The 288358-nt window shown below is 38.6% G+C and overlaps 4 protein-coding genes across 7 annotated transcripts; 2 read left to right on the plus strand and 2 right to left on the minus strand.

Moving 5' to 3' along the window:
* Positions 1-8532: 8532 nt before the first annotated feature.
* AOPEP (aminopeptidase O (putative)) lies at positions 8533-194690 on the minus strand. Of its 4 annotated transcripts, none has more exons than XM_030968819.1 (17): positions 194174-194312; positions 185664-186617; positions 178369-178535; positions 171823-171985; positions 167139-167387; positions 125641-125830; positions 123778-123884; positions 118519-118621; positions 118304-118411; positions 112189-112232; positions 106402-106462; positions 85588-85650; positions 84885-84968; positions 32344-32460; positions 15080-15166; positions 12303-12447; positions 8533-9275 (listed from the first exon to the last, which is right to left on the minus strand). In XM_030968819.1, the coding sequence occupies exons 2-16, from the start codon at positions 186467-186469 to the stop codon at positions 12307-12309; spliced, it is 2490 nt and encodes an 829-aa protein (XP_030824679.1). In that variant the 5' UTR covers positions 186470-186617; positions 194174-194312; the 3' UTR covers positions 8533-9275; positions 12303-12306. The 4 variants fall into 4 exon arrangements, 3 of the variants coding, with proteins under 3 accessions (XP_030824679.1, XP_030824678.1, XP_030824677.1); XM_030968818.1 differs by lacking the exon at positions 194174-194312 and adding an exon at positions 194569-194690 and having other exon boundaries at positions 8613-9421; XM_030968817.1 differs by having other exon boundaries at positions 8613-9421.
* Positions 194691-217820: 23130 nt separating this feature from the next.
* LOC115915229 (fructose-1,6-bisphosphatase 1-like) lies at positions 217821-227625 on the plus strand. The gene is made up of 7 exons (XM_030968470.1): positions 217821-218033; positions 220480-220642; positions 222282-222374; positions 223378-223521; positions 224736-224873; positions 226115-226234; positions 227220-227625. Exons 1-7 carry the CDS (start codon positions 217864-217866, stop codon positions 227409-227411), a joined length of 1020 nt encoding a protein of 339 aa, XP_030824330.1. The 5' UTR covers positions 217821-217863; the 3' UTR covers positions 227412-227625.
* Positions 227626-232181: 4556 nt separating this feature from the next.
* On the plus strand, positions 232182-252000 carry LOC115915378 (fructose-1,6-bisphosphatase isozyme 2). Its single transcript, XM_030968754.1, has 7 exons — positions 232182-232354; positions 235095-235257; positions 236182-236274; positions 241090-241230; positions 242394-242531; positions 248546-248665; positions 251806-252000. Exons 1-7 carry the CDS (start codon positions 232182-232184, stop codon positions 251998-252000), a joined length of 1023 nt encoding a protein of 340 aa, XP_030824614.1.
* Positions 252001-266517: 14517 nt separating this feature from the next.
* Positions 266518-271509, minus strand: CTSL (cathepsin L). Its single transcript, XM_030969053.1, has 8 exons — positions 271384-271509; positions 270958-271093; positions 270516-270638; positions 270264-270419; positions 269861-270085; positions 268114-268282; positions 267719-267836; positions 266518-266918 (listed from the first exon to the last, which is right to left on the minus strand). Exons 2-8 carry the CDS (start codon positions 271081-271083, stop codon positions 266819-266821), a joined length of 1017 nt encoding a protein of 338 aa, XP_030824913.1. The 5' UTR covers positions 271084-271093; positions 271384-271509; the 3' UTR covers positions 266518-266818.
* Positions 271510-288358: the final 16849 nt, after the last annotated feature.

Raw genomic sequence — 288358 nt, forward strand, 5'->3', positions numbered from 1 at the left:
GAGAAAAGCCAGTATCAGATTCCATGAAAGAGGAGAGAAGTATTGAAATATGACACAGGATTAATTTAGAAGGTGGAAATCAGTGATACATTTTTGTGAACTCTGGCACTTTTTGAGTTTCTAGTAGGGAGGACCAATAGCAGCATCTTTTCTGGAAACATAAGAAAAGTACCAGTGTTTTTTCCACAGACCTGTAAACTTCTCCAAGTTCATTGCAAACCCCACTATTATGTTTCAGCTTTCTTTTCTTGTGTGTTTGCTTCTTTGCTGAGGTACCGATGGCCAGTGCTGAGCAGTTTGCTGCACAGCACGCTTTTCAGGCCAGACCCAGTTGCTGTAGCTGCTTTCTCTGACTGGCTTGTCCTAGGCCAGTGGATACTGAGCAAATGTCAAGCCCAAACCTTGGAATTAAGCAATAACATCTGTTTAGGAAAGATAATTTCATTGGGATTTAAAGTCTTCAGATGACAGCTATTGACTGTTTTTCGTTGTGGCTCTTCTGATCTTGATTTCACGAGTTCTCCTTCTGCTCGTTGTATTGGCAGAGCAAGCTCCCACATGCACCTACTCTTTAGGCAGAAGCATTGCCTTTTTTTTTCTTCTCTTTCTTCCTGGCTGAGATCCAAGATGAATATACAAATGGTAGATCCAGTCTCTTTATTTTTCTTTTGTTATTTAATATTCTTAAAATGTAATACCCTAAACCTAAGTAAACATCACAGAACAAAGTTTAAGAACCTGCATATAAAATCAAGTATGGGCTGAATATCTGTTTTTCTGCTGAGATCCTTCACTCACAGACTTGTGTCTAACCAGCAGCAATCTGTAGTTGTTCCCTGCCCTGATTTCTTCAGATTTGGCAAACTTGTTGTAGAAGAATAAAAGAACAGAATTTGGTATCCGTGCTGTCCCCCCTCTGTTTCAGAAATGATGCATTTGAACAGCGCAGTTGGTGCACCACTTAATCGGTTAACAGGGCCTTGGGACAGTTCCTCAAAATGCATTGTAGAATCTGGCAGTCCACATGCATTTAAAGAAAATATAAGAAGAACTGCTGAGGCATAGCAAAAATCCCCAGAGTAGAAGCCCATTTTGATTTAGGTGAAATGTACATTTTCTGTGTAGCCTGCCTGCAAAGCCTAGGCCAAAGGGAAAGCTGCTTCAGTGAAGGACAGAGATAAGGAGGAGACAGTGGGAGACAGATAAAGAAGAGACAGAAACGGCTGCGGGAGCAGGGCAGCTCGACACAGAAATTCTGTCTGATAAAGAAGAACTAGCGGCAAATGTCACTGTGAAATTCATAAACATGGATATGTATGAACCTATTGTGAAATTGTATGCAAATGCATTTGAAAGGGGGATAAAAGGAGGACTGGAGTTCACAGAGGTGCACATGCCCATTTAAGGAGAGCAATCTCCACATGCATCCAGGGCTGTAATAAACATAGCGGGCTTTACAACTATTGTAAAGTTGTGGAGGTTTCCTATTTCTCCGCGAAACACTGCCTTGTGTCATCCTGCTGTGGTGCCATTTTAATAGTTTTCCTGTCAATTCAGTTTTCTTTTGTGAATCTGAAAGATGGTTTAGCTCATGATTTTTCAGACATTCGGGGAGTAAGCAGGAGGAAGAACCATTCAGAAGGTTCTTCCTGACTGCATTGGGTCCTTATGACCTCTAAAACTTAAACAAAAAGCACAGTCTTTAATAGCTGTATTTCAAAACAAAGTGGGGAATAATTTTTGGGTTTTGCATGTTATAAACCTGTGGTTTTGATGCTGAATGCCCTTGGTGCAAAAAAAAAAACAACAGTGCCACACCAGCTTTTAGCATTAATCTTCATTCTGTGATTTAGAAGTTTTCTCAGCATCACATCTGCCCTTCAGCTGATGCTGGCATTACTTCATACTGGTAACAGTGAATCAACTAGCTTAAGAAATAAATGACTGGTCTTTCTGTTTACTTAGTCTGGATGCTTTCTAGTTTCCATTCCTTCCTTACAGCTATCAAGTAAGAAATTTACATCCCTGTGGTTTAATTGAAGAAAGGTGAGGCGAGTGCTGCTGGGGAGAAGGTGGGTGCAGAAACTGTAAAATGTCAAGAGGTGGGCTTACCTCTTCTTGTATAAAACTGACAGTCTTTTTATTTATCTGACTCTTCATCTGTGTAAAGAAGTGTGCTGATTTAGGCTTAGGTAGAGTTAATTTCCTTTTCAAAGGCAGATGTGGGGCTGAGTTTTAGATTTTTGTTAAACACAGAATTGGTAATAAAAGAGCTGGTTTTGCTGTTGCTGAGCAGGGCTTTCATAAACCAAGGCCTTTTCTGATTTTCACAGAGCCATGCAGGGGAGGAAGTTGGGGGTGCGTGGGAGGCTGGGACAGAACATAGCCAGGACAGGTGACCTGAACTGACGAAAGGGATATTCCAGACCTTATGGCATCATGCTGAGGATATAAACTGGGGGAAGACGGAGGAATGGAGAACATTTGAAGTGGCAGTGTTTGTCTTCCCAAGTCACTGTTATGTGTGATGGGCCTCTGCTCTCCTGGAGGTGTCTGGACATCTGCCTGTCCATGGGAAGCAGTGAAATAATTCCTTGTTTTGCTTTGCTTGTCTCTGTGGTTTTTGCTTTCCCTATTAAACTGTCTTTATCTCAAACCTGTGAGTTTTCTCAAACCTTCCAGTTCTCTCCCTGATCCTGCTGGTGAGGGGGCAAGCAAACATCTTCATGGGGGTTAAACCATGACAAGAAAAAAAGCGTTCTGCGTTTATGTCATATAATTGCTTTTTTTTTAATACTCAAGCAAATAGGAACAATGTTTTCCCTCAGCTAAAACTGGGAGCTTATTAAAAAGACTTCATAAATAGACAAAAGCAACAAGAGATTATAATGCAAACAGGGCATGATGGGCAGTTCCAGCACAAGCGGTGGCAATTACAAAATCTTGGCGTTGGTTTTGCAGGGTGATATTGCCACGTTACTGATGAGAACAAAGATGGCTGTAGGGACAGGTAGCCTGTGTGTAGGGAAAGGGTGGCTGGAGAGGCAAGTGAAAGGTGGAATGAGGAAGAAGGGGTAGTGTGGTTCCCTATGTTAGGGAGCAAAATAAAAGTTAAGTACTTTTCAGGTGTAAAACTGAATAAATCAGAATGAAACTTTAATTGGCAATTAAAATAGGTGAGTTTCAGGCACACCAAGGAACAGATGCAAACTGGAATAAGATGGTTGCTGAGATAATGTAATTTTTAGTTCTATTGTACTTGCAAGAGTTGACTGTAAGGAGGTACAGCTGTAGAGCAAATAACTTTTACTACCAAATATAAAAATAAGTGTGGGACAAAGTTACTGTGAAGAAACAACTTGAGGTTAAAAGGTTTTTTTAAAAAATATGTTTTTTCTGTGTGGTAGATGATGAGCACTGTCATCCTTTCAGGGTTAGAGATGAAGTGACTCACATTATGGTGCCAAGCACCAGCTTCTCAAACTAGCCTGTTTAGATCCAGTCATGGTGACTGGGGATGATGCCAGTGGCAAAGCAGCCAACACTGGCCCATGAATAAAATGTCTCAGATGAGCTTCAGCAGAGAGCTCCAGTGCTGAGACAGCTATCCCAACATGCCCAGAGCAAAAGCTGGGATGTGGTCAGAAATAGGCAGTTTTCAGAGATGACTGAAGTGAGCTACATTAACTAAAGGGTACAGCAACGTCCAGCTACTGCCCAGGGGCATGGGAGAAGACAGCAGAGCTGTCATCTCTTCAGTGGGGCAAAATGAGCAAAACCAGGGTTTCACAGGTTGTACTGTGGGCACTACCACTGTGCTAATAATTTCTGATGTGTAAATGATCATGTAAAAGCAAATTTTTACAGAGCTGCAATTTCTGCATGCTTTCAGGTAACAGAGCAAATGCCTGTTGTTCTTCTGGAAAACAGGTATGTTTTAGTATTATAAAATATTAATTTTGTGCAGAGAATATGCACTTAGTTTAAATCACAGCAAACGGACAAATGCAGTTAGTCTCCCAAGGACTGTTCAAATGTCTCAATTTCTTTAAGCACTGCCACATTTCAGTGACCTAAAATGTCAGCTTGGCAGCAGGTAAGATTTTAAAATAAATTTTCCAGTATACTGTGTCCACAGAAACAAAGGAACATAGCCATCAGTGTATATGTTCACTTCATATTTTGTTTGTGTGCCTAAACTCAGTATACTTGTGAAATTCTAGGTGAGTCAGCTCCTCTGTTTGGTTGCTTCCTTGTCCTTTCTTGCAATTTTTTTCTTCTGACTAGTCTGGGCATCAGCAATTGAGGTCGGAAAAAGAAATGCACTTAGGTGTCTGTTGAAATCTTTGACTGTTATAGAAGACATCAGACATGACTCATGAATACTGGGAACTGTAGCACAAAGGTAGACATTTTGTAGCTTAAAAAAACCACAAGATACATTATTAAAACAACTACAAGATGTATTTTTTTTTTTTTTTAGATATTAAGAATTAGTGTTGTGGAATAGGGTTTTCAGTGAATTAGAGGATGGTTTTGTGCTCAGTATGTGGGTGTATTTCAAATGTTGCTCTTATCTGAGTACATTATTATGTGAATGTTTTTTTCAAAGTAAAATACCATTAAGTTACTGGTAAAAATTTGAATGGCCTTAGATATTTCATGTACTGCTAGTCACTCTTAAGTCACATGTAGTGAAAGTGAGACCTGCTGCAGCACTCATGTGTCTGAGCTGGCACTTGCCTGCAGTACAGGAGCCTGGAAGGTGTGGATTTTCCAGACATTTACAGTCCAGTTTCTGCATGGAAAGAATCAACCCCAAACTAATAGATCCTTTGGAACATAATGGCTCATGGTAACTCAGCTGCTTGTTGATTCTTACAAAAGCACCATGGTTTCCTCCCATGCACCTCTGTATGCAAAGGAGCCTACAAACACCTGAAATTTTCTGTAGTACAAATACCAATTCTCAAGACTTTCATCAGCTGTGGAGATGAACTGACTGGCTGCAGTGCTCTGCATGATACATTTTAATGCTCCATATAACTTTTTTTGTTTTGGTAGTATCCTTTTTCATAGTGCTTTTTATATGTCAGAAATCCTTAGGCTCTTTATGCCAGCTTGTTTCCTCAAGCTCCCCACTTGCTGCATTTCCAGTCAGACCTTTGTTTCCAGACCATTTTCCTTCACTATTTTGTGTGAGGCATGGGCAATAGGGTACAGCTAATTCCCTTCTAAAGGAGAAGTCACAGAGACAGCAGCAGCAGCTGCAAACACTCCCAGCAAAGCTGCAGACAGAAAACAGCTGTCAGCAAAATGGTGTGTTTTGCTCTGTACTTGCAACAGAAGGTGTATGGCAAGGAATGAATGCATTCCCACTGAGGGGCTCAGGGACTCGCAGGGCCACCCCCTTGTTATGTCTGCCTTTACTCTGAAAAAGCAACCCAGTAAGCAGCTTGATGTGATCCTTGCCTAACTATATGGATACAGTTTTAATTTTTCATTTGAGATTCGTTTTCAGAGCTGAAAGGTACATCCAGAAAAGAATCACTGGGATCCTAACTAGATGCTGGACTGATGAAGTAAGTGGGAGATAGTCCAGCACTGGGCTTTCAATGCTCTTCAGAATAACATTACCACTGTGTTTGGAAAGGACTGAATTAGGGATGGGAGGGGGAAAAAACTCCTACAAAGCGCTGTATTTTATACAGAGTGGGCAGCCTATGAAACAAGTAAATGAAACCTAAGGGCAAAGGCATACCTATACAGATGCCTGTGTTGCCATAGCCACTTACAATCACAGAATACACTGAAATGGAAGTGACCCACAAGGACCACTGAGTCCAGCTCCTAGATTAAAGTATTGTTTGAAAAGACATTACTTCCTGTAATGATTTAGTTAGAGGAAGTTTGGAAATAGATTTCTTTGTTGCTTACTTCTATTTGCTACAATTAGATTCTGCAACTTCCTTCTGTTGGGAACTCAATATAAGAACACCCACCTGAAAGAAAACCGTAACGTTGGTGGTTTGCTGGGCTTTTTTTTCCTGTTAGGCTTTTGATAGTAGGGTCTGTTAAAAAATTATATGTGCCGGACCTACTGCTCCAGCTGGATCCCTACAAACCTATGGGGCCTGATAGGATTAATCCAAGTATCCTTCCTGAGCTGGCTGAGGTAGTCATATGTCTCTTTTGAGTGGTCTTAGGAATCCAGAAGTCCCAGATGACTATAAGCTGGCAAATTGTTGTCCCAATTTTCAGGAAGGGCAAGGAGGACCCAGGAAACTACAGGCCTGTCAGTCTCACTCCAGGGCCTGGTAAAGTTATGGAGAAGTTTATTCCGGGGGTACTGAAAAACACCTGAAAGACAACACAGTCATTGGTCACAGCCAGCACAGCACATGAGAGGGAAGTCCTGCTTATCAACGTGGTTTCCTTTCATGACTAGGTAACCCACCCAGCTGACCAAGGGAGGCCAGTAAAGTTTTTGATACTGTCTCTCTCAGGACCCTTCTGGACCTAATGTGCAGCCCACAGCTGGATAAACACATCATGGGCTGGGTGAGCAGCTGGGTCACGGGTCAGGCACAATGGGTTACAGTGAATGGCGTGACATCAGACTGGGGACCTGTCACTACTGGGGCTCCACAGGGCCCCATCCTCAGCCCTCTGCTCTTCAACTTCTTCATAAATGACCTGGACACGGAACTGGAAGGGATACTGAGCAAGTTTGCAGATGATACAAAACTGGGAGGAGCTGTTGACTCCAACCAGGGCAGGGAGAGACCTCCACAAATTGGGGGTCTGGGCAATCACCAACCATATGAAGTTCAACAGGGGAAAGTGCTGGATTCTGCATCTGGGATGGGGCAACCCGGGATGTATGGACACGCTGGGAATGAGGTGCTGTAAGCAGTGCCATGGAAAGGGACCTGGGGGTCCTGGCAAGTTGAACATGGATCAGCAGTGCCCTGGCAGCCAGGAGGGCCAGCCCTGGCCTGGGGGGTGTAAGGCACAGCATCTCCATCTGGGCAAGGGAGGGGATTGTCCTGCTCTGCTCTGAGCTGGGGCAGCCTCACCTCGAGTGCTGGGGGCTGGTTTGCTGTACAAGGAGCAGCTGAGGGCACTTGGTATGTTCAGCCCAGAGGAGACTGAGGACAGACCTCACTGCAGGTACAACTTCCTCATGAGGGGAACGGGAGGGGCAGGCACTGATCTGTCCTCCGTGATGCCCAGTGACAGCACCTGAGGGAATGGCCTGAAGTTGTTTCAGGGGAGGTTTAGGTTGGATATTAGAAAAAGGTTCTTTCCCCAGAGGGTGTTTGGGCACTGGAACAGGATCCTCAGGGAGGTGGTCACCGCCTGACAGAGTTCAAGAAGCATTTGGACAATGCTCTCAGGCACACGGTGTGACTCGGGGCTGGTGCTGTGCAGGGCCAGGAGTTGAATTCAATAATTTTTGTGTGTCTCTTCCAACTCATCTCATTCTGTGATTCTGTAAATAATTATATGGTTCCCTTCTAATGTTTTTTGCATGATTCAGAAGGATTTTAAATTAAGGGTAATGTTTATATCATGTTAGTCACCCTACTGCTACTAAACAATACATACGGGATTCTCCTATGCTCTCTGATGAGTTATGGTGACCATAACTGTTCAATGCCACCTTCAGCTTTCTTCTTAATCTGGAGCCTCACTCTATATCACAATGCTTGGATTAGCAACAAAAGGCCTCATAAGCACTGATGAAAGGCCAGGACTGCCACCTCTTTGTCATCTTTTAGGTTTTTTGGTGTTTGCATTTTATCTTCTGTTGCTTTTCTCAGTTTCTACCATGCATGATGGGCCAATGACGTTGTAGTGCGGGGAAATGTTCAAGTTAATGCAGCTGAAGCCAACTGTAAGAGCTGTAGTAAACAAAACTACTGCTGTGCTCAATATTAAAAAAAAAAAGGCAAGTAGATTATTTGGAAAGAAGAAATTTTTTGTGCTATTTTAAAAATGTGTAGTATCTTATTTGCCCTGTAGCTTTAACAGTACTGGCTATGAAGAGGCCTACAATGTACTTAATTTCTGCATATTTTGTGCAAGAGTCTTATCCAGCTCTGCATTTTTTCCTTACACAATGAAAAAGGCAAAAAGCAAGCTGGTTTCTTTTGCTGGCCTTCACAGAAAAACCTGTGACATGAAGTGTAACTCTGTTATGAATGGGATCCTGTAATAACTACGTCTGTGAGACTTACTACATTTAGAAGTCATTGTGGTGTCTCAGTGCCTTCTTGGACAATTTCCTAACTCTCGCTGCATTTGAAAGAACTTGCTGAATGTCCCTTAATTCAGGTTTTGACACTATATCTGCAAAGAGGGAGGTTAGAAAATGTGGTGACGTGAAAAGGAACTGTACTCTTTGTACTGAAGACAATGTTGAGGCAGACCTTTACTTTAGATTCTAAGAACTTTTTAAAAGTACCTCATTTATTTTTTCTCATTAACATCTCTTAAGTAATGAGTTCCAGATTCTTTTCTCCTGCTGCAAAAGAAGGAATGAAATCATTCTTCTTCCCATGTTTTTAAATTAATGTTGAACCACAGTGGAATGGAAAGACTGTATATACTTGGAAAAAAAATTTATTTTGATAATTTTATTATTATCAAAGAGGATTTGATACAAAACAATAGAGTACAAGGGAAATAAGTTCACAGATTTTTGTGGTTTAAATGCTTACCCTCTGAAAGGAAAAATTAAGATGTCTTCTAAAAATATAGAGATTCATTGATCAGGAAAGGATACACTTGAGATATCATTGCAAAATAAGTATCACAAGGGTATGAAAGACACTTTCAGAAAATGGGAGGTCTGACGCTTCTAGTAAAATTTAACCTAAACATGACAGAGAGTGCATGATGATCTTTGTTTTTTCTTCAGTCCCATCCCATCACCAGGATGATGGCAAGTAACTTTCCACAGTTTATTTCTGCTTCTGTCAAATCTTACGAGCCGCACCCCAGCCCCTGCTGATTTCACACTGAGGTTTTATAAATATGACATAGAAGTTACAAACAAAATTTTAAGTACACAATACAGTTCCATCCATTTTCAGAATGCCCAAATTAATAAAGTTGTTCAAATCAAGAATCTTTGGCATCTGCAAACCAGAATGATTGTATTACCAAAGCACAAGGATAAATCCCAAAATTCTTGTATCAAAGAATTACCTAGAGCCAGAGTAAAACGTGTGTGTGTAGTTTGTCTTGTGTTCTCAGTTACAGTGGACCTGTAGAAATACAGAAAGGTAAATATTTCTGTCAGCTGATTGTTTTAGCAGTCACATAATCCTTCCTTTGATGTCCTGGGTCAATGAAATCCTAGAACCATCGGGGTTAGCAGAAGATCTATTAAAAGAGTTGTCTGTGATCTTTCCTGCACAGAAACAGCATTTAAAGTTATTACTCTGTCACAATGAAGGAGTATCTCTGCATTCTTGATTGCCCCAGCTTTCCAAATTGAGTTATATTTTAGGTTACCAATAGAGTGCAACTGTACCTACAGAGTTAACAATGATCTCATTAGCTTCCTAAAGCTACCATAACAAGGTCTGGAGAAGACAGGGAGGGATCCATGGTGGAAGCACTAACTATCTTGGTAATTACCAGGTTTCTCTGAAAATAATGTTGGAGGCAAGTTACCAGAGCAATACTGTGTGGTGTGCTACATATCCACATACCTTCTCATCTTTAGCCAACAGTCCTCTTAAACAGTACTGAGGTAGCTTTTCCACCTTAGGCCATTTTGTGTCTAACATCAGGACATAAGGTGTACTGATTCATTTTTGAGAGAAAACAGCAACAACATTTCTCAAAGGCTCTTAGGAAAGGTACATCTTGTTTTTTGCTCTAGGGCTCGACTCCTGTTCCTGCTGAACTGAGCCAGTGTGTAAAATCAGAACTGATATCAGCTCAGTAGGCACCGGAGGACGGGTCCATCAACAGCCTGGAACAACAGCAGCAGCTGTAAGTTGTTTCCGACTGGAGCTGCCACCATTTCCTGCAAACGACACACAGTGCTAAGCTACAACTGCAGAGAGGATCATGACAGTATCCATTAAAGAGAAAACAAAATCTTTATTGACAATTTCAGGTTAAAAGTCACAAACATTATTTCCTCTGACCTTTAGGAAAGCATGGTAACCAAATTACTGTAGGCAATGCCTTACATTTGCAATCAGACTTAAAACTTAAGGAGCACTTTTTATTCTCAACTAAAACTAAAAGTCTTTGGTCTTTCCCAGGTTGCCTCTGCCTCTTATTCTCCATACACTGAGCCTCGGACACATGCATTCATCACAAATCTGCCCGTTCAGCAGCAAGGGATCTCAGCCAGCAAACGCCCTCTGCCCTGCAGAGAGTCTCCTCTCCCTTCTCTTCAGGTGCAGAACTTAGCCACTGTGAACAAAGAGGAAAACAATCACTGTTCACCAATCAGCTAAGCTCTGCACCTCACCAGAGAGATCTCAGTCTCAGCAGAGATAGTTTTCGGAGAAGGTTCTTCCATGATGCTCTGCTGCTTTCCTCTGTTTTTGGTGGGTTTGGGGGTTTGTTTCTCTCTCCCTCTCTCTATTTTTTTTTTTTTTTGTGTGTATGTGTGTTTTTTGTTTGTTTTTTTTGATAGATGGAGAGGATTCCACGCTGTGCACCCATCAGACTGTTAATGGTGAGTTTCATGCTAGCAGCTGTGGTCATGGCTGCGTGGTAATCCCTGGCAATGTGATTTTAATCTTAAGTCACAAATCATCATGCCAGGAACCCAAACAGCCATAACATTAAAAGAAAGCTGTGCAGTCACACAGAATATTGTACTCAGTATCTTCAGGTTTTATGTTATAGCTAACCATGCACTTCCACTCTGTCTGTAAAGTCAAAGGGGTAATTCTAGACTATTGCTAACACCTGCATACCATGTAATTTTCCTCTGCTAGATACTTACCATCAGAAACTTGTAGAAATTTTGATTTTATTGTTTCTGGCCTTCAGACACTTGAAGACACCTACCAGATTAAGAACTGTTGAACATAACTCAAATTCCTATGAGTCCCTGATAATTGGGAGTACACGAAAGAGTCTCTTTAGCTCTGTTTTAAAAGGTGTCTCTCCTAGCCCACCACTGATATCCTGCCACTCTACAGTCTGATCCACCTTTCCCAAAACATTTTCTTGGCAGGCACAGTTCTTGTCTACACAGAAGAACAACATGGCTTTTTATAATCACACTTGCTCTCATAGTATCTATCATTGGCTGTATTTCATATAAACATAGCAAAAAACAACTACAAAATCAAACGGAACTCACAGTCAAATACTGCTAGAACAGAAGAAAATTAAGATTTTTGCTTGGTATCAATTAGGTGACAATGGTTTTTTGCTACATTAGAAGCCTGAATTTTGATACCACAAGTCAGCTGTAAAGTTTGTGAACAACGACAGCAATCAGTCTGTCAGATGAGTTACACGATTAACCAAAAATGCTGTGCTCTGAGAAACTTTCATACAAATCTTAATGGGTTATATATTAAACATGCATGTGCAGACACTGTAAGGCTACCTCCAACTGCTCAGACAGAGAACTGGAAAGTATCTTTGCAAATTTATAGCCTACGGCAATCATCATCCCATAAATATTTTTGCAATTCTGCTTTTTCTGGTGATTCCTCTCATTTAATTTCATAAACAAGCTAGCTTCTTCCTGTTAAGGCTACTTTTCTTACCTCATAATCAATCTCAAAACCTCCATACCCTTAACACAAAAAAAATTGAATTATCAGCTTGTTCTCAGATGATATTTGCTTCCAAGTCCACAGTTTCATATTTCCACTGTGGGATCAGGCTTTTTTCAAAGACTATGCTGCCTGTCAAGTCAACATGCAGCTCTATAAAACAGAAATGGTCCTTGCACAATTGAAATTTTTGTAAGCAGATTTAGGAATACAGGATGGGAAACAACTGTAGGCAGAGCCTGGCATTCTTTGGCCATTTGGACTTACAGTTGCCTCTTGTACAGTCCATTACAACAAAGCCATTCTCCACGTTCTCCAGCTATGCCTACATGTATGTAACTCACTGCTCCTGCTGCTGGGCTTAAGAAAAAGAAAAAAAAACAAGCCAACAAGATATATAACAAGAGTTATTTCTCAGCCTAAGCAGCCACAAGTTGTATGGTATGCCATAGTTTACCATGTTCACTGAGCTCTGCATATTCTTTCTATATGAAGCAAAATCAGGGTGTTGGGATTAAAATTAAAAATCACCTTTTCAGAATAACATCTCTGCCACCACTTTGGCTGAGGATGCATCCATATGTTCTTGTGCTGCAGCAAAGCATTTCCGTGCAAGTTCTTGTTGTTTTGCATCTTCATTCACCATTAATTCACCATAGAGATACACACCCATAGCCTGAAAGAGGAACAAAACACACAAGCATCCTACCACCAGTAATAACTAGTTAGCTGGGTTTTTGTCACTGACCCTCTAGTATTCATTTAAACTAAAAATGAAACAAAACAGACAATCCAAAACACAGAAAATAGCATTTTAGACTCCCTAATGTCTATTCTCTCCCCCAGAACAATTAATTTTCTGTGTGTCTCTTTAACCTAATGGTGGTTGTCTATATGCTGTGTTGACTATGCAAAAACAGATTATTAATGTAAGAATTTTGTGTTATGGCATGACAAGAAAATCATTCCTCACTCCACTTTCCTTGCCACTGTTCAAGTTGAATACAGTTTCCTTTTACCAACTATCTTGATTTTTTTCCAAATGCCCCTTAAGAAAAAAGCTTCTCCTTCCTTCAACAGGATACACATTTTCTTTCCAATTGTCATGTTTACTCACACATCCATGAACAAAAACTGAAGTAATCCGCTTTAAAATTCCCATCTGGCAATTCTGTAACTGGACATCAACTGAATATGGTCACATCTATGTTTGACTCCCTTTATATCAGAGATACAGTTTAACATGCATAAATTCTGGTTGGGTATGAAGGCAGGCTTTTCCTAACCATTTATTCTGGACATAGCAGCTATAAAAAAAGGTAATGGGACTCCTGTGAGGAGATCTGGGCCCCTTTGACCACTGCCAACAAAGCTCTGGCTAACTTAACAGGAAACTTTTAGGATATTGTCTTTTTTTTTCCTGATGATACATTTTTTTCAGCTAATTACAGGAGTTCAGTAAATGTTAAACTGCACTTACCAAAACAGGTTTACATTTGTGACAAAATATTAGCAGCTTAGCATGCTGGCTTTTACAGTTATTGTTTGGACTTGCAGGAGCGGAAAAATTTGGACAGCATTGAGAAATACAATTTTTAATGCTATTCTTCGCAATTTCTAGCATTGGCTGGTAAGCCTTAAAAACCCCTTCAGCCAAAAGAGACATTTAAAATTTTAAAACGACAGAAGTAAAAGGAGGAAGTCCCAGAGTGGCAGAAACCTGCCAGACTCCTTGCCAATTCCCTAAGCATACTGTGACACCAAGAGAACCAAAACCTCAGATTTCCAAGGTTTGCAGCTGCACCAAGGTCTGGCAGCCACACAAATGGCCTTGGAGCTGGGCTCCAGTTGCTCTCATTGAGAATTTTTTAAATGGTGACCTTTTCTTACTGTAGGAAGTACCTTCTCTACCCAGCATTAATAACTCTCCCCTAGGTCTAAATATTTATATGCAGTAAACACACTAGTGTTTTGTAGAACTTCAAAGGATTTAAACAGCTCATTTGCATTTTCCCCCAGACTTTTAAAAATGCCATGTTACATGATCAGTACAGACATGCAACTGCTCTAAGTACTAATCACACCAGAAGCTTTTTGTGCCATTAACTGTATGCACTGCTGAAGTAAATGAAATGAAGATTACATTAAAAAGTTGCAAAAAATTATTTCTCTACACTGCAGAAAATGTCTTTATTTGACATAATAGCTATTCCAAATAGAATGCAATTTTGTATGGTTTTATCAACTCAAGGGTTTCCTGAACCCCAAATGCCCAGGCTCTGCTGGTGGTTATCTCCATCCTTTCATAGAATATAAATATGCACAATCCATGTAACTCCTTATGAAATAATGTTATTTTATGTCTTTTTTGTTTGTTTGTTTCAATACAGAGCTTGCCAAGAGCTCTGGGGCCTGTTCATTGGCTTAGATATAAATAGGAGGTATACTTCCGAGCTAGAAGAACACATGACAAACTGCAATAATTCAGTTGTGCTGTGTTGCCTGAAAGCAGAAAATCCTCATTGGCTGTAAATAGCTCTGTTCATTGTCAGCATAAAAGGTAAAGACATTAATATCTTGCCTCGATTTTGATGTATCGTCACCATTTTCTATTTTGTAACATATATTTAAATATTTAAAATTCATCCTAGGCAGTGAATGTCTCAATTTTATAGGGCTCATAGTGAAAAAAGATAAATAAAAGTGAAAATAGAAAAAGAACAAGACAGAGGTGCAATCAGAATTCTAAGTTCACAGTGGCCTAAATATAAGGCCATAGTAAGGGAATCATGTATGTCCAGCCTTTTAACGCCTTCACAATCCTCTCTTACCATTTTCCTACCCATGGAGGGGCTAGGATTCCCTGGATGTGCTATACTACTTCTGGCTGTCATCTTCAAAACTAAGGTTACCACAGCACTGACTGCTTTGCACCTATCCCATAATTGCATTGACATTCACAGCCACACTTACCTTCCTCATCCTGCAAAAGGAACCTGCTGAGAAGTATCTTCCTAGCATCACTCATACCTCTGGCTTGCATAAAATGCAAGGAGAGGAGAAATTCTATCCTATTTCCCCACTTGACAGAGGATAAGCAGTCTTTAGGTTTAGGCGGTGTTGAATACCCCTACCCTAAGTAGTTTCCTTAAACTAAATGTTTAGACACCCAAAGAGAAAAAAGATGAATACACAGCCAAGTTTTTGATAAACTGCAGCAAGAAAATATACTATTTTTTTTTTTTTATTTCAGCATAAGGGTGTTAAAAAGTTGATTGTTTTCAAAATGCTAGTTAAATGTAACTTACCTGATCCTCTCTAAGGAATCTCTCAATGTCTCCATACCCAGGCTCATATTTGTGTTTAATGACAAGTTCACACCACCGATGACGAACCTTTCGGAAGAAAAATAAAACTAGGTAAAAACAAAGAAACAAACAAACCCCTGTATTTTGTCAGAGTGTTGACAATATATCTGTACTAGTTTGGCTTTTTCATCTTTGTTGGGTTTGTGTCTTTTGGCAGGTTGCAGCCTGACAAGTCAGTCAGCTGGACAGAGGAGCCAGAACTCTGTGTCCCTCAGCCTGGGCTTCAAAAACCCAGGATGCTCAAAGACAAACTCCTGATTCTGTGCTAGAAACTAACCCAGATCCAGGCACACATCTGCAGCATCTTCACTGCCACTGTTTCCAGTCTTGACTTTCTTCCTTTTAAGTTAGGCTAGAGGTTATTTCTTTCATATTGTCAAAAGGGGGTCATGGGGGGTGGCAGGAAACAGATTACCACTGCAAAGGTCTGGAGAAACCACAAAATATAACTGAAAATATCCCCTATTTAAGTGCGTATTACACGTGATAAAAAGGCTTAAATGTAATTCTGTACCAATATTAAATCCATGCCAAAAGGATAAAAGTTAGATATCAACCCATGAAACAGAGAGCTTTCACTTAAATGAATCAGTTTTGCCTGCTAACAGATTTTAAGCACTTTCTTAAGCATTTAAAATTCATCTGCATTTAAAAAGCTGTCATGCTGTTCTACCAATACACATTGATAAAAACAGCTATTGACACACAGTAACAAAGTTTTCCAGCAAATTACAACTGGGAAAATGTTTTTACTTAAGTAGTATGAACATGAATTACATGTCCGTTGTCTTAACATTTTTGACTTTGTTCTTAGCCACTCTTGTGGCCTAAGTCTCATCTTACTCTCCAGTAAGGCTTTCCTGATTGCAGGCAGTGATAAGCCTAACGTTTTATAGTCCATTAGCAATTCAGCACTGATAGTAAAGAAAAACAGTTAAGTGGAATAACTCCCAATGCTTCTGTTTCAGCCTTTTCTCTTACCATCTTTTAAAAGACAGGGCAATGAAAATCACCTTTCATAGCAAGAGTGAAATGTTAGCAGTTTTAGTAGTTTTCCAAACTGAGTCTAAATTGTGCTTATATCAAGCAGCTGAATATGAACCTTTCTCGGAATGACAGATGTAGTGATGACATTGAGAACTGAAGACAGAAAAGGCAGCATGGGGAAAAAGGTACTGTTACTTTTGGAAATAAGGTTTTGAAAATAATTTCCTTTTCATCCTAGTCCCTGCCAACTTTTTAGCTCTGGAAAAAATTTCAAAGAATTACATTAGATTAGATGTCAATCCTATTAGCATAAAATACCTCTTTTCAGCTGACCCCTTATACAAAATAGTTTGAAGACACCTTAGGAAAACAAAAAACTGTGAGGTTTTGGGGCTGGGTGGAGTTTGCACTCACTGCATTTAAGATACTAAATCTACAGCTACAGTGCTGTGCATGATAGGGATTAACTGCTGTCTCTTACAGCTTTTTGCTGAATATAGAAAAAAAATAGCAGCTGCTAGGATTCCTGCTAGTGGAACCACAGCTAAATCTACAAAATAAATGGCCTTCCAAGATTCAACTCACTTTGCTGTAGATGCTTATATTCATAAGGTAGACCTTCAAAACCCTACCCAGCTGCTGCTTCTCTCAGGAGACACTAAATGTTTCTCCAGGAAATCTTTCCAGGCAATCCAGCTTTGTTACAGGGTGTTTCTCAGCACCAAGCAGCTCTTTGCCCAGATGAAACTACCCAGAATCAAAACTTAACTATACACTGCTCCTATCTGTAAGATGACTTAAGCAAACAATACAAACACATTTAAAAGACTGTAGATACACTTTACTCTGCAGATTCTTCCATATATAACAAACAATCCAAACAGAATTCCTAATGTATTCTGATAGCAACGAGGAGAAACACGAGGAGGAGAAGGGTTCTGTTGTCCCCTCCTGTGATCACTACTCTTCTACATCTCATGATCCAGCAGTTACAGCACTTACCCAGGAGGAAGGCAATCAAGTGCAGCTTCTGTGGCTGCTCATGACCTCAAACTGTGCCTTCAGTGAGAATATTTTAACAGCAGGGATGGGGCTGTCTTCATACCTCTTGGTGGAGCTGTTATTTCCCCTGCAGTTATTAAAGTATTTATTGATGTAAAGGTGGAGTCACAAGACTTAAGAGCCTACATTTCTGAGTACTCTTTATAACAAGTAGGGACCTGGCTGAAAGAGCACAGAAGCTAGTTTGTCCCCAAAACACCTTTCTTGGTGCAACCATTGTAGCTGCATCGAGATCAGAAGAGAAGTTCTCTCTGTGAAGGCATTCATGTAGTCTTACTTCCTGACATATTAACATCATGTATGACTGACACTGCATCATGGCCTGAGCATCTGAATTCCAATGGCTTTGGAAAACACAGAACTAAGCTGTGCCTATTCCCTTAACTGTTCCTTCCTCCATATGGTTTCTGTCCTTGGCAACCAACATTTATTCAAATAGTTAAAAGGAAAAATATTTATTTGTTGAGTGAGATCTGAGACAGCACACACTTTTCTTTCTCTCTTTTGCTTTTTTCCCTTTCTTTCCCAGGGTGAGTACAAATCCCAGCACATTCCCAGACCTGAAACGCTGGTACTTTGCCAGCTGGGGCAGGAACAGCATGCCTCTTATCCTCAGATTACACATTTGCCTCCTGTCTGCCCCAAATATTCCCGTGGCAGAGCAAACTGCAGGAGAGCCAATGTCTGCTGAAGGGCCTGTGAAACCACCAGCTCAGTCAGCCCTGCACTCTGCCTGGTGCAAGACCCCAGAAAGGAGAGCACAGAAACCAAGGCTGGCTCCGAGTGCAAGAGGGGCAGGGGGCCCTTGCACAATGTGGACTGAAATATTGGTTACATTCCTGCCCCCTGCGCCATATGGTGTGTAGACAGCCGTGCTGCCCAAGCTGCAGCTAGAACAGTTTCTCAGACACATGCACTATAAAGAAGGAATTTTTCTATGATACTCCATAGCCCTAAGGCTGATTCCACAAACATAAGAATTTTAGTCACATAAGAGTAGGGTGCAAAAAAAAACCCAGTTCCCAGCATCTCATCCAATGCTTAGAGTGGCAAGAGTAAAATGGGCCCCACAGCTTCACAGCCTAATGAATGAGTCATATGTGAACAGGCACTTTCAACAAAACAGTTTCAAAAGGAAATTTAGAAAACCAAGTTGCTTGTGGTCGGACTGGGCTAATCATACCACATCCTGTGCATGCTCTTCCTGGTTTTCTTTTCCTCCCAGGAGCAAATATTCAGTGGCAAAAATAAGAATTCATTAGTCCTCTCGCAGTTTTCTCTCTGCGTGTTTCCCTATGCTCTTCTACAGTTCAGAGATTCACAGCATATGTCCTTTTGGCTGGTTACACCATAAACAATATAAACTAAGCCTGAAAAGTAATTTACAGCAATCCATCCTGTTATTGCTGGCAGAAAGCACAGAGGACTTCGCTGGATATGAAGCAACACCTTTAACTGCTCACCCACCCACCCACACCCACACACTCTTACTGGTTTGGCAGCTGCAAGGACCCACATGCTGATATTGGAATTGAAATTTATTTGTGCAGCCTGCAGTATCAGGGTGAGAGCTGTCCTCCCAAGTCCAGGACTGATGGCTGGCACTCCCAAGGATGGGGAAAAGTATAACCAAGGATGGTCAGAGGAGTGATGGAGGCTGGCTGACACCTCAGGTTCCTTGTGGATGGACCCTCATTGCTTGCAAATTGTTTTGTCCTCCCACCCTGCTTTTGGAGATGGAGCCTCTCCACTGCCAGGTTTTTAAGCTAAATGAAGTTTGTAACTGTGTGTTTTGCAATGCAATACTCATATTAGTAGTGTATTTCTGAGGCACGGTCCAGTAACATGAAGACAGATACTCAATGTCTCAGGTACAATATTTAATTTTCACAAGTACCAACAACCTTGAGATTTAAGTACAGGCACGTACCTACAGGAAACATCGTGAAGGGATGCTACTGCCAGACAGCAGAGTCCCAAATATGGGAGCAGCAGCTTATACAAATAATTCTAGGAGCCTCATAATATCTTTTAATTTAATTTTAAGAAAAATACACAGTATTGCACAATGTTATTTGTAACTCAAAAATACCTGCATTTGGACAGATCAATGGAAGATATGAAGACCAAAATTTTGCTTGCTCTGTTTTCAGGCAATGCAAGCTGCTGCATGAGATTATTTGAGGGGGGAAAAATTTACATAAAATATTCTAATAATCCAGCTCTAAGGCAGTCCCTTTAACAACCTGGGCCAAGATCTTTTGGGAGACGGTGCTTGAAGCTGACAGACTAAAGCCATGTAAGGTACCAAATACATGGCTTGACTTTCAAAAGAAAAGCTCCCAGTGACATACATAACTGAGAAAAAAATATTTTAAAAGATATTTTGAACATGTCTTAAATTAGAGAGATACTTACTGTTTCTGACCCAGGTGATAAATTCTTATGCCTAATCCATGTTATTCTCCCCTGGCCCACACAATCACAGAATCATAGAATCCCAGAACGGAATGTGTTGAAAAGGACTTTAAGAATGGTGTAGTTTCAACCCTCTTGCCATGGCAGGGATACCTTTCACTAGATCAGGTAGCTCAAAGCCCCATGCAGCCTTGGTCTTGGATGGGGCAACTTCCACAGAAGGGGAAATTTCTATGTGAAACCTGTTCCAGCGTCTATCCACTTTCAGAGTAAAGAAGTTTTTAAAATACCTAATCTAGGGTTGCTCTCAGTTTAAAGCCATTCCCCCTTGTCCTGTCACTATATACTCTTGCAAATAGTCCCTCTCCATCTTTCTTACAGGCTCCCTTCAGGTACAAGATGGCTGCAATTAGGTCACTCCTCTTCACCAGGCTGAACTAACTCAATTCTTTGGCCTTTCCTCACACGAATCACAGAATCTCACAGAATCACTGCTGAGTTGGAAGGAACCCTTGAGGATAACTGAGTCCAATTCTCAGAGTTGCACACAAGCAAAAAAAAAAAAAAAAAAAAAAACTTCTAAGGTCTACCCATAAGATTTAGAAAACAAGTAATTTAAACCATGCCTTTATTAAAGGGAGAAAAAAGTTAGACTTTACTAAGCTTTTGATCTGCAGAATGGGAGTCTAGCTTCAGGGAAAATTAGTACATTTTGCTAATAGCTGGATCCAATTTAAAAGGCGCCATAAGACAACAAATCTAAATCACAAAACAAAACCAATGTACTTAAAAGATCTTAAAAAATGAGATCATTTGAAATAGAGTAAGAGCTATTGTCCAGCAAAGTGGAACCTTTTTTAAAGGTATGGGGCATCTGTGATCTTTACCAAATACAGGTTCAGACTCTATTGAAAAAATTATTTGAACAGCTTGACTCTTAACCGTGAATTAAAGAGTCTCAGAGGTCAGACTCCAGTCTAATTCACAGAGGAAAAAATAGAGAATTTTTTTCAAATAACCAAGCTATGCTACAACAGATTAATTTTAATTAACAATAAAGAAGCATTCCAGAGCACCTGAATGCTGCTCTGTTCCATCTGAAAACATTTATCACCAGTCTCTCCTATCTACAGATAAACTGGTTTCAAATATTAGATCACTTGCCTACCTAATTAAGGAACAAATGTTGCCAGAAAATATTTGAACTAAAAACCAGATTTTACAGTTGTTTAGCATGGAAGAATTGCAGCTTAAGAATTGCCAATTTTACAGGGCATTTAATGACTTTTTCCCCCTCTATCTTAGCTGAAATAGTTATTCTTTAATACACCAGTGGCTTTTCATTCTATATAGCCTGAATTTCAAGTGGGCACTCCTATCTTTTATGCCACAGTACACACAGACTTTAGAAGGTGATTTTGATTTCACTGAAACTTGTGCAAGTGAGGGATGCTGAGGCAGCTCACCAGGAGGAATGAAACAGCTTTTTGTGTTACAACTGTGTTGAGAGACAATCAGTTTGGCAATCTGAAAGAGTGTACTCAAAGAGCCAAAAGCTTACTGGATGCAAGCAGAATGGATTAATCATTTTTACAAGGATTCTGTAATTGTGATTATTGTGTTTGCCAAGGGTTTGTCAGGAGACTGAGTAAATAAGCCATTTATCAGCTTAAATTAGTTTTGTTTTAGACTAAAAACTGGACTTTTCACAGCCTAAGTTTTCTCTCAGGTCTTGTAGCACTTGCTCTGACAGTATTGCAGAGCCCAACGAATCTAAAGGTCAGATACAGCATCACAGCAGCAGGCATCTTTAAGTCAATTTTTCTCCCTGAGATCCTCATGGCATCAGGGTTCAGTTAATGCTGTTTCTCACAGTGCAATGCTCAGTTTCAGTATAAAACCCTTAATGTTCCAGAGCTATGGCCAAAATGATGATAATATTTCTAATTTTAAAAATGGCTTTTGGAAGCCTTACTCAAGCTGTATTTTATTTGAGTACTGGAATGAACCACAGTTTGTTCAGTAGCTGGACCTGAGGCAGATTGAGCTCATGGAGCTCCACCATGCTCTGCATTTGACATCACTGATTGTATAAGCAGCTTCAGGTTGTACAAGCAGATTGTACATGCCATTCCTGCCACCGTGGACAACCTCCTTTCCTGCTCTGCAGCACAGCATGAGTATCTCAGCCCACTGACACCCCAGCAAAAAAGAAAAAAAAAGCATGGTCGTTCAGGAAACCCTAAGGCAGTAATGAACTGGTAGATCAAAACTTTGGCAGGAGCTAATTGTAATTTTGAGGAGGACTATGCAGAGGTCTAAAATAATTTAAAACCTGGAGTACGAGCTGGTCACTAAAAAGTCACTTAAAAGCTAATTTTAGCAGAATATCAGACATTAGATTTTGGTAATATTGGTAGCAGTATTCTACTTTTGTAATTGATTCTTCTTCTGATTTGTATTTCTGCAGAGATCTAGCAATTGCACACTATGAAGGGTGCTGGAAACAGTGGAAAAGGACATGTAAGTCCCATCTCTCCTTCTTTAACAGCACTGATGAAGAGCTGTGGGTAGAGCTCATGCAGCAACTGCCTATATTTAGTAGCAGCAAGGAAAAGTGTGGCACAATCAAGGTCTGAAAGGCAAATTCTGTTGCTTGGTCAATGGCAGACTGTGGGGCAGCTGGCAGCATTTGAACCTGTACCTGTGTTAGTGTGCCCATGGGCCAGGCAGCATGCTTCCACCACTGTGCAAGCCTCAAGGAGCAGCAGCAGGTGCCCACTTGAGCCTTCTCACATTTATAAATGTGACTTAGGGGCATGTATTTCCTTCCTGACCCTTCTCCTCTGCTCCAACCACAAGCTCCTGTTTTAGCGGTCACATAGTTCTAGAAAACACCATGTTAAGAAGTTTATATACTACCATAGCCTTGCTCAAGAGCAACCTCATCAGCTTCCACAGGCTGTGAACATGACTCCACTTCCACCTGCAAATAAAACCTGTATCAGAGGCTCTTTTCTACATGACCAAACAGAAGCCAGAAATCACAAAACACGCTGCTTCAGAAAGCCCAGGCAGAGCAGCAGGCAACCTTGCTGTGATCAAAAAGGCACAGCAACCAAAGGACTGCACTTCAGGACAGGATTCACTCTTGGCAATACAGCAAATGCTGAGGACTTTTTTGGAGAAGACAAATGCTCTTTTTTCCCCCACTTCAGGCTTACAGCAGAGAGCTCCCAATTACAAACCAGATACTCTTCTCCCTATGTGGGCCCCATCTGTGATCAAGGACAGCTGTGTTGGTAGAAAAAAAAAACTTCCAAAAGAAGTCAGAAAAGGCAAGAGACTAAGAAACCATGTCTAATCCTTTTTCAAAGGTGGCACTGGCTGTCTCTCTTTGGATGTCAAAGCTGTCACTGTGAATAAGAGGCCTGGTTGGGATGCCTAATTGTGTAATCTCAATGCTCTTCAGCCTGCTCCTCCTTACCCTGTCTAACAGGAGATGGATACAAAAGAGGATGGTCTCTAGCTTTACAGCAAACCAACAAAGTGATGATAGGAAAATGACCCAGAGAACAGTTAAATGAGGAAAAGGCCACCAGCAGCAAAGCAGTGTGACAGCTTCAACAGCACTGTCTGGGAGACCACACTGACACGGTGCCTGAAGGTTTTTCTCACAACATGCACATTTGTGCTGCCACTGTCCCCATGCTGGGGAAAGCAGCTCCTATATCATAGTGCATGTAAGGTAAGGAAATGTTTAAAACAGCATGTTAACTCACTTAATTTCAAAAACAAAGGTTTTAAAAAATAAGACAATTTAAAACATAGATACACTATTTATACTGGAACCAAAGGCCTCCCCTTTGCCTGTATTTTCACTATTGCCTGCTCAGCATGCTGGAGCACTAGTGCCATTCACAGCTCGCAGCATGATGAAGATGGCAGAAAAGATGTCACCATGTGCCTTTCCAACAATTTCACTGGAGATGCGTGCTGAGCTTCGCTTTGCTGTGGTGCTGCCAGCTCTCAGGAGCAAGGCTGCCTTCTGGCTGGTGACAGAAACAATGCTTGTGCCACCTTGCCTGCTCTCAATTCTTGCTCCTTCCTTCCCCAGCAGCGTGGTCTGGTGAGGATGGCTGCACTTGTGAAGACACAGTCTGAGGGTGAGTATGGAGAGGGTGCTGGAGGGCCAGGAGAACCTGCACCTCAGAGGGAGGGGAAGGAAAACCAGGTCCCAGCCTAAGGTACAGCCAACATCAGAGGGGTACTGCAGGGACAAGTCTCATGCCTTCAGGAAGGTAAGGTTGGCTTTGGCACATGTTCACATCCAAATGGACACTTTTTTTTTGGCCAAAATGCAGCAACACAACTGTCTGCCATCTCATAGCCCCATCCATATTCCCTCTGACAGCCTACTGAAACACCTATCTAAAATAATGGCTAGGTTATGACAGAACAAAGAATGGGTTGGGCTGAAAGAGACCTTAAAGATCACCTCATTCCAACCCCCCCACCAGTGGCAGGGAGACCTTTCACTAAACCAGGTTGCTCAGAGCTTTATCCTACCTGACCTTGAACACAGCCAGGAACGAGGCATCCACAGCTTCTCTGGGCAACCTGTTCCAGTGCCTCATCATCCTCACAGTAAAGAATTTCTTCCTAATAGCTAATCTAAACCTACCCTCTTTCAGTCTGAAGCTGTCACTATCCCAACAGTATCTCTGGAATCATCAGAAATTTATATCACCATAGCAAGCAATTAAAACACTTCTCATTACCACTGTCTCTTCTGGCTGTCTCCAGATAGAGTCTGCTTATAATTTTTACCCATATAGTGTCTGCATATGTGTTTCAATACGGATTAGTTATATCTGCACATAAAAGCATGCTGGGCTTATAAATTCAAACTTACAGTGGGAAAAAAGCACATAAACATATACATCTGATGTAGAAATTAAACTCTGAAGAGTTTGAGATAAGCACACCAACAGTCTGTTACCAATTATTATTAAATTATATCTCCTGTTCAGCAAAAGGAAAGGCTGCTGTAAGTATCAAGGCAACAGTAAGCTATCCCCTTTGTCTATGCCCCTCTCTCCATCCCTCTGCTTTTACCTCATCTGTCTTGTAGCTAGAGGCAAAAAAACCTTTTATCTTTGGTCTCCTACAGTGACTGTGGACAAAACATTTGTTATTTCCAAGCAAGGTTACTGTCATAGGCAGAATCTGGAACTCCATATGAAAATATGCTCATTCATGCAGTGAAAACATTTAGATTTTTCCCTCTATTTGACATTTTTTAGTAATTTTCTCCACTTCCTTTATTCCTTGCTTCTGGAATACAGTGATGGTTGTTGCTTAGGACAATGCTTACACCACACAAAACACAACACAATTTCTTTCTCAGAACATCGCAACTCCAACTGGCACAAGGATTGAAAGTAGGACAGCAGACTTTACCCACATGTTATTAAGTCAGCGACTCAGTGGTAGAATCGTATCTGTGTGGTTAAGAAATTATGTCAGAACCTGCACCTTTGAATTGTCCTGCTTCTTGAAGTATTTAGACCTCACAGGGCACAGAAGATTTTTTCCAAATTGTGGTCCTATTCAGGCATACCCTGCATCTGCAGCCAGCCTTCAAACAGGAATGAGAAGTATTAGACAAGCTATTTGGATGAAGTCTCAAAATAAGTTTATTTTAAATAAAAATATTTTCACATTGTTTTTCAGAATTAAAAACCAAAACAAGCCAATCAAAAAACCTCCCAAGGAAAGCAAACCTCAGAGGAACATCCCTACCACTGACAGCTAGGCGATTTTGTTTGTTTTTTAGAAATATCCCCTCCTAGTCATGGGCACTATGCCAGTGCTATAATATATATGAAGATTAAATAACTTTTTAAATTTCATAACAAAGGCTGGTGGTTTGTATTACAGCACTGGGTTTATACCGCCCGACAAAGAAATACTGAGTAAAACATTAGGTAGAGCAATTGCATCCAATTCAGAAAACCTTTAGGACTTAGTTCAGAAGCCCAGAGGACTCCACTTCATTCTCCTTGCTGGACAATAGGACACAGAATTATCCCCAATCCCTTCCTCCACAGATTCTTTGGAAAAGCAGTAAAAAAATGCCAAATGAACCCAGTTGCATATTTGGTTCCCTCCTACCATCAGCTCCTCTGCTTTCCAAGTTGCGCTAAGTTTCTGGACTGCAACACAGAGGAAATTAAGTTCAAAACTGGTTAGAAAAATCAGGTGATAAAGTGAACAGCACCAGTAATGGCAGCAGTCAGGGCACAAAAACTCCTGCTCATGCCACCCAGCAGCCACTGAGATCACTTGGAAAGAACATGTTGCTGTTGGCTCCTGGAGGGGTGTGGGACTAGGAGTGCTGACTGGTGGAAAGCTATTTCCAGTGCTCCACAAATCTCGTGTTCTGATCATGCCCTTCAGCAAATGCTGATGGAGGGATTTTCTGTTCTCAAGTGGCTGGAAAAGCCCCCCTACTTTGCATGTGGAAACAAAACAAACCCAAATTACAGCTACTTGAGATTATCCTTCAGCCAGTCTTACAAATTCATCTCAACACATCCACTCAGTCACAATGGGCACATGAGCCAGAGTGAGTCTCATGAGAGGACTCCCATGGCTGTCACTGGAAGCGTTTTACCCTCATCTTGTTCCAATTTTCTTAGCTTTGAATTTTGGACCTCATCTTTGGGAAGCAAATGCCACCTTCCTAAAAGCTACCCTTTTCTAAGCTCCTTTCACTGGGAAAAAGATCCAACTCCTGCAAATGCACACTTTCGAAAAACTACCTTAACCAATATCAATAGCAATACTGTCTGTGCCAAAGAGCCTGCAAATTGCATTCAGATGCAACATGAACAAGAACATGAAACAGAGTGAAGACTGAAAATTTTTCAAGATCACAGAGGGCATTTTGCAAGTGGCTGTGGCTTCAGTCAACACATCTATCAGCAAAGAGGGCAGTCTACAATATACCCTGAAATTAGCTCTTTTTCTAGTGAAAATGGGAAGGGCTTTCTATGACAGACATATATTTGCAAGGACTTGCATAAGGAAGTAGGAGAAGTACAGCAGGGAAAAAATAGTATTTCTGTGAGGATGTGTGTGAAAAGCATCAGACTGATAATAGTAAAACATATATTTCTTCTTTCTTTTCCATTTAATGAAAGTACTGCCTCAGTAATGGTACAAACCTCAAATACAATTTATTCCAGAAACAAACCTACCCTGCAGGCTGACTCATCTACAGAGCCTTTTCTAGGTTCCTTATTATACTTTTCTAGATTACTTATATCAGGTTCCTCCTGATGTGCTAACTGCAATTTAATTGCAAATAAAAAATTATTCAATGTAACCATATTTATGTCTAGTGACACAATAATGCTTTAACTAAAACATTCAGAAAGGAAAAGACAGGTGAAATTTATTTTGCACTCCTGGTAAATTTTCACAGCAGATTTGTAAGTCCTGCAAAACATACTGTCTTATCCTTAAAATAAGGCATCTCCTCCTGACTTGAGCTGAAACTGAGTAATAACCTGTATATTTAAATACAAAATAAGTACAGAAACTATTTTTACTCTTGCAGAAAAAAAATCACTAGAAAGCAATGCCCTGTAATAGAGTCATCAGCTCAAGCTGTCACCTTTTGTATCTTCTGATTTGGGGCTTCATACCAACAATGACATCAGTTAAGGAAAAGAACCGTGGCTCTATCCCTGTGGTTGCAATGCCTCTATCTGAAACATGCCTACCTGCTGCTACACAGTTCAGTCAGGAAGGACTGGCAAGCCTGTGGAGGTATTTGCAATACATTACTAACTGTACTCAAAAGCTGGAGCCTGCTTCTGAGTCCCTGCCCCAAGGGAGGACTGGCCTAGTGTTTGTGCTGAAAGTAAAGCTCTCCAAGTGCCTTCTTCAAGTGTGCACTGACCGTTCCCAAGCAGTTCCCTTTTCCCACCCAGTTTTACGGTGCTGTCCACAGAGCTCTGTTCCATAAGCGTGCCTTCAAACAATGCCCATCCACAATCTGCAGGACAGCTGAATTATGCAACCTGAGAATGTGCTCAGCTCAACACAGTCACCATCAGATGGGAAATGACAAGAATTCATTTGTACTTCCACATCTGCCAGCTTTTCACGGGCTAGGAAAGATCAATGAACCAAAGTTATTTTGTTGTAACAGAATTCTCACCACTTGTAGGATACCAAGCACCTTAGATGGTTTGTGCGCATTTCTGTCAGTGAAATAAGAAGCCACCACTTTATAGCCTTGGTCACATGGGCAGACCTCATGCACAATGAAGTACTTGTGTGAGAACAGCTTTATGCCACCCACATGACTGATGATGTTATGATCTTAACTCATTTTACTCACATTTACAGCAGAAAGAGTTCTAGTTTCTCTTCTCTCCCCAAAATATATCACATTATAATCCCAAATACAGGGAAAGCATTACGTAAGTGAAGCGCATTTCAATCTGCTTGCTGAGACAAGGAAACACAACAAAGCAACTTTCCATATGCTGTGCAGGCAAGATAAAACTGGTATCTGCAGTAGGAAAAAAGGAAAGCTAACTCTACAGTGAAAAATCTGGGGAAGTACACCATAAATATTTCTGCTTCATCCACATTCTGTACTTTTTATCACCACTTCTTAGATAATTCAGCAACAAGTAAAACACACTTGCAGAAATATCATCAAGTCTTAAATAGGACTGAAAGTGTCACACCAACTGTTCTTCTCCTATGGCTGTGATCTTCTTCCTGTCACATTTTTCATTATTTTGCGGGTTACTCAGCCATTCTGTGTCCTTGTGTGCCCATAAGTTACAGGCCTTTAGCCAAATGAAGAACAGAAATAATGGGAGTAACGAGAGGGCTCATCTAGCTAAGAGATTCATTGACTGTTAACTCAGATCTCATGGTGTCGTCTTTTGTAAATGATTGACTCCACTTTATTTATATGAAAGTTCTCAGTAGCTTATTCAAATGAGATAAGATTGCGCTGTCATATCAGAAGAGATGTCATGAAGCTTAGACAGATTTTAAAAAATACTAGACACCAAAACTTTCTATGTAGACCAACTCTCCACGTTCTGCTGGATGCTAGATATTGAATGAATGAAACAGCTGTCTAGAATAGCCACTTTGGAAAGAAACAAAACAAAAACAACACCAGACCCACTTTAAATTTTATTATTCCACTGTGCTGTCTTATGGCAACTGTAGCTGCTGCTTTATAACATATCCCATTTCTCCTCGGCCAGCTGAACTTACAGCTGGACTTTGTCATGTTCAAAATGCAGCCAGCTTCTATAATGCTTCTCTTCAATGCAGGATGTGGTATGTCATGGAGATGTAGCCTGTGCATGAGTTATTTTGGTATGTAGTGGGAAGCAGCACAACAAGACAGGGGGAACAGGAAGAGAAAATTAAGGACACAATCCAATTGCTTCCCACTTGTCTGACACTACTTGGTGGAGCCACAATGGGCTGAAGGCACAGAGAGAAGAATGGAAAATGGCTTTAAACTTTGAAACCTTCATTGCTTTTAAAACAAAGATCTCTTGGATATGCTCAATTCAAACAGCTCAGATCAATGAATTTAATCTTTTGAAAACAAACTTGTATTCTTGTGTCTTCTCAGATGTTCCAAGGTTTGAGGAATAAATGGAAAATGAAAGAATTATTTGTTACAGAAGTGGACTGCAAAAAGTGGAAAGGAGTCACAAATTATGAAATGTGGCAGATGCCCTACAAGCCTCTCTTGGCATCCAAGACTAGGGGCAGACCTATCTGCAATGTGATTAAGCCATCTGCAGTTCTGGCTCTTGTGGCTCCAAAGTTATACATAATGAATCACAAATATGTTACTTAACCTGTGATTTATTTTCTGTTTGTTAAAAGAAGCATTCAAATGTCTGTTCTAGTGGGAAGACAGACACTGAGCCTATGTATCTGCATTGAAGCCTAATTTGAGAGGAGAGGAACTGCAGTGAGTAGGTGCAGAGATCTCTTCAAGAGAGATCAACCTTTACATTCCAGGCAAGGTTGACTCTGACCTCTCTCCTCTCCTGACTGACACAAAGGAATAGACACGGGGCAGGCTACCTGCTGCAAACCCTCCACCCCTTTCTGAAGCAACATGTACCCCTAGGTTGTTAAATCTGGACATGCACATGGTAACAAATGGTCAGGAGTACCAAATAGTGCTGTTGTCAGCCTCACTGGCTGGGGAGAGACCTACACCTCCTGCTGAGGGCACGAGCAGATGCCACCAGGTGTGCAATGCTTTACTACAACAAGCATGATCAATTTAAAGTCAAAATAAAGATGCTTCAGTCACACAGACAGAACAGCTTTAAGAAATATAAACAAGGACTTTCCATGCTGTACTTGTGCAGGACAGATGGACCCCCAGTAATAATCTTCAAAATTATTATGTACAAATTTTAAGACCAAAATTTGTGAAAATACATTAAAAAAACACATTCCTTTGTGTTTGTACCATCTCACACTATTGGTCATATCATTGCTTATCCCTACTCAAAGATGATTGTGAATTTAAATGCTACTTTTCAAAAATAAGAAAACAAGTTTATTTCTTAACTTTCTGCTGCTGGATGGAACACAACCTCACTTCCAAAAATCCTGGAATAAACCCTCTGACACTGAGAGTTTTCCTTTTATTGACCTGCATGCAAGTTTTTTATTTTTTTATTTTTAATAATCCATTTCTGAGTTTAGCTACTGAGAACATTTGAACTCCAGTAATACAACAGGATCACTATAAGTGATTTGTGTATCCACAAATTAAATCTAGACAAGAACAGGCTCAGACTGCAGTTCTTTGCCCCAGGGTCACAACAACAAAAATCCCCTGTGTACATACAAGAGAATGAGGCCCAAATAGTCTGTTCCTCAGGTAGATGAGGCCATGGGAGCTAGTTCCCTTTAAAGGACTGTAGGTGCCTGGGGTCTGATGACTGGAAAAATGCTAATGGTAATGTTATCTTAGTTGTACTTCTAAGTGTGTTGTCTGCTAAGCCCTGGGTTTCACCTTGTAAAATAAAACTGAGATTATGTTCATTTCATAGAGGTCCTAATTTTGATGGTTTGTGGAGGTTTTTCACAAAAACATTCTGATAGATTGTTTGTGTACTTTTACGTTAACACTGCAAGGATAAAAGAAAGCATGAAAGTAAAGAGAAAGGAAAACCCTGAAAAACTGAAGATTGTGGTCTGGTGCTTACAATTCATAGGCATGAAACAGCAACAACACAGCTATTGCTTTGATCTATGTTCCTGTTAATTCCTCTTCCCGTAATAGAACCACTGACATTTCACTGGTATTCAGATGCGATTAAAATATATTCTAATACCTATAAAAAGAAATGTTGGTTCAAGTACTAATTAAAAACAAATCTGGCATTTGGAAAACTATATCAACAAAAAGTAAAAAGTGCAGTAAACAGCAGCAATTGAAATATTGTTCTTTTTTTGTTTATTTTTTTTCTGAGAAAAAGGTAGACATCTGTTCTATCAATCTTTACATTAAGGTTTGGATTTCCGAGTCTTTCCAAGCATCCACACAGCAACTTCAGCTGTAACAAGACAGATTTTGATCTCTCCTTTAATTCTAATAATTGCCACAAAGTTCCAAGAATAAGAGGGTAAGTCAAGCACAATGGCTTTCTGCAACCTTCTGCAAGATAGTTTTTAAATAAACAGGAACCAAATGTTAAGTTTGCCATATTCCTTCATTGCACAGTAGCTTGGTCGAATGCTATGTCATAATTAACCCTTGTTTTATACACATATATATATATATACACACACACACATATATACACACACGTGTCTCTAAACTCCTTTATGCTCATCTCTGACTTTCTTACCTCCTCCTGAATACTACATGCTTGAAACAAAGGCTATTTGCAAGGGTCCTTTCAGCCACCACTTCTACATTAATTTTCAGAACTTCCCCAGATCAAGAAAACCATAGGACTTAAAAGAGTCCTCTCTGCACGTGGTAATAAAGATTTACTGGTTTGCCTCCCAAAGATATAAAGCACTTTGGAGCAGGGATGCTACCCTTTATGATATCATATAAAGCAGTGTTTTCCTTGGGAGCTATTAATGTCACCAGCACTTAGCAGAAGCAACTGCAAAAAACCTTAAATTAAGGCCCCAAACCAGAAAACACTGTAGTCTCTCTGGAAAGCTAATTTTCCTAAATCCTGAGTGAGACTTTGGAGCATGCAAAGAGGAACAATATGAGCTGACAATGGGGAAAAATAATTTTAGACTATAACAGACATGATTACATTTGGAGACAATATCACAACAAAAACAAACTGGGCTCCACTACACAGAAAAACGTAGTGAAAAATTTAACACCTGAACAAATATACTGCCTAAGGTACACGTAAAATAGTTTGGACATCTGGATTGTGCTCTACTTTACTACCACAGTATGCAAAACACACCTGAACCTACCTACACAAAACACAGAGAAACAGTGAGTCATTATGGCACATGAAGATGCAACAATACTGAAGATCATTCAATTTCAGATTCAGACATGAAAAAAAAAAACAAAAACCTGCAGTGAGCCTGGTTCCTAGTGGAACACTGTCATTCCTAGTCAACAACACAGTGGCATACATTAGAGAGATTTATTTTTACATACTTACCTCAGCATCTTGCTCCCGGAGCTGGTATGTTCTCTCTAAGCACTGCAGTATTCTAGGACACAATGTCTTCTCCTCCAACAGGAACTCCAGAAGTAAGACCAGCTGGTCAGGGAGAAGCTAAAAGAAAAATAAATGCCATGTGTGAATGAAGATCTCTACTGGCTGAGCAATGTAAATGGAAACAAACCAAAGAGGACAAAATTGTGATAACCTGTGCACTTCCAGCATGTGCTTTAAATACAGCTTGGACCTCTAGCTGGTTTCTGAAAAACCTCAGGGTTTATGTGTCTGTGTTCTGAAAGATTGTGCTGGGGCACACTTAGGACCCATTTTCCATGGTTTCCATTGCTATGGTTAGGTCAGATCTAAAACATGCTTATCTTATTGAAATAGAATCATGGCTTAATAAGTAAGATTTTTATGGAATGTATAAAATAAGTAATTCTATTTTGTTTGGGTTTGAAGAGAGAATAATTTACAGTGCATAATTTGAGGAATTAATGAGGCATATGAACATATAATTTTTAGAGTGGTGTTTTTATCTGATAAACAAGCATTTGCATGATTTGTTTACAGTGAACAAAGAAACACAACACAAATAAGTGACCCACCAAACAACTGTTGTAAAAACGCATTCTGAGGCATATTTTAGTGCAATGAGTCACAAACCATCCATCCTTTCATGGGAAATATGCATGAATGTTGTATTTGTGGCACACACGGTACAGCATCTACACACAGATATATATTCAGTAGTTTCAGTTAGTTTCTTGACTCATGAACCTATCATTTTGAACTGGAACCTAATGTAATCTAAAAAAAAAAAAGGCACAAGAATCTCTTGTAGCCAGTGCTTAAGTGCTCTGTTTAATAGGCTTATTGGATGAACAAATAAATAATTCAAACAGAGCTCAGAGAGAAATTGCACCAGCTGCCAGGAAACATCTCTTGGAAATTCAGGCTCCAAGGTGATCAGTCAGAACTTTGTTATATGCCCCAAAACTTTCCCCACTATTCATCATTGCAGGGCACCAGGGAAGGAAGGGGAAAGGCAAAAGAATGTCAGTAAAGCTTTTGCATACAAAAAGAAACCAACCCTCCCCTCTTCTAATGTTCTTGGAACAGACTAATAAAAAAAGACATCCTGCTACTTTGACAGTACTTCCAGCTTTCACCACATTTTCTCTTTGGGTGATTTTCTCTTCACACCTCACTGCCTGCCCATATCTGCTTTGCTGCGACAATGCACTAAGCAAGGATGAAAAGAAGTCAGCTATAGGAAATGCCTCTTCCAACAACACATCCCACAGCCAGGGCTGTTTATGTGGACTGAACAAGACCAGACTCCTGATCTCAGATCTCTGAGTCTATGAAGATATCCAGGATCTTCTGATAAGTCTTAATCTGTAAAATATCTACATTAATAACTAATTTAGCAACATGACATTTACTTCCCTTTTAGACTAGTATCTAAATCAGAATAAAGAGGAAAGGGTGTCTCTAGAATGGTAATGCTTTGGTTTCTTTGCATTTTGATTTCTTTCCTCCATTTTTTATTGGTAAAGTTGTATTCCTGAAGACTGAAAATACCTCACATCTTACTAGCACTTAATGAAACATCTTGTAAGTAATACCAAAGCCTGCCAATCACATGGTATTGTTAAAAATGGTCAATATTTAATATTCAATATTTTAAAATATTGAATCTTTCATTTCAGGACAACTACTAAAATGGCAGCTTAAATGCTTATTATGGAGTCCAACAGCAGCTGCCGGGGGTTGGTGAGACAAGTTAAAAAATAAAACAGGGAGAGTTTCTGGGAAGTGACTCTACTTGGAAAAGGAATTAATTCTGAACACTAAAAAAATACAAAATGTTGCAGAACACCACACAGGTGTTCTGTAGGTGTTCTGAAAGATAACTTCTGATCTAGACAGCTTTCACTGCTAACTAAACAGACAGAAGAACAATACTTAATTTGCAGAAGCAATAGAACAGTTGCTTGAATACATAGGTACGGAACAGCTGAGTATTTTATAATACATCTGCAGTATAATTGCTACACAGATTCACCCATGGAAAGCTATTGTTTAAGGCAGCATTACAGAACCCAACAAAAGAGCAACAGCAGAGCAGCAGCCATGCCCTTAATTTACGTCTGTCTAGTGCTGCATAACGCCTGAAGTTTTTTCAGAATTATCGTCTAAACTCTGAGAGTCAGTAAAACAAACAAAACCCCAATAAAACAAACAAATAAACAAAACCAAGAGTACATGAAGTGTTTGGACAATGCTGTCAGGCATATGGTGTGATTACTGAAGTGTCTTGTACAAGGCTAGGTATTGGACTTGATGATCCTTGTTGGCCCCTTCAAAATGAGCATCTGCTATGATTCTGTGAATAAGACCACGGCTTCTGCTATTTTCCCACGTTCCAGCTGCCCAAGACGGTACCTTACATAGCAGTTTCTAGCTCATGGATTAATTAGAGTCCAAGGCAGGAGTTAGTGAACACCGGCAGAGAGGGGAGCGCTGGCTGGCAGACCTCTCCCTGCAGAGGCACTACTGTGCACAGCTATTACAGTCTGTTCTCTGGCTTGATTCTAACACAAAAGGAGGAACGTTCCCATCTACACTTTTAACCTTTCCTTTCAATAAAGGATAGGTTAATAACCTTTCCTCTCAATAAAAGAGACTCTGCTTTAAAACCCTAACTTAGACCAAGAGACATAAAATTGCAACCAGAATTCCGTGACACCAGCTGCTACAAAATTCATTCAGGGGTGCAGACATTTTCTTTTTACCAAAGCAGTCTTTTAATGGTTATAAATAAGCTTCAAAAATTGCACTTGAGTTTTCTCTCAGCAACCCCCCTCTCACTGTTTTTGTTTTCCCACCACCATCCTTATTTGTCCTGCACACTTGTTACTTTCCATCTTTCATACCAGGAGAATTGTTTGGGGTCCATGTTGTCAATTTTCAATTTGTTTGCCTCATGCTGAATACAAAAAGGTCCTTGCTTTAAGTGCTATCTAAACATAAATAGTGTAGAGACCTAAATGCAAATTTCTTTTCAAGAACTGTATAGCCACTTTCCTTTACAACAACTCATATTCTGTGAATGCATATTGAATACCTAACACCCACAGAAATGTACACAACACAGATACAGCAAGTTACAGCAGGATAATCATCACACTCTCAAGTTGTGTCTTCAGGCTGAAAACATTCAGAAAACAACCATAACACCGTAAATGCAAAATTTCAGTGTTCCTCATAAAATAAAATGAACTAAAAATAAAAATAACTCACTCATACTCTGAACTAGAATAGAGAATACTCAATCAAAATGTTCAAAGCTATGCAATTATGAAAGCAGATTGTTTCAATCAGGAAATGTGGTGAGGATCAAGAAATAGTTTTCATTACATCAAGCTGCTGCAACAGCGTCTATTTATACTGTAAGGTACATAGTTCCTACCCAACCTATGCCTGCCACATGGAAACCATATTACTTTTCTCAGGGCTGGCCCACCCCCAGCTGTGACTATGGACACTACAAAGAGGATATAAATGAATATGTTGTGATCAAGCACACTACAGGTTTTCTGTCATGTCCCATGTAATTAAACATCATCCCCTCTATAAAACTGTATCCCAGCACTGTATATATTATCTTGCCCTTAAGACTGTAAGACTTCTCCTCCAACTCTTCAGCCTTCTGAAAGAGTTCACTTTGTCCTGCCACTAAACAATCATTTGTTCCCTGCTTCCCCTAAGTTACCTGATGTTGCAGCTTTAAAGTCTGAGTAAAGAGGCTATTACCCTTAAAACACATTGTAAGTGACAGGGAATATCAAAACTGGCTCTGTATTTGAAAAATGCAAGATGAAAGAAATAAAGAAAACATAAACAAATTGAAAATATAACTGCTATCCACTGTATACTAAATCTCTTGGAAGTAAGAAAAGCATACTCTGTATTTTATTTATATCAGTACGCAAAACACTTAAGCCATTATACTGTGTTACAAAAGTATCTCATTAGATTAGTAGGTTTGAAAGGTTTTCTACAAATAATCTTTGAATAAAATGATGAATTTTCAAAGTACAAGCCCTAATCTGTAAAAAGCACAAAGAAAACAAATCTTTCCCCTTCAGAGATCTGGTATAGCAGCTATAGAGGTCATCGATCTCACATCCCCGAAGACCACCCACACAAAAGAGAGTATTTATCAATTCCTACATTAACAAACACAATAAATGCCAGATTCACCCTTTATACTAGGAAAAAAATTGCCACTGAGACATTTGACTACTGACCTTTCAGCCATGAAATGTGACACAGATATATCTACTTGAGTTGATCCACAGCACCAGCACTTGCACTGCACCCCTCTGCCAGGACACTAATCACTAAAGTTGTACAGCTGGTATGTTGAATATCCCATTTGCTCCTGCCTGCACTTGAATGAAGTCATTGAAAGCCTCCTTGGAGGGAAAATCTGCCTCAGACTAATGCTGCAACCGATTGACAGTGGCGTGATTTCTATTATTACTCCATTATCACACTGGGATCTGTGCCTAAATGAGCATACTTCCTCCCTGATGCCATTTCCTTTTATCCTGGCTCTAGTCTAAAAGTGGATCAATGGGAGTAATATGTATGATGTCACTTCAATTTACAGCTACTGCCTCCCTCTCTTGCATGCACAAATAGATCAATTCTTCCCAAAAATGGTTAAAAAATGCACAGGGAGAATCTTCTCTGAGAAAAGGGTTCTCTGCTATATTTGTCTGTGTAACCACAGCAAGGAACTGTTTACACTGAGCAAAAAACAGGGGGGAAAAGGGAAAAAAAAGTCACTACTGTGCACTGGAAAATGCTGGCTGAAATACAAGAAAAACGAGGCCTTATAGAGAATTAAAGCAATTTGGCCTTTGAAAATTACATAGAAATGTTTGGAGTTTTTAAGGCACAGTATATTTCTCCTGTACTTAGTGGAAGATAATATTGTGTCCTTTCCCCAAAAACATAAAAGGTATTTTCATTAATATATTTACAAAGTTTTCCCAAGTCAAACCAAATTCCTTTCCACTCCCCTCTTAGGAAAGAAAGGGAAAACCCCCACTCCATAGTTCAGTTGTGAATGGTTCCCTTCCGAAAAAAATTGACCATTGAATCATTTAGGTTGGAAAAGCCCTCTAATATCACTGAGTACAACCACTAACCCAGCACTGCAATGTTGACCATTAAACTATCTCCCTAAGCACCAAGTCTACATGTTTTTTAAATACCTCCAGAGAGACTGACTCAACCTTGTGCAGCGTGTTCAATCTCCTCATAAATTGCAGTCAAGAAAGCAATGCTACTAGTCCAGGAGACAGGATTTATAGGTCCAGGCCATCTCTGCACTTTTACTTCACATGGTCAAACAAATCCCCAAATGAATCTCATTTTATGAACTCTCCCCCACTGCCTTGAATGCTCTTTTCTGCAGGCTGCAACTAAATAAAACTGTTGTAGAACAAATCCCCTTATTCCTCAAACTGTTAAGCAAATTGGTAGCTTGAAAACTCAAAAAAGCACTGTTTACTCAACCATGTTTTTAACCAGATGTTTTCATTGTTTACCTCAATATTCTTCAGATGCTGATCAGCACAGTAACTTCTTTTAAATGAAAACAAGGTATGTTCCCCACCCCCCTGCAAGGGCTAAAATGTATTTATATCAAGTAGCATATGAATAAATATCAATTATCAAATGTCCACACTTGCAGTTGTTAAGTGTGCAGTATACTAGTGAAAAGAGTTTAACTCTGAAAGAACTAGTCTGCTGTTTGATTAATAGGCAGGGGGGAAAAGTATTCTGCAGCTGAAATATGCTTTGAACTGGTTTGCAAAATAAAGCCCATCTTTACCACAGGCTGACAAAATTTCACAAGCATGTAGTGAAAAAGACAGCTCTGCTTAACTTCATTTAGGCCAGTTTATTTGACTTCTCCCTTGATGAAAAGTCAGCTCCCCTTTCAATGTTTACGAAAGATAACTAGTCCTCACTATATTTAAAAGCAAAATATCTCAGGCTGTAACATATTGTCATCTACTTATGAACTGCACTTATATGATAAGTGCAGTATCTGTTCAGTTGGCTCTTCCTATTCTCAGCAATTCATTTTTGAACACAACCATTTTAAAAACACAAACTAGGAAGTGTACCTGGTAATTATCATGAAAAATACATTCCTATGAACTTTGCTTCAAAAAGCCTTATTTCAAAAAGCAATAATTCCAACAAGTTAATCAACATTTCACTTGTGTTATACTTCAAAATGCTTTTTCTGGGACATTTATAGCTGGCATCACCTACTTCTTACTAGGAGAACATAAAAAGGACACATACCAATTTATTTAATAAACAATTGCACTGGCATTTTGTTCTCAGTTACTTTCCTCCTTATAATACCAAACTTCAGGCTGTTTTTTGAAAGCAGATAAGCTCTCTCAGGAATAATTTTAAGGCCGATACCTACTAAAACACAAAGGTTTGGTTTGTTCTGGCCACAGATATGAAAACACTGCTGAATGAAGGGCACAAATTACTGTTTTATGTTCTGTGTCTGATATTCTGGTTACACATTACTGATAATATTATTAAAAGGCCAGCTACTGCTACCAGTCCATGAACTGGAACTTTTTCTTAGGCTTTGGTATGAAGTATTTTCCCATAATTTACTTTATGGAGAGAAGATCCACTTACAAAGAAATTCAACATCTGCAATCTAACATAAATGCACTGAAATGTCAAAAATGATTAAACCTTCATGATCTAACATTCTGCTGAGCCAGCAAAATGAAAAACAGGTGTTTTCCACTACAGGTTCAGGCAGGTTATGCAGTGCTTTTCTCAACCTTAGCTTTCTCAAAGAAACATTTCACTGTAACTTTACCCTCAAGCATAATAATTCCCTTTCAAGCACAATAGGCTACACATTCTCTATTCTATGCAGATTACCAGCCCTGCCAGTTACTATCACGCTTCCAGGATGTGCGGCTCCTGCTTTCAGATGAAATGGCCACACCAAGAGAAAATTGTCACAGAAAGCCAAATTCCACATCTCAAGACACACTTCACAGACAGTATTACTGTGACACAAACCAAAGTTTTTGTTGTTGCTGATGCTGGCAACAGCAAGATCTTAAGTCACCACTTCACTCGATCTCAGGAGTCCTCAGCAGTGCAGAGGAATGATCAGAATATCAGCCCTGTGGTTAGTGCTCACCACCTGTGAGCAGCTGGCATTAAAACCACCTTTTCTCATCTAACAGCCCTCCCAGCAGAGGCACTGCAGGTTCAGCGAAATATTCATCTAACTGCAAAGAACAAAGTCAAGAAGACTATTTGTTTTATTTTCCAGATTCTCTGACTATTACCTAGTAGAGGATTCATAGAAAAGACCACCAAATCTTAGCAATTGGTGGAAAGATTTCATACACACATTGCAGCAGATGCTGAAGTGCAAGTATCTGCCTCCTAATTTGTCCACCCAAAACAGTGTAGGTCTCAACTGCTCCAAATCACGTGCTTAAGCTGATCAGTGGCAGTATAAACCATCTCACCTTGAATCACCAACATCTAGATCCTCTGAAACCACCTGGCTATCAAGTGGCCTCTGAGACATTAAAAGAAAGTGACAGACTACAGCAGACACTGAAAAATGAAGAGCTGAAGAAGCATAATGATGGAATATGAGCCACAACCGTCAGTGAGAACACCCTCAGCACCCAGATTTCCTTTATTCTTCTCATTCTAAGTACTAGAAAAAAGACAAAATCCAGAGAACCTAAGAGAATAAACTAATTTTTCTAGCAAATTACTGGGCAAGTAACCTCACCACCAGCATTGAAAATGAAAAATCCCATCTCTGGAAACTAATCCAGGAAGTTAAGATACCTCTTCAGAATGAAATATTCTTACAATAGAACTGAGCAAGGGCCAGCTTGAAGAAGTATAATCCTTTTCCTTTTCCTACATTTGGCCATTCCTGGCACAGAAATTTGTTCTGTCTATACCTACCAAAGCAAGACTCAGTCAATGCCCAGAGTTCAGCTAGGATTGTTATCTTCAAGGAATTCACTACAGGTTTTCCAACTCTCTTATGGTGCGGTCAGCTCTTGGGAAAATCTCAGGTTGTTCACCAGAACACATTTCTTTCAGGTAAATCAAGTACAAAGGTACCAGATCTAGTACCTACTAGATGCCCCAAACAGCTGGAATTCAGAGAAAGGACCTAAAGAAGGAGAGAGAAAATAACTTTTCTTTGTCTTCAAAGCTTTCACTATGGCTGTGCTGAAGGAAGTTTTATCAATTCCACTCAGCTCATGCTGGAACTGCAGGATACACCACCACTTCAGGGAGGGCTGTCTGAGATTCATCAAAAAGCACTAACAATATCACAAGCCTTCCTGGATGAAAGCATTAAAGCCCAGATGGGAACCTGCACTTCCATCTCTTAACCCTTTACTACTGGAATCCACAGGAATTGATTTTCTTTTCTACTCTGTCTGATTTCAGAACAACAGGTAATGAGGGCTTTCATATTTAATTGTGTCCTGTGTCTTTTAACATTTGTAGATAAACTGCATTTCCAGATCCATATTTTCTTTCTTTTCTGAAATCTGGCTCTGGTGGACTGTGTGTCCAATACAGCCTGTGCATACTCACAATTTTTCAACACACTACATACATTTGATCCCTTTTTCTTTTAGAGTCCTTTTGTTGTTTGCTGGTTGGTTGTTGTTTTGGGTGTTGGTCTTGGGGTTTTTTTCATTTGTTGAGAATGCAATTGACCAGACTGAGTGAACTCCAATTTCAGAAATACACACATACTGCCAAGAAAGTCTTAACCATGGACAACCTTAAAACACACGTACTTCTAACAGTCTAAACCTAAGAAGAGGTGCTGCTGGGAACCTAGAAAAGCAGTATATAGAATTTGCAGTCATGAAACTGTCCTCACTGATCAAAGATGCAGAGATGCCAAGCCACTACCATCAGCTTCTAGAATTCTTTTTTTAACTAAGGTCTCTCGATGGCCATGACTAAAACTATCAGTTGTCTGAAAGAACTCTTTTTGCTGCAGTGGAAAGACATCTAGTTCCACAGCTGCTGTCCCAAAGCCTTTGGCACTTTAGAAGACAACTGGCACTGAACACTGCACCATGACTAGCAACACAGATTACCATATGGTTACCTGGTTTTCAAGTTTTTTGTCTTTCCCACCACAATACCCATGAAATCAACCACTACAGACTATACTGATGACTCTGAGGCAGCTACTGCAGATTGCTGCCCAAAGATCACAGCCAGGCACTTCCTCCACTTCACAGTTCACTCAAAGCACACCAACTTCTTGAAAAGGCACCTGATCTTTTCAATGAGTTGTCCCAAAACTGGCACTGTCACCTAAGACTGGTCACAAGCATCACCACCTCTCACTCCAGATGTAGGCCAAGTTTCTCAGTTTTCCCTGCTCTACTACAAATACATAGCAAGGTGTACTTAAAGTAAAAAAAAAAAAGCTACCACTTCTACCTCCCAAAAAACCCTTTCTGAAACAAAATGCTTCACTGCATACAGCTCTTTCCAGGAGCAGAGAATAAGACAATGAAATACATGACAAAAGTTAATTGCTTAATACTTTTGTGAAGGCTACTCAAATCCTATTGTGATGAGTGTGATATGGAACAGAACAAGTGTATCCCACTACTTTTTATTCCTGATTTTAAAAATATGGATAAGGTTTTAATTTAAATTGTTGCAAAAGACAACTAACACTGGAAAAAAAACCAAAATCAAGCCCTTAAAAGATCTGAGAACAAGTGTTGCACAACATGGTTATTATGCCCAGTGCTATTTAAAAAGATATTATAATTACTAGCAAGGATGTCACTGCCAAATTTGCTCTTTTAAAATCTGTATTTCAAAATCTATATTTCTCCTATATAGGAGCATTAAAGCCAAATATAAAAATAATCCAAGCTCAAACTTGCTGGACATGAACTTTTCCAAACTGCAGTTTGACTTGTGGATTTTTTAACTTGAAGGAATGCAAGTGGCTTGAGACAGCATTTGTATACTATTAGTGCATGCAGGAACAGAACTTTTTAAAAAAAAAAAGCAAACCAAACCCAAAAAGTTAGTTGAAATACTAATGTTTTAAGAAGTAATTATGAGATAAAATTAGTTTAAAACGCGGTAAGTGCTACATTCTGCTCATGTTTTTCAGATGAGACTTTCTGTAATGTCCAGGATGATAGGTGAATCATTAAAAGCAATCAGGAGCTATTTCATCTCATGTACTAACCAGTAGTTTCCCATATCAACACAACATTAATAATGACTTTTGGATCTTTACAATGGATTTGGTTTTTGATTCATAAATATAGCTTTGTGGGGGAACTCTATTCAATTTAACAGAATTGCATCAAAACACTAGCCTCTGAACAGCTGTCTTTAAAAAAATACCCAAAATTAGTACATTTTGTGATTATAGAAATGTGTGTTGATTTTATGAAAACATGACAGGAGCAGAAAAAATATTTTAGACATACTAAGTAACTACTAAGCTGATAAAAGAGTAAGAATAAAAATATGACATTTAAGGCATAAACCCCCTTATAAATTCAGTCTCACAGAAGAGGTAAAACTAGAGGCTTTAAACATAGTAATTTCATGCAACTTTTTATGCTCATTTATAATACTGGTATATTATATAATGCATGTAAGTATATAAAGATACACTCACATAATAGTTTAACTATTTTTTTACCTGTCTCCAAACAGTGATGCTGGTGTTTTAAGTTTTTGTTTTTTCTTTGTTTGGTCGTTTGGTTGGTTTTTGTGCATCTGTAAGGAAGATTCAGTGAAGTGCTTAAAAAACTTGATTTCATGCCTTCCATCCATTAGATTTATGCATCACATTGCAGGGTACTAGGAATCATTCAGCATAAAATAGACTACTAGGAATCACTTAACATAAAAACCTGCAACTTGATTTCCAGACGCTGGGACAAAGGCAAGTTTTCATGCTGAAATCAAAGAGGGTCCTAGGTTCTGCATTTTCAAATAGAGATTTTCTACCATATTTTCCATCAATAATTTGCTACAACCTTCATTTTTAAAGATATGTGAACTTTCCAATGCTTTACAAATGACTGACAAAGCAATGGTAAAAGCAGTTGTTGCATAAAAATTAAAATAAATCCTTAAGCAAAACACCTAGACTAAAGTTGATAATTTTTATTCTGTAAATGTGCAGAGAAACTATTCCGTTTACTGTCATTACTTTCAATATTACCTTTCTCCTTAGAAAAAGGGCCTAAAACATGTTAAGCAGAGAGCACTCCATATCCTGCCCTGTGCATTTTTGGGTTCCACTCCAGATATTTTATGCCCTACTTCAGCCTTTGTATATGGACCTGGAGAAACCAGGATGGGCTACAGCAGGACTTCCTGGTAAACAGGTCTCAAAGGCAGATTCGAGACAATCACTGCTGTTGACAGCGGGGGAGCCTATCCTCCACCAAACATTCATTTACTTATTTCCAAGATTGCATGCTATTTCACTTCTACCTCTTCTACCTCAGGAAAGGAAGGGGAAGAAAGAAATTGATTGCCGAGAAGGATACCTAGAAAATTTGCTGACCTATGGGCTCATTACATACTTCTGATGGAAGGAGAGCCCCCATTAGCTTCAAGGGATTATTTTTTCAAGGAAGGAGAAAAAGATCAGCAGTTCATCACTGAATTTACATAGAAATGTGAAAATAATCAAGCAGATAATGCCAGGGAGCAGTTGGCCAACTGTACAGCAGCAGAGTATTATTTATAGTACAAATGGCTGGATAACCACTAAGTGCAGTACTTCAACAGTAATTCATAATCTTATCTACAGTTGACTGAAAGTTGGCTTTAGCAAGAACCTGCACTGCTACATACAGTGACAGCACCAAGTTATTAATATAAAGGTTTTAAACAGTGAAATCCCACTCTAATTTAAGAAATGGCTGGATAACAATCATTTAAACCTAATTTAATGTAAGTAATGAATGCTTTTGAATACTGAAAGGCAACCTATTCCACAACCTATTTGTACAAGCAAAATATCTGTTTAGTATGCGTCTTGTTCTTAAGAAGCAAAGGCAAGCAGCTACTCTATCAGCTCTTTTATTCTAACTAAGTCAGTCTCTTTCATTTTAGAAACATGTGTGCTGCTGCAGCAAAAATGGACCTTAAGTTTCCATTATAAACTGCAGTTCTCAGGTGTTTATAACTTCACTATAAAAATTTCTCTCCGGAGAGAAACTTGGCATTAAAGTTCTCAGTTTATAAAAGATTGTAAAAATACTATTTTTATTATTATTTTTCCAAATAAAATTTCCAAGATGTCTTACTGATTTAAGACAAATGTCTTATCACTGAACTCCTAAAACAGTTTCATTTTCAAAAGTTTCATTTTTTTAAAAAAAAAGTTTCATTTTTAAAAATGAAAACTTGACAGTTGATTTCTTCTACTTTGAGTCTAATGACATTTGCAAGTCTTCAAAATTAGGAAAGCTATGGTAACATAGAGCAAACAGCTATGATTAAGGAATACTTTCCACTGGCAAAATTAACCCTTCATAGTTCTGTCTTAAAAAAAAAAAACAAACCAAAAGCATTTCTCCCTTCTCTTTCAAATTAAGCAGTAGAGATTTAGGTTGTTGTGTGGTTTTTTCCCCCATGCTTTAACAGAATCCCCTGAATATGCCTCAAAATCCCAACTACATCATCACCTACACCAACAATACCCCATGACAATCACAGTTGATGTGCATAATGCTGCAAACACTCAGGTGTAATTAACTTGATGTGCATGAGTACGTCCACAGAAAGAAGCAGCCTATTCTTGTTCTCTAGTTTATGCATTTGTTCCTCTTAAATGTGCCTTTCCCAATGACATTAGAGGGCTTAATAAATGAATGGCAAAAAAAAAAGTAGAATTTTTGTTTTGTTTGAAAAGTTATTGCTTTTTCAAACTAGTTCAAAACATATTATACAGACTTTTGAGGAATTTCTGTTAAAGCAGCTTATTCTTAGCAGAATCTAAAGAAGTCATTAATTTGTATAAAACTTTAGCCAGCCCAGCCTGAAAATACACTAAAATAAACAACTTATTATTGGAAATTTAACGCTTTTTACTACCCTGGCATTTTCAAACACAGACATCTCAGCTCCAACAATATGCTGCAGTTTCTGTGCACCACTGACCCCAGCCTGGGAAGTCTCTGCAGCACCAACTTTCAGATGGATACATACCTGTAAGTCCCAGAAAGCTGGGAACCAGGCACACTCAGCACCTCTGCAAATTAAACACCTCCCAGCCAGAGTGCATACATTGTAGAGGCCTAAACAAAGCAGGCACTGTACACTGAAATATGTTTCTCTTCATAGTTATTTCACCATTGGTTGTTACAAGGGCGAACTGCTGCCCACAATCAGCTTAGCTATGAATCACTGTGTCTGTCTTCATTTTGTCAATTATCTCTGCATAAATTCCAGAAAGATCCGCTCTCAAAAACAAAAAGCATGTTAAACTGTCACAGATTTCACCATTAAAACAAAATTTGCCTTGAAAAAAATCCAAATAGGCATACCAAGCTGATCACATGAGTATTAGAAATATTTTTCCCCCTGTAAACTTTTCCTAAGTCAGTATTTCATATACCCCTAAAGTCACCGAACAGATACCAGCTGTGCTGTAAATACTCAGTGGCACTGAGAGGTAAAACACTGTCATCTGAGTTTTAATGTTACAATTGAACTCTGCAACAGACACTGACATTCTTTCATAAACACACCTGAAACAAGAGATTAATGATAAATCCAACTTCTTATCAACTTGTAATTGCACATGGGCAATAGAGGCAAGAAGGCAACATGAAAGGAATTTTTTACTGATACTCAAAATGAGCACTGTAACCCATAACAGCGGAATTACTCCATGAACTGGTAAAGCACATGACAAAAGAAATGCACTGTTACTCTAAAAAGGCCAAAAGATGAGAGCATACTTACTGCAAATGCAATTTCAGTTCTACTCTGTTAGCAAGAGCACAAAGTCCTTTAACCTGATTACAGCTGTGCTGTGGTGCCTCTAATATTTGTCTTCTCTCAGACTAAATACACAAGCTCTTCTTCTTAATCTAAATCCAATCACAAACCAGTCTTGGATATGCTCCACCCTTGCAATTACGTCTTGCTGTCCGTGATCATATTCCACTTCTTTCCTTCCCTGTTCCCTTTGCATAGTGTAGCCGTTTTTATTCAATGCTCTTCTGAGAATATTATGTCTCCTCTAATAATTACACTAATTAGAAATTTGAATTTTGGCATTAAGCAACACAAAACTAGTTTTGACAAATCTTACAGTTCCAGGGGCAATAACAATGTAAAAGTAAACCACTTTTTCGTCTGCCTCCTAATATATTTGCATTTTTTAAAGTCAAGACCAAAAGAAGACACATTACCCTCCGCTTTCTATAACAAGATGAGTGTGTCCATTTGCAGAAGGACTCTTAATTTCAGGTACTAGTGCACTGACTTCCAGAAGCATAGCCAATAAACACATCCTTTTACTTTAATAGCTGAAAAACCAAGCGCACCAAGGTTTGCCAAGGACAGCACATATTTCACAATCTTCAAAAGAACTGCATTTTGTTTTATTGTAAATAAAATTTTAATGAAAATAAAATCAATGAAAGGAATTAGCCTATTGCAACTGTAATTTCTGCTAATTATGAATATTATATAATTTGCCTCCTTACAGTAAATGACAAGTGCTGGTTTCTGATTTCACAATACCAAGCCCAGCTCATAGGCAGTCTGACTGGAAGAAACAAATGCAGCAATGGTATTTTACCAGGTCTGTATCATTAATAAAGCCAGTATAAATAAGCAGCCTTTCCAGTACATACCGCCTTTCATTATTACCCTTTGTAGTCAAAAAATATTTGCCCCAATAGAAGCACAGTGTTTACAATACTGATTAGTTTTGAATGTATCAGTATGGAGCAAAATGGGGATCTGAACCTTTCTGAGATGTGTCTCAAGGAGAAGAACAGGAAGGTGACAACAAAGACATGCTGTGATATTAACAGAAAGCAATTTTTTTCACAAAGCTGCCTAAGTTCCATACAGTGCTTAGGACTGTTTTTCTCTGGAAAACCTGTTTTCCCTTTTTTCAGTCCCCTAGGGATCTTTGACCATACAGTTTGAACTGACTTGAAAAGTAATGCAGGGGCAGAGGAGGGAGGGGCAGGGGAGAAGGGTAGCGGTGCAGCAGGAGACAGACAAAAGCCAAACTGTTGAGACTGGTGTTTTCAGCATTTACATGGCTAAACTTGTATTGCCAAGCCAAGTAGAGCTTATTGGTCTGAACACTGAAAATTACTGATTTATGCTTAGCAACCTTGCAAACGACAACCCTTGCTGCTCACAGTAAGGAAACCAATTTAAGGGCCTCTCAATGTATACAGTACTGCCATTTATATATTTATTTTTTAAGGCTCAGGTTTCCAGTTCCACCAGTAAGTGCTTGCTTTGTAGACGCATGACACTGTGGTGATACACACACACACTATATATCACAGCACAGCTCTAAATGCAGCAGTAGACAGCAAGACAGATTAGTTTAATATAGATTTTGGGTATGTAAAATTGCAAAGGATAGAATGGAAGCTGTTGAGTCAGCCTGTTGAGACCTCAAAATAATGGGAAAACATACTTTTAGGTGGCTTTTTAGTTGTTTGTTGGATGCCTCTCCCCCTTTCCTCTTACACTAACTACTGTTTAAATCAAATATTTTCTGTCTTTTAAAGAATGCATTGTAGGTTATTAATAAGAAAAAAATGTGAGTTCCATTACACTAACATACTTTCCCTTTAATTAATTTTTTTAAAGTATTTATTCATTATATAGACATTGGGTTGCTTGGTTGGGATGTTTTCCTTTGGTTTTGATGATTGGATTTTCCTCTGTTTTTGGAAAGTTTACTTAATGTTTGACATCTCACTGTTTCCTCCAGACAGTCAGTTCCTCCAGTCAGTTTTTGTTTTGTTTTGTTTCTAAATTACTCACACAGCAATGGGGAAGAGAAAAAAAAAAACCAAACCAGTAATATTTTTCTTTTAAACCCTCTCCAGGAAACTGGGTTGTAAAACCACAAAATCTGGCAGGGTGTCAAAGCAGGGGAGTATATTTATATTTTTATATAAAGCTGAGGTTTAAAAAAAAAAAAAGGAAAATGAACATACTTTGCTCAGTTGAAACCCACGATTGTAGAGGGAGTGAGTGGTAGGAACAAAGATTTGTGCTACAAAACTGAGAAAGCAAACTACAGCCGTGGAGAGGCTGTGTGGGCGCACATGAGGCCACCTGCCCCAGCAGCAGCCATGCGTGCCGGCAGCACCGCACGTGCAGAAAATAGTTCTCCTTGGCTCTCCAAAGCCAGCTCTAAACTCCTTCTGTGCCACTCTCCTGAGCTCTGCCTAAAGGCTGTCAGGGGTGTTGTTTATTTAAGAGAGACAGACAATCATACTTGGAAACTGAGAATCAGCACAATTAAATTTTTGTTGTTTGTGGTTGAAACAATTGAATTCAGTTGTGATTCAAAGCTGTAATAGAGAAAAATGCAAAATTCAAGGCAGAACATGATGCCGCCTAACACCTACAGAATGATTTTCTCAAACTATATTTTGCTGTTATTCATTTTCTACTATATTTTAATTTATAAACTTTAATAAAAAGAAAATAAAAAATAATAGGTGTCTATAAACAAAAGTAAAATGGTGGTAATTACTATGAAGCAACCCCATATTTCTATTTCTTAAACAAAAACATTCAGTAGCTCACAATCAGCTTTTATCTGAACAATGGTCAAAGGTGTGTTTACCGTATTGCAGAAGACAGAAGTACTATTCACTGAAATGCATTTACTACTCAATAAAAAGTAAGAAGAAAAACAATATTAGAAAGAAAGTCAAGCATGGAGACTACATGCTCAAATCAAATCTCTGCATTTTTCCACATTAACTCTGGTGCTAATTTTCCAGCTATATTAGCTTACCCATACAATTTCATAATTAAATTATATAATGTGACACTTCAAAAAACACATTAGGTAAACATCACAACACTTTAATTCAGCATAAGAGCTTGGCCATGTATTTAAAATTAGTTGCTATTCCTAATACACTACTACTCTGGAAAAAAATGCTACAGTGAATCTAACTATAAATCAAGTTTCCCCAATTATACAAATAAAGATATAGAAAAACTCCTATTTTTAAATACAGGTTTTATTACTCCTTGAATGGAGTAACAAGAGAAATTACTGTTTAGATGTTTAAAAAGCACTTTTCTTTTTGCACATTTGCAGCTTCATCACAACTTGCAAACAAACTATGTTTTGCAGAGCAAACTAGCAGGAACTGATGTAAAATGCTAATATAATTTTGCACTACTTTTCTGACAGGTGTGCATACAATGCTATGCTGTAACTGGGAAAATTGTAAATCCATACAAACACTTCAAGAATAAGAAATATAGGATTTTAAACAAAATATATTGACTGATACTTCCAATAGCTGATGAATTCTGACAGAACAGATCTGACTAAACTGACTTCAGGCTAAAACTTTGGAAAAGGACATCAGAGAATCATCTGGTAACAACAAAATTAAAGAAAATAAAAAGAAAATAGGTGACAAGTTATTTCTGATAATATTAACATCAGAAACGTTTTGTTACACTGTGTGGACTATCTAAAAAAGACGTGTTCACAGTTTTCAGAAACTAGGGAATCTGAGCTGCAACTCCCTTGCTTTGCACTAGATTTGTATGTTAAGCATTTCAGACGTAACCAACTTGATTTTAGCAGCAGAACTTGTTGAGACAAAATTCCCACAGATTTCAGTGCAACTCATCTGCAAGGATTGCAGGGTGGAGCACACAACACCTTCTGAGTAATCATTTTAAAATACACACTGCGATAATTTAAACTTATTTTGACATTTTATATTCTTTGGTTAACTTTTAACTTTCAGGGCAGTGCTGAAACACGAAGACATTAAAGAGCATAACATAAAGCATAGCGCTTGCAGGGAACAGACTTGCTCAAATTTGGTAGAGGTTGAAGTCAACACGTTACACACTCCCAAACACCTTGTTCACGGATTTTATTATTGATGACATCTGCTCACTGTGTCAATTCTTATTGGGCAATACCAAGTATACTGGTATGGGTCAAACTAATTTTATATATAGGAATAAAAAGGTTTCAAAATAACATATATGTGCAGAGCAGCACAAAATTATGTAACCTACATGCCAATAAAGTGATGAAATACAGTAGTTATATTTTCCAACTGCAACAAAAAAGGTTTTTAGAAATCAGCATGAAGCTGCTGTGGAATCTAAACCAAGAAAGCATGTAACCAGTGCATAAGAAGCCTGTATTATCAAGCATGTATTATTTTCTGACATATGTTTTGATCACTGGAGATGTGCCAAAAAAACTTGTTCTAGTAAATTGACTTTAGATGTCTCAAAATGCTTTAGAGAAATTATTTGTGGCCATGAAGGTAAACAGACAAATGCTAAGCCTTGACTTCAGCAACTGGAAACAGCAAGATTTGCATGAGGAAGCTGTGAAAATAGGAACATTGAAAGGCTTAAAAATTAGGTCTCAGCTCTACCCAAAATACAACATACTGTTACAATAAGTTGTCGCATGAGGAAAATTAGAGGTTTTTACTTATACACACACTTTGAGGCCAGTCCTGACACCTTTACATAGCCGTATCTCCAGTATTTTTGCTTGTACAGCTGTGGCAAAATGATATCTTCTCCACTTTTTGTAGTATTCCTTAGTGGAATTAGGAGCAAATGCAGACAGACAGACAAGCCCCCTGTAAGCCGTGTCAATATTGGCTTCTGAGTTAAAGGAAATACATTCACAGTGTCTATTCTATATACTTCCAGCTTTGGAAAAGGATACATGTACTTTTGGCATATGATCTTGTATGCAAAAAAAGATTTACCAAATGGGAGAGAGAGGCTTAACTATTTATAGCCTCTTTCTGAAGAAAGGCAACATGAAAACAAAGGCAACCAGCAAAACAATAGGTGGGTGAAATTAGCTTATTTGCCTTGGTTCAGCTCCTACTGGAAAAGGCATCCATAAGGCAAAAGCTGCACTCACAACAATCAACGTTGAAAGACAAGGGAATGAATGAGTGTGGAAATTGAATTACACCCCCCTCCCTGTAGGTGGTCCTTATGGATGAACGTACGGCACCACTCGTGTACATGGTGCATCTGTTCCCTGGACACAATCCTTCAGACTGCAGCTTTCTCAGTATGTTATTCAAGGAGATAAATACAATTAAAAAAAAAAAAATCTCTCTTTGAAGCAGCAATTTAAGATAAACATCTATTTGCAACAGACATTTGCAGTAGGAACTCTCATTGCAGGCCCTACTAATCAGATTTGTGCATGATTTTGTTTCCACTCAGGAAGTTTAAATTAATTTAGTTGTTCCTGAACAGTGTTCCTACAGAAAGATGAAGTATCCAGTAGCTCACAACCACAATTCCTAGCTCCACAGCCACATTTGCTACACAGTTAGGGTATGCTGAAAATTTGTTTGCTTTAGCTTAGGAATTACACAAGGAATTTTTACTATTACACTGTTATCCAATGACATTCAGTTTTTAGACTTGTGTAGATTGCCTAGAGACTGAAAAGTGGAAGAATTCAGATCCTCATGTGTGCCAGATTACCATCTGTGAGAAAATATCTGGTGTACTTCCCACATTGATGAGACTCTGCCATTAATGCAGCTCAAAACTGAGAAGTTTGATGTGTTTTCCCTGCTATTGTCTGCTTTCAAATTCTGCATTTAATAGCAGTGACAATAAATATACTAATAATTAATACATGATTATTGCTATTATGATTCTATGAACTTGCAGTCCAGGACTACTTCTAATTTTAAAAGTAGTAGTTGGTAATTCATTTTGTGCATAGAATTAATTTTGTAGGTAACAACAGGCAGGACAGAAACTATGATGAAAAATGTCAAAACAGGTAATCTATGAGGCACAAACTGTTGTCTCACAGTGTTTTTCAGAGGCTTTCAAAACAGTTTTTGAATAAAGGCCCTTCTTCCACTTCAGCTGTTCCATAATTACATGGAGGACTCCTTTAAGACAACTAGAAAATCGAGACACATGACTGTTAAATTTCCTAATTCTAGGAGTTCCACTATTCCTTTCAAAATGGAAAGTATATACTGACATCCAAATTTAAACGACGAATTAAGATAGTCAAAATCACTGATCGAGGCACGTCTAAATAGATTAATAACTCAGTTCAGAGGGTCAAGTCTGTTCCTTTTTGCATGCCACTTCTGCTATACACTTGAGGGCAGGTATCCTGAGATAACCCACAAACAGTCTACTAGTGGGATAGAAAGAGATGCTTTGTTCTTATGCAAAAATTCATGGCATGGCTAGTGCATTGTTAGCACTCTCTTTTCAAGCAAAAACAACTGAATGTTTCCATCACTTCCAGGAAAACAGCCATGGGGAATGCCGAAGTACTCTTACCATAATCAACATTGCGGGTTGAATTGCTCCCTGTTTCTAGACATCAAAATTCTGGCTGGTGTTTCATTTAAACTCACAAACTGCTATCTATGGATGCTAAGCAATGCGCTCGGGAAATACTGTAAGATGAAGCTGGCTGAACTCCTAGAATAAAAAAGTTTCAGTAGAAACTGGCATCTCCCTGTAAATTACAGTTTAACCCCCCAAAATAAACAGGAAAAGATACTATTACCTAATGTCTGAAAATTCAGAGAATATATTCATTCATGGAAATACTTCTTGCAAGTGGCAAGAACTAAAATTACTTCCTCTGTTTATTACACAGTAATCAAGATATCCAGGTATCTTTTTAACCTATGCCTTCCTGGAAGTAGTGCATTTTTCCTTTTAGCAAGGAAAGAGAACATTTTCTTGGCATAGGTAATATTACTAACAAAAGCATGTTCAACAAGACAGAACTGGACACTGTTTCTACAGAGGCATGCTATAGCAGTTTCCAGTGTGATCCCAAAGATTTGCTGATTTCCAATTAACACAGCTAGGCAAATTTGTGCAACTAGGTAAAAATGTATCCTATGTGCTTTTAACTGTATTTTCAGAGAAACAACTTCATTTGCAAGCAAGAGATCCAGGATTTATTCACTGCAAATCTCAGTGAGTCATTTAATCCCATGACAATCACATCATCTTTCAGATCATTCATGTGGCCATGACTGTAAATGCAGTGTTTGTGGCCAGACCAGACCATCCTAACGTTCATCCTACATTAAAGCCACAGGCACAATCAAAGGAACTAAATAAGAATGGCCCCACCAGGACAACTTTACATGCCATGCCTATAGCCTGCTGCTTCCATGCCTATGGCTTTCTCTCCATGTCAAGTTTTATCAGCCTTCATAACACCTGAAGTTAACAGAAGTTTCCTTCTCAGAAAAATAAACCACAATAATCCCAACATCTGCTCAAAGTAAATTACCGTGTTGCTTTATGTCACAGTAAAACTATTTTATTTCTAAGTCAACGAGGAGCCACAGAAACCTTCTGCGCAATGGAAACATACAGTCAGATCCTTTTTTTGCACTGCATTACTTTGATGAAGTGAAGGAAGGGCTTCTGCTCTTGGGAGCCTGTTTACAGGAGAACTGGCATAGCTACGCACAACCTGCCCCCCAAGGGATCTTCCTTCCAGAAGCATAATCTGGTGCACAGTACTGATAGTTTGGGCAAAGTCTCAGTCCTAATTTAAAGTTTAAAACTAAATCTGGACCCTACTGGAAATTAAAACCTCTCTGCTCTGGCTTGGCTTGATTTGATGTTTTTGTGGCTTAACAAATCAGTAATAAGTATTCATTAAGCCCATGAAGACACATGTTTACAGCAAATCGGTAAGTGCAAGTGTAGGAAGCACAGACACTTTTTATCTAGTTGAAGATGTCCCTTCCATGGCAGAAGGGTGTACTAGAAGACATTTAAAGGTCTCCTCCAACCCAAACCATTTGGTGATTCCGTGATTTTTCAAAGTACCGTGAATCTTAATTAGCACTGTGTTTTAACTTCAACTTTGGTACTCTAGCCCACTGACTACTGCATTGTAGCTCCCTTTTGTTGCAGCAGCACATTCACCAGAAATAGAAAGCACAATTACAGTTAGGCCACATTAACTTGCTGAAATTAGACTCAAAACCATCTCTTTTTGGATTACTTCAATTCTTGTATGAGTCAGCAGCCAGATAAGTAGGTATTAATTTAGCAACCAAATCACCCCAGAATATGTGAAACAAAGTCCCTGTTTTCTGGTAGCTCAGGCTCAACTAGCCTTCCTGTTACTTCTGAGCTGTATATGTGAGCTAGGATTGCACAGAACACAAAATCAGAGCAGGTTCCTTAGATGTGGCCATTCCTCTCTACAGTCTTTTCAAGCCACCGTTGAACATGGATATGTTGAACATGGATATGTTCACATGAACATGAATATGACTCTGTATTATCTCTGTGTAAAGATAGCCAAACAAAAGCCACATTTATAAGTTAATTCAAATAATAAATTCATATAAAGTTAAAAGATTGGAATGGACCTTAAAGAACATCTACTCCTCAATGCCTTGTGCCATGGGCAGAGACACCTCTCACTAGACCAGAGTTGCTCAAAGCTCCATCCAGCCTGGGCTTAAACACTGCCAGGGCTGGGGTACCCACATCCTTCCTGAGCAACCTGTTCCAGTGTCTCGCCCCCCTCACAGCAAACAATTTCTTCCTGCTATCTAACCTGATTTTCCCCTCTTTCAATTTGTATTCACTACTCCTTGTAATAATTTGTAATCTTATAATTTTACATCTCTCAAACATAAATCATTCATGCTACATTACACAACTATGCCCTCAGAACACCCCACATTTAGCAAACAGGATTATTTAAGGGATTGTATATTCATAGATACATCCAAGTATGATCAACAGTAGTCAAAAGCACAGAAATGTTACTTTCTACATGGGTTTTAGGCTGAGGGAAAAACCACAAACCTGAAACACCTAACAGTTTTAACCTGGAATCTGAAAAGTATAACCATAGTGTTCTCTTATTTTGCAACACAATGAGAATATTCTGTGTGGTACCACTTCTAATGAAATACATATGATATTGAAACCAGTAATACTTGTTTCTGTCTCTGAAATAGAAGTCTACTCCTCAGCTCAACAGTCTCATAATGATTGAGAAAAACTCTTTCAGGAATGCCTACACCTCAGAGCCTGAAAAGACTTCTACCTTTATATTTTATGTGTTGATAATACTGCAAGAATTTAAAAAAATAAGTTCAAAAATACAAGCAAATGAGGAGCTAAAGAAGATCTTTTTAAATATTCAGTAATGCTCTTCCATGACCTGATTTATTTCCAGATTGACTTCTGACCTTGTCATGGTGCTCAAAGACTTAGGGAGAAGCTTGAAAGAAAAGACAGAAACAAAGAGATTTCATGCAAGTCCTTTGAAGGCAAATTTGTCTCTCCTTTTCCTTAAATAAACCCTGGCTGCAAACTAGAAACATAATTTTTAATACCTTTTGAAAGTAGAAATAAATTCAGCTTCATGTTTACGTGGTGAGAAGAGAGGAAAAGAAATACTGTGAGCTACGAAGACTGCCAATAAAAATTTGAAGCTATGGAAACTTTATAATTCTGACTAAATTCAGTTCGGCCATTCAGCAGCTAATAGCAACTACTATTTCTTTGAATCAGCAGTAAAAAAGCAGGGGTCTGGCCCATTGCAACTGTCACTTCCACAAACATAATGAAGAGGTTACTTATATTTTCATACTGCTCAGTCTACAAGAACAATAACATTCACTAGATGCTGCAGATGGGGCATCTCATGATGCGGCAACATGAGGCCAACACAAATGCAGTTGCACCTCTCAGTTATGTTGCCATCTTTCAGTACCAACCACACAACCAGTGTGGATCATCAAGCTCTTGACATTCTGGGTGGGCACAAGGACCAACTCCACTACAGCATCTGCTATAAATGCTGTCTCCTTGCCTTCCTGAAATGGCCATAGGACATGGTGGAGCTTCTGCCCTCTGTAACAGCTGGGTCTATGTGAAAATGAGATTCTTCTAATGAGAGTGAAATGCAGCAGCATTTTTATGTAAAGGATTAAGAATTTAGGGAAAACACAAGTGAATTTGGAATTATTTCAAAGTATTCACATTTTCTCAAAGTAGTAAAGTAGTATTTTGAAAGTCGATAAACACAGCCCTCTCCGCTTCATTTCTAGAATAAAATGACTGTATCCAAAGTTGTCATACTCAACTATCTAGGAAAGTTGAAGGCTCCTCCTGACAACTTTACAGCAAAAGACTGTTCAGACATGATGACTTAAGTAAGACAGCACCAAAATCAGCAAGTTCTAAGTTTATACTAATTTCAGATTCTGAAAATAGAAAGAGATTCATACATAAAGCAAACCATATTCTCCTCTCCTCTCACTCCGAAGGGACACAGCAACAAAACCAACAAGAAACAAGTTTGTTGTAGTCAACTATGGTGCATAATCTGAGCACTATATTTCATTTAAAAACCATCAAGTTTTGATACATAATGCAGTCAAGTGTCCATAAAACTCATACAAAAAAGCGCATTCAAGAACACAAGCAGATGGTAATTTCTAGCATCAACCTGGAATCCAAAAACAACTGCAGATGCAAAAGGCTCAACTGTCAACTCTCTTGGGCCACCACTTTTTTCATGGGGTAAAATTTCAGGTGCAACACCCTGCGCATCATCAAAATCAAACCCCTTTGCTCAAGCAAAAAATAATTTCACAGAAGTTCTATTTATCTGCCACTACCTTACCACTGGGGTAGTCACAGTTAAATATTTCACAGCATCAACTGAAGACAGCAGAGAACAAGTTAGGCTTCTGTCCTCAGATTCTAGCATGACCATATTCAGAAGAAAAAAAACCAACAATCCCTCCATTATAAAGAAAGACTCCAAGAGACTGGGAAAACCCTGGTGCCCAAGCAACACTGAAAAAAAACCAAACCCACCTTTTTTTTTTTTTTTGTGTTGTTGTTGGTTGGAGTTTTTTGGTTTTTGACAGAGCACAAGAAGACCAAAACCCAACTGAGGGGAATCCTACATTTGTAGCAGGAAGAGCTCTAAAGTATGGAATTTCTCAAAGTCATTGCTGATATCATGGGCATAAAATTGTTTTGTGTCAGTAACTTAGAAAGAAACAAAGAAATAATTCAGTAATGGATCTTCATGCTTTGACATCAAAACAGCTGGAACTATGAAACACTGCTTAACAGTTAAGCTCTGGACAGGACCGTTTTCCAGTGCTTAAATTCAACAGATTGGCATTCAAAGGACATTTTCCACACTCTCTTTTACAGGTATTCTCTATGCAAAAACAAGTTTGAAATAATACACACTCGCCAAACCATAACAAGTTACACAAGGGGAAAGAAAAAGCCATAGAATAAGGTGGGTAATATTGTGCTGCTCAGCCTGTGGGGCAAAGAACACAAGTCATTAAAACACAGTACCTATCTAACATGAACAACTAAACAATAAAAACCTTAGGCATTTAAAAAATTCTAGGACCACACTTGTGAAGTGATCAGTAACAAAACTACAAAAATTTTTTCCTTTTACCTTCACAGAACACTATCACATGAAAAAAGATCATGGATCATTCATCTACAACTAAGATACATTTCCAGATGGCATCACTACTCACTGACTCCCTGTGTCACAGAGGATCTGTTATGTTTTGTCATGGGAGAAAGTATACACCTAAAAAGAGTAAACTAAAATACCCAGTTGAACAACCTTTGATCACACTGAACCACTGCTTCAGCACAGATCCTATGACCAATGTGCTCTGACAATAATGCAAAAAGTGCATTACTACAGCTAGTTAAACAGTTGCGTGGTTTGCAAAAAAAGAAAAAGAGATCTCAAAGCAATAAAATATTGCTGTCTTGGTTCTGTTAAGAGGACAATGTCCTTCTCCCAGAATTTAACTTAGATGTAGTGTTTCCATCTGGTTTTGCCTTAAACAAACCAGCTAAGAACACAAATAGGGACAGTGGTGATGTATACAATGCTGCTGCCATTAACCCTCACCTAAGAACAGAGGAAAGGGAGTCTACTGAATATTCTGCCTGAGAGATGCTGAGGTTGCAATGTACACCTCTCAGGAGAACATACCCCAATGGTGCAGGCAGGTGCAGACCCCTGGGCCCTGCTCCTTTGAACACCACTGCTTCATTTCAGTTGAGGCATTCACTGAGACCACAAGAAGCAGTCACCTCATCCTGTTCTAGGCCACCAGAATCGAAGTATAATTTTTTCTGAGTTTTTCCACTCATTTTAATTTCCCTACCCCCCCCCAGTAAGCTCTGATTAAAATCAAAGTCCCAAAACAAAGTATTCAGCAGAAGTTTTGACATTTTCCTCAGAGCCTTCTGCTCTGAGCCTTACTACTCAAAATATATGCTAACTATTCTTGAGCACAGTAGCACCATACTTTGAGGGGTAATCTAAATCCCTCCCACAGTACAAATTACATACAGTTTTATTTGTGTCCCAACTTGCAGGATGGACATGAGCTGACACAGATTTCACATGTGTCATAGCAATGCCATTTTGCTATGCACTGGCCAAATTTTACCATCGAGATCATTGCCTGTTGATTGTAGTTGAAGAGATTCTGAAGTCTTTTCTGCTGAAGATCAAAGTCCCTGACATCTTGCAACTAGATGATGAAGTTTTAGTGGACAACTGAAACACTGTTTCAGGGTAAAACAAAGAGTTGGTTTTGTCTAAATGCATTAGTTAATGTCCAGACCACAGCACAAACAGATTTTTTAGGCATACTCTGGATATTTATACAAAACAAATAAAGGGTTAGCTTAGATGCCAGAAAAGCTGCCAGGAAAGCCAAAGGAACTACAATTAACAATGACTGTTCTTTGCAGGAGGGATAAAGGGATAATGAAAAAGCCATGCAACTTCTAAGCAATACACTTTATTTCAAGAAAGTACATGCCTGAGCTCAAGAGATGACGTGAACATGGAGTATATTTAAATACCTACTTGTCTTATAGGAAGTATTCATGTATTAAAATACTCAGGACTGTACTTTATTTCCACCTATCCACCAAATCCTTTCCAGGGCTAAAATCAATGTTACTTGGAAAATGGATACAGCAGATACTTTTTAAAACAAGGTCTATACATAAATCAATGGCTATCTGCATTTTCTGCCTTTTTTTCTTCTTTCCTTGTTTCACAAGGAAATATTTTGTGATTGAGTACAGAGTATTGATCTACTCTATAGCCTCAGCTGGACATTGCCTTCAGCTCCCACCAACTGAATAACTAAGCACAGATTCTCAGTATGTGAAAAACTTTGGATTACCTGAACACAAAAGGAAACACAGACACCACTTCTTCTGCTGTCAGGCTAAGCAATGTTTCCCAGTGTACACTTGCAATGCTGGCTATAAATTTGGCATCAATCCAAAACCAACATGCTTAAGAGGTAGTGAAATAGGTGCAATGCACAGGTGTAAGTTGTGAAATGTCTTAATGGGAACTGTAAAATTTCTTTATTTCCGGCTGAAACTTTTCAGAAATTAAGAAAGTACTATATTAACATCTCCTATCCTAAAGCTTATATTTTGAAATAGTTTAATTGTGATATTAAAGAGCAGTTTACATGAGACAGTCTTTCATATTAGATGTGTAACTTTGAAGAAAAAAAATTCTTCACATCTGATCAATACAAATTCTAAGATGTGCATTGCAAAGCAGAGTGAGCAAAGGCATACATTTCCCAATAGCAAATACATTGGCACTGTCTCACTTCTAAAAATCACAAACTAATATCCAACCACAGTATTTTACAACATGAAATAAAACATTACTTGTTACTTTTCCCAATGGCTCTCTCCACTAGATAGTTCAGGCTTCTCTCACAGCCCCCACAAGAGATCCAACTAACCTTCAGACAATCACTTGAACAAGTTCAACAGGAATTGAGTAAATATTTTAAAATTCAGGTTCAAGATTTATTTTCTTCTATGTATTTTACTTTTAGAGGCTATTGCAGATCACTTCTTGTGAAAATACTGCCAAACTACACGGTCAAAGCCGAAAATCTTCCAGCGCAGGGCACATCACACCACCATGTACAATAGCTCTTACAAAAGATGCAGCTACTCCATAAAACAGCACCAGGCATTACCAAGATTCCTCCTGCACTCCTGCAGAAGCACTGTCTCCCCTCATTTGCAAGAAGGGAAATCATCTATGGCTTCTTTTTTTCCCCCACCAATGTTAGAAATCAGAGCCTGTTCTTTGAAAGACACACCTTCATCAGCTATGTTGTACGCACGGTGTAAAATAAAACAACAAAGCCCACCATGATTGCACAATTTCTTGGCCTGCAAAGCAATAAAGCATTCTGCACTCAGAATCTGCCAGCTGACATCGCTACAGGGTGCTTCTGTGATGAATGCAAGGATTGATTAAAAGCAGCCATTCTTCACATCCTATGTGCATATTACAAGGGGGGAAAATATTACAAGGGAGGACAGAGAGGCAAAGAGACAAAAAAAAAGTAAGAAAGAGAACAAAAGAAAAGGGCCAGCAGAAACAAATAGAGGGACAGATCATAACTGCAAATCCCAAATCTTTGTTTCCTGTGCCTATCAGATCCCCAGAGAATCTATGGAAAAGAGACATAACACCTCCTTTCTGATGCTCCTTTTTCCCATGTTCTAAAGACTTCATTGGTTCATATCATGGAAGACCACAGTGAGGCTGGGGGAGCTAATCAAACAACTTATTTCTCCAAGTTCTGTAAGGAAACTTGGAAGGGCAGTTCATACTCACGAAAGAATTGCCTGTAAGCTCTGAAAATTCTGAAAGTTTGCTAAGATGGAAAATACCATGAAAAATTATCCACAAGGCAGGTAACAAAATGAGTTCAGCTTACTTAAATGGCCACTGATCTACTTTTGCTGACAGCTACAGCATCCATGATAGCCAGAGACAGGCCTCTTGAAGGCGAAAACCTTCAAAGTTATGAACCATGCAGATACATACCATCCATACGCATATATGTACCTTGCAGCAAAATACTTAGAGAAAAACAGTGTTTTCTTCCTTATCTATAAGATGTCAGAGAAAGGTGTGACTCAGCACCAGAAAAATCTTGGAACAGAGTTAATGCAATTACCAACCATGAGAATGAAATTTTTTCTGTCCTTTAAGGCTGTGCATAATGTCAAGCAGAAGCTGCTTCACAGGCCACTGTACTTTCAGGTGGAATATGAGAGATCATCACAACTTGCTCTGCCCACATAGGCAATGCAAGACTTCTACATTGCTGCTAAAATGGGATGTCAGTTGTGTTACCCAAAGTCCCTAAGAATATTGTCTTGGCTCTGTCCCTTCTTTTCCATCATATGCTAAAGTTCATGGCAGGGAAACAGAGACTAGTAAAATGTAATATGATTAATTGACAGAAATTAATTAACAGAAACATTCCCATCTCATCAGGCTTCTCTCCCAAAGAGGAAATTAAGTAAAATACACACTTGTCAGAGTGTTTTTTAGCTATACATCAGCAAACTAGGTGAATCAAACCTAACTTGAAATTAAAATTATATCTGTTTACTTTTAGGCAACTTAAAAAAATTGGCTCTTCATTACGAAAGTATAATTAATCTTATCTAATGATGCAGACTCAGCATATTTGATTACTGCCAGCTACTAGACTAAGAGAAACAAGCTGGGATGAGTTTCCACCTATATTTTAAATTGGTCTGTAAGGCAGTTTGAAAAAAATACTTCTGTCTAGTTAAAAGTATTATGCACATGCACTCTGTGGGAGAGGCCAAGCAGCATCTTTTGAAGTTGGCTTAGTCCAGCTTTGGAAACAGCAAGCATGACTACAGCAAGCGTGACTACTAAAACAACTGGACAACCTGAGTGGAGTTCATCACTAACTTTGTCTAAATCAATATAACACAGGCAGTGTTAGTTAACTTTGAGGAAATCAAAAGATAAAACCAGTCTTTTTCAGAATGTTGAAAGAACAGCCTGCACACCTCTGATATGACTTTCCTTAAGACTTTTATTCACAAATAAAAACTAGGAAATATATACTGGCAGATTTTGTATTCTTTTCGATCCCCTCACAAGATATTTCAACAGTTAGCCCTAGAGCTTAATTCATCTAAAAACCTCATCAGAATGTATTTACTACCTTTGCATTTGTCCTATCATACACAGCTTTGCCTTATCACATTATGTTATCCTATTTGAAAGTGTGAAAAAGCAAGATACATCAGAAAGTCTTGTTCATGCCACACTGCAGTGAAACAAGAGCACCAAGTGGCTAACGCCACAACAAATACAACTTTATGCCCCCCCTTATACAGCTGGGCATGCAGTAACTGCAGTGCAATACAAACCATGGTTATCACACCAAGAATTTTGAATGATCTCCAAAACTCCTCTTTGAAACAAGTTCTGTATTTTTATGCTCATGTAAGTAATTCCTGAAAAAGTACTACAAAGTGCAGGAGAGAATGGATAGATCTTCAAGGCTGGAAGATAAAACCAGTTAATGTGTGGCCAACCAGCCCAGTCAGGGGCAGAGGTCTACAGATCATATACTGGAAATGGAGCGTGGAGCACATTGTTTATGTTGAGTCATTTGTAGGAAACCTAAGGGGAACTAGTTTGCCTAAAGGCATTCAGTTTATCGGCATCAAAAGGAGAAACTGACTTACACATCCTGTTTCCTGCTTATTAGTTGCACCCAGCATCCTACTTGTCCCTTTGACACTACTGTCTGAGGATGATACAAGGTCACACAAGCAAGAGCTTTATTCCATCACAACGAAGCATCATGCAGCCAGATTGTGTTGTTCCCAGAAGCATAAGAATCTATGAAGTCCATGTTTCCCCTCAGTGTGGTTGATTGTCAACTCTTGTTCAGAAACTTCTAGGATCTTTTTACAGAGAGAGATCCCCTGTGTCTAACAATTCACAAGCTGTATTTCAATTTCATGATTTACTGACTCTCCTTCCTCTATCTAGCTAGTGTTTACTGGTTGTCTTTGACATCTGCCTTTCTCCCACACCTGATTAAAACAAGTGAAGTTACAAGAGAAAACATATGCGGGTTAACACATATGCATTGAAATTAGATTTATGTGAGCATATGTTATAGGAAACAAGACTAAAACAATCTTGATTCTTTCAGGAGGTGAAAGACAGCATCCATAAAAATCTCTGAGGAGCAACTATTAATACCACAATATCACAAGCCCTGCCCCTGCAGTTACCAAAGGAATTTCCTGGAAGCTGATCAGCTTTCTTCCTCTTCTCTGAAATCAGATGGGAATGTCCTTGAAGCAAAAATAGCATTGTAGGAAATTATAACTAAGGAAAAGGGTAAATGGTAAAAAAAGAATGACATATAATTTAGACAAAAGCCTTAGTCTAAGTGACCCTACATTGCCATTCAAAGCAACACAGTGGTAGAAGACTCAATTTTCATATCTAACCTCTTCTCTGGTAGTTGAGCTATAGAAGTGTGATCACAGCCCAGGGCCTGGACTTTAGCAGAAAGGAGAGAAAAACCTGTGTTGCACTAGGATAACTTCTCAAGTCAACTGAAGTACAAACTACCAGCTATTAACATTTCTATGCCTTAAAGGATCTTAGCTAAAGAATTCAGACAGACAGCTACTCCAAGGGCTGTGAGATCATGCGTTGACATCCTGAATTGTGCATGCAATGCCATCCTGCCTGTAAAAGAGAAGAATACACAATGTGGAAAATTATCTGGCAGTCAGTATTTAGCAGCTCAAAAAAAAGAGAATTGTAATAAGTCACCCTGAATAACAAGATTACTACACAATGAATGCAAATCTTTCTAACAATAAGTAAAAAAAAAGACAAAAACTCCCCAAACCCCAGAAAACCCCTGAGAACAAAAACTCTAAGACCTATCCATTGGTAACATACAAATGAGATTGTACTAGGTCAAATTAAAAAAGATTAAAATATTAATATGTCAGCATGTATTAACAGTTTTAGAGGAACTAGGTCCTTTTGAGATTTCATTCTCTATAAACTGGGTAAAATATCTTGGCTAACAGTCAGTGGGGAAACATCAGTCAACAGAGATACTTGTAGTGCAGATCTATGAGGACAGTCACTCAACTCTTACATTCAGGAGTGGGAAGCCTCACAAGACTCTTACATAGAGCTGCCTACTTCACTGAGGGCCATCATTCAGTTAAGGATGCATGAACCCATAGTTTCCCCTCCCAAGCCTACACAGAGCTGCACTGTTTCATCTGGAAAAGGTGAAGTCCAGAGGAACCTCCAGAACACACAGGAATGTTCCTTCATTGTAAGGAACAACAGCCATGACAAAATAAACATGATGGCAGAAGAACTCTGAGTCATTGGCTCAACAGTCAGCAGAAGAAAACTTTAAAAATATCTTGACACCAAATTTTAATATTGTGAAAGCAAAGTACGGACCATATCTGCAAACAACTATGAAAAGTAATGCAAGTCACTAAGCATTCCTATTCCTTCAGCCATGCTATGGTAATGTGGCTGGACAAACACACCCTCTGTTATTCTTTACTAATCTCTCTAAATGGATCTTTCTGAGATCACTAAATGAAGTGGTAATCCTGCACTCTGGAAAAGACCCAGATACTGCAGGGTGCAGCATTCTGTCTATACATATTGTGCAGTGTCCCAGGACAATTTACATTCCTTACACCTAACTCACTGTAATCTGAAAGGCACAAACACTGAACCTGCAGTGAACTACTGGAGAGCTCAATGACTTTTCTATTTATGCAGCTGAATTTCTCTAAAAAGTAAAACAATAGCTAATGTATATGGACATTAAATTACTCTTTCAGTACCTTTTAAAAGAGACAATTATTTGTCCTGCCACTGTAGTATGGACATTTATGTAGGTGATCTAGAATAATTACAAAACTATTGAGCTTTTTCATAAGCTGTTGTAGAGTTCTGTATTGCTTATGCCAGTTCAGTACCATTGCATTCTTCAGGTTACCTGAAGTTTATACCAGTTCAGATTTCCATTAGAGAAAATATATGTAATGGCATTTATTTTAAACTAGCACAGATTCATTGCAAGTGTACAGTTAGCTTTTTGTTATATAGAGTATTGCATTCTAGCTTATGGAACCACTGAAGCTAAATACAGCATGGGACTAAAAAAAAAAGGGCTTCACTCAAAACACATAGTACTCCTCCATCACAGCTGACAGACGTGTTTTACTCAGTCCTCAAGTTTAAATTTCGAACTCAAAAGTAAACTTAAACAACAAAAAATAATTTAAAAGAAGAGACCTGCTAACATTAATTCAGTGGCTTCATTACCAGAACAATAATTGTGTGCATCCCACATTTGTAAAAATTTCCACTAACTTCAGCTAAGTCTGAACTCTTCAATCCTTTGGTCTTTCACCCCATCTGACCAACTGCAGACTATTGTGACATAGGCATCACATTCCTGAGATGAGCTTGCTTAAGGACTGAACTCTCTGAATAGCACATTGCTACAGAACTATGCTGCTTAGATTTGAAATTCGCCCAGTATTAAAATATCTAACTGACCAATAAAAGGCAAAATATGGTTTGGACTAGAAAAATCTGCTTTTACTTTTTTGGGAACTCCGTTTCACAGAAACATGCAGCAGTCTCTGCTTTGTGCACCTATGTGTAGAAACCTGGTATGCACAAAAATGAGATGTGAAGATAGAGCTTCTGACTCAAAATACCAGAATTTTTTAAATCTTGAATAGATTATGGTTTATGGTTTTAGTCACCCTCTTCTTCTTTTCATAAAGGTCATTATTTGGAAACAAAAAAGAAGTATCCACTAATGCTTAAGCAGAAGGAGTGATCCAAGCTGCCCATTAAAATACAGCCAAGTTACTATCAGTCCACAACAGATTAGTGCCTTCTAATTTCCTATGAAAACTTACCATCAATAATGTGTATTGATGATTGACAGCGTAGCATTTGTAGCTTTTCACTGTTCTGTAGACACATGCACAGAAGATAAGAAAACTTCAGTTCTGTGATAGTTTGTGGACAGAACATATGAAAGAGCACACTCTTCAATTTTTCTTAGAGTCTCACCCTGGAGACATGCAATTTATCAACCTGATCACTTCAGAGCACATAAATTGGTAACAGAGGGATTCAAAAACGTATTTGATGCCAATTTTACATGCCAGCTCCAGTCTTTTAGCATTAGCTGCAGTGAAGAGCTTCAACATTCTCCATGCTGGCATGATACTGGTGGAGCATTCTCTAAAGAATTACTGTGGCTTGCTCAAAGCAAAAGGGATCAGGCAAGGAGATCACGGCAGGCTGGCTCTTGCATAGCTTCAGAGTCAGCAAGGAGAAATGCAGACAATGCCCACACCCTCAACATAGCCTCATGCACCTAAGGAGCAGGCCTTCTACTCAATGATTATTGTTCAAATCATCTGAGCCATGGGATGCCTCCTCACACTCTTGAGAAAAGGCTGCTGCACCCCTAGCATACCTTTGCAGAAAAAACAAGCAGGCTGTGAAAATGAAGCTCTGGCCACACCCGGGCATGTGAACCTCAACAGGCAGAGAGTCAGGACAGCTGGTGAGGACATCAGGTGGGGAGGAAGGAAGCTTTTTGTGGGCGTCAAGTACATTTGCTGTAGACCAACCCACCTTTTCAAAATCCAATCCACATCCTCTCCTGTCACAGACCCAAACATGTTTGGTCTTCTGCAAACCTAGCTTTGCTGAGATATTGATGGCACAGAAAGATGATTCTTGAAGAGGACCAAGCAAGGACTTAACAGGAATTAATAACAACCTACCAACAAGGTCAAAAAAGCAGCACTGTCAAACTTCTTCTTAAAACCACCTCTTTCAAACTAAAAAAAGAATTGTAATGAAACCAATTAAAAGTGTAGAGTTACGTTTCTTAAAACACAGCACTTTTTGATTTTGAGAGAAGGGGAGAAAGCCAAATCATATGTACACACACACTACATCCTGTGCCTTATTCAAGAACATAATAAGATCTCAAGAGAAAGCTTCCCCCAGTCTGAGAAGCCATCAAAACTTCCTAAGAGCTTTTTGTCAATCCCACTTCATTACAATAGATACATTTCTCATATCATATGCTCTTCCAACATTTTGCATTCACATGCACATTTTATTTTCACAAATAATAGCTTCAGACTTGTATTTTTCCACTATAAACTGACACCAACCCAAAGCCTTCCCCATAACTATGCAAGGGCATGTAAGCACAAAAAAAATATTGTCCTCCTCAGCAGGCTGGGTGTGGTATTTGAGTGTTGTACATTCCTTTAGTTAATTGAACATTATATCTCTCTTTTCAAAGGTTCAGTAAACAAATGGCTTTGCAAAAAGGTATTGAGATATTTGAAATAGGTATTCCTGGCTTATAATTTTATTTCAAATATGCCATTAATACATATGCTGATACACAATAGAATTTCTGGTGCTGTAGGCAAACATTTTCCTTTAAAAGGAAGAGGAAGAAAAATCAGAAAGTAGGGTACAACCAAAAACCCAAGAACTTAGCAGTGAGCCAAAATGATAATCTGTATGTACATATTTAGTACACAAGACCAATATTCTTAGATACTTTTTACCTCTTATTTTGATACATACAGAGATTTTCTCCTCAAACTTAGGGCAGTCTGCTTTTCAGTTGAAAGAAATGCAAATTTCAAGAGCAACAGAAAAGAACACAATAGAGAAGGTTAATTTCAACTAAGTGCAGTTGGCATGGCTGACCATATTTCATAACAATATGAATGCAAATAATATATTTGCATATGGCAATAATGAGAGCCCCATGTGCTGCAGCTCTCCAAAGCTAGCTCGTTTCTCTCGTAAGCCATCACATGATAGTCAGGGATTGTGAGCACAAAATATTCTCTGTGCTGAAATGTCAGCCAGTCTGGTCCAGACTTCAAACAGCAGGAATGTTCACCTGCCTATTGTGCTGAAGAAGATGTTTCCTTAATAGTTCTACTGTAAATGGTCAACTCCATGATGCACAGAATGCTCACTGAGTCCTTTTGCCTGGGCAGCACAGCCCATCTCCCATAACGCTTGTTTTGTTAATCCATTTGGTACAAGTAGTTTAGGAACTTGGAATAAAGTCTCGATACTAATCACCTACATACCACATACCCTACTTCCAAATTTAATATCAGAGAAAAAAAATAACACTACTGTTAAAAAGAAATTGAGAAGTTCCACTGGCTACAACTGGAGGCAAAACTAAAGCTTTACAGAAGGGATGTGTCAGCTACAGAGCAGGAGTGGTGTATGTGCTGCTCCCTGGAGGTACAAATTCATTTTCTCACATTAGTCCTTAATGGCTAGCTCATTCCTTCCATGAGCTACCATGTTGGTGTGAGCACATTAAACAGGACTCTTATTCACAGTCACGAGGCTCCTCACTGCTCTCTGATGTCAGCACAGAAGGTCAGCTGCATAAATACCGGGCAGCCAAAGCTGCACTGTTATAACCAGACATCCTGTTTGCTGCGGATTCTATTTTTAATATTTTTATGATGTTAATAATGGGAACTCCCAGTTTAACCAGTTAGCTTTCTGTTATAATTTATTCTGCACTTAATCAAAACCCACTTTATCAGAGATTCAAGTATATACAGATTCCATTTTTGCTGTCAGCTTTAAGGTGTCTTTTCCCCCCACACTTCTTGTTCCTGACTTACAGGAGATTTTAAGATTTTTCAGGCGCAAAGATAGAGGTTTTTATAAAGACTTCAAAAGAAACCCTATTATCTAATCTTAAAGCAGTGTAGTCAAAGAACATTTTAATATTTTGCTTCTGCATGGCAGCCAAGACATTAGAAAAAACCACAAAACATAAACTATTTTATGTAGAAATTTTCTTGAACTAGCCAAGAAGCTGTGAAGGCTAGAAATTGCTGTGCACCTCCAACACTAGTAGAGTGTTCCATCTGTGACGAAGTGAAGATAGCTACATGAGATTTCATTCATATTTGAGCTAAAATTAAACCATCATATTCTTAATGTAATTTCAATTTTAGCATTTTCTACACATCAAAAAATGCTTCATCACATTAAAACAGGCATAGTTACAAAGAATCAGGTCTCTGCAGTTTATATTATATGACAACATTATCTTCCACAAGAACAGACACATAATGGTAAAAAAAAAAAGAAAAAAGAGCAGTGTAGTTGTAGTAGCATGGAGTTGCTCCATCAAAAAGTGTATTTGCTTCCCATTGATACAACTAAAAATTACAAAACAAGCAGAGATTACCTTTTCATCATCTCCCTTTTTTTCACAGGCAAACCAGAAACACCTGAGCGTAACAGAGGTTTATATCAGGTAAAACACAGCTGCTCATTATAGTAATACATCTCTAACCATTCCCTGGTTAGAGACGGATTTTCACTCTCATTATAGGCTTTTTTTGCAAAGCGAGGGACAATGTACGAGGTTGCTGAAACTCAAGTCTTCCCTAAAAAATAAAGAGGGAAATTATAAGGAACCAATGTGGAAATGCAGACAGACAGAATATGATGCATGACAGGAAAGGAAAGTAAAAGATTTGCTTTTAAAAGGTGGAGAGCCTGACTTCATGATTATGTCACTATCTTTCAGTTTCTTCTAAGCACCCAGTGATGCTAATCCTGCCATAAGCAAGTGATTAATCCAGCAGGAACCATGAAGAAGACTAAAGTGTAGACAGATGGTTGCCAGAATTTTTAACTGTTTTCCCTAATCACACATCAATCTAAACTTGTCAAAGACAGAGCTATTTTCAAAGCATAGCACAATTTCGTATTGGGAAAAAAATATATTTGAGGGGTCATTTCAATGTTAAATAGAGACTTCTGCCTGGAATGGCATGGGACAATCTTTATGCCATGATTCTGATTCATGATATGACTGAAAATATTAGCAAAAATATCAGCAGCAGCCTGCCACAAAGAATAACAGCAATATAAACCTAAATAAAGCCATGGAAACTAATAGCAAGTACTATTCACCGCCACACACCAGAAGATGTTTGCCAAATTATGTTAAAGTATTGCAAAAACACAACTGAACAGAAAAAAATCAAAAGCAAACCCCAAAACATTGTCTGGTTGAAATACATGGAATAGTTGCATGAAATTTCAGGTGTTTAAAAAAAAGGGAAGCCTTTTTTTGAGGTGAAATCCTCAAACAAGGATAACCTGCACAAAGAAGTTTGAGGGAGGAGTGTTCTTTTTTTTATTTTAAACATATTAAGGCTGTCTTTTTATATATGCCCCTTCAAATCATATAAGAGCTCTTTGTATCCTAGATATATTTTTTGACCAATGATTTGCATCACTGTTGCCCATTTTGCTAGTCATGTGCTTCATAAAAACTTCACAAATAATGCTTGTGTTGTAACCATTCCTAATTTAATATGAAAGTCAGAATTTCAGTTCAAACCCTCAGGGAAACTCAGCTGGATTTACTGTAAATCTTTGCCAGTGCTTTGAAAAGAGCCTGCATAGCAAAACACCCACCCAAATCCACTCTTAACTAAGCCAAGATGGCAATAAATTCAATAAACAAAAAAAAGGAAAAAGAAAAGGCACTAGCACTATAAGCTAGCTTCCAGAACAGGAAGGGCATCTTCAAATGGACATTACCTTCCTATATCTTTTAATTCTCATCCCCCAACTCCTAACATTGAAATCAAATGCAATATAAGTAGACAAATTCTCCTTACCTGTAACTTCAGACAACTTCTGTGTCCTGTTCTGAAGTGCTTTACAGGCACTAGTAGGGGTTGTTTGTAAAGCTCCCACAGAAACAGAACCCAGAAGGGGAAAACACAGGTGCCTGCTAGGGAGGTTGAACACAAACTGAAAACCTTGAGCTTCAAGTTTGCTTCTATAGTTACAGAATCACAGATTACTCTGACCTAGAAGGACCAAGTTCACAAGGTCCACAACGACCAAGTTCAGCTACTGCCCCTGCACAGCACCATCCCCAAAAGTCACACCATGTGCCTGATAACATTATCCGAAGACTTCTTCTTGAATTCAACCAGTGGTGCTGTGACCACTTCCCTGGGGATCCTGTTCCTGTGCCCAGCTACCCTCTGGGGGAAGAATCTTTATCTAATATCCAACCTAAATCTCCCATGACACAGCTTCAAGCCATTCCCTGGGGTCCCGTCACTGGTCACCACAGAGGAAAGACCAGTGCCTGCCCCTCCTCTTCCCCTCATGAGGAAGCTGTACCTGCAATGAGGTCTGTCCTCAGTCTCCTCCAGGCTGAACACACCAAGCAGCCTCAGCTGTTCCTCGTATAGCAAAACCCCCAACACTGGGGGTGAGGCCACCCCAGCTCAGAGCAGAGCAGGACAATCCCCCTTCTTGCCCAGCTGGCAGTGCTGTGCCTGATGCACCCCAGGGTAGCCTCCTGGCCAACCTATCCTTTCCCTTCTTCCTTTCCTATGCCTACCTAGATCTCTTCAGACAACATGTGAGTAGCAATGAGCATTGTGAAATCTCAAGGATATTATTTGTGTTGATAATAATGGGTCACTTCACATATTGTGACTCAGAAATTTATTAAAATTTTAAATATAATTAGAATCACAATAATGAAGGTGATGGCATATTGATTGAACTTTTCTCATTCTCCTGTTTTTCCTCTGTATAATCAGTACTCAGCTATTATGTTAGGAGGCTTATTTTCCCTCTGTAAATGAGTAATCTAGAGTTCATGTTTCAGCATCCATAATCAGATTTTTATAAATTTTAACAGATAGTCACAATGTTTCTGGCCAAGTAAAACTCACTAGTCTTCAAAAGTAACTTTTCCAATGCAGATTTTCTGAGTCACAAGGGATTTTTATTTTGTCATAAAAAGACATTTTTATAACACTTTATGCATTTGGCTTATTCTAAGTTTTGATGGTAATAGAAACATTCAGATCAAAATGACTCAAGATAAGCTGAAAAGCCCTAGCTTTTCACTGATGAAAGGAATATAGTCAAACACTGAGCACCACATGATTCAGACACCATCATATTGTATTGAACACAGATTTAGGTATGATAGTGAAAAGCTTATGCGTAGCCCAAAGAACACAATTCCCTTAGTTGAAACTATCCGTCTTGCTCTAACACCAGCAATGACAAACAATAACCCCATGAACTCTCACATTTACCGAAATCAGTATGTTTTACAAATACTATCTTACTGTCACAAGTAATAAAACACTTAGGTAAAAATATTTTTAGTTTACAAAGATGCAGAACTTGAAACTACTTACCCTTTCCACATAGCACAGCTCATTTGTGTGGTAGAAGAAAGGATAGTTATGTTCTGTAATTCAGCAGCCTATGCATGGTTAAGACAACATCTATGTACAAGTTTCACACATTTTAAGGCTGTAAATGGAATAAGAAGCAATGGTAGGTGCTAGAGAAACACACTTATGCACTCAATTTCTTTTTATTCTAGAAAAAGGGCAACATCAACTAAAACAGCAGCAGTTCCATGATGTAGGTGTACAGATGCACTGGAAGCAACAGCTCATTTCTCAGATGGATGTGCAAATAGAAAATAAGCAGGATACAAACTAAGAAGAAAACCAGAATCACCAACTCCTAACTGCTCAGCCATCTTTCTGTCACAGCAAATATGATGTCATAAAGACAACACAATTATAGAGCTAGGAAGTGATCTTTTACACACATGCAAACTAGAGAGCAATAAATCAAAACACTTTGTGATTTAGGCACACTATTAGAAGAATCATCGATACATAGGGTGGCACTTTCTACTATACCCAAACCATTAATGTATGAAAAGTACAGTATAAATTGAAGTTTCTGAGTACTTTTATTGAAAACAACAACAAAAACAAAACAAACAAAAAAACCCCCACAAAAAACCCCAACAGAGGCATCAAAATGAAACAAAAAATTTCAAACATATGGCACTATTGAAAAGCAAACAGTATTGCTTTCAGGCCTAGCCAAGGGATTACCGTTACATAGAGAAATCAAGGCTGACTTTTAAAAATCTAAAAATAATTCTAAGAATGCTTCCCATCTCTATTCTCTGGACAAGAGAAAACAAATGAAGAGACTTAGCATCTACATGCCATCTAGGCCATCGGTATTGCACAACCTTCCTTTCAAAAACACTTCAAACAAATTCCTATATGGGATATTCACAGGCTTTAACTGATTATAAACAAGTGCAAGATATGAAATATCCTCTGGAAGTACAAAACAGGTTGTCTTCAGAAAAAGGCCCTGTCTTCCTGATGAAGCAAAATAGAATCTGATAGTCTGACCAGATACTTTCTATTAAATACAACTCGTTAAATATTTACTCACATGCCACTTTATACCAGAAGGCTGGATAGCTACACAAGACATTCACACAAGACACTTAATTCTGCATTGCTGTCTCACATAAGTTGTGAAGCAACACACATCACTAGGATAAATACACCTCTGTAGCAAAGGGCCATGTATGTTATTTTCTTCATCATAGGCTCCAACTCTCTACTACCTTCAAGTTAATAAAACAGGAACAGACTTGCCATCATACCTCTTTCTATGCTGTGAAGACATAACTGCGCTGGCAGTTCATATACAGACATGAGCTTTATGGATTCCTACAACAACCACGGGAACATTTCTGACTTCCGGCTGTTATCTTGCCCTCCAACACTTTATCACACTATGCCTGAAAGTTTTACAATCAAAAATTTTTGTGCTGAAAAAGCCCACGAGTTAGCAACCTTTTATTAATTATTTTATTCTCCCTTTGCATTAAAGGCTGCACACACACATTCAAACAAAGACATAAAGGTAAACAGTTGTCCATTAAATTATTATAATTTAAAATAGACTCAAAGCAAACACCAATATTGATACTTATAATCTAAAATCACTGTAGCTGAAATTCATTACTAGAAAGTATGTTCTATTACAATATTATTATTGATAATTCTCCCATGCTCAAGATCATCTTTTCAATTGCTTTGCTGTATGCACTGGTCCTTTCATAGTACTGGATAAGTGAAGTCACAGCTCTAGCTATGACTGATCTGTTCTCATCTATGCTGCAGGTTAAAATACCACCAACCTGTATGCATTTTGGTGCAGAGAAGACTAACTGCTTCATGGAAGGATGCATGGCCCAATTCTTATCTGTAATATAGACAGCCTTCAACATAAGGTTTGTGCTGGGCCATGTATCCTTGCCATGCCCAACTTTCTTAGGTATCTGCAGACAAGCTATCTACTATCTCCATGCTTTGGATTATGATCTGTAAACTTGAGATAAACATTCTTATTTCAGTTTTGAAGGACAGAAAATTTTAAAAGATATTATGTGGTTTTGAGGTATCTCACACAATGGTAATGAGGTCCTTATACAAAAAGTACTCGCCACTTGTTTAGTTGAAGATATTTTGTAAACACTGAGTTCCACAAAAACCATCTTCACACTTCTAGGCAGTATCTTTTGAGTTATCTTTCATGTCTCAGTTTCTTTTACGCAACTCTAAGCTGCTGTAAAATTAGGAGCAATGCATGTGGTACAGACAAGCATTTTTTTGTCAGGTATATCTCATCTCCTCTACTGATAAATAAGCATAGTAGTTTTTCAAATAAGAGCAAAGTTTTAATTCCTTGGAAAATATTATGTAGGTTATAAAATAAAGGTGGGTATTAAAACAAAAGTATGGTATATTAATTATATTGACCATCAAGAGATTCAAAATGCACATTCCTTTCACATATTCCCATCTATCAAAACAGGTAATTTGAAATCACTCTCCCTGACTTCCCAAGCCCTTCAGGCAATCACTTGTCCTAAATATGAACACATGTGCTGCTTGTGTTCCACACCAGACAAAATTAACATTTTTTTACTTCCTTCTGGAAGCATTTGAAAACCTAAAAGGTTTACTCAGGGTAACATATGCTGCCAAAAAATAGGCCATATTTATCATGCAACAATGAAGGTATATTTGGGTGATAAACCAAGAATTCCATCTTGCATGAACTGGCATACACTCAGAAGGGAACTTACTTTTGCTTTAACAAGCAGTCTCTCTTTAACAAGCAAAACAGGAGGGAAGAAATTGCAGGACATAAAAGGAAACTGAGCTTTCAACTAATTGATTCTACAGTTATTGTCTCTCAAATATTATCTGCCCTCTCCCAAAGGCGTCATCTATGCTGTGAAATTTAGATACACAGATAAATAGACATATTTTAAAATATTGACAAATATCCCCCGGTTAAAAACTCTCTGGGCAATTAGGAGAAATCAAATCTCCTCTTCAATGAGGAAGTGATCACTTCAAAAGTAAATCTTGAGGATGAATGACTAAGGCCTGGTTCAGCAAAACATTTTATATATTAATAGCTTCACCATGTTTGTCAGAAGTACAGCCAAAGCACAGAGAAACCGAGTTAAACAAAAACAAGACAGCTATAGTTACTGCATAACTGGCACTACATGTCATTTTTTTCTTTGAAATAAACAGGATCCTGAGCATGGAAACATTTCATACTCTCTAGCTGTACTTAATTTTCTTTTGAAATATGGATGACAGAACATGAGACCCTCATCAGTTTTCCATGCTAAGTCCTAAGATCGTTTTTTACTCCAGTATTTATGAGTGAAGAAGAAAACCAACTGTAAGACAAATTCTTTACATGGTATCCGGCACATTCAGAGCATGCAGCCTGAAGAGTATGCAGAATATAGTTCATAAACCCAAAACACTAATTTTTTTAAGAAGCAAAAGTAATGGAATCCAAATTTCAACAAGGAACTTGTGTCTCATGACCAACCCATCTCATAGACTCAAAGTGGCAACAAAAATGGTTCCTGTGGTTGGGACAGTCATATCATCTTCCTCTTTACACATCTGTTAGGATCACCAAAAATGACGGAGCTTGCACATCTGCATTGCTTTTCTGTGGGCTTTCCCCACAACATCTCCTAAAGGAACATAGTTGATGTAGAGCTCTAACAACTTTAATTGAAAATGCCCAGTGAATGCCTATATTTAAGGCAGAAAAGGGAAAAAGATATCCAGAGCAACGTAATTGCCTAACCTTCCTTTTCAGGAAGCAATTTTTCCAGATAAAAATAAAAGCTTTTCTTGAAAAATCACTATGAGCTCTAGCACATAATGAGGACAAAAAAAAAAATCTTGTAGTTAATTAAGCAAATTGTCACTGGCAATAATTTTTTAATCAAAACTATGGAAATGTAAGTGTATATACATATATATATATATGCACACACACACATACATATATATATACACACACATATATTTCTATACAAACAAACATACGGTAATGTTAAGTAGTCTAGTTTCAAATGTTGGTACAGGCTTCACAAAACCTGCATGTGAAGCACCTGATGAGTTAGACAGTCATGATCAGTCACTTGGTTTGTGTCCACATGAAAAGTAACACAAGAAAATATATGCAGCACAGACCAAATGAGTACACAAAATTTACACACCTTTAAGAATTTAATCCTGTCCATTTAGTCAAAGCAACAAAGAATGCATTTGCTTTCAACTGCGAGCTACCTTCCTCCTCCAAAAGAGCTTCTTAGGGAACTCTAAGGGAAGGAGAGAATGACAGTATTTTAAGTTGTACCCATGACTACTTTTAGTACCATGGCCATGAAAAAACAGATTAAGAACTACCAAAACCTTTTTAACAGGTTATGCAAAAGGCCTAGCCTCTACCTTCTGTGCTTGTACATTACTTTAAAAAACAATAAAACAATGTCTGCACTTACTGACTACTACACGAGCTTTTACTATATAGCATGTGAACATAAACCAAACTGAAAATAGACATACAATGAGGACAATAGCTAAGATCAGTCATCAAAAAATAGTTAAGCCTGTTTATGACAATGTGTAATAAATATAAGACTGAAATAAAACACATGTAAAACTGAAATAAAGCACACATTTGAGCCAGCACACCAATAAGCCTCCTTAGGAGCCATTAAAGTTAATCACATCAAGAAGAACCTGGGGGCATTTAAATCAAGGAGATTATTCAGCTGGCATGCACAAGCGTATATTCTCAGCTAATAAAAAATCCATAGGAAAAATCTGTAGGAGAAAACTTATGGAGTGTTTGAATGCAGTGCACCACTTTTTTCCAAATGTGGTATGCCGCTCCAGTTGCAAATGCCCTGAAAGGACAGCCTTCTTTCTGCTCCCAGAACTCACTACATCACCACTCAGAATTCACTGTGTTATAAATAAGAAGCTTGACTAGGCCAATATTCAAGCAACAATCAATTTATTATTTAATATGGTAAAATATGAGCAATACAGCGCTGGATACAGTGGGGGAAGTTTTCCCTCCAACCGCACACCGATAATTGAGGATTACAGGTATTTATAGGGGTAGTCATCAGTTTTTTTCAGCAGTTTCTATTTCCAATTTTTTATTCATCAGCAATATTTATTCCAAATTATTACATGACAATTCTATACACTATTGTGATTTTAGTTTCTTTCAGGATGTGTTTTTAAAGGAGTATCCCCAGATGGTGGTGGAACAGTTTCCAAAAGAAGAAAGACGAATCCCATCTGGTGGAGTCTAGCTCTCCAGATGTGGGTCCACCTTTTAATTGCAGAGACTATAAATCTTGAGGCGATGTTCATCTTCCTTTCTCAAGCTGTTTTTCTCTGCTTCAATAGGGTGTGAGATAAGCATATTTCCTTTATATATATTCCAAAGCTATAGTTTCAAGGATACAACTAATATTCTAAAATTATACTTCAAAAGGTTATTATTGCAGAGCTCTTTATGGATTAACTACAAGCAAAAAAGAGTAACATCTTTAACGCTTTAATTCCAATGCTCCTAAATCAACCAGGGTTAATTGCAAACAAAAGATAGGTTCAAAGGCCTTTTTCTATGCTTTATTTTCCTCAGTTATTATTAGAATTCACAGTTCTCCCACTGTCAGTGTCCACACATTTTGCACTCACAAATACACACGTCGCCTGTTCGTACCTGACACGAAACACAGCTCTGTATTTCACAACTGTGTAAACACTGGTGGAGGCGTACACTTGCAAAATATTAAAAACTATCAAATGCTTTTTGGCTTTTTTCTATTTGGGAAAGAATAAAACTGTTCTCACATTTTCCATTTCCTGTCTTATTAAAGACAAAACTTCTTTTTATTAAGCTAAGGTATGAATGATCATGTTTCAACCACCAAAAAAATAGGGCTTTATAACGAGAAACAACAGCAGACTGAAAAAGTTAGTGGCAGCAGTCAGTCAGTCCCAGTAGTGTAGCTCTAGATAGCATAATATGGTAACAAACACAGACACAACCTTCTTAAAAGTGCTCCATCACAAATGTGTAACTAATTCTTCCTATAAATCAAAAGCAATAAACCCCTACACTGAAACTGCCTTCTTCTGCCTTTCTGGACAAACCTCATGTTTTACAACACAGTGGCCTTAATCCACCATTGCACAGGATGGTTGCTTACTTGGACAACTATAATTAACAGTGATATAAATATCTGCAAACTTTAAATTATTTCAAGACATAGCCATGCTGGCCTGAGGTCTCCTAATTTAGATATGGTCATCTCAGAGTCAGAAAGGGAGCAGAAGCATTCACATATGCATGGGGATAAGTTGCTTCATTGATCTAAAAATGTAGTCTCATGAGTACATTCACTTTTTGACATTACATATCTGGGAGGCTCCATATGAAAAGCAATTCCTTACTAAGAGTGATGGGTGCGACTGTAAAGAAAACTATGATTCTGGCATACCACTATTGGAAATAAGACACAGGTGATACTGTGGTTAGAACTGGACTATTAAAAAAAAAAAAAACTAAACCAAAAATTTCACTCTCCTTTTTTTGGTTAGTTTGTTTTTGTTTTTTTGATTTTTCTTGTTGTTGTTTTTGGGTTTTTTTTGGTTTTTTGTTGTTTTTTTTTTTTTTTTTTTTACACACAGACACAGTATTTTCTTGTTCTATTAGATGTGTCTTAGGTGAATTCTGAAGCAGCACTAGCCTAAAAAACAATAGGTCTTTAGAAAAGCGCAATTTAAAAGTTTCTAAACAATTCACAAATACAAATATTTTTTAAGGAATGGAGAACTAAATACTAAAAATGTTTAGTTCTAATGGCCTGAAATTATATTTTTATGTACTCATTAAAAAAAGCTTTTAAATGACAGTGTGTATTTCCTAGACAGCTTAACAACATTTAATGCAAATTAGATCTTGTACATGAGCTGGGAAAAATTTACCTTTCAAATTTCGGAGTGAGAAAGGAATTAAATGTTTTCTGTAATCACTGAAGGCCAGTTTACAGGGTTCCTAGAAAGTTCTGTGAAATTAACAGAATTTGGTACTGCAAATAACACCACTGAAGCATCTCTAAATAACAATTTAGGAGTTTTCACCATGTTTCTCTTAGCTGTTAAGCAGTGCACAAGATCACCAGATTATTTCAGTTTTGATCCTTGCTTTGAACCTTAGTTTGGTAGATTCAAATAAAAAGAATCATTTTGACAAACAAAAAATATATCCCAATTAAAGATTTAATGTAATTTTTATGCACTGTATGTTAATAGTGGTAACCTGAATTAGCAGAAGCACACCATCCTGAATAAATTTTCTAGTTAACTAAGAGCTCTTTTATACCACACAGTATTTTTTATCAGTATTTCTTATGACACTTCAAAATATTTTCTACTTGCAGTATAACAAGACAACTCATTTTAGAGAATTACAAGACTTGTTTCTTGTGTTTCACTTATAGTGGTAAATTCATTATTAAAGGGCAAAGATATAATTTATCATTAGTCATATATATCACAACTAGTTTGGGTTTTAATTTTTTATTAAAACTTGAAAGCAATATCAATAAAGTCATTTATGCTCAGGTTATTAAGAGAGCTTAAATATTGACAACTATAAGTCTCTGGAGTGACACAAAGGATCAATAGCAACAACCAACAGGAAAAAAAGTCAAAGTCACATAGCTAGTAAAACTAGCAGACAAACTTTAAACACAAGAAAACAGTATTTCTGAGAAAGCAGCAAAAATTATTCTAGAAAAGTTGACTCACTCCCTGAAGTTTTTGTATACAATCAAACTAAAACTGAAACAGTCAAACACAATTTTGATCACATGCAGGAAACACATTCCTTATCTAGTGTGAATATATATGCATGCTTATTTCAGTGTTTCTCCTAAATCCTGTGTATCCTTCTTATCTCATCTGATGATACTTTTTATACTACTGAAATATGATCAAATCAGCTTTTATGTTTTGACACTGACCATCATGTAAAAGTGAATTAGTCTTCTAATGAAAAGATGTTTCTCCCCAGTAGATACAGATGGCACACCACAATTCCACTAGTCTGACTAGAAGATCACTTTCTTCTGCCTAATATGGACAGGACAACGGAATCTTTTTTTCAAGCAGACACAGTCAGTTATTAAAACAAACATCATCATCATAACAACACCATTTAACAGTTCTATCATACTCTTCATTATAAAACACTGATTATTTTAACCAAGTAATTCTTATCAACTCTGTTACACCTTCTGTAAATTTCATACACAAACAGCATTCTGTATTGATTCACATACTGACTGCTAAATGTGCTGACCAGATAAATGACAACCTGAAGAGACAGCATAATATTAAATGAGGACTAAAAAATGTACAAGAATAGAAAGGAGAACAAAAGTAGAAACACAAAGGGTGAATGGGTTTAAGCTTGTGTACATGTACAGGTATTGTAAGAAGACTAGCTACAGAGAACTATGAGCAGAAAACACAGTAAAAGGTAACTTTTTTCAATTTTTCAGCTTGTTTTTCCATTTTTTTCAAACAGATAGAGAGATTAAAAGTAAATAGAAAGGGATGAACAATACCAAAGGTGACCAAATGAGTCAAAAGAAGACAGGGAAAGACATGAGGTGTGAAAAAGAAGTAGGAAAGAAAAAATTGGCATAAAAGGTGTTAAGAAAATAACACCTTTTGCCATTTCAGAAACAGAACAGCAGTTTCAGGGATAGGACAGCAAAAAGGTTAGAAATTTAAAAAAGCTTAAAAACAAACAAAAAAACTTAAATAAAGAAGAAGAGCAAAAGTATGAGAACCCTCAGCTATTCAGCTACAAGTCTTTCTCACTCATCAATTCTGTTCCACTGCCGTAACCTGCCATGTGGATCCACACTGGAGAGCAGCACCACACCTTTCTACACAAGCTTCCCCACTGGTTCCTCTTGAGCACACTTAACACTGCAGCCACATACTTTTATCTAGCACATGGTATCCTCAAATGTTTTTTAAATACATATAAACATATGTAAAGTCAACTCCTACAAACTTAACTGTTTAGAAGGCAACCTTTTTCAAGAAGCAATTCCTCAGCAGTTGTCAGCAACCTTTCCTTCAACATTCTGTTTCACTTTTTCCATATAGTGAATTCCATCCTTCTGTCCTAGATTTTGTACTTGGACACAGGTGCTTTGATTTGCTGATGACTCAGTATAGCAAAGTCATCCACCTTATATTAGAAATAGAACTTCCTATCACAAAGAAGAAAAATAGCAATGGAAAATTGGACAGCATAGGCACATGAAACCTTAGAGGAAAATCCAACAGCACAGGCAGATGGAAGTTTAGAAGCTACATATAAAACGTTAGTGCTTGTTTTGAAACTTTAGAAGCCACATTTAATAAGCTGGTGCTTGCTTTGAAAGGATAAGCAAGATCAAAGCAGAGCTCAGTTTTCAAGGTGTAGCAAAATATATCAGTATCCTTATTTTAATCACAGTTGTAATGAGCTGCTATCAGCTCTACGACTTCTCTGTTTATTATCACTTGCCTTCTCATCTCTCTCTTTCCACTCAACACCTTTATTTCTATTTCTCTGCTATCTTCAAGGTTGCCTTACTTTTCCATTTCATGCTTTTCTCTTTCTTGTTCTCTTGTTTATCTCTGAAAATACTTCTGTATAATGTCATTTCTTCTATAAGTGGGCACAACTAAAAATCAAGAATTCTCATAGAAGAGAGGTTAGTACAACCTACACTGAGTAGGAATTGCACTGGCAAGTCAGGGTTGGAAACCTAGTACAAACAATTCTGAAACCAAATAATAGAGCTCAGCTAGCACCAAGGAGGTCCCTCACTCTTTTTCTCCTTACCTGTAACTGTATTGAAAAAGTCACCATTGCAATGGCCAAACTTCTAGGCAACACAAAGAATTCTACACTCAGTGAACAGTCACTGGTTTACTATCGAATATAAGATTATTGTTATGCTTCTTCCTTCCCATGTGGTTAAGTACCTTGCAAATGCAGTATTGTCAGTCTGCATTGGATCTCCATGAATTATTGATACTTATAGATATTAGAAGACAATGGTTATGCTTGCCTTCAATTTTAATTCACATGCCTACTCACAGACCTTGTTCTAGAATTACTGTTTGGAAAAACAATGAGTGTATCTTATGTTTACACATCAGGTTTTGCATTTCTATCACTGCAAGGTATATGCTGAAGTTCTCTCTCACAAACTGTGGAAGACTTGAAGAACAACATCCTTAACAGAAAATGAGTTTTATCAGTACAAAGGGATTTTGCACTAATGAAGCTTTCTCCTATAGAAAGAGACTAGCATTGGTATAATTGGCATAAAGCACTTTTAAACCTACTGTTCAGGCATACCAGAGGATCTACCATCCTCTTTTAAATGTACCATTTAAAAACTGCTTCAAAATGTATGCAGTCTGGTTTGTACTAACGTTATTTGTACCATCAATGCATTTTGCTCACAAATTCCCAAGGCAATATAATTTTTATCTTTAAAAAATCTTCTTCATCTTAGCATAAAATGATTGTAAATAAAAATGCTACATATATACACAAACACATTGACATACAGAAATATAAACAGAAATGGAATTACCTGTTGAAACAGTTTATGCTATCTCTATCTATTTAGACGACACTATTCTAAAGCACATCATCACAGAACATCTTTCCTAAATTATGGACTCCAGTTACAAAATAAGTCGTGAATTAAAGGATGCTACTTGGCAGTTTTTAGCTAATCATGGAGCTGGTAGATCATCCACCCACAACAATACACGTTGTGGACATTTGCCATATACTTGCAATGCCCATACTAAGGCAACATATTGCAGGAGCTGGCAGTCATTCTATCAGGAAGAATTTAGCTACAGAAACAGCATTGATTCATTATGCATTTTAGAAGCATTGTCAAAACAGCAAATCAACACACTACTATTTTAATCCTTTAAAAGATACAAGAACTTTTAAATACAATCATAATTTTTTTTCCAAAATCAAAACAAGCAAAAAAAAATCACAGTTCTAATAGTACGTTTGGAAGTGCATTTTTATTCAATTTTTTTTTCCTCAAGGGACAGAAGACAGCTATTTAGTATCAGCTAACTACTTAGCTCTCTACATTGCAATTTAAATTGTCAACTCAAACTTATTGAACAGGACTTTCACAATAGATTAACTAAAATTTACTGATTTAAAACCAGTTTAAATTCTGTTATATTCAGGTTTTAAAATCCTCTGTAGTAATTTTTAAAATAATCATCACATTTTAATAAATTGAAATCTATACTACAAATGGATGATTTTCAAACTCACCCTCTGAATGAAGAGTCAACAACATAGTCCAAACACTTTGTTTCAACATGCACATCACATCCATTGTTGTCCAAAAATCTACCATGAAAACTATCTCTCACCTACATGTACCTGCAAATAGTGCTTCAGGTCCTGTCAAAAGCTCTTAAGGGCTACATTTCTCTGCACCCTTGAAAGCACCCTTCTCTTTCCTCTCTAGAATGTTCCAGTTAAATACAAATAGATGAAAATTCCGTCTCCTGAACATAGACATCTAAAAAGGCTATTAATTTATTGACATTGTATCTACATAATGACTCTGAAACTTTATCTTGTAACATCCATTTACTATCATCTTATTAAAGACACTAAGTAACATCTCTACCAAGCTTAAGAAGGCATAATCAGGAAGCTATTTGGATCTTCCGCCCTTTGCCCCATTACACAAACTGACATCATGATTGCTTACCTGCTGGAAAACAACTTCATCCTGCTTCATTTTCTTTTTGCTGCTTTTTCTGATTGTCCGGTTTGTCTGAATCCATTTTGTGACCTGGAGTTCAAAATCATGGTGCTTTTTTAGGTAGAAGAAGCAACCTGGTTGTAGTTACTCAGCATTAGATATCTATAAAGATACTCAAGACAACTTTTTTCATTGCTTCACTGGAAAGGAAAAAGCACTTTTCTCTCAAGTGATGTGGTCTGAGGTAATCTGGTTATACCTGCACATGATCAAAGTGCGAAGTGATGTTCTTCATCTTAGAGCTTTTGGTTTAAGGGGCTTTGCACAAAGAACATTTTGATGTGAGACGAGGTTGCCAAATGGGAAGTTATTATTGCAATGTGAAAAACTCCTGGGGAAAACCTCTGCACTTTATCCCTTGCACCTTCTATTTCAAGTAAGAGATTTATTTCCAGCCACCCACTCGAACATTGTTCCAGACTACCAACGCCAAATTTGAATGGCATGGTTATTATTTAATAAAGTAGTAACACTTGGTGGGGCTTTTTTCCCCATCCTAATATTTTTATTCTTAATACGAAAGCAATTATTTTTTAAAGCAAAAGCGTGGCAGCCTGAGGATGGTGCGTAAGGCAGAAAACTCCATGAGCAGATCTGCAAGGGGAAGAAGCGGGTGCAACATAACAGCTGCGAAAGGTTTCCTCCTCACCTCGCCGCTCACTTGCTGGACGAGCTGACACTCCTTCCATGTCTCTCCCTCCTCCAGCAGGGGCTACATGGGGGAGAAAGCGCACGGTAAGGCGGGATGGTCCGCAGAGGACCCGCGATGCGCTCCGCTCCCCGGGGTCCGGAGGCGGCAGGCGCGGGGGAAGCGGAGTCCGCCTGCCTCCGGTCCCCGGAGCCGCGCCCGCTCCTTTCCGCTTCGTCCCGTTCCATCCCACGCCATGCCGCCGTTCCCGGGCTCGGCAGCGGCACACCGCAGCCCTCGCTAGGAAATGAAACACCTCCGCAGGGTCCCCCGCCCCCGCGCCCCGGCCCCCGGAGCCCCGCGGAGAGGAGGAGCCTGCCTTACAGACGTCAGGGCCCGCCGGCTCCGGGGCGGCCCGGCCGGGGCACCGCGCCTCAGACAGGGCCAGCGGGGCGGCCGCGGGCCCAGCCCGGCCCGCACCACCTCGGCCCAGCTCGGCTCGGCTCGGCCCGGCCACACTCGCTCCGCCCCGCCCCGCAGGTGCGGAGCCCGGCCCGGCCAGTGGCAATGCTGCTGCCAACCCGCGCTGCCTTCGACAGCGTCGCCAACGGCACGGCCATTCATAACCTCCACATCCATGCTCATCACGGTTTGCAGCCTAATTATTAGCGATACGCTCTCTCTTCGAGACCCTCACTATAGAAGCCGCTTCCCTATGACCCCTCCTATAAACATGCTCTGTCACAGGTCTTTACGGACAGATGAATGGCCTAGTGGGGATAGTTCAAGAAAGCATCAGCACCACTAACTGCTTCAACACTGGCCTTGCTCTCGCCTCCAGAATCCAACTACTAAACTGCCTTGGAGGGTCTGAAATGCACAGTAAAAGAAAGATCCAAAGCAGCTGTGTAGGTATATTGCGCCACAGCAAGCCCTTTATCGAGGCCTTGGCTAAAGGCTTTATTTATTCAACAAGATGCCGTGAGCAGGTAGTTAAATTTAGGCATAGGACTTCAGGTATTCTTGCACCCTCAGAAAAGTATATTCAAACTCCAGCATGTTGGGAGATACTTATGTTAACCGTGCAAAATCCAAATACTATTAAATCCTAAATTAGGATTTTATCAAGTGCTTTTGTGTTTATATTTAAAAAACAAGAGGCAGTAAAGGATAGAGTGCATAATACTTGTTATAGTTAAAATGATATTACAAAAGTCAGTATTTAAAAAATTGTTGATACTCTTTTGAAAATTATTTATGCTCTTATACTACATATTGCTATAATCTCTGAAAGCTTTGAAAGGAAATCTGTGCTCTAGCAAAAATATAGGGCACATTGAAGTATGTGTGTAAGCAAACCCTCAATACGTAGAATTAGATGTACTTCGTACAGATAAGTAAATAAAGGTAGATCCAGCAAGTGTGTATTAAATCTTGAGACTATCCTTTCATCACTTGAAAAAAAATCTCTCCTAGCCTTTTTGTTTTACTGCCACAACATCCTTCTTTCAAGATCAAAAGCTTTAGATCAAAGCTGAGATCAAACTCAATGCTTTAAATAAAAGCAACTTCACTATGAAGCATTAAACAAAGAACTTTTTAACAGAGATATCACAATAGAAAATCTTACTGTAGTTTTTTATTTCACACTTACAACAGGTCTACTTGAAACAAGTATAAACAACATGTTTTTATTTTGTAAAGCCACAACAGATTTTTCTACTAAATGTAATTCTGAAAATGCCTACAAATTGACTCTTGAACCGAGTGTATTTAAATGAAGAAAGAAGAAGAGAACATAGTTCAAGGGCAGTGAACAAAAAATTATGTTAATGGCAAACACAAATTGATGGAACTGCTTAAACAATATTTCCTTGGATCAGTTAACAGATTAGACTGTGCATTCCCACAGAAGTAGTTATAGGAAACACTGGACCATAGAAACAATGAAACATATTTATACTTTAAGTGCTTTAAAGAATTGCACTTCCTTTCCTGTCAAATGCTTTGAAAAAACTAGGGGGAAAAAGGTTACAAGAGACATTGATTTTCAGACCTGCAGATTCTGAGGCTGATTTGGGATGAAAATCCACAACACACAAACATACCGTGTGTACAAACTCAGAGAGGTCTCCTGTTTTCTTGTTAGTAGTTGCATAGCAGTGAAGGAAATTCAAGAGGAGTTGTTACTGACTTTTTATGGTAATGTACTTTGTGTAGCCAACATCTGGGAATCCCTGGTGCTGATTGCTGTGCGCATCTTAACTTGAACATTCACCTACAAGACAGCACTGCAGTGTAAGGTAAGAGCCAACTTGCCCATACAGATAGCCTGCAGAAAACAAAAAGCAGTGGCAGAAATAGGGTGGGCCTAACAAGTGGTGGTCACAGCATACTGGCAGTGTCTCTTATCAGTCCACTCTTATCTCTGCTTATTGATGTGTCAATAAGATTTAGTTCATAACCAGAGCAGGAAATTTGCTGGGAGGGGGAGAGAACAGGGAAGAGGGAGAGGAGTTAGAGGAAAAGAAAAGGGGAACTGTGAAAGAAGAGGGAACAAGGCAAAGAAAAGGAGAGGAGGAAGGATGTTTTAAGAACATTTTGTCTCCTACTGTATCCCTCCATACTTGAAAAACTTACTTACACCAGATAAAAGGGTGATGTCACACCCAATTTAAAATGGGAATGACTACATTACCCTTTATCAACAGTCCTATTTGCTATCCATGACACTGGCTGTCATACTTGAATCACTTAACAATAGAAATTTAGAAATTACTCCGTCCTGCATGTCCTTCTTGGGAAGACTGTCTTTCAGAGACTGCTAATGGATCTGTCCTATACAACAGATACGATGGGGAACAACCAGTTATACATGTCAAATCATGTTAGGATCCCTCATTCTTGCAGCAGCAGGATTAAATAGAACTGAATTTTGAAAATATGGGGGAGGAGGTAGCACTTTCTACAAATTGGGTAAATACAGACCAAATATGCTGGACTTGGGCAATGATTTACACCGGCTCTTACTTAAGTCAGACCAGATCCCAAGTTTACAATGAACATGTAGAAGGATACATAGCCTAGAAAACAAGAGAATATTTTTGCAGCAAACACCTCTTGCATTTTACATTGAAACAAACTGTTTTTAAATTGTTCTGGCTGTGATGGCTACTAATGGTATTTCATAACTCAGTGAAAAACTATAATCATGAACTTTGCATAGGTTGCCTGTAACTTCAACTCCTCTGTGCTACTCTTATGCAAAAACAACCAGTACTGATAAAATAAGAAGGTAGTTTTACCTAAGGTGAACATTGAATCTATGCCATTTTGTTGGCTTTCTAACAGCCCTCAGATACTGGAAGGCAAAAAGAAAAAATGGAAAATGCGGGAATAAAAATCTTTACTGTAAATGAAAGAGCTCCTGCAAAGTAGAGAAAATTGACAACCAATGCAGTCAAGTCATTTTCCAACCTCTCATTTCTAGAATCTAAATTACTGAATTTTACATCACACATATAACCTCAACATTTGTATATTTATATCTACATAGACACCAGCAAATACAGAGAGAAATAATTTTCTCCTACAAAATATACCTAACTTCACCAGTACACAAATTGCAGTTTTGTACTTTTCTACACATTTCCATTGAACAGAAAACAAAATACAGATTCCCCCCACCAGTTTCATTCTACCACACTAGAATAGCACAGACTACTTTCTCAGACATCAGAAAAAGATAATTTAAAGGCAAATAAAGAGGATCATTTATAGGGGGGAAAAAGGACAGTAGTTTAAATTAGGAAATTAGTTTACTTGTAAACTAAGAATACATGTTCTCAGAATAATCTGTGTAACCTGAAAATTGTTTCAGCAGGAAAAATGTGGTTTCCAATCTTTTGTTAAAAAAGAAAATACAGAAAAGTATTTTATTTGGTAGCTCACTGGCTGATTAAGTATTGCTTGAAACATTTGACTGGGAAACAATTGCAAGGATTTTAAAACATTACTGCTACAAGGACTTTGCAGACAGACTAAGGAGGCAGTGGGTTACATCTGAAAATAACAAGATGGCTGGTGCATTCACATTGCAAGAGTACCACAGCACCACATAAAAATTACTGAAAAAGAAATCCAGCCCAAAATGTGCTCCTGTTAGAATGGCAGGTTCTCCAACTGATTCTGTGCAGTCTTCATGCATACAGCTTTATCCACTGAATTGAAAAATCAAGTTTTTCTGACATTATCAATTTTTTAGGAAAGATGCTAATTTATATTGGTATCATAAATCTAAACGTTGTAAATCTAAGTGTGCTGGTATAAACACAGATCAGCATGCTGTGTCTGGTATTTTTCAATGTAACATCCCTCCAGAGAAATTCCATTCAAGTCAAACTTGCTCCTCCTGAAGCTATCTCTACCTCTAAGAGACAAAAACCTGTTGAAACAATAACTTTGAGGATGTACTTTCAGTACACTGCAACGTGATTTAATATATTGTGGCGGGAATAGTTTTTTTGAGTGGTTATGCAAATATTTCCTTCATATACACCTTGGCAACTCTGCTTCGTGAAGAGAGTTCCTTGGTACAGATGAATCACTGTAACCACTTATTTAGTTGCATGATCTGATTCATAATCTGATAAAGAAAATATCTCTGACCACATGAACACGGGATCTCTAAATAATAGGCTTATTACTTGTTACTAAATAATCTTATATAACATGTAAAAGAAATAATTAATGTATCAAATTATATTATCTAGAATATGATAATATTTTCAGGGTGTGTTAAAATGCTCTTTTTTAAAAAAATCCGCTCCTGATTTCACCAGGTGCTCTCACTACTATGCAGATGTCTCAAGCAAGTTAGAGAGGCAATGTCCCATGCCTAACTAGTATGGGAACAGAGTCTCTGCTATTGGCAGCAAGCACCTCCCAGCTCAAGAGAGAATACACACCATGAGGTAACTTGTGGTTTTACCTGAATTACCTCAGAGAACACATGAGGAAGTGGGATGGAAAGCCCACCTCTGCACTAGTAGCACAGGTATGTAAGCTGAAAGGAAGAACAGGTAGCACAGGAAGTTCTTCAAGGATAAATGCCACTCCAGTTTCCAATGGCCAAATCCTTCCTCAGACAGAATAGAAAGGTTGGTGTTACTTCTGGTCCTCTTGAAGGGACCTCAGTTTATATTTACAAGAAGTGAGCAATGAGAGCCATGACCAGGACTAGAGGGGCCCTGACTCCAGCCAGGTAGTTGAAAGGGACAATCAGATCTCTTGGACTGTGAGGATCCCGTGCCCTGGCACATCAGACATGCAAGGGTATAAAGCTTTAGTTGACACCAGAGCACAGTGTACTCGCATGCCATGGAGATGTGTAGGGACAGCATCCATCTCTGTTTCTGGGGTGACAAGGGAATCCCAACAGCTGACTGCACTGGAAGCTGGAGTAAGCCTGGCTGGGAATGACTGTGACTAGCCCAGAAGCTGCATGGATCCTTGGCATAGATTACCTCAGGAGACAGTTTTTCAAGGACCCAAAAGGTCATTGTTAGGCTTTTGGAATAGCTGCTATGGAGACAGAGGAAATTAGACAGCTGAATACCTTGCCTGGTCTCTCAGAGGACCCTTCTGCTGTGGGGCTGGTGAGGGTCAAAGAACAACAGGTATGATCGCTACCACATCACTGCACTGTCAGCAAAACTGCACAGCCGGGACTCTGTGGTCCCCAGCCATGAGGTGATTTATGTGATGGAGACCCAGGGAGTGGCCAGCCAGCCTTGCTCACCCTTTAACAGCCCTATATGACCAGTGTGTAAGTCCAGTGGAGAATGGAAACTGACAGTGGACTGTCAGGGCCTGCATGAAGCCACACCACCTCTGAGTGCTGCTGTGCTGGACATGCTGGAACTTCAGTGTGGACTGGAGTCCAAGGCAGCAAAGTGGTGCCACCATTGACACCTCTAATCTGCTTTTCTCCATTCCTTTAGCAGCAGAGCTTTAGTCAGGCCACAGTTTGATTTCCGCTGGAGGGCTGTGCGCTTGGAATCAACTGCCCCAGGGGCAGAAACACAGCCCCACCATTTGCCATGGATTGATCCAGACTACACTGGAAAAGGGTGAGGCTCCAGAACACTTGCAGTACATTGATGGCATCACAGTATGGGGCAGCACAGCAGAGGAAGTTTTTGAGAAAGGGGCAAAGATTTTGCTATAAAGCAAAGTAAGGTCAAGGGATCTGCGCAGAAAATTCAGTATTTAGGAATAAAATGGCAAGATGTACATCATTAGAGTCCAACAGACATGGTTAGCAAAGTAGCAGCTATGTCTCTGTCCTGGGTAACCCAAAATGTTACTGTATTCCATACCTCTCTGTGCCAAAAAACCATTACTGTCTCTATAGGATCCTGTGGCTGGCAAACAGAATGACAGGGCAGGAGCTAGGGGCTAGGGTTGTCCCAGGACTTTTAAAAGTCACGGTACCCAGGCAGAATCTCACTCTTGCCTGTCTCTGGCCGCTTAGCTTGCCTCTTGGCTTTTTCTTGCCTCTACTTGCAACAGTAGCAACTCAAGCAGCTTCACTTCACAAACAAAACCTGTTTCCGAGGGAATTTTGCAACACCTGCCTGCAGGCCCAGAGAAGCAGAGCAGCACTGCTCCGTGCAGCCACCCCAGCCCACCAGCAGTGTCTGGCTGAGGCAAAAAGGGGGGAGTGAGAGGTGGCCCAGCCAGCTGTACTGCCGTCTGCTGCCAACAGCAAGGCCAAGGCCCCCCACGAGTTCTACCCCTCTAACCGAGTCCCAGCTGCCAGAGTTTGCCGGCTGCATTTGCCAACAGAACAGCTCCCTGCCCTCCAAGGTGGGGAGGGAAGCCACCATCTGCCCTCTGTTTCCTTACAGCAGTTGCCCACGCCTGGTGCTGTTTTGGGGAAGGGGATATGCCACCATTTTGAGATTCTCTTTGTTGCCGGGGAGTCCATGAGATTTCACCAACTTTGTAACTATCCAACTAGTGACTATTACTGTTATTTTTTACCGGTTGTTATTTCATTTTTTAGTAAACTATTATTTTTTTCACTTGTAACAACTACTCATATTTGTTTCTCCTTATTGGTGGAAAGGGGTTGATTAAAACTACCTTATTTTAGAGTGTCTCCCTTAAACTGTCTTAAACCAAGACAGTCGTCATTGACTAGCAAAAAGGAAACACCTAGGCATTCCTGGGTGCTGAGGGTTTTTGGAAGATGCATATTCCTGATTACAGACAGATTGTAAACCCTCTCTATAATGTGACATAGAAGAAAAAATAATTTTAAGTGGAATTCTGAACAACAATGAGCTTTTGAACCTGTCGCCCAAGGATCTTGGAATTAATCACTAACTGTCCTGAAGACAAACATTTCAGACCCTTATCATTGGAGGAGGAAAAGGTGAAGTGCTGAAGAACTCCCACAATATACGCAGATACCTGAAAATGAAAAGCCATACACTTTCTTCACTGACAGCTCCAGCATATTGTAGGGATACATTGAAAATGGAAAGCAGGTATGGAGCCCTGTGCAGAGTCACAGAAGCAATTGAGTGACAAAGTGGATCAAGTCATGTTGCAGAGCTGAAAACTGCCCAGCTGGCTTTAGATATTGCTGAATGAGAGAAGCACCTCTGCACTGACTTGTGGATGGTGTCAGATGCTCTGTGGAGGTGGCTGGAAGGATGGAAAAAGACCAGTTGGGAGTGCAGAGACAAACCCACCTGAGCTGATGAACTGTGGCAAGATGTCACTTAGAGAGTGACATAGAGAGGCATAGAGAGGGTGGCTGTAGAAGTTCATCATGAGATGCACATGAGATGCACAACTCAGAGTTGGGCTGCTGAAGAACGTCACAACAATGGACAGGTGGATTGAGCTGCCAAGATTAAGATGTCTCAGGAGGAGCTGGACTGGCAACATAAGGGTGAATTATTTCTGACTTGGTGGGCACATGATGCCTCATCAGGGAGGAGATGCAACACCCAGATGGGCTTGTGATCAAGGGATGGGCTCTTTATCCCAGGTTGTCCATAACTGTGAAATGTGCTGGGATCAAGCAGGCCAAGAAAAGCCTCTGTGGTATGGTAGATGATGGTCAAAGCAGAAATAAGGGGAGGCCTGGCAGATAGGTTACCTCACACTTCTGCAGACCTGCCAAGGCAAGTGCTATGTGCTCTTGGAAACAACCACTGGATGGCTGGAGAAGTATCCTGTGCCTTGCACTGCCTGGAACACCACCCTGGGCCTTGGAAAGCAAGTCCTGTGGTGACCTGGCACCCCTGAGAGAACTGAGTCAGACAAGGGGACTCATTTCCAAAACAACCTCCTGGACAACCAGGCCAAGGAACACAGTATCAAGTGGCTGTATCATATTCCCTATCACTCACCAGCCTCTGGGAAGATTGAACAGTGCAATGGACTGTGAAAAACCACATTCAAAGCAAGGGGTGGTGGGACCTTCAACCATTGGGTCTACATTTATCTAAGGCCACTTTGTTTAGTTAACACCCCAGGCTCTACCAGTGGGGCTGTTCCTGCCCAATCAAAACTTTCATGTACTGTAGAAGGGGATAAAGTCCCCATAATTCATACAAGAAAAGTGTTAGGGAATACAGTTTGGATTAGTCCTGCCTCAAGCAAAGGCAAACCCATCCTTGGGATTATTTTTGCTCAAGGACCTGAGTGCACTTGGTGAGTAAGGCAGAGGGAGCAGGAAACGTGATGTGTACCTCAAAGGGATTTGATTTTGGGTTGAGGAGAGTGTGTAATATTGAATTGTGTAATATTGGTTTCTGAATGACACTGCCAGTGTGTGCCAGAACTACCAGGAACAATGAGTGTGGACTGCTCCAGCAGCCATGAGCTCCTGATGCAGACAGCAACCTCAACAGTACACCAGGTCTCCTGCCCTGGAAGACATCCAGGATGGATAGAACCCACAATTATGGACTAAAGGAACTCAACAGACAACTTGGAGGAATGGGTCTTGACTACAGAAATTATACGTGTGCTTGTGTATATATATATATGGTTTGAAGGTGTAGGATCTGGGTGTGATATAAATGGTAAAGAATAATGGGTGGATAATGTCCTAGTTTCAGCCAAGAGTTACTTTTTGCAGTAGCTGGGAGAGTGTGTAGCTAAGGCCCAGATATTAATTCATAGAACCTCACTTGTTTGTTGAATTTCTTGTAGAAGAAATAAAATACACCTTCCAGAGGTACTGAAATTTGAGTTTTACTGATCCATTGCAGTAGTCAAAAATACTTCTGACAGCTTTACTAATGAAACATATTCAAAACAAAAGTTCTCTAGCCCTCTGGCCATGATATGCTGCTTACCCAAATGTTAAGGACAATTAACCAGAAACTGAACCATGACATATACTAGCTCTGTCAGCCAATAGACTTTTCAAACCTATCTTTCTCCAGACATTCTCATTTCAGCATTTAAATTCCTCTTTTACCTTAGAAGGGAGTAGACAGAATAGATAAAGCATTCCTTCTTTATGGAGATGGAATAAGTTTTAGAAAAATCACCTATTTTTCATGATTAAAGAGAAGGTGATCAATATCTGTCTTCAGTCTGATTCTAAAGCATGGTTCAGTCAACAGGAGATAAGGAAGGTACTATAAACTGAGAAATATCTCAGCATTGCTCCTACTGACTTTGTGGAAGACAATGAACTGATGGAGATGGAATGAAGACTGTTACACAAACTTATTTACCATCTGCTCTCAAGAAATACCTCAGAAGAACCCTCAGGATCACTTTGAGTTTCTGACTGAATCATTAGACCTGAATGCACAGGTGACAGTTTTTAGGTCAGCACACAGAGGGCTGCATGGATTTCACATACAGAATATGTGTTGCAATACAACTTCCCCACATATTCACTCCTTCCAGTCACAAACAAGATTTTTTAAAAGCCTGGAGAAAATTTCCAGGAAGTAAAATGTGTGTTCTTTTAAAAATCATAGACCACTCTGGAGGGTATATAGCAACTTGTTCCTGTCACATAAGATTTTTACCTCAATTTCAGGCCCAATTCTTTATCTTTCTGAACTAAAAAGATCTCAGATATTGTTTCCTAGAGTAGCATTCACTTCTTGTTATTTCATAGCCTGGTTCCAATTCACTAAAATTACTTATAACCAACTTGAAGCTGGAGAGGCTTCAGATATCTTGAAAGCTATTCTTTCCTAATTATACACTAATACAGAAAAATTTTCTGGCAAGGTAGCATGAAAAATATTTTAAACCTTTATGGTTTGTTTCCACTGAGTAAAAAAAACGATGAACAAGCTAAAAATTAATTGGTGCTAACTTCTGTGCTTTTCTTAAGATGTTTTTACAAGCAGTAATTAAAACCCATGTTTATTGCTATGCAGCTGTGTCCTTATTAGGCAAGTCTAAGTTCAATATTTCTGTGTAAAAGAGGGCCTGTCCTCCCTCTGTTTGCTGTTTCCACCTCCTGTGTACGTAGGTGGGAGAGTGGGACCTTGGGAATGTGAACTTGGTCCAGCATTGATCAGTCAGGCAGCAAACTGTTATTGTTCTTTAGATACCAAACATAACTCCTTTCTAGAATGCATAAGCTCAGTCATTCTGCACATAACACAGCTTTTGTGTTCAGCAGTGCAGTTAATAGGAAAAAGGAATGAAAATGACTGCTTGAGATTTATTAAACTTAAGAGAGATTCTAATGAACAAACACATGGAATCCAGTCCACTATTAATTCAGAAACTGAACATTTGTTTAAATGCACTTCAACTTCTTGAACTTGTGCAGATTTACTACCCTACTACAAGTACTTTCCCTCTGAGCTGCATGACACTGAAAGAGAGTCAAAGAAAAACGGGACACTTGTGAAAATCTGGCTTGTAAGTGGAGAGGCAAGCCAGTGTTTCAGTAGGTCATCTTTCTCATCCTTAATGTAGACTCAGGGTTCCAGCTGAAAATCTCAAAAGCATTTTTTTCTTAATTATTCAATTAATGGAGACTCCTAAAATTCTGTTTAAAGCTTCAGTTTTAGAAATTAGAACAACAGAGGCGCTAAAATTTTATGGCCAATGCTTTCAAATCTAAATTTTAAAAATTACTATCTACATTCAGCCTAGACACCAAGTTACTCAGTACTATGTGAGAATCTCACCTGAGACAGCATGTTACCCAGTTTTAGAATGTGATCACACAATACTGTGTAACAACGCTACTTGGATCTTGAATGTCTTTGGTTTTCTCTAAATCAGCAATCATATGCAATGCAGAAGAAACCTACATCAAAATTTCTAAAATTATAGCAAGACTAAACCACACCTGAACTTGAAGAGCTCTGTAATAAATTTGGGTCCTTACTGACCTTTAATGATGTGTTTTTTAATATAAGTGATTTACTTGAACTTCTTGAACTATTCTAGAAACTAAAATAAACCAGTGTTGTGTCTCATTTAGCACATCTTAGGGGCAATTTATAGGAATGGCTAAGTAAATTACAATGCCATTTTATGCTGATGACCTTCTTTAGATCAACAGGGAATCTATTTAAATAATAACTGACCTTAGAACTTTTTTGATAGCTTGTTACAAACAAAATACCAAATTCTCTGTATTCTATGATCTATCTAGAAGAACTTTCAGGTGGATAGTCTTTACCTAAAGCATTTTTCTGAGTCAAGAACATAAAGACGAAGTCTCTCTTGATTTATCTTCATATGACTTTTATGCATCCTGTAGTACCATACACATGGTTTGATTACTTTTTTCTATTTTTCTAAATCCCTTCTTCTAAGAAAATGAGATGCAATCCTGTCAGTATAATTAATAATTTCAGAAAAGCCTCAGCACTGGTGATTCATATTCAAAAACTTTCTTACTGTGCTTGTTATCATTACAGAAGACATTAAATAATTTATATTGTTGACCTATAACCAATTGCATTTTTAAGAACTGTGGAAAGATCATTTCATCTTCCAATCTGCAACCTTGCTAACATAAAGAAAAGAAAAACAAACAAACCAATTTTCTTGAGGGGAAGTGCCTATTATTCAAAGTGTGGTTTCCATGTACAAGAATAAGAACATATCTTAAGGTAGCTGCTATGCTTTCTTCAAATTATTTCTCAAGTATAATTCAACAATCAGTTGAATCACTTACATTTGCTGCACTCATACAGAATATACACAAAAATCTCTGTCTTCAGGTAAAAAACTAACTAAGGAGTAAGCCTCAAACTTCAGTATTTAAACAGCAATATTTTGTTCTTGGGACTAATATTTAACACCAGTTTTGAAACTAATCTAACAGATTCACTACTGAACTCTGTTATGTACTGAAGAAAATTATACCCCTTTCCTGTTTTTTGTCCAAATCATTTATGTTTGAATGAGATTTTTGTACTTAACAGATCATTCTCACTGCCAATGCCTACCAATTTACTGTATCTCAAAAAAAATGCGCATTTCACTTGTGTACTTGGTTCCAATGTTGCCATCTGCCAATATGTATTTATCATGTACATCAAGAAAAAAATTTGCAAGAAAAGGTATAACTAACAACAACAAGAAATAGCAAGTGTTAACAATCCATAGCTTTAACTTACATTCTGATCCAATAACAATTATTTTAATGCAATAAAAATGTTAGGGTACCCTCTGTAAAACTTGGGTGAAGATGTGGTAAAGATAATTCAAGAGTTTAGTAAGACCATTCTTTTAAGAAATATTTCAGTGTGGTTGGTTTGTTAGTTATTGACCATAACTCTTAACCTGTGAAGCATTTTCCTGTAGAGCTATCCCTTCACCTGTACTTTTGTCTTAGTAAAAGGAAACAGGAAATCTATAAAGCTTGTAACTGGGGCAAAAGCCAGGGCCCTTCTTAACAACATACTGCTTTAACACAAATCATATTAAGTACTTGAACTACTGCTGTAACATCCTCCAAAAATTTATAAAACCACAGAAGTACTCTACTTGCATTGATTTAGAACCCTTCAAAAATTACATTTCAGTTCAATTTTTTTAAACAGTTTTGCTATGAGTTTCCTTTGCAATCCATTTCTTCTTCAAATAGGACAATCACGGAATCACAGAATGGTGTGGATTGAAAGGGACCTTAAAGACTATATAGTCCTAACTCACCTGCCATGGGTAGGGGCATGTTCCACTAGACCAGGTTGCTCAAATCCAAGAGTTAACCATTTACAAACAAAACCAGAAATACTATTAATAAACTAATATTCACCACCAGAAGATTTCTTTTGACTGTGTATTTTGAGACATGTTGATGATTTACAAATAAGTCCATTAGTATATGGACATTAAACTACTGCTTTATCACAGCCACAAAAAGCAGTGCAGATAGGAGAAAAGAACTGGCAAAAAATAAGTGGCAAAATTTTTACCGCTGTAACTGCTGGAAGCTGTACTCCAGTGCTCATTAGAAAACATGGCATAGTAGTCTCGCAAGATACACTAAGAGTTGTACATACTCTGAAATACCTGTTGGCAATTCCAACCTTAATCAGGAAATACTGTTTAAGGTGGAACAGTGGATGAGAATTAAACTTTAATGGGAGGATAAAATAGAAAAAGGGACTAGGAGAAGGATACAGCATTGCTATAGCCTCTTTCAATTTTCTCTAATTGTGAGGTGATATTTGGGGTGTTTATCCTAAAACTGGAAGCTATTTGATCACATCACATAAGGAAAATCATGCCTAAACAACCTTAATGCTTTCTGTGATGGGACAGCTACCTGGATTGATGAGGGAAGATTGGTGTTGTCTACCTGGATTTCAGCAGGGCTTTAGACACCATTAGCCATAACAACCTCACCAGCAGGCTCAGGAAGTACAGACTACATCAGTGGGCAGTGAGTTGGACTGAGAACTGGCTGAATGGCAGATCCCAGAGGGTTGTGTTTGTTGTCACAGAGCCTAGTTGGGAGCCTGTCACCAGGGGTGTCCCCCAGGGGTCAACACTGGGTCCAGTGCTGTTCAACTGGTTCATCAGTGACTCAGACAAGGGACAGAGGCCTCCTCAGCAGGTCACTGAGTGCACAAAACTGGAAGCAGTGACCAGTACCCCAGAGTGCTGTGCAACCCTTCAGAAGGACCTGGACAAGGTAGAGAGATGGGAAGAGATAAACCATCAGATAGTCAGTAAAGGCAAATTCAGGGTCTGCAAATTCACCTGGGAAGAAATAACCCCAGATGATCAACCTGCTGGAAAGCAGATCTGGGGAGAAGGACCTGGGGGTCCTGGACAAGCTGTCCCTGAGCCAGCAGTGTGTCCTGCTGGCTGTGAAGACCAATCGTGTCCTGGGCTACATTAGTAAGAACAGTGTCAGAAGGTCAGGGGAGGTGATCCTGCCCCTCTACTCAGCCCTGGTTAGGCATATCTGGAGTGCTGTGTCCAGTTCTGGGCTCCTCAGGGCTAGAGAGACATGAAAGTCCTGGAGCGGGTCCAGAGAAAGATTAAGAAAGTGGGTAGGGAACTGGGACATCTCACTCATGAGGAAAGGCTGAGGGAGCCTCCAGAAAAGATGACTGAGAGAGGACCTCGTCAATGTCTGTGAGTATCTGAAGGGAGGGTGCCAGGAGGATTGATCCAGCTCTTCTTGGTGGTCCCGAGCAATAGCAGAAGAGGCAATAGGCAGAAACTGATGCACAGGAAGTTGCACCTGAACACGAGGAAGAAATTTACTGTTGGGTGACCAAACACTGGAACAGGCCACCCAGAAAGGTTGTGGAGTCTCCTTCACTGGAGATATTCAAGAACTGCCTGGATGCAATCCTGTGGAATGTGCTCTAGGTTGACCCTGCTTGAGTTTGGAGGTTGGACCAGATGACCCCCTGTGGTCCCTTTCAACCTGACTCATTATGTGATATTGAGACTTGTACATTACAGTGTAGGGTATATTAGGAAGTAAAAATCATGAAGGAGAAGACCAACCACTCTACTTTTCCCCCCTCCTTTTTTTTCTGAACTGGAGAGTGAATGTGGAGAAGATGATTTTCATTATACAAGATACCAACTGAAATACACAGGCAAGAAAGAAACAATATTGGAAATTTACCAGTAAATAATAGCGTGCCACTTCAAAAGCAAAAGTGATTTAAACTGGAATGAGTTAAATACGTTTAGAAGTTCATGCAATGCAGAGACTACCTAATGTTTATTGATCTACTTGTCAAACAGTGTACAACAGAGTTCAAAAAGAGGGAAAGACTTCAAGCTTATTTTTAAAAGGTTAATTACCTAAGGTAGAATAAAAAAAAAAACCAGGTAATAGTAACTGGGCAATATAAGACAAAGACAAGTTTGTGCAGAGCTGAGAAAATCTTCCTGAAGAGGCATATAGCCTTTTAGCCTTAAATTCTAATTAAATACTGCACATGCTGAAAGAAACAATAGAAATCTACTTAGGAAAGCAAATCATCATAAGCAGGTATGAAGTGGACTACAATGATTTCATAGGGGTTTTCCAGTTGTAAAGCTATTTGGTTCTTCTGATTCTGCTCCTTGCGAGCTTAACTCATCTTCTAAAGTTAGTGGTATTAACTCACTACTATTTGCACGGGATGAAAGGTTGCCATAATCCCCCAGTGAGTCAGTGCTGAGACAGAAGCACATACTGAAGTTTGCATAATTTGATAAAAGGTATTTTCAACCATGCAATATGCTTCACCTTATTTAACACCACCATGATGCATCCCCAGGAAAAAGCCCTCATGAAAGCTTGTATTTGAGAACTGCTTTCTTTTCATCTTTTATATTCCTTATTGTTTTGCATGTGAGAAAACCCTGCTCAGAAAGCCTGAAACCAACCATTGTGCAGTGGCACTCTTCCGTGTAAGAAAGAATTGGCCAGCTTATAACCACACTTTCTTTTTCATAACATTAATCTTTAATGCTTTAGAAAATAACAAATTGAAAATGTTAGGTGGTATGCAGAATTACTTTTTCATGGCAGCAAGCCAAATTCTGATTTTATTTATTCATATGACCCCCTTACATCAGCTTATTCTTGATTACTGCTGGTATATACCTGAGCCTGGAAACTAGCCCAGTATTTAGAAAAGACCAGATAACTTTTCCAAGAGTGAAACAGTAATAGAAACTGACAAATATTAAAGTTTCAATAGTTTTAAGCATATATGTATATCTATATAATCTATATCTATAAATTTGCAGTTCCCTGGATAGAGTTGGAGAGAGAGTTTGGAATGGCAAATGTAACAAAACACAAGTAAAGTTAGACAGATGGCATGACTTATGACCGTAAAGAATACAAAATGTAAAGAACGTAAGATTCCTGCTTACGTTCTGCTTACTGCAAGGAAGATGGTAAAATTGCTTCAACAGTCTGGGGAGTGTAAAGTATTTACCATTGTGTATACCTTTTGCATACCTTTTTGTACCCTTACAGTGTCCTTAAGCTAGACGTTGTTGTGAGGATAGTGAACTAAGGGATGGGCTAAGAACTCTGGTTTTAAGTGACACTTTGGTTACTGAATTTTAAAGAGTACCAGTTGCATACAGGGGATAGATCTGAATATAAACACAGAAGAGAATTCTTGAAATCACCTTGATAGCTACTGCTATAAATGAACCACTTGAGGTAAATTTTCTTTATACTCAGTGAATGACATGAATTTCCTGTCCAAAATCCACCAAAGCATGGAAATAAAAACACAGAAACACCACAGCGAGTATAAAATACAAAAATTCTTGTATGAGAGAAATATAAAGCAACCATGTTGGGACTTAAGTACAGCATGATGCACATTTCCCAATTTCATTACAAAGTATAGTCTCTCCAGTAATGAGGTTTCCTCTGCAAATGCAGTGAAGTCTTAGTATTTGTAATTTAAAACGTCATGTAATTTCTCATAGTAGGGGCTGCAGTATTAAGAGTGTTGTGCTATAGGACTCCAGAACCAGTATAACAAGGGTTATAAGCAGAAAGGTATTGAATTTGTGTGTAGGTGTAGGATGCTGCTTCTATGCCTTTGGGACATCTTTGAAGCAGATATCCAACAGCTGCTTTTCATTTCCTTCAGTACTGAAAGAAGGTAGTCACTACTGAAAGAAGTGTAGTGGATACCTCTGTCACATGACTGTGCCCAAAGGAGCTGACAAAAACCTTCCTGTGAACACACCCTAGTCCACTCACCTAAACCATATGAGAGAGACTAAATTCTGTGCCATTCCTGGACTGCTATTTATAATGCAGTTCATCTGTAGTTCATGTGCATGTAATGTACATTTATAATGTAATTCATCTGCATGTAAGTTGTGTTCTTATGTGCCTTCATACACATTCATCAAATTAGCCAGACTATTAGTTTGCTGAAATAATCTAAATACTTTTAAAGGTCCTGTAAACCACACAAATAGATCTACAGTATTTACAGTTCTGTAATCAGTAATTATAGTCATATTTACACTATAGCTACTGACATATTGAGAGCTACTAAGCAACCTCTACAGTCTGGATTTCAGGAATAAAGGCCCCTCTAATGACTGAATAAAGCAAAAAGGAAATAAGGTTTCCTATTCACTGAATGACAACTCCAGTTCTTCCAATAAAATGGAAATTGGTTCCCACAAGACCCTAGCAAGTGATGAAGACAACAAGTATAAATCACCTTATAAAGGGAAAAAAAGAGGATCCTGGGAACTACTGACTTGCCAGCTTCATCTCTGTGACTGGGAAGATCTTGCGGGACAGGGTGGTGATTTGAGACACCCAGCAGGACCTCACCAAGGCCAAGTCCTGCCTGACCAACTCAGTGGCCTTCTCTGGCTCCACTTGTGGACAAGGTGAAGGCTACAGATTTAATTTATCTGGACTTCTGTAAAGCCTTTGACACAACATCCTTCTGTCTAAATTGGAGAGGGAGAAAATCAATGGGTGGACTATTAGATGGATAAGGAAGTGATTGGCCAGTTGCATCCAGAGGGTAGTGGTCAATGGCTCAGACATCTCTGAATGGAGATCAGGGACAAGTGGGGTCCCACAGGGGTCAGTATTAAGGACCTGTGTTATTTAATATCTTCATTAATGACACAGACATAAGGATCAAGTGCACCTCAGCAAATTTGCAGTTGACACTAAGCTAAGTGGTGCTGATGACACACCTGAAGGATGGGATGCCATCCAGAGGGACCTGGACCTGGACAAGCTCAAGCTCACTGGGGTCGTGCGAATCTCCTGAGGTTTAGCAAGACCATGTGCAAGGTCGAGGCAACCCCTGGAACCAGCACAGGCTGGGGATGAACAGATGGAGAGCAGCCCTGCCCAGAAGGACTTGGGGGTGCTGGTGGGTGAGAGGCTGGACATGACCCAGCCATGGGCACTCCCAGCCCAGAGAGCCAAACGTGTCCTGGGCTGCATCCAAAGCAGCGTGGGCAGCAGGGCCAGGGAGGGGATTCTGCCCCTCTGCTCTGCTCTGGTGAGAGCCCACCTGGAACCCTGCATCCAGCTCTGGGGTCCCAGCACAGGGAGGACATGGACTGTAGGAGTGAGTCCAGAGGAGGATCACCAAGATTATAGGGATGGAGCACCTCTCCTGTGAAGAAAGGTACTGAGAGAGCTGGGTTTGTTCAGCCTGGAAAAGAGAAAGGGTGACCTAGTTGCAGCCTTCCAGTATGTGAAAGGAGCCTACAAGAAAAAATGGAAAAATGCATTTTACAGAGTATGTAGTGACAGGACAAGGGGAATGGATTCAAACTGAGACAGTAGCTTTAGATCAGATATGAGGAGGAAGTTTTTTACTATGAGAGTGGTGAGGCACTGGAACAGGTTTCCCAGAAAAGCTGTGGATGCCCCATCCCTGGAAGTGTTCAAGGCCAGGTTGGATGGGGCTCTGAGCAACCTGGTCTAGTGGAAGGTGGCCTTGCCCATGGCATGGGGATTGGAACTAGATGATCTTTAATGTCCCTTTCAACCCAAAACATTTACAATTTTATGATCAACAATATTATTTGCGGGGATGGGGGGTAGAGGGGCATGGTGGGAGAGAGAGAGAGAGAAGAGGTGAGCATCAGCTTGCTGCTGCTCAGAAGTAGAATACAAAATTAGCAAAATTTGTGTTTACATTTTTTATACAGAACAGCCAGATTACCAGAGATATCTCTGAAGTCATTAAAGAAAATTTAAAACAACTTACAAACCTGCTGGGTATGGAAATATTTCTGATACATGTTTTGTTTACACAAGCAATAGATAGTTGCAGGGTATAGTGAAACTACTCACTATTCATTCTGAGCAACTTGTGCTACTCAGGAAAACAGAGTTCAGTTTGCACATTAGTCAAAACCCTTTCCAATTATTTAATCTTCTCCTATCTTCCTAATTTGTGATTTTAAGTTGGCTGTCAGACATTAATAAAGCACATCCTCAGAAAGATATGTGTAGATAAAATGCAAGAAAACTCTTACATTTCAGGAGCCAGTTCAGCCTCTTACAGCTACAGCTATGCAACATCAATCTCTTCCATATACTTGAATCAGCTGCTTGACAATGTGTGCCATTTTTTTACCAAAAATAAAACCTTGGTTGAACATAGCATTAAAATCAAGGTCCTCTTCTAGGAAATGACTGAGCATCAAGATGCATTATATCCCTTCCTTTCCTCCCTTCTAATTAAAGTTAACTTTATTTTCAATAACTTTACAACAAAAAACAAACTCTGCCTTGATTTTACACCATATTCAAATAGTCTCAAAGCATGTTGAGCATGATCTGAGGGTACATCTTTCCCAAAAGCCTTCTACAGCATACAGGGATCCGTGGACACGCACATCTCTCAAGCTGTCAAGGGAAGAGCTCAACTACAGTGTCTGGGTACAGATCAGGTTCTCTGAGCACTGTCAGAGCTCTCCAGTTTTGTCCATTCTGCCTGCACGCATGCTCACTCAGTCTTGCTGCCTAAGCATCCGCACTTTTGCACATGGAAACCAGAATTTAACATTCTAAGTTTTAAAAGTTGCTGTTGTTTTTTTTTTTTTTTTAAATACTAATGCAAGTGGAAACAAATTCAAGTGCTAGGCAGGATAAATCACAAGCATCCTAGGGGATGCCTGCTTAGGGGAAATCAGTAAGAAACTGAGTCCTGAGAGTGCGCTAAAAATTACTTCATAAAAAATTGGGTTTTATGAAGATTAATGTGCAGATACCATTTTTTATCTCCTCCCAGTTTTGGTCCAAAATGAATAATCAGACACTTCACATAGCACAGACGCAACTAAGCATTTTCAGTTCACAGAATTTAAAATATTAAAAAAACTTCTAGCATTAAAAGCTGAAAACAAAGCTCAGTCTCAATGCTGGAACACCAGTAATAGATGTTATCTATGCAGCAGATTTATAAGCAAGTTAGAAAACTCACAAGTTATCAAAGTACAAATAATTCAACATTTAATTACTGTTGTCAGCAATGCTTTCAAGTAATTCATATTCCAACAACTGTGAACAATGCACCTTGCATTTAGTAGGCTCCATCATTATAATGTAAAGTATACTTTCATATGACTACAATATTAACTTACAGGATAAATTTTGTAAGATTTGCCCTTTGGCAGGTTTGTTGAGACCATTGTAGAAGAAAAAACCTGCAACTGGTAAAAGCTAAAGCCATACAAAGATGTGGAAAGCAGTCATTATCAAAACTGTTTATTTAATATCATACCTGTTATAAGATCAGGTAGTGATTTAAAAAATAAATAATGTAATGAGAAAATCAAGACTTCAGAAAGAACTATGACCTGGTATTTTATACTTACCTTTGGTATTCCAGAAGTATCCAGCCAGTTCTGGAAGATACTTTCTACAGTTAATCCAGACCTTAAAAAAAAAAAAAATAGAAGATATGCAAAAAATGGCAACTTTTTTCAAGTGAAAAATAACCCTGTAGAGGCTAGGCAAACCTTCTAAATTCATGTATTGGTTGTACTGAAGTGGTACAGCATTCTTGGGTTATTTTTTAATGAATAAAACCATCAGAGGTCCTATGAGCAAATTAAAGGTAGATCAGGTTTTGTGTACATAAAAGTCTAATCATAAATTTAGTGCTGATAAGGATTGATGGAGAAAGTGTTATGTGGTAAACTACATCTATGAAACATGTAAAATATGAAGGGGTGCTCTACTTCTTGTTACATGGATAAACTTGGGGTTTTAAAAAGCACTGATGGATATTAATGCTCAAAGTTACTAAACGTCTAATATACTTTAGTTTAGTCCTTTCTGCACTTTCTTTATATCCTGATTCACAGTGAAGTTATAGAATAGTCTGGAGCTTTATTTCCCTACAAAAGGAAATAGTTTGTCATTATGAAGCTATGTCATACTGAAATAACCACACACATAAGTATTTGTAAATTCAGAAACTATGTTTGCACGTTTACTTTTGTAGGCAGCTATTGTGGTATTTACTTCAACTCTTGTGGAAGACTTCCCAACTTGCAGTGAAGCCAAATAAAAAAAAATAAAATTAAAATAATAAAAAAATATTCACACATGCAAGTACTGAAAAAATGAAGTTGAGTAAGCCCTCAGTGAATAAAAATATGAGAATCAGAGCATATGTGTATGGTCCTGTGCGTGGTAATGCCTTTGTAAGATTGATTCTAATGTTCGCAGTTACTTTCACATATGTAATGTAGAGTCAACCAACAAAGCATTCATGAAAAGAACAGCCATTTCCGAGCTCCAAATCAGGAAGGCAAACAACCCAATAAACAGTTTTAACTGATCAGATGATTTAAATAATCGGCAGTCAAGAAGGAGCATTTCTACGTAGCCAGGATTCTGAATTTTCAGGAAACCACCATTGTGTGCATTAGATCACTTTATAAGTCAATTTTCTACAGAAAAGTGAACATATGTGATGCATGTGTAGTGTATTAAAATAAAAGACTAAACATCTAGACTTGTTCAAAATAAAATTTTTTGTTATTTGCTGTTGTATGAATTAAACCCAATACAGCTTAGTGTTCTAATACTGTACCAGAGCTAGGAGCTGGGAAAAATTCCCTTAGTTGCACATTTAATTTGTCATACCAAAGCATAAGAAACACAGCTTCACTATGTCAGCTAATCCCTTTTTCCCCCATCCCCAGAAACTAAACCTATAGTGTGAGAAAAAAATCTCCACAAAATAACATATTTGCTATGTACAGCTGTTTAATATACCCTCTATTTCATTTCAAAAACTGACTTTGAAGTGAGCTTTTGACACTCAGGGGAATCACACTGTTCTGACACCACACTAATCCAGGCATAAACTACTAGAAAGTTTCTCAGTCTCTCCTAAAACTTTGGCATTTTTCTCAAGAGCAAAACCAATAACACTGCTTTTTCTCTGCCTGCAGCACCCAAAGTTTCAGAAATACACCTGTTATATGAAAATATGCAATCTTCTTTGTTTGTACTTGCACACAAGTACTTTTTTAAATTCCAGATTAGGATATTCTTGTTGGCACCTATCAAAAAAGCAACTTGTTAAGGAGGCATTCACTTTTTAAAAAAATACAATAGTAATGAGCAGACTATTGCAAAGATCTGCTCTAAATCTCTTAATTGTCAATGCTGAAGAGCTATGAGGATGTTGGAAATGCTTCTGCTAAATTGTTTGACTTAGAAATAACCCCCCCAAAATTATCACAAACAGACTGCCATCTCAAAATAAGTGTCCTAGAGAAAGAACAGAGAGCCTGATATTTGTAGAGGCTGCAGTTCAGTAAGGGCATTTACCACCTGCTTATGTTGCAGTTAAGCATCTGTAAGGACTTAAATCTGGTGTTTGTGTGAATTCCTGAATGGCCTTCTGGATAAGGTATTGGACAGTGGGATCTGTGTTGAGTTGACTAGCACTAACTCTTACAAAACCAAGTTTCCTCAATTGCTTTGTACAAGAGCTCCTTACTGTAAAATGAGAACATGGTTACATCCATTATCTCATCCCTTGTCTTTTTGTTTAGATGATAAAGCCAAATCAGCCCAGGGATGATCTCCTAACATCACACACACAGTTCAGATTCAACATTTTAAAAGAAACTCTGTAAAATACTAACATTAATGATAATTTGAAAATTAACATTATAAAAGATGGCTATACATGAAGTTTTCACTGCACAAGGCTCTGAGGTACTCTACAAATTTTAACATAAACCCACTTAATGCCTAAATCAAGGAGAAAAAACACCAAAGTGTGCAACGTTTTTTTTAGGTAGAGGAAGATATAAAAGTCTACCATATGCAACTGAAAATATGCAAACAAGTATATTTGCTTCATCGTACATTTATACATGTCAGTAATTTTCAAAGTGAGCTATTCCAGCTAAATATGGAGGCATTATTAGAGCAAATCCAAACACAGTGATTAGGGATTCTGTCAACTAGACATACCTTCCTACAGATAACTTTTCTTTGGATTTTATCCAGCATATATATTTTGGCTTATTAAAGAAAAAAAAAAAAAAAAAGAGGAATCAAAACCACTGGGAATAATTTTTCACAATTATTTGCTTCAGTAGTTAGGTGCCTACAAGCCATTTGTCTCATTCAAAATCACCACATTCACAACAATGTGCATGTGAATTAAAGAAAGTAAATGTGAAATAAAGAGATACACCTATATAGCTGAGTAATTTAAAATTGCAGCACTATTTTAGTACTTAATTGACTATTTGTGAAGACATCCAAGCAATGTGGTTAGTAAACCTGGGTTATTAACAGTGCAAATAGCAGGGCTATAACACATGCCTTCCTTTGTCTATCATGTGTTATTAAAACCATAGCTTATTAGTACATTTGCTTGCTTTATTGAATAAAATTAAATAAAAAATACCAGTAGAAAACCCCTATGATCAGAACCGATCTGCTCAAAAATATTTTGCAGTCATAAAGTAGCTGCATAAGTAGCAACTCTGATTTATCTAAGACTGGTGAAACCCTCAGTTACAAGTGTAAACACTGATTCTTTGTACAGCTCACATGCTGGGCAGATGTGGAAAGGATCAGCTTGCAGCAAAGACTATGGGTGCAAGCCTTAGGGAGAATAGAGCCACTGGAGTTTTATCAAATCTAGTGCATTCTGATATACAGACACATAAGAGAGAGTTTCTTAGTGTTTTGTTTGGTTTGGTTTCTTTCAGTGTAGTGAAGTTTCAAATTTTATGACTAAATAAAATGCCTTGGTGGCACAAAATAAAAAGTAAATAAAACTTCTTGGTAGGAAGGACTGTAGATTTTCTACAGAAAGGCAGGGATAATGTGAGACTAGCTGGTGGATGCAGTATTTTAAAAGGCTTTGTAAATAGCTTTTAGGGAAGGATAACGATCAATATTTGTTTGTTGTTCTTTCCATTGGTCCTTCACTAAGACAAATAATCAGTCTTAAAGGCAAGTAGAGAAATTATAAACGACCAGAAGGTACTGCTCAGCTTATCTGATGTCAGTATTCAGCTGCAGTCCAGAAACAGAAGGATTCTGCCTCACAGTATGGATTCCTGTGGCAAACATGCCATTATAATTGAGCCAGAGCAGGAAGTGAAGTAGCTGTATAAAGTAGGCATAGAACTGTCCACCTCCAAGTACAGAAGGCAGCAAAAATCAATAAAAAGTTACATCTGGATCCTGGAGCTACTCATCACTGTGAATGTAGAAAAAAAATCTCCTTTGAATAAAAACTAAAGGAATTAAGTACTTGGAGGTGAGAATCTTTTAGATCGAGTCTCTGTATGCAATAGTAGAAAGCTAAAGTTATACTACTGCAGTGTAATAACTACAGAAAATTTCCACACTGTTTCATTGTAGTTTTCTGCCAATGTTCATCCTGTTCTCATTACAAAAGTCTCTCATAAACCAAGTTCTGCATAGAACTGTTGCCACAGCTGAGGGCAAGATTTGGTTTCATTACCTACTGCAAATGTCTCTTTACTTCTATTTATTTTTATGGTTAAGACCAGTCTCCATCACAAACTACAGTGTATTAGAGTGCTTAATATTTGTCAAGTTTGAAGTATGTAGTTTAAACAGTTTAAATTTTACTTGGTAGAACTGCACAAGCCTGAGAGGTTTTATGTGCTGCACAGTATTTTTGCTCTAATATTGAAATGCACTTCATTCCTAAATCAAACTTTGTGCAAAAAAGCAGTCATCAGGAGATGGTCTCTAAAAATACTTTATTTTTATCTTTCCTCCCTTTTTTTTCACCTCAGGTGAGTATTTCTATACTAGCTACAGAATGTATTCAAGAATGAAAAAAAAATCCTCCCAGCAGATAAGAAATAAAAGCCTTCTGTATATCAAGATTCTTTGCATTGCAGCTTATATCTGTCAAGTAATTTTGTCAATAAATTGTTCAGATATGCTATATATATGACTGTAAAATGAATTACCATATATCTGAAATTTCTTTCATGCATTCTGGAATGTGATGCATCACAAATGGAGCCACAGTTCTTTTGCATTAGTCTCATTGAAAGTTTAAGTATGGTTTTTAGGCAGAAAAATGGATGCTTTTGCAACAACATTTTGCACTGGGTTTAGAGTTCAGAAAAACACAAGTAAAAAATAAAAGGAAGGAAAACAGAAGTTTTTTTAACATGCCAATGTATAATCATACCATTAAAAAATCATTTTCACATCTATTCCATATAATATACCTCATTATATTTGGGCTAGAAACTATATTGAATTATATACAGAGAGTATTATCTACTACACCACTGGAGAATCTAAAAGTACCCAAACTAAACCTGAGATGCCACAAAACATATTTTCTCAATAGTAACTAGCTTCTCTGTTCCTCAACCATCAGGAAGGGAAGTATTTCACTAAAAAACTCAATACATTTGACCTCTTTGAATATCACCTTTTTTTTCACTCCAAAGCACTCACACAGAGTTATGAACACTTTTTCAATCCTGGCCTTCAACACTGTATTTTTCAAGTGAATATTTTTAAAAACTGTAGCATGTAAAACTCCTCTACAAAAGTCTCGCTATTTGTAGCACAGTCTAGAATAGCACAGAACAACCCAAAATATAACCTTCAAAGTGCTGCTAATGACTATCATCTTCAATCAGTCACAGTCACACAGAGGAGTATTTTGAAGGACATGTCAGGCAATTAATGCTCAATTTACATTCAAGTTTTCCATCTTTCCTCATGCAGCAGAATCTATGACTGAGAGGGCATGGTACCAGACCACGTGAAAAAATCCACCTTCTCTGATATCCCAGACTGTCAGCAAAGTTCTGGCATTCTTGCTCTAAGGCATCATGTGCCAAAAACAGCTGGCAGGGGAATCGCAGGTTAGTTTGAGCAGGCAGCTATGCCTGGCGCTTCAGATTGCATAGTGAACACACGACATCACTTCTGACCTGATATGCAAGTTAAAGGCATTGTCTGAGGAGAGCATGGTATAGGATAACCACAAGAAGTCTCATAATGTTTTGTGTATATATGTAATGGGAATCTTCAGGCTAGCACTATTTCTGGCTAGCACATATTAAAATCTTATTTCATATTTCCTTGGCTTTTCTAGCCCAGTTCTTACTTACTGTTTTTGTTTAGGAATGTCTTCCAACAGCATGCTAAGAAAATCCTGGAAAATGAACAGAGGAGCACAGTTAGTATGTTTATGAAGCCATAACCCTGTGTCTTCACTGCTAGTGAGAGATTAAAACTACAGATAACAGAATGATAAGAAAAAGTTTATATATCCACTATGGTGATATAATGACAATATAATGCATATTGTTATTTATACAATATATACTATATTGTCAGTTTTCCAATCCGCTCAAGCAAGGACTGTCAACTTTGAAAGAAAATGGGCTTGAAAAGCCTGCTGACTATTTTAACACAATTCCATGTTCCTACTTTTTTACACACATACAAATTATATTTAAAACTGTTAAAGGCTGCAGATTTACATAAAAAAGTTAAGAAACACCAAATTTAAGGGTGTTTACACTCTCTTCACTGCGCTTATGTTATCACGTTGTCCTTAATTACATTACTACATAAAGCTTTTTCTTCCTTAGGGCACATGCCTGACTAGACCACACCTACTCCTCATTCCATGACAAAATTTGCAATATTGCTGACAACCACATTAACTAAGGAGTAAATTCTTCAAATAAAAGGTAGCTAGAGTTTCTTTCATGGTTTTACAAAGACAATGCAATGCCAATGGAAGAACATTACTATCATCCTCACTTATACCAGTATGATAAGCTCTCTTAAGAAAGTTACACCTGACCTCATAAAAGGTTCTCTGGCACCCTATGTTCTACATAACTTGATTTTAATGACAATCACTTTGACAGAATACACTCCTTTGAATAATCACATAATAATAGGATTTATTAATATGAATTATTAATTTATATGCTCAATACATCTGCTTTATTAATAGTAATCTTTGTGGAGACAAGTTTCATGGACTAATAATGTTCCTCACTTCAGTATACAAGTACAAGCTGACTGTACTGTACAACAACTGCAAATTGTTGCTCTCTAAGGTCTTGAAGAATGTTTCCTGAAAGGCAGAAATCTTTTATTTATGGACCATGCCATAACAGTCAACAAGCAATACTGTTTCTCTGTCTGAGTATGGCATTGTTAGGGAATTAAAGACTGATTGCAAATTGAAACTACTTGTAACACAGTTAAGCCTTCCTTCTTTAGATTATAAGTGAGACTCAGGTTGCATTGCAGTGACTGCAAAAACTGGTTTATAACAAAAAGTAAACTACATAGTGCTGGGCTCAGTGCTGTTGTGGCAAGAACGCCATCATTAACTCTGACAGGAGTCATTTTGTCCCAGTCACAGTGTATGGCAGACATGATGCTGATGATGTGTGAAATCCTTTTTTTTTTGTATTTCATACAACTACTTGTAGTTTTGCTGTATGTAAACCTTACATTATTCTGTATATAAACAGAGAAAGACTGTCCCCTTCCACTTGTGGAAGTTTTGCTGGAGATACAAAGTAAGCTTACATGTAAATAAAGGATATGGTATAAGAAAGTTCATAGTTAGAGCTATTTCAAAAGTGTGTGAATAGTAAACCTGAAGTGATTATCCTTCACTTTGTTTGCACTGTGTATATATTAATGCAGCTAGATTCCCTGGTTAGATTCCATCAACTTTTCATCATCAATCACACAGTAGATAGTTTTATAATCTGCATACTATACTATGAAATTAAGCATCTCCTGTGTTTTCCAAACGTCAAGAAAAAGGCACTGGCATTCTACAGGCCTTCTTAAAATTAGGATTAACCAATCATATCTTATTTTAACTGTTCAAATTTCAATGTTCCAAAACAGAGTAGGAAAGGAAATTACCACTTACCTCATATTAGCATGGCTTTTAACATTTGCCTATTATCAAGTCTGCATGACACATCTCATTATAGGTCTGACTTTTCAGCTGTTTATAATTTTGTCATTTTAACCATCTAGAGTGAAATTTTACTCGCAGGCTACTTTTTCTTCCTCCACAGATGAAATGGTTCAGAAATGTCCAGGAGAAAAGTCAGAGGATAATGTGGGGGTTTTTAAGATTTGATGGCACTTCTTTAAGATGCTTTAGTTATTTTATATTTTGAAGGAAATACTTGTGGATGACTATGGTAATCATAACTAAATTCTGGATCAGACTATAAAGCAAATCAGAATTTGGTTTTTTTTTTTGTTTTTGTTGCAAGTAATTCGGTGAAGGTATAAAGAACATAGGAGTTATAAACTACATGCTACCACTGTGCTGCAACATTAACAAACTGATTAAATAATATCACTTTCTTATATATTCCTGTTCTTACCTGGCTAGAGACCCCAAGGCTAGAAAACAACTTTTCTGTATATAAAGAAGCTGTTATTCTGCAGTTTGCGGAATTCTATTGACATTTGGCCAAGTTGAAAAAAACATTTAAAAAATTAATTCAACACATTTACTAAGGATCTGCTAGCCCCTCAATTTAACTCTGGGCTTCTCCTGGGCAGATCAAATCTGGGTACAGACATTAATTTGACAACAAAGAGAAATTTTCTTTGCTCTGTTAATGGATGTACTGTGTCTGAGTTAGAAGAAAGAAGAGCCAGGACCCAAAAACTGAGAAGTAGGTTGAAAGAAGTAACTGGAAATGGAGACTAGTTAAAGCATTAACTAGATATATGTGGTGTTAGAAGACCTTTTGTTTCATACCAAAAGATGTTTTATTACTACTCCAACTTTTGTCCTGAGCAATGGCCTGGAAGTTTCTACTCTTGAACTGGTTTGGAGCATCAGGCAAATACCTCTTCCTGATTACACATATTGATATCAAAAAAAGAACACTCAATATTAAAAGACGAGTTATGTCTTCATATTAAAACCTCAAATCAAGACATTTCAAGTACTCTACAACCAACAGATACTTTTGTTTAAATTCTCTGACTGGAATAAAATGGGGTGGATAAAAACAGTGGAGATGTCATGACTGAAACTGATAGTCCAAATGGACATTCACTTGGCAACAAATAAACTTTGACTACACATACATCCAGTTCCTTGAAGGAATTATCCACTCAAAGTTAAACTATTCCTAAAAAATATGCAGTTTGTAAATGACATAACTAAGTGGCAAATTTTAATTTGTCCCTTCTGGGTGGGAAAAATAAACAGTGAGCACCCTTCTAGATTCCTGTTTATTTGGAATTCCTTCCCTAGACATTCTTCTGACTTTTGTTGACAATCCCAGACTGCACCTTCAAAGAGACAACTTCCTGTCTAGGGTAAGCAAGACTCCCCCCACTATATGTTTTATTATCAGGCCACAATCATCAGCCAGACAGCTTAACAGTGTAAGCCCCAGGTAATGCAACCTCTGTCTAGCTTTAGTCAAATGTCAGTTTGTTGCCCATTATAACAGACAGAACCACATGAAAACCAAACTCCACAAACAATTCCGTTTCCAAGGTGTTTTTATTTCAAGATGAAATGGAGCAACAGTTTTAACTCTGTTAGGCGTACCAGCAACTTGCACTTCTTTCTTTCTATTTATAGTCAAAACACTCCAGTCATTATTTTAAAAGTTTGCTCAAAGCAATTAGTAAGTGAATTCTCTCGTAAAAATAAAAATGGAATATTTTTTTAACCCTTCTCAAAGATTCCAGATTTGCATTACTCATCTGTTGCTAACTCAACTAAAATAAAGCTACTATTAAAAATCTACTAAGGATGCAAGCAAAATGAAGGAAAAAGGTAAACTGATTAATGTTCAACATCTGAAGTAATTTCCTTGCACCTGCAGCTCCCATCTGGGAAAATTACTACAAACACCGCTTAAAACACGACTAGTATTCATAATGTGGGGAATTTTTCACTGTTTTGCTTTCCCTCATTCCCATAATTCCTAAACCTGGGAACTTTTACAGTTATTCTGGACAAGGTGAAAGTATAGCACTATAATATTTAAACTTGCCATCTGCACCTCTATTTATTTTTAATCTTTTATTAATTTAATCACTGACAGCATGTTTGTTCAAGAAGGATCTTGAATAAGAAACTTTGTACTAACTTGACGTCATTGCTTCTGCATTTACAGATCCTGCTGTGCTTCCTTATCTACCTATATCAGACCCCAACAAAAACCACAATGCTAAAGATTTCTTACAAAGACAGAAAATGCATTTTAATTGGATATAAGCCTATCACATTTGCATTTTTCAGTGACCAAAAACCAGTATTACATTAAGGTTCTCTTCCCAATAATTTCAGTAGGAGCTGGATTTAGTCTGATAGACAAGGTAAAAGCACAAAAGTGAACAATAGAAGTTTTAATGTACCACACTCTTTCTCCACCACATTGTATTTCTAAATGAAGAAAAGTACCCTTCTTTTTCTTTACATATTAAGCACATAGTTATGGACATATTGCACGTATCCAAATAAAAAGTAGCTGAAGAAACAAAAGCTTAACTTTTGCTCCAATGATTCAATAACAAAACACTGAGCAGTTTTTTTATCCAATAACCAAAGTGGATGTTTCTGTGTGTAGTATTTAATCTTAGGAGACCAGAGTAGGTAAGCTACGAATTGACACTTCATAGCCAGACAAAGGGAGAAGTTGCTAGTGTACGTGCTAGCTAGCTACCATGGCTAGTAGTACAGTCTGCTGAATATTTTGCAGCATTCAAACAGTCTACTGACACAATTCACCCCACATCAACCAGGAGCAACAATCTAACATTTTCTTACCAAAATCTGAGTACCTTTCTTACCACCAGCTTAAAACACTGGGCTTCTTCTTGTTGTTAGCAGTCTTATGACTTCTGTAATTTTCAAAATTCTTCCAGCTGTGTAATAGTGAGGGATAATTTTTATGATTTTGGATACCGTAATATAGACAAGGCTCATATAGTCATTGGCATTTTCTGCACTATGCCAAATGCAGCTGGTTACAGTCTCAATTGGCACAGGAAACAGCTGCAGCAGTGTTAACTCCCTTAAAACCCCAAACATGCTTCCACAGGGCAGAAATGCTGAGTTAAGAGCTACTGCTCCTAACTTCTGGGTGACTTGACATACAAAAGAAATCACCAGTCCGTAAGCTATTTGTAAGATACCTGGGCATACATCTCACCCTCTAAGAGTAAAATTCAAAACAGAATGCATGCAAGCAAAAAACACTGTGGCTGGAAGAAACAGCAAGTGTTAGACTTCAGTTACACAAAATCAGAGGCCCTCACTCAGTGTTTCAAGGAAACATTTATCACTGTCCTGAATATCCTCAAAAATTTCAAGCATAAGACCTTTCAACCTTCAGCAAAGAAGGTGGTTTCAGAAGGTCACTCATAGCCCTTCTCTCTTCTCTTCCCTTGCCTCTCACTGTCATCACACTGCTCTTCTAGCAATGCTAAATATTTGTTGTGTTGTGGGTTTTCTTCCAGGCGTGTTTTTTACCACAATGAGTTCAGTGACCTGGTTCACAGACACTCCCACGAATGGTTGTTTTCACAGCATTCCTGAAGCTGCATTGCTATTTGTGTAAGCTGGATTCATCACTAGTGACAGGATTCCTAGAACTTTGGGCTCAGAGAGCTATGTAATTTTCTAAATCAAAACAAAACTAGAGCCAGTAGTTACATGACTTTTACAGAAAGATCTAGCAGGAGGTAAATTTCTACTTATAACCCTACTTGGCTTTGTCCTTATAAGAAATATGGTGAAATTAGAAGCATTGAATGAAACAGCATGCAGGGAGAAAGAAAATAAATAAAATAAAACAAATATATTCAGAAGTATAATTTCTTCTCTTTCAGAAACAGAGAGGAATCAGGGAAAAGACTTGACTGATCACAACCAAAAACCACAAGCTAAAAGATCACAGGCAATAATTCCAGTATGGTAAATGACCCTTTCTTTGAGAACATCAGTACCTATTTACATGAGCCTTTTGAAGTATAATGTTAAAAAAATATCCCTCATTGTTTATATTATTGGATACTAGCAGGGTGTGATTGAAGTGTCACTGCTAAAAATGTTCTGCCCTCTACCAGGTGGGAATTTTACCTATATTGCCAAATTACAATTGCCTCTCCCCTTACATCACCACCAGATTTAGGCAGCCAATCCAAACATTTGGGTTGTTTGTTTTTCCCAAAGGTGAGGAAGAAGCACAATACCTGAGAAAGGACGAGCTGCCCATGGAACTTAACGACAAATTTCCGTAAAGATGCAAGGTATGAGACCTCTCCTATTTTCCTTGCCAGAGATCGTAAAAGAAAATAACCCTGCAAAAAGTTAAGGCAGAAGCTATGAATTTTCTGATATCTAGAAGACTGAAGTTTTTATGATATTCATAAAGCAATCTCAGTAAAAATCAGCTGACAACACTCACCTTCAAATAATGAACTTGCATAAAGATTTTTTCTGCTTTAAGACCATATTTGACAACAGAGGCTCCAGACTCACTCACTTCTCCTGTACTCTCCTTTTTGGGCCTTAAATGGAAACACACTAATTAAGTTTTGGATAAGTAAGTAAAGAAATAAGTCATACATTACAGGTTCTGATAGTTGAAAGCATTGTGTGGCATAGTAACTTTAAAAACCTGTGACTAGTTTAGTCTTTTTCTTCAGCATAAGTATATAAGTTGACTTAGACAGTCTAACAAGTCAATTTTCTTCTAAATAAAATTCATCAGTAGGTTGGTATAGTCTTTTTACAGCCAGCATGACACCAAGTTGCATGTCATTTTCCAGTGCAGACACCTTATGAGCAAAGAGAAAAAAAAATAAACAAAACCAACATTTTAAGGGAATGGGAAGTGAAGTCACTACATTCAACTAGAGCTTTCTCTTTTTTTTACCTGAACTTTAGCTTAACAGCTTACATGACTATCCTTGCAAGAATAACCTCTTTCATTTGCATTCAATTGACTGCTGCAGAAAGTGTTCTGATTTTCATTTTTCCCTTTGGGTTGGAAGAAATGTAGTTCAAATATTAAAAGAAGAAGTATTTTGCACCCAGGTTTGAGGTTTACAGACAATAATGTCTAGGAAAAAAATACTACTCACTGCCTGATTTAAAATGCAATACAGTATCTGGTATGCCACAAATCTACAACAGTTAAGTGTGGAGGACTTTTAGGCTCTAAAGAGCACAGACTGAAACTAAAAAGAAACTGTACAAGCATTTTTTCTTCATTTGTAAGAAGTGCCTTCACAGGCATAGTACTGAAGAACATCTAGATGTTATTCGTCCATTCAGAAAGCATCCCAACTAACAGTAGTCTGAGAACAGTTGCCTGTCTTAGGAGCCTAACCCTGTGACTAGAACAACCTCTCCAATTCTAAATGTAGATTTTGAAATGGCCAGTCGTCAAAACCAAATGTCCTTCCTTTCATTTCTGCAGAATAGGGGAAATATGGGCCACAGCAAGGCAAGATCCTTCAAACCACACCACTCATGCAGGAATGATTTCAAGAGCTTTGTGATCAAATTTTTTCCATATCTGTGTCTCATTTGACGGAAGGGTTATTCCTTTTTTATATCTGTGTCAGAGTTTCTTATTAAAGTTGTGTCCAGAGTGCTAAATCAGGGTATTTTTTAGATAATATGACAGATATTTTTTCATGCCTGTGCACACAAAATCCACTATACACAAAATTTTCATAAAATGTAATTGTTTGAAATAAAATAGAGAGAAAAAGCCAGATTGAATTTTACATTGTGTTTCTGACACAGTCCTCTTCCATTCATAAATATCTTTCCAGTAAGATCTTCCCTCAACATTGAAAGAACAATACCAGTAATTGTTTTCTTATTCTATGGCAACTCCAGTTCTTTCAGGCTGTGTAAACGTTGCAGACCCACTGTAGGAAAGCAGAAATCCAGCTATTTCTCTTCTGGATCAGTCTCCTGGAAGGAAGACCTGCTGACATTCCATACATGACTTTTCATCCATACATGACTTCTCTGCATACATAAAACATAAAAACTGCTTCATTTCTCTTAATAAATAGCCCCGTCTATTGCCTTTGAAAAGTGGAGTTTGAGCACAGGCTACAGAATCCACACTAAATTGAAATCTTTCTCATAATCACAATTATTCTAAATTAGGCAACCATACTTCCTTCCTCCTCTGACTTTGTGCATGTGTAAATCCTAGGACTGACCAGAAAGAAGTATTGCATCTGGATGATGGTAGTGAAGAATTCCATACAGAAAACATATACACATTCCTCTGCAAAGGCTGTATATATATTCTTGAAAATGTCTGTAAAGGAGTGTAACTATTTAGAATGTAACCCTGTTCTCTGCTATCAGGACTTCAGAACAATATTTTAAAGCAATGCTTATTGTATTTACCAGATATTCAAAGTACAAAGATTGAAAACTTGTTACACTGACCTACAAAAGCTGCATCTAATCTGGTAGCTAAAGTCTACCATAATGCTGAAGGCAAGCTGTCTCAAAATATTCAAGATGCGATCTGGCACATTTTAGATACTGGAAAATGTCTGAAGGAGGTAGAAGATGTTGTTTTCTATTTGCTGGGCAGATGAGTACATCACCCTAGTAAAAGTACAATGCACTGTGATGTCCTTGGTAATTAAATGCTCTGATGAGCCAGGTGGTCATGAAAACTTACACAGAGACTGTGAGAGACCATCTGAAAGCACATTTCCTATCAGATAGAATAAAACTCTTTAAACACCTACAGAGCAGTCAGAGGCATTGCTTCAGGACAGAATGGACCTGACACAAGTGGAGAGAACTCAGAGACTAATTTAGAGCTAGATATCAACACTGGCTTGACTTAAGGAATAACCACAAGACACAGTTCAGCCATGAGGTCCAGGAGATGAAACAAATGTCAACACCAGCTTTATTCTGCAGAACAGAAAGCTCTTCTTTGCTTTCCTAAGAGGAGAGATTAGAGTGCTGGATGAGAGTGCTGGTGTTCATGATAACCAGCAAAATATGTGCCAAGATCTTTTTCATAGGTGCTTTTATCCCTGCAGGTTTCTTTCAAATTCTGTGAGAAAACAGGTACAGGTCTGTTGGAAGTCTCATCCTGTATGAGCATAGCTGTGCCACAAATTCCTTCTTCAATGTTAAGATTTGTTTGTGCTGCCTTTCAGAGCTGCTACCTGTTGAAAAGACACTTATCCAATTTCTTTCTTACCTGACCTCTTTTTTTACAGGTAGCTTATGACATGCTACTTACTATAACATATTACCAAGTACCCATAATAAGAAGAAACATCAGGCTGATCATCAGTTTGCTGAGTGGCTTTCATCCAGTCTAAAAAGATATTCATTTGATGGATCAAAAATTGATAGGACCAGCTGGTAAGTTTGGGGCAGATTTTTCCAGTTGTCAGGAGAAAGCACAAATGATATATGATCATCAGAGAACAAAAAAAGTAATGGAAGAATGAGCTTGTGCTTGGGAAGAGTGAGTTGGTTGATTTTTTTCCTTCCTGAAATGATTGGCAAGAAGAAACAAATAGTTATAATTTAAGTTTAAAATTCTGTATAAAAACACAAGTTAGAACCAGCCCAAGCCTCAGTACAGACTCACAACCCAGACCAAGAGCCGGGACTGAGATTTTCTCTCTTACATGCCAGTTTTGGACAGCACGAGAACATATTTTCAGAAGGATGAAGAAAAGAAAAAAACTCCCGATAAATGTGCAAAAAGAGAATTTATTCGTGTCCATGCCACAAAAATAGTAGAAAATATTTATATCTGACTGAAATAAGTAAGAAGTCATTAAATGCAATCACAAGGAACTAGAGATATCAGAGAAGAAGAAATGGCCAGAATCACAAAGTGATATGATGTGCCTAGCCTGAAGTGTTTGTTGGAGACACATTTTTCAAATGAGAAATTACCTTTTCACTCTTTTGTATTAGCATTAGGAATAATACTATCCAAAAGGTAATAAAAATGCTTATTATTATGTCAAATAAATGTGCAAGTCAATAAAAAGCGTAAGTTTCATTTTCAAAATAAGTCATTCCTTCCTGAGTTTCAAACTACAAAGGGTTAGGACCCTTAGAAAAATTATTTTGAAAGTTTACACCACATAACATTTGATTAAAAGTAACAGCTATATAAATACAAAAGACAACAAATGTGATTTTGAAAATGGAAAACACTTATCCAGATAAGCATCATATCCCAAGAACCAATATTTAATTTTTTTTTTTTTTAGTATTAAATATTTAAAGCAAACAAAAACGTCATGTAAATTGGTAGCTGTGTTGGCAGCAACTCTATAACAACTAGTGATTAAGTTTGCTTTTGCATTTTCAACTATGGTCAAATTACGCACCTGAATATTTACACGACAGTGTAACTTCATTGACTCTGCTTACACAATTCATCAGTAAACATAAAGTAAAACAGATCAGTGGAAGACTACAGTTACACAGATGGTGATATGCTTTTGGATTACATGAGGCCTTGGAGAGGAACTTCAATGTTGGTGAGCACTCTCTAGGGTGTCCAAATATAATAGAGCCTTTTAGGTTCTACTGGACAAGCACAAGAAGAAGGGAAGACCTTAAACAAATGAAATGGCAACAGTCTTCCAAAAATATTTAAAAGTTGATAATCTAGAAGATGGGTATCAATTTATTCTTCACTTCCACTTGGTGAAAGAAAGAAATGAAATCTACATTGTTTGAAATAAACAGGATTTCAGTTATGCATTAGGAAGCAATTTTTAACTCAACACTATCTGATTGAGACAGCTTGTCTCTCTTATGAAAACTTTTTTATTGGAGCCTTCTAAGAACATGTTAGTAAGAACCCACTTAGGATGGTCTGTGTATACTATCTTTATTTCAGAGCAGGAGAATAGACTACATAATTGTTTGAAATCTGTCCCTGCACTTCCATGATTTGGTCAGAAATCATGGCTAATTTGAACTAGAATTAGTAAACTCATTATTCTTGGTTGAAGATGGTGAGAAGACAAACTGTAGAAGCTCAGTGGATCTTGAATTAGACAGACACTCAAGATCAAAGACTGTTTGAAAATTCCTAACACACCAATCAGAACAGAATATTAATCACTGGCAAAGGAAGACTGTCTTTAGCTCTCTATAAAGGAGCCTTGAGTTTAGCATCTGATACCTAAAGACCAAAAATCTATTTTAAATATAACTATTAGAAATTTCTAATTAGAAAGGAGGTTTATAAAGTTTATATGTTATACTTTTTCCTTGTTTTTTAAAGCTTCATTCAGCTTGGCAGTTAAATACCATACTAATGTATGTACTTGTCTTCAGCTACAGAAAATGACTCTGTTATAACTTTCAACAGTGAACTTTTCAGGAAATGGTTTTTTCTTTTTTCCGTGAATAGAAGCTCTTGTAAACTGCTCAGAGACATTTCATATTAAGATAATCCCATGGTTTTCTAAAAGCTTTCTATAACAAAGGGAGAAGCAATTGTATTATAGTCAAGATGTATAACCCAGTCAGTTTAATTTGCATTTTCTTTTTTTATTAGAAGGAAATAAGGAAATGCAGTGGATATAATCAGATTATTTGGATGTATATCTTTTGAAGGGAGAAAATGTGGAAGAGAGGAGAGAGTGAAAATACAACAGCAGTGATGGTGTTATCATAGTGTTACCTTAAAACTTGCAGCTCTTCTTCAGAGTTTTGCACCTCATCTCTGAGTCTGCGCCAGCGAAGTAAAGCTTTCAGTTCCTGTTGCCCTTTTATTTCATCACGCGACAGCTACTTAGTAAACAAAAAATACAGATCGCTTATTGCTGTTTCCCAACAGACAATAATAATTTGCAGAACAAGAAACTTGGTTTGTTTCTCTTTAATGTGCAGAAGAGGCAGGAAAGGGTATCAACATCCATGATAAAAAAACAACAGTTGCTGCTATGAGAGATAATAGCAGCACTAAGAAAAACAAAAGCCTCAGTGTGCACATCAAATCAATAGTCAGTTAAATAGTTCTGACTGAGGAGAGAGATGGGCATGTTTTTTTCCCTTTAGTAAATGGCAAGAAACAAACTAAATTTACAGTAGAGATCCCTGGCACAGAGCTTTTGGTTGCATCCTTACCCTTCCCAAATTGAGAGCAAAGAGCTACATTGTGTCCTGGTTTCACTCCTCTTTCCTACTACTTCTGCCATATTCCTGAAAGCTCCCTGCTGTGTTTCTCTCCATTTACATAATATTAACAGAGATTCCTACTTATGAAATAAATGCCAGGTTGCCAGCTGACAAATAATTGTTTTGAACATAATTATAATTTATGTTTCTCTATTATAAGAATAGATGGGAAACTGGCAAAAGCAGCTAATACTACCCTGCACTACATTCAATCACAACTGAAATTATTCTCAGGCACTATGGAATACACTCACAATCCTTAAATTGTATGATTGCATTGCATCAAAACTACTCAATAATGTTCAAAAGGTATGCCTTACATGATAACAAGGGAACTAATCACACTGTTTTGTTTTCTCCTTTACACTCAGCTCCAAAGAAGATGTCTACTACAATCAAAATGCTTTCAAGTGACTAACAAAAGCAAAGAATTAATGTGAACAGCTCACAGCAGTGTAGTTATTCTCAATGTGAGGGCACAAATTAGTTTTAGAACCAAAAGGGAAAACTCAAGTGTTTAGACACCCTTTCTCTCTTTTTTTTTCCCCAGAAATATGGTACATAATGAGGCACTCTGTTTAATTTGGTGCTATAAATATGCCAGATACTTAATAAAATGGAGGTTCAGAGGAGTGTATTATGTCAGTTCCCAGTTCTACCATGCTTTTGCTCAGGTGGAAATCTGCAGACTAAAGGGGTGGAACCTGATGAAGATACAGGTAGAAAGGACTAACACATGAAATGCTTGAAGTAGCAGAGGTACTACAAAAGTAAGAGTTGCATCAGAAAAACACTTTACTAGCTGACATGCAACTTATGAAATTTTCACCTTAAGGGAGGCAGTGATTTCTAAGTCTCTGACAGGACAGTAACTTGTTGGGCAGTAGAAGAGTAAAAAAGGTATAAGTGCCAGTGTACCCCATTTAAAATCATCTTCTATTTTGCTTTGAGGTACATTTCTTGGTCATCTATTGGATGAAACCAAACAATTTTAATTAGGTACCTGGAATATTCCAATATGCAGTAAGACTGTTGATTCTTCCAGTTTCAGGTATACAACAGAAGTGGAAAGAATTCAGCAATTGTTTGATAATTCAATTTTAATGATTGAGTATAAAATTTTTGGGAAGGTAATCATTGACAAACAGATGTTTGTATTCCCATTTGTACTGAGCCCTACCTCCGTAAAGTTTTGTATTCATTGTGGATCACTTTTTTTTTAATCAAGTAAGCATGTGAATTCCAATACCATTTTAAAATATGTTACTCCATAGCACAGTTTGTGTTTTGTGGTTTAATTTACATCTAATTCACATATAATTTTGATTTCAACATTAATTTTGAAGCAATGTGTCATCTCCTTTACCTGTTGTGCTCTAGCCCAAAATATATCTTCTAAAAAAGTGGCAAACCCTTCACTTATCCATTCTTCTGTCCAATCACGAGCACCAATGGCCAGTCCAAACCAAGCATGAGCAATTTCGTGGCACAGACGAGTTCCACAGAGATGGCTTCCTCCTGGCAGTACACTTTGTGATAGAAAGATAATGTGTGGGCTGCCCAAGAGAAATGAGTGACAGAATCTGTTACTGACCTGTTACAACGTGTATTGCATGGACATAATAATAACAGAACTGAAGAATGGCCTGAATTGGATTGGACCTTGAAGGTCCCCTGATTTCAACTTTTCTGCTGTGGACAATGACACCTTTCATTGGTCTCAGTTCCTGAGAGACACATCCAAACTGGCCTTGAACACTTCCAGGGATGGGGCATCCATAGCTTCCCTGGGAAACCTGTGCCAGCGCCTCACCATCCTCAGAAGGAGGAACTTTCTCCTAATATCTAACCTAAACCTACTCTTTTTCAGTTTGAAGCCATTCCACCTTGTCCTGTCACTACATGCTCCATAAATAGTCTCTCTCCAACTTTCTTTCAGGTTAGCTTTGTTAGTCTTTTAGCTTTTTATTAGTGTATGCATGCTAGGTCATGACTAATAGTTTATATCTCAGGAATTTGTAGGAATTAAGTCGTACTTTATTGTTGGTTGGCAGAAAATCAAACTAAAATTCCACCATACAGCTGTAAGGTATTCGACCATCAAACAGCTATTAATTGTAAGAAGTAACTTCAACCAAAGTTTTATATTTTTCATGTTACAAGACTGATTTATTTCAGTAGAAACATTTACATATAAGCCAGGATAATAAAATATGAGCAGTGTTAGTATTGAAAACAAGTATTTATCAGTTAAATGATCAAAGATGGAAATAAATAAAGGAGAAACACCTAATAAAGAAAACAAATCACTATTCAAATGTAAAAAGTGTCAGATATGGTAAAGCACATGTGTTTGTCAAAACATCAAACAAGCTAAGAAGATACCATCTTGTGATAAGAGTTGATCATTTTGGCAAATGCAGAGATAGAAGAACATATTTTACTACAACCACAGAAGTAAGAAGCACTAGATATCTGTTTTCACAACAGCAGGGAAACAACCCAGTCTGTATCTACTCTGCTTTGTACCTAAACAAGAAGAAGAAATTGCAGGGCAAAACTGTTATGAATTGTCCCTCTGCTATTGAAAATACCCTGAACTGCAAGTTACTGCAGTTCCCAACTCATATGCTACTGTAAGGCAATTTTTGCTATGCTAACAGACTTTACAGAATTTAACATCTCAAAACTGATACAACTTCTGAAACTAAGTACATCTAGGAAATAAAAGTAGCAGAATTAAACCCTCTGACTAATATCCAAAGGGTTAACGGGGCACCATGTATCAGATGGGAGTAGCAAGGACACAAACCAAGACCACCACCCACAGAATGTTCCTGCATTAACCTATGGTAGCCATGATCTGTATTTCAACTCTTCTGTCACTTTTCTCTCAGTTACAAAGGAAATAAAACACAAGCATACCTGGTCTTTAAGTCTAGCCTTCCAAGCATGGGAGGGGAGTCTATGACCTTAAGACATTTCCAAGAGTCAGATATTATTTGTCAGCATTCCAAAAAGCTTCCCCACCCACCCTACCCTTCCGTTGGAAATGTTAAAACACCTACAGTTTTCTTGCAACCAGCTGGATGTCTAGTACTGGGACCATAAAATATGATACACATGGAAATAGAGAAACATAACAATTATCTCCTTATAAAAAAAAAAGTAGTTACCCAGCCAAGAAAGTTAATACATTTCAATCAGACAGCATTGTAAGACACAATGTAAGAAGTTAAAGTACTAAATCAAGGAATCAAGTAACACAAAAAATGCAAGTAAAAACAGCAGCTTTCCAAATCTGCCAAAAGCAATTCTGATTAAGAGAATGAAGGGAGAGAGAGATGGGGAAATGGAGAGATGTGTGAGCACAGAAGGTGCAGAACACGATAAATCTTTTATTATAAAGCCCCTGATGAAAATAATAACAGCGATTTTGAGGGTATTACTTTGGTCAGTTTTAAGGAAATGACCCCTAGTTGTGGCATGTGTACAGTGGTACAAAGAAAAACTGCAGAAATAGACCAAGTAAATAACATTCCAGACATACTGGTGGCAACATTTCAGCCACTTGGTTAAGCAAAACAAAAGTAACTTCATGACTCATAAATAGGCTCACAGAACTGTTTGCATTTTAGGTCTATTGCAGAAAGATATACAATAAAGATTGTAATTCCTGCTTTCTCCAATCACTTAAAAAACAGAAATGCCACATTTAGACAATATTCTCTGTTTCAGATGGATTACAAATCACTTCAGTAAGAAAAATATATATAAGTTAAATTTTGGCCAAAGAATATGAGCACAGCTTCCTACGAGGCTAAAATAAGATTATGTGCTGCAGCAGAATTTAATTTTAGATTCTGAGTAGAGCCAGCAACTTCCTTTCCTAAGAACAACTTACATTATTTCTTATATTTTGTTTGCCCTTAACAAGCAGTATTATCTCCAATTCAAACCACTGAAAAGTTCCAATTTTTCTTAAGAGTAATTTTATCAAAGACTGAACATGTCTCTGGAAGATGTCCAGACCTATTAGTTTGGAAGAAGTTTACCTCTATGCATTTGTTTAAAACACAGATTCTTTATTTTCAATAAATATTTGAATTCCAGAAACTCTGCTCCACTTATGCAAACCAAATCTACCTTTTTGATATCATCTAGGAGGTACAATGTTCATAGAATCATAGAATGGCTTGTGTCAGAAAGGACCTCAAAGATCATGTAGTTCCAACCCCGCTGCTGTGGGCAGGAACACTTTTCACTAGACCGGGTCACCCCATCCAGACTGGTCTTGAGCACCTCCAGGGCTGGGGAGTCCACAGCTTCTCTGGGAAACCTGTTCCAGAGCCTCACCACTCTCCCAGAAAAGATTACTTCCTAATGTCTAATCTAAACCTTCTGTCTTTGAGTTTGAAGACATTCCTTCTCATCCTGTCACTACCTGCTCTTGCAAAAAGTCTTTCTCTGTCATTCTTATAGGCTTGCTTCAAGTGCTGGAAGTTGCAGTTAAGTCACCCCAAAGCCTTCTCTTTTCCAGGTTGAACAAACCCAATTCTCTCAACCTTTCCTCACAGGAGAGGTGCTCCATCCCTCTTGGTGACCCTTCTCTGGACTTGCTCACTTGAACAGGTTGATGTCCTCTCTGTGTTGGGAAAATGTTATGAATGTTATTAATTGCACATTGTTACTTAGCAGCACTGCTCCTAAAGCACTCCATAATTTAAGAAAGTGTCTAAGTGAAAAATAAGATAATTTGATGGGTAACTAAATTGCAAGACCCAAAAGCTTTTTTTTTTACCTTTTTTTTTTAACAAAAGAGAAAAGTAGCCCTCCTACCATCTGCTTGATTTACTAGAAACAAATTATAAGGCTTGATATCCATTTCTTTGATTCTAATTGAATAGGAAAGAAATCCATCCATCCATTAGCAACGGGCAAAGATGATTCACCTTAGAAATCACATCAAGACCCGACAAGGATTGTGCAGCTTATAAATGCCTTTAGCAAGTAGGGTCCAAGTTTCTAAAGCAGGCCAGAACAGGCAAGCTGGATATGGTAAAAAAGATGGGGAACCTCTCCCTGTTAACAAAAAAACTGACAACCCTTCCAGTCGTTCCCAGGAAGCTGGAAAAGTTCCCAGTGGCTCCAAGAGAAAAAGAAGTTAATGACTTGTTTTTGACAAGTACACACTTGGTTACCCTTCTAAAGCAAAAGAGCATTATTCTGACCAGAATCCCATGCTCATAACTTAGACATTTGACTGGAAGAAGGAACAAGTTCCCCCTCCCAGTTAAATTGCAGTTAAAGGAAATCTCGACACTGTAACTATGGCATGAATGCATATAAAGGAAAAAACTGTGTCCCAGAGGGAAAGAAATTGTTGTTGTGAAAGACCAAAGAGTCCTGATGTTCCAATCATTCCAATCCACCATGTACACATCCTTAATAGATAGTCTCTTTAACAAATAAAAGGTTTCTAATTGGTTTAGGCATCCTTAAGCTCTAAACAGCAATCTGCCCATTTGAGAAGCCAAATCTGCAACATGAATTTTTCAAAACTTTCTATAGACTCATGACTTAGATGCAAGTGCTGCTTTGCATACAGTCTGCAAGAGTGTGGTATCTTTGGTTGCTCACACATAATCAGATGAGACACACAGCACAAAACCTAGCCAAATGTATGCACAAGAACCTAAATACACATTTAAGATGGGAACCTGAAATTAATTTCTAACAAACTTGTTCCATTCATTTTGAAGTAGAAATCTTTCCCTCTTAACACAGAGATCTGCATATGCATTTTCTTACATATTTGTGGAAATAACAGAGCCAAGACCATTGCCACCTGAGAAATAATGCTTCTGAAGTCAAAAGTAGCACAAAAAATCACTATTACAGATGCTACTTATATATATATATATATAAATAAAGTAATATTTTGAATTTTCTATTTAGAAAAAATGCAATCAGTGCCACCTGCACTGTCTGTGGGAAGGAGGGAGGGGTTAGGAGAAAATGGTGTTGTAAAGTCTTAATTTAATTCTCATTATCCTCCTCTGACTCTGTTAGTAATAAATTCACTTCATACCCTTAAGATGAGCCTTTTTTGCCCTTGAAGTGTTTTCTCCCAGTCCTTATCTCAACTCACAAACCCTTTATTAATTTCTTTCTCTCCTCTGCCTAGCTGTGGCAGGGGAGGGTGAGCGACCAACTTTCATGGGTGCCTGGCATTTGGCCAGTGTCAAACCATGTCAAAACTACATTCTTCCAGTGATACAAAGAACAGTATCAATATGATGTCTGCAGTATCTATATCAGACTTTGAATGTTAGCTTAATTTATCTTTGTGGGTACTTGTGCCATTGGAATACAGACACAGGACCACTCAACATCCACTTTCTTACCTCTATAATCTCCATTGGTCTAGTGTATGTTACAGTGCAGAACTGAGAGATCTACAATCTTTTTAACCTCATAGGTTTACAGTATACCAGAAACTCAAATATATATTCAGATGCAGTTGTAGAGACAAGGATCTGGTAGAATACTCTGAGCACTATTCCAGAAGTAATGGAAGCTAATTTTTAAAATTTTGCCTTCCTACCATCATAGGGAGAAACGAAAAAGTGACAGAAATTACAGCTGAAAGTCATTCTAGAGCAGATGACTAACTTTTTACTCCATAAGTCATGCAGCAACACAATAGGGTAGGCAACATGGAAAGAAAAATAACCCCCATGTTTTGGAAGGAGGATAATAACAGTCAACTCAGTTCTGCAATTCAAAATCAAAACTGTAAATTTCAATCAAGTGCCTAAATAATGATCTGAACACCCAAGCAGCAGCTGCTCTGTGAACTTGTAATCTCTTCTGTCTTGCATATTTTGCAGCCCCAAACCAGACTAGTAAGGATATGTCTTAACAAGGGTAAAACCCTCTCAGGAGAAACTCTACTACTGTTCAACAGCAAAACCAGTACTTGCCATAAATCTGAAGAATTTACAAAGTGAAAGGAAAAAGATTGCATTAGTCTAGGCTCAAAACCACCACACAAACAGCAGGGTTTGCAACAATTCTTGATCCTTCTCAATATTTTCAATCCCACATTAACACCAAATCAACAGCTTTGAAGATGACTCTGCCACTTCCCTAAGCAGCCTGTTCTATGCTTGGCAACCCTTTCTGCGAAGAAAGGGTTGCCCTTCTCTGGACACACTCCAGGCCCTCAATGTCCTACTTACAGTGGTGGGCCCAGAACTGAACATTCCAGGTGTGGCCTCACCAGTGCCCAGCACAAGGGGACAATCACTGCCCTGCTCCTGCAGGCCACACAACTGCTGGTACAGGCCAGGATGCCATTGGCCTCCTTGGCTACCTGAGCACAGCTGGCTCATGTTCAGCCACTGTTAGCCAGCAACCCCAGGCCCTTTCCCAATAAGGACTTCCCAGCCACTCTGCCCCAAGGCTATAGTGAAAGGCATGGTTGTTGTGACACAAGGGCAGGACCCAGCACTTGACGTTGTTAAATCTCATACCATTGACCTCAGCCCATCCAACCGGTCCAGGTCCCTCTGCAGAGCCTTCCTGCCTTCCAGCAGATCAATGCACCCATCCAACTTCTTATTGTTTACAAATGAACAATCTGGTAATAATACAACTAATTTCTCAAATTATGTCTAATTCTCTTTCTAACACAGAGCACACACTCATTGACAGTGCTAAGTCAAAAACCTTTAACTGTGTTTTTACAAAAAATCATAGAACAACTTACCCATGGCTGATACCCCGCTGCACTTGTATCATGGTAATATCTCGGGGTCGGCTGCTTGTTCTCTGCCCCCGAGGTGAGTTGGGTGGTCCAGGGAAGCGACCCCAGGCTCTGAAGAATGAGACTGGACTCTCTGTTGTTCGGTCTTCAGGTTGTTTATTAAGTCTTATCTACAAAATTTTCTCCCTGGCAGACAGAGGTCTGACCAGCAAGGCAGCCACGACGCTCTCCGACCGCCGCCAAGGCTGCGCAGTCTCTTATACCACAAATTACGTGTATCATATTTACCTTTACTTTCCAATACCTATCACCCATGTTAGACAGTGCACCTCTATTCTAAACCAATCCCCAAGTGCCAACATCACAGCAGAAGATGGAGGCCAAGAAGAAGAAGGAGAAAGGCTGGACACACCCAGTTCCCTCCATCTTGCCTCCTGAACCCCCATACCAAAAAACCCAAAATCTTCTTTTCCAGCCCGTGATAATTTCACTATTATTCTACCTAAACTGTTGTGGCTTGCTGATCTTCATATAAGGTTGGTAATTTGCTCCATGGGTCATAATCAAAACCACAGGTGTCTTGGGCTCTGTGACAGGGTCTCTGAGACCCCTAGCAGGGGTCCTGGTGTCCTGGACAGCCAGAGGTGTGTCCTGGGTCCCGACAGTAATATATCCTATCTCCTTAAAATATCCTGACTTGGGAAGTAAAGCAAGAAGGAAACAAAGAATGGTGTATTTTATATATGAACTTCAGTCTGACATCCGAGACTCAAGTATTGGCAGTAAGTTAACCCAATTTTGTAATAAGATCATTAGCAACTAGACAAAAACAACCAGGAGTCAAGTCAAGTAAGAACTGTAGAGCTGAAGAGTTATTCATCAGTTGACCTGTGATGTACCCAGGATTCCTAACAACACCTTTAGCTCACTTCTTTTCATCTTCCACATTCTGTATCACAATGAGGAAATCACAGAGCATGAACATATTTTTATATTCCCCATGTTTTGTTTACTAATGTCATATGTAAGCTCAACAATATCTGTTAATTTAGGAAGTTCCATAATCCCAAAATTTGTGACAGGCAGCACATTGCCTGCTATGGTAAAGAGAAGCAAACATAGAAAATTATGGGGTGGGGGGAGAGAAAGAATTACAATTTCAAAACCTCAAGTTCCCATCCAGATTTTTTTACAGATTTGTTTGAAACCTCTTGTCCAAAAAACCCATGAAATAATAAACTTTTATAAAAATTAATTACACGACACCTCCTAGAAACAAATGGCTACAACACTGTCAAAAATCTCACAGCCAGCTTTCTAAGAGAAACACCTTGAGAGACTACACCTTTTCATGTTGCATGTCACACCATGACTTTTTCATATTAAATTGATTTAGTTAAGTGATTTATGGCTAAGTATAAATTAAGTGACTTCAATAAATATATGCACCTGTTTCACTACTAAAAAAAAAAACAACAAAGCCAACTCTGTATTTTATGCAGCTCAATTTCTAACCTTCACACTTTACTTCCAATTGCTCCTCAAAAAAATATTGACACTGCTAACACTGAAAATAATTTGTAACACCATTTTCCAGATCCCTTACTAAATATTCATAGTATAAAACTACACTGCATCATGGCAGACATTTCCAAACAAATCTTAAAATCTACACAAGTGAATTTGGCTGTGTTTTTCTTAAAAACCAGATAGATTGGAAGTCAATCTAGGTAATTCAATTATAGAGCAAGAAATAAAGATGAAGAAAATAAACTTATTTCTAATTCAGATTGCTCTGGAAAGTATCTTAGGATATGGATTTTTTCATCTTATATTTTTTGTTTGATATAAGAGAGCTGATAGACCACAATGATAAAACATCTTTACTCTTGCTGATATGGGTAGCTTCACAAAAGGTCAGAGGTTGAGAAACAAATTTTGTTCATGTCTAAGGCGACTGAGGAAAATCACAGTTCCACTAAATTCAGCAAGAAATATATATACAAATAAAAATGCAATATTCAGTTTACATTATGAATTTGTTATGTTCCAGATTTTATATGAAACTTTTATCACATTTCTGAGTCCTTCCAAATATTTGAAATTGGTCAACTGAAGAAAATATTAAAAACACCTAACAGTTACACTATTAACCATGTGAAAGTACCTAATAACAAATAATAGTGTGGAAAGTCTCTATTTGAATCATGCATTTGTATTAACTTTTTTTCATTTAACAGTGATTTATATAAGGACCCCAAAATTAATCTTACATACTCGATGAAATGAAGAAAAGTGAACAGAAAATAGCAATGGATAGGCATTGATCATTGTAATGAAATATTTTAATTCATCATATTGTTTCAGCAAGAAATGAGCAATGGAAAGAAATACAGGTACAGGTACTCACACCTTTCATTTTAGAAATAAAAAATAGTTCCTTGTATTCTTTTTTGTTTTCTTGTATGCCAAAGGGAAGCCTTAAAAAAAGAAGATTCTCTTTTTTATATTAGAAATTAATATAGCATTTGTTTCATTGACTTTTCAAGCTATTTGAATTCTTGCTAAAAATGATTAATGTGATGAACAGTCACTAACATTCCTCAGCTCCAGTCTAAGTGATGACTGCTTTTGTCACTGATGGATGATATTGCTTGATCATCGATGGATTTTGTTATTTGTCATTGTTATTACTGGAAGATTTGGACTTCCTGTCACTACATAATGAAGTTTCTGGCAGATATTAACACAGCAGAGAGAGACAGTACAAATAACCAGCTATGATAAATAATTAGACAGAAAGCAATATATATATATGCTTTACCATATTCAGTGAAAATTACTCAAGGTAAGGGCCTATACATTAGTGCTCTCAAAAGGTGACATGGACAAGACAAAATAAAGTAAAGAATGAGTAATTTTTTATTCACTTAGTCTATACAAGAAAGATTTTATCCACAACAAAAAGGCCAAATCAATGAAAAAAGTAAAACAGATTGCTTGCTCTTTGAGTTTCCCAGTATTATTTTCTCAATTCAAGGCCTTGTGGTATCACTCTTTTAAAGGAAATTAAATCTGCTGGAAGGCAGAAGTGGTTCTTATTAAATCTCTATGAGCTACAGTAATGGTTGCATCACAAACAAAATCAAACCTTAGTAACACTTTTGTTTTTTAAGGATTTTTGTGACAAATACTTAATCTGCAGAATGAGAAAACTCTTGATATGTACCCAAATAATTCAGGAAACCCCAAACATTACTGGAGGAGAAAGAGCTATAAATCCTTGATGTTTCTAAGAAAAAACAAAATAAAAAGGTAAAGCTCAGATTTTTCAAAAAATATCAGAACTTCTCAGATCATACAAGAGGCACAGATACAATTCTTTTAAATTTTCGGTTAGTATCTATTACAGTCTTGAACCTTGCACCAATTATAAATATGGAACCAAACAAAAATATTAAGATAGTTATCCAAATCCCACAGTAATGGGATCCCATGTAATCTAATTTTTGCCCATATGCAGTATAACCCACAATTCCTGTTTCTAAGAATTTGTAGTTGTTAATATATTTGCTGAAGTCTTTCCTTTTACTTAAAAAATTTATGTAGAATGGTGCAAATCCAACACTATCATGTCTTTTCTGATTTTCAGCATTACTGCTAAAATGCATTACTTCTAATATGCCTTTATCATCTGTTTATACAGATATACATTCATCTTAGAAATGTTGAAATTTATCTAATCAGCTGTACTACTATCCATAACCTGTTTTTGTCGATAAACAGTATATAAACTGATAAAAATTACATAGTTTCATTTTACTGAATGAGTATCCAACGCTTTTGGCTACTTTGACTAAGGAGATTCATGCTGTGACCAAAAAAAAAAAGAGAAAAACATAGAAGAATATGTAATGGCTTCATTTTCTTAGTTTATTCTGCACAGCAGCTATACAAGCCTTCTTTTTTGTATGCGTTGGTCAATAAGATATCTGTTGTGCTTTTACACAAAGAACAAAGATGCCTTTATCAATTCTCAAAAGTCTGCAGGACAAACCATTCATGCTGTCAAACCCCCTAAAACCCTTTCACCAAATAATGAAATCCATCAGTGACAAATGTCAACATACTAATTTGTTACATACTGAACAAGAGGAACATTCAGAAGAGGTGCTTCATTTCATGTTGTATCAGCCCTTCAATTTGTAACAACTTTATGGCAGCCCACAGATCATGCAATATTAAAACAGAACAGCACTATGATATTAAAACTAGAACAATCTGCCATCCTTACAATAAATGCTAAGTTCAACAAAACTATAAACAGAATCTGTTGGGAACATGGGACTCTTTGCCATGCATTCATTTTTCTCCTTTTTGGAAGATTATTTCCAAGTAAAATCTTACAAACAAACATAGATTCTTTTTCACACACAGTCCCATTTATTGTGCTGATGGAGAAATAAGATAAAATTACATCATATCCAGTGATAGAAGAGCTTCAGTGCGCCTAAGAATTACTTTGTCCATTATACAGAACATCCAGCTATTAATGTAGAATCATATACCAAAGGGATAGTTAAACTTGAAGTAGCTAGTGTGCATGTGAATTACAACATTCATCATACAAAGACATTCAGCTATTATTATTGAAGCACACAGCAAGGGATAGTCTAATTGGAAATAGCTAGCATAACTAAGAATTGCATTAATTAATTATAATACTAACTATCACATATAAATGAACTTCTGTTGCATCTTCTATCAATTTAACTTTTTTTACATCTCCAGATTTGTTTCGGGCAATCTTAAGGACTAAATAAATATTTTTCCTGTTGCCCAGGACGCTGCCACAGGCTATATTTACGATTCTTTTCAAAGATGCTAAAAAGAAGGCAACACCTTTATATTCCAGAAACATCTATTGCATCCAACATTTCCTTGTGGCCTGATAATTTCTGAATGTACCTAGTCAACCCTGAAGATAGAATTTCTGTTTTGAAGTTGTTGATAATACCAAATTATTTGGCAAAATGCTAACACAGATTCTATTAATAAGTAAGTATTTTTCCAATTCCAAAAGACTACAATGAGGTGGTTTCCCATCTTGCAGGATCATAGTGACTACACTACTATGTGTCAAAAGATAATAATTTTGAGGTGGTTTTGTTTAGTCATTTTGGATTTTTTTTTAAATCACCATGGATTTTATATTTTAATATAAGTGGAAAAATTTTGACAGCTTCCCATGTATTCTCCTGACAGTTCTCCTAGTACACTGAAACCTCTCTTTTTATGAGATCACACATCATATTTGCATGTGGATATTGACCACTCACAGGATGTGAACACATTCCAAAATTTCTACCAAGACCAAAGGTAATTATGTTTACAGTTAAATTCAGTTAATACCAGTTGCATAACCAGTAGTTCCTGGATGTTTCCCTGAAGACATAAGCCTACATCTTGCCAAACGGTTAAAATTTGTTGCTACTTACTCTATCTTGTCAGCATTGATCAATTTTTTTAAACCTTAAATGGTATTTGGCATTCCCATCAATTTAGATTTATGAACATGAGGACGAAAAAGTTGTGTAAACGGTCTAATTTTTCAGGGAGTACCAATGTGAGCTTCCAGACAGCTAGCAATTTTACAGCCAAATCAAGTCACTCTGCTGTAAATCTAGTCAATCTCCATAGATAGTGTAATTGCTTTACATTTTTAAAGTGGAAAAACACTCCTTGAAACTGGCTTCAAGTATGAGTGTGTGGCAAACTATACACACTTGCTTGACTGAAACTTCAACCGTAATATAGCTTGTTGGTTTTGGAGTAGAAAACAACTAAAAATATAAATTCTGTACTGAGGTTATATACTGGATTCAAACCTCTAGGTCTACCGTGCTGTCCTCACCACTCCTTAGACATAGGTAGAAATAAGAACCTGTTACTCTCTCCATGGCCTGACTCTCCAAGGGACAGTATCTCTCAGTGCATTTCTCAGGGCTCAGTTCCAAGTTCTGGAGATACAAGCTTTTCAGCGACCTTGCTCCTGCTGACAGCCATCACCCTATAGCTATAACTCCAGCAGGTTTAAATTTAATTGAGAATCCACCACAAATATTAGTTATACAGACATATACAAACAGGCTGCAGCTGTTTTTCCTCACAAAGAGAAGCACCTCTGTGACTGCAGTACATTTTATTTTCTGTGAGCTTAAAGAACTTGCATGTATACATGTGCACTGTTGTATTAGCCCAGAACAACTGGCCATGGAAAAAGTTAAGCTTTAAGAGAAAAATAACCGATCTAATCTGGCACTATCGAACAAGAAAGTAACAACAGGAACTGATGAAAATCAGATATTTTCAGATATTTTAAGAAAAAAGGTAAACAGCTGTTATGCAGAGACTATTTGTATGTATATGAGCTGTACGAGGATGTGTCCACTATGGCTTTTAAGAAAAAAGAAGTCGTTTAATGCGTAAATATAATTTGCTGAATTCTACTTTCTCTGCCAATAGATCTTTTTTTCAGAAAATTATGTGAAGCTAAGAGTTCACAGAGACTGTAGATCAATAGCACAGCTTCATTTTATCATCAACTCTTTCCTTGCAACAAAGGCAAATTTTTTTTTTAAATCAGGCATCTTCATGCCACTGAATTATTACAGTATTCCAATTGTTCCAGAGTAGTGAGTGAATAAAACCAGTTTTCTTAGCACTGTTTCAGCACATATTTAGTCTATCAAATTTGTGCAAAGAAAACATGATAACTCAAACTTAATAATAGGATTCAGAAAGAGGAATTTCTTTGTTATCTGTCTGTTCCAAGACATAACTTGCACATACTGCCTTCACATACATACTATGTACTATGAATATGTAATGTTTAGCATTTAGAAATAAATCACACAAGATCAAAAAAAGCAGCACTGGCCCTGAAGATTGTTTTACCTTTTTATGCTACTGAAGCTAGTAGGAAAGAGAAAAAATTTCCCCAAACAGTTGAAAGTCATGTTCTACAGCCACTTAGGAATAATTTTGCATTCTTCCTAAACTAACAGTTTTGTTTCTGATATGCTGCATTTTCTTCCATAGCACTGTACTTTAAGTAAAATACAATGGGTGCTTCAGCTAGCCCTCAAAAGTACAAAAAATTTTATGTGCAAAGACAGAAGTCTACTAAATATTGCAAGATACCTAGGTAAGATGTAGAAGACAGTAGCAAAGCCACTTCTATCACTGACAACAAGTCTCTTTCTATATTTCAACATGATAAAGTCTAATTTAGGTTGCTAAAAAAATTGTTCAGTGACCAAATTATATGCATGTCTCTTTTGGGGGTCTATAAAGTTATTGTCAAGAAGACTATCAAGGCTATTCAGAATTATTCATTGCTTAAACTCACTATCTATCATTACCTACCTGGTGATCATACAAAAAAAACCCATATCCCTAAGAGCAAATTCCTTCATGTTTATTAGACAAAATAGCTCTGTATACCATAAATTTAATTCACTGTACTGGCTTCTTATATTTTGAAACATCACCTTAACTTTTACTTTCAAACAATTTACGCAGAGGAGAACAATTTTCCAAGTAATCTCAGAGATACTTGAAAATCTAAAATTATTCTATAATTAAAGGGAAATGAAACTTTAATAAATACCAGTGCAGCATCATGTCATAAATGTCACATTATCAAATGAATGTGACTTCACCATTCAAAATGTTTCAACATTTAAAACTAGACTTAGAAGTCAAAATTATTATAGACAAAGCACATAGTAACCTGCTTTGTTAAGCAGAGATAGAATTTGCACAATATTGTGGAATGAGCAGACTGTTATCACAAACCAGATGCCTGCCACCCAGCAAAAAGTCAGACTGGTCTTTAAATTGAAAGAAGCTAAACCACTTCTTTCCTTCATGCTACCACACACAAAGGAAATACAAAAACTATCTGAGAAAACAAAGCTGGTATTTTATTCATAAACCACAATCTCCAAGCAGATTTTTCATATACTCAAACCCATTCATCCCAACTCATTTATGCCAAATCTTCCACAGACCCAATTCCCTCACAGAAAAAGGAAACACACAGCACCCTTTTCTTGTCCTTGGCAGCACACTCAGCAGTGTACTGGTCCTTCTGATCTCCCTAAGGAGAAACTGTTCTTGCACACATTCCTCCACCTATTTTAACAGTTTAAGTCTCAATCTATGTCACAAGATTCGCATTGGTCCAAAAGTGAATCTACAACAGCCACAAACTGGTGGGAAGCATGAGTGTGTGCAGAGAAAATACACATGACAACATTCTGACTGTAATGCATCACACAGCAGCTCTTGTAAAAATGAAAAAAAAAATAAAAATTCAAATTTCCAGTCAAATATAATGATCCACAAGCAAGAGGTGCTAACTTTTACAGAACAAACTATTGTATTTTGACAACACTCTGAAAAATTCTGTACTTCCACTATTCATCCTTTCTCAAAGAAAACACCCAACAACCCAACTTTTCCTTAGTCAGCACAATCAGAAGAAATCTATATCAGAAATTCAATCACTAAAATGTAAAATAAGGCAGGCAAATCTATTTTTAACTGTATTAAATGTTGAGCATTTAATGGTAGTATAGATCCACTTCGGAAAGCATGGATGCTTGTCATTAGCATTTTTTTCTAAAAATTAAACAATGTTGCAATTATTCGGCTAGAACAGATGGAAGGAGACCTCAGATGAAATTGTTTGCCAAGTGCAACTGATGTAGTTTAGTGTATTTTAGGAGTTCTAACTAAATTGTTCCTTTACTCATATAGGTACAGGAATCTGCTTGCACCTTTCAAATAATATTCTTCCCTATATGAGGGATGCAGATTATTTGAACATCACCTATATACATCAGAGAAATCTGCTCTGCATACAATACAAAAACCTTAAAACTTTGGCAGTGGCAGAGAAAGTGCAAAAGCTAGCGATGAATTTTTCTTTTAGATGTTTAGTATAAGTAAATTATAATAACCATCTCTCATTTTATTATCTTTAGCAGTGCATTTGGTGCTACAATCTCAGTACAAGGATAAACTAAAACACTAATATCACTACAGCCCAGATTCCCCACAATGTGTCCTGTAATGTCTCCTCTCCTTTCAACACATTTTCATTGTGATTTAATCAATGTTCTTATGTATTCCATTAAACATTTTCAAAACAAGCATGTGGATATCCATGTCATGACAAAATACTGTATCAAGTCAGTCCTATTCAGTCTTCTCTTCTTGTACTTGCATGTCAAGGAAGAAATTAGAAAGGCTTCCTACATCTCAGGAAAGAGAAATAATCTACTGCCAAAGAGAGCTAACTCACACCAGTTAAGCTTAGAATAAGCAGGCTGTAATGATTAGCTGAAAGTAAAGTCTGTTGGAACACCTGTTTTGATATTTGAGCATTAGTAATAAAAACAATAGTTACCAGCCTTACATTTTTAAATCAAGCAACCTTTCCAAAAAGGAGAAAGGGAACAAAACATCAAGAAATCCATGCCATTGCTTGAGGGGTTTTGTAAAGGTTAAAATCCCCCACCTTTAAGAATTCCTTGTATTCATTGCATTCAAATGTCAGCAGTCTGAAAATTATGTGATCAAGAGGGTGGTTTCTAGGCAGATAATAAATAAAGAATAAGATTAAAATAGAAAGTTTAAAAACTCCCACAGAATTACATATAAAGCAGCAGACCATTGCTATAATTTCCTCTGTGATCACAGGTATAGGACTATGCTCAAAGCAGTCACAGTAATAGTGGAAAAACATTTTTCCTGTGGTTTACGATGAAACAGCTAAAGATAGCAAGATGAAACAAGGTCATTTGAAACCACCAAATTAACAGAAATTAACCAGCTTGCAGACATTTTGCAAGAATTTTGGTGTCAGCATGGGTGTCTTAAGTCTATCAAGTAAATACTAACAACTTCTGTGAGCCTCACAGTGAGGGGAACACTGGGGTGTTTTGACGCACTACCAACATTTCTCTGCCTTTTATTAAAGGCAGTAAAAACTGCTATATATGACAAAAACAAGGATTGCCAGTGTATAACAACTGTGGCAAAGGGCAGCACAGGACCCTCCAACCATATTTTACATTTATACTCAAACTGAATCTGTTACAAAGCTTAGCATCTGCCAACAGGGCTAAAGCCTTTATCTTTTTAAATCCCAGCTTTACAACAAAAGGGCTAAAACATCTACGTATGTGAGTTTATTAATAAATTATGTGGTCCTCTTCTGAAAAAGGACAGATCTCAAAGCATCCTTCAGATGCCCTGTATTTCCACGTTCAGCTTTGTTACAAGCGCCAGATGTAAGGCAGAAGCAACACACATGACCACAAAACAGCTCTTTTCCCTCAGTAAGATCCTCAACTACCAGCTGTTTCCTTCAAGCTCTTATTAATATTGTCTTTGCAGTTTAATTCTGCTGCATGAATAAGCAGAAACTTATCCAAGACATTGGCAAACTCTGAAGGTGTCTGTGTACACAATTGCAAGCACAAGGCTCTTAGGAGAGCTCTCCTATGCGGCAATCTTAGATTTTCTTATGAAGCCTTAACCCACACTACAGAGAGAGGACAAGGACTCCAATCAAGTCTCATTTGCCAGTTCTGTCAGGAACATGAGGGAGTATTCCAGACCAAAACGAAATATACAATTAATATATACACACAGGAGCAGACACAGAGTTGAGAAAGGACATGGCAGCTGATGGGAAAAATGCTCCCCCACATACATGCCCACATCTTAAGTCCTGCATGCATGAGAAATCTGTGTTTAGGCATAAGCCCAGTAAAGGAAATCCCTAATCTATAATGCTGATTTATTCTGAATATGCAGAGCAGACTTTTCTTCAAGGAATACTGTACTGTTTCTAAGCTGAAAGTTTGTGAAGAAATACATATTTTTTCTTAGATTAAGATGAAGCAGTGATATGCAGAAAGGTTGAGCTAAACTATCACCCAATTAATGTAGTCTTCTGCTGAATGACAAGAATCATTTGGCTTACTAACTCTCAAACTTTATCAGCTTTGTTCAGAAGGATTTTCTTTCAATTAAAATAAAATAAAACCAATAAATATGTAAATAAATAGTTATCCAGTTATTGTAGACAACTGCTGGCAACTCTTGAACACAGATATTAGCCTAAAAACTGAAAAACTGGAAGAATTTCTATCATAAACCTGTTACTGTCCACCCTCTTGTTTTCCTTGTCACTGCAGTGTTGCAGCTTTATTTGATAATTTGGATGAAATTTGAAATGGTCTTAGAATCAAAGCAGGAGCAGCAGTACAAGTATGCTGTAAACGCAGAAAGCTTAAGCAAAGCCATTAACAAACTGGTTTTCCCTAGAGGTGTAAGGCCTGGCTGCATAAGAGGTTTCATGCTTATGTTACTGTCCATGGGCAAGATTCTAATCAGACTCAAAACAGTTCATCAGCTTAGGATTTCTTGCCAGTCAAAAGCATATCCTGCATACAAATAATACAAAAAAAGGCAATAGCAAAGCTGGAAAAGAAAAAAAAGTAAAGCAAAAAATGCAATGTAGAAGGTGAACACTTGAAATAATCACAGTACTTATCTGTGAAGAAGATGTTCATGACTGTTTTGAGAGGTTTTAGGGATCCTCATACAGAGAAGTAAAAGCAAATCATGTTCATGTTTTATAACTATTTGAGAAAATGCTTTAAGCCTAGGTCAGTTCTTCACACACGTGCATATAACTCTTGCTATTTCAGTGGGAGAGAGACATCCATATATCTCAGACTACAATTTTATTATGATATTCACATCTATACAGCATTTAAACACATAAAGCTTGGACAAGTTTACAATTTAAATACTTTAAAAAATCCAACAATTGGCTTGTCATGACAGACAACAGACCTTCAATACCCATAGCCCAAACTAAAACAGAAGGCTCTAAATTGAGAAGATTGACTCATTGACCAGTAATTCTCAGACAAATTAATAAAAATGTGCCTCTTACAAAAAGCTGTCTCCAACTATGATGTCATAGCATTAGCAGAATATATTAAATCAGTAGAAGATGAGACTTCCTAAAGAAGCAAGCATTCTTTCTCACCAGTGGAATCAGATAACACATCACTAATTTTTTCATAGCTTCCTACGAGAATTACCTCTAGCTGAACCTCAGCCAACTCCTCCTTACATAAGTCTATGAATCAAACAGTGGGAAAGCAGAGCCTGTACCACTTGGGTATAACAACTGGGAGGTGGTGGTATCTGCAGCATCCTGAGGACACGGAAGCACAGACCATCTCAAACACTCCCTCACTGCACCCAAACATTACACCAAAAAAATTGGCAGTGCAAAACACATTAAAATATACACCCCACAAATAAAAAAACACCTAATTCCCTAGTATCTTGTAAATGAACATGTGATAGAAGCTACTGCAGTTTCTTCAACAGCTCCTGGAGCAGCACACCGCTCTCTGCAATTAGTAACATGCAAAAAAACCCCACACAACCCCTCCTTATATGCAAGTTCCTTGTTGGTGAATGATCCAGGTCACATTCAATTTAAACATTCTGTAGCAAGAAACCATCACGTGTTGGCCTTTGCCAGACCTTCACTGTGCTTTTCTGAGTTAATAAAAAAAATTAAGAGAGCAGATATTTTTAACAAAGTTGAGAACACTGACAATTTAACGAGAAAAACCCCAGCCTATTTGTAAAAGCCTGTATGTGGCACTCCTCAATCCACTGAAAAGTTTTAATGAGCCTGCCAGTGTCACATCCATATCTCTTAGTTAATTTCTCTCAGGTGTAAGCAGCAACAAGTTATTAATGACCTAGAAAAGTAAATTATCTTGAGATTCCTCGTCTCTCTCCAGTGGAACTACAGAACTGTAACATCAGACTATATCAGCACAATTCTTTCCATCTGAACACTATCTTTTTCTTCCTTTGAATTATGCACTTGGGAAAAGGCAGTTTGGTTTTAAAATGCTGCATATAATTCAACTTTGTCTAATTCCTGTGGAAAGAGTGAAACAGAATCATAAACAAAAGTATTGCAGGAGCACAATCACTTAGATCTAATGTAACATAAATGCATGTGTATACTATACATATTCACAAGTTTTGCAAACTCAGATTTTAAAATACCACACAAGGCCTAGATATTTGCAATTTGAGATTGTTTACAAGCTTGTTTGCTTGGGTTTTTAAAAAATTACTTTCATAAACTTAGAAGAGATAAAACTACAGACTGGAAGCCACAGGAAACTTTACTTAGCAAAAGTCAGAATTGAGAGACACTAAAGAATGGAGGATGTGCGTTGCTCTCCCTGCATTCAGTGCCAAGCACAAAAAAACCCTACATGGGTAGAAGATAGATTATTTTGCCTAGAAAATGCTGTATCAGCTCAGTTGCATAGGTGCAATTACACTCCAAAGTGGGACGTGTATATTGACAGTCACTCAGAGGAGACACCATGTAATCTATTTCAAACCTGTATGGCTTTTGACCGAAACCCAAGAAGGCAGGCATGACCATGAACAAAATCCTGGATGCTACCTCTTTCTTTCTCCTTCAGGAGTCCACAGACAGCTAACTGTTCTCCTGGCACAAGTATTGAGACCACAGTGTCTAGGAGATCCTAGGATTATTTCCAGATGACAGCACCACAGATTTTCCACACAGAGGAAATACCTTAAGTAACTCCAATATTTCCAGATTAGTCAAGTGAACTCAGTCAAGTCAGATGAAAAGCTGGGGTCTTGAGGAAGCAGTTGAAACAACAAAATTTGCTAGTTTAGTCTCATGACAAGAACTCGTACACAAGATGAAAAATCTTGGTCACTTGATACCAAATACAAAGAATACAACTAAATTCATCCACACTTTTTGCAATGCTTTTGGAAATGAGAATATTAATAGGTAAACAAATCAGATTTGAATTTAGCCATCTGATTTACTCAGGTTACCCATAATACAATACAATACCTAGGTTAACCATAATACAATCTCATACCTATTAACACAAGCAGATAATTTGGACCACACTGCCCATATGTAGAAAAATATTCTATAAAATGATATAAAAATAAGTAACATTGAAAAATGTCTTTCTTTTGGAGTCTTAATTTCAAAAAAACAACTACTAGAAGCACCCATACCTTTGGAGGAAGAAAGTGACCAAACATTTTAACTGTTTAAAACACACACTGGACACATATATTGCAATCTTTTTCACTATATATGCAATATTAGTGGTAACTATATGGATGGCACATGTAAAAGATACAGAGAAGTAGAAACACTGTATATTGCAAATCATGGATTCATTTTCAATCAACATGAAGAGACATAAAACTGATTATTCAAAAAATCACAGGGCGAAGTACCATACACATGTGGAAAACAGAATGCTAAAATGCTGTGAGAAAGTGGCTAGTTATGATTTATAATACGTCTCACACTTTCAGTCAAGTCAAGAAGAGAAAAAGAAAAGATCAGTGTGATAACAGTTTATAAAAATGAAGGATTTATTCTTGTATCAATATGAAATACTAAAAGCAAAATCTAATCAAAAGGAACAAGCTGGCAGACCAAAAAAACTTTAATTTAATAACAGCCCTTTTAAAATCTGATCTTGGATCATTAACTTCACAACAAGATTATAGCACAACAATATTACATTCAGATCTGGATGACTTGTGCTCAGCTACATCTGGGTACACAAAAAATATGAGGTAGAGGGTAAGCTTTCTAGAACATCTACCCATTGACCGATAGTTTAATTCAAGGTTTGATTTCAGGGGTTTTTTTAATCCAAAGAAAAGTTATATTTATAAACTGATTGGGAATGCTCACATTTCTCTTATTTTTCCAAATGCCAAGATCAACATCTTAAGTATGCCTTGCATTTTCAGACATATTATGTTAGATTAAGGTATCTAAATTTACGTGCATATTTATAACCATTTTGCCCATGTTTCTCTATTTAGGTGTTTCTCTGGCTCAAATAATCTTGGGTTCTGAGCACTGATCCATATGTTATGTAGTATGGATATGTAATTAAAAACAAACAATTACACTCTGCAGTTATGAAAGCTTTCCTCCTACTGACATCAATATGAACCCTGTGAAGAAAAATTTGCACCTGAATGCAAGACAGAAATCATTACAAACGACATCACAAAGATGATATAAATCTCAGACACATGGTTATTCTTCTCCCTCTTTGTAAGCATGCAATGCCCATTTACCATAAACACGATTTATGCAGGTGTTTCAAAAGAGCAGGATATATTATATAGAATCAAAGTTTTTTAGGCCAGTTACATTTATGAAATTTCTTCTGGCTAGAAAGCATGTGCAGTGACCTGAGGAGGGCTGAGCACTTTCAGAAAAGCAGAGAACATATTCAGTTCCAAGTGGCACACAGCAGAACAGTGGTCACACCTCAACCAGGCGTTTAGGTAGCAATACTTTCAGAAACTACAAAATATGTATTACTCAAAATGTGAAGACTGCAAACTCTGGAGAATGTTGACTTTTTCATGAGACTGGGAAGTTAGGGCAATTCTGAGAAAACTTGGGGGAGTAATGATGACTAAATGTGAATAGACAAGAGGCATAGAATAGAGAAGAGGCAGTATACATGTAAAGATAACAAGAGTTCTCTTAGTGGAAATATAGCTATAAAATTATGTCATCTTCAGTGTGTGCCATCCATTTAACTTAAAATTACTCTATGTTAAAATTCGTTCTAAGTAACAGTAAACCACAGAGAGAAAAAAAAAAGAGATGTGAAACCCTCCTAATCTTTTGCCTTGCGCAATTTTTAATGGTCTGCTATCACAATAATGTGATTTATGTGTGACATTATTTGTAAGTAGAGGGAAAATATAATGATGAATGTTTGATATCTTCACCAGCATCAAGTAAAAAAACTGAAAGCTGTGTTATTTTCTACTTTCAAGGTGGCTATTACTGGAAAGGTATTTTTTGTTTTGACACATTCAGCATTCCTGTTAAGCAATTTAGAATATAATTTTGTATAGGAGTTTAAATATTACAACACCCACAAATATATGCTCATAAACAAACACTGCTGGCACAAAATAATAACAAACTCCATTCCTTTCTTTCACAATAGATCATATTTAAGATAATATAAGACTAAAGATAAAGACACAAGTAAAAAACTGATTTTCTTTGAAATGGAGAAAAATATAAATAATTCCTGTTCTACACTCCTGAAATACTATATTAATAATCAATTTAGAATGCAAATGTAACAAATTTAGTACACTTTGGACTTCTTATGCAGATGTTAATTAAAAGTTCTTTTGCTGGGAAATGCCAGACATTGCTAAGGATAAAGTATTTGTCTGTTGAATTCTATTTAAAAATAGCACCCATGCTCCGCCCCTAATGTTAGGCAACTGAAAAAAACCTCAGAAAAGGGGACTCTGACTTTTGCATTAAGTGAACTGCTAACACTGCTATTAATCACCAGAAAAGTTCTTTGCACATTTCTACAAAAAGTTGCCACCTATCTTCTCAGGTTTTAATTGAAGACACAACTACTCTTCATTGAAAGAATAATTTCAGAGTGTCTAGAGTGTACTAATCTTGCACAGTACAGTTTCACACCAAATATGCAATGTATTCAATAGCTTATACCTGTTAATAATTTACTGCATACATAACACCTGGTAGCATGCGTATGCAAACAAAAGCACAATGCAGAGTTACCTTAACACACCTTTTTGATGTAGTTTTATTAACTTCTGTAGCGCAACTAAACAGTCAACCCAACCATTTACCATTAAAGTCACTTTCTAAAGGAGTTTTTGTTACACTACTGTGTTCCCTATGAAGTCTCTGGGGGCAGGTTTACACTCTCTTACACAAGGTATAAGGTTTGTATCAGTGTGTTGTCCTAATAGTTTTGGTTAGCCTTTGGACCACTTGAATATCAGTTAACTAAAACAGCAATGCTATCACAATGAAAATATGTAATTCATAAGAAAGACTGTTAAAATACACATAATTTTCAACTGACTATTGCTGCAATACCAATTGAGATAGAGTGCAAACACTTCTACTGGTAAAACATGATTTTTTCATACTTCTACAACTGAAAAATACCAGTTCTTGCCAACTGTAGAAAATAAAATCTCACTTTCATTAAGCTTTACAGCAGCGTTAATAAATTAGTATAAATCATAAAATAAAAAATGGACTGCTACAGAACTCATAATTTTAATCCTTTAACAGTCTTTATATGTTTCAAAAAATCAGTCCTGGAAATACACAGTCTATAAACAAAAGCTCATGACTGAACAGCACTGGTTTAAGTAACATTTACATGGAAAGTCATCTTCATGCCTTGCCATTCAAAATCATTTAGATGTGTGAGGAGGAGTAATTAAGTTGTCTTATACATGTGTAATTTTGGACTATTTTGACCAGATTTCAGTTGAGGTAATCTACTAACAACCATCAAATTGGAAGCAAATTTGTATTCTGCATGTATTTTGTATTCTGTATGTATTTTATACATCATACTGCATTAAGCCATGTGACTAACATCTGTTGCACTTTGTTTCTTCTTTGATCCTTCCTCCAGGGAAAAAGCAGAAGCAAAGATGTTTCCTGTTTGGTAGGGTTTGAGGGTTTTATATGTATTTATATCAATACCTATATCTCTCTTATTGTATATATATATACATACACATTTCTATTAATATATGCAGTACTAAATATTTATGATAAGCAAGCGTGGGCAACAACATTCCTTTTGCTCCTGAGAGTAAGGTGGTACAGTACATCCTGTCTCCTATATCCTAGAAGAATTCATGTGGCAAAATTGGAATAACCTCACTGACATTTAATTCCCTGGATAAATATCAGTTTTCCCCTGTGCTGCATGTCACCATGGGGTCATTCAGGATTTTGTGCCCATATGACAGAGATACTGAAAGCCTTGAAACCTAACCCAAATTCTGTGCAAAAAAACAAATCTTCCAGTTTTACACAGTGCATACTGAATACAGGTGATTTGCACTGTCCAGCCAGAAGGCCAGACTCGTGTGAGCAGCTGAAAGTCAGCCTTCACCTGTCAGGACAGGATGTTGTCTCCAGGCCAGCCAAGAAAACATTTCAGCCTTGATGGAAAATGCCTTCCAACAAACACAGCATTAACAAAAAAGCTAAAGAACTAAGTGTTGGCCAGAACATGTACAAGAAGTAATTTCTGTCTTACTTCAAACTTTCTGAAATCTTCCTCTGCCTCACATATCTTAAAGCTGCTTCCATCAGCTCTCAAAGCATCAGTCAGTCTCACCCAGAAACCACTTCATGAAGGTTTTGATATGGTACCCATGACAATTTGGTAGATTCTACTGCTCACTACGATGATACAGGAAAAGAGGGAGTTGGGAAGAGACAGAAAACTGCACATGCTGGACTTGAGCAAGGAAAGCTTATGAGGTCTGGTTTACCAGCTTTTTGGAGCTCTTTTCTCCATCAATTATACCCTCTAGCTGATACTTAAGAAAAAATCTAAATTACCAGTTTCTCAGATCAAAGCTGCTTGGTCAAACACTGGCCCAGATCTATGTGATGTGTCCTGCTAATGTCAACTCACAAAAAGTTTAATCATATCAAGCTGCTCTCAGGAAACAGACACTGCTTCAGAGTTTTACTAATCTAATTCTGCTAGGTCCTGCTCTTATGGTAAAATCCTTTGTTGGTATAGTCATTCCACACTTCTTAGATATGGGTATGATATCAGTGTGCTGGTTTTCATGAAGTTTTCAGTTCACCACCTTTTCTCTGCAGTGTTACTTCTACACACTGCCTTCTGCAGGAGTTCCAGTTAGTTGAACATAAAAATAGCTAAGTCTCAGTAGTCTCCAAGTTGATTTTATTGTTGCCAAGCAAGAGGCTTTGCAAGTATTATTGGCTCATCACAACCAGGTTGTCATGCTAGTTACAATGTAGTCACATGTTCTGTTATGGTTTCTTCTGTATTTTCTGAGTCTTCTTGGGTCACACAGGCTCCTGAGTAGGCTTGTTTAACTTAGTGGTATATATTCTTCAGAGAAAAAGTAAGTGTACTCTGTTGATCAGCATCTTTATCTTGCTGACACAAGACAAAGGATTCAGAATCGCTCTGTACCTCCTCTCTGTATCTCCACATGCCTTAAATACCTGTAGCTTATAAGGTTGATACTGGCCTACATGTCCTGCCAAAAGCTGCCCTGTGCTCTCCTAGCCCAAATTCAATACCACAGCCACAAGTTGTCACAAGATTTACTTTTTAACAAAACTTTTGGGGAAAAATGTCATAGAGATAATAAAAACTAAGTCACAGAATATAACATCTCATAAGTGCTTGATCTTTGGCAGGAGAACTGCTGAAAACTACAATGGTATGCGTGAATGGAGAACGAGTGGGAATGCCTGGGTGTGGTAGCACGAAGAGGAACACTCAGGCAGACAATGCTCTCAAAATGTCCTGTGTTAATGGCACATAATTTAGCAGGTTATCAAGCTCCAGGTCACTCAGGCTTCAAAAAGATATCCAGATCCAGAGACAAGGAGCAGTGATCAAAGCCTGACCACTCGCAAAGGGGAAAATAACGAAAACACTATTATCTCCAAAAAGGCAACCTACAAGCTAAGAACTCAGGAGATGTCAAGACTTGAAGCATGCCCTTTGAACCATGGCAACCAATTCACAGCCTAATGTCTGGACAGAAATATAATTGTGCCAGACTGTTGGACAGACTTCTTGGACATCATACCTATTCTGGTGCTCATGTGACAACAAGCAAATGAAACCTACCTTGTTTCAGGCTTTGTTTTATCTAAAATCACCTTCCCACCTATAAGATATCCCCATTGGTGTTAACTACATGGTTACTACATTTAAATAGTACAGTACAACAGTATTCCACTTAGTTTGTATGTTAACTACTTCGTTTGGTAAAAGAGTTTATTTCTGAGGATGATAATGCTTATGTCTCCATTAGTGTTTTCAGTTGGATCAACAGTGTGTTTCTAAAGCAAGTCCTTCAGTCATTCACATGTTCCAATCTGTTTCAGGTCTCAGGGAGATTTAGGTGCAGGCAAACTGGATTATTTCTTGTGGAAACTATAGTGGAATTTCTGTTCCAGTTGTGCACCATTTCAATCCAAAACTAACATAAGTGTGTGAAAAAATAAGCACTCTTATGAACAGCTTCAATGCTGAGGAAGGAATATTTAGCTCAGAGAACCAGACTAAATCAAGAAAAAAGTACATCTCTCCAACTGTACAGACTCTAGATGTAGGAGTCTCCATACTGACTACTTCAGATTATTTCTTCATCCAATGCATTGGCACTGCATTACTTGTTAACACAGTCAACTCCATTAAAAGTGTGGGATTTTTAAGACTTCTTTTTGTTCAGGCAGAAATAAAAAGACATTTAGAACAATTTGTGAAGTTACTGGCCTGGGTCTAGGCAAGCTGATCTATAAACTAGAAATTAGTTCAACACTGTCATTGTGAACATTTAGCATTTGAGACTGATTTCAATGCAAAACAGGCACATAACACAATCACTGCCTAAAAGCTGGACTGACTTAAACCGATCATGAAAAGTCACTTAGCTCAACTAAGTTTCTCAGGTTGATAGGCCTCCAGGACAAAACATCTGTGACTCAAGTCAGTATCCATGGAGTTTACTTCAAGCAAAAGGTGCAAGGCAGTACTAACTATGTCGCTTCCTGTCCTATTACAGGGAAAAAATCAAAAGAGAAGGTCAGCAAATCCTCTCAACATACACACTCCAAAAGTAACAGAGAAGGATCATAAGATCTCTCTACAGTTGCTGGACCAAGTATTTCCTAGAGTATCTACCAAAAAAAGTGTACTTTGCTAAAAATGTAACATTGCTCAAGCTATTCTTAGCAGTCCTGTCATCCATCAGGCCTTGTAAGCAAACAGAATTTCTCATCTAAAAATAAAAAGCTTTCTTGTGGAAGTGTGATAAACCACTTAAACACTCATGTCCAAATGTTCTTGCACAAACCAAATAAGCAGAAGGCTGTTTAATCTCAAAGGAAAAAAACCATACCGTACTACAGTGGTGTGTAAAGCAACTAGAAGTGACACACAGTGGAAAGAAGCCAGATCAAAACAAGAAATTATATTCCTTGGCAAAATAGGTCCAAAGCTGCCAGCATGTGATGGTGGTAGTGTTGAAAAATAAGTACTGCACTCTTAACCAAACAGGAGCAGCAGCTTATTGAATACTATAACGACAGCTAAGCCATAGATTCAGAAGCAAATTTAGGTAATCAGCATTAAAATGTCAAAAGAGTAACACTAGCCAAACACTCTGTATTAACTTTTCTAAAAGCACAGGACACATGACAGATGAAAATGATGCCTTTTGACACATGCTGGTGTCTCCTGAATATGATAGGCCAAACTTGGACCTGAAAAGGCCCCTAGAAGAGCTTGAAGCCCACTGCTGCCAAAATTAGAGGAAAACCTCAGACCTCACACGGCAAGCGAATATCAGAACTTTGCTTAGACAACTAGCAATTGATCATGAGGCACTGAAACATTTTGGCTATTACCTCTCACCAAAAGTAACTGAAATGTGACCTAGGCCCTTGAGAAGTCCCATTCTAGCAGATGTTGGTGAGCATAGCAAGAAAAGGATTAGAAAAATGTTCAAATGAAAAGGATATTATAAGTTCAAATAGCTGCTTAACATTACAAATTAAATAAAACTGTCCTTCAGGAATGAAGTCTCCCAAATGAGAGATTGATATGACAGCAAAGAAACAGGAAGAATAGCAAATACAGGAAGTATAGGATCCGAGTCATTAAGCAGAGGGAGATTTAACTGAATGGTCATGATCAAAGCTAGTACTAAATTACAATATATGAGGAAAAGAGACTTAACTGTACAATAGCATAGTGGGGGTGAATGTTATGGAACTAAGAATAAAGACTTGCAACAGCTGAAAAAAAGTGGAGAAAAATCCAAAGTGCCAGTGCTATTAAAAAGACACCTTGAGATAAGTTTTCAAAGAGCTCAAGCATAAATAAGACCTAAAACTAAACTGAGATCTAGAAGATAAAGTTACCAGTCAGAGGCAATGATTAGAGTATATCATAAAGTACTTACAGAAGGTCTCAAAAAACACCCAAATATAAATAAAACCCCAATTGTGATGAGAGAGGCATTCATATCTCCTGATTTTATAAAGTCAGAACTTTTACCACCAGATTTTGTTTGTATAAGAATTTCCTGGAGAAATGGCTTAATTTGGTGAACAGAAACTAACCTTAAACCACTGGAAAACCACAAGATCCAAACCCCCACTGCTAAGCAGTGTAGTGGTGAAGGCCTCATTTAACCCCTATCTCATCACTTAGCACTCAGAAAGGAAATATTAGTAAAATTGAAACAATAATCTTACAAACTCTTATGGTGGCCATAGAAGAGGAATTATTCTTAACAACCCATGAATGATTCAACTAACTACAGAAGACAATTGTGATAAGTTGTGGGAAACCTTGTGGAGAAATGTAGAAACACATGGTTACAAGAAAAACTATTACTTGCAGAGAAACATCTCATCTCCACCACTTTCTTTTGATGTTCTAAATGTCCTGTCTGGATTCTTTTGAGTTTATGTTATTTTTTCCCTCTAATTTGTCTTTCTTCTCAAGCTTTCTGGAAGGAAAAAAACCCAAAACCTTGAATCTCTGCCCCAAAGTAAATAGTTTAGTATTTGTGTATTTCAAAAGATCTAAAAGCCCCTATTGTGTTGCTCACTTGAAATTACCTGACAATCACACTTCTGGAAAAATACCAAAATCAGCAGGAAAAGTCTCACTCTCAGACTAGGAGAAACATAAATCTTAGACAGGTATTTCTTTCTGTTTGTAAGCATTCTGTGGTCCTTCCACTTGCTTCACAACCAATTTAGACTTGAATTTCTTCTTATCACAGATTCTATTTTGAATTTAACTTTTGAGAAGGAAAAAGAACAATATGAAAAGCAGGCTCTTCTAGCACCAGTCCATAGGAAATTCACTCAAAAAAGCCCTGCTAATAGAGGTGAAAAAACCTGCTTAAAGTCAGTCCAAAAATACATAAAGCCTTTGGTAACCTTGTTTCACAATTTTGGGCAGGATTTTGGTTTTGTTCTTAATTAAAAGAACTTTTAGGTCAATTTGCTTAAGAGCCCCACAAAACCATACACAAACTACTACTAATTACAAAATATTCCAACAAGTTGCAAAATCAACAAACAACTGCAACAGCCTCTGAACATGTTCCTCTCTTTTGTCTACCATTTACTTCTGCCACTTTAGAATGTTCCCAAGGATGCTCAGATCCCTAAAGCGCAATCTAACATGCACACATTCCCAAATAAAGGGAAAAGAATCCTTCAACAGGGCAATAATCCAAGTCTCCAGAAATTATGAATTTACACAATGAAATATATAATTTTGTAATATATAATTGTGTAATATATGAAGTTTATCAAGTTTCAGAAAAAAAGTATTGCTGTAGTATTCCCAAGACCGAACAGAAAAGCATTCCATAGGAATTGTTTCATACGGCTATGCAGTCTCTGCTCAAATTAGGCACTTTTGGAAGACTACTCCTTTACTGTGGCTTTCAGTCACTACACAAAATTAAAATAATAACAGCCAGAAATAATATTCACAAAGTGATACTGCAGCAAGTTTATTAATTCAAAAAAATTATCCTCAGAGGTGTCAAATACATCATTTGAAAGCTTAGAAAGAAATCTCCTGGTTTTCACTAAGCCATGCAAAACCACATCTACTGATATGGTGACTGGAATATGTTCACTAGCTAAATTTTCTGGCTTGTTCCCTCACAGATCCTATGTCATTACTCATTTCTATCAATCTCCTCTCCCAAGTAACACATAACAGGACAAGAAGAAATGGCCTCAAGATGTGCCAGGGGACATTTAATTTGGATATTAGGAAAAATTTCCTCACCAGAAGGGTTATTAAACAGCAGAACAGGCAGCCTAGAGAAGTGGTTGAGTGGCTATCAATGGATATTTAAAAGATATGTTTTCTATCTTAAAAAATCTATTTAAAAGATATGTTGATGTGACACTTAGGAACATGATTTAGTGGTGGACTTGGCAGTGTTAGGGTAAAGATTGGACTCAATGACCTTAAGAGTCTTTTCCAACCTAAATGATTCTATGATTCCCCTCAGCTTATCCTCTATCTGATCTTCCTCACAACACATCTATTTCAAAACCATGGCTCTGCCTTCCTCCACACTACCTCCTGGCAGTTTCTATACCCCTGCAGCTGAAAGCAAGAGAGAATTAGCAATTAGACCTCTGTCAAATTATTAAACCAAATGTACTCAGAACATAGTATAACACACACTGGAATCAAGACATGGAGATGCCGTGAAGGGGTTATGGAATGGAAATGTCTGAACACAGTCTTTCACATCCCTCTCTAAAGAGCCTGTAGCTGACACATGTAGTAGAAACTCAGGTCTCTGTTGTTTCATTTGATGGCAAAAAGGGCTAAAGATGCTTAATTGCTATGTTCACAGAAAGTGACTTTGAATACAACTGACAGTCACCCAACAAAGACAACATCTGTATAAATCACAGGTAAGAGAATGAATTCCTATTCCAATGTGCCAACAGTTTTAAATAAATAAGAGGAGGAAGCCATCACTAGAATCAGCTTTTTGTCCAACAAGCTCTAAACCATAGTGTAAATAAAGATTTGCACAAGAACTCCTATTTTCAACAATATCTCAGTATGCGTCATAAAAATTAGGAACATTAGTGTTTATTACCTCATCTCAACTAACAGCTGAAAAGCACAAATATTTATAGGGACACCCACCTCTGCATTTTTTTACAATTTAGCCATAAAATTTGAAGTTTCACAGACAAATTATGATTTCATTCATGTAGGACAGATCTACCCAGAACTTACTGGAATCACTCATTATTTACACAAGCATTAGTGTGACCATAACATTCAATGTATTATATTAAAAATAAGAAAATCCATCATCTGCATATATTATCTGGCTGCTGAAGTTGAAATTGCATGAGCAAAATTGAATTGCTTCTTTGGACACATTAGGTGGAAAACCAAACAAAAAATATAGGCACTATTTTAAAAGAGATTCAATCATAAACTGCATGTCATATGTTTGGAGAAGGAACAGATTTTGCACTTATTTAGCCATTTAAATTACTTTTACATTATTTCAAATAATTACATATTTTAAAATAGATAAGTGATTTTTGGCTCATGGATTCATATTTTTCCACAGAGCTAAGCATGAACACTTGTTGTAGAACTGAAGGATGAAGAGAGGGCAAGAGGATTTTGTTTGCTTGCTTATTGTGGGGATTTTTTTAAGGGATTGGGACATGCACAAGAAAATAATTATAGCCATTTTTCTTGTATAATACTATACTGTTGGTTCAGTCTGAGCTCTACATACATCATCAGAAAGATAAAAATACTTAGAAAAATAATCATGATAGTCACACTTAAATTTAATCACTAATGAAATGTTCCATATTGTAACTGTACATCACCTAAAACAATTTCCCAGTGGAAAACAAAACAAAAAACATTCTAAGAAATATGTCTCCTTCATTCAACTAAATCAAACAGTAAAATTGACATTGGACAAAACCTTGCACCACTAAATGAAACCACCACTAACCACATTCACAATAGCATATATACAGGTTTTCTTGAACTAATCATGCAGCAGGAGTACCTAGTGGGCATTTCCAAAGGCTTAACCACATTCTGAATCAAATTCGAAAGAATTTAATAGAATCAGTCTATTCCCAAAACATTTCATAGAAGATGACACCATATGAATAAGACTAATATTAGAACCCTCTATCAGGATATTAGATCTGCTGTGACTAAAAATCCCATTCCTTATCATCAATTTCAATAGCTGTTAATATTTTTAGTGTATTGGAACTTCTACATGTGAAACCTGCATCTTCCAGGATTAGAGGTAATAATGAAAATGCTTGTATTATTTTTTAAACAAAGAGGGAAAACCAGAATACCATACATTATTTCAATTAAAGACAGACTTTTGTTAGTTCTAGGAGCCCAGAAATTTGGAGTATACCTTTCAAACTTGGAAGATAGCTAGTACCTACTATCACAAACAAGAAAAGGTTGGAAAGGCTGGTGAAAAGTTAGAACATTGGGTTTAGGTCCAAAAGATATGGGCACAGTTCCTTACTTAACCTTTGCAAGGGAGAGGACAGGAGAAAGGAATGAGGATATATGTGTTTCTTCAAAAGGTGTCCTGTAACATCTGTACCCACCAATTACTTACCTGTAAAATAAGAATACATTCCTACTAGTTCCCCAGATTTTCTGAAAACAAAGTACTTTAATTGTTGGAAAGCTCTCAAAGTAATATGGCAGCATGAATGAGTCTTACAGGTAATATGGAGGGGGAGGTGTCATTTGTAACAGAATATAAAACCAAGGGAGTATCACAGGTAAAAGCACTGAAGGCTTGGAATCTCAGGGGAAAAAAATCAAGCTTGAACAGGCCTCTTTTCACTGCCTCCTGAGATGGAGGTTCCACAAGCTCCCTGGACCACCTGTTTCAGTGCTTATCCACAATAATTGTGGTTCCTTGTATATAGTCTGAAATCTATCACTACAGCTTGTGAATGTTGCTTCATATATTTTCCCTCTTTCTGAGAGAACCATGGCTCTGGCTTTCTTTTTCTGCAACCATGCCCTCAGGTAGCAAGCAACAGTGATTAGTCTCAGTTGGTAATATCTTTTCCCAGGCTGAACAAATCTAGCTCTATCTGCCTCTTATCATACAACATATTCTCCTACCCGCTAATAATGCTAGTAGAGCCCTGATTCACTTTGTGTCTCTGTCATAAACATGCAGCCCAAAACTGGGCACAGTGCGGTGTCATAGTTGTAGCCAAAACTATTGCTCCAGGCCAGGGGTAGGCAAGCAGAGCAGAGGCAAACCAAAACTGCCTACCCAGCTCTCTGTGACTAACCTGAAAGTTTCCCTGCCCAGAGTCAAAAGATGGAGCTCAGGAATGGATCACTCAACTGCTCATAGTCCTCACTACTACTCATAAGGGCTGGACTGCAGTTTTTGCTCAGCAACATCATGGTTTTAAGGAACACAACTTGTCACCAGCAAATACTCAAACTACTACTCATAAAAGAAAAGGGCTAGGGATCCTTAAACCATACTCCTGTTGGTAACAAAACAAACAAAACTACAAAAAAGAAAATAAAGCCACCAATTTGTTTGCATAATTTTGGTGGGGTTTTGTTTCAACTTGAAACCAAATCCACAGCAAAAATCATTAGCACTTGGCAATTGTAAAGAGGTAAAGTAATATGCATGTATTTAATGATTTCTCTGTACTTCCATTTGTTTTAAGTGTGATTGGTCTTGCAGTCTACATTTAAAATCTAAAATCTGTTACCTGGATCAGGTTCTTTCTAGGTGGGGCTGGTAAATTGCAGACTACTAGTAATTATTGTAGAGACTAAGAAAGCTTCCCATACTTGGTATAGCAAGTCAGATCAGAGATAATTGCATGACAGAAGCCTGTGGCTGCTTTGAACACTGTCTTTCTTTTGGCCCTTTAAAAATTAAGCTTACGGCTTCAAAACAATTGGTAGCATTTATTATCTTCTTTCTTACCACTCACAGCATATACCTGCAAAATCTCTGCATTTATGAGCACTCTACTATTTATATCATTCAGGAAGTTAAGTGGAATGGTCTAATGTTGCTGACTGAATATTAAACAATAGATATTGCTACTGATCTATAAGCAAAAGTAATTTTCAGTCATCATCTCTATTGGTAGGGGAAAGAGTTGAGAGAGATAAAGTAAGACACAGGGAGAAAGAATTCTGAAAATTAATTTCAAAATCACAAACTCAGTGTTCAATAATGACAATTAATTTTTCTCATTTCTCCATGTTCTAGCTCTCTAGAAACAGGTCACTTTTGAGGGAAAATTATACTTTTACTTTATAAATGCCAAGCAACTCATATAACAAAAATAAAATCATTAGTATTACCTACACACCTATATATGCACATATGTAAAGGGCAGGTATGGATATATATTAGGCATACACATATACTATATATATATACAAACACAATGTGCATAGAAACATGCTGGTCTCTCACACATGTGTGTACAATAGCCACACCCATTTTTCCTAAGCCAAACCACTAAATGTCAGCTTTAAGCTGGGAACAGGACTTTACAGCTATAAACCACTGATATACATGTTTATATTGGAAATGCTTAGGCACATTTAACTATAATGATGTTAACAGGCTCTGCCATAATTCTAATCCTAGAATTTAAAAACACACAGTTACCATTTTACAGTAGCATCAAAAAAGCCCCACTACCTCTCCAGCTTCAATGACCAAAAGCCCTTTTAAGAATTCATGTGCCACACACCAAAAGTAGCAAGTGATTTTTAAACTCCTAAAACTCTTTATTCATCTCATAAAATTACAAATAGTAACAATGTAAAGTTACATACTTGAAACATAAGTAAGTCCACATGTTTTAAAACATCCTTTTTTGTATCAATTTTGGTCAGTAAGGTCAGACTGAGATGTTATTGTCTTGTGATACTATCCCATAAGAGAAGCATCTTATGATAGGCAAATATTGTACCTTGTCTTCCAAAAGCACTGAGATACCTCTTTGGAAAACTATCAGAAATGCAAAAGAAACCCCCCTGATGCTGCAGAACACGCATCTGGTTTCTCTGTTAAAATGACAGTTTTAATGTTATGAGTTAATAGACCAACGAGGCACATTAATAAGGAAATACATTACACCTCAAGTACTCTGAATCCTGTTTTGATACCAAAATGACAGCTGGATGGAGGACCGTGATTGCAGTGGTACAAAGCCTACTTCAGACTTCAGCTAAGGGTCAGCAAATATCTTCAAGAAAGGGTTAAAGCCAGAATATTTGGCAAGAAGGAGAGAATAGTTTCTCGCTAAGTAACCTTGCAGGTGGGAATGCTACAACTGTCACTGTTGTAAAATTCCATTTATTATGCCTAGTGTTCATTCTCTACCTCTTTGGAAAAGTAGAATTCCTGCACAGAGATAACTCTGTATATGCTTGAGCCTCTTGCTGGAAGAGAGCAAGATCATAAAAATACTGCCTTGCAATGAGCGGTGTATGCATGAGATATATTGGGGTGGGCAGCAGGCGCCCCACTGTGCCCTCAGGCAAACCAAGCCTGGCAGAGGCTGTGTTGCTGTGGGTCTCTTTGCACTGGGATGAACTAAGCCTAACAGAGCCTGTGTTGCTCTGGGTCTCTGCCCAGTGTTGTTAGTGGGTCAATGAAATAAATCTACTCTTTGCATTTCAGCTGCAAAGTGGTGGTTACCCTGGTTACCTCTTTGTGTCAATTCATGCAACTTCTAAATGCCACTAGGTCCATATGTCTGTGTTGTACAGCCACATACTCTGATTTACTGCTATCACAGCTAAGACTCAATTTTTCTTCCACCATATTTTTACTTTTTGCTTGATATTTTGTACATTATTATTTCTGTGTGGATAACCAACAAGTGATATGCAAAAAATAACCTAAATATTAAAGGATTACTCTTGTGAATATTTTATCAAATTAAAACAACTGGAAATGTGCAAAAAAGTGTGTCTACATTTGTATTGACTCAGAAAAAGCTTCTACAGTAGTATCAAATAGTAAAACACAGTTCTGCAAGACTGAACAATATTTACATTTAACTTTGACATTTGAATGTTTTCTAGTAGCCCTGGCTGATTTTCTATAGGCTTGTCAGTTGTCATCGCAACACTGCAGACATCCAGAACAGACAAATGATGGCTACAGATGCACTGATCAAAAAGGTTGCTTCAGCCTTTTCTCTTTTCAGTTTAAGAAGTTTACAACCTTGGTGACATAGACTGAAAAGACTCAAGACTTCTGCTGTTACAACATTTTTTGAAGAAACAGATATTCTTTCTTCAAAGAAGAAAGCTGTATGTACCAAAGACAATTTTTTAACATGACAGGAGAAGAATGAGTAAGATCTTTATGAACAGGAGTTTAAAGCTGGGTTCCTAAATCCATATTTAGTCAGCTATACAAGCAGACCTGATTTATAAATATTCCAAGCATCCTCATCATGAAACACCATTTGGGTTTCAAGGGTGTCCAGCAGAGTTGAAAATAAGGCCACTAATTTTAGAGCCTAAATAGAATTCAAATTATCTAACACTAGGACTCTGTTTTGAAAATGTCAGAATCTTGCTCAGAAGTTCTTTGGTTCCACTAGCTTTGCTGGGCAAAATCATCTGTAAGTTCAGAAGAACTAGGTTAGACCAGATGCCCATCTATCCCACAGTCACTACAAGTACTAAGAGTTTCAGGAAAAAGTAGCAGTGTGGTATATACCAAAGGACACCTTCCTCATCATACTCTTCTAGATCCCAGCATCACTTGATGCACCTAGAAAGATTATTTATACATGGTACTAGGATAAGAACATTTCTTTGTGCTAGCACTTAGTACAAAAGTAGTACATTAATACATTAATTCAAACAGAAAAAGCAGTAATCTTACGTTATTCAAACAATGTGTGCTGGAAACAAAAGTTTAAAAACCATTGTTTCAAAAAGAGAATTTCAACTGATGCAAAGGCTTACAGTTCTCAGGAGAGTAAAATAAACATTAGCACATTTGCTCTGAAGAAGTAGAAGATTCTAAGCAGTTTCTAACACCACAGAAACACAAGGAATTGGTGTGACTATGAAAAATCTAAAGTAATTAAACACTGCAAGAAAAGTCAAAGTCTCAAGTGCAAGCTCAGGTGGCACTAAAAGTTAGAGTTTCTGTATTTGAAAGAATATTTTTCCTCAGGGAAGGAAAAAGAGCAAGGAATTCAGAGTCTCTTCAGGTTCTGAAAAAAAGAATTGTGAGAAGAGACGCCTGAACACTAGGATTTCAAATGGGATCAACAAAACTGGATTGGGAGTGAACTGATTTGAAGAGCCCAAACAACCAGTGAATACACAGAATACCCTACTTTTCATCTGAAATCTTTCATTCAGCTCTGTTTATGTGTAACTGCTGGCTCATATGAGAGCATCTGCAACTGATGCTCTGTTGTTAAATACCTCTGATATTTAAATGCCAATGGGGTCAACAACTCCTCAGGAAGTACCATATTATCAACAACATCAAAACATAGTGCTACTTTTAATCTGATTTTAACCTCTTCATTCTCTGAGTGCATAAATGATATGCATCTTTCAATGCAGTATATGGTCAAGGATCTCTTCCATGAACAACCTAATTAGAATCTCTAGGGCCTTGTAGTCTGACACACTTCCCTATTCCTTTTACTCCAATTCACTCTCTTCTGCTAGTAAAAGAACTTAAAATTAGATAACTAACTGCTGTTACATGTTCATCACATTCTCAACATTCTAGAGAAGGCGTTGAATCTCCGGCTTTTAAGCTACTTAAATTTGGCCCACAATGCTTTATGAATTTAATTTCTGTACAGTTCAACATCATATCACCAATAAAGATGTGTAGGCCACATCATTCTTTTACTAGCATGAATTTAGGAGAAACTATACAGGATCACTTAAACTAAAACAGTGTAAAATTAAAGTGTGCAAAACTAAACCCTCCGTCTTCAAAGATCTATAGGAAGCAAGAGGAAATTATTTTTATATTTCCTCCATAAATATATTTCCATACAGAAGTCCATAACAAATTTAAAAACACAGGAAAATATGAACAGAAAACACAAGTACAATGAATATGCTTTCAACTATGGTTTTGCTCATAATGCATCTGTCAGACTTCAAGAGAAATGCGGCTGACCCACAATAGCTGCCACTGAAACAGGCAATTCAAAACACCTAATTAGATAATTCTGTGCAAGAACTATCATAATTTCATACCAATCTAATGTGTTGGGGAAACATCTCTCTTAAACAAGGAGAAGCATTTTGAGATGTGAAAAACACAGTAAGTATAATTAATGGAGGAACAAAGAAAAGTACCAAATGGTGTATAACCCTAATACTTCAGATAATTACTAAAATTCATGTCTGTTTCCTACCCTGGTAGACAGGAGTCCAATTTGAGTTCTCATAACAATAGCTTCTGTGTGCTGACATGCTGTATTGTGTTTGTACTGCTTACAGATAGACTAGAAGATAAAAAAATAAACACTATAGCAACCTTTTTAACCCAAGGTAATAGCTAACTTTTTTTTCTTTGTGTGGGTTTTGACATGGATTTGCACACAGTTTAATTGTTACCTTAAGCAATTGAGGCAGTTATCATTGCATGCATAGGAATTAACTATTTAAGTAGCTTGCTATATACACAGAAGCTTCTATTGGAAAAATCACATAAAACACAGAACAAATGAGCTATTATGAGTCACTTAACAGTCTCCTGCCCAAATACAACTTGACATTTAAACACCTTTAATTAGTTCTTACATTAGTTAAATTTTTAAAAAATTGAATGTGTTTGGCTTGATGCACTGTTAAATGACAGACATCAGGAAGTATGCACACCCCTTCTTTCATCCTTATTTTCAATGATATCGATTGCTTGGAACTGACAGTGGTTAGATGAAGCATAGGGGAATAAAAGCATAGCTTTTTCTCATGTACTTCAAAAATAAAACACAATTATAGTATTCTGAACACAGAGTCTGGACTCAGATAATGACAGATGGTTTTGCAACAGAATTCCCTGCAGGTACCTTTTTCCTATAAACTCTGGGAAAGATACATGCAGAGAAGGCACTGAAAATTTCCCATAGAGCAATAGCATATCAACAACTTAATAATGAAGATTTCTCCTACTGTACTGTGCTGTAATTTTGGCCCAGACATCACTGTCTGCTTTCTCTTTCATTTTGAACTATTTGTATGCCTTGCCTTTCACAATTCCACAGATCCCTGCTCGTATCTCACAGCTAAGTCAAATGGCTGGATTCTTTCCCAGTTATAGCAAGGCCCTGTGCCAACCCTCTAGTACCATGCCTTTGAAGTCACAGAAGACTATTGAGCAGCAGCAAATTTCATATGGCTTCAAGAATATGGCATACAGTACCACACCTCACTTCAAATCAAACCACCAGGCAAAGAACTGGAGAACCTGTGGTAGGTGCACAAACCAACTTGATGCCTTCATTGAAAACTCAGTAACCAGCAAAGGGGATCTAGAAAGCAGCGAGCCTTATATGACAGAAAAGGGTGACTGAATGCTAAAATTTTACATTTTCTAGATCTAAATGAAATTTAAAAAGCAAGTCAACTTCTACTAAAACCTATACAATATTGTAAATGTGCCAACATAATTTTCGACTTTTAACTGAAAAGAGGATTGCAAGAGGAAAGATGTAGGAAAAAAAGTCTACAGCTTGAAAGGGCCAGTCCAATCAGCTAAAGGTTATAAGACTGGTTAAAGTCACCAGGAATTTGGCGACTTGGACCATGGGACCCACTTGGTGAAACCTGGCCTGCTGATGGGGTCCATCAGTCAGAGAAGGGTAAGAGCACCTTTAGTCCTAGGCTTGCCAGGTTGGAGAAGATAGCTTTAAAGTTGCTGGGGAAGGGGAACCTCAATGCACCCCACTCATAGGATGCCCAGAGCCTGGAGAGAGGTCACAGGTCAGCACAAGGGCACCTGAAGAGCACCGCAAAAGAATTTTGCGCCAGTAAGTTTCCTCAAATCAGCTTAAAAGCCTCCATGCTAATGCATGCAGCATGGGGAACAAACATGGTTTGCAAGGCCATGATCTCATTGGCATCAGTGAAGTTCCCAGGGACTGGAAAAAAGGAAACACAACCCCCATTTTTAGAAAGATAGAGAAGGATGACCTGGGGAACTACAGGCCAACCAGTCTCTACTCAAGGTCCAACAAACCATGGAGCAGATCCTTCTGGAAACTATGCTAAGGCACATCAAAGATATAGAGGTGATTGGTGACAGCCAACATGGCTGCACTACTGAAAAATCATGCCTGAGAAGTTTGGTGGCTTTCTAAGATGGGGTTATAACAGTGGAGGACAAGGGAAAAGAAACTGATGTCATCTACTTGAATGAAAAGCATTGGATACTGTGATGTACTGTATCTTTGTCTCTAAAATGGAGAGATGGATTTTATGGAAGTACCACTCAGGGGATAAGGAATTGGTTGGATGGTCACACTCAAAAGGGTTGCAGTGAATAACTCATTGTCCAAAAGGAGAACAGTGATGAGTGGTATCCTCAGGGGTCAGTAATGGGACTGGCACTGTTCGGTGTATTTTTAACAGACACAGACAGTGGGATCAAATGCACACAGCCAGTCTGCTGATGACACCAATCTGAGTGGTACAGTCAAATTGCTGGAGGGAACAGGTGCCATTCAGAGGTACCTGCACGGGCTTGAAAACCTTCACAATTCCATGAAAACTTGATAATATAGTCCTTACTATTTGCCTTCAGCTTCTGAAGATAAGTGTTTGACTAGAAACCCACACTTTGGAAATGCTTATGAAGAAACTCTAGATTTGGATTTTAACATACTACTGTTCTGTCAAAATATAAGGCTAAAATCAATGCCAAAAGAAAACAAGACAATGACATCAAGTATTTAAATCAACAAAACCAGCTAAAGAATTTCAGTTTGACAAATGTAAAAATTCACACCTGCATATAAGCTTATATTTCCCCTTCCCTATGCTCTGTAAAAACTAAAATTAAAGGTCACTAAGGAGGCAAACAAACCTACTCACATGAAGTCAGAACAAGTGTTTTAAGTTTGGTTTGAGAAAAATAGCTCAGGAACTTTATATTGACAGCAACTTGACACTGTTAACTAGCTGGTAAGAAAGAGTCTAACAAAATACTGCAGATTGGATATTATTAAGTTTCTTTACCTAGCCATTCCGAGGCTGGAAAAGTTGGAAGGAACTATCAGAACATCAAGCCTGGAAAAGGGGTGGGTACCCAGTGTGGCATAAGCAGCTGAGAGGCACTGAGGAACTAGTTGAAGCAAATATTCTTCACAGCTTTCCATAAGGCACAAGGGAGCAAAGACTCTATAAGGAATGATTGCTTGCAACCTGGCAGCAGGATTTTGGAAGCGGCAGGGATATTCCACATGACCACAGATTTCTTCATGCCACCTGGAAATACAAAACAAAACAAAACAATACTTAATTGTGGTATCAGAAATGTGCACAACTAACTATGCTAAGACATGGATATTCTCTTGATATCAGAATGACAGAATTAATTTCCATAGAACCAACAGGCTCACTTGCATTGTCACCCAGTTCACACGTGTAGCACTTTGAAACACTCATTACTACATCTGAGTAGGACTCATAACTAGAGAGTGACTAGTCACACCCTGTTTTTATAACAGATACACATCAAAAGAATAAGTGCTCAAAATATATGTAAAGAGAACTAATAAGAATACAAATATATTTACTCAGAAAATTCCTATTCAAACTTGGCTATGAAAATAAAATTCTATGCATATTAACATAACATTAATACAAGTATTTTAGGTTCAATATCAATGTAATTCCAGGAGGGATTTTTTTCTGTTGTTGTTGTTATTAAATTTCTCCAGAAGCTTTGAGTAATTTTTTTATTATTATTAAGTAAAAAAAAAAAAAACAAAACAGTTTAGGCTCATCATGCTAGACATTCAATAGTACCACATAAGGCCAACCTTACTTTATAGAACTTTTACAGGATATTTAGAGCTCTAGCTGGAAGAAAGGAGGGGTAAATCAAATCCTTCCTAAACACTGAGTCATATACCTTCACAATAAGTTATCTGCCCAAATAGATTCTTATCTAAACAGAAATCAGCTTCATGTTTTCACCTGTTAGCCTATGTTCTCTACAGTGCACAGCCTCTCCTTGGTTTGAAATTTCAGTTTAAGTAATCTGGTTCTACTGTGCCTCGACAGGCAAAGCACCTAGCATTGCCCAAAGCACTTATGCTTGGAAGATCATGCTGACAGAGAAAACAAAATGATGACATGTAGAAAAGGATGAGATTTTGCTGATGTATTAACACTCTAGTACCATACTTAAGTCTTTCTGTCAAAGAAGTGGACTCGATGTCCTTTCATTGACTACATATGTAAAGAATCCACATCTGTTACTACACAATTTTTTGGAAGGGTGGTTTAATCTAGTATATTTCTACTCTAAAACAGTGTCACTTTGCATTTTATTATAAAAATTGAGTAACTCCATTTAACATTTACTTTGATACAGCCTTCTTAGGTCAAAATCACTGGCACCTGGACACAAATTGCATTACAGGTAAAACTCACTGGCACCTGGACACAAATTGCATTACACATTTCAACAGCTTCTTTCAGAATTCCTTTCTTTTCCTGCTACCCTAGATTTTATCTCCACTATCTTATCTGAGACACATTCTTAACTTTCTATCAACACTGAGCCAGAATAATCTTTTGCACTAAAATCAATAAATAAATTAGTAATTAATAATCAATAATAAATAAATTCCTATTACCAAATGTGCTGTACTTTGGAGAGGAATACAGCTTCAGCTTATTCTTGCAGAGGCAGTCATAATATAAACATATAAGTAGCAAAGAAATTAACACAAAGCAATTTCTAGAAGCTCATCAAATCTATCAATTATTTCAAAATTAGAACAGATATTTCTTAATGATCCTATGTAAAGTATGAAAATTTCTTTTCTCAAGATTCATTAGTATTTTTTAACCAAAATTAGTCAAGCTGCAAGTCATTAGAATAATTTAATTTTAAATTCCAACAAAAACATCAATTTTATAAGTAATGTTCCAATGTCTCAGTAGTTCCACTGTCTTAATGCTAACAAAGTATTATTCGAAACAGCTGCCTAAAAGAGAAGTATTTTTCCAGGGAAGTTTCAAACTGAGTAACAGGAAAATGTTAAACACTTAAATAATAAAGTTAAATAAATTAATAAATAATAAAGTTAAATATATAAAAACTTTTAACCCAAATCACCTTCTACAATAAAATAACAATTCCTGTTGATGCGGGAAGAGTAGTGGATCTTGTTTCCCTGGACTTTTGCAAACCATTGGCCACACTTTCCCACAGCCTTCTCCTGGACAAACAGGCAACATACAAACTGGATAGGTTGTCTGCAAGATGGGTACAAAAACTGCTGCACAGGCCACACTCAGAGAGTAGAGATCAGTGGTTTTCACTAAGACTGGCAGCTTGTCACAAGTGGAGTTCCCCAAGAAATTGTGTTGGGCCCCACACTGTTCAACATCTTCACAAACATTCTGGGTGATGGATTTGAAAGCACCCTCACAGGTTAGCTGTTGAGGTGGACACATCAGAAGGGAGAGGCATCTCAGAGACCTGTACAGGCTGAAAGGGTGGGGCTGGCCAGAGCAGTGCGAGGTGCAGCAGAGACAAGGGCACAGTCCTGCACCTGGGGTGGCACCACCACAGGGCCCAGCACAGGCTGTGACCTGCATGTCTGGGGAGCAGCCTTGCTGAAAGGGACTCGGAAGTTCAGGGGACAACCTCCTGACCAGGAGTCACAGGCGTGGCACTGCAGCTATGAGCACAATCAGGCCCTGGGCTGGAGCTGCAGGGGCACTGCTGGCAGAGAGGGACAGGGGGGATCAGCACCGCTGGCAGACAGGGACAGAGCGGATCAGCACCGCTGGCAGAGAGGGACAGGCAGGATCAGCACCGCTGGCAGAGAGGGACAGGGGGGATCAGCACTGCTGGCAGAGAGGGACAGGGGGGATCAGCACTGCTGGCAGACAGGGACAGAGCGGATCAGCACCGCTGGCAGAGAGGGACAGGGGGGATCAGCACCGCTGGCAGACAGGGACAGAGGGGATCAGCACCGCTGGCAGAGAGGGACAGAGCGGATCAGCACCGCTGGCAGACAGGGACATGGGGGGATCAGCACCGCTGGCAGACAGGGACAGAGCGGATCAGCACTGCTGGCAGACAGGGACAGGGGGGATCAGCACCGCTGGCAGACAGGGACAGACAGGATCAGCACCGCTGGCAGACAGGGACAGAGCGGATCAGCACCGCTGGCAGACAGGGACAGAGAGGATCAGCACCGCTGGCAGACAGGGACAGAGCAGATCAGCACCGCTGGCAGACAGGGACAGAGCGGATCAGCACCGCTGGCAGACAGGGACAGAGCGGATCAGCACCGCTGGCAGACAGGGACAGAGCAGACCAGCACCGCTGGCAGACAGGGACAGAGCGGATCAGCACCGCTGGCAGACAGGGACATGGGGGATCAGCACCGCTGGCAGACAGGGACAGAGCGGATCAGCACCGCTGGCAGAGAGGGACAGGGGGGATCAGCACCGCTGGCAGACAGGGACAGAGCGGATCAGCACCGCTGGCAGACAGGGACAGAGCGGATCAGCACCGCTGGCAGACAGGGACAGAGCGGATCAGCACGCCCCAAGCACAGCTCGTCGATCAGTGCCCACGGGAAGCAGAGCCTCTCCTGCTGGGTCTCACAAGTCAAGGAAGACACAAAAATGAACAAAGGGGCTGCAGAACCTTCCCTGTGAGGAAAGACAGAAGGAGATAGGACTTTCCAGGAAAGAGGAAAGAGAACCTCATCACAGTTTCAGTACTTGAGGGTCATCCAGAAAGGGCACAGAGTCGCTCTCTTCACACGGAGACACATGGCCAAGACAAGGGCCAATGGGTGTTAGATATCTTTATGTAAGCCCTTTCCCATGAAAGAATGGACCAGATGAACTTTCAAGGTCCATTACAACCTGGGCTGTTCTGTGATGCTATGATATGCTGAGAGTAATATATGAGGAAATCAAGTCCCATGTCTGAGACTTCTGCTAACTAAGGTGAATACATGTGAAAGCAAATGGTATTTTTCCAGAAACTTGTTTTCTATCTTCAAATCTTATTTTCAGGGGTATGTTGTTCTGCTCATCTACCACTCTGTCATAATTCAAACTTAATGAGTTTTAACTAGCCTGGGAGGAGGAATAGATGTGTCCAAAATAGTTACATTTCTACTAGTTTGGTCAAAATCAGCTAATAATCATTGGTCCAACTCTATTTTATAGGACCACTGTACTAGATCTTTCATGTACCTGGTCATTACACATCACCCCAGGCAAACCATTGCACAGGCCAGCTCTAACTGGGCAATGAGACCGGAGCAGTACAAAAAAGTAAGTAGGAAATATTGCAGTAGGAGTCATTAGGTATCCAGAGTGGACTGAGTCAAGTATTTTAAGAAAAAAGACAGCACCCGACATTGCTGCAGCAGAGTGTTTTTTTAAGTATACAGGATACAAATCTAATGGACGGCAGAGTTTACAAATCCTGTTGCTCACTAAGTAGCTTGCTTTCACATAAAAAGAACCACTCCCATGGAATAATGCCTTTGGAATTATTTTCCTGTCAAGATTTTTCTGTTCAGATTAAACAAGTTCTATTTTGATTCCTGTGCTAATATGACTCATTTTCACATTCCACAGAGTAAATGGAAATGCTATCTATATATCTATATATCTATATATCTAATTTTTCAATAATATTATAAACACCAACCTTAAATCAGTTTGTGATGATGGCAAGGAAACCTCAGTGTTTGTTCCAATAGCAGCTTTTTGTTTGAAGGACTGCTGTTTAACTTCCTGCCAGCACCCCACAGCAATAGTGAAGGTGGATGCTGGCATTGGCATAGACACATAGTAGTACCAGCTCAAGACACCTGTAAACAAAAGAACATTTGTACAGACTCGTGAGTCTTACAGCACATGTTAGGTACTTGACATTTTCACGTACTTGAGATTTTGGGCCAAACCTCCCATGTTACATCCTGGTATTTTTGTGGAGGAAATAAAAATAATTGCATCAAGACACATAAGAACAGTTGCATGTAACCACCACAGATTCTGTGTTCTGTTTACTTACACCTGCAACTTTGTTCTTTCTGCTGATGTTTTTACCTGTAAAAAATCATCCATAAGTGGGATGTTATTAATGCAACTTAACATGATTATACTGTCACTACCCAAGAATTACATCAGACATGAAATCTAGTAACACCTTTAAATACACAATATTAAAATTTAACTCTTTCAACATTGTATCTACTGTCTTATGATTTTGTCTTGTTTGTATTATTTCACACAACCCAAAACCTTTCCTTTGTGTTCTGGGCAGTACCAAACTGATAAGCCAGTTCTAACAAATAACACTAATGTTTGTGAATTAGACCCAGCTATTTGAGGTATGTAATATATCAACCAGGCAGTAAGAAATCAAAGCTGAGACTCAGATGAGATATTACCTAAGTCAGCAACTTGGTCATGTTACCCCATGAAGGTGCTAAAACAAGACAAGAATCCATTAGAAGGAAAAAATATGCTAAGTTCTATCATTATGGGAACAGAATGTGGGGAGACAAGGAGTATGGCACAGGATTATTGTATGTACAAACACATTTTTATAAGGTGGATGTTTTAGAACAGCATACTTTTCATTAATACAAATGTTGCTTAGATTTTCTGTTTGTCCCCTTAAAAAGGATATAGCTTAAGAATTACATCCACATATTAATTTATGGCCACAATACATAAACATACTAACAGATTCATTATCTTGAAGAGAGCCTAGCATGAGTTACAATCTGATGAATCATGTGCAAATAACTGTAGCTAGGGCAACATGAAAACATACGAACTTCAGTTATTTTGAGAGAACCTTAGTACTTGTTCTTGTGCAAAAGTACTCTGTCTAGACTATGAAACACTACTAAAAGGGAAAAAAAAGAAAAAAAACCCTACAACTAAGTGGACACCACAAGGCACAGAGGAAAGGAAATAGACAACTGCTACAAAGCATCGCTTGATTTCCTACCTTAATGACCAAAGAAGGTCAGGCTGTCCAAAGGAAGGACAAAGAAAAAAATCTTTAGTTTAGCCTCAACAAGTTTTCCACCTCCTATTTAGTGTGACAAAGCAATACCATTTGTGAAGTCTTCTGGGAGGCAGACAAAGTCTTTGCCTCTTATATGCACTAGAAACCACTTATACTCCTTCACCCCATTCCACTTTAGGCAACATCCATCAAAAACCTTTTGTCAGTATTGTCAGGTGAACATATATTACTCCTGTAATTTTCCTAAGCTCCTGTCAGTATGTAAGCAGAATGGACTTATTTGCTCCAAACACATTAAGAATAAGGAGGATAACTTTGCCAAATTTCACTCCGCCTTTTGTTTTTTTATTATTATTAACTTAACAAAGCTACAAATAAGCCAAGACAAGCAAATGCCACCTTGAGAGAAAAAGGTCATCTATGGCAGCAACAATATATTATTTCAGAATACCAAATTCCTGATGTACAGAGTTTCATTGATAGACACTGTGCTAAAGGCCCAAGCCTATACACACTACAGTTTGTAACAACTTTGCCATTAACTTACATACATATAGGACAAGGTTCAGAGGTTCTGCACTTAGTGTTACATCTAAATGCTATAAAGCATTACTAAAAGCTCCATGTAGTTATGTTAATTGTAAAAACTTAAGAATTAAATAACATCAGAGAAAATTGTAATCGAAAAACTGTCGTGTGCTTCAACTATGTTCTGAAAAAGCATGGAAGTTAAAAAGCAGTTATAGAAAACTGTTCCAAATGGCATAAGGTATAAAGGAGAAGGCTCTCACAACCGTGAGACTGTCTAAAAGGAAAGGATGTTGGTCTGTGCTAGGTAGAGATCAGAGAGTGTTACAGTGAGACAAGTTCAGTAAGACAGGCTAGAGCAAGCAAGATGGTTTTTTTCCTGAAAAACACTCCACAAACAGCTTGAACAGAATGTCTAAAAGGCAAGGCAATCAGATTAGCAGTCTAGAGAGAAGAACAGCATGTACTGCATTCAGAAATCTATACAAATTGGTAAGGAACAGAATATTTAGAGCTGACCTGATGCAAAAAAGTGAAGGTACCAAGGCCCCTTTTACTTTGCAAGGATTTTAGAAATCATGTGAACTATGGATCCTCCCAGAGTAAGATCCAAGTTTTATAATGTCTCTGCATATCTACCCAGGGCTCAGTCCACTTCCTGCAGTGCTTTTTGATGTCAAGAACTATGTAGAATACCTACATGTTTATCCTACAGTTGTTGACTGAAATCACATGCATGGGCATGACAAGTGAGTTCTCCCTATAGAACCATAGAATCCTTCAGGTTGGAAAACAGTGCATTTGCTGATCAGTGACTGAAAAGGTCTTTTTGCTGGCAGAAGTTCTCTCTGGGGAGAACCATGAAGCACTGTCTCAAAGGCAGCTCAACTAACTCAGTAACCTCGTGTCTTCTCTCACTGCTGGTAAGATTCTCTCCCAGCCTGACCTCTCCCATAACTTCACTTCCTTCCTGAGACTGTTTTCATGTCAGTGGGCTTTGTTTTGTTTTTCCTTCATCTGTATCCTATGATCTATCCCAGCACATAGATTGGGATCACAAACTTCACTCAACTCCTTTTTGCTGCTCTCCCCATCCTCTGGCTGCATTGTGCTTTTCAGTGTCAGCCTTGGATAACAGCTCCATCTCTAGGATAACAGAAAACAGCGCAGCTCAGACGTGGTTTTCTCTACCAAACACAGCATTTTGTACCATAAAAACATCTTCAGACTAAGTGAGACCACATTGGGAAAAACAAGAGGTTGGGCTGGGATTAGTCAATGGGAAAAATAGAAGTAGATCATCCCAGTCCTTGTACTTGTAATGTAATTTTAAAACAACTTGATTCTTACACATAATTCTTTTAGGCAATTATAATATATTCAAAACATTTTGTTATTTTCCCTACCTGTAATTCTGAATTTTTTTTTCAGTTTTGAAGAGCAAATCTATTGTGTCATAACTGCACTAATCATGCAGCAACAATAACCTATTCTATGAGTTAAAAGTGAAAAACTTTCCATGCAAATGTTTAACAAGAGCAGGAAATTTTAATCTATGTATAATTGTGCAAAAGAACAATTTCAAGATCGTTTATTTCTCCTACTTGAAATAATAATGATGAATGATGTAATTACTTCCTACAATTTTTAATGCATTCAGCTATCTTTGAGATCACTAAAATTGTTTGAGTCTTAAAGAGTTCATTATAACTGAAAAAATGCCAAAGATATATCTTGTTAATGCCAGATGCAAGCACATTACGATTTTTACTTACCAGTATATTTTTTGTCAAATAGTTTGCACTAACACAAACACCACAAAATACAGCTGATGTTTACTATTTACTAAAACCCACAAAGTTCAACTACCTCTACAGAAAAGGAGAAATAGCCCCACAGCAACAGATATACTAATTTATATATTAGCTAGTGCTAATATATAAACATGTAGCTAAATAAGTAGTTATGTAAAAACTACTCTCTGGTTGGAGCACCAGGATTAAGAACCCTCCAGCTTTCAGAAACTCTTTGTGACTTGTAGGGATTTTTTGATCTCATCTGAAAAACAGAACTCCCCACAGAGCTCCCTCACATTCATGCCAGAGTATTAGTTCAGCACGGGGTCAGAGGGACACATGACAAGCTCTCAACTACCATGCTGCAGACCCTGATACATCCTGGAGATCAACCAACACAAGTACTGCACTCTTTTGTTTCGCCTTGTGGAAAGTGAGGAGCACAAGCAAAAGCAACAGTAGTGTAGTCAGCAGCAAAGGTTGCTGCTGCAAACTACATTGCAGGAGCAGTGGTTCTTGTAGCACTCTGTTTTTTTCTCAGTACCAGTGTACTCCTCACTCACAGCGCAGTGTCAAAACAAGATCAAGGATTACACAGTAGTAGAGTAACCACACAAAAAGCGAGCCAGTCTGTTTCACATTTATTGGCTGAATATCTACTTGAATATGAATTGAACAAACAGAAAGGTGCTTGTGACTAAAGTACTTGCAGCTTCTATGTATTACAGTAACGTGCTGAAGGAAAGTAAAACTGACAAACGTAGAAAAATAAATCTAATGTTTAAATGACTCACATTACACACACATGTAGTGCTCCCCATCAAGCTTTCTCCCAAAGGGTATTAATAATTGCATTTTTCTGATCAACTTTTCTAAGTACTCCATAAAGAATGCAAGGTATTTTAAGCACTTTTGGTCATACTCAAATAGTTACCATTTCTATTTGTGTAAGTATTCTATCACTATTTTCAAACAAACGTGGGCTCTCTCTATTTCAAATGACAGGATCAACCACAGTTTTGTAGGAGGCAGAATGCAAAAATGGCACATATGGGAGGAAAAAGACTTGCCAAAACCTGCAAATACAAGTGGTAAATGAGGAATCTGCATATAAGAGCAAACCTAGCCCAGCTATGCACTGGATCACTGGATCCGTACATGTAGAGATGTATGTCTGTGAAGCAGGATGCAGATCTCCAAAAGCTTGAAGGACTCAACTTTGATTGGTGTTCTCTTACTGTCTGCCTGTCCACTGGTTTTAAATATGACTTTCAAAGGAAAAAAAATTCAGCTAACTTGTAATTCTATTCAAAATAAATTTATTCACAACTGCTTACCAAAATGCTAACTCATTCCAATAAATTGCATTTTTTAAAAATAGATTTTATTAATCATCCAGTTATGTATGATATTATAAATATGCACCACTAGTAATAGCATACTGTATATAAACAACTTGGCAAACTTATTTAAATTGAAGCTACCCTGGAAGGCTTTCTGGCGTGTAAAGACAAAATTTTAAGATGGATACATGTAATATACCTTCAAGAATTGCCAAACAACAAGATCTATGTGGACAGGTTATTAAAAACAACAGAACATTTTTTAACTTTTTAACTCTTAGAGGTTCTATTAATTAAACTCATGTATTTGTATTCCTAAATTCATTAAGAATTTATCCAAGGCTTCAGATTAGCACTTAAATCTTGGGTTTACTTGGACTTTAAAACATTCCTCAGAATATTACTACTTTCCCTTTTTGCCTCTGTATTAGTTTTGTAAATTTTTACAATTCCAAATGTAAGCAACAAAATGAGGGTCTCTCATTAAACTAGTTAAACACTGATGGAAAAGCTGTTATCCTAGTCTGAAGTCAAGAGGGTCCTTGCTTTCTTGATGCTGAGACAGGAAAGTATTATTCTCCAAGAGAACTGAGCAGCTCATCATAGCAGTTTTCCATATTTCAGCAGCAGAGACAAACCTTGAAAGAGGCCCCATATACGGCCAAATATAACCAGACAATTCCATGAAAATGGATTAACTGATGATTCTCAAATCAAGAGACTTTCTCTTTTTTTTTCTGTTCAAGAATAAACCTGCCTATTTAAAGGGGAACAGAAGACATTTTTCCCCAGAAAAGTTTAATTCTAACCTTTTCTTACATGCTATGTCTCATCAGAACTACTCACACGAGAAAATACAGACCCAGTTTGACAGATTATATGAAAACTCACAAGACCCACTCCATTTTATGTAGAACTTACACAAGCCTTAAAAACTTCTTTCTCTGTGCAGAAAGACATTTACATAATAAAGTATAACCAACACAGAAGAAATCCTTGTTTGCTTACTGTTGAAAAAGGTATGTTTTATCAATGCAAAAAACACGCACAGAGATCAGATTTTCAGGGCACTGACCAGATATTCTTCAGATATTCCATGTATTCCAGGCAACACATATGGCACAATGGCTGCTTCTAATCACACACTGAACGACACTCAGAGTGGAGAGCTAAAACTGAAAGATAGTTATCTACCAAGGCCTGAAGTTGTTGAGAGCCTGATAAGGTTTGCATCTACAAAACTTGAGTACACTGTGATTAAAATAAAGCAAATTTATGAAAAATTAAATCTAGGTTTGGAAATACAGAGGGAGAAAAAATCAACACAGTGAAATGCAGAAATGTAGATACTTCAAATACTTATGAAGTTATCCCTAAGGCCTTGAGCAGATACCTTTTCCACAGAATGACATGGAGATTACAGAGAGACATGGAAATGTTTTTAAGGCTAGGAACTTCATTCTTTCACAAATCACTTATTTACCAATCTTGGTTTCTAATTATAAAATTATGGAAAATAATTTGCCTTGAAAAATGTATTTCACCTTCTTGAAGCTGGACTGGTTCTGCTGAGTTTTCACCACTCATTAACACAACAAAGCCTGCAGCTGTTCGAACAGAGGCTTGCCATGTTGACAAGGCAATTGGTGGTTCTTGGCATGGAAAGAGGGCTCTGTTGTTTATTGGTGATCCCATTGTGTAAACACATGGCCTAGATGGAAGCAAAAGAGATTGACATTGGAATTACAATAAGAAAGACTGAATTAAGTTCTACATAAAAAAATCAAAGGTGCTGTCGTACTGAGGTGGTTTCTTTAACTTCAGTTCTGCAGGTTCCGAACCTGTATGATGTGAACTAATGAAAATACAACCTAAGTAATTGAAGACAAGAAAAGCAAGATTACTACAATACCTTCAGATTAGAAAAGACTAACTCCAGTCTTTTCGCTCTCCTGTTTTTGCATGAGTCTTCCAGCCTCATACAATAGCTTCCAGTTGAACCCATAAGGTCAAAGAAGGCTTCTGAGTATCTTCTGACAATGCCATTGCAGGGCTTCACCAACACCTGTGACACCTCCCTGCTATCATTCCAGTAGTGCTTTCACTATCATGAATCCAGTCTCCTGGATTAGCAACCTGGAAGCTCATGAAAAATCAGCAGAAGACCTAGTTTTGAGTCTTCCTTATTCCAAGCCTCAATAAATCCTGGCATTTTTACATTTAATCTTAAAGGTAATGCATCCTAGCTCACTTGTCTTTGGGAATTTCAGCCACAGGGCATATAAAAAGAATTAATTTCTACCCTGTTAGCTTCAGCCTCCTTCTTGCTGCTTACATAGAAATCTTCCTTGTAGTACTGCTTTTTTTGTAGTTACTCTAAACCTCTCCCCAGCCAAACCTCTCAGTCTACTATCCCTGTCCAATTTCAGCTGCAATATTTCATGACAGTAAATTTCTTATTAACCATTTAGCTGCAGCTGGGAAGGTAACAAGGCCTTTCATTAGCTCCTTCTAACTTGCTATTGCTGGTGGATGGACTTAATGATTCTTTGTTTACTTATTTTGTTCTGTTTTGCAGTATTATCTAAATTTCTATTATGTGTGTAACAACACCACTTATCTTAAGAAAAAAGGCTATTTTTAAAATTATAAATTGTATAAAAAAATCCACAATCAACAGGTTTCTTCAGTAAAAGAAAGAAAGTCCTGAAATCATCACTTCACTACAATGAACTTTTTAAAACCTACGATATTTAAAGCTAAATATTATGGGAGCAAAATACATTATTTTGTGAACTCTTGAAGCTAAAAATATTCTGATCAGTATCTTTCATTACTTGAGTTGAAAAATTATCAAAACACTTCAGAAAGTAGGAGACAAATTGTTAGAGCAAAACTGATTTTTCAATGGCTAAAATCTTAAGATTTTATTTACTCCCCTCCTAACTGCTATTCCTTTGAAATTATTCCTTCTCCAAAGCCAACTTCAAACTATACAGAGAGAAAGGACATGGAAATACTGAGTCACAGATTAAATATACTCCAAAGATATTTTTGCCCTCTTGTCATTGCTATCTCTGCTATTGGATCCAGAGCTGTCTTGGCACATTAAATTACTGTGGCCTAACTAATGCAGGCCAGTTATTTTCCAGCAAATGAGAGAGGAAAGCTGCAGTTTAATTAGGCATTATTGTTAATGCACACAAGCAGGAAAAGAAAATGGTCTAACTTCCCCCATCATGTACCAGAGTGAATAGAGTAGGACCTAGACATCGAGTGAAGTTCAGGTAACTGCAGTGGAGAGAAAGCCAAATGGTTATTTTTTAATCAGCAAAACATAATGTACAGCTAAATGTAATAGACCACTAATCTGCATGGATTTTTAACTTACTTAGTTAGAATTAAACTCCTAAAACTGTATCTGTAACCTATCTGATATACATAGAATAATTGTTTTTTCTCCCATAAAAAAAAAAAGAGTGCATGCCAGTGAGTTCACAGGAAAAAAGAAGAACCTGTTTTCTCACCTTCTAGGAAGACCTGCTTCCCCCTAGTAATGTTAGTCAAGAGCTACTGCGATTATTATTTACCCTAAAACACATACGTGCTGAGAAGGTGTGGAAAGGAAAAAGGAAAGGTGGGATAAGTGACTACTGCTACACACATTTTCCTAATGATTTGCCATGCACAGTGAAGGCTGTTTTGCTTGGTGCCATTGGTACAATCCCCTCTAAAGAGCAGTATAGGGGATCTTCATATTCTGTACAGGGAAATGCCACAATGACAGAGAAAACTGGCTGGCAGAACAGTGCTAAACTAAATGTTATAATGCTGTGTCAAATACGATATAAACACTACAGATAATAGATGCTACCAAGAACATTTATGTCACCTGCTCTCAGAGAGCACCTTTACCTGCAGACCATAAGGTATTTTACAGATAATGTCAATATCATTTTGCAGATGGGGAAAATGAAACTCAGTGAACAGATATGCTTAGTGCTAGCACTCAAGCTGCTCCTGCAGGCTTAGTTCTAAGCCTCCTAGTCCAGTAGCTTTTTTTTCCCTACGACATTTCAATTCTAAAATATACACACACAGGATGGTCACAAGTGTCTACCATAAAAGCCCAAGTAGAAAGTGAGTTAGGTAAGTGGAGAAAGACTGGTCACATACATAATCTGTTCTTCAGACGTAGGACTTCTTTCCACTCCTCACCCATTTTAATACAATTTTTGACCAGATATATTTATTAACTTCATTATTTTCCTAAATATACCCAATTATGTCAGTCTGCTAAAAAATAGTAATGAAATAGACAGGTTCTAAATATTAAAGGAAACAATCAGAAAAACAATTATGTAAGCCTTTAATTAGATATTTGTTATACTCCTTTTACAGTGGTAATTTCTTTTTATAGACTTGGTAATTGTGCAATGCTACTTAAGGTATCCACTGCCGCTGACAATTGTCTTTGTTTGGGGTCAGGCAGCACAAATTCAGCACATAAGAGGACCAGAAATATAATTCTTATCCTGGTATCAATCGGTTTCTTCGTTTGATCCAGAAAAAAAAACCAGCTAACCTAAGCACATGATAGAATAGCAAATACAAATAATTAGGTTTAGACTGGTCTTGTCAATTGATGCCTGTATTTGCCCTTTTTGAATCATTTATCTCTATGCCTCCTAGCAAGAAACTTCACAGTTCCTTTCCTCTTTCTACTACCTATGCCTTTCACCCCAGTCTTTAACTTTTAATGGTCTTGTAATACTCAAATCATCTACTTATGTAATATTTATGCCAACCATAATCTTTGCCAAGATAGGTTTCAAGAGTTAAGGAAATTTCATGGAGCAAAAGACAGATAAGCAGAGTACTCAGAATATTTATCTAGTTATTTGTCACACTGGAAGAACAAACACCCACAAAAGATTCACAAAACACAGGAGTGACATCTCAAGTCACTCCTCTGGACAACTTTATGACATGTAAACAAAGCAAACAAACAAACAAAAAAAGAGGCATATCCTGAGTACAAAATAAATGGATTTGATATGCCTGGAAATGTAGGAGGTAAGAAACAAATATTTCTAAAATATTTAAATTATCTCCTCTGAATCGGAAAAATGGGTAAATTTTCCCAAGTGAACAGCCGTCCAGACTACAAACATTACCACTAGTTGTGGTAATGTTTGTGTTTGCCCCAAGAGGAGACTAGAGACTGTGTGTTGTTCAGTAATCTCCCTGATGAGAATTTGATTCATGCAATTGTAACTCATCAGTAGTCCACATATCTTTACAACTCAACAAAATCAGTTCAAACCAGCTCTTAGCAGATCTCCCTCTCCATGTAAGCCTACCCACTACACTATAATAATGAATTAACACAATCTTCAAACTAATAATAAAAGTTTAGTTGATAATCTGTTCTTTGAGCTGGAATCTGCAGACCTTGAGATGCCTGCCATCAAACATACTCTGAAGCATACTCTAAGGGTCACCCATGTCAAACTGCTTTGCCTAATGTCTGAGGCTTTATCAGGGGAAAAGCCCACCTCAGAAACTCTATCCCTTCCCTCTATTTGAAAAATTACATCCCCTATTTCTGCAAAGGCTGTCTCCGTTTAAGGATGTGAGGGGACACCCTCCAACTACAAGGCCAATCCCTGTAAAAGTACTGCTTTTTGCAGCTGTTCCTTACTCTAAATTCCATTGTCAAAGCAGCAGGACTTTCTGGCATCTAAATTGCATGAAATTTTTTACTCTGCCTTATCAATTTACATATCTGCAAGGTTCCAGTGACTGTCATCAGATTCCACCAGAGCAGGTGTTCTTGTTTACATTTTACTGTTGAAAAAAACACCAATCAATAATACTAACGTTTCCCATTGTCTTCCTTTTAGTTAAGACAAATAATTCAGAGGACAGAATTTATATTTTTTACAAATATTGGTTTGTTGCCTTCCACATTTCGGGAATATCAAGTCCATTTATTTTGTACTCAGGGTTTGCCCAGTTTTTTTTGTTTGGTTTTGATTTGGTTTTTTTGGTTTTTGTTTGCTTGTGCTTTGGGGTTTTTTTGTGGTTTATTTTTGTTTGTTTGTTTTACTTTTCCATTCTATTAATATCATTTGTCAGTCTTTAGAATTCATTGCATATCACATGAATAATCCAATGAACTTCAAAAAACTTCATTAATTTGTCAAATATTTATATTCTCATATTCCCATTACTGGGAACAAAATTAAAGTAACAGTAGAGATTCTCCACAGTTGAGGAGAGCCTCTTAGGGTTTGGTCTGCGACCTACCAGGGTTCTCAACTATCTTATTCTATCAAAACTTGCCTATGAAGAAAACCAAATTCTTTCCTTCCTGCACTTCCAGCTTCCAAGAGCACAGAACAATGCTAACTCACACCACTGAAAAACCAAACATCTATTTTCATGACAGATTTTATAATTTGTAGTAAATAACTTTACCTTCCAAATTAACCTCAGTAGTATTTTCCAAACACATCTTATTACCTTCTATTCTCTTCCCCACTGTACTTACTTTCAATTAGATTAGCTCCCTAATATGCCTTACGACCCAGCTGTACACACACCTGTGTCATCATACCAGTGATGCAAGGAACTAGCACGCAAGTTTAGAGAGGTCAGAAGTGTCCCTTTCATCAAGTGTATTTTGGTAGGTGTCCTGGTCATACATATGTCCTTTATACCTTACCTCCTTTCCTCTTTCCATTAGCACAAGTCAGCCCTGTCATTGCCTTTTTTGTTTGGTCACAAAAGCTTGGACAGGGAAATACTGAAATTCCACATATTCAGTTCCTCTACTAAAAACAGAAATGTGTCCTGCTGTGATAACATGTTTGTATACATGTATCTGACCTTGCCTAAGCTCATCTCACAAAGCTTTGTTTCAGCTGGTGTTGTTTGTGTATTACAATACATCATTCTTTAAAACAAATAAAATGGAGCTCTTGATAAAATTGTGCATAGGCTAAATTTCAAAACATTGTACAAGTATTAAATTATAGGAAACATTGGAAGCGGTTACACAATGTGTGTACTTTATTATTTATTTTTCTTCAGTGTTGGAACCATAGTATAGTCTTCTTTGGTAAAGGATTTGACATCTGAAATAAAAAAGCACCAGACACATAATTTGGAACAATCTGAAGAATCCTCATATGGCAATATGAGATTTACCACTATCTTTATGGGCTCATCACATATAGAATTTGATTTTAGAAAGATTGTAATGATTATGCTATGAGAACTTATTTTCAGACAGACATTAGTTTTTGGACTAATGTAGGCCTGATAATAAATCAGTTTGTACTACTTTATACCATCAAACTTCTGGATCAATGTCAAGCCTGCTTTTTCTGCTCCATTACTAATCCATAAAATTCTATTCATTAGTGTACAACTGCCATGAAACATCACTAAAGTTAAAATAATGCTTTGCAGTGAAAGACTTACAAAGAGTCAAAATTGTTCATGATTTAGACGCTTAAAAGAAACATTCAAATGCTCAAACCACAGAGAGGAGGAGTCCTATACCAGCTGAGTCTTGCTAACATTAGTTAGGCAGGCAGGTGGACATAGACATGTGATCTTGGTCAATTGCTCTACCTTCACATGCAGTCAAAATTCAGAATTTTCAGATATAAGGGTACTATATCAAGTTAAATTTCCTAAACTCATACCAAAAATAACTCCTCAGAGAGTGAGGAAAGGAAGGGAAAGAAATAATGAATACGACTGAGGCATTTCTGGAGTTGATGGTGCTTACAGATTAGTAGCAGAATTCCCTCATCATGACAAATACAATCAAAAGGCCTCATTATCTTCACCAACACAGATGCTAGTGAAAAGACTTAATTTATATAATTTAATATAACTGAAATAAAATATATTATTTTTATTATATAATTATATAAAAATTATAAAATTATCTAAAAAATCTATAAAATTAAGAAAATAATTTATATAATTTAATATAACTGAAATAAAAGATAACCATTTATCTTTTGACTGGGAAAGGAAAGCAAGTATTCAATTAGATCACATTTGTTCCTTATCTTCCAACTTTGTTCCTGCTTTTTAGACATCAGAAAGAAATAACAGCCATTAAAATCCACATTTCCACATTCCAATAAAACAATTACAGTTGTAAAAGTCAAGAGTGTATTGTAGTTTCTCTTCTATAAAAGGCTTATATTAAAGATTTCTGTACAATACCATGTCCTTTCCATTAACACTAGATAAAATGCCAATTTTTCTTTCAGTTTGCAGTTCATTTGCTATCATCAATGTTCTTAACATTATAGATGAAGAAGATTTTGAAAGCTGATTATGAGAGACTAAACAGGAAAAGACTGTATTTCTAAGTTTATTACAATATTGATAAAGGACTAATTGTGAAGTAATTCTATTAAATGTTAGTATATTGAATTTTATGCTGTGTAAGCCAGGAAGGAAAAAGAGCACAAAGCAACCTGTCACTCATACCTTTTCTTTCCCTAAATGATAATTCCCCATTCCCTGCACACACATTGAAATACACACAAGTTATTTACTCCCACCCAGAAAGACCAAACACAACCACTAAGATAGGCCTGTGATCTTCAATTCCCTTAGGGTTTCACGAGCAGAGAGATTGTCTGTAGTTCTACAGGACAGCAAAAGGATTCAAATCAAGGATGAAATGAAAGCTGTGGAACAGTGTACTCATCATCTTCACAGTTGCTCAGCAATTATATGATTTTCCATTCTTGCACCTATTTAAATTTATTGCATACAAAGCTTTCAGCAAACAGTTACATACCTGCCACTCTGGTCTGTAGTCCATGTAACAGATCTTCCTTCTGGCTTAGTTTTGTACCATATTCTTATTGCATGAGGAAAGTCTGCTGGAGACTGAATTCCTGATTTCCTTATCTCCAAGCTCCAGGTGCCAGTACTAAACAGAAGCTCCCCACAGCCAGGTGCCTGGCTACAGTGAGTAAAATAGTATAGCTGTTCCTTCCAGCGATCTGCAGGTAAAGTCACAAGTTCATGTACAATCTGATTCCTGAGATTTTCCAGCTCCTTTGAAACACCAGTTAGCTTGGCAGACCTTGTAAATTTTTCAATGCCTGACACAGCAGCAACATCTACCTCTTCAACCTTTAGCACAGATAAATCACAGCAGTCCAATACCAGCAGAAAATCCTTGTTTCCATGATCCTCTATGTCACAGCAGTCCTTTGAACTAGAAATCCCAGAAGCCTGTTCATTGTTGCTATGGTTACTATTTTCATCAGAAGTAGCTTCCTCTTCTTTACCACTGACAGCAAAATCATTACATTCTGTTTTAGATGAACAGGTACTAACATTTATCATAGGAATGTGGCAGGGTTCAGATGCCCTCATTTTACAGGTTTCATCAAACTGTGACTGGCAGCATTCTTTGCCAGCACTGATGGTTTTCCTATACTGGCTCCCAGTCTCAAAGAACAAAACTATGCTGCCTTCAATAACTTTACTTTTAAAATCCACATCCAAGTCCAATACATAGTGCTTTACAAGCATGTAGCTAGTGTTTGCCATTAAAGGCAAATCATCCTTCATGGGGTCTAGCTGTGTCTCCATGTTCACCTATTGGGCAACTGTTTCACAAAGCCTTGAACAATTCTGACATATGATGACTCCAGAAGGAGAATATTCAGTCTCCCAGTGCTAAAAATAATTTTGAATAAGATTACAAGATTGAAATTGTAGTTTATCCACTTCTTGCACTCTAAAAAGAAAAAAAAGAAAGAAAATCATCTCACAACCATTTCTGAAATGCACTGATTCTAAATCTATTTAAAGTCCAGCTGCCTTTATTACAATAGTACTGCAAAGGGGTGATTGTATCTCCACACAATGGCATCAGGCCAGAATGGCATCTGCTTGCTTCAGGATTTTCTGTCAAGGACCAGTGGCTGTATTTTTCAGATAAGAACTCAAATACTTTCATTTCAGTTGTCCTTTCAGAGAAGAATTCAAATGAAAGTATTTCTAGACAGCTTTTATAAACTGATAGAAAAAACCAAAAGTATCAAAAGATAGTGATATATTTCTGCTGTGATTTTAGATAACAAGAGTAAGTTTAAATCACCTCATAGGTCTTAAATGTTTAGAGTAATAAATTCCTATATACAATGCTTGTCCACAGATTAATGTACTTTCCACATTACAACCACTCTCATACCAGCTCTTACAAGAAAATCAGCCAATTTACAATTTGCATTCCAAGTATTCATTTGAGATTGCTCATGAAGATTTTTAAAATCTTAAATACCTGAGGTATATAATTACATTTTTGTAGCTGAAAACTCACAACAACAACTTAGAATAGTGCCTTACAGAAAACAAAAAGTCTTTTCACTGGAAATTAAGTACATACCTATAAAGGCACAAAAATACTAAAATGCACCAACGTTTGTTGCAACAATAGAGAGAAGTTCATCACAAAGTTGAACTGACATACATTCCTGTTCTGCTATGACCATTTGCCTCAGTCATGCACTTTTAGCCCACTTAAATCCTTTCTGTTTGCTTTCTAGATAAGGAAGAGATATCAGAGGATGAAATACAGACAGTTCTCTCCCTGGCATTTCAGTGACACTCACCATGACTTAGAAGCAGCCAGGCCTGCTTCTAAGTGCCTTAAGAGAACAGACACCCCATTGTGACATGCATAATCCATTTCACAGTTTTACACCTCATCACAGACTTCACTATCCAAAGCAAATTTTTATGTAGTTCTCCAAGTCAGCACAGAGGGGAAATCACTCCCCAGCGACTTGCTGTATCTTTTCTGTAGGAATCCAGGGCACGCTATCAAGCTACTATCATTATGTGAAAGGCTCAGGGCAAGAAACTGTCCATATAGTTCTCTAAACTAGTTTCACACAAGGCACAAAAACATACTTACCTCAGTGGCTTTCTAGCTGTCAGAAATAGCTCTTTCAGGGCTGTCTTTGACAGCAAGCTGAGATAAACCTTCCTTTGAATTTTTAACAATCTTTCAGTACTTTTACAAACATACCTGGGCAACAAGCTCACATCAGAAGGTTCTTTCACTGAAATAGCTCAGTAAATTCAGGCAACATGAGCAATGCATCTGTGATGTCTGTGTAATGCTGTGGACTGAACCTGATGTTACCTGGATTTTTTTCTGACTACCAAAACCTCATGACTGCTAGCAGGTCAAGTAATTATTGGTGATAGTAAAGAAATGAAGTGACTTGGTGGGGAAAACCCCAACATTTAACTAACACTCAAACTCTTGTTTTGCACAAACACATTTTTAATTTGTAAATATTTATAATATAATACTGACACCTTTTGTAAATGTGAGTACTATCCTATACACACAATTGTAGGGAGGAGAGGCCAGTCTTGGGAAAGGCAATTAGGGAAGATTACCTGCTATAGCCCAAGTCCTGACTGGGTGTGTACAGCAGATGCAGGCAGCCTCCCCCTAGAGGGGCATGGAGAAAAGGCAAGCAAAAACATCTAAGCTGTCTTGCAAATACAACTATCCTCCACGCATTGCAAGGCATTACACTGAGCTAATTTCTTAAAACTGCAAAAATTGATTGGTTTTTTTATTCTGTAGAGCTGCTTTTTTTTGTTACTGAAATGAAACACTAAATGAAAAGGGAATGAGAAAATAAAGAATTAGAACAGAAATATACAGTTTTAAGTCTAAGAATACCAAAATATACTCCCAGAAAACAGCATTCTCTGTCATTGTCATGAACAGCACTGCCAATTTTATGACATTCTAATACATGGATAAATGTTTGTGTCCCAGACAAGATGGGTATCTACTCCTTCAGGCTCTGGTTGGCTTATGCAGTATTGGACCTCAACCACCTAGGGAAATTACCAGTTTTATTCAAGAAGAAAACACAGAAATGAACTGTTCATTTGGACACTGAAATAGACAGTGGACACTTAAATAGAGGGCCTTTTATTACCAAGGAAAACGCAAGAGAGGAGGGCACTGAGTGACCATGCACACAACCCCTGTAGCAATGAAACAACACAGGAATCACATTAAAGCAAACCTGAAATAAAGCCAAGTGAAAAAAAAAATGCAAGCAAAAAAAAAAAAGGTAAATGAAGTATGCACTTCAGCAAAAGAGGAGGATAAAAATTACAACAGAATGTAATATCAAAGTTAAAAGGTAATGAACTTTTTCACAAAATTTTTTAAAGGACCATTCTCATCACATGTAACTGAACAGGACAAAATTATTTATATGTATATATTTTGCTACATTTGTTTAAAGTCTAGGTATCTGTACATTTGCTTTCAATCAGTAATGCTAGTTCAACCATGTTGTAAAACAACATACTGATCCTTTGTTTGAAATTTAGCATCTACACATAGACTGTCCCTCATTGGTCCAACATGACAAAACCACTGAGATGACATACAGAGAAAGTATGTGAACACTCACAGAAGAAAGAAGTTGTAATGACAGATACTAGGAACTGGTGAGGAGGAAAAAGGTAGCCGTGCAACTATCAAATATGTAAACCCCATTCTCTTCTTTGTATAGACTGTGATGTCTTTTCATAAATACATGATAATTTGGGGGGTTTAACTGAACAAGCTGTAAATAATGATTTTATTTACCATTTGATTCCAACAGCATTCGAATAAATATAACTTCATGGTGTCTTTTCTTCAATCAAGTCTTCCCAAAAATTGTAAATAAATCATAGTATTATTATCCCTCCAACATGGTTACTACTGCTGGTACTGAAATACAGCCTGTTGAAGTACTAGGCAGAATCAACAGCAGCTGCAATGCTATACAAATTTGCAACTCAAGCCCAGGTAAAAAAACAAAGGATTCTTTCTGACAAAGGAAGAATTATTTCCTACATTTTTTGTGACAAATTAAGTACAGACTGAGATGAAGTGTAAAAACCTTAACTCCCAAACTGTGTACAATCATACAACTAATTCAGTCTAGCATTTGCCATTCATTCTGTATTTCTTTTCATTTTTCCTTAATACGTTAAAAGAAATTCTAATAATGATGTTGATATAATACAGGAAACATTTTTACCTCACTTTCTGAAGCAAACCCCTTGCTGTACACCTTGAAAGTTCTCTGCATGTATTCAAGCTTTGTGTATGTAAAGAGTAAATCTTTTACTACTGCTTCAGAAATATGTTGTTCTGGGAAATATTCTTTGAATTTGGTACAATAAGTTTTTCACTATCTTACACATATATCAAGGTACTGGCATCACAGAAAAGATACATTTTTTTGACATTTTTTTAAAAATACATCTCTTATTCAACATTGTCTCATTGTCTTCTGTAACATTTTTTGCTATACTATGCCCATAATATCTGGTTTCATTTCTGTGCAATTAACGCATTTCACCTTTAGAAAAGGAGATTCTTTAGCTGAACTCCAGGCACCAAAAAAAAAAAAAGAAAAAAAAGAAATTGTAATGCTGCTACAAAGTCCTGGCGATCATTTAATAAACAGTGTTTCATGACATACTTCTTTCCCACAGAGATGTAAAAAATTACTAGTATATTTTAAAGATAGACCTTAAATTCAATGGATCTTTCTTATTAAATGTACTTTGTAAATACATTTTGTAAGTAATAAAAGTAATAAAATTACAGGGAAGGCTAATTATTTGGTTTTATGTTTTAATATTTTAGAAGACAGATGTTCACAAAAGAATAAACAATAACAGCAGATGGTGACCAACATTAATAGAGTCAATCTTGATCAGCAGCACATAATAGAATCACATAAAAGACATGAAGAATGGGAAACAGGAAAGATATGATCCTTTGGGGAATTATATTTGTATAACATTGTTTTCCATTCAATACAAAAAGTATCAGCCTGAATTTGAAACACAGGTCTCTGAAAGCAAATATGAGGAAAAAAAGTTTCCAGGCAACATAAAACACAATTGCAAAGTAGACAAGATTAAGCTTCCTAAAAATATCGGGGGGAAGTTTGTTTTTCATAGGCAATACACTGTAACTGATAGTTGCGGGTTTTAAAGTTAAAAGCAAAAAGGAAATAAAGAGATAGGGAAGAACTTCGAAATACAATGCTGTCCAGTGAAAGCTGAGGGAAAAAAAAACCCAGGGACAGCAGAACTCCACAGAATACCCATTTCAAATGGTGAACCATAAAGGGGAGGAGGAGAACTGTTATACAAAGAAGTCTAGTTAATCTTGTAAACAGCACATTAAAAACTAGAGTGATCAATTATGATAACTGATACTGATATTTCAGTGATCCAAAAAGCCGTTATTTTAAATGCTAATAGCTAACTACTCCAGTCTAACTCCACTCTAACAATAATAACCCAGATAAGAAAATTAGAAAAGCCTCTGAACTTGCTGAAATGTCCATCAGAGGCAATACTAGGTGGAAGCAAGTGAAAGGCTTACAAACTTTAAAAAACCCCAAACAAACCCACCTCGAAGAACAGAAGATGCATGGTCATTAGAGATGACTTCATAATATAGTGTCAGGAGCTAGAAATACACTATCAAGAATGTACTGAATTATCTACTCCCTTTCCAAGCACACACCTAATTTCACTGCGCTCCTGCTACACCAGCCAGCAAAGGACTCTCTCACATGTGACACTGTCATGGCTTACACAGCTGTGAAAGGCAGGCACAAAACACAGCTGCCTAAGATAGTTCTGCATCTTGTCACGAAGGCAAACACCAAACATGAAGCATACACAAAATACGTCTTGTTTCAGATCCCAACTGCAGCTGTCATTTTTCATGTATTTCCAAAATCTTAGAAAGCAAAACGGAATGAAAAGAGGGCCATACAATAGAAGATCAAGTCTCCAAGCAATCCAAGCAGTTATAGCTCTGTAGTTGATATCTAGCAAGCCCTGGAAAACTCCCAGCATGGAGTTGTTGCAAATATTTGCATACATAAACCAGTTAATGCCTTACAAACCATACCACTGTTTTTTATTGTGCAAAATCAAGGTCACAAAAAGTAACACACAAATGCTGTCACAAGTAGCAGGCATCAACCCCTAAGATGGTGCCCATTTCTATCCCAGCTTTTCTGGTTTTCACACCTCACACAAACTCATTCCCTGAAATAACAGTCCATTTAAGCAACTCCATAGAAATTTATGCAAATTTAGTTTTCTAGCAAACTAAGGATGGTCAGAAGAACCCTACCAATTTATGCTAAGCCTGCTTGAAGATCCTGCCAGAATCATCTGCTTTGATCAGCAGAGATAGCTATTTCCATGCACAGCCACTCAAGCACACAGCCTGGCAGGTGCACCTGAGCTGGTAATGTAAGCTAATATCCTGATCCACAAACAAGTATCTCTGAAGCACAGAGCACTCAATTGTGTTATGTACTCACGGTATTCTTCAAAAGGTGTAGAAGGATTTCAGTGACACAGACTTTCCCTACATGCCACTGGCCAGTATTCAGACACATTTAAACACCACCTTTTTATACAAGGAAAATAAGGCCATGTTTGGACTCTCTTCACCTTCAGCCAAGCATGATTTTCTTCATCGGTACAAAAAAGCTAATTCAACTGCTTCCAACCACCAAGTGCTAGAATTAAGGCTATAATACTCTCTACTTAACATTTGAAGAAACTTTAAAATGAAAAAAAAAGCACCTTTTGGATAAACATTCTCTTTGATAATTAGAAGATGTTTATAACTAATGCCATTTAAACTGCTTTCAAGGCAGCTCCTTCCAAATCCAGGTTTATACATTTTCCATGCAATACAAGACACTAAGATCTTACTAAGAACTCATTTTTGACCCCCAGCATCAACAATAATTTTACTCTTTAGATACGAAGGGATATGTATACATTATTTTTGGTAATTACAACTTTTTTTCCCTACACACCCATAACACAAATATCTAAGACACCTTAAGTCTTTTTAAGGCAAGAATGGGTTCTATAGATGAAAGTAAGGCTTAAACAAACTAGCAGAAACATTTGCTCATGTTAAACTACTATAAAACAATCCACAGAAGAGAGGTTACAGACCTCACTCTGCGTCACAAGAAAAACAGTGCATTTTGTAGCAAGGCTTTGATGTGAAAATTAATTCAATCACTGATATCCCTTGATAAAACAATTGGTACCATTCCAGAAGTCTCCTTTTAAGTCTGAAAACCATAGGAATAATGAGTATAACAGAAGATCTTCTTTACCAACTACAGCAGCAAGTTAGCAGAGAGGGAAATTTATTTCAATGAGCTGAAATGACAAGCCAAGAGATAATACTCCATCTTCCAGCTTAAATAATAAGAGAAATACCAAAAAAAGAAGTCCCCTTCTGCTCCCAAAATACTAATTCCCAGAGAAAAACACCCAAGACTGAAAAAGAAGCATAACTTACAACTGGTAAAGGAGCTAGAAAGAGGATCCTGATATTACTCTTAACCCATCCTTACTACATTGACAATTATTTGTATTACAGTAATGATCAAATACTTAAAGAGAGACCAAATATGTGTTTTACAATTTTCAGCCCCCAAATTTACCATTACTTTATTTATCAAAAGACCCAAAAAGAAAAGAAAAAAAAGAAAAAAAAAAAAAAAAAAGAAAAGAAAAGAAAAGAAAAGAAAAGAAAAGAAAAGAAAAGAAAAGAAAAGAAAAGAAAAGAAAAGAAAAGAACAAACCCCACCAAAATTAAAAAACAAAACAACCCCACAAAAACAAAACAAACCCCATGACCAACACTTGTGTAAGGACAGAATTTTCCAGTTTTTATTTTACAAAATTATTTCAAGGTGGACATAGGCCTGGGTAATTTGCTATACCTAACCCTGCTTGAACAGGGACTAGAAAATCTTCAGTGGTCCCTCCAAAGCCAGTGATTCTATAGACACGCTGAACAGCATTAAAGAGGAACTACCTTGGATTTTATTTCCATTCAAAATACACAAGGAAAGGTTGTGTACAACTGACTTTCAGGACATGGAGCACGCATGTCTGATGATATTCATATATAGGAATCGCCCAAATAAAATCCGTCCTGAAACAGAATGACTGCTTTCAACTTTATGCGACTGTAGTTAATGAATAATACCTACAATGTCAAAGAACTAAATCCTTAAGGCTGGAATCAGAAAAAGTCTTTTCAATGTTGACACTGGCAAACCATCTCAGCCATTTAACTAGACCTCTGAAATCTAACCATTATCCTGAGTAAAGGATACAACTAAGCTGAGATCCTCAGATTAATTACACGCCACCATCTATTAAGACAGGAGTTTCACCTACGTGTTTCCACTGTAAAGATGACAATGAGTGGAACAGATTTGAGAGGGTCGAACACATCCACGTTTAAAGTTCTTTCAGGACACCAGCAGCCCACAAGAATGCCATCGACCCAAGCTGCGTGAAAAAGGACAGCAGCGATCGCCGGCCGCAGGCTCCTTACTGCCTTGCATTCCGCCTCCTCCACTGCCCCCTAAGTTCTGGGCGCGGCCATTTAGTTTGTGAGGAAAGGCAGGGACGGAAAATGTTGTCACTTCCAGCAGCGGCTCCCTCGCACGAGGCGTGGCGGAGCGGCGGGAAGCGCTGCGGGACAGGGGCGCCGGCCCGTCCAGCCGAGCGCGGCGGGACCCGGCCGGAAGCACGGGGACGGGGGCGACGGACAGGGAAGGAACACTTACAGCGGCGGCCACTGCCCCGCCTGCGCGCCGGCTCCCGGGGCGTGTGCGGGGACACACGGGGACACGCCGTCCCCTGCCCGGCCCCGCCGGGCGCCCGAACTGCTGCTGCCGTCGCTGCCGCCACCCGCCCGCGCCCGGCGCCGCGCCGGCTTCACCTCCCCGCCCCTACGGCGCGGCCGCGGCGCCCGCTGATGAGCTCATCCGCCTGGGCCCGCCCCGCCACCGGCAGCGCCGCTGCCACCGGCACCGCCGCCGCCCGGGCCCGCCCCGCCACCGCCACCGCCACCGCCGCGGCCTTCGCCGGCCCCGGTGCGGGCAACCGAGTGTAAGGCGTCTGCTGTCAGCAGAGCTGGCCTCGCGTCCCCAGCTAGAGGCTGATTTGGTGGATGACAAGTTGCCCATCAGCGGGCAGCGCCCTTGTGGCCAGGAGGGCCCACGGTGTCTTGGGGCATCGGGAAGAACGTAGAGGGTTGAGGGAGGTGGTGCTCTCCGTCTGCTCGGCCCTCATGAGGCCGCATCTGGAGTGCTGTGTCCAGTTCTGGGCTCCTCAGTAAAAGAGAGACAAGGGGCAACAGGAAGAGGTCATAAACAGTGGCAACAGTGGCCATAAACATAAGAAATTTAACTTCCTTCACATAAGGAAGAATTTCTTTTGAATTGAAGGTTACAGAACACTGGAACAGGCTGTGCAGGACACGAAAGGTTTCCCTCTCTGGAGATACTCAAAACCCACATGGCTGTGTTCCTATGTAATCTGCTGTAAATGACCCTATCTGGGTGGGGGGCTTGGACTGGACCATTTCCAAAGATCCCTTCCAACCCTAACTATTTTGTGATTCTGTGAATTTCCCTCTCCCTCAGTGTGAGGGAAGAGGGCCAGGTAGGAATTGTACTGGTGCAGTTACTGGTGGTGATGTTCAGTGTTGGGATTGCCCAGCCATTTGCACCAGCCCTGGTGGGCACATTGAAATATCCACATGGAGACACACACTTTTTGTTTGCACACTGAGGTGGGGCCATGTGACTGATCTGCAGGCAGCCAAAATCCCAGTAGCCTCTGCTTAGAGCATAAATAAAAGCATTTCTTTTTACATCAGGTGTGTGATTAGATGCTTAATTCAGTCATTTAGATCGGCAATGAATGATTAATCTCTTGGAGCAGTTAATCACTGTTTACCTGATTCCATGTGACAGGGCTGGTTGGTGCAAGTTCCAAGGATGCACCTCAGTGGGAAGTTGTTCTGTTACTCCTGCAAGTAAAATGAAGAGACATGAAACATTTCCAGTGATTTTGAGCACTGAAACAACCCCATGAACATTTAATTATTTATGCAACATGGAAAACCACTGACAGCAAAATTTGGGAGTCTCTCCCAGAACTTCTAGTTGCATTTTCCAGAGCATTTTGAAGGCTGGTGGGAAATTTGGATTCAGATCCTTGCTAACCAGCAGAAATAGCAAACAAATTTCTTTCCCATCAAGCAATTGCTGTTATCCTTGGAATACAGGGACTTCCTGTCCCCATTGGACAAATTATGTTAGGCAGGGAATTTGTGAATGCAGTTTGAAAATCATCCTGAGGAGAAGGATTTGGCTTAGTTTGTGAATGTGTTGTCAGATGAAAACTTGTTTGCACCTGGTGGGCTAATACAGTGCTTACTCTTCAAAAACCACTGGCCTGTGGAACCACATAATGCTTATTCTGTAGGAACAACAATGGAAAGTAGCCAGCTCTGCTGTGCCAAATTTCACCAGTTCACCAGGTAGTCAGGTATGACTTTGGAGTCGCTGACCACCAGGGACCCCAAAAGAGACCCCCAGGACAGAAGGGCACATGCACAGAGGGGGAAGAACATATGTCAGTGATTTCAGGGAAATCAGTATCAATGTATGTTTATTCCAGGAAAATCAATGAATATGTATGTAAAGAATAGTATACAAACAGGAACTTTTTCTGTACTCAGCATGCACGATTTCTGCATCTGGCTAAAATCGTGCGTCTGGCTAAATAAAGAATACCTGCTTCTTAATGCTACACTGGTGTTAAGGACTTCTTTTCTTTTTCCTGATTTTTGGTATCAAATGCCTGTTAGCAGAAAATATAGGGGCACCAATACTGGACTCAGGAGCCTATATGACATTTGGATGCCTACTTGCCCTTGTGAATTGCAAACTTATTTAGAACAGGTCTGGTGAAAATGGTTTTTAAAGCATCAAAAACTGCCAGAAATCTCAATCTTTCCAAAGTAATACTAGCACTGGTAGGAACATTAAAGAAAATATCTCTGGCACAGCCAGATCCAGTAGAGGGTCTTCTGTTTGAGGATTGCATCCACACTACCCAAACTCCAGAAGGACTTTCTGACTAGGTCTATCTGCAGTAACCAAGAGAAGGCCAAGTCTAACATCAATATGCCACTTTGGTTAGGTTTAAGTATGTGTCCTGAATCCAGATAAAACCACTATTGTAGCAGTTCGTTTTGAGGAGATCTGAGATATGCAGATACATATATGTAGATATATAGATATAAACAATGAAACTACACATTACTTTGCAAATACTAGAAAATGAATATTTTTTTCTGATCAGGAAAACCACAGACTTAAGGAAATGCTGCACTGCAGCAGCCTTTGAGGGTTTTTTTGTTGTTTTCAGCGCACAATATAGTTCAAGTTTCCTACTGATATAATAGTGATGTACAGAGCTCTTTAATTTGACTGCACTTTGTTAAAGATCTGTGGATTGTCATCACTGTTGACTATTCTCACTTTTACTTGCAAACATGACAGCTTTTCCAGGGACTGAGAGAGTGCACCACTATAGCCTAAAGAAAATAAACCAGAATATCATCATGAGCATAAACCAACCTATTTCTTCCTCTATATTTACCCAAAATCTACTTATTTCTTGAAAGAAGAGCTGTTCTCTGACAAATACCATCTGTCCAAATGCATACAGCATGGCCCATTATCATCATCCTTCCTATTTACAAAAAATCACTGTCGACTGCTCTTGTCAAGTGAACAATGGATAGCCTGAGTTTTGGAGCCTTGTTTTATTTGACATCAAACATAAGCAAAGTAGTTACCTGCTTGTGAGTCACTAATGAATTTTATTTGTTACTAAAAAGAACAGCTTAGTGTAAAAATACTACTGTGACTCTCACCAAAGTAAAGATTACATAAAGGAGTATTTTTATACAGCTTATTCAGGCAATATTTCAACACTATTCATATTTAACACCTTTAGCAAGCATACTTTGTCAGTAGACAAATTCTAAAAGTAAAAAATACTGCAAGTAATTGCTGAATACTTTAAAAAATAATTCATCACTAGCATTTTGGTGCCAAACCTGACGGCAGTGGCAATTATTTGGAGCAGTTGCTATATGTAAGGAAGGTTGTGTTCTCTTCTTGAAACACTGAGAACAAAACTCAGTCTAACAAGTGGTGTCTGGACTGCTCACAATTAATAAACTCTATTTACAAACCACGTTTTAATTGATCACAATATGCCAATGACAAAGAAATAAAAGACATGAAGATTGTGTTCTGGAGTGACTAATACTGCCATTAACTAGCATAGTTGATAATACTAATTACTATGCTCGTTACCTTGTAATTAGTGTGATCTTGTAACTAGTATTTGCTCCATCCTGTGAAGTCAAAGCAGATTAGAGCTTGTTGTATAAATTCTTTTTCAACTACACTACGTGGTTGTGCTGTTCAGGAATAGTATGAGCCTATGTTAAAAATGGACTTCTTCTTCAGAGCTGCAAAAAGAAATGGTATGCGTGAGTATGGCACTTCATTGGCATAGCAAACTGCGCTGTTAAAGATCTGTTGAAGACTATATTTGACAATTGACATTGAAGATGCATTTGATGAAGAGTGTGCAAAATTTTGGTAACAGTTTGAAACTTGATGTTGGCTGCTTTCAAACTTCTTTGAACATATGACTTGCCTTGCACTGTTAATTATTTTTTGTGATAATAGGTCCTAAAACTGGTGCATTTGCCTGCACAGGTCAGAGTGGTCAGATGGCCCTGCTGCAGCTGAGCTTTATCCTCTTCCAAGGAAGCCCTTTCTACTTTAGTTGTTCCTGAAGCTGAAGTTTGGAGGCACTGTCCCACTTTGTCAGTATATAAAAGGAGACTTCTCTGCAAGTGGTTTCTGAAATATTCAAAATCAATGTGTTATGTATACCATATGTGAAAGCCTGCATAGCAATTAGCTGGAGACATCCTTGAAGCTCCAGGAGAGGCAGGGAAAAAACAAATTATACCTTGCCAGACTGCACACTTTGAAACAGCAAAAAGCAGCATTAAAAATGTATATATAAGAAGATAAAAATTAATTCAGATGCTGTGTTTTATCTTAGCTGGACATACAGCATTTGATTTCTTACATACAGATTTCTCACATACAGATTTGATATCTCTGGAAGCTTGGGCTTCCAGAGATATCTTTCACATGAAGTTACCTTTTTGGGATCAAGTATAAAGATAAAAATGGACTCCTGATCTTAGGATCAAATTTTATGTGGCTTCAGTAACAACTGCTCATCAATTTTAAGTTTTAGATAGCACTAGAGCTGCTAAATATAATATTTTCCTGTGGCTTGATTATTGAATTTAACTTGTGTTTTCCTAAAATCATTATTTCTTTTTTCTAGTCTGTTATTTCAGCTGCAGTGATTCTTACCCTGTTGTGCAGATGAATGCCCCACATAATGGTTGTCTTAATTTGGCCTCATGCTCTGGTACAAGTTTGGCCTGATCACATCTTAATATAGTTTTAAATGTGGAGGTCCAGCGGCCTGGCCTGACCAGCAAGCCAGCCATAGCCGAGATCAACCCAAGGCCACGGAAAGCAACACCCTAAGCTAGGGAACACTGTTTCAAGTTTGTGAGAGTTAAAGTTTGTTCCAACGGGCTCGTGGGAGTTACTATGTTAATATTAGTTACATCTCCGTTGTGATTGGTTAGAATGTTGCTAGAATGTTCCATGAGAGAGTGTAAAAATTGGGATTGCCCCTGCTTGGAGGTTTTAGTGTTTGGCTGTATTCGGGAGCACTCCTGTTACTGTGGCAAAATAAAGGACCCTCAGATTTTCCTTCTGAGTTGACCCTTTGCAATTGCTCCTGTCCTCACGGGCATGGATGGAGTGATGTGCCATTCAAATATCGGAGAAAGAGACTGAAAAGTCTGGCCTTCAGAAAACTGTTCTCAACAAGCACAAGAAAATTATTTGCTGCCCCTGAGACTGTGGGTTTCATTATGCTTAATGGAGAGATCAGCTCATTGTGAATCCATCCAGCTGGAACACCAAGGGGAAGCTGAATGGACTGAATCACCATTAAAAACTCCTGTTCACTCTTTGATCTCCAAATGTAATGTAAACAAAGAATTTAAGTAAACTTATGCATAATTCAGTAGTGACTTGCCATTGGCAAAAGAAAGAAAAGGGCAGGAACACAAAAAATGCTACAGGGTAGAATTAAATATAAGCAAATGAGCATCTAGAGAATATTTTATAATATGACAGTCTGTAAATCTTCTGGCACATAACTAGAGGAGAATGGCTGCAGGGAATTCAGAGAATGGCCTGTGGTGCTGCAACCCATCCATTCCCCATATGTCAGAAAGAAATATGATCGCATCCCTTAAGAATACAAGTTGCTTGGTGCCAAGATAAATTTCACTTGTTGCCTCGAGATGCCTTGTATAGTATATCCTCCCTTTTTTGAGCAAGAAGAAGTAGAAAGGTGTCAAGGTCTAGTTTCCTGAGCCAGCTGTCCACTGTCAGGGGCCCCTGAGGTGCAAAGGGTGTCCAAAGGTGCAGCTGCTGGCCCCTCAGCTCTGGGGCCATCCTCCGCCTTCCTGCCAGCTGTGCCCCTGCATATCAGCAGCTCTGTCTGTAACATCCATAAGAAGCTACAGGAATGCACTCAAATCTTTGGCTGCAGACTGTGTAGATTTTTCAGACAATACCAAAAGTAAATATTATAGAGGGCTCAGATCTGCAGCTCAGCTGCAGTTCAGATCTGCAGATTCAGCTTCCCACATCATTTGATTCAAAATCTACAAGAAAGCTTATGCAGAGATGGATGGTGAGGACTTAAGCTGGAAAGTCAGACAAAGATTTATGTAGAACTCTCCATCTCTTTCAGGCCAGTAAGCACTGTCTCAATATTTAAGTAGCATACACACCAGCCTGAGAAGGCACTGATTGAAACTGACTATAAAGTGACTTAGCATAGACGTGTGACAAAGTTGTGTCCCCATTTCTTAACTGCCCTCTGGTTACTGAATCTGGGAACCAAGATCTCAGAACTGGACTCAGAATACAACAAATTAAAGTAATTCCATTAAGAATTAATTTCTTAAAAAACAGCATAATTCTTTTTTTTCTGGTTTCTTCAGCATGTTCACCATATTTCCTACCCTAGGAACTAAGCTGTGTCTCTAGTTGAGGTTCTTACTCCATGTTACTCCAGGAAGAGAATACATGTAGTGAAGACAGAATTCCTACTTCAAAACATTTTAAAAATTTTGAGATATCAGGGTGATGGGTGACATATAAATATGCTGTGCCAGTTTTAGTGAGGGAAATACATATATGTTTTTTATCAAATAAAGCTGTTGTCATTTAGAACTCAAAGTGGCATTTTGGATTGACTGTTTGTGGAAATCCTTTTGTTAGCTCTTGTAAGTCTGTGTTTGGGGAGGCTGATGGAGTGTGCATTGAATCCTTGGCACACCTTGTACCTGTTGTGGGCAATCAGTCCATCATCTCAGCACCAGGGTGTTAAGGAAAAATCTTGGAAGTACGAAATTTAAAGAGCAAAATTCAGCATGTCTTTCACAGGACTCAAGGTTTTGTCCTAATTTGATATGTAAATTGTAGACTTGCATATGAGGAAGGTTTAACATTTTATGTGGGTATTTGGCATGACTCAGGCCAAAGACATGCAAACCAAAACATTATATTGCATGAAAGAGCATGATCTGGAAAACAATTTTTTGAAAAGGTGTTCAGATTATGTACTAATTTCAGTTTTCACAAGAGTAGTAGTATGATACTTTCTCCCAAAAGTGTACATTGCAGCTTCCAGAAGAAGACACACTGCTCAACACATCATTCTATAATATATGCATTATAGACTTAACTATAAATGACTTAACCATAAATGACTAAAAAACTGTTTCTAACTCTTACTGCTAGCAGCTACAAATTTTGAAAGGTAACTTTTCTCAAGTTAGCAATGTATTAGAGATTTTATGAGTTAGACTTGTGTGATGATGTATTCATTATCTACCAAGAAGCAATACACACAAAACATACATACTTGTTTATAATTTTATAACAGGCACATAATAACTAACTAACAAACAAGCTAACTAACTAACTAACTGAATAAATAAATATATCAACCATATATATATATATATATATATATATACACATTCATATATAGCATGTAATTTGTAAATGTTGCAAGTTTGGAAACATTTTTCTGAAGCTACTCTAAAATTATAAGAACATCAATTCGGAGGAACTGTTGAAATCCTGAACCATGATTCACCATCCGCAGTGATAATGTGAAATGTTTTAATATTTGAAAGAAAGGAAATTACAACATTCATAATACACATACTTTAGGAACAGTATTAAGGCTAATTCAAGTCACTCAGCCTTTGCTAATAAAATTAAAACAATTGTCTAGGAATGTGCTGGTTTGGGCTTGTTAAACCATGGCAGTGATTTATGAAATTCTTTATGAATTGTCATTTTATCTTTAAAAACAATAAGTGTAATTGGAATTAACACTGTCTTTCTCATGCTTTGCCTAATTTACAAGCCTTGTGCTCTTTGATACTAAACTTTTGTGGTTAAGTTTGATAAAGTGGACAAAAGATCTGAATCTGAGTCTCAAAAGTACTGTGCAAGTACAGTCTCTCTAGTGTTCCCAGCTGAGAAGAGACTGTCAATAGCAGGTAAATATAGGATAGTAATAACCTGAGAACTGAAAATTTTTGCAGGGAAAACATGACCATAATGGCCATCTCTGAAACCTGTAAGTTAACAATTAATGAATTCTGTGTGTTGTCTTGTATACTCTCTAGGCAAAGCATATGTTTGCCTCCAATACCATACACTACTGGTTGCAGAGATATCTGAAAATATCACCAAAGAAGCCTATTTAGTTTATGAAGATCAGAAATAAGAAGTTCAAGTACCGTTCTGAGACTATTTTGTTGTATGCATGGGTGAAAAGCATTACTTGGTCATCTGCATGATTATGGTGATATTGTAAGGGTTCAAGCTTTTAACAATCTTACCAAAAGGAAGGAGACTGGAAAGCAGGTGTCATTTGGTAAGTGTCCTTGAAATACAGGCTTTTTTAAGCCTGTGATATTCTTTTAACAGTATCCAACAACTTGCCTTTATGATAGAGGACCTGGCTAACTGTCTTCTCAAGGACAGTTGATATGTCCCATTGCACTTCACTGCTTTTGTAGGGTAGGGTCTGGCTTTGTAGGTGGCAGATACAATTCAGTGCACTGTTTTGAACTGGTGAGCAGTCCCAGTGATATGATTTTATCCTGGGGGAAGTTTTCTCTCAAGAAAACTTTTCTTCAATCTCCATTTTAAGGATTGGAACCACAAAGTAGGCTACCCAAGCACATTTTATGGGGAATCTGGGATTCTTCAAGAAATCTCTATTTCCTTTTCTTGCCTTAAGCAAATTGATGTAACCATGTTTTTTGCCATGAAGTAAATGCAGCTGCACATAAGGTGGCTTTTAGTTTTTTTATGATCTAAATACATGTGAAAATAACCCTTGAGAATTTTGTGTTTTCCTAGGACCTCTACTTAATAGACATATTTTTTCCTTGAGTCAGTGCTCGTTAGAGAACTTGATGGTTGTGGGAATGATGTGAGTGAGGAGGTGTTAGGAAGGCAGATTCATCTCTGAGTAGTGGTTTGTTACTGCCATTTTTGTGCTAGGAAGGGAAGAGGTGACTTCACTTGCTATGTTGATTTTAAAATCTAGCACTAGGAAATGACATCACAGGTAATAAATATTTCTAGATCATAGCAAAATATGGCATTGAATATGTTCAGGTTTGCAGTCATGATCAATAGCAACTTGTGAAAAACCTTTAGTGGGGAAGGATACTGTTTTTGCATGTACATTGTCTGTGGGGATGATAAATCTTTGATAAAATGAATCTTGATAAATCAAATAAAGCAAAATTTAATATTTAGGCAAGTCTAGGTGGATGTAAATGTAAGTACCATCATTCTGACTTAAAGTTCAGAATAATCAAATAGTTTTATTAAACTAAGTTGCCTCCAGATCTAGAAAAGAAAGATCTAATAAAGAATAAAAAGGCACATAAATTAATATTTCATTTGAGATAAATAAAACACAATGGAGCAAAGCAATGATGGTAATAATTTGATTTATTGAGGGCCATGGCATAGGTCACTCATGGTTTAATTTTCACGTACTAATCAAAAATTCACTTACATTGCCTCTGTGTCTGTCGTTATTATACCATAAGGTCTACTAAACTAATACCCTATCGTTCTCTATTTAAAATCTCATCCCCTATCAATAGAAACCACGTTTATATTATACACAATTAATGGCACTTTAAAATCTGTACATAAGTGTGTACATTTATAGTAAATATAATCAAGTACAATTTCAGACCTAGAAAATCCTAAAATAACTCAAGCAATTTTACAGCATTGTCTTAAACTATTAGAACTGTATACTTAATACTAATTATTCATGACCTAACTAATGTAGGCTAAAAGACTAATATTGAGAGAACAAATTACTTTCATCTGTCATGCTTTAGTTGAGCACTAACTTGAATAACAATCTGCATAAATATACAGGAAGTATTGTGTCCTGGGTACACAGGCTATTAATAGCTACAGGTCCCATGGTCCCTACTGGAAATAGACAATAGCTCTCATGGGAGCTCTGGAACTCCTAATATATTATTAAGTATTTATATTGCAGTGTCAGACTCAAACTATGGAAAAATGCTTCCTTTCCAGCTGTCTCTAGATGTTTCTCTTCCAGGGGAACAGAAGGCTCACAAATGCTGTGTGAATATAATGCTAGGATTAGACTGTAAGAGTGAAGATATAAACAAATACATTAAAATAAAACTTATTTTGCACTAACTTAGTGTTATTGTACTACAAGTATTGTAAGAAAATGAGAGAGCAAATCTGCAAGATATCAGGTTTAGCTGATGCAAATTCTCTATATATTTCTTCTAGGGGGAATTATAATCACTTGGATGTGTCCAAATCAAGCCTAATATAGTAAAGCACAGCTCTGGAAATCTCAGATTTATAGCTCAGAATATCTGCTTATATCTGTGGTGAATTTTTTCTGTTGAGTTTATATTAGCAAATGACAACTGTCACATACTGAGAACTTACCATTTTATCATTAGTTCATAATGGGATCACCCACATATGCTATGACAGAAATAACCATAAAATAAGTTGTTCTTATAGTAACTCAAAACCACTGTGTTTGCTCATTCTTTATTGCCATACTATATATTTGTTTTTTTCATCTGTTCTCTTTCCATAATCAAAGATACTGGTAATCTCTTCATTTCCTCCTTTCCTTTATGTTTTCTGTTCATTGGATTTTTTAATAAAATAAGCACCTCAGAGAAGTCTGTGGGACAATTCTTCCATTAATGGAGGTAAGTTGAACAAATGACTTTACAAAACAACATTGTAAAATTTTGTGTCTAAAGACAAAATTCAAAACAGAGTTTTATGAAGTCTCCCATAATGTTTAACAGATTTCCTTCTGTATTTGAGCTCATATAACTCTGGTGAACATCCCCATGTTTCTCTAGCACAAGAAAGATGTGTCTCCACTAGAACTAGGCACCACTTTGGACTTTTGGATTCCTGGTCTTTTCTGCCCTATACAAAGAAGAAAGTCCCTGGAAGAGGTATGAAGACCTTTCCCTGATGTGTTTCCTCTCATAACTTTCTGTTGGTTTTAACAGGATAGAAACTCGAACAAAGGTAAAGAATGGAGCTGGTGTTTTCCAGGCAGCATTTGAACAGTGATAAGATTCTCTTGTCCGGCAACCCACTGAGTCTACATTGTTATCAGGAGCAAATAATCGCAAACACTCTGGTTAATAGATTCATACACAACTTTGGTGCCTCATGACATTTGCCCCTCTGTTTTCCACTGCTTAGTGTACCTTATGGGATACATTCTTCAGTATATGAGGGAATTAGTGAAACTGACTTCTCTATTATATTTATGATCCTGAATTTTCCTTCAGGAAAATTCATGTGACATTATGTTGGGATTTTTTCTCTTTCTCTCATACACTCCTTTCACTGCTGTCCATGTCTCCCTGGGAATCAGATGGGCTTCCTGGCTTCCTTGTCCCTCTCCACAGTACAGGTGTGGGTCTGCATTGTGACACCAGGAGAGCTTTTTTGGCCTACCCAGACCTCTGCTGTTGCATGCAGATAGCACACCATCTGTGCCAGTTGCCAACATCATCTTTCTGCAGCAAGTTAGAAATGAGCATGTGGGTAGATTGCAGGTGTCAAAGCAGGTATCTGTAGATGGTTGTCCATTTGATAACTGTTATCTGTGGTGTGCAGCTGTGAGGAAATTGAACTTGATCACTCAGGCAGAGATCTTTCCAGTATTGAATTCTAGCTGGGGGAACTACTTTACCTTGGCTTTTCCTTTTCATTCAGTGCACACAATCTGATACACCTGACACATAATCTAATGGTTGTCTTTTTAGGTCAGTGCACAGCCATGCTGACAGAATTTGAATTACACTTCTGTATAAAAATCAGTTCCCGTGGATCTGACTGCTGGACAAGTGACACAGACTGTAAATGCTAAGAGAAAGGGAGTCACCTGTCTCAGTTCTGTCATGTACCTGTATAAGTCTGTACCGTGGATGTTGAGGAGGGAACTGAAACTCTAACTTGGAAATTCAATGGAAGTCCAAGAGGAAACCTTCTTGTTATCCATTTATATATTTTTAAAGAAAGAGTAAAGATTGACAGCAATTTTGTGCAATTTTATTCACAAACAGTTATTCTTGAAAGTTTAACCAAAATGAGTTAATGTTTAAAAGGACCCTTTTCAGTGGAAAAACATTACTCAATCCTCTGCTGTTCTTGTAAATGTAATTGTTAGTCTACATGTGACATCTCTGTTGGTTGTAATTCTGGGACAATATTACTTCTCCTAGTTTTTGTTTTCCTGTTTCATGCTGTGCATGAACTAGTACTTATTGCTTAGCACATAAGAATTAATTTTGGTCTGCTGAAGAGTAGGTTGCAGTTGAGTTTTAGCAAGAGACCTCTGAACCGGCACGATAGGCAGCTGTGTTTTCAGAGGTACGCTGGGAAGGCAAAAGGCCTTGGAAGAGAGGGATTGAAACAAAATGTACTCTTAGGGCCTAAAAGGGCTCATGACTGGAGATGAATGACATGTTTCTGTTTGACTGAACTACTCTATGGTAAAAATGTAGGCGTTATTTGCAGAGAGATTTACCTTAGCTCTTTAAAATTTTATGACTGCACATGCAGTCCTTCTTAAGCATTCCCAGGATAAACAAATCAGCCAAGGAGTGCTCTTGGCATTTTGTAGCCTGACCTTTTGACTGTTACAATTGTTTAAGATACAGAAAAATTGTAATAACATATCAGATCAGTGTGTTTCACCTAAGTGTTTTTTCAATTTTTCTTCATTTTTAATTCCACTGAAAGTTTAAATGCGACACTGATGGCTCAGGGGATATTTCTGGCAGTCCATCATAGAGAGACCTTTGGCTTTTTGGTTACTTAGGAGTATGGAGCTTTTCATTGATAATTTGCTGGTTTGACCTTTAATGAATACAGAGAAACAGACTAACATTTATGGATGCCTACCCATGAATTCATTCAAATATCCTGGTTCTTGCATAATTAAAAAGTAATGTCATACATTCCCTAAGCCATTTTAGGTAGTAATGCTTTTAAAAAAAACATTCAAACAAAAGGAGTTCAGTGGGAAGCAAGAGCTCACTTGCTAAATGTTTGTCTAATTAATGCAAAATCAGGACACACAAATTTGCTGATGAGATGAGTAGAGGATATAATCTCTACCAACAGGGTATACCTGCAGCAAAATTCATTTATATTAAGCAAAAATATCCACAACTCATGCCCATTCAGAAATGTTGTACTTATTCAGACAGGCCTTTGTGTATGGAACCTGCATTCTCTGGCACTAATGTTAAAAATATATTAAAGTATTAAAGTGAATTAAATACATGTTATTAGTTAGAAATGATGAGATTATTGATGGGGAAAAAAAGAAGAAAAATAAAGCAGAACATCACAGGCCTTTTCCTGGTCCAAAACTGCTTGGTTTAGATTGTAGATAAGAAAAGCTAATATAGTGAAAGAAAAAAATGGAGTAAATGTGAGAACAGGGTTTATTTTACTTCAAATGTATCATTAAACATTCATAGATCTGAAAGTTGCCAAAAAAACAATCAGTGAGTTTCTTCATTGCCACAGCTGCCTATGGCTCATTTGCAGCTTTTGTCTTTAAGAAGAATGCAGGAGGTCAAGAAGTCTATCTGTTGCTTAACTCTGTTTTCATTTTTAGCTCTAAGTGTGGTTCATCCAATTTATCCTCCTGTATGAAAGGATCAAATGACACTGTATAAATGTCAGAACAGGTTAAAAGCCAAACAACTATGGTTTGATGTAGGATATGCAGAGGCTATTGGCTATGATTTGTTTTAAGATTTGGTGCGCATAGCAGCCTTCAAGTTACTTGCTGAAATGTGACCCTAAAAGCTTCAGACAAATACTGATAAATTGGAGTTATTCCTCAAAAGCTTGAGTAGCCCTAGGTTTGTAGTTGAAAAGCTTTCAGACTATTAAATCTGACATGGGGGTACTGTTCTGTCTCACAGCAGTTCTAATTGTTCAGCTAGGTTTATGTGACCAGACCATGCGATGCTGTGAGAGGTGGGAGCAGGTATCTCACAGCTGTCTTAAGATGGGGGCCTCCCAGGAGTCAATGCATTAACAGATCTGCCTGAGTGGAAACAGGACTGGGAGCTCAAGGTCTTTTGCGTCGAATGCTGAAACTCCTGACTGAAACATCTTCATAAGGAGTTTGGTACATCAATTAGAATTTGATCCCAGGGATACATTTCCTATGGAAGGCCATTTCTACGTGACAAAAATGGGAGGAATGGCAGGGACTTCTTAAATTAGCATAACCAATCATTTCTGTTTGAAAAAGTCAAACAGTAAGAATGTCTCAGTGGTTTCTAAGATGTATTTTAAAATTCTAATTATGCAATAATATTGCCTTTGTAATACTTTAATATTATCCTGATATTACTTGGGCAATAATATAGCATACCTTGATAAATTATGATTAAATTTGAATGTTTTCAAGTTTTAGGAACTGAAGATTGTATTACATAAAGTTGCAACATAAAAATCAGGGGAAATGAAGTTCCTGTGTAGGATTGCAATAAAATGTTTTAAAAGACAGTCTTAGCATTCAGCTACAGCTGGGCTACTCTGCCATGACATTTTCACAGCTGTTGTTAATGTCTTTCATAAGTTGCTGTGGTTTCTGTTCTAAAGTAGTGCAATAATATTTTTCTTCTGTTTTGGTTCCCTTGTTTGCCTGTCCTCCCCTTCTCATTTTTTCCCTTCTCAATATCTGATTTTTATATGATTTAATCTCATACTAATTTTTTTAACGATTTAATTCTTTTGTTTCTGAAAGCACTTCTCCATTACATTTCAAATGGAAGTATTTCCCAAAATGCCATTAGAATACACTTGCATGAAACTGGTTTAATGCTCAAATACTTCATAAACAAGCAACCACATGCATCTTTTTATCTCTCAAAACCTGTTCTGTCTGCTCTGTGAGATCCCAAGGTCTTATTAATCTGTAGGTGTTAATCTTGACATAGCTCTTTAAGTCCTTTTCACCTATGAGCACCTTTGCTTGCAGACGTCCACATGCATAAAAGCTAAATGGATATGGAAGGACATGCCATATCCTGTGTAAGTCAGAACAGAAGTATCTTTTTGGCTGGATATGTGACAATGGATATTAGACCTCATAGATTTTGTCTGTAGAGCAGTCATCTCCCATTCCTGCACCCCACAGGGTACACAAGACAAGACGCTGTGGTGCAGGAAGAAAGCATATTTCTATCAATAAATAATTAAATAAATAAAATTAAATAAAGTAGAATTTTGAAATGTTGTTTATGTCATAATTTTTCATTTCTATTTTGTGTATATTACTGTGTCTAACATCAGTACAGTATTAGATGTATATAATTTATAAATAAGCATACATATATTGGAGTGCACTCAAGAACTTTTCACTTACATGGGTGCACAATGACAAAAATATTTAGAGACCTCTGCTCTAGGCCATCTAGTTCACCTTGACCACTGTGCAGCTATTACATCTGTAATGAATAAAATACATGTATAATGCCCTACCAAGGCCTGTATTTATGTCATGAAAGAGAAATCCTATTAGTCATGATAAAAAAAGACATCTTCTTCCCCCTATGAAAATTAACTCAATCAATTTCCAGCTGTGCCTAGAGTTTGACAGTACTTGCTCATTCTTTGCAATTAAGACATGGTAGAAGATGAGGGCAGGATGTTTTGATTCCTTCTGTCTCATAAGGATTTCATGTCACAAAACCCACATGGGGTGTCCTTAATTGGTTTTGGTATTCAGCCTGCAAATGACCAAATATACAACCTGGGTTTGCAAACAGAAGGAAGCACTGAATGTACAGGGACAGTTGTCTGGTTTCTGTTTATTTAAGCTGGAAGAATTAGGAATATGTTACTTGGCAGTCTCACACAATTTGAGCATTGAAATTTATTTTTTTGACTCAATGTATGTAATTCTGGTTGGTTATTTTTCATTTCACCCCAAAACTAGTATTTATTTTTTTTAGTTTTTTCTCTCCTTAAGGTGATATATTCAGCATATATTAGCAAAATACCATTCACAGGTCAACATTAGACTGCACCAAGCAAAGAGGAAAAAGTGAAAAACTGATAGTAATTTTTTAAATGGCAGCAGCTCATCTGTAAAACCAGGGGCATCTTTTAAATGACGTTTTTTTTTCTGTTTTCTCTTCTTCTCAGACTGTGGACTATGTAGGGAAAAGACTGGGTTTTTTTTCTCTTTCTGTACACTGCCAATAATTACTTCCATGAAATCATGCCCTCCATCCTAAACAACTACTGTACTAAAAATAAAAATCACAGCCATTACCACCAGCAGTACGTAAGGATGTAAAAGGCAGAAGGTCTAGTCATGTACTGGTGAACCACTGGAAACTGTCTGAAAGCAACCAGACTGGGACGACTGACGCAGAGATGGGTGCGTGAAGTATTCAGTGAGCACAAGCAGAGACCTCGAGATAATGAATGCACATTTCCAGTAGGATTTAAATTATGATTTTGTATTAGCAGTAGGGTTGAAATACAGCGGCAGTCTCTTGTCTTCTGGTGTAGACGGAGAGCCGACATTCCGGTTCCCCTCCGTTTACTTGGTCACTATCAGTGCTAAGAGCTTCACTTCCTCTGTCCAGGGGAGAGACACATGAAGCTGGCCACAGCTGCTCACACTCCTCTCCTGCCCCCGGAGAGCTGCCAGGCGCTGGTTCTGCAGTAGCTCGGCCTAAATAAGCATTGCCATCTGATGGCAGAGCCTTGGAACTGCACAGTCTCTTTGCCTAGGGCAAGCCGAAAATAAGCCAAGTGACTTGCTCCGAAATGAAGTGTCTATGACAGAACACCTGATTTCTTCTTTTTTTCTGAATCCATTTTATGATGAGTGCCCTGAGAGGTTGTGGAGTCTCTTTCAGTGGGGATATTCAGGACATCTCGACACAATCCTGCGCCATGTGCTCTGTGATAACCCTGCTTGAGCATCACATGTGCTTGCATCACATGACCCACTGCGGTTCCTTCCAACCCGACCTGTCCTGTGATTGTGTGATTTCCTCTGAGTCACACTAAAAAAGTCCTTATTCAGCCATATCCTTGGTATCCTTGTTGCCTTTTCTCTGTGTTCATGCTGTTTTCATCAGATTTACAGGAAGAGATACCTTTACTTAATGATGTAACAGGATCCTAGGATGGCGGAGCCATATCTTGCAATGCGCTAGTGTTTTAAGTTTTGGTTTTCTATTAAGTTCTTGATCGCAAATATAGCTGGGCTACAGCAACAGGGGTGCACCTCCTAGAAGTGCTAGTCCACGTATGTAAGGAAGCAGTAGAAAGGGAAAGTGTGCAGGCCAGGCTCATACCTTCTTCTAAGCAGCACCCCTACCTGCTGTGTGCAGGAGATGAGCCCGGGGTGCATATGCCCCTCAGCTCTCACACCTACATTCTAAAATCAAGTGGGAACTGGTATGCCTGGATGCTGGAATTTGAGCAAATGCTTTTTTTTTTTTTTGATGATCAAAAGCCTGATTCTGACATTGCCATCTATTGATTGAGTTCTTCCAGTCTTGACACATACTGTGTTTTGGGTATCAGCCTTGTGTCGTGTGATGAACTGGCACCGGGACCATGCAAGGCAAGGGCGGGAGTTTAGCCTATGCAACATTCCACATGTGTGTGAGTCATGAAATTTTATCTTGAGCGGTCTTAAAAATTATGCTTTTCATTTAAACTTGTACATGCGCTCATGAATGGGTGAATTTGATTTTACAATAGACCATTTGATGAAAATAAAAGCATATACCCAAAACCACTACAAATGTCAAGACAAAGTTGCTCAGTGTGCATCTCAAACAAGAGTGTTGACTGCCTTTTCTGTATTGCACTGTCACGTACAAGACTCAGTTGTGGACTAGATCCCTCACGTGCTAAAGGCGGTACACAGAAAGCACAAAATGGCCATGTGTATTTGATACTCTCATTGTCAAAGGAAATTATTTTGCTACTACTGCCATCAGTAAGGAAAGACTATTTGCAGCAATGATGGCAAGTTTTTAAGATAACATCTGACTTTAGAACTGGATATTATAGTATCCTAATAACTAGTTAATGTAAGAGGATTTTGAGCTACTATTTATTAATCCTATCACAATATAATGGACTCTTAGGCAACCTAAAGTATTCTTGCTACCCACCTATCACCCCTGTTTTTAAAGTCATACCAACTTGCAGTAATGTCCTAGCTGTATGTGCTCAACTTTCTTTTCAGTTCTCCAGATCTGGCCCTGTATGTGCTTGGTATGTCCCTTCTCCACTTTCTTCTATACTGTTCACAGTTGTATCACCAAAGAAATATCAAGTTCGTAGAGCAAAAGAAAATACACGCAAATACAATTCTTGTATATTTGAGTTAAATACATCACAATCCCTTTTCCCTTCATTTTTTCTCAGACAGAGTGAATTCCCAAAGTAACTAGTCAGCTTTCATGAAGTCACAATTTTTCTCTGTGGCACAGGATAAAGTTTTTCCTTTGATTTTCCTTACCAGCCTCCCTACATCACAACATGATTATAAGGATTAGCTAATTCTTATTCAGGATTCAGAAGCTGTGGCAAACTATGCAAACAATGGATAAAATGAATTTTTAAAATGTAATAGTTATCAGTAATTTTAAATAGATTTATTGACTGTACTTCAGGCATGGAACAGAATATCTATGATAGAGAAGAACAGGGAATGACCATCTAAACCATCACTCATTCCTTTTTTGCCCATGTTTTTCATTGCTTACACAAAAGGAGGTTTTTTGCAGATATTATGTTGCATTTCTGCATCATTCTTCATAGTATGTATATCACTACTAGAAGTGTTCAGATCTGATCCCTCTCACACTGTCAATAAACCTGGAAAAGCCAACCAGTCTTCTGGACCTTTATGTAGGAAAACAGTTTTAGTTATGCTGATTAACACAGATTATCTAGAAATTCTGAATTGAATCATGTACAGTTAAAATTACCATAGCTAAAAACTGATGAGTTGAACCTCTGAAGCTCTGTAACACTGTCCATGTAATGCTTCCAGAAGAACAGGATCTGAAAAGCCTAGACAGATTATACTTGGAAATACTACAATATAAATATTTACGTAATGCAGCAAATAAATGTGCAAGGACATGAATGGAAAATGTCTCCCAGTAATCTAACCTATGATTAGGGATTGATAATGGAGTTTGACCGTTTATATGAAGTGTTTTTCCTCCATCAACCTTGAATTTTGCAGGTTTACAGCTTAAATTTTAAACAAATATTTTTGTTTTTCTAGTTGATTATTACATTGACAAATTGTGTCATGTAATCATGACATGTCATTCGGTATTGACAGAAGTTATTTATTTCCACGAAGGGAACTGTTATAACTCTATAATTATAAGTCCACTTTAATTACCTTCTTAGCTTAGTTTTGAAGTCTTATCTCTCAGCACTGAAATCTCTATCTGGTTTGAACTGTGGTTTTGGGGGTTCTTTCTGTTTGGTTTTTTTTTGTTCTTGATTTGTTGTTGTTGTTGTTGTTGTTGTTGTTGTTTGTTTGTGGTTTGCTTTGGTTTTGTTGCTGTTGGTTTTTTGTGGGGGTTAAATTTATTTTTTCTTTACACAGACTTCGTGTGATTAATTAAAATACTTTTAGTTTATACATTTTACAAGATGAGAAGTCATAGCAAATGCAATAACTTATATTTAATATCTTGTTTTACTTGCCTGGTAGAATCTTGTACATGAGTAAAAAATAGAGAGATATAAAACTTATGGTTCAATATCTGTATTTCAGAGGTATATAGACTTTATTTCCAGGACCTACTGCCTGTACATTAAGTGCTTTGTTCCCCTCCAGAAAACTGCAAAGATACTCTCACATGATCTGGTCTCACACTGAAATGCTGACAGTGTTCCCACAAGAGGGCACAAGGCACGGGAAAAATCCCTTCACATTCATTAAAATCAACCTTATAGTTCATCTCTACTTCTTAATCGCTTATAGTACTATAATGCATAAAATCAAATGAAGCCCCTTTTACATTTACTACACAAAGAAATTACCTTTTAACCAATTTGTACTCATAATTACCTATGTTTAAACATCAGTTTATGACACTTGTTATATTTCACCTGTGTCCAGAGTGGTACTTTGCTATCACAGTTGTAAATCAATGTTCCAGTTTATTGACTGTGTGTGGACCCTTTTTCACACAGGAAATTCACATAGGCAAAATTAAGCACTTTCTGAAACAAACAAGGCAAAAGATTGATTGTACGTCTAGAAATCTTCATATGTGCCCTTTTCACCTTGATCCATCTCTTGCAGCAGGCAGGATCTGCCTCATTCACGCCCTTGAAGCTGCTCCAGCCCTAATCATCATGGCACCTGCACTGGTGGAATGACATTGCCTTGCAAATAATTTCCTTTTTACTTGCCTGATCTTACCTTCTGTCCACCCAACCAGCACAAAACTTCTGCAGTTGTGACACTCCTGCACAAAGAAAGTTCTTCAGCAAAGGTGGAATCTAAAGCTGGTTTTCCCACATGGATGCTCTTACTTCAGGGGAAAAAAATGTTGTTTGTGAAGGGGTTTCACTCCTATTGTCTTTTTGTCTGGCATTTGAACCTACAAGAGGCAACCTTTATAATGGAGGATTTCTCATCGGTGTTTGTCCTATTTTCACGATAATTACGCAACTGGGATTCTGTGTGCTGGGAGAAAAGTTTGTTTCAAAGTAGTTACATGGATTTGTAATCTAGAGTTCTAAAACTGCTGTGAACCATGTCTACTTGACGTCATCTGTGCGCAAACAAGTCCCTGTTTTCTTCTGTATAGAAGTGAGCTGTTTCAGCAATGTTTAATCAACCAGTACTAACTGACCTTCTCAAATCCACAGATTCATTTTCAAGAAATGTTTAACTACTGTTTTCTAAAGCCAAAGGTTCACAACATGCAAAGCCTACTTTTTAATCTTTTAATCTTAATTTTATAGTTACCAAACAGCATGATTTCCATAGGGCTACATGGCTTATCTACCCTCAACTATTTGATATTAAATAATTAATGTCATGTCAGCTTTCTATACTAAGAGTGGAATCCCAGAAATGACCAATGGATGCATACATTCTAAGGCCAGGAGTGTGGAGGAGGATTAATCTCAATCTTCTATTGAGTTGCCTCAAATACAGAAGATTAAGGACATGCTAAATACACTGAAAATAATTCTCCTTCTCCGCAATAGAAAATGCACATTTGGATGGACTTGTATGAAACCACTAACCTTTCAAATGATTGCAATTTCAGTTCACAACACTTCTTTCTACCTGTCTTCCATAGTGGGAATGGAGGAGTAAAACTCATCTCCCACTCATCTCACAAACCCCAAGAGTTCAGAGATAAAATCTCATCATCAACTCAAGGACAGTATATCTTCCCTGTAAGATAGAAGATGTTAGTTATCCTCAGGCATAGATACCAAAACCTTAGGTAAATTTTGAACTGATCTTGACTATTTTATACTGAAGTACAGCTCTTTCTGCAGATTACTGTTGTGTTTGTTAGTCTCCATATTTAAGGCAAATTGTCCCTAATCAGAGACTTGATGGTTTGTTACTGTAAGTCATATATCCCCAGGTTATTCTGTCCCCCCTGCTGCTGCCCAGCTTCAGTGCACTCATCCAAAATTTGATTTGGTCTTTGCTATTTGCTGTTCTTTACTACTGAGATTGCAATAGCTGCTCTAGATGGTTGTAAAACATTGCTTACCCTTAAAGAATGAGGTAACTTCCATGTTTAGTAAATTTTCCCAAGCCCACCTGCCTCTAAAAGAAAATTTTTATGATACTGGGCTGTTGACCACTTGCCAAAGACTAAAATATCTTGTTCAGAAGAGCACTACTACTCATATCTAACATCTTCAGGAGTGTCTGTAATACTGGGCATGGGCAAATTAGGCCAAAGTTGTTTACACTTTTAGGAGAAGACATTTATGCATGCCTTCCAAGTATTTAATGCATAGATACGCAATGTACTTTGCATGAAGATAGAATGTACAAATATGCAAAGATGTGCATCTTATAAAAGACTTTTGCCCTGTGTTTGACACCATTTGGAATTATTTCAATTTGTGGTTTCAACTTAGAATTTGAGTCTGTGCTTATTCAACTCATGAATGTATTGTATTGAAAAATATTTTTTTAACATTCATCTTCTTAGATAATATGAATATAAAACAATAGCTAGTACAAGAAAATGTGAGTAGTACACTCGTATTCTGGTTTGTGTTTTTCAAATTATTGTGTAAAAGGGTGTATCTAGGGTCAGGTGTTGGACAAACCTGGTTTCCTTTACTAGTGCTTGGATTTTTCTGATCAAATATAAGCAGCAAAACATATTGCTTGATTTTGCTGCAAAATCAGAAGGCTAGAACCAAAAGAAATGAGATTCAGGAGGATCTACATTCCCTTGCAGCAGTATTTGTGTGAGGTGCTTTAACTTCTAGCTTTTGAAGTGGGACTCAGCCTATGTCTTTCTAGTTTCTGAGTTGTTATAAAAGTCTCATTGGGTCCAGCTGCCAGGGGCTTTTTCCTTGCAGCTTTTTTATGGTGTTGGATAAGGCTGGGTCAGGTGGGGTTAACATGACCTCTCTAAACTGAGTAAGTTAATACTTGATGGAATCTGTCACTGAATATGTGGTTTTCCTGCACTGAAGAGTCAGGATGAGAGCATTCCTGCACAGCAGAAGATGCTGACATTGCTCTGTAGGTTGTGTGCAGTTCGCTATAATCTACAATCACACACACAGTGTTGCAATCAAGTGGTGAAACCAAACTGACTTATGAATTTTGGGGCACAATTTCAGGACCGTTAGCATTGAAGCGCGACCACTAGAACAGAACTACTGGCACCCGTGTCTCGATCGAGTCCGTGCCGTAACTTCACATGAGTGCCCCGAGCATCCTTCCCTCGCTTTTGCCCGCACAATGTATGAGACAAGATCTGGTTAAAAAAAAAAGTCCGGCGGGGATTCCCCGCGGCGGGTATTTCAGAACGTCGGTGGGAGGGAGGGGTGGGATCGCCTTGCTCACGGTCAGCCCCGGCGGTGGCGGGGCCGGGCGCGTCCCGCCCCTCCCGCCCCAGCCCGCCCCGCCCCGCCGAGGCAAGCGTCGGTGCTGGCGGCAGCGGCCGCACTCGCACCGCCGCCACCATGACGGAGCGCTCCACCTTCGACACCAATGTCATCACCATGACCCGCTTCGTGATGGAGGAAGGCAGGCGGGCGAAGGGCACCGGGGAGTTCACGCAGCTCCTCAACTCGCTCTGCACGGCCATCAAAGCCATCTCCACCGCTGTCCGCAAAGCGGGCATTGCCAACCTGTGAGTCCCAGGATGTGCCCCCCGCCTTTCCGCATCCCCGCGGGTCCAGGGCATCCTGCTGCCTCCGGGGTGGTGGGTATCGGCATGAGGATGGGAATGGGTATTTCTTTCACCAGAAAAGCCTGTGAGTAGGGTTGCATCAACCCATCCTCTTGCACATAGGTGGAGGTAACTCCTTTAGTATCTTGGTTTCTTGATTTTTTTCAAGTGACACAGGTCCTATGACTTTTCAACAGTGTAAGGTGCCTAGTCTTTGAGAAATGTCTGCTGATATTATAACTTAGTTAATACTTTCAGCAGGTGCAGGTGCCTGAAGCCATAAGACCAAATATACTGAAAGACAAAGCCTAGCAAAATAAGACGGAATTATTGCTCATTGAATATTGCTTAATATCAAAGCATCATTTTATCCTTTGAGGTGTCAAATCAAATTCAGAGTGTTTTTTTTTTCCATAGTGCATCATAGCAACTAGACGTTCTTTATGAAATTTTTGATATCGAACACTTTTAGAAAGTGCACTGGTTAGCAATGGTAGTGTCTGTAATCAGCCAGTCAGAAGGATGTTGTTCCGGAGATACATCAGAAGGAATTTGGAACTCTTGAAATGTGAAATACCTGAAACTACTTGTAGGTAACTAATCCTCATAAGTATTTTACTTACTAAGTAAATTACTAAGTTTCTTCATATGCCCAGTTGTGTGCTGGTCAAGGCTTTAGACGTGGACTACTTCATTACTTAATCGAAAATGCTGTAAAGAGAAAATGAACTTGCCTCTACAAGCTATGCAGAGGAAAATATATTAAGAAAAAAGGCAAAAATCCTCCTTATGTATGTTTGAGCTATTTTTCTGTTTTGACTTCAGACTGCATGTAACTGCGGTAATTTTTGATTGTGATGTGCTAGTCCTTTCATATGCCTCCTGTATCTATCAACAGAGACCAGGGTGTCCCAGCTCTAATCTGATTTGTAAGCTTAGGGCCCTATTCCTTTAGTGTTCTACATGTGTGTCTGTTGGCAGCTGCCCTCAGGTTTGGTATCTGTGCCCATAGACGTGCCTTATGATCCCCTGCACAGTGGGTTCAACTCTCCATCAGTGCTGGGGTAGCAGGGTTTGGACTCATAAGCCTCCTTGAACACTACGTCTCCTGCTGTGCCAACTGCATTTTATAAGCAGTGGTGAGATTTTTCTTTGCTGTCAGGGAATGTGAGCAAGTAGGGATGACTGCAATCCATTTCTTTGGAGCATCCTGAGACTCAACTATGTGCCTAGTGCTGCTCAGCATGTGAGGCGCAGAACAGCTGTGTAAGACATGCAGACCCTTCCCAGCTGCAGGTTCCACGCCTGATACATCTCCTCCTCCCAGGAGTCCCCAAAAGATGAGCTACAGGATCTGTTCTGATGCTGTGCCTCCACTCATAAGCACGGTGTTCCATGTACTTCTTTTCTAAAAGCACTTTCACAGTGGCAGAAAAATATTCAAGTCACTGTAGCAGAGGAAGAGAAAGACACAGAGTTATGCCAGGTCTTTGTCTCATGCATAAAACTGAAGAAATGCATTGCTAAAGTACTGTGTTCAGTGTTATTACATAAAACCTGAAATACCAGTGTTCAGCCTAATCAATGAACTGTAGCTGAAAGGCCTAAGAGTCATCTGAATGTGTGCTGAGCTGGCTATTGTTTTCCCCTTCAAAGAGCTAAATTTCCCCTTTCTCTGTTTTACGTGCTTACGTAATCACCTAACATAAGGTCTCCTGATATTTCCGTATGCCAGATGGTTTGATTCTGATTAGCTTGCAGCATTTTATTTGCATTTCTTATTTGTGTTTCTCAGTTCTTTTCCCAAGGAGACATTTACTACTTCAAATCAAAACTGAAAACATTAAATTATTATTAGGTTGATTTATCTGTGAACAGACTTTTTCTCCTGCAATTTCCACATCATATTGCTCATCAGGAGTGTATTGTGTACAGAGGATATAGCATAACTAGTGTGGTCAGGTTCACATATATATTCATATTTTTAAAGTATATATATTCATATGCTTTTAAAACATAAAATATTCAAATGAATTCCTAGCTTTTAGGGTATGCAGAGCCTAGAATTCAGGAATAATATGTAGGTCTTAAATGCTCATTAAAAAGCACAGTTGTAACTCAGCCTTCACAGTCTGGTCTGGCTGTGTTTAACTATATTTACAAACTATTGAAATACAATTCCTTGTTTTGTATTTCTCAGCAACTTCTAGAAATGCAAACACAGCTAATGATAACATGTCTCAGCAAGAATTCACTGGCCAGTAAATATAAAACAGGTTTAGAGAGCTGCCATGTCGTTTGAAAGTGCAGGATGTTTACAGGAGGTTTTTCAGGTGTAACAAACAGAACCCTTTAGGAGATGCAGTGGTCTGTTCTCATGAAATGCTCTCTCTTGTAATTGCTCTAGCTATGGAATTGCTGGGTCTACCAATGTGACTGGAGATCAAGTAAAAAAGCTGGATATTCTTTCCAATGACCTGGTGATTAACATGCTCAAGTCATCCTTCAGTGCATGTGTTATTGTGTCCGAAGAAAACAAAGATGCTGTGATAGTGGAAACTGAAAAACAGGTTAGTAACTTTAAAAGTTCTCCCTGTTTGATTTCAGATCGGCCTGTACAGGTGTACACACATCTAAAGAGGTAAAACTGAACTAAAAGTTTCAGAAAACAGGTACTTTCCTAAACTGGCAAATGAAGGTGGAGGTGATGGGTGGAGAGAGTGTGAGTCAACATTGGTTCTTTCTGTCATTTCTGCTCTATGGACTGATGTTTCTTGGTTTTATTTGTTTTTTAGGTGTTGTTCCTCCCCATCTTCTTTTTCTTCCACCTTTTTCTTATTGTGGGGAAAGCATTTCATTCATGCCCATCTGATCTCTGGAACTATGCTCTGAGTCAGTCAGGCCCTTTTGAAGTGGGACCCTGATGAGCTGTTCTCTGCAGGTCAAATCTCGAGGTCTTTAATTTATGAAAATTCTCCTGGAAGCCTGTGAAAGACTTAGCATCAATGGGAAAAAAAGCATTTTTTACATTTATTATTCATTATATTCACAAGCCTGCATGCGCTTGTTGTGGGATAGTTCCTATTTCCCAGCTAATATTCTGATCATGTAAAAACCTGAGTAAAAATTTAGTCAAAACAAACAGCAAAAACATAATTTACGAAGTATAATGAAGTTTGCTTTTTTTAAGCAGTTCTTTCTCTCCCTGTCGAAAAATCTTCAAAATTTATTTTCTAGGCGTTGGATTTCCTTAGATCTGAACAAATATCCTCAAAGATCACTGAGGGACTCTAAGCATTAATGCTTTTCTAAACTAAATGTGAGCCAATACACTGTTTTTATCAATGCATACCAGGAATTCCTACTTGCAGAGTAGAGCATTGCTGAACTTAAATTTAAGTTTCTGACATGCAGGATAAAATCCAATGAGAAACAAATGAACACTGTTGTTACACACTATTATTAAGACAACTATGAATAAAATGATGGGGGAACAAAATATTTAAAAGGTACAGTTAAATCAGCTTTTCCTCTGTACTGTCAATTTCCTGTATTAAAGAATCCTACTGGATTCCTTAATCCAGCAATACGGTAGAGATTTATTTTTGATCCCCCAAAACCCAGGGTAAGATCAGTCTGTCTAAAGTAGTACCTGACCATTTCAGAGCACAGATAAAGGAAAATTTATAGTTTAGGCATGGCAGCTATTAAAGAGCTTTTTAGTACCTCTATAGGTAGAGGTAAAATATGGTTTTTAGCTCTACATGAAAAAGGCTGATCTTCATTTTGTTTTTTCTCCTTACTATTCAGAAATACATTTTGTAACCAAAGAGAAAGTACAGCCTAACCTAGATGGTGGATATGAGAGGATTGACTTCAATTACAGAGATGAAACTAAACCAATAAAAGTATTCCCCTTTTTTCCCTCACATTAAAAAGTGTATGAGAAAACTTCACTTTTCCTGTGTTATCACCTGCGATGTACTTTAAAGATTTCTCAGCTTCTCCTCTGGTTTGGCACAAACCACAGTTGTAATTGGGCCAAAGAATTGCTGACATTTGAATTCCGTTCCTTCATAATCGATAAAGGTGTTTTAGCTTATATTGCTGTGTAAGTCTCTGAGAAAATTTACCTACAGAAATGTTTTTATTTGGAGGAAGTGGATAAATACTGTCACTAATCTAGTTCTCTTTTCTTGTGTTTTTTAGGGTAAATACATAGTCTGCATAGACCCTCTAGATGGTTCGTCGAACATTGACTGTCTTGTTTCCATTGGGACCATCTTTGCAATTTATAAAAAGGTAAAATTCTTTCATGTAGGATAGGGAAAACTATTATTGTGTGGCTTTTGGTGAAATAAAATTACATGGGAAGACAATAAAATCTAGCTAAACTTGTTTGTGAAAGAGACTCAGGGCCAGCTTAAAGTTAGATCTAGTATTTCACAGACACATGGATTTGAATTTGAATTAGTCTCTTAGAAGAAGAACCTATGTGTACATGGAAGCCTAGCTAATATTTAATTAGCCAGCTAATGAAATTACCCCTTGGAAAAGATCATGTCTTAAGTTTCATGAATATTTGTGTTGAGGCAAAATAGCACGTGGTTGTCATCTACTTGGGGAATGTGCTTTCAGGTTTTCTTGTTCTCAGTGCTAATAGTTCTGTTGGCCTGAGGACAGGCTTCAAAAACAAACCAGAGTTGAAACGTGTCATATGCATTTGAAGTGTCTAATTCACTTTGAAAGGCAGAAACGCTGTCTGAAGGAGGTTGAAATACCAGACTTACAGGTCACAACACAGTGGAAAAAGCAAATCAGATAAAACGCACCCAACTGTCCATTTTAATTGTCTTTTGCATGTCGTCATATATCCCAAAGTAGCTATTTTCAAATTCATTTTTGTGTGAAGCAAAAGAAAACAAAAAAAAATCCCAAGTATTTTTGATCAACTTTGAACTCTGTGAGTCATGTTTCATTTCTTTTCAACTGTGCCTCTGAGTTTTCCTCTGAGCTGTGTTCATCATCACCTACAAGGACGTGCTCTTTATTATCTCCTTAATCCTTTCCTGCTTCCTGCATTCCTGCTAGGCTTAGTTAGAAGTGCACTTCTAGATCAATGTGTTTGTATCCTATGTATAATTTGTATTAGTGCATCCAATAGGAATCTTAGTTGAGGATCATGGAAACATTTGTGCCACCACATGGCATTTTTATGGAGCAGAAGACTGTCCCTATCCCAGAGGCCTGTCACGTACCAGCAGTAGGCATGAAATAAAATTGACTATACTCTTTCTTGTTCTAGGTGTCCCCTAATGAACCTTCTGGAAAAGATGCTTTGCAGCCTGGACGCAATCTCGTGGCAGCTGGTTATGCACTCTATGGGAGTGCCACCATGCTGGTACTGGCAACTGCTGCTGGAGGTGTCAACTGTTTCATGCTGGATCCGGTGAGAATATCTTCTCTTTCTTTGTTTCTGTATTAGGGATTGCCAGCTACTGTCTATAAGAACTGTCTGTCCCCAGGACAATCAACCAAAGGAGCAGTTTTCAAGGTAGCATGAAGGAATTAAGTACAAATGTGCTTGTACTTATAACCCACCAGCAATAAAGTCAAGAGGCTTGCATTCCACCTGCCTGATGCAGAGGTGCCATGTGTGACTGAACAACAGGAAGACAGCCGAGTCAGCAGAGTAAATACACAGCATGTGCAATCATGTGATATTTAAAATAAGCAGTTTTCTGCAGTACAAAATACCCTTTAAGTCTTATTTGTCTTTTCCTTAATGCTAGGACCTTAGTAAACCAGAGGACCATAAATATTTAACCTTCTTCTGTATTTTGAGATCCCACCATGATATGTAAAAGAGTAAGTGATGTGTATGGGTGATGTGACCTTCTAGCATGCATTTGCCATGAGTTTTAAAACAAAAGTCATGTTGATCACAGCAGAAAGCAGTTTGCTTTAGAGGCCTGTTTCTTTATGATCAGTCAGGGTGCCACCTGCCAGTCTTAAATTTTTATGACCTGCAGTGATCAAGCTGCAGGAAATATAACTTGGTACTCTCTGTTTAGTAGCAGCTTAAATGGATGCATGTATTTTTGACTTTATTCAAGTAACAGATCTAACCTTGAGTATGCATGCTTGTTATTTCATTTACTGTTAGCACTAACTTGGAAATTTACTTTAGAGAAAACTAAACAGACCATCCCTTGGTCACACGCTTCCTGTTAGCCCAAGCAAAAATGAACTGGAGTATCTGCAGCAATTTGAAGATGTTTATGCATGGTTCAGCCAGCACTCTCAGTTTCCAAACTCCCAGGAGTTCTGAAACTTATATTGTTCTAAGTCTAGCAAAATAATGGAGAGATAAACAAATTTACAAGTAGCATATTTTGGGCGTAGAAAATAGAGAATGCCTGGAATGGTAGTATGAGGAAGCTTGTGTGATTACAGGATTCATGCTCTGTCTGTGTTTTATGTATAAACAAAATACCTTGCAAGTAGACTGCAAAGACTACTTTTTTGTAGGTAGTGGATTATTTAAAAAATTGACTGTGGTAGTAAGTTTTTATTAAATTGTGCGTGTTATTGGATTTTGTCTTGGTTTGCAAATAAATGGGCAATTTATGTTAACAAATATTTTTCCTTTCTTATTGTTAGGCAATTGGAGAATTTATTTTGGTGGAAAGAGATGTGAAAATCAAGAAGAAGGGAAATATCTACAGTCTCAATGAAGGCTATGCTAAATATTTTGATCCTGCCATCACAGAGTATCTCAAAAAGAAGAAATTCCCTGAGGTAAAAGATTCTGTTTCAGAGAAACTCTCTGATGACAAACACCGTTCATGATTTCCAGCTTTATGATCAATCACTCATTCTCTCATGAACTGTTCAGAGCTTGTTTTCCTTTCCTATCTATTTAAAATATAACTTGATGTATGATTGCTAATGCGAGCAACAGTTGATATAACCAGATATTTCAGCATTCTCCAATACTGCACTGCACCTCTTCTGCATTTTTTTACTTTCTTCCTTTTTTTCTTTTTTTGAATCTTTTTTCAAATATTTTTTCCTGAATGAGGATCTGAGTAATGGTGCTGGAGGCAAAACTGGGCATTAGGTAAACAAGTAGAGAGGAAGTCTTGTCTGGTGATGAAGAAATTTGATTAACACGTGTTGCATTGCTGCTTCCTCACTGCAACATCTGAGTGGCTGGAGAGCGGCGTGGAGATGGCAGTGGGTCATTGCTCACTGGTAACACGAGCTGTGTCCTAGGACTGCCTCTCTCTTGAAAATCTAATGTAGTTTTGAGGCCTGCTTTGTGTTTGTGCTACTTCCTGGTGTCAGGAAGCCCAAAGCTCCAAGGGGTGCCCATAAAAGGTTCTCATGCCTTACACATTTCATCACTGAAGTTATTACACTGGCAATGATATGTGAACACCTACTCTTGTCAGGTCTTGGTGTCCCTTCCTGACTTCCTGATCTTGCTTTGAAAGAAGATTGATGTTTTCATCATTTATCTTTCCAGGCTTAAGTTGTTGTTTATGTAGATGTTAAAATGTAGTCCAGGGAGTAGAATAAAGAAGTAACATCAGAAGTCAGCTATTAACTTTTTCTTAACAAAAAAATTGCAGAAGCTGGCAAAAATGGTTGGAAGAAGTAGGAAAGATCACTTCTTTTGCCCTTTGATTATTTTTCTGCTAGAAAAGACAAGGCCCTAGTATAAATTCCTAGCACTTGAGTTTTTTGCTACCGGAAATGCAGTGTTTTCCAAGTGTTAGAGTCAGTAGAGAGTTGGGATACATTTTCTAGTTTTGGTACTACTGCTCATCTATGCTGAAGTCATCTGTCACTCCTTTTCCTTGGATTTTCCTAGTTAGGAAATGAAGAGGATACTGACATACTCTGCAAAACTACTTTGAGTATTATCAATGAAGCATGATATGGAGATGAAAGATGTTAGGACTGCTAAAGGGGCATGTGGGGGTGGTTGACCTGGTGTGCTGTGCAGTTACTTTTATTGGAATGTTTTTCTGTAGGATGGCAGTTCACCGTATGGTGGGAGGTACGTAGGATCCATGGTGGCAGATGTGCATCGCACACTGGTGTACGGAGGAATCTTTCTGTATCCTGCTAACTCCAAAAGTCCCAAAGGAAAGGTAAGCCTCAATAAGCCCGGTTATAGAAAATATTGCATTATGTAGGCATTTCACTATCAAGATCAATATTTTGATTACAGAGCCTGTGGTCTGTAACTTGGTAGCTTGTATTTCTTGTGGGGGGGGATATGGCCATCCCTTGCAAGCTGTCACAAGTGACAGCAGCCTGTTGTCAGACACCTATTCTAGAGCTGCTACTCACCCATTTCAACTGCAGTGACTTCTCTTTGTCTGCAAACATATCCAGCTTGTGGAGCATACCAGGGGTGGGCTGCTCAAACAGGCTCCCCTGCACCATATCAGCCAAAACTGGTGGTTCTGGCCCCAGTTGAGTAGAACGTTACAAAGCAAAGAATCCGCATTACCCTGAGATTTCTATCACAAGGTAGTTTATAAGAAGCCTAAATGTAGTTGACCCACTGGGAGAAGAGAAAACATCTGCATGTTGTGTGTGGTAACAGGACGTCATCTGGAGGAACTGCGCCTGGCTGCATCTGCCAGGACAATGGTCAGTCAGGGAAGATCACGCACTTACAAGCTGACAAGGGGACTGTTTATTCAGCAAAGACCTTTGATCTGTTTTGTAATTCTTCATAAAATATTGCCTCAGGTTGCAGATAAGATACAGTTATTCATTAGAGAAACCTAGTGGCAAGCTCAGAGCTCATGTTTTTATTTTCGCATAGTCGTATGTGGGTCTGCCTCATTAACAGTTGTGTGTTAACATCCAAGCTTTATCTCTCTGTAGATAGCACAATGCCAACATGGGCTATGGAGAAAGCACACAGATTGGGGAAAATCCAGCATTCACTGTGTTTTTAAAAGAAAAATCCACACAATTTCATTGTTGCATCAATGTTTATATGCAATAAAGAGTACTTAGAATATTGATTGGTTTAAAATCATATGCCAAATATATTTACATGTAATGTTTTTTGGCATTGCCTGGCCTGACTTCTGCAATTTTGACTTTTTTGTCTTCTAGCTGAGACTGCTGTATGAATGCAATCCTATGGCTTTTGTTATTGAGAAGGCTGGGGGCCTAGCTACAACTGGTCACCAAGCTGTACTAGATATAGTGCCTGAGGATATCCACCAAAGAGTGCCTGTTGTCTTGGGGTCTCCTGATGATGTGAAGGAGTACCTTGAGATAGTCAAGAAACATTCAGCTAAGTAAACAAAGCTTGCTGAATTCACTGTGCACAGGGGATAAAATGTCTTACAGTTGAACCAAAGAATATGCTGCAGTACTGTGAGATTGAGCTGTCTGACTTCTGCAGCAAAAGAGTAAATGAGCCATATTTTCATAAGATTTTTTTAAAGTGAAATCTTGTGCAACTGCATTGTGCAATGAAAGGCATTAAAAGATTGCATTAAAGGAAGCATTAAAAATTAAAGCAATGGAAAAATATGTTTTCTTTTTCATTTACAATTTGTGATTACAGAAGAGCCACATGTGCTGCAAGGAAATACTGTGGTGCATTCAGTATCTAGGGGGAAGAATCTCACCTTTCTCAGACAAGTTACAGACTATCAGAATACAGCTATCTCTGTCCTCTTTTAAAAGTCCTGGGAAGAAGACTCAGCAGCCTCTTATAGTGAGTGACCTTTCCTAGACCAGTGTCTACACTGCAGCAGTTGCTCACTGAACTTCAGTCTGGGGTTACTCTGATGGAGAATTAATGTCTGTGAAACATGGGCAGTAGTGTATGTTAATTCTGACACACGATGTTAGACTCTATCAGATCCAGCTACACAAGGATGGAAAATGACATGTTAGTGTGGAGGGGTTGTAATGGGATAAAGAGTATGTGTAGATAGCTCATACATACACAGATTCTGCTGTGATGACTATCTCACTATCTTTGCCAAAAATTAACCTGCTTACTTGATGAAAACACGAACTTTTGTATTGCTAGCAACCTCCACCAGATGTTCTTTGTGTTATTTTGGGACTGGGGATTACCATGGAAAAGGATTCTGCTGCGCAAGCAGGAGGGAGGTGCAAAGATCCCCCCAAAGCATACTGACATTTAATATGCTCATTCAGAGCATGCTGCTGGTGAGAGCACGCTAGTGCTTGGGAGCTGGATGGGCTGTCCAGCACTGTGTGGATGCTGTTTTTGAATCAATTAAAATCAGCAAATCTTTGATATTTCTCACTGCCCACTTGCCTTCACCAAACTCAAAGTAAGGATCATGTGGGTGTTGCTGTGGGTAAACTGCTACCAAATGTTGACTCAGGTCGTGGTCTGAGAGGTCCTGTTGGGGGTGCCATGAGCTATAAACCTGCCTGTATCAGTGCAGATAGCCTGACTGAGCGTAGTTCTTCTTGTAAAACAAGAGAGAGGTATGGGGAAGCTGAAATCCAAGGTGCAAAGGCATACTTTGTGAGGGCTCAGACAGACGAAAACCTGAGGACCCTCATTCTGACAGGTCATGCTGGGGCATTTGGAGTCATACGGGCAAACCTTAGACAGTTGGACATATGCATCTGTATTCCAGACTGATGGGGGAAGAATGTTTCTGTCAAGGACTGAATGGCCTAGTTTCTGCTGAAAATGTCAATTCTGGTGAGACTTTGCTGGTAGAGACAACTTTCAGGGACCTGAGCCCTTAAAAGACTGTGAGAGCGCTGGCAGTAGTCAGTTTGGACTACAGTGCCTCAGTGGTCTGTTGTCATGACTCAGCAGACAGAATCCACAGCAGTGATTTTTGCCTGCTTACCATAATTCCTTGTCTGTATTCTGCCCTCAATCTTTACAGGAATGCTGGACTGCATATATCTATTTTTAATACACCCTTCTGACAGCATGTGAAGGTTATAGGAGGAAAGTCAATACTGCCTGTGTTTGCTAGATCAGTACTCAGTGGTTTGGTTTTGCCTGCGTTCTGACATTTCATACTTAGCATTCTACCCATTGTGAGATGGGTTTATCTTCTAATCAGTAATATGTAAGCCCGTATTTGAGCAACATCTCTGGCTAGCCACCAGCGGGGAGAACTACTTAGCAATCTCCCTCCATATCTCCCTTTCCAGAGCTCTCCCTGCCTGTCAGTGCAGAGCTGGAAGGTGGATTTGTCATAGGGTCTGCTGTCAGCCCCCACAGCACTTTTACCCACTGGCCTCCTCAGAGGCTGCATTGTGCCCTTTGGTGAAAGGTCACTGGCTCCAGTTTCAGCTGGCGCCATCCAAACGACTAACATTTCATATCAATTAGAAAAGGTCTCACCTTTAAAGCTCAGGACTGGCCCATGCCCCAGTGCAAGTGTGAATAATCCCCAAGAGCTCTTTATATTAGAGGGCAAATTTCCCAGATCTGTCAAACTGAGGTGTTTATTTTTTCATCCTTCCTGTATTATTCCAACCCTTGTACTGAGAAGTTCTCAGGCTTATAGAAAATCATCATACATTTTTTACACAATCTGATTTCTCCCCACCTCCCCAAAATGGTAATTATTTATATAGCCTAATCATTCCATATAATCATTTGGGTTTTTATGTTTCAGTGGGATCACAGTATTAACAAAACACTAAAGGGTGAAGCTCTCATACAATCCAATTGTCTGCCTTTATCCATTTTTTTTCTCTTTTTACTGTGCTGTTGAGTGCAATGTTTATGGAAAGATTGAAGAGTCTGTGTTTACATAATAGTGTAAGTTAATTCCTTATTTAAGGACCATTATTTGAGAAGCTCAAAGCACTGTGCTTTATATATACTAAAAAATCCAGTACCTATAAAATACATTCACAGATTTTACAAAAAAAAGAAAGGGGGGGGGGGGCAAATAGTGGACTTATCAGCTCTGAAAACACTCTTTGAACCACTAACTCCAAAACAAACTTTCTGTTAGAAGATGATCTGAACTTTGTCTTTTTGGCCAGTGTAAAAGATTACTTGGAATCAACAGAATGTCTGCATGTGATGTTTTGACAAAAGTTAGAAGTCATAGGCCAACCCCTACCCCATTTCTTATTTACTAATTTGATTTGGTATGCTCATGGTATTCCAGCAACTCAGCAGAGAGATTTGGCACTAAAAGCATTTTAGTATGGGTCAGGCTGACAGCTACCATGATGATGAAATAATGTGCAGAATGTAATGGTTGTACTTTAAGCCAGCAGGTATCTTTGCGTGTATAATGTGAAACCTTCTTTTGTTGTTCCTACCATGTGCTATCTCAAAGCTCCACATATTTTATTTTTGGTTTTCTACACAGTCTGTTCGAAAGAAAAAAACTTCCTAACCAGGCAGAACATGCTGTGTAACTTTTGTCTCGTGATGTGAACAGTACATTTAACTATACACTGTAGTAGAAAAGAGAAATCTTCAAGATTTCTTTGTTCTTCAGCCATTGGCATAGAGGATGTAGTATAAATGTAGATGGATGCCTGTTGCTCCATCTGAGCAACTTTGTTCACCAGTCCTTTCTCCACCTTGAAACAGGACTGGAAAAATATCTCCAAAGCTAAGCAGATGGGATGGAAGCAGCACTGAACACTGCGCTTGTGGCTAGTGTTCAGTGCTGTTGATCTCTAAAACCCTTTCTTGCAGCTGATTTCAAAGTAGAAAACCTTAGCATTCAAATTCCTTTAAAAACCCTACAGATAATGTATTTTTGTCATTAGATGAAGAGACACTTCTAGGAAAATCTGGAGAAATGCTTCAGCTGCAGTTCCTATTAACAAAAACACATTAGGTATATGTTTTGATACAGAATTTTGTTTCTGTCTTCCTGGCAAGATTTTAGTGCAGTAATTTGGGTTAAAGGAATAAAAATGAAACTTAATAAAATTTTTCTTCTGTTACTCCAGGTTTTCTTGTTTTGCTGGTGGGCTTTTCATATCTTCTACTTTAAAATAAGAATGCTGCTATTAAGTAAAATGAAGGCTACAGCCTGTAACAGCATAGTTTCTCTTACTGCCTAGTCAGAGTGGGAAGGCAGTGCTGTAATTAAAATCCATAACTCCAGCATTCCAGACAGCATGCATCTAATGCAAAATCTAATACATTACTTGGAGAGTTTCTGTCTACCTTCACATTGGCATCATGTACTCCTAGCATACTGCTTGTAAGGAGTTACTGGCAGCATAATTGCAAATTTGGACATACCTATATTTACATGGTGCACTACAATATGAAAGCCAACATAAAATTTCATTTTGTTAATTATGCCATTGATATGCTTAAATCAGAGAAGCCTTATTTGTAAATCATTGGAGATATAATTACTTTGTAACTAGCCAAGCCACAGCTAACCAATACTTCTCATTCATTCAAGCGCTATAATATTACAAACAACCCGGACCAGGAATTAAATCGTAAAAATGGAACTGCAGCAGACCAACTAGCAACATAAAACACTTTAAAAAGCACTTCTCAATGCACCCCTTCAAAAGCTTCTTCAGGCTGGAGGCCAAAAGAGAGTGGAAAAAACAGGACTTATGGAAGGGAACTTTGCTGTCTGGAGTCACAGTGCTGTGGGACACTGTGGCACGTATGGTGCCTGGTGCTTTCATTTCTGGTGCCTTGTAAACACAGCCCTGGCTATGAACTCATTGTTGAACAGGATCTACAGGAAAGCCTTTTTCAAGAACGCAGACAGCGAGAGTTTTGCATTATAATCAGTCTGATGTACAGTGAGAATATGTAGCTAGATCTGCACAGACCTAATTTCAGTGCAGGGGAGGCCCGGACGAAGAGTAGTTGCTCAGCTGTAGTCCTCTATCAGGCTCCTTTCCTGCATCCCAGTGGAGCCATGGAGCCAGCCTGGGGTGCAGTTATTCTGAGCACTCAATCACATGGTCTCAGAAACATCTTAATAAATTCTGACCAGCCACACAGCCAAATACAGCTTCGCCTCAAAATAAAACAGCTGCCCAGGATCTCAATACAGCAAGAGAGCATTTTGTCCAGCTGAGAAGGAGCTCTGGTACCCAGCAAAAATGACAGACAAAAGCCCCTTCGAGACGGATATGCTGACACTCACGCGGTTTGTCATGGAGAAGGGACGCCGCGTGAAGGGAGCGACGGGGGAGCTGACGCAGCTGCTCAACTCCATGCTGACTGCCATAAAGGCCATTTCTGCTGCTGTCAGAAAGGCAGGCCTTGCCCACATGTGAGTCCTACCTTGCACTACCAGGAGGAAGAGGAGGCAGAGAGACAGCTACTGGCATAGCAAGGCTGGGGAGTGGGCAGAGATTCATAAATACCTTGGAAGTGTCTTTTTTAAGCTGAGTAAGGTTGATTAAGCTTATGATTAAGCTTGGTTAAGCTGATTATCAAGAGTGGGGAGCAGGAGAGCTTTCTTTTTGGAGTATTTTAATACTGGGTGCAAGATAGACATTTAAGCTAACTGCTGTTCTGTAATATTTTACTCTAAAAATGTAAGTCAGAACAGAACTTCAATGCCCTGCTCACCTTGTTATCTCTTGCATTTGTTGATACTGATCTATTTTTATGTCTACTGTGAATTTGCTAAAAATCACACCATGATATTTTTAATGCCAAATATCTCACTGTGATATTTTCTGCTAACATCCAAGCCCTCTGCTGAACTGTACAAGTCAGGCTTGGCTTATCTTGGGAAGCTGATTTTCTGCCTGTCTGCTGAATAAGCAATGCTCTAAAGCAACAGCCCTGACAGAAACCCCATGCGTTGCTGTGCCTGGCTGCATTTCTCTTTCCTTCCTCAAGCAGTATCCCACGTGTAGGGTTACAGGCAGGGAGTCTCAAAAGGCCCTCTAGAAAAACCAAACGTAACAATTTGGCATCTAGTGCTTTTGCAGATGGAATAAAAAATGGCCTTAGCAAAACCTGAGAGTATGTACTGAGCTGTTCCACATGGACAAGTGCAATAGACATCAGTCTAAGTCTTTTAATACTGATGTCTCTGAAGGAGTTCAGAGATATGGAATGCCCTAATAAAACTGTGTGTTTCAAACAGAAAGTTCTTGATATGATCGAAGATATTTTTCTGAACATGCCTCAGTGTGTACTTACACCTGCATGCATGAAGGAGACCCAGAATATATTTGTGAAAAAAAGTCAACATTTATTATTTGTTCAGGGATTTGGGATTTTCTTTCCTTCCACAGAAACACCAAAATGTGTGACCCTAGGGGCTGGGGGGGATTTTGTTCTTCTGTTGATTATTTGGTCAAAGTCCTAAATCATCTTGGTAAATCGTGAATTCAATGTCTCCGAACTATTGCACTCACTTTATAGTGCCTAGAGAGGACATGAGACATACTTAAAGTGAACCACAGTTTCAGTCTCTTATGCCCTTACTCTTAAACTATGTTTTGTCTCTGTCCTTACTAGGTGAAACTGAGCTATTTTGCCTCCTTGACTTAAAGGAAGAGTTGACCTTATATAATTTTTATCTTTATGTAGACAATCTTTGAAATAGTTTGTAACAGCAGAGAAACTGATAGGCTAGAGGTGGAATAACCTCTAATAATAACAATAATAATCCTTCTTCCCCTTCAGAAAAAAACCCAAAACATCCATTACATTAAGGAGCAAATGTTTCTTTTTATGAATAGAAAGCTTCAGATGTTGTCTCAGAAATATCTAAAGTATCCAAACATACAAATTAGTAATTTGCACCATTCAAATTACTGAAACTAACCATGGAATTTCAGGCATTCCCATGGCAAACTTTCAACCACTGTGAAAGTGGCTTGCATTCATCTGCATTTGTGCAGTTAAAGAGCCCTGATTTTTCTACTCCTTCCAAATAGGAGACTGTAAGTGTCTTCTTTAATGTTAAAGCACTAAGCATGAATTTTTGACAAATTTTAAATTCAAAAGTGAAGGAGAACTTTTTCCAAGTCATAGACTTGAGCTGTGATTGTGCCTGAAAACACACTAACTGGAGAGTAGGTACTTACCATTCCCTGAAAATCATAGTCCTTTTCAAAATCTTAAATTTGGCACCCAAAAATAAAATATCTCAAACACTCAATACTGCTGAAAAGCACAGGCAGCTTTGAGCTTTGAGAAAGACAAAAGATCTACTCCACTCTCAGCTCAGGCTTGCCGCTGACAAATATCATTCTATGGACTGATTAATTTCTTCTTTCTCCTCCCCTCTTTCCCACACCCACATCCCCACTCCACCTACCCTCCCCCCACAAAAAAAAAAAAAACCATTTAATTTCTCTTAATGAATAAAAAAAGCAGTAGCTTTTCCCTGTATGGTTTTTGTGGTTTTTAAGAAGCGCAGAACATGCACATTGTGCCTCAACAGTGCTTCTTCAACTGGAAGTCTCAGAAACATACATACTACTATACCATGTTATTAGCATATTGCTAAAATCAGGATAGGGAAAAGAAGCACCATCCTAACTCAGCTGAGGATCACCAGATAAAACAGACTTTGATCCTGAGATACAGTTCCATCTGGCAAATTCCCTGGGGATGCCTTTAAAATCCTGATTTGGGGCTGGCAGGATGATTGTGGGTTAAAGGACCACCATGGAGCCCTGAGCAGCTAGTGACAGAAAATATTGCAGATGCTCACTGCACTTTCTGCTTCCTGAAAACTGCAGCCAGCTGCTTCATGGGGCTGCTGGGGAAGGCTGGTACTTTCCACCTGGGCTGAAGACTCTGCTTGTGGCCTGGGGAACATCTACACAGGAGCAAGAGGACCCAGGTAAGGCCTCAAAGCACATGCTTTTATTTTCTACAGCAGCAACAGTCTCATAATGCACCTTAGCTGTTTCATCCAAAGATTATCTAAAGGTGTAGGAAGATAATATGAAGGAACAACCTTGATTTGTTGAAGTGTTTTTTCCTAAAAACCTGCGAAGTTGGCCTCCTTCAGGTTTCTTGACATTTTTATTCTTCTGTAGGTTTGGTATAGCTGGCACTGTGAATGTGACGGGTGATGAGGTGAAGAAACTGGATGTGTTATCCAACTCCCTGGTGATTAACATGCTCCAGTCCTCCTACAGTACCTGTGTCCTGGTCACAGAGGAGAACAAGGAGGCCATCATCACCCCGAAAGACAAGCGGGTCTGTGCAGCTCCGGCATTCAGGGGGGTTGTCGGCTCAGGCAGCAGCAGGTGGCACTCTTGCTTCAAGTATGAAACCTGGCCCTGGCCCCCAAACCCAACCCTTCCCGGGGGGGAAATTCAGAAAATTTGCACCGTTTCTGCGTTGTTTTGACTAATAACTGTAGTGGGTGGCATGATTTCAACAGCTAAAAGAGATGTGGAGAGTAAAATTATTATTAAAGTTTTGTGAAGCGGGGGAGATTAATTATTTTTAAGCTTGTTAACACATCCCAAATCTCAGGTGGAAGTGTACTATTACACTCCCTGACCACTGGTGCAATGGTTTTGGATTACATTAGTATTGAGAAAGATAAAATGAGATGAGAGTCTGGCAGAACTGAGTGTTATGTTACATGTCCAAAGGAAACACCTGACTGCTTCATCAGGCTTCCCCCACGAGGGGATCCTATTACAGCGAGTTACGGCTCACGCTGATGTAACCTGCCCTTTCCCAAAGATTTTTCTCTTTCTGCCTTCTTGCCCTCAAACCTCACAACACAGTGAAATCCTCTCATTCACAGTAAAAGTATCAAAAGAAAACATATTCATTAGAGGAAGAAGCTTGCTTCCAAAACGCGTCACTCCTTTTGCTTTTAAACAGTTTCTTGCACTGCTTGGCAGCAGAGGACTGCTCCTCTGTAACATCCATTTGTGCTGTCTGAGCAGAAACATGTCCTCTCCAATTTCTCTGGCGGGCCCTTGGGGAGTCGGTGTTGTGCTGCCGGGCCAGCTGGGTCAGCAGCGCAGCCTTCTCTGATGAGCTGTATCAGGCACAATTGGAGGGCTGAATGCAGACATAAAAACATGGGAGTTTTCAAGTAAAAGGAAATAATAATACCAAGCAATTTATCATTAAATGGTTCCCTTGCCACTTCTGTTTTAGGGTAAATATGTGGTGTGCTTTGACCCCCTTGATGGTTCATCCAATATAGACTGCTTGGCACCAATAGGAACAATATTTGCTATCTACAAAAAGGTAAGAGGAGCAAATCACACATGGCATGATTTGCTTGGTGAAAGCAAAATGTCTTGAGTTCATCACCTTGCCTAGTTTCTTTCCATGGTCCCTTAGGTGTCTCTGGGCAAAAGGAAGCCTTAGAAATAGTAGACGAACACTTGATATTCACGTGTGCTAAAATGCTGCCTGAATTCACAGGAAGGGGACGCCCAGCCCCACGAAATTGTTAGGTGACAGCACTTCCTTCCTTCTCACACAAAGGCACTTAACTAACGCGATCTCGCCCCCAGGGCAGCTGGTTTGCTCCTTCAGTGATGCTTGACTCAGCCTTAGGTGCCGAAGAACGGCAGTGTTTGTCCTCCTGGACACCCACTGTGGGCGGCTGGCAGCGCTGGACCGTGTGGCCTGCCAGAGCCAGCTGCTGTGCCTGCCATGGATGGGACAGTGGGCGTGGAAACGCTGGGGGCTGGAGGAAGCAATCATCCACACTCATCGGGCCCGGTAGCATGTCTGCTCCCCTGCGGCTGCACAGAGCAGCAGCGAACACTGAGAGTTCCAGTCATGCCAAGTCTTGTGATTTGTTTGCTAATCCCCCAGCAGTTGGTGTTTTTTCCAAAGCCTGAGCTCACGGTCATATGACTGTGGGAGACCCTCAGCCCTTGCTGTTGTGAAATAACAGTTTACAGTACTTGTGACTTCGAAGAAGTCTTTGCAGACTCAGATGTTACACTTCAAGCAAATGAAGATATGTTTTCTAAGTCTCTCACCTTTTAGCTCATAATTTGCAGCTGCTTAGTCCTTGGTTTTTACATTTCTTGTAGGTAATACAGTAGTCATCACTGTTCAGAATATGCATCTACTAGTGAATCAAATAGTAAAGGCACAACCCCAAGAGGGTTGTGGCACAAGTCCTGGAATTTGGCTGTCCGCACTGTTAATGGTTAGTGCAAACCCACACCATGGATGCCGTGCAGGCCAGACAACGGTGAGATGGGTATGATTTTTGAAAGAGCATTCCTGGGACTACCTCCAGTACCGTGCAGTTTCTTGCTTTTTGCAGGGAAAAGAGCTTATCTGTGTTGATGAAATCTATGAAATGTGCTCTAATGTTAAGCAGAGGGACCTCCACCCTTTTCAGTTACCTCTCCAAAGATACCCTAAATGACAACAGCATCTCCCAATATTTGCAGTAGACAATAGCTGCATTTTCCTTTGACATTATTAAATAAGAAGTGCTCTATTGACAGTTACTAAAGAGTAGTGTGAAAGAATAAAAGTGAGATGTTTATTCCAGTTGATAAGTATCACTTAAGAAAGAGAACATAATTTTAGGCCATCTAGGATTCATGAATAATATTTTTGAAAAGGTAAAACCATTCTGATTCCAAAGGATGAACCTTAGCCTCTAAGATTGAGATGAGCTCCTGACTGATTTTCTCACCATGTCTCACCTTAACTTCATTTCCAAAGGCACACTCTCCAGAGCAGAAATGTTAGGCTTATTTTAGAAAAAAACCAAAACAGATAACAAGCACTCTTATAGAAAGGCCAGACTTGGACAATACATTTCAATCCTGAAAACAGTTGTCTGAGGGCTTCCAATCCAGAGCCTCCGCCACAGTGGGAGGAACCATTTGATCATGCCACAAAAGCATTCTATAAGTTTCTTAGAAAAACCCATGAGGAAATAAATAGTATCTCAGCTTTATTTAATTTTCCATCTGGCCTTTGCTTTCTGAGACGAAGGAGGTGCAGTTGAAAATCAGAAACACCTGAAAAGTGGGGCTGAGGGAGGAGCCTTGCTGAATCAGAAGGGGATTGGGCAGCTGCTGCCACTGAGCGGGGGGCTCTCAACTGCCAAAGTGTCAAGATATGGTGACAATAAATGCTTTTTGCTTGGGTCCTTCCAGGTTTTCATGCCACTGAGCTAAATCTACAACCCTTAATTCATACTGCACAAATATGCTATGAAACTCTCTTGCTTTGTTTCGTTTTGGTGTTAATTTGCAACTTTGCCCAATGCCTCTGATGTATTTTATTTGCTACTCTTCTTTGTTGTGAAGACGATGTCCTCCCCTTCATGTGGCCCCTCACAGAGAAGGTGTAAGAATTCAGTAAAAACACAAGGGCTTCTCATGAAACACATGATACAAATGGAGACCTGGAAATCAAGTCATTTTAGTGCTGCTCTCAGTGCTGATGAGAATTCCCTTGTGTGATGTCAGGCAAATCACAAACATAAAAAAATTCAAACTCAAATATCACCTGAGGGTACCCCTATAGCCAAACTCTGCAGCCTTTGTTTCATCAGCCTCACACCAGTCATTATTTGCAGTCCATCTGTCTATTTTATTGTTTTGCATAAAGGCCTCTAAAGGTATTTCACCACCACCATCATAGTCAAAATATAATGGACAGGAAATCCATCTGTGCACCAGAAAGAAGAGAAAATAGCAATTATCAGAGTGCACTGCCCAGCTTAATTCCCTGGTTTGTTTAACAGTACATGGTACTTGGCAGGCCAAAATTCTTGCAGTCCTAACATTGAAGTATCAGCTGATCTGTAGCTTTTTCACATTTTGACTAGCTCTGCAAAATGTTTTCTTTTTCTTCTTCGTTTTGGAAGCTAGCTCTTGGAAACACAGTTGTGAATAAGGATGAAAAAACAAGTGAACTCAGCCCAACTGACTATACCTTGAGGGAGGAGTTCCTCTGCTTTTTTCAGAATAGTCAAATATATAGTTTCTCAGTCATATTAACATAAAAAATGCATTTAAGATATAGGACTGAAAAGCTCATCTCAGAAAACATATATATTTTAAACAATATCAGATATAACCCAAAGTTGCATGTATTGTATATACACTGTGTTCTAGAAAACAAACCACTTTCCTCCCCATGAAATTATTTTTTATTTAATGAGAGGAGCATACAAAAAGCTATGACAACCAAAATAGGTTTGGAACTAACTGTCTAAATGAATATTTAATTCTGCATTTGATGCTGCAAATAATTAATCTGCTATGGACAACCATAATAATTAATCTTGCTATAGAGAACCATTGCGTTTAATGATGAGATGTATGTAACATAGGGGTATATTTTTGAAAGAGATGAAGCTACCTAGGCCATAATAGTTGGTACTGTAAGGATTGTTTCACAAAGTGTTAGCTACTATTAGTCAATTTTCGAAGCTCTGAAATATGCAAACAAAAGTTTAAATTAGTCTTCATTATTTGCATTATAACCTCCCAGCATCTTGACATAGTTTTGAGGGACTGAGTCCCTCAGCATGTACAAATATATATACAAATATATATCTACAAATATATATACATGTACAAATACATGTATATCTACAAATATATATACATATATTTGTACACGCTATATTTCAGTTCCCATGAAGAGCTGGTTATCAACTGGATTTTTTTATTTCCACAGGACTTGGCAAAATAGTAATAAAAGGATTTGAGCAAAAAACAGTTAAAGACTGTGAGTGAAGTGACTTAAGTAATGAAGTCTTTCAGCTGAAAATGAAAACTTTTTGATGTGAAATTACTATCTTTGTGTACTAAGGAGTGTTGTTTTGGTGTCCCACATCTCAGTTTTCCTCAAGGTGTTGGCATACAATGATGAATGGGAACACCTTACTAGGACCCTAATGGGAAAATATTTCATTTTTTACACAAGACAGTCTTCATGGATTTTAATTTTTTTTAACCAAATATTCAGGGCTAGACCTTCTGTTTCTATTTAGCTGCTACTCAGTCTAAATAAGCCTGTGTAATCACTGAGAAACTGTCTGAGTTGGGAACAAAAATATATTAAGCCACGGTCTGAAGAAAGGGGAGTGTTTCATTTCAATTCCCCACGGACCACCAGCAAAACATCCATACAAGACCCACCACAACTGATGAACTCTTAAATAAACATTAATATCAAGCAGTTCTGCCCCATTCTTTAGCAGCAGGAGACAAAGGCTCTAACCAGCCTTCCCAAGTACTGTTGGCTGACCTCCTTACCCACCCCACCAGGCCATGAGTGTAAGCCATGGGTGAGGCACAGCCCTAGAGCTGGCTGGAAATAATTCCACCTTGTCTGCTTGGGCTACTGTTGCTCCATGATAACCGAAGTGCCAAATCAAAATATGAGAGTCAGAAATTGATTAAAAGCATGAAGTAAAATGCCACCTGAATGTTCTGTGTAGACTTGCAGATGAGTACTTGCACACATGCACACTTTCCATAACCAAATGCATTTGTTATTTTGTATATAATATGATCAGCATTTGTATATAATAGATGAACATTTATATTCCTTCAGTTAAGCATCTCTTCACTAGAAGAGACAAATGCAAAAACTTAGTTCCATCATGTTGCACCATATACACTTTTATTCTGGACTATGGGAGTATTTTTTTCTGTAATGTTAATTGCAGCATTTATCTCTCAGTTATTCCCTCTGATGGGTGTCAGCATCATAGCTTATGTTACATTTACAGAAGAGTAGTATCTCTGCTCTGTCTCAGTTTTCTGATGATCCTCAATTAATAGCTGGGGATATAATGCTAAGGGAACATCTCTGTGGCATGTATCATATTGATTGCATGACATGTATAAAATAACAAACTGTCAACATCCTGTTCCAGCATGTACATGTACCTGCGCCAAGCTTGCCCTGGACGAGGGGGGGTAACAATCTCTGGTATTGTTGTTTCAAAGGCCTGCATAGACAGAAAAAGGAAATCTGTCGCACATTATTATTGAAAAGTTGTTTCTATTGTTCATTATCAGAATTTAACCTTTGGTTCAAATGGTAATTTTTCCTCAGGAAACAGATGATGAGCCCTCTGAAAAAGATGCTTTACAGCCTGGACGCAATATTGTTGCTGCAGGCTATGCCCTGTATGGTAGTGCTACGCTGGTTGCCCTCTCCACAGGGCAAGGAGTGGACTGCTTCATGCTTGATCCGGTACAGTCATGGTGTTAATCACATATACCACTGTCTTTTAGAGCTCTCTGTGCTTGGTTTTACTTGGTTTTGTTAATCCTTGTCTCTGTAATCTATCCACTTTATGCAATTCTTTTCTCCATATCCTGGATCATCCCACCTTCTCTTTATAAATATTTAATAATATCCGAGCATGTTGGTTGCAATACCTGTTTGGTTTTTCCTACTCAATAGAAGTGAAATTAACTTAAATTCTCAATGAAGTGTTTGAAACCCTCTTCATTCAAACCAATACTTAAGAAAATTTAATTTGAACCATGTCTGTCTTCACTTAAAGGAATCTGTGTTTATTTTCTTCTTGATTTTTCTGCCTGAATAAGAACATCAACATGTTCACTCTTTAGCCTGAGGCATTTTTTTGATAGCTTGAGCCAAGTGATGTTTCATTTCCTGAGTGCAGTTGAGTTTTATGGCTGTCTCCTAAGGTGCATACCCAAAAATTTGCAAAAGCGCACCACCACCTGTACAACTGAACATGTGCCACTCTTGAGTGCCCAGGAACACAATGTGTTACTGTGGGAACACTAGAAAGATCATTCATTTGTAAAACCAGAATTAGATGTGGGGAATAACATACTGTGGTTTTGTGGGGTTGTTTTCAATAAAAGGATGCATTATTACCAGAACTTGTAATGTTTGTAAATAGTCTCATTCCAAGAGGAAACAACTGGGAGATGAACTGCTCTACTTGAGACAGAGTAAGAGAAGGTGGAAGTTGAAATCAGAGAGAGAAGCAGAGAGCAGCACATGGGTGTAGTTGTCCACATTCACATTAGGTTATTTGGACAAGAGAGTCCAAAAGTCAGAAAGCAGTATAATTTCTTAATTTGCAGTCTTATCTTTTGAGGTCAGAGTTTCATGATCCATCTGCTTTCAGGACTGATTTGTGTTCTTTTGATACTCTATTCCAATTAGGTTTTGTTTATAGTACAGATGTGACAAATTTTTATTAAGTTAGTATAAATTCTCTACTTTCTGCTCTTTTTGAAATATTGTGAGTTTATACACTAGATTGGTACTGAAAGGATCAAGCTGTGCTAGCATTTCTGCCATGTCTAGCGTGACAACTGTTACAGAAAGCCAACAAAATTGTCTGCTAATACGTCATTTATCCTGTCCTGCAGGGCCTTGGTGAATTTATTTTGGTGGACAGAGATGTTAAAATCAAGAAGAAGGGGAAGGTATACAGTCTCAATGAAGGTTATGCAAAATATTTTGATCCTGCAATGACAGAATATTTGCAAAAGAAGAAATTCCCTGAGGTAAGAAAATATTAGCACTGTACCCAGTGTACCGTGCACTGGCAAGCACTGCATTCCATGCAGTCCTGGCTGATGGAAAAGGGTTTGAAGGTCTTCCTGAGTTCAGACCCATGTAACCCTTTCATACTAGCTGGTCTATTTTGGATATGCATGTAATGGAGTTTTTTTTGCATTCTGACACCTTTTATAACTCAGACTTCCGTAAATAAAGTCATACCTTGTTTGTATGAAGGGAAATGTGCTGATGAACTAGATCTCTCAGCAAAACTCTGGAAATGTGCATGCCAAATTTGGGGATACCCTCATTTTCTAGCTTTATCTGAATATGCAGTTCAGTAATGTGTGCAGTTGGGCATTCAGGGCTAGATTCCATGTGCTGTCCTGAAGGTGTTTGCAGGAATCTGCGTGGCATCACCTTCTCCGTCCTGCACCCTCTTGCATCTGAAAAATGCATTATCATTCTTTCACAGTCTACTTGCATCATATTGAGCATGAACAACCTATAGGCTGGGGAGAAAACCTAAATTAATGGTGTGAGGCACAAATTAACTATATTTGGTGGTTAAAAGAGACATGTCCCATGTCTGATGAACTTTCTTGGAGAAAGACATCCCACGTCTGATGAACTTCCTTGGACAAATACAGTTTGGTATTAACTTGTCAATGCTAGGAGGACAGGACACAAGATCTCCATGTGGAAAACTGGAAGCTCTCTAAAAGTGTGGCTGTGAAAAGTAATTCATAATGAAATATGGTCATGTGGATCAACTCAGGACTTAATTTGGTTAGGAAGCTCTTTTTAAAACTCTTCCTATTAAAAAAAAAAGTCAGATTATTTTTAAGCTATTAGTTGTCAAGGATACTTGTAATATGGTTTGTGTTAAATAAATGGATTCAGTTAAAACCTCAGGGTGCAGTAAAAGGGAAATATAATGAGTAAGCATTTAAACTGTGGTCCCATGATAAACTCCTCCTTCTGAGCTAAAAAATCTGGGTTTACCAAATCAGCTATAGCTGCAAGACTACTGACTAAATATCAAAACCTCCTTTGCATACTGCTCACATTGTAGCCACAGAGAGTCTAACATCACAGCCTTCTAAATATATTAACTTTGAATATTTGAGATTGTTTTGAGACTTCAAAGTCTGCATTCATTTCAGCTGTGAGAGCAGCAGAAGCCCATGACACAACTTTCATACTTCCTGAAATCCAGCTGGGAAAGTGAAGAACATCTGTGCTTCTCATTCTGCTGATGTTATACCAGGCTACATATTCAGTATCATGTACTAAAACTGGAGTTATTAATTTGTGTTTTTGCAAACCACCAAAGTGTTGTTTAAAGTAAAATTCTTAAATGCATCAACCCCAGGCAACTAGGAAAAGACTGAAGAGATTTCAAACTCAGTGAAAAGACCAGACAGAGGTATTTCCCCACAGGATCAATAAGGACAGCTCTATCATGTGACTTCCTAAATCCTAAAGTTAGGACATACTGGAAAAAACCTCATTTGCAAACACTGTTTTATCTCAAATCTGTTCACCATTTGATGCAAGCCTATTGAAATTGTTTGTCTCATGCAAGTGAAGTTGGCAGATATTTTTGTTACTTTAAAGCAAGCACTACATAAGTGCATGGTTTATTTGGGGCACAGGAAATCTTCTCAGTTGTGCTGAACAATCACATTTTTTGCTGCTCTGAGATCTACAGTTGTCAGCATGAGAAGGGCTGAGGCACAAATGTTATAGCCACAAAGCACAAGGAAATGCCCTGCCCATCTGAAGCTTGTTATGAACCTGAGTTTTTGAACCAGCATAACTCGGTTCCTTGATTTGGAAAGGACATAATAGTTGCATTGTGGGGAGGACTAGAGACGTTTTGCCATTTCTCCTTAACATGAAATGTGCTTCCTGGCCTCATCTGTAGGGCTACCCAGCTGCAGCCACATTGGTGATGTCCCTACCTTCCCTACAGAAGCCAGGTGGAGATTTTCAGTTTCAGTCTCTGTCCCCCTCTCTGCAGCATGCAGAAGGGTAGTGAGGGTGTCTGCTGAATATGCCCTGCCTGTAGCTTGAGGAGGAACTGACATGGGCATGGAGGAACTCCTCCTTATTCAGGCAGATCATTCACCCTATACTCTTCGGGCATCAGTTTTAGCTATCTGTTGCTTTTTTGCATTTTTCTTCCTTTGATCTTACCTCTATTAACTCCTTTCTGTGGCTCTTGGTCAACATGCTATTCTGATGACTCTCTGACATTGCCATGAAAAACTGAAAATTTAAAAATATAACAGGGAATCAAAAGTATACTGTAATCCATAAGATATCCTATGATATATATCATTGTCATTAGCAACAAAACACTAAAAATCAGCCATTTATGAGTAGAAGAGAGATTGCCCCTTACTATCTGACAGCAGTGTCCTAGATCAGACAGTTTGGACTACAAAACTGCATTGATTTTCAAATTTTCTTGTGGATCACGATTTACCTAAAGCATCAATTCTGAATAAAAAGCACTAGAAAAATGCTGATGTTGTGCAGCCAGACTAAGCCTCCTACTACTATCATGTAGTGGGAAACACATGTCTAACCACATCTCTTCTGGTATGAGAGTGAAGCTGATTTTTTATTTAGCATGACAAAATCACACTGCTGCTTAGCCAGTTTGAAGAGCAAGCTTCTGTTTGCAAAATTGCCTGTAATGCAACGTGTTTACTCCAGTCTGCAATGCTTAGCGGGCACTGCTGGGCCAGAAACTGTCTCTGCACAAATTTTACTACAAGTCTTCCCCAAAATGGGTTCTTCCTCCCCCTAGCTTCTCTCTGGCACTGGTAGAATTTGGAATACCCTGTGGACATTGTCACACTTTGCTATGACACCTACTTATATCTTGTTTCCTACAGTCAGGCACAAGAGAAGTTGAGTCTCATCACAGCTTGCTGATGATGAGAGCTATGCAATTGAGACTCCCTAGTTAAGAATTGGTCTCAGCAGTGCCATTAAAAAGGGCCTCAATAACACATTTCAGTAGGAAGCCAAGCTGTGTCCAAATGATACAAAAAAGGTAGTAAAACTACTATTCTTTTGTCACCACATCTGTATATGGAGTAAGGGATGCAGGGTGTTGCTGTTGTAGTCGGTAGAAAAAATTTCTTGCTCTCACTCTCCTAGTCATCATATTTATGTAAGAAAAACCTGGTCTTGTTCTGCTGTGGAAGAGCAGGGCTGTCAGAAAACAGTAGAAGAAAGAAATGAAAAATTTACTTCTATCAGAATGTGAAGAAAAGAAAATTTCAGGACCTATCTGTTATGAGTCATTTTTGTTCCTTTGAGTCAAGCAAAAAAAGAAAAAGCAGCAGAAGGGGTAAAACAAAGAGTAGCCACAAGTTTACTCAACATAGATGCTGACAATGGGAACAGGAAGGATCTCCAGTTCTTTCATTGGCATCAACTAAGCAATCAGAAGTGCTTATTGAGCAAACACAGAGCTTGGCATTACTGAGGACTTGGGATGAACCTGTCTAGAATTCATGCTCTATTATTTCGTTTGAGAAGAACATCTGGGCAATATGCCAATACACATGCAACACCTATTAACTTATCTGTAAAAAAATGCATGAGCAACAAAACTGGAGAAACAAGAAATAACATTTCACTAACTAAAATGAATATTTCATCTTCAATGCAGACAGCTGTATGCTAAGGGAAGTAAAAATTTCATTTCAATATGTGGTTCAGGTGATAACCTTATCAAAAGGCAGGAATTTATCTGTATTTTTCTCAGCACAGTCTCAGCACTGTGTCTCTAGCTGGTGAATATCTATCTGGGTAAGAAGCAACTAAAATTGTCAGTGGCATCTCATGCTTAGAGCTTAGAATATCCCGAGTGGGAAGGGAACCCACAAAGCATCCTTCGCATAACACGGTCCATATACACGTGAATTATGTAAATAATCTGCATGTGAATAGGAAACCTAGCACATTACAAGCCTGTCAGATGATGTGTACACAGGTGGCTCAGTTGTGCAGCTCATGGTCACTAAATTTCATATCTGTGGTTTATAGAGTCCTTATTTTATAATATCATAGAAGCAATCCTGAGCAGTCTGGTTCAGGGGCTGCTTGTTTATATGTTATGGCTTTTTTTAGTGTTTAACAAACTGTTCTTTAGACTCAGTTCATTACCTTTTAAAACCATAAAAGGAAGTTCTTCTTTTGATTGTATTTTTAAAGGTAATTTGAGACTATAATAATATCTTTCAGATTTTAACTGAAAACTCACATTTGTCTCTCTTTAATACCTCTTAAGGTGCTTGGTTTTTCCTGATGTCAGGTTTTTACAATTGTGAAGTCACAAGTACAAACAGCTGTGAGATGGAGAAGCTATTATTTGAAGCCTAAATATGCAATTATTTGGGCATAAGCCATGAAAAACAAGGGAGCAAATATTTAAAAGCTTTGTTCATTTGTGCCTACAATTAATAGAACCAGATTTAAGTAAAACAAAATGTAAAAGCTCTAGGCTGTGCCTTTTCCATCAGTCTTTCATAGTTTGCATTATTTTCTTCAGAATTTTTCATAGTTCTTCTTAAGTGCGCAACACAAATCATAAAAACCAACAGATGTACAGTTGAACAAGGCCTGGAATAAGTCTCTTTTCTAATTTTATTATCAGTTATATCAAAAATCCAAGTCTTATGTTTAGCAGCATGGAGCTTAACTTTCTAGTGTTCTGTTGCTTTACAATGTGTAATTTCATGAGAATTTTTTCCATTTTAATAGAGAGTAATTATCAATACTTCACAGTCACATTGAACAGTTTGAAAAAAATATTCAATATAGAATTAAGTTTTTCAGTTGTGGACTTTTTTCCCCAACCAACCTTATGATTTTGCAGGGAAAGATGACTAACATGTGGTGTCTGAAGGTCTTGGAGCTGGCATTGCTGGACAAGTTTTCTATGTATTTTTCTAGATGTAATATCAGTACAGGATGAGCTTTGTAGAAAGTGCTGAGATCTTTTATTAGAAAACCCAGACAGGAAAAAAAACCCACTCAGATATTTTCAGACTTTTAGCGTTGTAATAAAAAACATATATGTGTATTAAATATTCATGAAGTTCAGTCTCTAGTAATGTTCTGGGAAGATAAAAATTCCCCCTCAGCTTTACTGAAGACAGATTGAGAGATATGAAAAGACCAGCAAAATTATTTTCTTAAACAGCTTTCCTTAAGTTTATATCTGTATTTTGTATCTCCCCTTCATAAAGGTATAGTGACATGTTAAATTTCTTGAGTGGAGCTTATTTGGTCTTCTGTATGTACTTCTACGTGTTCAAGATACCTTTCTTGTCTTCTATATCTGCTACCTACCCATTTCTATGACCAGCAGACCTGAGACTAACATGAATACTTCCTTGATTGCTTTTGTTAAAATGGCCTGTCCTTTAACAACATTGATTTCTAAGTTGAGAGCAAGGAAAAATACATTCATTAATAAATTGCGATCTCCCAAACTAAGCTGCAGAATGAATGCTATGACAAATTTCACCACCTGACAAGTAAGCTAGAAGGTAAAAGTTGGAGTCCTCCTGGAACCAGCCGGACATGTAGAGGAGTGACACCACTCCTCATGCTCTGGCTTAGGAATCCGTGAAAGATCAAAAATTAAATTATTTTGACCTTGTTCTGATAAGGTGAAGAAGTTTTCAGTCCCTTGTTTTTTCACAGGCTAGGGTTTGATTCAAAATTGTGCACCCAAATTACAGGCACTCTGGTTTGCATACTGTGAATGCAGCTCTTTAAAACTCTTAACCCTGTAGACAATCACACCTTACAAAAGGCTGAGCTCAGGACTGATTTTGGTATTTTGCAGTACCGAATTATATTGCAGTATCCATAAGCAGCCATAGATTTCAGCAGCTTTGATTCCTGCTTCATACTAAAATTACATTTTGCCACGTCACTAGCTGTCTAGCCAGGTAAATACAGTGCTTTGCTCTATGTTTTTCAGGATGGCAGTTCCCCATATGGTGCCAGGTATGTGGGCTCCATGGTAGCTGATGTTCACCGTACATTGATGTACGGTGGGATCTTCATGTATCCTGCTAATCAGAAGAGTCCTAAAGGAAAGGTATGTAATTTGAATTCCTTTCTGGGGAACTTAGCCAACCTAATATCTCTGGTATTACCAGAGCAATAGTTTAGGTGAATAAATAATAATGTTCCACTGCAGAAAAAATTAATGAAAATTACGCTCAGCAATCAAGTTTAGAAAGAAATTTAGGTAATTACCAATTTAGGCCAGAAATCTTCCTCTGTATTTTCATATTATTAAATACTCAAGTGGTTTTCACAGCAACCAAGGACTTAATGATTTTTCTAAAGGTAGAATTTCAGTACCATAGAAACCCATTGAGACACCTGTGCACAGCTGGCAGATAGAACATGGATCTGAGGAAAACCTCTGCACTTTAAACTGGTAGCTAGAGTTATCACACCAGCCGGTGGGACATGCTGAGCCCCAGAAAAGGTGTTGTCCAATGCTAGGAAAAAAGTTTTCCTACCTTGTGTTTCCAAAGGACACTTATATCACCAGCTCTGCAAACTCAGGGTTCTACCACCTGGTCAGAAAAGGTGATTACAGTGGAAGGTGGGTTTCATTCAGTATTTTAGGAAAATATGACTTCCCATTTGGACACCAGTACAAAATGCACTGTGACAATGCAGTGCAATGCAATGCAGTCAGTCTTTAAAGACATGGGCCACAGACCATTGTCAAACTCAACTACTCTTCTGCAGTATCAAATACCCTTATTATCAACTTTCTAAACAAGTACTTTTAAGAGACCTAGTCTTACAGCTGATCTGTAGGCCAGCAGTAACCTGCAGGTCATCCTTAGGAAATCATTGGCTCAGTACATTATAGGTTGGGCATGGTGTTCTGACTCCAAGAATACATTATTTCCTCATCTACACCATACTTAAAACGTTCTATTCAAATGTTTTTGCATCCATGGCTGGTACATGAAGGAATCTGCCTCATCTCCCACACTGGTCTCAGAATATCGCAATATCTACCGTCTTTAGGAAGAGAGGACTGCTGTTTCATCATGGTGAGCTTGTATTTACCAAAATACAGGCAGATCCAAATGGTCTTCAAAGCAAAACCAGGAAAATAGTTATCTTCAACGTATACAGCCAAAAAGGTCTGCATGTTTGTCCAGGCAAAAATTATTTAAATTTTTGAATCACCATCCCACAGAAAAAAAAACCAAAAAAAACCACCACTCCAAAAAACCCTCACTAAATGATGTGGATCTGTTTGTACATAGGAGAAAGGGACAAAAAAGGAATTTGCTGTATGTGAAAAAAGTGGGTTTGCTGACTGGCCTCTTCAAATGAAACTTTTTGTTTTGAAATCTGTACTAAACCATCATTGAAAAGAAAGAATGAAAAACAGGACAAAAGTACAAAGGAACAAAGCACTTACATAACTTTATAGAAATAAACTTTTCCACAGAGTTAAACCACATTTATTATTGGATTGCTCAGGCTTGAACTGCCGCAGTAAAGAGAGTAATGGAAGAAGCAAAATATGCTATCATTAAAAATAAGTTTTCTTTCTGTCTCAGAGTACAGGTGTATATAGTTCTTTTTACATATATCTTTTCTTATTGGAGAAATAATACTCTTGTGGCAAGTGCCCTGATCATCTTTCCCCTGAGCGACAGTCTATGCACTTGGTTAGAGAGCTGAAAATAATAAATGTCACTGGAATTATCAAAAGGAATTGATCAAAAGTCTTTAGAGTAAATGTAAATTACATGGAGGTAGGCCCTAAAATTTACAGATCCTTCTTTAAAGAAAGAAAACTAAATGCTACTTTGTTATAAACAATATACAATAAACACTACAGGACAAGACAGCAAATAAATCTCCTTTTCAAATGGTATATTTTGAATAACATTTTTTATAAACTTAAGGCTTATAGTTCTCTATTAGGTGAAAATGTTAAACCTATCAGAAGACAGAGCCCATCTGAAGATCCCTAAGTGCAGTTGCACTGCTACCTGATGAAAAACTGCTTTCCTCAAGTTGCATAGTCACAGTAGCAACAAGAAACTTGAAACGTGGTTCCATGGTGATACCACTGCTCTTTGCTGGCTCATGACCTTCCAGAATTGGGCCAAGCAGTAGGAAGAAGAGTGAAAGATACTGGTCCTATGTTGCCTCAGAGATGGAGTCCTTGTACCAGAAGTAGGACTTCAGTGGGCTTTAAAGATAAGAAAGAAGGTAATACAGTGCTATTTAAGTTGTGGTATATCATGGTTTTATTGCAGTGTGCTAAAGGCATGATGGGCAGTGAAGTCCTGTGCTCAACCTATTTCTCTGTCTCTCTATATGGTAGCATTCTGTCACACTTCCTTTTTCCCAGAAAACTTTTCCTCTTTTGAACATGTCAAGAGTCCTTTAAACAAAATATGCACTCATATTGTTGTACATGAGCACTTCATAGATAAACCTACAGAAATAATATTTGTTCAGAACTGACCAGCTATCATTGCTGTTCATTTAAACACAGAAACTTTTGGCATATGTTCTAAATAAATTTGTATTCCACCAGAACACACTCACCCAAAAGGTAACATTTTAAAAAAACGTAAACAGATATCAGGGTCCGAACCAAAAGAGAAATTTTGCCTTTAATAAACAGCTGCAGCTCCTTCTGAAGCCACTATCTGGATAAGTTCAGGCCACTAATATCTATCTATATTTCTGAAGAGAAGCAATAAAATCCTGAAATTTGAAACTGGGAGCATCAAGTTTCAAACTCCAAAATATTTTGACTAAACATAACATGATTATCCCAAGCTCTGAGTTAACACGTAAAGACTCCATATGAGAAGATATTTTGGCTTTTCTTTCCCAGTACTGTTAGCTTAGCCAGCTTACAGTTTTGCTGATGCCTGTGGGACACTCACTTTTGACTTTTTGACAAAATACAGCTTCACTGGTGCTGCACGTCTATATGTCAGCTTGGAAGTTATATGGGGATGCCTGGATGTAAGGCCGGCACACTGTTCCTTTGAGCAGAAGGCTTTAGGAAAGGTGAAGAGAGGGAAAGAAGAGCTCTCTGAAAGACATTGCTACTTAGGTCAATTGAAGTTTGGTACAAAATTTTCTAAAATCACAAAAAGAATGATAAGTTTTGGCAAGGTCTTTGATATAATTTCCCCCATAGGCAATCAGGTGTTTCCTCTTTCTTTCTAGCTCCGACTTCTCTATGAATGCAACCCTATGGCTTTCATCATCGAGCAGGCAGGTGGCATAGCAACTACAGGGACCGAAGCAGTGTTGGACGTGAAGCCTGAGAATATTCACCAGAGAGTTCCTTTTATCCTTGGCTCTCCAGATGATGTGCAAGAATACCTTGCTTGTGTACAGAAACACCAGAAGAGCACATAAAGACTTTCCTCATCAGATCTTGCTTGTCCATTTTCGGTCTTCAAGAAAAGATTTACCTTTCAAAATAGTGGATTCTAGCATTTACCACCAATCTCTCAGTGAAAGTCCCCGTTTACAAGAGCAGGAAAAATAGTGAGATTTTGTTTCTCCTTGCAGGCAAGTGTAAAAATCCTTTAATTCTGATTTATTCAGGGCAAGTGCAGAGACAGAGTCATGACAAACAGAAACTACTTACTTTACATAATATTAACAAAAGGAAGTGAATTGTGTCAGTAACCCCATTTGATCTGAAGTTTTACACCTAACATTACATGGATGGCATTGTTTGCAACAGGATTTCCACATCAATATTTGCAATGTCATTATCGAGATTTTCTGTCAGAGACTCTCTTGCAGATGCTTTTTACCTTGATAGCCCTAAGAAGAGCAAAAGTCTTATGCGGTCTGAAACAATATTTTTAAGCTGCGAATTATATAAATTTTGGGTAATTAATAGAGATGAAAAGGCTGCAGCATTGCCAGGATATTTAATTTCTCACAAGAACAGGAGATATCACATGTTATTTACACACACCTTTCAAAGCACAAATTACAATAAACCATGGATGTGACGCCCAAATCATGCCTATTCTGTTGATCCATTGTCCTCTGCAAGAGGATAGAAAGACACTGTTATACTTCAATTTTCTCTTACTTTGAAAGGTTCTTATTTCAGATTGAAGCTTGCCCCTTTACACGTTATATTGCCATCACTAGTCACAGTGTTGTCCTGTCCTTAAGTGGAAAGGGAACACCCAAGTTTTGTAGATGCTTGTGGTCAAAGGGAGCAACAAAAGTAAGATAGTGTGCAGAAGCTTACAAAACTTTATTAGTAAATTCCACACGTGGCATGAGAATTGATACAAGTTAGTCCCTGATCTCCTAGAACAGGCACACAGCAGCGAGGTTTGGACAACGAGGTAGGGTAAAAGGGGAGAGAGCAGGAGGCAGGGGGAGAGAGAGAGAGGAAGAGACAGAGAGACAGAGAGAGAGAGGTGATTTAAAGAGGAGTGGGGAGGCAAGAGAGACACAGTGAGAGAGTCCTGTTTCCAGCATGGCTCCAGCTGATGGGGAGTCCAGGGACAGGTGGTGCACATGTGCCTGGGCTTTGTGAGGATACCTTTTTTTCCCTTGCCATGAATACAACTTTCTAATTTTCAATACAAATTAGTCATCATGCACAGTCAGTTCTTTCAGACCTTTCTGTAAATGGACCAGAGGGCTTCAGATGTCTTGGGTGGTCTTGATCCCTTGCTATAGTCCATGAATACCCCCTTCTCAGTCTCATTCTGGTGCTTGCACTCTGTTGTCCTTATCTCCAAGAGTTACAGCAAGGATGTTTGTCCTGGAAAGGTGCTGCCCTACTTCTGTATGGCCACCTTCTCCAGCCACACCCCGTTCTTTCTCACAGTGTGTGTTACCAACAATCACTGGTTGTTATTACCAACAATCCTTGATTGGCTCCACAACTATCTGGGTATTAATGTTTGAGACATACACATTGGCCCGTTGTCCTAGGGAGGGAATCAGGATCCTGCATGACCTTCCTGAGAGTCACCTTGGACCTCTTCAAAGACCTACTTAGAAGAATCACACGGGATAAGGCTCTAGAAGATAAGGAGGTCCAAGAGAACTGGTCAATATTCAAGTATCACTTCCTCTGAGCTCAAAATCAGTGTAAAAATCAATATTCAAGTATCACTTCCTCTGAGCTCAAAATCAGAGCAGGAAATCAGGCAAAGGGCACAGTAGATCCACATGGATGAGCAGAGAGTTTCTAGAAAGAAATTTCTGGGATGTGAAAAAAGAACCAGGCCCTGTGGGAGGACTATAGGAACATCATCAGAGCATACAGGGATGAGAGGAGGAAGACCAAGGCCCCCTCGGCATTGAATCTGGTAAGGGCAACTGAAAGGGCTTCTACAAGTACATCAGCAGCAAAATGAAGATTGGGAAAATGTGGGGCCACTGCTGAATCAGATGAGTGTACTGGTGATGGAAGACACAGAGAAGGCAGAATTACTGAATGCCTTCTTTGTCTCAGTCTTTACTGGTGAGGCCAGCCCTGAGGAGTCCCAATCTCAGAGGCAAGAGAAGAAGGCTGGAGAAAGGAAGACTTTGCCCTGGTCACAGAGGGTTGGGTTAGAGATCAGTTAGAGAGACTTAACACCCATAAATCCATGGGCTCTGATGGGATGCACCCATGGGAACCCAGGGAGCTGGCCAATGTTGATAAGCCAACCTCCACTATCTGTGCAAAAGCATGGAGAGCAGCAGAGTCACCCAATGACTGCAGCAAAGTCAACATTACTGCCATCTCCAAAAGGATGAGAAGGAGGACCTGGGAAGGTACGTCCTGTCAGCCTCACCTCCATACCTGAAAAGGGAATGGAACAGCCCATTCTGGAGGTCATGCCCAGGCATGTGGAGGACAATAAGGCCATTGGGAGTAGTCACCGTGGATTCACCAAGGCGAACTCACGCTTTACCAATCTGATAAACCTCTGTGGTGGCATGGTAGGATGGGTCAGTGAGGGGAGAGCAGTGGATGCTGTCTGCCTTGACTTCAGCAAGGCTTTTGACAATGTTTCCCATAACATCCTGGCAGGTAAGCTCAGGAAATGTGGGTTAGAGGAAGGCATGGTGAGGTGAATGGAGAACTGTCTCAATGGCAGAGAGTCATGACCAGCAAAACAGAATCCACCTAGAGACCAACAGCCAGTGGCATTTTCTGGGATCAATACTGGGACCAGTCTTGTTCAACTTGTTTATCAATGACCCAGATGAAGGGATAGAATGTACCCTCAGCAAGTTTGCTGATTGTTGTGTTGTGTTTGTACAAGTTGGACTGTTCTGTTTCCCCTTTCCATGTAATGGTTCTGCCCTGGTTCTCTCCTCCTTCCCTGGCGCTGCCACTCTGCCCCAGTTGCCTTGGAGACTAAGGTATCCTTTCTCAAATCCCTCCCCGGTGCCCTGTCCGTCACTCGGCGCTCCCACCCTTCTCTCTAGAAACTTCCAGCTAGAGCATCGGGTGATTGGTTCAGGGGCCGGGGCCCCACCCTTAAGTTATCCCCATCCATGTTCTCCCTAAGTCAATCTTTTGTATCCCACTCCCCTCTAAAACTCTATTTGCCAGAGGACTGACTCCTCCCCTGTCTCCCTCCCTCCTTATAAGCTGCTGCAAAACTCCCTGACTTTCTCTTCGGCTGTTGGTTCCCCTGGGACCTAATAAATCTGGATTCACCGCAGCTGGACAGCGCTCTCTTTTTCTGCTGACTGCTGCTGACAAGCCAAGTCACATTCTACAGCAAGGTAGCGCTGCTGTCACAGCACGGAGCGTTTGCCTTAGGTGCTGTCCCGAAGCACGGAGATCAGGATAGCGCTCCCCTACAGCTACAGCGGCTAGCTGGATAGCCAGCCGGGACATCCAAGAAGGACAATCCTTCCCCAGCTTGACCTCTTCAGCTGATGGCACTAAACTGAGGGAGTGGTGATCCACCTGAAGGCTCTGCTGCCATTCTGTGGGACCTTGCTAGGCTGGAGAGCTGGGCAGAGAGAAACTTAATGAGCTCCACAAGGGCAGGTGTTGGGTCCTGCGCCGGGGCAGGAGCAGCCCCAAGCACCAGCACAGGCCAGGGGTTGCTCCTACAGAGCAGCTCTGTGGAGAAGGACCTGGGACTCCTGGTGGATCACAAGCCATCCATGAGCTGGCAGTGTCCCTGTGGCCAGGAGGGACAAGGGTATCCTGGGGGGCATCAGGAAGAGCATGGCCAGGAGGTCAAGGGAGTTGTGCCTCTAGTCAGCCCTGGTGAGGCCACACCTGGAGTGCTGTGTCCAGTTCTGGGCTCCTCAGTAAAAGAGACCCAAGGAGCTACGGGAGAGAGTCCAGTAGAGGGTCACAAAGATTATTTGGGGTCTGGAGCATCTCTCTTATGAGGAGAGACTGCAGAAACTGAGCCTGTTTAGTCTGGAGAAGAAAACACTGAGAGGGGATCTCATTAACAAATATAAGTATCTCAAAGGCGGGTGCCAAGAGGATGGTGCCAGACTTCTTTCAGTGGTGCCCAGTGACTGGACAAGGACCAATGGCCATAAACTAAAACACAGGAAATTCCACCTCAGCATGAGGAAGAATTTCTTTACACTGAGGGTGGCAGAGCACTGGACCAGGTTGTCCAGGAGTCCTCCTCTGTGAAGACATTCAAAATCCATTTGAACGTGTTCCTGTGTAACTTGCTGTAGCTGACTGTGCCTTGGACGGGGAGTTTGACTGACTGATCTCCAGGGGTCCCTTCCTACCCTAATGATTTGTAATTCTGACACTTCTAGGCTTCTATAGCCATCCATCCTCTAGGTTTTCTTGTTCTAGATCTCAGACTTGACACTACCTAAGGAGATCAGAAATCCACTGTGAAACTTGCAGTCATTGGCCAATGAGAAAAAATTAGCAATTAAAAAAATGTGTGATTACATTAAATGATAAGGATGTGAAAACTAGGCTTTAGGTCACTTTAAGTATTAGACCCTTCTATCTAACCCCCTTTATAACTCTCCTGTCTCATTATATGAACTTTTTTTACTCCTTGATGTAAACAACTCCTGCACTCTCTTCTCATTTTCACCCCTGATCCACACCCTCCCACTGTGCTGGTACAAAACTTTATTAAGAACATTCTGTGAATTACTTTAGGACATAGAGAGGAGTTAAGAATACTCTTGCCAAGAAAATCCAACAGTTATTTTTTAACTTACAAATGTGTTTTAATATTTCTAAAGAAGAGGCAGGCTGAAGAAAAGCAGACAGAAAATTATTCAGGATGAGTATTTACCCTTAGTTATTGCTATCCCAGGGGTGAGGATGTGATTTCAGTGCTGCTTCAGGTATCAAAGCACTCTTCTTTCAGGTGTTTATCTGACACTTTTTAAAGCTGTAACAACTACCCAGGATCAGCAAGTACAGCATGTACTTGTTTATTCTGTTCCTCATCACGTGCTTCCCAAAGCTCTGCTATCAGCAGCAGAACACAAACAACACTTAAATCCTGGAGACTGAAGAGGAAGCAGAAAAAAAATATGGTTTAGGTAATAATAAAACCTTTTTACTGCATGATGGAATTGTGCATCCTGATTATAGAAACTAATAAATCAGTTTCTCTGTGGAAAAAATGTGCACAGAGTACATATACATATTTTTTTTTAGACACCCATACTTATATAGTAATTCTCTCTCTCTCTCTCTCTCTCTCTCAGAGCTCTATGTAGATACACAAAGAGATGTTGATGTCACTAATTTATTGAGGAATTCCACTGCATTTTTGAAGTTGGAAACCTCAAAAGCCAAGTTTAATTTGAGGCCAGTCTAAGTAAGCTAACAATACTAGTTTTACATGAGAAAGATCACTGGTAACTTGGTCCTGTCCCCAGGGCCAGGAGAGATGATAAGGGAAGAACAGAGATGAGGCATTCCTCAGCATAACCACAGGACCTCTAAAAACCACCTCTGAGGGACATGCTGAAAGTTTGTTTTGCAGTGGGTGTACCCAGTCTAGTGGCTAAGATCTGTGCTCCTGCTGGCAGGATGTATACACCTGCACACTGCAATGTGTCAGTCATTCAGTGCCCGACTTACTGTCACCCAACTTGCCTTCATTGAAGTATAGTTTCACAGAAAAGCCTGGATCTAATCCCAGCTGCTATTTTCCCCACATTTTGGGTTTTTTCCTCAGTTTGCACCAAAAGCACATGATAGTGAAGGGGCTAGTGCTCTGACTAATTACTGCTGCTTGGGAGCTGCTGACACATAAATGAAAATTCTCCTCGTTTGTGGGCTGCTTCGTGGCTGGTGCTTACAAAGAGATCCATATCTGTATAAACAACCCATACAGACCTCAAATGCAGATTAAGAAAGCAGCTACTTTATTCAGTGTGAGCAGTGGATATTCTTTGCAGAGTCCTGCTCCGATCTACCTCACCTACCTAAGGACCTGTATGTATTCTGCTACATACAACCCTGCAAGCACACCCCTCACAAAGTCCTTCTCAAAGGCTCAGGGTGAGTTTAAAGCTTCCCTCTGCAGTGTGAGACTAGTTCAGACCATTTCTGCAGAGCTCTCTTACACTAACTGTGGGATGAGAGGACACCACCTACAAAGCCCTTGCAACACCAGGCCACAACTTCCTTCCATGGCCTCCCATCATGGTTTTGCAAGGTATCTGAGGGCTGCTGAGAAAGTAGGGTAGATTTTTTTTTTTTTTAAGAATCAGAGACTATTTAGTGGTTGGACTGATGTGAAAGGGGACACACCACAAGCTGCCATCAAGGCTGCTGAGAGAAGCAGGCAGTGTTCATGATGAAGATGCTGAGACTGCCTCCAGATGCAGAAGCCAGCAGTACCTGATATTATTCCTCAGATACTCATCAGCATGATACAAAATTAAAAATACATGGAAACGCCAAGTAAGACATATGTGAGCTAAATACTATTCACATATGTGCCTTTGTATCAGTATTTAATAGCTCCTCAGCAAAAAATTAAATATTAATAAATCAGTGCCCATTTGACTTCGTATTAGTTTTGGAGAAAGATGCAGAAATGATACTATTTGTACTGTACCATATACATACATACATATGCATATATATATATAAAAAAAATATATATAAACACACACACACACACATATATATATACACATGCAACTGTTGTTAAAGCACTGGCTGTCAAACTTGTTGCCAAAATTAATTATTCTTTATAATTATTGGGAACATTTGCACCTATTTCAGAAGTAAAATAAGGCAAACTACCTAAACCTAGTGGTGTCGGCATCCAATAACACAAGAAAACCAGTCCACCACCAGTCTCTAATACATGAGCAGTTGTTCACAAATCACTTTGACTGGAAACCGAGTTAGTGTGAGCAGCCAGCCGCAGAGAGGTGGCCTTGTGACTGCAATCACAAGATGGGGGATCAGAGAACAGGTTGGGGCTGGCAGGCTTCCCACCAGTCCCGTGGCACCCTGGCTGCCTGTGCTGCTGCCCTGCCAGCCCAGCACGCCGAGGAGCTGATCCTGGACACTCTGCAGCAGGACCTCACCCACCCCTGAGAAGGCAAGGCAGCTGAAATGCAGATGGTCTTTGAAATGTAGGATCAAATGTGTTGTCTGAACATTTGTTGATACTTTATTCTGTTTTCAAGAAAACACACACACGGGGGGAGTTTTGCTGGTTTTTTAATAAAGCCAACTCATATTTCTGGAAAAGTCAGGCAAAAGTTTTATTCATTTATAAAATGCCAGCTATTTAGAGACAGAGAACAAGAAAGAGCTTTTAGCTTACATGGATTATACCACAGAGACTCATTGTGAGAAAAGGGGGGTGGTGCCCATGGAAGAGAAGACGTTTAATAAGAGGAAAGATTATAAAGTCAATAATTTCTGTGGGACTGCAAAGGTAAAAGTATCTATTTTCCAGAGACATCCAGGGCCCAAAAGTGGGAATAGCAGAGAGTAAATGAACATTGAGACAAGAGGGTCAGCACACAGTTACCCAAAAGTACAGAACACCTGAAGTTTTGATGAGACATTCCCTACCACTCAGGCTTCATGTCATCACGGACAGCTTTCACAAACCCTATGGATCACTACCAAAAACACCTTTGGTTTTTGTTCCTAGCTTTCTGCAAATACAGATGTGGTTTCAGAAAACACAAATCCAAAAACCTCAAACTAAGCATGTGATCTGATTCAAGTGAACTAATTTTAATACTTCATAGAGATAGGATTTTCCACTGCGATCTGCCCTGAGGAGGTTGCTTTCATCCAATGCAATGATTTGCATTGTGGCTTTGCAAGACTTTGTTCATCAGGAGCCCAGCAACCTGTTTTCTTCTAGCAGCTTTTGTAGTTCTGACCACTGCACTCAGTTTGGTGAGCCAGCTTGCAGAGGGTGTTGGCCAAGAGAGCTGTGTACTCCCATGATAATAAACAAGAATTTGGCCTGAGAATTGTTGTCAGCTGCTGAGCAGATCACCCAGTGAATATTTTATCACTTTTGAAAGGACACCTCTGAAGGAGATAATGAGCCCGCTCAATTACTGGGTCAGCTGGGCTGATGCTGAATGTGCGTGGCCAGCCTAACCCCGGCCCGCGTGTGACCGCTCCTGGTGTCTCATGGATTCAGCAGACACTCCAATGCACCGTCGTCGGCACATGCCCGGGGAAAAAAAGAGGTCAGCTTCTCTCCACGCCCGGCTGCTGCAACACCGGCCTTGTCATCGCGTGCTCTGAGGAGCACAGCCCTGAGACACCCTGCTGGGTGACACACCATCTGTCCTTTGCCCTTTCGATCGCCAGGTTTCCTGTTTTGTCCCTGCGTGGACAATTTTCTCCCTCTTTTAACAACACAGCACGATTTATTATTCTGGCACAGAAAGAGACAAAGGAGACTGCTCAAACAAAAGCAGGGAGGATAAGTGGAAAGGGCCATGCAGGCAAACGTAGATCTGAAATTTAAACTCAGCAGAAGAACACTGAGAATGGAGATGTTTACTTTTAGCTTTTTTTAAGATATGCTGGGAGAAAACAAAGCCAAAAGGAGAGGCTAGCCTTCTTGCAAATCCACACCCACAGCTGCTAATCAGTTGCCTGCCCTCTGGCAGGCGGCCTCACTGCTTTTGGCCTTCTTCCTCTCCCACTTTCCAGCTCTGTGTCAGTTTAGATTAAAAATTCAATGTGGAGGGAGTTTCTTTTGCTCTTGGTTTGCAGAATTGCTAACAAAAAGGGGCTATAAAGTTTGTTGAAATGTCTGGAAATAGTGCTACAGAAATACCATTTCAAAAGTATTCCTGATGTACACAAGGTTTGTTTCTGAAATGCTCTATTACATTGTGAGAGAAATGTGAAAGAAATGCTCATAACAGCACTGAAGCAGAAAACACAGGTCCTCTCCAATTCTTCCCATGACTAGCAGGCAACAAATAGCAAAAAGGCAGCAGGATTTATTCTTAACCTTTGCACAAGGCATTGGAATTTCTACATAAACAGAGAGAGATACGAGAGAAATCTCCAAAAGCCTATGCAATTTTACAACACAGCTCATGTTTCCAGTATATATTTCCTATTCCAAAAAAACCCAGCTGTCAGTCTGTGCTTCATGCTTGACTGAGGAAAGCAATACTGCTAAACATGCTGAGCAGAAGGAATGTTAAGATGGCTATTGAGAAGAACTTGCATTTACAATTCTAGCATTGTTGTGCTAATATGGTAAAAGATTGTGCTATGTGGTTTTATTTTTGGTGGGTTTGACCGGGGCCTTTATTGGGGTTTTTTGTTTTGGTGTTTTTTGGTTTTTGGGGTTTTTTTTTGTTGCTGTTTTTGTTTCTGGTTTGTTTTGGTTTTGTTTTTTGTTTTGCTATATCTAGCAAAAATGGGCACCTGCACACACAGCAATGAACTGGTTTAAGAGTTCTGTGGGCAGTCCTATCTAGGGGTGGTTTTGTGCCTTGTTACCAGCAGCATAAACTGATATATTACAGAGATATGCTTAGAAGTACCCTTTGTGGGAAAAAACACCTGACTTGGCAGGTCTGAAGCCATGGCATTTGACCTTTGGTTTTAAGCAAAATCAAGCATGTTCCAAGACATGCTACAACCTCAAGGGGTTCTCAACAGCCCATTTCAGCATCAACTTCTCAGATACCCTAAGCCAGTTTGAGCGTCTAGTAGCCCAGCATTTATTTCAAACAGTTCTATGTCATGGCATGCATGCTGTGCAGGAGGGTTTCATCAATAATTTAAAAAAAATCTTACTCAACAGAATATTAGAATAATTCCATGGCATTTAGTAGCACGTAGTTTCTGAAACTACAGTTTTTCCTAGTAGAGGCAGGAACTAGCTGTAATAGCTTCAGAGGGCTGTCAGTGGCACCCCAGGGGAGGACACCTAAACCATTCTCACCTCGAGAGAACACACAATAGTACAGACAAAGAACTTTGAAACACAAAGTTAATTCCAGGTGAATGTCCAAAATGTCACTAAGCATATGAACAACACAAGGCTGGAAAATCATCTCTTCCTTCCTGAGGTCTCAGACCAGAGGACTAGAGAACCTAGAGGACCTCACAAAGCCACCCTTAACCAGAACAGCCTTCTTAAGGTGGGAGGGAGGGGAATAGCTCACTCTCTGACTCTGCCCCATCTTTGACCACTTCCCAAACCTGGACTGCAGAAGGTACCAGGTATCAGCACTGCAGGACCACACCTGAGAACATATAGTGTTACTTCTACAATGTGCTTCCCAGCACTCATTTTATTGGGAAAGTCTAACAGGTTTCACTCAGAAGTAGGTTTTGGATCTTCTAAAGGTGGTGAGAACCATCAGTGAACAAGACAAGGAAGAAGCATTGTAAAAAAGAATCCAGTAAGTATTTTGCAAATGGCCATTGCCATGGTTTCTTCGCTCGTTTGTGCACAGAGGTTGGCAGTAGCTCTTCAGCAGAAAACAGGCAGGATGGAAACAAAGAGTGTTGCAGAAATCATATCTTAAGGCCACTGGGTGATAAATCTTTGCACAACTGAGCTTTAAGAAAACCCAAAACAGCCACTTGTGTTTATGAACACAAATGAAGGTGGCATCTTCTGAAACTCCTAATCTATCTAAACTAATCAATCCATGGATCAGGTCTCCACTCTGTGGCCAACCCTCCTGCTCCCCCAAACTAAATTCCTGGTTGGGCTCCCTGTCTGTTTTCAGAAGAGCCTTATTATCACTTAAGTTCAGTTTTGTGAATTGTGAATGAAATTTTGCTTTTGATTTTAGCCTTTCTTTCAAATGCTTTAGGTGCCCCTGCACTTATCCAAAATTTCACTTATGATTCAATAAAACTGTGATTAGCACATAAGGTAATAAAATCCCCTTTACTGATTTAAACAATTATTTCTTCAAAACAGTGTATTAGTTGAGTCAGCATTTTGTGCTATGACTTCCCAGCAAAAAGACTGAAGACCATTGGATGGACGGCAGGTAAAAATAGGTGCTTACTCTGTCATGTATCTTGGTAAAGTTCAAAGAGAGCTAGAATGCAGAAACATCAGGTTACTTCATGACAGCCTTCAGGCTGTGCTCAATTCTTTGGTTAATAGCCAGAAACTGCTGTCAATCTCTAATATGTCAAAACTGATTAGCTGGCTTTAAGCTTAAAACATATATGACACATTTGTTATTTTATCAAGGAGATTAAGGAGCAAATGCTGCATAACTGATATTCAGAAGCTGATTTTTGGGTTTTTTTGAAGTGGATATTCCCATTTTCCTGTGTGTCTTGTTGTCTCAGAGCTGTTTTTGGAGTGCTGTCATGCAGATCAACAGGTAATCTTTCATTATAGAAAACCATCAATGATATAATTAATCATATTTGCCTTTCCTGCAAGTTTTTCACTGCATGAAACGACAAATATTTTTTTACCATAGTTCTTCAAAACATTTTGAAAATTAATTTAGTGCATGGCTTGTGTAGCAGAATAATAAAATTATTTGTTTCATTGTCAATGTTTGGAAATTGATTTAACTTTGGCAAAGCCAAAAACCAATCACATTAAAAAAATATCCCTAAAATTCTGTTCTACTCAGCAGTCACAGATAGTATGAAAAATTGAATGCTCTTACAGAAAAATAGTTTCCTACATGACAGTTAAAATTCCTTTCTCACCAGACTCTAAATAATAAGAACTTCATGTGTAAGTGAAATGAATTCCATCATTTTCCTTGCCCCAAGAATACATGCCCTTAAAAGCTCAGGTTCAGTGAGTGATAAAAAACATCCAACAAGCAGAGAAGAGAAACTGCTAAGAGACCTTTAGGACAAGAACAGTCTAAGAAGCATCAGCACATGAAAACCAAATGCAAAACTTTATTTTTCTTCCCAAATTCCAACAAAAAGTGCATTTTCACAATTAAGATGCTAGCAAACAAGGACTGCTATGGTTTATCACTGTACAGAACTGCAATCTAGCATGCAATAGTGCCCAGCTCATGTATTTCAATAGGCGTAAGACCCCATTAACAAGAGTAGCTGTAATTTAGACAGGACCCAAGCCAGGTATAGATAGGATTTTTTACTGTTAATAAAACGTGCACTAGTGTATCTTTTACTGATAATACAGGTGCACTAGAATATTTTAAACTCACTCATTTTTTAATAAATGGAGCTTCAGCTATCAGGAACATATAACCAGTGGAAGCTTTGGAAAGAAAACACTGGGTTAATAATCAAGAGCTTTAATTGCCACAGCTTTCTGTGGAGCAACTCTGGAGCTTTCCATGACCACACATAAACGTGCATTTGCTGTATCTTCCCAAAGGAAGAATGCTGAACAGAGACAACACTTCCCCCACTGGAACATATACCACTATGGAATCATTTGCTACTTTAGTAGTATTTCTGAAGTAAATAAAACAGGTTTGCCAAAGATAGGGCCACTGCAATGGAATCACAAAACCAGATCTAATATTGCTCTTGAAATGGGTGTTATATTCCTAAGGAAAGAAACTTACACAAACTGCAACTTAGACAAAAATTTTAGTCATTATGGTGTCATGTAAGGCAATTCTGGGTGAAGCTGTTACTTCAGGTTGTATAAATACTGAGTTATCTACATGACCTGACTTACCCTGTCCCCTTCTTTATTATTCACTCTGAGGAGGATGTTCAACCAGAATAGTCAGCAAGTTTTAATCCACACAAATAACTGCATTAGCACATATTTTTCCTAAAAAAGTCAAAGACTGATGGCTGTTTTGTGAAGTACATGCCCATTCATGTGCAGATACTTTGGAAAGTTATTTCCTTTTCATTTCCCATCTGGTCATAAAAAAATACCTTGTTTTCCCAGTAACTTTTTTGAACCCTGGATTTTGCAACCAAACACCTTTCCCTGTTGCCCATTTTTTTAGCAGTTCAAGTCCCAGCAGGCTTTTTACTGGTCTCACTTCTAGCCAATAAAGAAAACACAAAGCATGAAGCACTACCAGGGTCACAGTAACATCAGCTTCTGGGATTAAAAAGTGTTAGGACAGACAAGTGTCAGCCCATTCCCAGTTCCAGTAGCAAGAATGAAAATAATTTTCTGTGTAAGGAGCTTATACAGTCACTTCTCTGGCAGCATTTTGCTCCTGGCTGTCATTCTGAATGTACACACCAGTGCCATTTCCTTCTGAGTATCAGCCCTTAGAGGACCACCTGGTGAGCTTCATAATACTTACTCCATAGCTTCCACAAGCAAAGTGGATGCTTTCCATAACTAGCTTAGCAAGTCAACTTAATAGCTAAGTTATAACCAGTATTTCTGCTCTGTGGCTTGTTACGTAGCCACTGGGCTGAGTGAGGCTCTTCCTTTAAAAAAAATAACAAAGCAAACTTGTCAGGAAATTCAGGTTGAAAGAATTCATCTACAAGCAGCACATGAACAACTCACAATTATTATTTTTATGGATAATTCACCTTGTTTTTCTCTTCAAGAGTTTATTAAATGCAACTTAAAGACTTACATTATCATAAATAAGGAAATTAATCATCCATAAGTTCTGTCTAAGTGTTCCTTTGTGTGCATGGCTATCAGCTTCTGAAAAGATGTGCACAAAAACCTATGAGTCCATGAACTCAGTGCTTGTGCTAGTTATGCTACAGAACTACACCTCCTTTGTCCAAAAGCAAGAGTTGATGTCAATACCCAAAAGCCAAGCCAAGCCTTCTCCCCCTGCTGTTTTTGGTATTTACCATCCTCTGCAGGAGGTACCCAAACCTGGCTACTGGTACCTGTCTAAACCACATCTGAACAGTAGTATGCAAACATGCTAATGCTCATGTTTGCACTGATACCTGCAGAGAGAAAAAGACATACAGGGCACTGTGTGAATCACCTAAGTCAGCCAGCAAGTAACAAAGCAGCCCAACATCACTTTCCCTAGGGAAATCTTCCTTATCCCCCTTCCTTCTCCAGCTGAAGCTGGTACAGGGGGAAGACAACTATCTAGTGTCCTACATGTCTCCAGAAACAAGCCCTTCGAACAGCCCAGGTGTGCTTTGGGTGCTCCTGTTAAAATGCTCAAAAGGACGTAACTGCACAAACTACGCAAATGTGCTGCTTTTGAGGCACCATTGAGAAAACTAACAGAATTAAAAGCTAAGTGAAGATCAGCTGCTGCATACAGAAGATGACAAGACTGACGATCTTTGTTATGACAGACCAGGAACCAGGGATATTTTTCCACTTCCCATTTTAAAGAAATCTGTGTCTACACAGATAAATTCTACACTCCTTTTTGTAACAACTACTAGCCATTCCCAGATAGGCCTGCATTTTAGTGACCAGTGGAGGGAGGGGTACACACAAACAGACTCTACCTAAGAGTACAATTTAGGATGCCTATTTGACGAATGTCCCAAGTAGAAAAGAACACCAAAATGCCAAGTCATATGTATGTAGTGGAATTTAAGTATTTATTTAAAAAGTAAACCTTTGGACACATTGCAATTAAAAAAAAAGGAAAAATACAAAGAATCTATTGGATTAAGCAGTCAAAAGCTCGCAATATTACAAGCTGTTTACATACCAACATTTACATTAATTTAAACAAGTGGCATGTCACCAACATGTAAAATATACTTCAAGAGTTTTAAAAATCAAGTTGAGTTTTGAAAGACACAAGGCTACCACATGTGAACATGGGTTTGGTCATTCAGTTTAAATCCCCTCTTGTACTGAAATGTTCAGTCTTCAAATTATACTAGTGGATAGCTAGCAGCTGTTGCTATTCCACAGTGGTTCTTCCTGTCCTTGGCCATGTAGATATATCCTTTGTCACCCCACTTCTCACCCCAGCTGAAAACAAAAGCAAAGGGTTTGTTTATATATTCAGAAGTTACTCATTCACTGCCTTTCCCTCTAAGTGTTTAAAACTGAAAACTGCTGCCTTCCACATTGTGGAGAAAATCCAAGATAGCTGCAGCCATAAACTTAAGTGTTTCCCAACAATTAAAAGCATCCCAGGAGGCATCCTGACTCCACAGAACTGAAGAATGTAGTCATTTTCTCACGAGGTAGTCTCATTGATGTGCAAACCTTGACTACATGTGCCTGAAGCTCAGACACTGCTGCCAGGCAATTTAAGGGAAGTCAAAGGCTGCAAAAACAGCATTTGAGGGTGGTGCCCCAGTAATGCTGAGAACATGAGACAAGCTCATGTGATGTGCCCTTCGGCATTAATTTATTTGCCCTCCAACCTAGGAGGTAATGTCATTTTTAAAGTTCAAGTATCATCCTATTTCACTTAAGTGAGCAGCACTCTGCTTCCATAAAAAATTTCATTGCACCCCTACAAGCAGGCTTCTTCCTGCTCCCCTCTGCTCCACATCTTTATTATCTACTAGGTTCACAGGCTGTTTCAGCACTGAGCTCCCTTAAATTAACTGAACAAGCAGAATAAGATGGCTGCTTTGTGCTTACTTTATTAGGCTGCCAGCAGCATGAGATGCATTTTACCATTTGTCATACCATACAATCTGAAACCAATCTCCAGATCTCTCACATATAGATTTTAATTACTGTTGTGTCTGCACCTCTCCCCTTACAAGTGACAAACTTCCTTTTATTCTCCCCCAGATACATGACACAGACCTTACCTGTTCTTAACAATCCAGTATTTCTTCCCATCTACATCTTCCCCCTCAAAGCCATAACCTACAACCAGAACACCATGGTCCAAGTCTTCACTGCTGCAGTCTGGTTCATAGTAGATACCTGCAAAGTATTCACTCATGAGCAAAATCATCTTATCCCTCACAAGAAGCTTAGTGTATTTCAACTCCAACACTGCACAGCTTCTTGAAATTGAGGGACAAGTAGACACATATACAAGAGAAATATATGTGGGAAAAAACATGACCTAGAATTAAAATGACTTCTGAATTATCATACCTGGTTTTTCTTTCGTCTATTTAACTGCAGGGTAATGAACACTGAGTAATTAAAAAAAACCCAGTTATGTGGATAAATGTAATTAATTACAAATCCCCACCTGATTGATAGAACTGAAATGAAGAATGGCCTGCATCAATAGCAACAGACACTGGACCCACAGCTGCAACTGCTTTCATGAGAGCTCTTTCGTGTCCTTGAGGGATGTCAACAAAGCCAGTGTCATTAGCAGCATTATATTCTGCCTTGTAGCGACAGTCTTCATCATCCTAAGTAGAGAAAGCTGTAGTTATTACACAGGTTTCCATTTAACACACTGGTGAGAACAGAACTACCATACATGGTGTGACTTTGCTGCTTTGAGAGCATGGGACTGAAGAGGATCCAATTGCCTAAGCAGCACTTTGCAAGGATAACAGAAAATACAGAAGAACTGCTTCTGAGCTTCTCAAAAGTACAGAAAAGTGACAGCGGGGCCCAAAAAGTCCCCACCAACTTGACAAGAGTTGCAGAGGGCCATCACATTCTGGAACACTGCTCTTTTTGGTTGGCAGGACAACTATCTTTACAGGAAGGAAAGAAGCCCAGAGTGCATTAATGGGCACTGGAAGAAAGCCAAGTATTCATTAATTACAAAGCAATCCAGAAACTGCTCATTGAGCAAGCACTTAAAATCCACAATTTTAACATGTCATAGTTCGAAAAGCTATACAGAATGATTTGAAAGCTAGGAATTTGTGTTACATGACCTTACAAACAACAGTTGGGGGTGGTATTTGTGGTATTTCTAGTAGAGTGCTGCTTTTGGTTTTATTACGTGGGGTTTTTTGGTTTTGTTTTTTTTTTTTTTCTTTGATTTTTACAGTGAAGCCTGAACTGCTGATGTCATGTACATTTACAGCAGGAGAGAGGTGAGGCCTAGTTTCAAGTCAGGTCATGTGAAACTGAAACAGATTCAAGCAAGCACATCCTTGCCTTACCTGCACTATAGGTTAGTACCAAAATTGTTTCCCCAACTAAATGAACACAGACTATAGCTCAGTTGCTTACTTTCCATACTCAGCAAGTTAGGCACTTCCTATAATCAACTGATCTCTACAACAGCCAAGATTATGAAAGAGATTACAGGGACACAGGTGAACTGGAACTCAGATCCCATGTTGTTGACAACAAACAGTATTGCTATTGCCCAGACAACACAAAACAAGCTGAAAGAAGAGATCCTCTACAGTGAGCAGAACTCTTAAAAGGTGAAAATCACAAACTACTGGCTCTCAAGTGATACCACAACTGACTGCTGCTCTTTCATCCTCTTGTATCTGTTTAACAATACAGGGATTTTAAAAGCCTGTCCATTATCTCCATTTATGCACACTTAGTCCAGAAACAGAACTCAAGGCATTAACAACTGTTGTTAAAAATCCAATTGACACTAGCCACAAGAATTAGGTGGTCTATAGGTAGCAACTCTGTGATAGGTCAGTTATAGGAAGATGAATTGCTGTCCTACCACTAAGTAGCACTGCTGACAAGGGCTGGGTTCCTGGTCTGGTGTGGCAACCAAGATAAGGCATGACAGAAGGGGAGCAATGAGGGGGAGGAACAAGAATACTTGCTCCAGTTTTTCTAACTGGTCTGTCAAGATTTTGACCTCAAAGACCAGCGCAATATGTGATTCCTACTGGGGCTAGCAGTCATGCTAGTTCTCTTAGCAAAGACACAACAGGAATTACAGATGCACTGATCTCTACAGACATTTTCCTTTCCAGGCATTTGAGTTTCCCAACACAGCTTCTTCCACACAAAAGACATGACACCTGCAACACAAGTTCAACTATTCCACTTACCTTTGCAGTGTATGGATAGGATTCCTCTGAATCAATGCCCCCATTATCCTGTATGTATTGGAAAGCCTGGTCCATGAGACCACCATTACAGCCTTGATTCCCCTCAGGGCGAGAGCAGTCCACCAGATTCTGTTCACTCAGTGAAACAAGTTTGCCAGTTTTTCTGAAGTGCTGCCCTTCAAGAGCTCCTGTTGTGCTGAAAGCCCAGCAAGAGCCACATTGACCCTGAAGTATAAAGCGAAATCACAAGTTACAAACCCAGACAGTTACAAAATGGTGCTCAGTTTAGTAAGCTTGTACTAGACACCAACAAACAGGTACAGTGTTTTTCCCCTATGAAAGTGGATGGAGCATTCAGGAAACTGGACCTATAACTGGTCAGAAATTCACCATCAGATAGTACCTGGTCTTTAACTGGAGTTACATATCCCTTCTCTCGCCAATCTACTGATCGTGGTGCTTCCAAGAAGTTGGGTTCAAGAAACTGGGATCCTCTGTATTTTCTTTCTGACTTCTTGTGTACATAACCATTCATGAGCTGTCTGAACTCCTCAGTCGTCTGAAAAACAAATCAATATATATGCAGTCACTATCTACTGCTGTATCTATTACACACCATTACTAAGAACTGTACATTACATGTCTCCACACATACCATGTCGCCAAACTGATTCATTCCCAGCTTGTAGCTGTGTTTTCCTAATGCATGATCCAGATTATGGATTTCAATCATTTTCAGATTCTTCTCCCATACCACTCTCCTCCAGCCTTCCTCTCTCTAAGGGGACAAAAAACCAGCATACTTCAAGAAGACATGTCAAAGCAAGTTTGCTTGCACAACAAGCTTTCTAAGGCTCATAATACCGGGCAAATGTACACTACTCGAATGGGAAGCGCGAACCGTGTCAAGCGGTGATCTTTTTGCCGCCCTCATAAGAAAAACAACGAGTAGAGGGCAGCTGAGTCAATACATAAACACAGGAAAGGAACTTGGGAAGAGAAGGATTATGCTTCCCAAGCCCTGCCCACAGCTGGCGTTGTAACAAAGCAGACATGACTCAGCTGGTGGGGCCCAGCTCCGTGCGCTCGGCGCTCACCTCATGATAGTCCTTCTTGTGCCACGACTTCCACAGCTGCCAGTGGTCGTCCAGCTCAGGGTCCAGCCTCGGCGCGCCGAGAACCACGCCCAAGCAGAAGCACAGCGTGGTCAGGAACGGGTTCATGCTGGCCGATCTGCCAAGGACGGAGGAAAGCGGTCAGGCAGGGCGCCCTGAGCGCAGGGGATGCCAGACCCGCGGCGGCCCGCGCGTCCTCCGCCAGCGATCGGCCGGAGCCGAGCAGCCCGCGCTGCCTGTAAACAAGCCCGGGCGGCGGGGCCGGGACGCGGAGTGCGCAGTCGGCAGCCTCCCGAAGAAGCCGCTGGAATGGCGGCTCATTCCCGGCAGGAACCGCCCCGCTGCAGGATAAGGACGCGACCGAGACCGGCCCTCTCCACGCACCCCCACCCCACATCCCACGCTCACCGCGCCGGAGGGTCGCCGCTGCTCTCCCACCTCCTCAGCCCGGCAACACTCGGCCTCTGCCGCCCCTCTTATCCCGGCCGCGGCCGTGCCCGCCCCGCCGTGCCCATTGGCGGCCGGGTCGGGCCGCGCCTCCCGCCGGGCCGGGCCGGGCCGGGCCGGGGCGGGTCTGCCGAGGCTGTCCCGCATCGTCTCCGGGTCGGGGCCGGGAGCGCCCGGGGGCGATGCGGGGCCTCCCTGGGGGCCTTCCCTATCGTCGGCGCCGCTAGGTTGGGCAATGTTTGTCCAGGTGTTTAGTCCGAGTGCTGTCGGGCCGGAGATAGTGGCAGCACGCTGGTGGAATTTAACCCGGAGGGGCCTTAACGTGGGTAGCTGGCAGAACGAAGGAAAAACTAAATCTGGAGGCAGAGACACGCATGGCGGGTGTGGGCAGCCCCGGCGCCGTCCGTGCGCTCCGGTGAGAGCTCCTGCTCGGTCGTGCTGCCCCGGCGGGCTCTGGCCGTGCGTGCCCCCGCAGCCCCAGCCCGCTCCCCGGCGGGGACAGCTGCTGCCTCTGCACCTCTGCTGCAGGTTCTGTAGAGCACAGCCGGCAGGGACATGTCCATGAGGCTGGCACTAGGCAAAGTATCCCCCCGCGCTGGGTGCAGCAGCATGGTGGTGACATTGCTGCCAGAAACATTTCCAGGAAAGTCCTTTATCCCCCCCATATTTTAGTATCTGAAAATTGCTTTGTTGGGTATTTTGTTTTAGTGTTTTGGTGTTTTGGTTTTGTTTTGTTTGTTTGTTTTCCTTTTTTATTTGTTCTGCTTCTGGACCAAAGTTCGGTAAAAGGTTTTTTAACACCGGTGGTGGCTAGTGTTTATGTGCATAACATCCAGTAATACCTGCTGGAAAACACCGTTTGTGACATCAAGAGTTGATGCACAGATGAGATACTAGTGGGATGGACTTGGTGTTCATGTAAGCAGTAGTAGACAAACTTTTGATTTTTAACAGGGAACTTGTCTACAGCTGTAGAATAACTGCCGGTTGTGTGAGGCTCACCCTTAAACCCTTGTAGAGGCAGCAGTGCTGATGGCTTTAGCTTATAAACTTTAGAACATATAGTTAGTGTAAAAATCAGGGTTTACAGACTGTTACACAACAGTGAAAAGGAAGAAATCATATGATACATACTTCTCACTTTTTTGATGTCTTAAGACACACCGTGTATTGCTAAAACATGCAATACATGTTTCTTTACCCAGATAATCTCAGGAGCATTCTTTGGCCTAGGTGAACTTGACAGACCCAAATACATAGAGATATACTGAAGGAGTTGTCTTGTCTTTTTAAAGTACTTGTGCAAGTCCTCTATGCATTTGTATCTTTTCACCATAAAACTTTTCACTTCATAATCAATTCACATTTAAATACCTCAGGACAGTTAGATATAACATCATCTAGTTCAGTTAACTTATAATAAGGGATTTTTTTTCTTGAGTTTTGGGTTTTTTTGAGATGTGTGGCATTTGAAAATATTTTACTTAACAGCTTTTTGCTGATATTTTTTTGGGCAATCAGATTTCTCAGTCCTGTTTAAGTTAGCTTTGTTTATGCAATTGTATCTAGTATTGCCTGAGCATTGAAAGACTGCGAGTAGATTATCAATGAACTATGGACAAGAAGTTTTTTTCTTAAAGGACAAGAAAAAGGACATGTTTAGCTGGCATGACAGGAGGTAATGTCTAAATTAGAGAAGGTCTTGCGCCATAAGTCACATGCCTACTGTTCCGTAATGTGCCCTGAGATGCATGAAGACAAACTGATGCTTTTCTAGATGATATGAGGTCTTGTCTCTTTGGGGAAGTTACTGTGCAGTCAGCTAACATATGATACCACTGTGCTGTTCTCTCCTCCTGAACACTCTTGGTGCACGTACACGCGCACATGCACACACACAGGAGTCAAATACTATTTTGATATGAAGATAAATTCACCCTACCAGTTTATTTAACAACTATAGATAGGGAAATCTTAGCTGAGAATTTGTTGAAATCCTTGAAGAAGATGGGAATACTTTCACCTTCAACATGTTGACTTAGGCTTGTACTGAGTCATAAGTGTTGTGCGGATATATCAGTTCCCTAGATATTTTGCTAAGGATATTTGAGAGCCCAGGTGGAAGAATGTGAGCATATGCAAGGGTAATCAGCACAGCAACCTCCATGGTCAGAATTTGGTCATCACAAGAGTGGCCATTTAGAAACCTGTGATAGGAAGCTGAACTAGGATCACCTCCAACTCCTGGATGCACATTTCCTCTCTGAGAATTTTAGTGTAATGCATCAACATGAGCACTGACAGTCATGTTGCAGCAGCTGTTCATTATTTCAGGCAAGGTAAAAACAGCATGTTACACATGGCATCCCTCTGTTACTGTCCCTGCTGCTCCTGCCTGTGCACCATGATGTGTTCACAAGCCAAACTGTAAGCCCAGTGTGGTGATGGTCTGCTGAAGTGAACAAAGGGTCAGTGGCAGCAGTTACAGGTAATAACTGGACAGATACTGACAAAAATAATTTTCCATCTAACTGTGCAGCCGTGTGACAGTATGCTGCAGTCACACCAGCTGTAGCAGCCTTTGCTATATTGTAAACCTCTGCGTGGGGACTGAGCAATGCACTCCTTCTATGTTAGCAGAGAGAAGGGGTGGAATCAAGAGCTCCTTCAGTTCCTCTGCTTAAAAGCTCAGCTGAAGCCATTCAGTCCAGAGAAGATGTAGCTAGCCATGCTAATCACAGTAGTCAGCGATGTGTCTGCAATAATCCAAAGACCAAAACTTGGAAGGAAGACATTTGTCCATTACTTTAAAGCTCTCAATTTCAGAGGATAACTTTCCAACTTGTTTTTTAAAAAAACCCAGCTTTTGAGGAACTCTACATATGCACAACTCCAGGTATTTTGCCAAAGGCATACCACTCTTCTAAGAGGCAGGAACGCCTTTTAATAACTAGTCATGTCACCATTGCAACAGCCAAAAAGTTTGCCAACTCCACTGCAGCTATCAGGCCCTACAGGTTACCAGGTAACAGAGTCTACACATTTCTAAATAGTGCCAAGAACTTGCACAGCAGTGTGTTGCCCCTGAAGCTGAAGGAGTCAATTCAGCATTGAATCTCCAGGGACAGATCTAATCAACATGAGATGTGCTGCTGCAGTTTTGAAGTGTGGTTGGTACTGCACAAATTGCTGCATCACATGTGTGCAGCACAGTGCTCTCTTCCCCTTTGGAACCAATCTACTTATCTGAATCCAGGACTTTAGAAACTTTTTTAGTACTTTTAAATCTTTGCAGTTAGTTCTCCTGGTACAAATACACAGAGGAAGGGACGAATCTGCAACTGCCAGAAGACAACCCAGCAATCAGAAAAGCTAAGCTCCTTTGTAATGGCAATTGACTTGCCAAGCTACAGGAGGCTGGCAATATGTGAAAACCATCTGAGCAATGTAAGCAGAATAAGCTATGTCACACTCAACTTTGACAAGACTGTGTGAACAAGGAGCTCCCCTAGACCAGCAATCTCAAGATAACTCATGATCTTTACTGAAGTAAAAACAAGTGGCTTGTTTGCATTCTATTTTATCTGAATAGCAAAGGTAGGACATTTATTTTATTTAGTCAAAGTGCTGGAGATCTCAATTACTGTTGTGACTAAACTCAGGATTTTTGTTCCTGAAATAAAAATATTGAACTGGCTTACTTAAAAAGCTATGCATGTGAACATATTTGTTTATACAAACATTAAAGTCCTCTAGCTTACAATTTAGTTTCTGTCATTTCACCATACTACACTATGGCTTAAGAATAGATTTCTACAGGAGTATGGTCTCAGTCAAGATGTATTTCAGTGGTTTATAATCTAAAATGCAAATTACTTTATTTCATAGCAAGCTTTTACTGACCGGCTTCCATTAGATGCTACCAAAACAAAACACAATTAAAACAACAAACAAACAAAAAAAGAAAATAAAAACAAATTTTAAAATTCATATGTACTTCTGTTTAGACAAAAATTGATCCAGTTTAGAAAATCAGAGTTGCATTGCAGAGAACACTGTACTGATTTTACATCCCAGAGTCTGATTTGTGTGTAAGAAATGCCACTCATATTTGTCTTTAGGAAAATGAAACTTTAAAAAATACAGGGCAACTTTCTTTTCCAAAAAATAGTCATGATTTTCTTCTACCTTATAGTAAATGTTCTTCTTGCAGGAAAAAAAGCATTGTAAGTTTCCAAAATCAGAGTGACTGCTTCAGAAAACTGGGAGGATGTGAGAAAACAGTTGCAGTAGGGATATCCCTATATCCTTGCTTTAATAGTTACTACTAGTGGTACACTCAGAAAAGTTTTAGGAACTGCAGATATTTTTTACCTAAATTGATTTGAGCATGCCTGGGAAAAAGGCTACCAAATAAACGTGAGTTTTCTCTTCTTCTGTGCAGTTCCATGAAAATAACCAACTTTTTCCCCCAGCCCAGACATTCCTCACCACAGATCTGAGGTGGCTCCTGAGTTTATAAGGTCCCTCTGGGATTAACAACATTCATTCATAAGGAGCCTCTTAAGAATCTTTGTTTTGGATTCTCCCTAGTAAAATATATGATTCAAACTGCTTCAGCTGGAGCATAATCCATAATGAGGTTAGTTGCATCATTACTAGGTTAGAAAAGGAAGCAGCATTTGCTTCAAGGGAACCCAGATAGAGTTCTGTGAGTGCTCTGCAGACCTGGGAGATGGCTGAGGAACAGTGACACAATCCTTCTGAACTTCTTTGTTTCCAGGGGTCTTGTGATCTATCAGAATCACCATTTCCTCACCCAAGTGCTAGATAAGAAACCACATTCCAGCTTCTCTGCTGGTCCACAAGACAGAGACGACTTCGTTTGCATCTCAATGTCTCACCCAGTCACAGGAGTTGGGAAATGATGCAAGGGAGTGCTTGCCTTGCAAGAAAGACCGGGTGGGGGTCCTCCATTACTTCAGGGTTTCTCATAAGCAATATTCTGTTTCTGTGAGGTTTTTTGATGAAGGTATTTTTTTTGGGGGAAGGAGCTCTTTTGTTCTCCTTTTTCTTTTACCTTTTTTTTTTTAATAGAGGTTAAATTCTGGGTTTGAAGTCAGCTTGGAAGCTTTGACCATTGTGTAACTCGCATGCTTAAAATTCTAAACTTTGATTGATTCCTGGTTCATTACTCAATGTCTCTTCCTGATTTCTGGCAGGTGGTAATTTCTGTATTTTGTGTTCTGTGTTTTGGGAGATTTTAAAGCTAAGCGGGGGCGGGGGGGTGGAATAGTGGGAGTATGCAGGGAAGTATCATCATGAATTGTTGATATAGAAGTTTACAAATATAGAATAATTTTCACATTTTATTGATGTTTGTTTAAAATTTAAAGATAATTGGTGGTTTTTCCCCCTTATACTAAGATATTTTAAAAAATTTCTCAAAAGTATTTACCATTTCCTGACTCTCCTAATTTAAAATTTTATTCTAACAAGTTGGAAGTTGTAAATCCAGTCAGTATTGTAACATTCCTCTGACCAAGATCAGTTTTTTACTGCCCATCAGTACTCTACAGATCACAGTGAAAGCATTTTAACAGATTTCAAAGAAGGTGTGGGTAGGATTTCACATACTATTTAATATTTGAAATCACGTTTTGGTTTAATGATCCAACATTTCTAATTTGAGATGGAAACAGTAATAAAGTTCGGAGAAGTATAAATCTTTCAGCATTTGATTATGATGTTTGTGCTTCTGCAAACCATTGTAAACAGTTGCACAGGATGAAAGACAAATCTGTCTCTTGGAGCTGTAGTGTCTGAAGTGCAAGCTGACATGCTGGAAAGTATTTCCTATGATAAGGTTAGAGACTGTGAGTGAGGTGAGGAATTATTTTTAAACTTAAAAGTTACAGGCTGGGCTTCATTAACAGATCATGTGAGAGAAGGGTAAACAACAGCTGTTTGCAGAAGAGGAGAGAAGCTATTGAAACAATTGAATATGGGTCTAAAGTTTGTTTTCCTGAAAATCAGGTAAAAGCAAAATGACTGCATGTGCTTTTGGGGTAAGAGCAGCGGTGACTCACACCTGCTATTACTTCTGCTTTACAAACAGAAAGACTGAGGAAATAAGAAGCAGTAATGTGCAGCTGTGGCCACTGAAATCAAATTAATGACTATGAACAAATCACTATAGGCTCTTCAATACCACAATTAGGCATGGTAAATCGTAATGCATCACATCTCTTCTCCTATTTCTGCCAGTCAAGATAAATGCCAGGGTTACCTAGTTTGGGGAATATGAACATACATGTGACATAAATGAGTGAAATGTGCATTGCCTTGTCAGTCTCTGAGATTCAGTTGAAGCATTGTAAGCCCATTGATCCTTAAGATGCTGGCAATTGCTGCCAAAGTTACATTATAATGTCAAGTATTTTAATAACTTCTTAATCACTGTGGCATACACACTACACCAGGTCTTTTGTAGAACTTTTATGGCCACCAAGGATGTTCTTGATTTGAATCTTTGCACTATCAGTACAGCAGAATTTCTTTTGATCTCTCCTTTGGTTAGCCTTAGCCCATGCAGCATTCTAAATACATGCCACAAGTTTCAGGACAGCACAGCAGAAGGCAAATAACTTCTGCACTGGTTGTTCATTTGCCGCGGAAAGTGAGTGTGTGCAAGAGGACATTCATCTGGATATGAGGTGAAGCTGATTTAGTTAGTGGCCAGCATGAAACAAGATACTTTAGGAAACTCTCACATCACAGTAGTGTCTTGATGGCTCCATGACAAGGCCACATATATTGCAGCAGCTGCAGAGCTGAGGGTTGAATACTGCCTCTCAAACTTGCCTCATGAGCAGCTATATATAAGCTTATGCAATTTCCTCTTGCTCCATATGGAAACATCCACAGGGATTTTACTAGACCTTGCCCTTGGGCTTGCAGAAGAGCACAGTGAGTGACTGACAGAGTATTCATAGAATCACTTCTCATCCTTGTCACCAGAGTCTTCCTCTGCTCTTATAGTAGACTGTCGTGTGTTGGGTGTGCATTACCAGAAAAGTGGGCTGACCTGGAGTGGTTGTGATGGTGCCTACAGTAGCTTACAGCTGTGCTGGACTGCCTAATACTGGGGCCTGCTCAAGCCAAGCCTCACTATTCACATTACAGTGTACTCTACCTGCAGATTCCTCCCTTCCTAAGCTCTATTGCTCAAAGTCAGACTTGGATATTAGCTAAGTAAGCTGTTTTACACACTGGCCTGCAAACAACTCATTACTGACCATATCCATGATCTAATGCAAAAAATTTGGCCTTTGCCCATGGCTGGAAAGGTGATGATGAAACCCCTTTGTTCAGAGGCTGTCCCAGTGCTGTGCACCTGTGTTGCCTTCTGCTCTCTGGCCCCCTGATAGTGGTCCCAAGCTCTCCCATTAGCATGAAGGGCAGACACTTGAGCACACACTGCAATCCAAACAGAGTGCCGCCTGTTTCCTCTCCCCCAGCTGACTTTTTTTAAGGACTTTGTTTTTGGCTAAGCAAGTAACTGCTCAAAACAGAGGCTGTGCTTAAGGGGTTTGCCAGTCTGCTCCAGCTACCATGTCTGTTAACAAAAGCTTTCCTTGGTGCAGGTTTCAGTGCAAATTTTCAGAGGCCCTCAGTCCTGACACTTGGATTTGGAACTAGGTACATTCACAAGCTGTCTGCAAAAGGCTAATCCCCAAATACTATGATAAAGACAGACATAGAGGAAGGAAGAGAGAAAGAAACTGAAGAAATATACAAAAGAATCAACACACTAGCAGTCTAGAATTTACCTAAAACACCCTTAATTCTGTGACCATTTTGATTATATGTACAATGACAAATATTAATGTAAATATAAAAAAATTTATTAATCTTTTTTATTTTTCCCCCTAGCAAATAAGCTTGAATTTTGTACTTTTTTTTCCACACAGTACTACTACATTAGCACAGCTGGACATCCACTCTAAATAGTCTTACATTGTAACAAGGCAAGGACACCCACTCCATACTGGCACAGCTATCTTCTTCCTGGGTTTCATGAAAAAATGTATCCAGAACGCAAATATGAGATCACAAACATTATTTCATCTGTTGTTCAATAGACTGAGTTTGTACTGTCCTAAACCATTCACGGATTGTAGATTAAAATTCCTAGAAAGAAGGGTCAGTTATTAATGGAAAAATATACTTCAGTGATGTTCTGTATTTAGTGTACTATAATAATTTAAATTAAAATGCTCCATCATAAATGGAGCATAAGAATGTCTCCCCTTGAAGCAGTATTTAAAACTAAAACAACAGCATTCTCTAATCAAATACTGGATGAGACTCAGTTGAGTTGTCTAGTAAGATTTCTAATACCATATAGAAAGCTATTTTCTCTTCTTCTTTACTTCTCACTGAAAGAAAAGCCAAGCAGAAGTGGCAAAGTCCAGGTGCAACAAGCCTATACTTCTTCCTGTATTTGGCTGCATTTAAGAACTACATTGCCTATTGCCCAGTATGCAAGTCTTCAGTTGCCTTGTTTGTCTGAAGGGGACTGGAGACATTAAATCAAAGAGTCATCAAAAAAAGTCTTTCAGAAATAGTTTAGAAAATTTTGACTCAGACAACTGTCTGGCTTTTCTTGTTAGCTTTCAAACTGGAATTGATATGAACATATTTTTAAAGGATACCAGAATGTCTAGCGTGGATATGTCTGCATGTTTTAGCTCTGGCTATAACATGCCCTTTTCACCTGGACTCAAGGAGAATTTTGTGTCTGTCTGATGATCCTGTATGAACCCAGTGCCACTGAGGTTGTTTGCTCCTCCTGCGGTAACCTCAGTGAGGTAGAAGTCCATCTCCTCTGCCCTGAGCCCCTCTGCCGCCAGTGGTCTTTCTCCTAATCTTCCCTCAGATGACTGAGGTTATGTGCTGACAGCTCCTGATGCAGAGTGAAAATGAAGACAAAGGACAGAGTTGCTAGAAGTGACTGATAGTTGGCTTAAACAGAATATGTGGGATTTTCTAATATTTCCCCTGACTTTTCCACCCGTCAACTCAGCTCATAGTCCTTTTTAGGGCTCTTTTATGCCTCAAATTCTTCAAAATAAAAATAGCAAAAATAAGCTCTTCCTCCCCCCTGTCCCCAAGCTTTATCACCAAGACCATTCACTCTGTTGAATTTGATTTCATTAAGTGTTAGCCTTACCTTATCACTATCCTTTGATACAAGCAGAGGTCAGCAGCCACCCTAGATATTGTGTTAATGCACATTGTGTGTTTTTGGCTAGATCTTGACTGAAGATAATCAAAACAAAATAAAAAAGATATGAAAAAACACCTCACTGTAGTGGTATCACTACTAAAGGCAATATTTTGCATTGATTAAATTTCTCTTCCACAAACATTAACTAAAAATACTTTGTTAACCAAGACCTGTGAGGGAGTAGGGATCAAGCCTGAAAATAATTCAGGACTAGTGCCTCTATAAGACCTCCACACAGCCGTCAGGACTTGTTTCTACATATTTTCCTAGGTAGAGCCTGGTTGCAGAGACAAATTTTCTGGGCTGACAAATCAGCATATGTGTTGCTGCAGTACCGCCCAAACTTTAGTGGAAGAAGATGAAAGCCAAAATTTGATTTTAATTTTTTCAAGGTGAATTGCTAGTATGTTTAACAAGGGCTTGAAGCATTTTTTATACAAAACACTGGAAAGAAAATAAAAAATTCATCTACTATATTTGTAATTCGGTTCAGCTCAGATGTAGTTCCACATCCTGAATTCACTACAGACATGGCCCAGTGAGGTCTTGGCTGCCCTTTTGCTGTTCTCTTCCTCAAGCAGAGAAATCCAAGAGTATACTGTTCTCACATACTGGAGCAAAGGTACAGTCACAGACAGTGAATGTACCAAAGGTACATTCTCAGCTGTAAGGTTCAGTGAGTTTTTTTTATAATACTGCAGATACTAGGGCAGTGGGTGACTCTTTATGAATGCTAAGCAAGGGAGATATAAAGGAACAGTTTTATCCTCGGGTCCCTGGACAACCTTATCCTTACGTTCAGTTATGCATTTGCAATTGTGTATATGCATAATTCACTTGCTTGTTGCCTGTTTTCCCTGTATTTCCATTTTGTTCCTCTCTCCCATTGGTTCTGGGAACCACCAGGGCTACCTCACATTTCTCAAACAACCTTCCTAGTCAAGAAAATCTGCAAGTTTCGCATGAATCATAGTGAAGCATACAGTGCCTTACTGTGCATCCTAACGTAGGCTGAGCTGAAAGTGTGTGAGTAAGAATTTTGTGTGAGTAGTGTTTTGTTAGGCAGGCAATGCAGAATAAGTTGTGAGATTCACACTTGTCCTGCTTCCACTTCCTTAGTCAGACCATCAGTACCTTGTGTTTGTTTTTCCCATAGAGAATATAAGACCAAGGGCACCACGTGGGAATTTCCCTGCTGTATCTTTTGACGATATCTTGTATCTTGTCATTAGCCATCACGAGTTAGGTGTGAAAGGGAGAAATCTCCAACTTGCCTGGAAGGCAGCTTTTTGATAGGAGAGAAGAAACCAAGCCAGAGCCTCTGCTGGGGGAAAGCCAGGGAGACCATAGCTGCCACAAACCAGTGCTTGGCAGCTGCACTGCAGTGTTCCCTGATCTAAGCATCTATAGCTCCAATCTGGCAAAGCTTTCACTTGCTCAGTGAGGATGGGAACAGATACAGAGAGAAAAGAATGAACAGGAGACAAAAGTGAGTCCCAACACAATGAAAATGCATTGGTTCGGCCCTTACACTACTTTTTCTGCCATCCATGCTGATGTCTATTTCCACAGCTGCTCTCTCATTTACTTGCAAAAGATCTCACAGCTACCTCTGTGTTATTACTGAAGTCTGATAGATTGTTGGAATTGATGAATTGTAGCTAAGAAGAACAATTCCTATGTAAAGAAACTGAAGTATGTTGAAGTAAATGGGCAGCGCAATATCCGTGCTCCTACAGAGCTCAAGACTTCGCACTGCAAGCAGGCATCCTACAGACAAAGAAGGAGGCAAAGGCAGGATGAGTTTTGCTTTTCTCTTTGGTTGTTTCTGATTAGGTAAAGTCTGGGGTAAGTGAAATCACTAAAGACTGAGCATTCTGGGACTGCCAGATGTGATATGACAATGTGCTTCTCATCAGTAGCAGAAACTGACAATCACAATAAACATAATTTCCCTAAGAAAGCATCTTAGAAAAGCATGAAAGATGAAAGAATCATCACTAAAGGTCAATATATTGCCTGAGTATGCAATTATTATATAATATAATAAGTATTATTATTGTGTATTAAAGTGTATTATTCAATACACTTTTTAGGGATAGAAGACTTTCCCATTTCTATGGATGGCATTTCTACAACACTTGGCAGGAACCCCCAGTCATTTTCTGAAGACACTGAAAAACCATGCCTTGTATTATTATCCACAGAAGTGGTTCATATAATTCTGTTAATTCACATTTTATTCACATGAATAAAATACACACACACACACACACTCACACACACACACACACACACACTCACACACACACTTTTGAATGTTTGCAGGACTAAGCCCTAAATACTAAGCTCTCTGCTTCAGTGGGATGGAAGAATTATTTTTTTCTGAATTATTCTTGGGGAATAGCTGATAACACTAAGTTTTTTTTATGCTCTTGTAATGCGCTGCATCTTTTTTTTCCCAGCGCTGTACTAAATTTCAGGAAGACTAAAATAAAAAGCTAATTATAGGGCACATATATGCAGTCTACTAAATAAAGTGCCTTTTGAAGAGTGTGTAATTTAAGACAGTATTTCTCAGAAGACTAAATGGAGAGTAACCTGACATTTTTTTGATACCTGACTTGAGAAATTAACAAATTTCAGAGTTGTGTAAGCAAATTTTATGCTACGGAGGCCAAGTGGAACTGTTAAAAATTTTTCTTCCTGTCCCAAAGCTACTGTGATGACCACACAGCAGCTTTTGCCGGGGTTACTTTCTGCAATGAAGTGTATGAGGATCACTAGGGTTTTGTTTCAACCTGTACAAGTGTTACAGCAATATTTCATATATATATGCATATATATATGTATGTATGTATCTCCAGTATCCAAAAGGTCCAGACTGAGGGCTTAAATTAGCATCACAAGCTGAACATTTTCTTCAGGCAAGAGTTGATGTAGCTATGCTGCTCACAGATGAGATTAGCAGACACATTACTTGCACATGGAAACCAGCAGGCTTAGGGCAGAAGATCAAAGCTGCTGTTTTACATAGACCTTCTTTTAGGCTCTTTTTTTTGCACTTGTCTTTGAGCCTTGCTTTATGCTTTCTTGTCTTACTGTCTCTGTTGAGTTTTCTTTTGCCACTGGAATAATTTGATTTCTTTGGAGGTTCCTCAGACTGGAATAGATGTATTTGGTTTGTTGCCTGACCCCCTTCCCTTTGATTCAAAAGCCATCCCCTGTGCTGTAAACATTCCTGCAAACCTTTCCCTTCCTTCTTCTCATGTTGTTGCCCAGCTCTCTGTCTGCATGGAGGAGGTAACTGAAAGCACTCAGCAGAAGATGGAGTGGAGAGCAGTGTCCTCTATAGTGTGCTCTTTGGCACAGAGCCTGGTCAGAGGGGAACATCCACACACTACTAACATGGGCAGATAGGGTTCCTAGAATGCTTGATCAAGAAAGGTATTATGCTTCCCTTTGAGAGACAACTCTTAGACTCTTCTTGCTGCTGCAGAAGCAGCATGTGCCTAGATGCATTCTTATCCAACCAAGCCTTCACAGAGATGTTTAAAACTGTGGAGCAGGAGCCCTGCTAGCACAGTAACTTTAAATGCATGTGCCCACACATGACTTACTTGGCTAGCAGCTATTGCAAATGAAACTAGTTTTGCCAGTAGCTTGGGTCAACATAGTCTTTTTCCCATTAAATAGGTCACAATGTTGTTTTTTGATTTGTGCTCTTGTTTACCAGATTCTTACCGTGGCTGACAGCCTGAAGGCACGGTGTTGCAAAGGGAGAGTGGGATGGCTGGAGGTCTGATGAGAGATGTGTCCCTCTTGCTGCAATGCCCTCTGTGTTCCCCCAGAAGCCCCTGCACAGACAGACAGGAGGTGAGAGAGGGGAGGAGATGGGGTCAGAGCAAGCTTTGCTATGCAGTTTGATGATTGTGCAATGCTGTGTCCCCAGGCAGAGACTTAAGTGAGGGCAGCAGTGCACTCCAGGGTCTCCCTGCATCCGACACTTCCCCTTATTTTACCAGAATGCATTGCACACAGAGTGTGCAGGAAATCGGATGTAACAGATTTGTGGTTATATTGCAAAAAAAAAAAAAAAAAAAAAGACTGTGTGAAATCAGCATGTTTGTTTATCTTATGGAATGGTCATATGAGAGAGCCCTCACCTTCTTTCACCGGTAAATTGTACAGATTGTGCCTCCAAGGGTGATAAGGGACAAAACCAAGACCATCTCTCTCACCTCTCAGCTGCAAGTGTGCTGTCAGGAATCAAGGAAGAATTGTAAAACAGCCAAACAAAGGAGGAATTTGGCAATGGTCATTTTGAAATAAACCTGTTTGTGACAAGCAGTGACTGTGGCAATATTTACGCTATGATTCATACCAAAGTGCAGCACTGCAGTTCTAGTCTGGATGAATTTTAGGATAGAACCAGCAGCAAATACTATTCTAACGTTTAATAATGAGCAAGCAGGCATCAAAGCCGCTCTTGGCTCTGGAACTGTATTGATTTAGAGCAGTGTAAGAGCTGTCTGGAAGCATCTTCGCATTGCCAGGTGCATGTTACTTGTAACTGCCTATCTCTCTATATTCACTTGCAGTCTCTCTTATGTGACAATTGCTGTTACAAGAAACTCTTAGCTGGCATGTATCACATTAGAGCCCTTGGAGGATGCTCTCAGAAAGTCCCTTACACTGCCTCCCACTCCTCATTGATGACAAGACTGAACCTGTATCTATGCTAACGAGCCAGCAACAGTGCCTATGTCTGTAAGCTGCAGGCAGCTCCTGGAAGCCTCCTTATAGAGAGATATAGGCATGTTATTCTCTCAGTGCTACTGGATAAACAAACTGCTACAGCCAGGGACACATCAGAGATGCTTTGTATGCCTGGTTATTGATGCTGTCAAAAGGCAGTTTTTAGAAACTCAGCAAATTCCAGTGGACACCAGTGGGAGCTGCATGTTTTTACACCACAAAACCAGCTCTTCTGAGGGAATCAAAAAGTCAGGTTCCTGTTTCTTTACAGAAACTCAGCTTCAGAATAGGAGACTGTTCTTCCTCTCCTGCCCTAGTAATATTGATAAATACCTGGTTAGTGAAAAAGCCTGTCTTACTGGCTGTCTTACCAGGGGAAAATGAAATCAGAAAAGGGGGTGTCTACAGATTATTTCCTCCAAGAAGATCTTTGCTTCCAACAAAATCTTCAACACTGGACTTCTCAGTTTAGTCCTCAAAGGCACTTAGTGGGTTTTTCCTACCTAAAGTACTTGTGCAGGGAAGTGTCTTCACACAGGCTGGTTGGGTGACTCTGCTTAGCATTACTTGTTCTCTTAGTTTTTCCCTGTACTTAACTATTGAAGCTAGTTTTGAACAGTTTAAAGAAAGCATCCATAAACATTTAAGCAGGAAAGAAATTAAGAAAAACCACAGTTTTTAAACAGAAAGATTACTAATCTAGAGCCAGGAAGAACTGCTTACGTGACAAACCTGCTTGCTTACATTTTGCCTTCTCACCTGTCTCTAGTTTTTCACTTGAAGGAATTCTTTGTGGGAAATGCAGGCACAGAAAGCTTCCAAGGCCTTGAGCATACAAGCTCAGAGATAGAGATGGATACAATGTATGACCTTAGACCTTGGAGAAGGCTTGAAGGTTTAGAATAGACTAAAATTAGAACAGATATTAAACAAGAATAAAGATTTGTAGTTTAAGCAGAAATATGTTTTAAGCAAGAAGATATAGGCCTCACATAAGTGAACGAATAAGCTAAGCAAGATAGTAGAATACAATTAAAGTTTAGCAATAGAACTTGTTACAGAGCTGATAAAAAGTAGAAGATACAGCAATAAGTTTTTGTAGAGTTACAGGATTGGATAGATAAAGTAAAATGTAGCAATTAGCAATTGGTTATGAAGGTGCTAGCGAGCTTTGTGGAAATTTAGAATAAGAAATTTATGAAAGACATTGTAACTAGAATTATAATGATTCTGATACAAGGCTTCCAGTGTATGGCTTCTAATGTGATTATTCCATGAGACTGATTTTGCAATAAAACATCTTTTAAATGCCTCTTCAGTTGAACCCGTCTTTCTTTATCCTGAACAATTCTTGTTTCTTTTCATTTCCATTTCAGGTTTATGTCTTTTAAGTCATTGCAAATGTATTTCATATCATAGCTAGTGTACTTTTTTAATTGCTGGAGAGGTAAAAGTTGTACCTCTGCACTTTGGAAGCGGGCTGAAAGGGTGCTATTATCTACATCTGAAGCAATGACAGATCCTTTGCCTGTCGTGAACTGGACAGCTTTTCCCCACACCACAGCCCAGTCCTTTCTGCTTCTTTATTTTGATGGGTCTGTACATTTGCCTTATACATGAAGAGGTAATAATTCACAAATTCAGATTTCCAAAGCCGAGATAAATTAATGTAAATAAAAGTAAATAAAAGACAAACCATACATGTTAATACAATTACAAATAGCTTTCTGTACTCCTTTTTATTACATGTACAACTTAGAGAAACAAAGACTCTGGAAATTGTAAAAATGAATACCATCTTCCATTCACCCCAATCTGTGTATCTTCCCCACAGTGCAGAAAGCATCTGAGAACAGGGAGAAATGTGAGGAGGATGCATCATTAGTAAAACTGCAGCTGATACTGTTACACAAAAAATGCCTTCTTCCCAGCAAGCAGGGTCAAATTGTGAGAAGAGAGGTGCTGTGAATTCTTTAGTAAGAAAACGTGGACCACTTAGAGAATAAGTTCACCCTAATCTACAGAAACAGTTTAGCTGTGATACTGTCCACAGTCTGGTATCCAGCTGCAATACCTGGGAAACCTACTATCCAAAAGCAAGCCTTAATCCTTGGTCGCACCTGACCTGGTACCAGGCTCCAAGCTGGCTGACCTCTGCTCTAGCTCTCAGGGTGTAGTGCCTTTCTTGGAAGGCTGGTCCTGCAGCATGGTTCCTGCAGACACCTGGGGCCATGTGCCAGCCTCAGCATGGCAAACCCCACTGCTTTGAGGGCAAAGAGTGAACAGATTAAATGAAGACTGTTCTTCAGAAGCAGGATCACAGAACATCCCTTAAATTTATCAGGGATTTGTTCAAATACAGGAAGATGATTTCTGACTCACTGACAGAACTAGCATGATTTGTTGACTTATTTTTTTAATGGATAATTGAACCTAGACTGAATGATGTAGACTCAGGTCTTGAAGCCACCAGTGGTATTGGTTGTGCAATAAATGGAAAGTTGAATCTTGCTCAACTTATAACAGTACTTTGAATGTAAAATTAAACTTGCTCGTTATACTGGTTTAGGAAGCAACATTTGCAGCAGCTGCTGCCTATCTATAAAAGCATGTGTTTTTTCCCTTTTCTTTTCAGACTGAAAGGAAAGCAACAAATCCAAAAGCCAATAGACTAAAAATATCTGATGGATATAATGAAAAAGATGAAGGGGGAGAGATGACACACAGATGAGTTTTGCTTAAAATGTTTAATAGTGAGTAGTACCGCATTTCTTCTTCATGTTCTGTGCCTTTTCATCCACACCTCCATCTAGCCTCTCTCCTGCCAGTGCTTGTTTTGTCACAGCATGTAAAGTCCAGGCTCTGTTGAGGCAGGGTGGCAGTGGC

The sequence above is a fragment of the Camarhynchus parvulus genome, chromosome Z (assembly GCF_901933205.1).
Source record: "Camarhynchus parvulus chromosome Z, STF_HiC, whole genome shotgun sequence".
Lineage (NCBI taxonomy): Eukaryota > Metazoa > Chordata > Aves > Passeriformes > Thraupidae > Camarhynchus > Camarhynchus parvulus.

Bases quoted from the DNA above. Each gene is read 5' to 3' on its own strand.
- LOC115915378 (XM_030968754.1), top strand. From the start codon at position 232,182: ATGACAGACAAAAGCCCCTTCGAGACGGATATGCTGACACTCACGCGG. The intron at 235,258-236,181 runs GTCTGTGCAGCT...CTTCTGTTTTAG, and splicing joins TCACCCCGAAAGACAAGCGG to GGTAAATATGTGGTGTGCTT. The intron at 242,532-248,545 runs GTAAGAAAATAT...TATGTTTTTCAG, and splicing joins AAAAGAAGAAATTCCCTGAG to GATGGCAGTTCCCCATATGG.
- CTSL (XM_030969053.1), bottom strand. From the start codon at position 271,083: ATGAACCCGTTCCTGACCACGCTGTGCTTCTGCTTGGGCGTGGTTCTC. The intron at 270,639-270,957 runs GTGAGCGCCGAG...TTGTCCCCTTAG, and splicing joins ACAAGAAGGACTATCATGAG to AGAGAGGAAGGCTGGAGGAG. The intron at 266,919-267,718 runs GTAAGGTCTGTG...TTTTGTTTTCAG, and splicing joins TACTGGATTGTTAAGAACAG to CTGGGGTGAGAAGTGGGGTG.
- AOPEP (XM_030968819.1), bottom strand. From the start codon at position 186,469: ATGGAGACACAGCTAGACCCCATGAAGGATGATTTGCCTTTAATGGCA. The intron at 125,831-167,138 runs GTAAAGAAACTT...TCTCTTGGGCAG, and splicing joins TCCAGCCTCGGAATGGCTAG to CCCACACATTATCTTTCTAT. The intron at 12,448-15,079 runs GTAAGTTACATT...TTCCTCTTTCAG, and splicing joins GATTCCTTAGAGAGGATCAG to GCTATGGGTGTGTATCTCTA.
- LOC115915229 (XM_030968470.1), top strand. From the start codon at position 217,864: ATGACGGAGCGCTCCACCTTCGACACCAATGTCATCACCATGACCCGC. The intron at 218,034-220,479 runs GTGAGTCCCAGG...TAATTGCTCTAG, and splicing joins AAAGCGGGCATTGCCAACCT to CTATGGAATTGCTGGGTCTA. The intron at 223,522-224,735 runs GTGAGAATATCT...TCTTATTGTTAG, and splicing joins ACTGTTTCATGCTGGATCCG to GCAATTGGAGAATTTATTTT.